The following is a 288,358-nucleotide window of genomic DNA, read 5'->3' on the forward strand; positions in this document are numbered from 1 at the left end:
GATTACTGGGGTCATGGAGCATTGGGATGACAAGGGCATGGAACATTGTAATGACAAGGGTCATGGAGCACTGGGCTGAAAATGTTCATGGAGAGTTGTGATGACAGGTGTCATGGAGCATTGTGATGACAAGGGAATGGATCATGGTGTTGTCAAGTTCCTGGAACATTGTGATGAAAAGGGGCATGGAGCATTGTGATTACAGGGGTCTTGGAGCATTGTTATTACTAGGGCATAGAGCATTGTGATGAGAAGGCCATGGAGCATTCTGATGACATGCGTCATGGAGTTTTGTGATGACAACAGCATGGAGCATTGTGATTACAGGGACCTTGGAGCATTGTGATGAAATGGTCATGGATCATTGTGATGAAAAATGCATGGAAACTTGTCATGACAGGGTTCAAGGAGCATACTGATGACAAGGGTCAGGGAGCATTGTGATGACAAGTGTATTGAGCATTGTGATGACAAAGATCATGGAACATTGTGATGAGAAGACCATGGATAATTGTGATGATGAGCGTCATGGGGTGTTGTGATGAAACGTGTTATGAAACATTGTGATCACAAGGGTTTGGAGCATTATGATGACAGAGGTCATGCAGAATATTGATTTCATTGTGATGACAATAGCCTGAAGCATTATGATGATGGGCATGGAGCATTGTGATGACAGGGTTCATGGAGCATTGAGATGAAAATGGGCATGGAGCATTGAGATTACAAGGGTCTTGGAGCATTGTGATGACAGATTTCATGGAGCATTGAGATGAAATGGCGCATGGAGCATTGTGATGACAAGGGTCTTGGAACATTGTGATGACAAGGGCATGGAGCATTTTGATGAGAAGCCCATGGAATATTCTGATGACATGCGTCATGGACCTTTATGATGACAAGGGTATGGAGCATTGTGATATCATGTGTCTTGAGCATTGTGATGAGAAATATCATGGAAGCTTGTGAAGACTAGGCCGTGGATCACTGTGATGGCAGGTGTCATGGTGCATTGTTATGACAGTGGTAATGGAGCATTGTGATGAGAAGGCTATGGAACTTTGGTCTGAAATGTTTCATGGATTATTGTGATGAGAATGTGCATGGAGCATTGTGATGACAAGGGCACGGAACACTGTGATACTTGGGTCATTCAGGACTGTAATGACAAGGGCATGGATCATTGTGATGAGAAGGGCATTGAGCATTGTGATGACAAGTGTCATGGAGCTGTGTGATGACAAGGGCATGGAGCAATGTGATGAGAGGGTTCATGGAGCATTGTGATGACAATGACATGGAGCACTGTGATGCCAAGGGTCTTGGAGCTTTGTGATGACAAGTCATGGAGCATTTTGATGAGAAGGGCAGGGAGCATTTTGATGACTGGGTCATGCAGCAATTTGATAAAAAGTGTAATGGAACATTTTGATGGCATGTGTTATAGAACATTGTGATGTCAGGGGTCTTGGAGCTTTGGGATGGAAAGGGTCATTGAGCATTTTGATGACAGGACTTATGGAACATTGTGATGGCAGGGGTCATGGAACATTGTGATGATATGGGGATGTAGCATTGTGATGACAGGGTCATGGAACTTTGTGATTACATGGGTGTAGGAGTATTGTGATGACTATTGATGGAACATTGTGATATCTCTGGTGAGAGAGCATTTTGATGAGAAGTGCATGGACCATTGTGATTACCAGGTTTATGGAGCATTGCAATGACAATGTTGTGGACGTTTGTGATGAAATGCTTGAGGCACATTGTGATGACAATGGACATGGAGCATTGTTCTGACAAAGACATGGAGCACTGTGATGACAAGTTTCACAGAGAATTGTGATGAAAAGTGCATGGAGCATTGTGGTTACAAAGGTCACAGAGCCTTGTGATGACGCGGGCATGGACCATTGTGATGACAAACGTTACGATGCATTGTGATGACTGGAGTCACGGAGCATTGTGATGACAGGGGTCATGGAGCATTGTGATGACAAGGGCAGGGAGCATTGTGATGACAGTGGCATGGAGCATTGGTCTGACAAGTTTCATGGATTATTGTGATGAGAGTGGGAATGGTGCATTGTGAAGACAAGGGCATGGAGCATTGTGATGATAAGGTCATGGAGTATTGTGAAGACAGGTGTCAGGGAGCATTGTGATGACATATGTCAGGGTCCCTGGCGATGACAATGGCATGGAGCTATGTGATACCAAATGTAATGGAGGATTGTGATGACAAATATAATGGAGCATTGTGATGATTAGTGTTTGGAGCATTATGATGACAAGGGCCATTGAAAATTTTGATGACAAGGTCGTGAAGCATTGTGATGACAAGGTCCTGGAGCATTGTGATGACAAAACCATGGAACCTTGTGATGACAAGTCTCATGGAGCATACTGATTAAAAGGGGAATGGAGCATTGTGATTACAGGTGTCTTGGAACATTGTGAAGACCAGGGCATGGAGCATTGTGAGGAGAAGAACAAGGAGCATTCTGATGGCATGCGTCATTGAGCTTTGTGATGACAATGGCATGGACCATTGTGATTACATGGGACTTGGAGCATTGTGAAGAAAAGGGCATGGATCATTGTGATGAAAAAGGCATGGAGCCTTGTCATAACAGGGTTTAAGGAGCATACAGACAACAAGTGTCAGGGAGCATGTTGATGACAAGTGTATTGAGCATTGTGATGACCAAGGTCTTGGAGCATTGTGATGAGAAGACCATGCATAATTGTGATGACGAGCATCATGAGGCATTGTGATGACAAGTGTTATGGAATATTGTGATCACAAGGGTTTGGATCATTGTTATGAAAGAGGTCATGGAACATTTTGATTTCGTTCTAATGACAATAGCATGAAGCATTATGATGATGGGCATGGTGCCTTGTGATGACAGGGTTCATGGATCATTGAGATGAAAAGGGGCATATAGCATTGTGATTACAGTGTTCTTGGAGCATTGTGATGAGAAGGGTCATGGAGCCTTGTGATGACAAGGCCAAGGAACATCGTGATGGAAGGGGTCATGGAGCATTGTTATGACAGGTGTCATGGAGCATTGTGATGCCAAGGGCATGGAGCATTGTGATGAGAAGGCCATGGAGCATTCTGATGACATGTGTCATGGAGCTATGTGAAGACAAGGGCATGGAGCAATGTGATGAGAGATTTCATGCAACATTGTGATGACAATGAAATGGAGCATTGTGATGCCAAGGGTCATGGATCTTTGTGATGACAAAGGTCATGGAGCATTTTGATGGCAAGGGCGTTGTGCATTGTGAGGAGAAGGGCAGGGAGCATTCTGATGACAGGGTCATGGAGCAATTTGATGAAAAGTGTCATGGAACATTTTGATGACAAGAGTAATGGAACATTGTGATTTCAGGGATCATCGAACATTGTGATGATAAGTGCATGTAGCATTGTGATGACAGGAGTCATGGAACATTGTGATGACAGGGGTGAGGGAGTATTATGACAAATAGTGATGTAGCATTGTGATATCAGTTGTTAGAGAGCATTTTGATGAGAAGTGCAGGGAGCATTGTGATGACAAATTTTATGGAGCATTGTGATGACAATGTTGTGGAGCACTGTGATGACAAGTGCATGTTGCATTGTGATGAAATGTGTGATGGAGCATTGTGCTGACAAGCCAATGGAGCATTGTGATGACAAGGGTCATGGAGCATTGTGCTGAGAAAGGCATAGAGCATTGTGATGACAAGGGTCAAAGAGCATTGTGATGAAAAGTTCATGGAGCATTGTCGTTAAAATGGTCACAGAGACTGTTGATGACGAGGGCATGGACCATTGTGATGACATGTGTCATGGAGCACAGTGATGACAAGCATCAAGGATCATTGTGAATACAGGGGTCATGGAGCATTGGGATGACAATGGCATGGATCATTGTGATGACAAGGGTCATGGAGCACTGGGCTGAAAATGTTCATGGAGAGTTGTGATGACAGGTGTCATGTAGCATTGTGACGACAAGGGAATGGAGCATTGTGATGACAAGAGTCCTGGATCATTGTGTTGTCAGGTGTCATGGAGTGTTGTGATGACAGTGGTCATGGAGCATTGTGATGATATTGGCAATGGAGCATTGTGATGAGAAGGTCGTTGAGCATTGGGCTGAAAATGTTCATGGAGTATTGTGATGACAGGCGTCATGGAGCATTGCGATGACAAGGGAATGGATCATGGTGATGTCAAGTTCCTGGAACATTGTGATGAGAAGACCATGGAGACTTGTGATGGCAAGTCTCATGGAGCATTCTGATGAAAAGGGGCATGGAGCATTGTGATTACAGGGGTCTTGGAGCATTGTTATTACTAGGGCATAGAGCATTGTGATGAGAAGGCCATGGAGCATTCTGATGACATGTGTCATGGAGTTTTGTGATGACAACGGCATGGAGCATTGTGATTACAGGGACCTTGGAGCATTGTGATGAAATGGTCATGGATCATTGTGATGAAAAATGCATGGAAACTTGTCATGACAGGGTTCAAGGAGCATACTGATGACAAGGGTCAGGGAGCATTGTGATGACAAGTGTATTGAGCATTGTGATGACAAAGATCATGGAACATTGTGATGAGAAGACCATGGATAATTGTGATGATGAGCGTCATGGGGTGTTGTGATGAAACGTGTTATGAAACATTGTGATCACAAGGGTTTGGAGCATTATGATGACAGAGGTCATGCAGAATATTGATTTCATTGTGATGACAATAGCCTGAAGCATTATGATGATGGGCATGGAGCATTGTGATGACAGGGTTCATGGAGCATTGAGATGAAAATGGGCATGGAGCATTGTGATTACAAGGGTCTTGGAGCATTGTGATGACAGATTTCATGGAGCATTGAGATGAAATGGCGCATGGAGCATTGTGATGACAAGGGTCTTGGAACATTGTGATGACAAGGGCATGGAGCATTTTGATGAGAAGCCCATGGAATATTCTGATGACATGCGTCATGGACCTTTATGATGACAAGGTTATGGAGCATTGTGATATCATGTGTCTTGAGCATTGTGATGAGAAATATCATGGAAGCTTGTGAAGACTAGGCCGTGGATCACTGTGATGGCAGGTGTCATGGTGCATTGTTATGACAGTGGTAATGGAGCATTGTGATGAGAAGGCTATGGAACTTTGGTCTGAAATGTTTCATGGATTATTGTGATGAGAATGTGCATGGAGCATTGTGATGACAAGGGCACGGAACACTGTGATACTTGGGTCATTCAGGACTGTAATGACAAGGGCATGGATCATTGTGATGAGAAGGGCATCGAGCATTGTGATGACAAGTGTCATGGAGCTGTGTGATGACAAGGGCATGGAGCAATGTGATGAGAGTGTTCATGGAGCATTGTGATGACAATGACATGGAGCATTGTGATGCCAAGGGTCTTGGAGCTTTGTGATGACAAGTCATGGAGCATTTTGATGAGAAGGGCAGGGAGCATTTTGATGACTGGGTCATGCAGCAATTTGATAAAAAGTGTAATGGAACATTTTGATGGCATGTGTTATAGAACATTGTGATGTCAGGGGTCTTGGAGCTTTGGGATGGAAAGGGTCATTGAGCATTTTGATGACAGGACTTATGGAACATTGTGATGGCAGGGGTCATGGAACATTGTGATGATATGGGGATGTAGCATTGTGATGACAGGGTCATGGAACTTTGTGATTACATGGGTGTAGGAGTATTGTGATGACTATTGATGGAACATTGTGATATCTCTGGTGAGAGAGCATTTTGATGAGAAGTGCATGGACCATTGTGATTACCAGGTTTATGGAGCATTGCAATGACAAAGTTGTGGACGTTTGTGATGAAATGCGTGAGGCACATTGTGATGACAATGGACATGGAGCATTGTTCTGACAAAGACATGGAGCACTGTGATGACAAGTTTCACAGAGAATTGTGATGAAAAGTGCATGGAGCATTGTGGTTACAAAGGTCACAGAGCCTTGTGATGACGCGGGCATGGACCATTGTGATGACAAACGTTACGATGCATTGTGATGACTGGAGTCACGGAGCATTGTGATGACAGGGGTCATGGAGCATTGTGATGACAAGGGCAGGGAGCATTGTGATGACAGTGGCATGGAGCATTGGTCTGACAAGTTTCATGGATTATTGTGATGAGAGTGGGAATGGTGCATTGTGAAGACAAGGGCATGGAGCATTGTGATGATAAGGTCATGGAGTATTGTGAAGACAGGTGTCAGGGAGCATTGTGATGACATATGTCAGGGTCCCTGGCGATGACAATGGCATGGAGCTATGTGATACCAAATGTAATGGAGGATTGTGATGACAAATATAATGGAGCATTGTGATGATTAGTGTTTGGAGCATTATGATGACAAGGGCCATTGAAAATTTTGATGACAAGGTCGTGAAGCATTGTGATGACAAGGTCCTGGAGCATTGTGATGACAAAACCATGGAGCCTTGTGATGACAAGTCTCATGGAGCATACTGATGAAAAGGGGAATGGAGCATTGTGATTACAGGGGTCTTGGAACACTGTGAAGACAAGGGCATGGAGCATTGTGAGGAGAAGACCAAGGAACATTCTGATGGCATGCGTCATTGAGCATTGTGATGACAATGACACGGACCATTGTGATTACATGGGACTTGGAGCATTGTGATGAAAAGGGCATGGATCATTGTGATGAAAAAGGCATGGAGCCTGGTCATGACAGGGTTCAAGGAGCATACAGACAACAAGTGTCAGGGAGCATGTTGATGACAAGTGTATTGAGCATTGTGATGACGAAGGTCATGGAGCATTGTGATGAGAAGACCAAGGATAATTGTGATGACGAGCATCCTGGGGCATTGTGATGACAAGTGTTATGGAATATTGTGATCACAAGGGTTTGGAGCATTGTTATGACAGAGGTCTTGGAACATTTTGATTTCGTTGTTATGACAATAGCATGAAGCATTATGATGATGGGCATAGTGCATTGTGATGACAGGGTTCATGGATCATTGAGATGAAAAGGGTCATAGAGCATTATGATTACAGTGTTCTTGGAGCACTGTGATGAGAAGGGTCATGGAGCCTTGTGATGACAAGGCCAAGGAACATCGTGATGGCAGGGGTCATGGAGCATTGTTATGACAGGGGTAATGGAGCATTGTGGTGGCAAGGGCTTGGAGCATTGTGATGAGAAGGCCATGGAACATTCTGATGAGAGTGGCATGGAGCATTGGTCTGACAAGTTTCATAGATTATTGTGATGAGAGTGGGAATGGTGCATTGTGATGACAAGGGCATGGAGCATTGTGATGATAAGGTAATGGAGTATTGTGAAGACAGGTGTCAGGGAGTATTGTGATGACATATGTCATGGTCCATGGCGATGACAATGGCATGGAGCTTTGTGATACCAAATGTAATGGAGGATTGTGATGACAAATATAATGGAGCATTGCGATGATTAGGGTTTGGAGCATTATGATGAAAAGGGCCATTGAAAATTTTGATGACAAGGTCGTGAAGCATTGTGATGACAAGGTCCTGGAGCATTGTGATGACAAAACCATGGAGCCTTGTGATGACAAGTCTCATGGAGCATACTGATTAAAAGGGGAAAGAAGCATTGTGATTACAGGGGTCTTGGAACACTGTGAAGACAAGGGCATGAAGCATTGTGAGGAGAAGATCAAGGAGCATTCTGATGGCATGCGTCATTGAGCTTTGGGATGACAATGGCATGGACCATTGTGATTACATGGGACTTGGAGCATTGTGATGAAAAGGGCGTGGATCATTGTGATGAAAAAGGCATGGAGCCTTGTCATGACAGGGCTCAAGGAGCATACAGACAACAAGTGTCAGGGAGCATGTTGATGACAAGTGTATTGAGCATTGTGATGACGAAGGTCATGGAGCATTGTGATGAGAAGACCATGGATAATTGTGATGACAAGCATCCTGGGGCATTGTGATGACAAGTGTTATGGAATATTGTGATCACAAGGGTTTGGAGCATTGTTATGACAGAGGTCATGGAACATTTTGATTTCGTTGTGATGACAATAGCATGAAGCATTATGATGATGGGCATGGTGCATTGTGATGACAGGGTTCATGGATCATTGAGATGAAAAGGGGCATAGAGCATTGTGATTACAGTGTTCTTGGAGCATTGTGATGAGAAGGGTCATGGAGCCTTGTGATGACAAGGCCATGGAACATCGTGATGGCAGGGGTCATGGAGCATTGTTATGACAGGTGTAATGGAGCTTTGTGATGGCAAGGGTTTGGAGCATTGTGATGAGAAGGCCATGGAGCATTCTGATGACACGTGTCATGGAGCTATGTGAAGACAAGGGCATGGAGCAATGTGATGAGAGCGTTCATGGAGCATTGTGATGACAATGACATGGAGCATTGTGATGCCAAGTGTCATGGATCTTTGTGATGACAAGTTCATGGAGCATTTTGATGGCAAGGGCGTTGTGCATTGTGATGAGAAGGGCAGGGAGCATTCTGATGACAGGGTCATGGAGCAATTTGATGAAAAATGTCATGGAACATTGTGATGACAGGGGTGAGGGAGTATTGTGACAAATAGTGATGTAGCATTGTGATATCAGTGGTGAGAGAGCATTTTGATGAGAAGTGCATGGTGCATTGTGATGAAAAATTTTATGGAGCATTGTGATGACAATGTTGTGGAGCACTGTGATGACAAGCGCATGGTGCATTGTGATGACATGTGTCATGGAGCATTGTGCTGACAAGCGTATGGAGCATTGTGATGACAAGGGTCATGGAGCATTGTGCTGAGAAAGGCATAGAGCATTGTGATGACAAGGGTCAAAGAGCATTGTGATGAAAAGTTCATGGAGCATTGGGGTTAAAAATGTCACAGAGACTGTTGATGACGAGGGCATGGACCATTGTGATGACAAAGGTCATGAAGCATTGTGATGACTGGAGTCATGGAGCATTGTGATGACAGGGGTCATGGAGCATTGTGATAACAAGGGCATGGAGCATTGTGATGACAAGGGCATGGAACATTGGTCTAATAAATTTCATGGAGTATTGCGATGAGAGTTGGAATGGCACACTGTGATGACAAGGGCATGGAGCATTTTGATGACCAGGTCATGCCGTATTGTGAAGACAGGTGTCAGGGAGCATTGTGATCACATATGTAATGGCCCATTGTGATGAGGATGGCATGGAGCATAGTGATGCCAAGTGGCAGGGAGGATTCTGATGACAAACGTAATGGAGCATTGTGATGACAATGGCTTGGAGCATTGTGATGACAAGGGTCAGGGAGCATTGTCCTGACAAGTGCATGGAGAATTGTGATGGCATGGGTCATGGAGCATTCTGATGACAAGCTTTTGGAGTATTTTGATGACAATGGCATGGAGCATTGTGATGAAAATGGCATGGGGCATTGTGATGAAAAAGGCATGGAGCCTTTCCGTGACAGGGATCAAGGAGCATTCTGATGACAAGTGTCAGGGAGCATTGTGATGACAAGTTTATTGAGAATTGTGGTGACAAATGTCATGGAGCATTGTGATGAAAAGGGCATGGAGTATTTTGATGACAGGCATCATGGAGCATTGTGATGAAAAGTGTTATGGAACATTGTGATCACAAGGGATTGGAGCATTGTGATGACAGAGGTCATGGATCATTTTGATTTCAAGGACCATGGAGCATTGTGATGACAAGGGCATGAAGCAATGTGATCCCAAAGTTCATGGAGGATTGTGATGACAATGGAAATGGAGTATTGTGATGACAAGCACATAGAGCACTGTAATGACAAGGTCATGTAGCATTTTGCTGACAAAGGCATGGAGCATTGTGATGACATGTGTCATGGAGCACTGTGATTACAAGCGTCAAGGAGCATTGTGATTACTGGGGTCATGGAGCATTGGGATGACAAGGGCATGGAACATTGTAATGACAAGGGTCATGGAGCACTGGGCTGAAAATGTTCATGGAGAGTTGTGATGACAGGTGTCATGGAGCATTGTGATGACAAGGGAATGGATCATGGTGTTGTCAAGTTCCTGGAACATTGTGATGAAAAGGGGCATGGAGCATTGTGATTACAGGGGTCTTGGAGCATTGTTATTACTAGGGCATAGAGCATTGTGATGAGAAGGCCATGGAGCATTCTGATGACATGCGTCATGGAGTTTTGTGATGACAACAGCATGGAGCATTGTGATTACAGGGACCTTGGAGCATTGTGATGAAATGGTCATGGATCATTGTGATGAAAAATGCATGGAAACTTGTCATGACAGGGTTCAAGGAGCATACTGATGACAAGGGTCAGGGAGCATTGTGATGACAAGTGTATTGAGCATTGTGATGACAAAGATCATGGAACATTGTGATGAGAAGACCATGGATAATTGTGATGATGAGCGTCATGGGGTGTTGTGATGAAACGTGTTATGAAACATTGTGATCACAAGGGTTTGGAGCATTATGATGACAGAGGTCATGCAGAATATTGATTTCATTGTGATGACAATAGCCTGAAGCATTATGATGATGGGCATGGAGCATTGTGATGACAGGGTTCATGGAGCATTGAGATGAAAATGGGCATGGAGCATTGAGATTACAAGGGTCTTGGAGCATTGTGATGACAGATTTCATGGAGCATTGAGATGAAATGGCGCATGGAGCATTGTGATGACAAGGGTCTTGGAACATTGTGATGACAAGGGCATGGAGCATTTTGATGAGAAGCCCATGGAATATTCTGATGACATGCGTCATGGACCTTTATGATGACAAGGGTATGGAGCATTGTGATATCATGTGTCTTGAGCATTGTGATGAGAAATATCATGGAAGCTTGTGAAGACTAGGCCGTGGATCACTGTGATGGCAGGTGTCATGGTGCATTGTTATGACAGTGGTAATGGAGCATTGTGATGAGAAGGCTATGGAACTTTGGTCTGAAATGTTTCATGGATTATTGTGATGAGAATGTGCATGGAGCATTGTGATGACAAGGGCACGGAACACTGTGATACTTGGGTCATTCAGGACTGTAATGACAAGGGCATGGATCATTGTGATGAGAAGGGCATTGAGCATTGTGATGACAAGTGTCATGGAGCTGTGTGATGACAAGGGCATGGAGCAATGTGATGAGAGGGTTCATGGAGCATTGTGATGACAATGACATGGAGCACTGTGATGCCAAGGGTCTTGGAGCTTTGTGATGACAAGTCATGGAGCATTTTGATGAGAAGGGCAGGGAGCATTTTGATGACTGGGTCATGCAGCAATTTGATAAAAAGTGTAATGGAACATTTTGATGGCATGTGTTATAGAACATTGTGATGTCAGGGGTCTTGGAGCTTTGGGATGGAAAGGGTCATTGAGCATTTTGATGACAGGACTTATGGAACATTGTGATGGCAGGGGTCATGGAACATTGTGATGATATGGGGATGTAGCATTGTGATGACAGGGTCATGGAACTTTGTGATTACATGGGTGTAGGAGTATTGTGATGACTATTGATGGAACATTGTGATATCTCTGGTGAGAGAGCATTTTGATGAGAAGTGCATGGACCATTGTGATTACCAGGTTTATGGAGCATTGCAATGACAATGTTGTGGACGTTTGTGATGAAATGCTTGAGGCACATTGTGATGACAATGGACATGGAGCATTGTTCTGACAAAGACATGGAGCACTGTGATGACAAGTTTCACAGAGAATTGTGATGAAAAGTGCATGGAGCATTGTGGTTACAAAGGTCACAGAGCCTTGTGATGACGCGGGCATGGACCATTGTGATGACAAACGTTACGATGCATTGTGATGACTGGAGTCACGGAGCATTGTGATGACAGGGGTCATGGAGCATTGTGATGACAAGGGCAGGGAGCATTGTGATGACAGTGGCATGGAGCATTGGTCTGACAAGTTTCATGGATTATTGTGATGAGAGTGGGAATGGTGCATTGTGAAGACAAGGGCATGGAGCATTGTGATGATAAGGTCATGGAGTATTGTGAAGACAGGTGTCAGGGAGCATTGTGATGACATATGTCAGGGTCCCTGGCGATGACAATGGCATGGAGCTATGTGATACCAAATGTAATGGAGGATTGTGATGACAAATATAATGGAGCATTGTGATGATTAGTGTTTGGAGCATTATGATGACAAGGGCCATTGAAAATTTTGATGACAAGGTCGTGAAGCATTGTGATGACAAGGTCCTGGAGCATTGTGATGACAAAACCATGGAACCTTGTGATGACAAGTCTCATGGAGCATACTGATTAAAAGGGGAATGGAGCATTGTGATTACAGGTGTCTTGGAACATTGTGAAGACCAGGGCATGGAGCATTGTGAGGAGAAGAACAAGGAGCATTCTGATGGCATGCGTCATTGAGCTTTGTGATGACAATGGCATGGACCATTGTGATTACATGGGACTTGGAGCATTGTGAAGAAAAGGGCATGGATCATTGTGATGAAAAAGGCATGGAGCCTTGTCATAACAGGGTTTAAGGAGCATACAGACAACAAGTGTCAGGGAGCATGTTGATGACAAGTGTATTGAGCATTGTGATGACCAAGGTCTTGGAGCATTGTGATGAGAAGACCATGCATAATTGTGATGACGAGCATCATGAGGCATTGTGATGACAAGTGTTATGGAATATTGTGATCACAAGGGTTTGGATCATTGTTATGAAAGAGGTCATGGAACATTTTGATTTCGTTCTAATGACAATAGCATGAAGCATTATGATGATGGGCATGGTGCCTTGTGATGACAGGGTTCATGGATCATTGAGATGAAAAGGGGCATATAGCATTGTGATTACAGTGTTCTTGGAGCATTGTGATGAGAAGGGTCATGGAGCCTTGTGATGACAAGGCCAAGGAACATCGTGATGGAAGGGGTCATGGAGCATTGTTATGACAGGTGTCATGGAGCATTGTGATGCCAAGGGCATGGAGCATTGTGATGAGAAGGCCATGGAGCATTCTGATGACATGTGTCATGGAGCTATGTGAAGACAAGGGCATGGAGCAATGTGATGAGAGATTTCATGCAACATTGTGATGACAATGAAATGGAGCATTGTGATGCCAAGGGTCATGGATCTTTGTGATGACAAAGGTCATGGAGCATTTTGATGGCAAGGGCGTTGTGCATTGTGAGGAGAAGGGCAGGGAGCATTCTGATGACAGGGTCATGGAGCAATTTGATGAAAAGTGTCATGGAACATTTTGATGACAAGAGTAATGGAACATTGTGATTTCAGGGATCATCGAACATTGTGATGATAAGTGCATGTAGCATTGTGATGACAGGAGTCATGGAACATTGTGATGACAGGGGTGAGGGAGTATTATGACAAATAGTGATGTAGCATTGTGATATCAGTTGTTAGAGAGCATTTTGATGAGAAGTGCAGGGAGCATTGTGATGACAAATTTTATGGAGCATTGTGATGACAATGTTGTGGAGCACTGTGATGACAAGTGCATGTTGCATTGTGATGAAATGTGTGATGGAGCATTGTGCTGACAAGCCAATGGAGCATTGTGATGACAAGGGTCATGGAGCATTGTGCTGAGAAAGGCATAGAGCATTGTGATGACAAGGGTCAAAGAGCATTGTGATGAAAAGTTCATGGAGCATTGTCGTTAAAATGGTCACAGAGACTGTTGATGACGAGGGCATGGACCATTGTGATGACATGTGTCATGGAGCACAGTGATGACAAGCATCAAGGATCATTGTGAATACAGGGGTCATGGAGCATTGGGATGACAATGGCATGGATCATTGTGATGACAAGGGTCATGGAGCACTGGGCTGAAAATGTTCATGGAGAGTTGTGATGACAGGTGTCATGTAGCATTGTGACGACAAGGGAATGGAGCATTGTGATGACAAGAGTCCTGGATCATTGTGTTGTCAGGTGTCATGGAGTGTTGTGATGACAGTGGTCATGGAGCATTGTGATGATATTGGCAATGGAGCATTGTGATGAGAAGGTCGTTGAGCATTGGGCTGAAAATGTTCATGGAGTATTGTGATGACAGGCGTCATGGAGCATTGCGATGACAAGGGAATGGATCATGGTGATGTCAAGTTCCTGGAACATTGTGATGAGAAGACCATGGAGACTTGTGATGGCAAGTCTCATGGAGCATTCTGATGAAAAGGGGCATGGAGCATTGTGATTACAGGGGTCTTGGAGCATTGTTATTACTAGGGCATAGAGCATTGTGATGAGAAGGCCATGGAGCATTCTGATGACATGTGTCATGGAGTTTTGTGATGACAACGGCATGGAGCATTGTGATTACAGGGACCTTGGAGCATTGTGATGAAATGGTCATGGATCATTGTGATGAAAAATGCATGGAAACTTGTCATGACAGGGTTCAAGGAGCATACTGATGACAAGGGTCAGGGAGCATTGTGATGACAAGTGTATTGAGCATTGTGATGACAAAGATCATGGAACATTGTGATGAGAAGACCATGGATAATTGTGATGATGAGCGTCATGGGGTGTTGTGATGAAACGTGTTATGAAACATTGTGATCACAAGGGTTTGGAGCATTATGATGACAGAGGTCATGCAGAATATTGATTTCATTGTGATGACAATAGCCTGAAGCATTATGATGATGGGCATGGAGCATTGTGATGACAGGGTTCATGGAGCATTGAGATGAAAATGGGCATGGAGCATTGTGATTACAAGGGTCTTGGAGCATTGTGATGACAGATTTCATGGAGCATTGAGATGAAATGGCGCATGGAGCATTGTGATGACAAGGGTCTTGGAACATTGTGATGACAAGGGCATGGAGCATTTTGATGAGAAGCCCATGGAATATTCTGATGACATGCGTCATGGACCTTTATGATGACAAGGTTATGGAGCATTGTGATATCATGTGTCTTGAGCATTGTGATGAGAAATATCATGGAAGCTTGTGAAGACTAGGCCGTGGATCACTGTGATGGCAGGTGTCATGGTGCATTGTTATGACAGTGGTAATGGAGCATTGTGATGAGAAGGCTATGGAACTTTGGTCTGAAATGTTTCATGGATTATTGTGATGAGAATGTGCATGGAGCATTGTGATGACAAGGGCACGGAACACTGTGATACTTGGGTCATTCAGGACTGTAATGACAAGGGCATGGATCATTGTGATGAGAAGGGCATCGAGCATTGTGATGACAAGTGTCATGGAGCTGTGTGATGACAAGGGCATGGAGCAATGTGATGAGAGTGTTCATGGAGCATTGTGATGACAATGACATGGAGCATTGTGATGCCAAGGGTCTTGGAGCTTTGTGATGACAAGTCATGGAGCATTTTGATGAGAAGGGCAGGGAGCATTTTGATGACTGGGTCATGCAGCAATTTGATAAAAAGTGTAATGGAACATTTTGATGGCATGTGTTATAGAACATTGTGATGTCAGGGGTCTTGGAGCTTTGGGATGGAAAGGGTCATTGAGCATTTTGATGACAGGACTTATGGAACATTGTGATGGCAGGGGTCATGGAACATTGTGATGATATGGGGATGTAGCATTGTGATGACAGGGTCATGGAACTTTGTGATTACATGGGTGTAGGAGTATTGTGATGACTATTGATGGAACATTGTGATATCTCTGGTGAGAGAGCATTTTGATGAGAAGTGCATGGACCATTGTGATTACCAGGTTTATGGAGCATTGCAATGACAAAGTTGTGGACGTTTGTGATGAAATGCGTGAGGCACATTGTGATGACAATGGACATGGAGCATTGTTCTGACAAAGACATGGAGCACTGTGATGACAAGTTTCACAGAGAATTGTGATGAAAAGTGCATGGAGCATTGTGGTTACAAAGGTCACAGAGCCTTGTGATGACGCGGGCATGGACCATTGTGATGACAAACGTTACGATGCATTGTGATGACTGGAGTCACGGAGCATTGTGATGACAGGGGTCATGGAGCATTGTGATGACAAGGGCATGGAGCATTGTGATGACAGTGGCATGGAGCATTGGTCTGACAAGTTTCATGGATTATTGTGATGAGAGTTGGAATGGCACACTGTGATGACAAGGGCATGGAGCATTGTGATGACCAGGTCATGCCGTATTGTGAAGACAGGTGTCAGGGAGCATTGTGATCACATATGTAATGGCCCATTGTGATGAGGATGGCATGGAGCATTGTGATGCCAAGTGTCAGGGAGGATTCTGATGACAAAGGTAGTGGAGCACTGTGATGACAATGGCTTGGAGCATTGTGATGACAACGGTCAGGGAGCATTGTGCTGACAAGTGCATGGAGAATTGTGATGACAAGGGTCATGGAGCATTCTGATGACAAGCTTGTGGAGTATTTTGATGACAATGGCATGGAGCATTGTGATGAAAATGGCATGGGGCATTGTGATGAAAAAGGCATGGAGCCTTTTCGTGACACGGTTCAAGGGGCATTCTGATGACAAGTGTCAGGGAGCATTGTGATGACATGTGTATTGAGAATTGTGGTGACAAAGGTCATGGAGCATTGTGATGAAAAGGGCATGGAGCATTGTGATGACAGGTGTCATGGAGCATTGTGATGACAAGGGAATGGATCATGGTGATGTCAAGGTCCTGGAACATTGTGATGTGAAGATCATGGAGACTTGTGATGGAAAGTCTCATGGAGCATTCTGATGAAAAGGGGCATGGTGCATTGTGATTACATGGGTCTTGGAGCATTGTTATGACTAGGGCATAGAGCATTGTGATGAGAAGGCCATGGAGCATTCTGATGACATTCGTCATGGAGGTTTGTGATGACAAGGGCATGGAGCATTGTGATGGCAGGGGTCATGGAGCATTGTTATGATAGGGGTAGTGGAGCATTGTGATGGCAAGGGCTTGGAGCATTGTGATAAGAAGGCCATGGAGCATACTGAGGACATGTGTCATGGAGCTATATGAAGACAAGGGCATGGAGCAATGTGATGAGAGCGGTCATGGAGCATTGTGATGACAAGGACATGGAGCATTGTGATGCCAAGGGTCATGGATCATCTTGATGACAAAGGTCATGGAGCATTTTGATGGCAAGGGCGTTGTGCATTGTGATGAGAAGGGCAGGGAGCATTCTGATGACAGGGTCATGGAGCAATTTGATGAAAAGTGTCATGGAACATTTTGATGACAGGTGTTATGGAACATTGTGATTTTAGGGATCATCGAACATTGTGATGATAAGTGCATGTAGCATTGTGATGACAGGAGGCATGGAACATGTGATGACAGGGGTGAGGGAGTATTGTGACAAATAGTGATGTAGCATTGTGATATCAGTAGTGAGAGAGCATTTTGAGAAATGCATGGAGCATTGTGATGACACATTTTATGGAGCATTGTGATGACAATGTTGTGGAGCACTGTGATGACAAGCGCATGGTGCACTGTGATGACATATGTCATGGAGCATTATGATGACAAGCGCATGGAGCATTGTGATGACAATGGTCATGGAGCATTGTGCTGAGAAAGGCATAGAGCATTGTGATGACAGGGGTCAAAGAGCATTGTGATGAAAAGTTCATGGAGCATTGTGGTTAAAAAGGTCACAGAGACTGTTGATGACGAGGGCATGGACCATTGTAATGACAAAGGTCATGAAGCATTGGGATGACTGGAGTCACGGAGCATTGTGATGACAGGGGTCATGGAGCATTGTGATGACAAGGGCATGGAGCATTGTGATGACAGTGGCATGGAGCATTGGTCTGACAAGTTTCATAGATTATTGTGATGAGAGTGGGAATGGTGCATTGTGATGACAAAGGCTTGGAGCATTGTGATGATAAGGTCATGGAGTATTGTGAAGACAGGTGTCAGGGAGCATTGTGATGACATATGTCATGGTCCATGGCGATGACAATGGCATGGAGCTTAGTGATACCAAATGTAATGGAGGATTGTGATGACAAATATAATGGAACATTGTGATGATTAGTGTTTGGAGCATTATGATGACAAGGGCCATTGAAAATTTTGATGACAAGGTCGTGAAGCATTGTGATGACAAGGTCCTGGAGCATTGTGATGACAAAACCATGGAGCCTTGTGATGACAAGTCTCATGGAGCATACTGATGAAAAGGGGAATGGAGCATTGTGATTACAGGGGTCTTGGAACACTGTGAAGACAAGGGCATGGAGCATTGTGAGGAGAAGACCAAGGAACATTCTGATGGCATGCGTCATTGAGCATTGTGATGACAATGACACGGACCATTGTGATTACATGGGACTTGGAGCATTGTGATGAAAAGGGCATGGATCATTGTGATGAAAAAGGCATGGAGCCTGGTCATGACAGGGTTCAAGGAGCATACAGACAACAAGTGTCAGGGAGCATGTTGATGACAAGTGTATTGAGCATTGTGATGACGAAGGTCATGGAGCATTGTGATGAGAAGACCAAGGATAATTGTGATGACGAGCATCCTGGGGCATTGTGATGACAAGTGTTATGGAATATTGTGATCACAAGGGTTTGGAGCATTGTTATGACAGAGGTCTTGGAACATTTTGATTTCGTTGTTATGACAATAGCATGAAGCATTATGATGATGGGCATAGTGCATTGTGATGACAGGGTTCATGGATCATTGAGATGAAAAGGGTCATAGAGCATTATGATTACAGTGTTCTTGGAGCACTGTGATGAGAAGGGTCATGGAGCCTTGTGATGACAAGGCCAAGGAACATCGTGATGGCAGGGGTCATGGAGCATTGTTATGACAGGGGTAATGGAGCATTGTGGTGGCAAGGGCTTGGAGCATTGTGATGAGAAGGCCATGGAACATTCTGATGAGAGTGGCATGGAGCATTGGTCTGACAAGTTTCATAGATTATTGTGATGAGAGTGGGAATGGTGCATTGTGATGACAAGGGCATGGAGCATTGTGATGATAAGGTAATGGAGTATTGTGAAGACAGGTGTCAGGGAGTATTGTGATGACATATGTCATGGTCCATGGCGATGACAATGGCATGGAGCTTTGTGATACCAAATGTAATGGAGGATTGTGATGACAAATATAATGGAGCATTGCGATGATTAGGGTTTGGAGCATTATGATGAAAAGGGCCATTGAAAATTTTGATGACAAGGTCGTGAAGCATTGTGATGACAAGGTCCTGGAGCATTGTGATGACAAAACCATGGAGCCTTGTGATGACAAGTCTCATGGAGCATACTGATTAAAAGGGGAAAGGAGCATTGTGATTACAGGGGTCTTGGAACACTGTGAAGACAAGGGCATGAAGCATTGTGAGGAGAAGATCAAGGAGCATTCTGATGGCATGCGTCATTGAGCTTTGGGATGACAATGGCATGGACCATTGTGATTACATGGGACTTGGAGCATTGTGATGAAAAGGGCGTGGATCATTGTGATGAAAAAGGCATGGAGCCTTGTCATGACAGGGCTCAAGGAGCATACAGACAACAAGTGTCAGGGAGCATGTTGATGACAAGTGTATTGAGCATTGTGATGACGAAGGTCATGGAGCATTGTGATGAGAAGACCATGGATAATTGTGATGACAAGCATCCTGGGGCATTGTGATGACAAGTGTTATGGAATATTGTGATCACAAGGGTTTGGAGCATTGTTATGACAGAGGTCATGGAACATTTTGATTTCGTTGTGATGACAATAGCATGAAGCATTATGATGATGGGCATGGTGCATTGTGATGACAGGGTTCATGGATCATTGAGATGAAAAGGGGCATAGAGCATTGTGATTACAGTGTTCTTGGAGCATTGTGATGAGAAGGGTCATGGAGCCTTGTGATGACAAGGCCATGGAACATCGTGATGGCAGGGGTCATGGAGCATTGTTATGACAGGTGTAATGGAGCTTTGTGATGGCAAGGGTTTGGAGCATTGTGATGAGAAGGCCATGGAGCATTCTGATGACACGTGTCATGGAGCTATGTGAAGACAAGGGCATGGAGCAATGTGATGAGAGCGTTCATGGAGCATTGTGATGACAATGACATGGAGCATTGTGATGCCAAGTGTCATGGATCTTTGTGATGACAAGTTCATGGAGCATTTTGATGGCAAGGGCGTTGTGCATTGTGATGAGAAGGGCAGGGAGCATTCTGATGACAGGGTCATGGAGCAATTTGATGAAAAATGTCATGGAACATTGTGATGACAGGGGTGAGGGAGTATTGTGACAAATAGTGATGTAGCATTGTGATATCAGTGGTGAGAGAGCATTTTGATGAGAAGTGCATGGTGCATTGTGATGAAAAATTTTATGGAGCATTGTGATGACAATGTTGTGGAGCACTGTGATGACAAGCGCATGGTGCATTGTGATGACATGTGTCATGGAGCATTGTGCTGACAAGCGTATGGAGCATTGTGATGACAAGGGTCATGGAGCATTGTGCTGAGAAAGGCATAGAGCATTGTGATGACAAGGGTCAAAGAGCATTGTGATGAAAAGTTCATGGAGCATTGGGGTTAAAAATGTCACAGAGACTGTTGATGACGAGGGCATGGACCATTGTGATGACAAAGGTCATGAAGCATTGTGATGACTGGAGTCATGGAGCATTGTGATGACAGGGGTCATGGAGCATTGTGATAACAAGGGCATGGAGCATTGTGATGACAAGGGCATGGAACATTGGTCTAATAAATTTCATGGAGTATTGCGATGAGAGTTGGAATGGCACACTGTGATGACAAGGGCATGGAGCATTTTGATGACCAGGTCATGCCGTATTGTGAAGACAGGTGTCAGGGAGCATTGTGATCACATATGTAATGGCCCATTGTGATGAGGATGGCATGGAGCATAGTGATGCCAAGTGGCAGGGAGGATTCTGATGACAAACGTAATGGAGCATTGTGATGACAATGGCTTGGAGCATTGTGATGACAAGGGTCAGGGAGCATTGTCCTGACAAGTGCATGGAGAATTGTGATGGCATGGGTCATGGAGCATTCTGATGACAAGCTTTTGGAGTATTTTGATGACAATGGCATGGAGCATTGTGAGGAAAATGGCATGGGGCATTGTGATGAAAAAGGCATGGAGCCTTTCCGTGACAGGGTTCAAGGAGCATTCTGATGACAAGTGTCAGGGAGCATTGTGATGACAAGTTTATTGAGAATTGTGGTGACAAATGTCATGGAGCATTGTGATGAAAAGGGCATGGAGTATTTTGATGACAGGCATCATGGAGCATTGTGATGAAAAGTGTTATGGAACATTGTGATCACAAGGGATTGGAGCATTGTGATGACAGAGGTCATGGATCATTTTGATTTCAAGGACCATGGAGCATTGTGATGACAAGGGCATGAAGCAATGTGATCCCAAAGTTCATGGAGGATTGTGATGACAATGGAAATGGAGTATTGTGATGACAAGCACATAGAGCACTGTAATGACAAGGTCATGTAGCATTTTGCTGACAAAGGCATGGAGCATTGTGATGACATGTGTCATGGAGCACTGTGATTACAAGCGTCAAGGAGCATTGTGATTACTGGGGTCATGGAGCATTGGGATGACAAGGGCATGGAACATTGTAATGACAAGGGTCATGGAGCACTGGGCTGAAAATGTTCATGGAGAGTTGTGATGACAGGTGTCATGGAGCATTGTGATGACAAGGGAATGGATCATGGTGTTGTCAAGTTCCTGGAACATTGTGATGAAAAGGGGCATGGAGCATTGTGATTACAGGGGTCTTGGAGCATTGTTATTACTAGGGCATAGAGCATTGTGATGAGAAGGCCATGGAGCATTCTGATGACATGCGTCATGGAGTTTTGTGATGACAACAGCATGGAGCATTGTGATTACAGGGACCTTGGAGCATTGTGATGAAATGGTCATGGATCATTGTGATGAAAAATGCATGGAAACTTGTCATGACAGGGTTCAAGGAGCATACTGATGACAAGGGTCAGGGAGCATTGTGATGACAAGTGTATTGAGCATTGTGATGACAAAGATCATGGAACATTGTGATGAGAAGACCATGGATAATTGTGATGATGAGCGTCATGGGGTGTTGTGATGAAACGTGTTATGAAACATTGTGATCACAAGGGTTTGGAGCATTATGATGACAGAGGTCATGCAGAATATTGATTTCATTGTGATGACAATAGCCTGAAGCATTATGATGATGGGCATAGAGCATTGTGATGACAGGGTTCATGGAGCATTGAGATGAAAATGGGCATGGAGCATTGAGATTACAAGGGTCTTGGAGCATTGTGATGACAGATTTCATGGAGCATTGAGATGAAATGGCGCATGGAGCATTGTGATGACAAGGGTCTTGGAACATTGTGATGACAAGGGCATGGAGCATTTTGATGAGAAGCCCATGGAATATTCTGATGACATGCGTCATGGACCTTTATGATGACAAGGGTATGGAGCATTGTGATATCATGTGTCTTGAGCATTGTGATGAGAAATATCATGGAAGCTTGTGAAGACTAGGCCGTGGATCACTGTGATGGCAGGTGTCATGGTGCATTGTTATGACAGTGGTAATGGAGCATTGTGATGAGAAGGCTATGGAACTTTGGTCTGAAATGTTTCATGGATTATTGTGATGAGAATGTGCATGGAGCATTGTGATGACAAGGGCACGGAACACTGTGATACTTGGGTCATTCAGGACTGTAATGACAAGGGCATGGATCATTGTGATGAGAAGGGCATTGAGCATTGTGATGACAAGTGTCATGGAGCTGTGTGATGACAAGGGCATGGAGCAATGTGATGAGAGGGTTCATGGAGCATTGTGATGACAATGACATGGAGCACTGTGATGCCAAGGGTCTTGGAGCTTTGTGATGACAAGTCATGGAGCATTTTGATGAGAAGGGCAGGGAGCATTTTGATGACTGGGTCATGCAGCAATTTGATAAAAAGTGTAATGGAACATTTTGATGGCATGTGTTATAGAACATTGTGATGTCAGGGGTCTTGGAGCTTTGGGATGGAAAGGGTCATTGAGCATTTTGATGACAGGACTTATGGAACATTGTGATGGCAGGGGTCATGGAACATTGTGATGATATGGGGATGTAGCATTGTGATGACAGGGTCATGGAACTTTGTGATTACATGGGTGTAGGAGTATTGTGATGACTATTGATGGAACATTGTGATATCTCTGGTGAGAGAGCATTTTGATGAGAAGTGCATGGACCATTGTGATTACCAGGTTTATGGAGCATTGCAATGACAATGTTGTGGACGTTTGTGATGAAATGCTTGAGGCACATTGTGATGACAATGGACATGGAGCATTGTTCTGACAAAGACATGGAGCACTGTGATGACAAGTTTCACAGAGAATTGTGATGAAAAGTGCATGGAGCATTGTGGTTACAAAGGTCACAGAGCCTTGTGATGACGCGGGCATGGACCATTGTGATGACAAACGTTACGATGCATTGTGATGACTGGAGTCACGGAGCATTGTGATGACAGGGGTCATGGAGCATTGTGATGACAAGGGCAGGGAGCATTGTGATGACAGTGGCATGGAGCATTGGTCTGACAAGTTTCATGGATTATTGTGATGAGAGTGGGAATGGTGCATTGTGAAGACAAGGGCATGGAGCATTGTGATGATAAGGTCATGGAGTATTGTGAAGACAGGTGTCAGGGAGCATTGTGATGACATATGTCAGGGTCCCTGGCGATGACAATGGCATGGAGCTATGTGATACCAAATGTAATGGAGGATTGTGATGACAAATATAATGGAGCATTGTGATGATTAGTGTTTGGAGCATTATGATGACAAGGGCCATTGAAAATTTTGATGACAAGGTCGTGAAGCATTGTGATGACAAGGTCCTGGAGCATTGTGATGACAAAACCATGGAACCTTGTGATGACAAGTCTCATGGAGCATACTGATTAAAAGGGGAATGGAGCATTGTGATTACAGGTGTCTTGGAACATTGTGAAGACCAGGGCATGGAGCATTGTGAGGAGAAGAACAAGGAGCATTCTGATGGCATGCGTCATTGAGCTTTGTGATGACAATGGCATGGACCATTGTGATTACATGGGACTTGGAGCATTGTGAAGAAAAGGGCATGGATCATTGTGATGAAAAAGGCATGGAGCCTTGTCATAACAGGGTTTAAGGAGCATACAGACAACAAGTGTCAGGGAGCATGTTGATGACAAGTGTATTGAGCATTGTGATGACCAAGGTCTTGGAGCATTGTGATGAGAAGACCATGCATAATTGTGATGACGAGCATCATGAGGCATTGTGATGACAAGTGTTATGGAATATTGTGATCACAAGGGTTTGGATCATTGTTATGAAAGAGGTCATGGAACATTTTGATTTCGTTCTAATGACAATAGCATGAAGCATTATGATGATGGGCATGGTGCCTTGTGATGACAGGGTTCATGGATCATTGAGATGAAAAGGGGCATATAGCATTGTGATTACAGTGTTCTTGGAGCATTGTGATGAGAAGGGTCATGGAGCCTTGTGATGACAAGGCCAAGGAACATCGTGATGGAAGGGGTCATGGAGCATTGTTATGACAGGTGTCATGGAGCATTGTGATGCCAAGGGCATGGAGCATTGTGATGAGAAGGCCATGGAGCATTCTGATGACATGTGTCATGGAGCTATGTGAAGACAAGGGCATGGAGCAATGTGATGAGAGATTTCATGCAACATTGTGATGACAATGAAATGGAGCATTGTGATGCCAAGGGTCATGGATCTTTGTGATGACAAAGGTCATGGAGCATTTTGATGGCAAGGGCGTTGTGCATTGTGAGGAGAAGGGCAGGGAGCATTCTGATGACAGGGTCATGGAGCAATTTGATGAAAAGTGTCATGGAACATTTTGATGACAAGAGTAATGGAACATTGTGATTTCAGGGATCATCGAACATTGTGATGATAAGTGCATGTAGCATTGTGATGACAGGAGTCATGGAACATTGTGATGACAGGGGTGAGGGAGTATTATGACAAATAGTGATGTAGCATTGTGATATCAGTTGTTAGAGAGCATTTTGATGAGAAGTGCAGGGAGCATTGTGATGACAAATTTTATGGAGCATTGTGATGACAATGTTGTGGAGCACTGTGATGACAAGTGCATGTTGCATTGTGATGAAATGTGTGATGGAGCATTGTGCTGACAAGCCAATGGAGCATTGTGATGACAAGGGTCATGGAGCATTGTGCTGAGAAAGGCATAGAGCATTGTGATGACAAGGGTCAAAGAGCATTGTGATGAAAAGTTCATGGAGCATTGTCGTTAAAATGGTCACAGAGACTGTTGATGACGAGGGCATGGACCATTGTGATGACATGTGTCATGGAGCACAGTGATGACAAGCATCAAGGATCATTGTGAATACAGGGGTCATGGAGCATTGGGATGACAATGGCATGGATCATTGTGATGACAAGGGTCATGGAGCACTGGGCTGAAAATGTTCATGGAGAGTTGTGATGACAGGTGTCATGTAGCATTGTGACGACAAGGGAATGGAGCATTGTGATGACAAGAGTCCTGGATCATTGTGTTGTCAGGTGTCATGGAGTGTTGTGATGACAGTGGTCATGGAGCATTGTGATGATATTGGCAATGGAGCATTGTGATGAGAAGGTCGTTGAGCATTGGGCTGAAAATGTTCATGGAGTATTGTGATGACAGGCGTCATGGAGCATTGCGATGACAAGGGAATGGATCATGGTGATGTCAAGTTCCTGGAACATTGTGATGAGAAGACCATGGAGACTTGTGATGGCAAGTCTCATGGAGCATTCTGATGAAAAGGGGCATGGAGCATTGTGATTACAGGGGTCTTGGAGCATTGTTATTACTAGGGCATAGAGCATTGTGATGAGAAGGCCATGGAGCATTCTGATGACATGTGTCATGGAGTTTTGTGATGACAACGGCATGGAGCATTGTGATTACAGGGACCTTGGAGCATTGTGATGAAATGGTCATGGATCATTGTGATGAAAAATGCATGGAAACTTGTCATGACAGGGTTCAAGGAGCATACTGATGACAAGGGTCAGGGAGCATTGTGATGACAAGTGTATTGAGCATTGTGATGACAAAGATCATGGAACATTGTGATGAGAAGACCATGGATAATTGTGATGATGAGCGTCATGGGGTGTTGTGATGAAACGTGTTATGAAACATTGTGATCACAAGGGTTTGGAGCATTATGATGACAGAGGTCATGCAGAATATTGATTTCATTGTGATGACAATAGCCTGAAGCATTATGATGATGGGCATGGAGCATTGTGATGACAGGGTTCATGGAGCATTGAGATGAAAATGGGCATGGAGCATTGTGATTACAAGGGTCTTGGAGCATTGTGATGACAGATTTCATGGAGCATTGAGATGAAATGGCGCATGGAGCATTGTGATGACAAGGGTCTTGGAACATTGTGATGACAAGGGCATGGAGCATTTTGATGAGAAGCCCATGGAATATTCTGATGACATGCGTCATGGACCTTTATGATGACAAGGTTATGGAGCATTGTGATATCATGTGTCTTGAGCATTGTGATGAGAAATATCATGGAAGCTTGTGAAGACTAGGCCGTGGATCACTGTGATGGCAGGTGTCATGGTGCATTGTTATGACAGTGGTAATGGAGCATTGTGATGAGAAGGCTATGGAACTTTGGTCTGAAATGTTTCATGGATTATTGTGATGAGAATGTGCATGGAGCATTGTGATGACAAGGGCACGGAACACTGTGATACTTGGGTCATTCAGGACTGTAATGACAAGGGCATGGATCATTGTGATGAGAAGGGCATCGAGCATTGTGATGACAAGTGTCATGGAGCTGTGTGATGACAAGGGCATGGAGCAATGTGATGAGAGTGTTCATGGAGCATTGTGATGACAATGACATGGAGCATTGTGATGCCAAGGGTCTTGGAGCTTTGTGATGACAAGTCATGGAGCATTTTGATGAGAAGGGCAGGGAGCATTTTGATGACTGGGTCATGCAGCAATTTGATAAAAAGTGTAATGGAACATTTTGATGGCATGTGTTATAGAACATTGTGATGTCAGGGGTCTTGGAGCTTTGGGATGGAAAGGGTCATTGAGCATTTTGATGACAGGACTTATGGAACATTGTGATGGCAGGGGTCATGGAACATTGTGATGATATGGGGATGTAGCATTGTGATGACAGGGTCATGGAACTTTGTGATTACATGGGTGTAGGAGTATTGTGATGACTATTGATGGAACATTGTGATATCTCTGGTGAGAGAGCATTTTGATGAGAAGTGCATGGACCATTGTGATTACCAGGTTTATGGAGCATTGCAATGACAAAGTTGTGGACGTTTGTGATGAAATGCGTGAGGCACATTGTGATGACAATGGACATGGAGCATTGTTCTGACAAAGACATGGAGCACTGTGATGACAAGTTTCACAGAGAATTGTGATGAAAAGTGCATGGAGCATTGTGGTTACAAAGGTCACAGAGCCTTGTGATGACGCGGGCATGGACCATTGTGATGACAAACGTTACGATGCATTGTGATGACTGGAGTCACGGAGCATTGTGATGACAGGGGTCATGGAGCATTGTGATGACAAGGGCATGGAGCATTGTGATGACAGTGGCATGGAGCATTGGTCTGACAAGTTTCATGGATTATTGTGATGAGAGTGGGAATGGTGCATTGTGAAGACAAGGGCATGGAGCATTGTGATGATAAGGTCATGGAGTATTGTGAAGACAGGTTTCAGGGAGCATTGTGATGACATATGTCAGGGTCCCTGGCGATGACAATGGCATGGAGCTTTGTGATACCAAATGTAATGGAGGATTGTGATGACAAATATAATGGAGCATTGTGATGATTAGTGTTTGGAGCATTATGATGACAAGGGCCATTGAAAATTTTGATGACAAGGTCGTGAAGCATTGTGATGACAAGGTCCTGGAGCATTGTGATGACAAAACCATGGAACCTTGTGATGACAAGTCTCATGGAGCATACTGATTAAAAGGGGAATGGAGCATTGTGATTACAGGTGTCTTGGAACATTGTGAAGACCAGGGCATGGAGCATTGTGAGGAGAAGAACAAGGAGCATTCTGATGGCATGCGTCATTGAGCTTTGTGATGACAATGGCATGGACCATTGTGATTACATGGGACTTGGAGCATTGTGAAGAAAAGGGCATGGATCATTGTGATGAAAAAGGCATGGAGCCTTGTCATGACAGGGTTTAAGGAGCATACAGACAACAAGTGTCAGCGAGCATGTTGATGACAAGTGTATTGAGCATTGTGATGACCAAGGTCTTGGAGCATTGTGATGAGAAGACCATGGATAATTGTGATGACGAGCATCATGAGGCATTGTGATGACAAGTGTTATGGAATATTGTGATCACAAGGGTTTGGAGCATTGTTATGAAAGAGGTCATGGAACATTTTGATTTCGTTCTAATGACAATAGCATGAAGCATTATGATGATGGGCATGGTGCCTTGTGATGACAGGGTTCATGGATCATTGAGATGAAAAGGGGCATATAGCATTGTGATTACAGTGTTCTTGGAGCATTGTGATGAGAAGGGTCATGGAGCCTTGTGATGACAAGGCCAAGGAACATCGTGATGGAAGGGGTCATGGAGCATTGTTATGACAGGTGTCATGGAGCATTGTGATGCCAAGGGCATGGAGCATTGTGATGAGAAGGCCATGGAGCATTCTGATGACATGTGTCATGGAGCTATGTGAAGACAAGGGCATGGAGCAATGTGATGAGAGATTTCATGGAACATTGTGATGACAATGAAATGGAGCATTGTGATGCCAAGGGTCATGGATCTTTGTGATGACAAAGGTCATGGAGCATTTTGATGGCAAGGGCGTTGTGCATTGTGAGGAGAAGGGCAGGGAGCATTCTGATGACAGGGTCATGGAGCAATTTGATGAAAAGTGTCATGGAACATTTTGATGACAAGTGTAATGGAACATTGTGATTTCAGGGATCATCGAACATTGTGATGAAAAGTACATGTAGCATTGTGATGACAGGAGTCATGGAACATTGTGATGACAGGGGTGAGGGAGTATTATGACAAATAGTGATGTAGCATTGTGTTATCAGTTGTTAGAGAGCATTTTGATGAGAAGTGCAGGGAGCATTGTGATGACAAATTTTATGGAGCATTGTGATGACAATGTTGTGGAGCACTGTGATGACAAGTGCATGTTGCATTGTGATGAAATGTGTGATGGAGCATTGTGCTGACAAGCCAATGGAGCATTGTGATGACAAGGGTCATGGAGCATTGTGCTGAGAAAGGCATAGAGCATTGTGATGACAAGGGTCAAAGAGCATTGTGATGAAAAGTTCATGGAGCATTGTCGTTAAAATGGTCACAGAGACTGTTGATGACGAGGGCATGGACCATTGTGATGATATGTGTCATGGAGCACAGTGATGACAAGCATCAAGGATCATTGTGAATACAGGGGTCATGGAGCATTGGGATGACAATGGCATGGATCATTGTGATGACAAGGGTCATGGAGCACTGGGCTGAAAATGTTCATGGAGAGTTGTGATGACAGGTGTCATGTAGCATTGTGACGACAAGGGAATGGAGCATTGTGATGACAAGAGTCCTGGATCATTGTGTTGTCAGGTGTCATGGAGTGTTGTGATGACAGTGGTCATGGAGCATTGTGATGATATTGGCAATGGAGCATTGTGATGAGAAGGTCGTTGAGCATTGGGCTGAAAATGTTCATGGAGTATTGTGATGACAGGGGTCATGGAGCATTGTGATGACAAGGGAATGGATCATGGTGATGTCAAGTTCCTGGAACATTGTGATGAGAAGACCATGGAGACTTGTGATGGCAAGTCTCATGGAGCATTCTGATGAAAAGGGGCATGGAGCATTGTGATTACAGGGGTCTTGGAGCATTGTTATTACTAGGGCATAGAGCATTGTGATGAGAAGGCCATGGAGCATTCTGATGACATGCGTCATGGAGTTTTGTGATGACAACGGCATGGAGCATTGTGATTACAGGAACCAAGGAGCATTGTGATGAAATGGTCATGCATCATTGTGATGAAAAATGCATGGAAACTTGTCATGACAGGGTTCAAGGAGCATACTGATGACAAGGGTCAGGGAGCATTGTGATGACAAGTGTATTGAGCATTGTGATGACAAAGATCATGGTACATTGTGATGAGAAGACCATGGATAATTGTGATGATGAGCGTCATGGGGTGTTGTGATGAAACGTGTTATGAAACATTGTGATCACAAGGGTTTGGAGCATTATGATGACAGAGGTCATGCAGAATATTGATTTCATTGTGATGACAATAGCCTGAAGCATTATGATGATGGGCATGGAGCATTGTGATGACAGGGTTCATGGAGCACTGAGATGAAAATGGGCATGGAGCATTGTGATTACAAGGGTCTTGGAGCATTGTGATGACAGATTTCATGGAGCATTGAGATGAAATGGCACATGGAGCATTGTGATGACAAGGGTCTTGGAACATTGTGATGACAAGGGCATGGAGCATTTTGATGAGAAGCCCATGGAATATTCTGATGACATGCGTCATGGACCTTTATGATGACAAGGCTATGGAGCATTGTGATATCATGTGTCTTGAGCATTGTGATGAGAAATATCATGGAAGCTTGTGAAGACTAGGCCGTGGATCACTGTGATGGCAGGTGTCATGGTGCATTGTTATGACAGTGGTAATGGAGCATTGTGATGAGAAGGCTATGGAACTTTGGTCTGAAATGTTTCATGGATTATTGTGATGAGAATGTGCATGGAGCATTGTGATGACAAGGGCACGGAACACTGTGATACTTGGGTCATTCAGGACTGTAATGACAAGGGCATGGATCATTGTGATGAGAAGGGCATCGAGCATTGTGATGACAAGTGTCATAGAGCTGTGTGATGACAAGGGCATGGAGCAATGTGATGAGAGGGTTCATGGAGCATTGTGATGACAATGACATGGAGCATTGTGATGCCAAGGGTCTTGGAGCTTTGTGATGACAAGTCATGGAGCATTTTGATGAGAAGGGCAGGGAGCATTTTGATGACTGGGTCATGCAGCAATTTGATAAAAAGTGTAATGGAACATTTTGATGGCATGTGTTATAGAACATTGTGATGTCAGGGGTCTTGGAGCTTTGGGATGGAAAGGGTCATTGAGCATTTTGATGACAGGACTTATGGAACATTGTGATGGCAGGGGTCATGGAACATTGTGATGATATGGGGATGTAGCATTGTGATGACAGGGTCATGGAACTTTGTGATTACATGGGTGTAGGAGTATTGTGATGACTATTGATGGAACATTGTGATATCTCTGGTGAGAGAGCATTTTGATGAGAAGTGCATGGACCATTGTGATTACCAGGTTTATGGAGCATTGCAATGACAAAGTTGTGGACGTTTGTGATGAAATGCGTGAGGCACATTGTGATGACAATGGACATGGAGCATTGTTCTGACAAAGACATGGAGCACTGTGATGACAAGTTTCACAGAGAATTGTGATGAAAAGTGCATGGAGCATTGTGGTTACAAAGGTCACAGAGCCTTGTGATGACGCGGGCATGGACCATTGTGATGACAAACGTTATGATGCATTGTGATGACTGGAGTCACGGAGCATTGTGATGACAGGGGTCATGGAGCATTGTGATGACAAGGGCATGGAGCATTGTGATGACAGTGGCATGGAGCATTGGTCTGACAAGTTTCATAGATTATTGTGATGAGAGTGGGAATGGTGCATTGTGAAGATAAGGGCATGGAGCATTGTGATGATAAGGTCATGGAGTATTGTGAAGACAGGTGTCAGGGAGCATTGTGATGACATATGTCAGGGTCCCTGGCGATGACAATGGCATGGAGCTTTGTGATACCAAATGTAATGGAGGATTGTGATGACAAATATAATGGAGCATTGTGATGATTAGTGTTTGGAGCATTATGATGACAAGGGCCATTGAAAATTTTGATGACAAGGTCGTGAAGCATTGTGATGACAAGGTCCTGGAGCATTGTGATGACAAAACCAAGGAACCTTGTGATGACAAGTCTCATGGAGCATACTGATTAAAAGGGGAATGGAGCATTGTGATTACAGGTGTCTTGGAACATTGTGAAGACCAGGGCATGGAGCATTGTGAGGAGAAGAACAAGGAGCATTCTGATGGCATGCGTCATTGAGCTTTGTGATGACAATGGCATGGACCATTGTGATTACATGGGACTTGGAGCATTGTGAAGAAAAGGGCATGGATCATTGTGATGAAAAAGGCATGGAGCCTTGTCATGACAGGGTTTAAGGAGCATACAGACAACAAGTGTCAGGGAGCATGTTGATGACAAGTGTATTGAGCATTGTGATGACCAAGGTCTTGGAGCATTGTGATGAGAAGACCATGGATAATTGTGATGACGAGCATCATGAGGCATTGTGATGACAAGTGTTATGGAATATTGTGATCACAAGGGTTTGGAGCATTGTTATGAAAGAGGTCATGGAACATTTTGATTTCGTTCTAATGACAATAGCATGAAGCATTATGATGATGGGCATGGTGCCTTGTGATGACAGGGTTCATGGATCATTGAGATGAAAAGGGGCATATAGCATTGTGATTACAGTGTTCTTGGAGCATTGTGATGAGAAGGGTCATGGAGCCTTGTGATGACAAGGCCAAGGAACATCGTGATGGAAGGGGTCATGGAGCATTGTTATGACAGGTGTCATGGAGCATTGTGATGCCAAGGGCATGGAGCATTGTGATGAGAAGGCCATGGAGCATTCTGATGACATGTGTCATGGAGCTATGTGAAGACAAGGGCATGGAGAAATGTGATGACAGATTTCATGGAACATTGTGATGACAATGAAATGGAGCATTGTGATGCCAAGGGTCATGGATCTTTGTGATGACAAAGGTCATGGAGCATTTTGATGGCAAGGGCGTTGTGCATTGTGAGGAGAAGGGCAGGGAGCATTCTGATGACAGGGTCATGGAGCAATTTGATGAAAAGTGTCATGGAACATTTTGATGACAAGTGTAATGGAACATTGTGATTTCAGGGATCATCGAACATTGTGATGATAAGTGCATGTAGCATTGTGATGACAGGAGTCATGGAACATTGTGATGACAGGGGTGAGGGAGTATTATGACAAATAGTGATGTAGCATTGTGATATCAGTTGTTAGAGAGCATTTTGATGAGAAGTGCAGGGAGCATTGTGATGACAAATTTTATGGAGCATTGTGATGACAATGTTGTGGAGCACTGTGATGACAAGTGCATGTTGCATTGTGATGAAATGTGTGATGGAGCATTGTGCTGACAAGCCAATGGAGCATTGTGATGACAAGGGTCATGGAGCATTGTGCTGAGAAAGGCATAGAGCATTGTGATGACAAGGGTCAAAGAGCATTGTGATGAAAAGTTCATGGAGCATTGTCGTTAAAATGGTCACAGAGACTGTTGATGACGAGGGCATGGACCATTGTGATGACATGTGTCATGGAGCACAGTGGTGACAAGCATCAAGGATCATTGTGAATACAGGGGTCATGGAGCATTGGGATGACAATGGCATGGATCATTGTGATGACAAGGGTCATGGAGCACTGGGCTGAAAATGTTCATGGAGAGTTGTGATGACAGGTGTCATGTAGCATTGTGACGACAAGGGAATGGAGCATTGTGATGACAAGAGTCCTGGATCATTGTGTTGTCAGGTGTCATGGAGTGTTGTGATGACAGTGGTCATGGAGCATTGTGATGATATTGGCAATGGAGCATTGTGATGAGAAGGTCGTTGAGCATTGGGCTGAAAATGTTCATGGATTATTGTGATGACAGGGGTCATGGAGCATTGTGATGACAAGGGAATGGATCATGGTGATGTCAAGGTCCAGGAACATTGTGATGAGAAGACCATGGAGACTTGTGATGGCAAGTCTCATGGAGCATTCTGATGAAAAGGGGCATGGAGCATTGTGATTACAGAGGTCGTGGAGCATTGTTATGACTAGGGCATAGAGCATTGTGATGAGAAGGCCATGGAGCATTCTGATGACATGCATCATGGAGTTTTGTGATGACAACGGCAATGGAGCATTGTGATGAGAAGGTCGTGGAGCATTGGGCTGAAAATGTTCATGGATTATTGTGATGACAGGGGTCATGGAGCATTGTGATGACAAGGGAATGGATCATGGTGATGTCAAGGTCCAGGAACATTGTGATGAGAAGACCATGGAGACTTGTGATGGCAAGTCTCATGGAGCATTCTGATGAAAAGGGGCATGGAGCATTGTGATTACAGAGGTCGTGGAGCATTGTTATGACTAGGGCATAGAGCATTGTGATGAGAAGGCCATGGAGCATTCTGATGACATGCATCATGGAGTTTTGTGATGACAACGGCATGGAGCATTGTGATTACAGGGACCTTGGAGCATTGTGATGAAATGGTCATGGATCATTGTGATGAAAAATGCATGGAAACTTGTCATGACAGGGTTCAAGGAGCATACTGACGACAAGGGTCAGGGAGCATTGTGATGACAAGTGTATTGAGCATTGTGATGACAAAGATCATGGAGAATTGTGATGATGAGCGTCATGGGGTGTTGTGATGATACGTGTTATGCAACATTGTGATCACAAGGGTTTGGAGCATTATGATGACAGAGGTCATGCAGAATATTGATTTCATTGTGATGACAATAGCCTGAAGCATTATGATGATGGGCATGGTGCATTGTGATGACAGGGTTCATGGAGCATTGAGATGAAAAGGGGCATGGAGCATTGTGATTACAAGGGTCTCGGAGCATTGTGATGACAGGGTTCATGGAGCATTGAGATGAAATGGGGCATGGAGCATTGTGAAGACAAGGGTGTTGGAGCATTGTGATGACAAGGGCATGGAGCATTGTGATGAGAAGGCCATGGAACATTCTGATGACATGCGTCATGGAGCTTTGTGATGACAAGGGCATGGAGCATTGTGCTATCAGGGGTCTTGAGAATTGTGATGAGAATTATCATGGAACCTTGTGATGACTAGGCCGTGGATCATTGTGATGCCAGGTGTCATGGTGCATTGTTATGACAGGGGTAATGGAGCATTGTGATGAGAAGGGTATGGAACTTTGGTCTGAAATGTTTCATGGATTATTGTGATGAGAGTGGGCATGGAGCATTGTGATGACAAGGGCACGGAACACTGTGATACATGGGTCATGCAGGACTGTAATGACAAGGGCATGGAGCATTGTGATGAGAAGGGCATCGAGCATTGTGATGACAAGTGTCATGGAGCTGTGTGATGACAAGGGCATGGAGCAATGTGATGAGAGGGTTCATGGAGCATTGTGATGACAATGACATGGAGCATTGTTATGCCAAGGGTCTTGGAGCTTTGTGATGACAAGTCATGGAGCATTTTGATGAGAAGGGCAGGGAGCATTTTGATGACTGGGTCATGCAGCAATTTGATAAAAAGTGTAATGGAACATTTTGATGGCAGTGGTTATAGAACATTTTGATGTCAGGGGTCTTGGATCTTTGGGATGGAAAGTGTCATGGAGCATTTTGATGACAGGGCTTATGGAACATTGTGATGGCAGGGGTCATGGAACATTGTGATGATAAGGGGATGTAGCATTGTGATGACAGTGTCATGGAACATTGTGATTACAAGGATGAGGGTGTATTGTGATGACTAATGATGGAACATTGTGATATCTCTGGTGAGAGAGCATTTTGATGAGAAGTGCATGGACCACTGTGATTACAAGGTTTATGGAGCATAGCAATGACAAGGTTTGGAACGTTGTGATGAAATGTGCGTGGCACATTGTGATGACAATGGTCATGGAGCATTGTTCTGACAAAGACATGGAGCATTGTGATGACAAGTTTCTCAGAGAATTGTGATGAAAAGTTCATGGAGAATTGTGGTTACAAAGGTCACAGAGCCTTGTGATGACGCGGGCATGGACCATTGTGATGACAAACGTTATGAAGCATTGTGATGACTGGAGTCACGGAGCATTGTGATGACAGGGGTCATGGAGCATTGTGATGACAAGGGCATGGAGCATTGTGATGACAGTGGCATGGAGCATTGGTCTGACAAGTTTCATAGATTATTGTGATGAGAGTGGGCATGGTGCATTGTGATGACAAGGGCATGGAGCATTGTGATGATAAGGTCATGGAGTATTGTGAAGACAGGTGTCACGGAGCATTGTGATGACATATGTCATGGACCATGGCGATGACAATGGCATGGAGCTTTGTGATACCAAATGTAATGGAGGATTGTGATGACAAATATAATGGAGCATTTTAATGATTAGGGTTTGGAGCATTATGATGACAAGGGCCATTGAAAATTTTGATGACAAGGTCGTGAAGCATTGTGATGACAATGTCCTGGAGCATTGTGATGACAAAACCATGGAGCATACTGATTAAAAGGGGAATGGAGCATACTGATAAAAAGGGGAATGGAGCATTGTGATTACAGGGGTCTTGGTACATTGTGAAGACAAGGGCATGGAGCATTGTGAGGACAAGACCAAGGAGCATTCTGATGGCATGCGTCATTGATCTTTGTGGTGACAAAGGCATGGACCATTGTGATTACATGGGACTTGGAGCATTGTGATGAAATGGGTATGGATCATTGTGATGAAAAAGGCATGGAGCCTTGTCATGACAGGGTTCAAGGAGCATATAGACAACAAGTGTCATGGAGCATATTGATGACAAGTGTATTGAGCATTGTGATGACGAAGGTCATGGAGCATTGTGATGAGAAGACCATGGATAATTGTGATGACGAGCATACTGGGGCATTGTGATGACAAGTGTTATGGAATATTGTGATCACAAGGGTTTGGAGCATTGTTAAGACAGAGGTCATGGAACATTTTGATTTCGTTGTTATGACAATAGCATGAAGCATTATAATGATGGGCATAGTGCATTGTGATGACAGGTTTCATGGATCATTGAGATGAAAAGGTGCATAGAGCATTGTGATTACAGTGTTCTTGGAGCATTGTGATGAGAAGGGTCATGGAGCCTTGTGATGACAAGGCCATGGAACATCGTGATGGCAGGGGTCATGGAGCATTGTTATGACAGGGGTAATGGAGCATTGTGATGGCCAAGGCTTGGGGCATTGTGATGAGAAGGCCATGGAGCATTCTGATGACATGTGTCATGGAGCTATGTGAAGACAAGGGCATGGAGCAATGTGATGAGAGCGTTCATGGAGCATTGTGATGACAATGACATGGAGCACTGTGATGCCAAGGGTCATGGATAATTGTGATGACAAAGGTCATGGAGCATTTTGATGGCAAGGGCGTTGTGCATTGTGATGAGAAGGGCAGGGAGCATTCTGATGACAGGGTCATGGAGCAATTTGATGAAAAGTGTCATGGAACATTTTGATGACAGGTGTTATGGAACATTGTGATTTCAGGGATCATCGAACATTGTGATGATAAGTGCATGTAGCATTGTGATGACAGGAGTCATGGAACATTGTGATGACAGGGTTGAGGGAGTATTGTGACAAATAGTGATGTAGCATTGTGATATCAGTGGTGAGAGAGCATTTTGATGAGAAGTGCATGGAGCATTGTGATGACAAATTTTATGGAGCATTGTGATGACAATGTTGTGGAGCACTGTGATGACAAGCGCATGGTGCATTGTGATGACATGTGTCATGGAGATATTGTGCTGACAAGCACATGGAGAATTGTGATGACAAGGGTCATGGAGCATTGTGCTGAGAAAGGCATAGAGCATTGTGATGACAAGGGTCAAAGAGCATTGTGATGAAAAGTTCATGGAGCATTGTGGTTAAAAAGGTCACAGAGACTGTTGATGACGAGGGCATGGACCATTGTGATGACAAAGGTCATGAAGCATTGTGATGACTGGAGTCACGGAGCATTGTGATGACAGGGGTCATGGAGCATTGTGATAACAAGGGCATGGAGCATTGTGATGACAAGGGCATGGATCATTGGTCTAATAACTTTCATAGAGTATTGCGATGAGAGTTGGAATGGCACACTGTGATGACAAGGGCATGGAGCATTGTGATGACCAGGTCATGCCGTATTGTGAAGACAGGTGTCAGGGAGCATTGTGATCACATATGTAATGGCCCATTGTGATGAGGATGGCATGGAGCATTGTGATGCCAAGTGTCAGGGAGGATTCTGATGACAAAGGTAATGGAGCATTGTGAATGACAATGGCTTGGAGCATTGTGATGACAAGGGTCAGGGAGCATTGTGCTGACAAGTGCATGGAGAATTGTGATGGCAAGGGTCATGGAGCATTCTGATGACAAGCTTGTGGAGTATTTTGATGACAATGGCATGGAGCATTGTGATGAAAATGGCATGGGGCATTGTGATGAATAAGGCATGGAGCCTTTTCGTGACAGGGTTCAAGGAGCATTCTGATGACAATTGTCAGGGAGCATTGTGATGACAAGTGTATTGAGAATTGTGGTGACAAAGGTCATGGAGCATTGTGATGAAAAGGGCATGGAGTATTGTGATGACAGGCATCATGGAGCGTTGTGAGGACAAGTGTTATGGAACATTGTGATCACAAGGGTTTGGAGCATATTGATGACAGAGGTCATGGATCATTTTGATTTCAAGGAGCATGGAGCATTGTGATGACAAGGGCATGAAGCAATGTGATCCCAAATTTCATGGAGGATTGTGATGACAATGGAAATGGAGTACTGAGATGACAAGTGCATAGAGCATTGTAATGACAAGGTCATGTAGCAGTTTGCTGACAAAGGCATGGAGCATTGTGATGACATGTTTCATGGAGCACTGTGATGACAAGCGTCAAGGAGCATTGTGAATACAGGTGTCATGGAGCATTGGGATGACAAGGGCATGGATCATTGTGATGACAAGGGTCATGGAGCACTGGGCTGAAAATGTTCATGGAGAGTTGTGATGACAGGTGTCATGTAGCATTGTGACGACAAGGGAATGGAGCATTGTGATGACAAGAGTCCTGGATCATTGTGTTGTCAGGTGTCATGGAGTGTTGTGATGACAGTGGTCATGGAGCACTGTGATGATATTGGCTATGGAGCATTGTGATGAGAAGGTCGTGGAGCATTGGGCTGAAAATGTTCATGGATTATTGTGATGACAGGGGTCATGGAGCATTGTGATGACAAGGGAATGGATCATGGTGATGTCAAGGTCCTGGAACATTGTGATGAGAAGAACATGGAGATTTGTGATGGAAAGTCTCATGGAGCATTCTGATGAAAAGGGGCATGGAGCATTGTGATTACAGGGGTGTTGGAGCATTGTTATGATTAGGGCATAGAGCATTGTGATGAGAAAGCCATGGAGCATTCTGATGACATGCGTCATGGAGTTTTGTGATGACAAGGGCATGGAGCATTGTGATTACAGGGACCTTGGAGCATTGTGATGAAATGGTCATGGATCATTGTGATGAAAAATGCATGGAAACTTGTCATGACAGGGTTCAAGGAACATACTGACGACAAGGGTCAGGGAGCATTGTGATGACAAGTGTATTGAGCATTGTGATGACAAAGATCATGGAGCATTGTGATGAGAAGACCATGGATAATTGTGATGATGAGCGTCATGGGGTGTTGTGATGATACGTGTTATGCAACATTGTTATCACAAGCGTTTGGAGCATTATGATGACAGAGGTCATGAAGAATATTGATTTCATTGTGATGACAATAGCCTGAAGCATTATGATGATTGGCATGGTGCATTGTGATGACAGGGTTCATTGAGCATTGAGTTGAAAAGGGACATGGAGCATTGTGATTACAAGGGTCTTGGAGCATTGTGATGACAGATTTCTTGGAGCATTGAGATGAAATGGGGCATGGAGCATTGTGATGACAAGGGCATGGAGCATTGTGATGAGAAGGCCATGGAACATTCTGATGACATGCGTAATGGAGCTTTGTGATGACAAGGGCATGGAGCATTGCGATATCAGGGGTCTTGAGCATTGTGATGAGAATTATCATGGAACCTTGTGATGACTAGGCCGTGGATCATTGTGATGGTTTTGTCATGGTGCATTGTGATGGCAGGTTTCATGGTGCATTGTTATGACAGGGGTAATGGAGCATTGTGATGAGAAGGGTATAGAAATTTGGTCTGAAATGTTTCATGGATTATTGTGATGAGAGTGGGCATGGACCATTGTGATGACAAGGGCACGGAACACTGTGATACATGGGTCTTGCAGGACTGTAATGACAAGGGCATGGAGCATTGTGATGAGAAAGGCATCGAGCATTGTGATGACAAGTGTCACGGAGCTGTGTGATGACAAGGGCATGGAGCAATGTGATGAGAGGGTTCATGGAGCATTGTAATGACAATGACATGGAACATTATGATGCCAAGGGTCTTGGAGCTTTGTGATGACAAGTCATGGAGAATTTTGATGAGAAGGGCAGGGACCATTTTGATGACCGTGTCATGCAGCAATTTGATAAAAAGTGTAATGGAACATTTTGATGGCAGGGGTTATAGAACATTGTGATGTCAGGGGTCTTGGAGCTTTGGGATGGAAAGGGTCATGGAGCATTTTGATGACAGGGCTTATGGAACATTGTGATGGCAGGGGTCATGGAACATTGTGATGATAAGGGGATGTAGCATTGTGATGACAGTGTCATGGAACATTGTGATTTCAAGGACGAGGGTGTATTGTGATGACTATTGAAGGAACATTGTGATATCTCTGGTGAGAGACCATTTTGATGAAAAGTGCATGGACCATTGTGATTACAAGGTTTATGGAGCATTGCAATGACAAGGTTTGGAACGTTGTGATGAAATGCGCGTGGCACATTGTGATGACAATTGTCATGGAGCATTGTTCTGACAAAGACATGGAGCATTGTGAAAACAAGTTTCTCAGAGAATTGTGATGAAAAGTTCATGGAGTATTGTGGTTACAAAGGTCACAGAGCCTTGTGATGACGCGGGCATGGACCATTGTTATGACAAACGTTATGAAGCATTGTGATGACTGGAGTCACAGAGCATTTTGATGACAGGGGTCATGGAGCATTGTGATGACAAGGGCATGGAGCATTGTGATGACAGTGGCATGGAGCATTGGTCTCACAAGTTTCATAGATTATTGTGATGAGAGTGGGCATGGTGCATTGTGATGACAAAGGCATGGAGCATTGTGATGATAAGGTCATGGAGTATTGTGAAGACAGGTGTCAGGGAGCATTGTGATGTCATATGTCATGGTCCATGGCGATGACAATGGCATGGAGCTTTGTGATACCAAATGTAATGGAGGATTGTGATGACAAATATAATGGAGCATTGTGATGATTAGGGTTTGGAACATTATGATGACAAGGGCCATAGAAAATTTTGATGACAAGGTCGTGAAACATTGTGATGACAAGGTCCTGGAGCATTGTGATGACAAAACCGTGGAGCCTTGTGATGACAAGTCTCATGGAGCATACTGATTAAAAGGGGAATGGAGCATTGTGATTACATGGGTCTTGGAACATTGTGAAGACAAGGGCATGGAGCATTGTGAGGAGAAGACCAAGGAGCATTCTGATGGCATGCGTCATTGAGCTTTGTGATGACAATGGCATGGACCATTGTGATTACATGGGACTTGGAGCATTGTGATGAAAAGGGCATGGATCATTGTGATGAAAAAGGCATGGAGCCTTGTCATGACAGGGTTCAAGGAGCATACAGACAACAAGTGTCAGGGAGCATGTTGATGACAAGTGTATTGAGCATTGTGATGACGAAGGTCATGGAGCATTGTGATGAGAAGACCATGGATAATTGTGATGACGAGCATCCTGGGGCATTGTGATGACAAGTGTTATGGAATATTGTGATCACAAGGGTTTGGAGCATTGTTATGACAGAAGTCATGGAACATTTTGATTTCGTTGTTATGACAATAGCATGAAGCATTATGATGATGGGCATAGTGTATTGTGATGACAGGGTTCATGGATCATTGAGATGAAAAGGGGCATAGAGCATTGTGAGTACAGTGTTCTTGGAGCATTGTGATGAGAAGGGTCATGGAGCCTTGTGATGACAAGGCCATGGATCATCGTGATGGCAGGGGTCATGGAGCATTGTTATGACAGGTGTAATGGAGCATTGTGATGGCCATGGCTTGGAGCATTGTGATGAGAAGGCCATGGAGCATTCTGATGACATGTGTCATGGAGCTATGTGAAGACAAGGGCATGGAACAATGTGATGAGAGCATTCATGGATCATTGTGATGACAATAACATGGAGCATTGTGATGCCAAGGGTCATGGATCTTTGTGATGACAAAGGTCATGGAGCATTTTGATGGCAAGGGCGTTGTGCATTGTGATGAGAAGGGCAGGGAGCATTCTGATGACAGGTTCATGGAGCAATTTGATGAAAAGTGTCATGGAACATTTTGATGACAGGTGTTATGGAACATTGTGATTTCAGGGGTCATCGAACATTGTGATGATAAGTGCATGTAGCATTGTGATGCCTGGAGTCATGGAACATTGTGATGACAGGGGTGAGGGAGTATTGTGACAAATAGTGATGTAGCATTGTGATATCAGTGGTGAGAGAGCATTTTGATGAGAAGTGCATGGAACATTGTGATGACAAATTTTATGGAGCATTGTGATGACAATGTTGTGGAGCACTGTGATGACAAGCGCATGGTGCATTGTGATGACATGTGTCATGGAGCATTGTGCTGACAAGCGCATGGAGCATTGTGATGACAAGGGTCATGGAGCATTGTGCTGAGAAAGGCATAGAGCATTGTGATGACAAGGGTCAAAGAGCATTGTGATGAAAATTTCATTGAGCATTGTGGTTAAAAATGTCACAGAGACTGTTGATGACGAGGGCATGGACCATTGTGATGACAAAGGTCATGAAGCATTGTGATGACTGGAGTCACGGAGCATTGTGATGACAGGGGTCATGGAGCATTGTGATAACAAGGGCATGGAGCATTGTGATGACAGTGGCATGGAGCATTGGTATGACAAGTTTCATAGATTATTGTGATGAGAGTGGGCATGGTGCATTGTGAGGACAAGGGCATGGAGCATTGTGATGATAAGGTCATGGAGTATTGTGAAGACAGGTGTCAGGGAGAATTGTGATCACATATGTAATGGCCCATTGTGATGAGGATGGCATGGAGCATTGTGATGCCAAGTGTCAGGGAGGATTCTGAAGACAAAGGTAATGGAGCATTGTGATGACAATGACTTGGAGCATTGCAATGACAAGGGTCAGGGAGCATTGTGCTGACAAGTGCATGGCGAATTGTGATGACAAGGGACATGGAGCATTCTGATGACAAGCTTGTGGAGTATTTTGATGACAATGGCATGGAGCATTGTGATGAAAATGGCATGGGGCATTGTGATGAAAAAGGCATGGAGCCTTTTCGTGACAGGTTTCAAGGAGCATTCTGATGAAAAGTGTCAGGGAGCATTGTGATGACAAGTGTATTGAGAATTGTGGTGACAAAGTCATGGAGCATTGTGATGAAAAGGGCATGGAGTATTGTGATGACAGGCATCATGGAGCGTTGTGATGACAAGTGTTATGGAACATTGTGATCACAAGGGTTTGGAGCATTGTGATGACAGAGGTCATGGATCATTTTGATTTCAAGGAGCATGGAGCATTGTGATGACAACGGCATGAAGCAATGTGATCCCAAAGTTCATGGAGGATTGTGATGACAATGGAAATGGAGTATTGTGATGAAAAGTGCATAGAGCATTGTAATGACAAGGTCAGGTAGCAGTTTGCTGACAAAGGCATGGAGCATTGTGATGACATGTGTCATGGAGCACTGTGATGACAAGCGTCAAGGAGCATTGTGAATACAGGGGTCATGGAGCATTGGGATGACAAGGGCATGGATCATTGTGATGACAAGGGTCATGGAGCACTGGGCTTAAAATGTTCATGGAGAGTTGTGATGACAGGTGTCATGTAGCATTGTGACGACAAGGGAATGGAGCATTGTGATGACAAGAGTCCTGGATCATTGTGTTGTCAGGTGTCATGGAGTGTTGTGATGACAGTGGTCATGGAGCATTGTGATGATATTGGCCATGGAGCATTGTGATGAGAAGGTCGTGGAGCATTGGGCTGAAAATGTTCATGGATTATTGTCATGACAGGGGTCATGGAGCATTGTGATGACAAGGGAATGGATCATGGTGATGTCAAGGTCCTGGAACATTGTGATGAGAAGACCATGGAGACTTGTGATGGCAAGTCTCAAGGAGCATTCTGATGAAAAGGGGCATGGAACATTGTGATTACAGGGGTCTTGGAGCATTGTTATGACTAGGGCATAGAGCATTGTGATGAGAAAGCCATGGAGCATTCTGATGACATGTGTCATGGAGTTTTGTGATGACAAGGGTATGGAGCATTGTGTTTACAGGGACAGTGGAGCATTGTGATGAAATGGTCATGGATCATTGTGATGAAAAATGCATGGAAACTTGTCGTGACAGGGTTCAAGGAGCATACTGACGGCAAGGGTCAGGGAGCATTGTGATGACAAGTGTATTGAGCATTGTGATGACAAAGATCATGGAGCATTGTGATGAGAAGTCCATGGATAATTGTGATGATGAACGTCATGGGGTGTTGGGATGATACGTGTTATGCAACATTGTGATCACAAGTGTTTGGAGCATTATGATGACAGAGGTCATGCAGAATATTGATTTCATTGTGATGACAATAGCCTGAAGCATTATGATGATGGGCATGGTGCATTGTGATGACAGGGTTCATGGAGCATTGAGATGAAAAGGGGCATGGAGCATTGTGATTACAAGGGTCTTGGAGCATTGTGATGACAGATTTCATGGAGCATTGAGATGAAATGGGGCATGGAGCATTGTGATGACAAGGGTCTTGGAGCATTGTGATGACAAGGGCATGGAGCATTGTGATGAGAAGGCCATGGAACATTCTGATGACATGCGTCATGGAGCTTTGTGATGACCAGGGCATGGAGCATTGTGATATCAGGGGTCTTGAGCATTGTGACGAGAATTATCATGGAACCTTGTAATGATTAGGCCGTGGATCATTGTGATGGCAGGTGTCATGGTGCATTGTGATGGCAGGTGTCATGGTGCATTGTTATGACAGGGGTAATGGAGCATTGTGATGAGAAGGGTATAGAAATTTGGTCAGAAATGTTTCATGGATTATTGTGATGAGAGTGGGCATGGAGCATTGTGATGACAAGGGCACGGAACACTGTGATACATGGGTCATGCAGGACTGTAATGACAAGGGCATGGAGCATTGTGATGAGAAAGGCATCGAGCATTGTGATGACAAGTGTCACGGAGCTGTGTGACGACAAGGGCATGGAGCAATGTGATGAGAGGGTTCATGGAGCATTGTGATGACAATGACATGGAGCATTGTGATGCCAAGGGTCTTGGAGCATTGTGATGACAAGTCATGGAGCATTTTGATGAGAAGGTCAGGGAACATTTTGATGACCGTGTCATGCAGCAATTTGATAAATGTGTAATGGAACATTTTGATGGCAGGGGTTATAGAACATTGTGATGTCAGGGGTCTTGGAGCTTTGGGATGGAAAGGGTCATGGAGCATTTTGATGACAGGGCTTATGGGACATTGTGATGGCAGGGGTCATGGAACATTGTGATGATAAGGGGATGTAGCATTGTGATGACAGTATCATGGAACATTGTGATTACAAGGACGATGGTGTATTGTGATGACTAGTGATCGAACATTGTGATATCTCTGGTGAGAGAGCATTTTGATGAGAAGTGCATGGACCTTTGTGATTACAAGATTTATGGAGCATTGCAATGACAAGGTTTGGAACGTTGTGAAGAAATGCGCGTGGCACATTGTGATGACAATGGTCATGGAGCATTGTTCTGACAAAGACATGGAGCATTGTGATGACAAGTTTCTCAGAGAATTGTGATGAAAAGTTCATGGAGCATTGTGGTTACAAAGGTCACAGAGCCTTGTGATGACGCGGGCATGGACAACTGTGATGACAAACGTTATGAAGCATTGTGATGACTGGAGTCACGGAGCATTGTGATGACAGGGGTCATGGAGCATTGTGATGACAAGGGCATGGAGCATTGTGATGACAGTGGCATGGAGCATTGGTCTGACAAGTTTCATAGATTATTGTGATGAGAGTGGGCATGGTGCATTGTGATGACAAGGGCATGGAGCATTGTGATGATAAGGTCATGGAGTATTGTGAAGACAGGTGTCAGGGAGCATTGTGATGACATATGTCATGGTCCATGGCGATGACAATGGCATGGAGCTTTGTGATACCAAATGTAATGGAGGATTGTGATGACAAATATAATGGAGCATTGTGATGATTAGGGTTTGGAGCATTATGATGACAAGGGCCATTGAAAATTTTGATGACAAGGTCGTGAAGCATTGTGATGACAAGGTCCTGGAGCATTGTGATAACAGAACAATGGAGCCTTGTGATGACAAGTCTCATGGAGCATACTGATTAAAAGGGGAATGGAGCATTGTGATTACAGGGGTCTTGGAACATTGTGAAGACAAGGGCATGGACCATTGTGCGGAGAAGATCAAGGAGCATTCTGATGGCATGCGTCATTGAGCTTTGTGATGACAATGGCATGGACCATTGTGATTACATGGGACTTGGAGCATTGTGATGAAAAGGGCATGGATCATTGTGATGAAAAAGGCATGGAGCCTTGTCATGACAGGGTTCAAGGAGCATAGAGACAACAAGTATCAGGGAGCATGTTGATGACAAGTGTATTGAGCATTGTGATGACGAAGGTCATGGAGCATTGTGATGAGAAGACCATGGATAATTGTGATGACGAGCATCCTGGGGCATTGTGATGACAAGTGTTATGGAATATTGTGATCACAAGGGTTTGGAGCATTGTTATGACAGAGGTCATGGAACATTTTGATTTCGTTGTTATGACAATAGCATGAAGCATTATGATGATGGGCATAGTGCATTGTGATGACAGGGTTCATGGATCATTGAGATGAAAAGGGGCATAGAGTATTGTGATTACAGTGGTTTGGAGCATTGTGATGAGAAGGGTCATGGAGCCTTGTGATGACAAGGCCATGGAACATCGTGATGGCAGGGGTCATGGAGCATTGTTATGACAGTGGTAATGGAGCACTGTGATGGCAAGGGCATGGAGCATTGTGATGAGAAGGCCATGGAGCATTCTGATGACATGTGTCATGGAGCTATGTGAAGACAAGGGCATGGAGCAATGTGATGAGATCGTTCAAGGAGCATTGTGATGACAATGACATGGAGCACTGTGATGCCAAGGGTCATGGATCTTTGTGATGACAAAGGTCATGGAGCATTTTGATGGCAAGGGCGTTGTGCATTGTGATGAGAAGGGCAGGGAGCATTCTGATGACAGGGTCATGGAGCAATTTGATGAAAAGTGTCATGGAACATTTTGATGACAGGTGCTATGGAACATTGTGATTTCAGGGATCATCGAACATTGTGATGATAAATGCATGTAGCATTGTGATGACAGGAGTCATGGAACATTGTGATGACAGGGGTGAGGGAGTATTGTGACAAATAGAGATGTAGCATTGTGATATCAGTGGTGAGATAGCATTTTGATGAGAAATGCATGGAGCATTGTGATGACAAATTTTATGGAGCATTGTGATGACAATGTTGTGGAGCACTGTGATGACAAGCGCATGGTGCATTGTGATGACATGTGTCATGGAGCATTGTGCTGACAAGCACATGGAGCATTGTGATGACATGGGTCATGGAGCATTGTGCTGAAAAAGGCATAGAGTATTGTGATGACAAGGGTCAAAGAGCATTGTGATGAAAATTTCATGGAGCATTGTGGCTAAAAATGTCACAGAGACTCTTGATGACAAGGGCATGGACCATTGTGATGACAAAGGTCATGAAGCATTGTGATGACTGGAGACACGGAGCATTGTGATGACAGGGGTCATGGAGCATTCTGATAACAAGGGCATGGAACATTGGTCTTATAACTTTCATGGAGTATTGCGATGAGAGTTGGAATGGCACACTGTGATGACAAGGGCATGGAGCATTGTGATGACCAGGTCATGCCGTATTGTGAAGACAGGTGTCAGGGAGCATTGTGATCACATATGTAATGGCCCATTGTGATGAGGATGGCATGGAGCATTGTGATGCCAAGTGTCAGGGAGGATTCTGATGACAAAGGTAATGGAGCATTTTGATGACAATGGCTTGGAGCATTGTGATGACAAGGGTCAGGGAGCATTGTGCTGACAAGTGCATGGAGAATTGTGATGACAAGGGTCATGGAGCATTCTGATGACAAGGTTGTGGAGTATTTTGATGACAATGGCATGGAGCATTGTGATGAAAATGGCATGGGGCATTGTGATGAAAAAGGCATGGAGCCTTTTCGTGACAGGGTTCAAGGAGCATTCTGATGACAAGTGTCAGGGAGCATTGTGATGACAAGTGTATTGAGAATTGTGGTGACAAAAGTCATGGAGCATTGTGATGAAAAGGGCATGGAGTATTGTGATGACAGGCATCATGGAGCGTTGTGATGACAAGTGTTATGGAACATTGTGATCACAAGGGTTTGGAGCATTGTGATGACAGAGGTCATGGATCATTTTGATTTCAAGGAGCATGGAGCATTGTGATGACAAGGGCATGAAGCAATGTGATCCCAAAGTTCATGGAGGATTGTGATGACAATGGAAATGGAGTATTGTGATGACAAGTGCATAGAGCATTGCAATGACAAGGTCATGTAGCATTTTGCTGACAAAGGCATGGAGCATTGTGATGACATGTTTCATGGAGCACTGTGATGACAAGCATCAAGGAGCATTGTGAATACAGGGGTCTTGGAGCATTGGGATGACAAGGGCATGGATCATTGCGATGACAAGGGTCATGGAGCACTGGGCTGAAAATGTTCATGGAGAGTTGTGATGACAGGTGTCATGTAGCATTGTGACGACAAGTTAATGGAGCATTGTGATGACAAGAGTCCTGGATCATTGTGTTGTCAGGTGTCATGGAGTGTTGTGATGACAGTGGTCATGGAGCACTGTGATGATATTGGCAATGGAGCATTGTGATGAGAAGGTCGTGGAGCATTGGGCTGAAAATGTTCATGGATTATTGTGATGACAGGGGTCATGGAGCATTGTGATGACAAGGGAATGGATCATGGTGATGTCAAGGTCCAGGAACATTGTGATGAGAAGACCATGGAGACTTGTGATGGCAAGTCTCATGGAGCATTCTGATGAAAAGGGGCATGGAGCATTGTGATTACAGGGGTCTTGGAGCATTGTTATGACTAGGGCATAGAGCATTGTGATGAGAAGGCCATGGAGCATTCTGATGACATGCGTCATGGAGTTTTGTGATGACAAGGGCATGGAGCATTGTGATTACAGGGACCTTGGAGCATTGTGATGAAATGGTCATGGATCATTGTAATGAAAAATGCATGGAAACTTGTCATGACAGGCTTCAAGGAGCATACTGACGACAAGGGGCAGGGAGCATTGTGATGACAAGTGTATTGAGAATTGTGATGACAAAGATCATGGAGCATTGTGATGAGAAGACCATGGATAATTGTGATGATGAGCGTCATGGGGTGTTGTGATGATACGTGTTATGCAACATTGTGATCACAAGGGTTTTGGAGCATTATGATGACAGAGGTCATGCAGAATATTGATTTCATTGTGATGACAATAGCCTGAAGCATTATGATGATGGGCATGGTGCATTGTGATGACAGGGTTCATGAAGCATTGAGATGAAAAGGGGCATGGAGCATTGTGATTACAAGGGTCTCGGAGCATTGTGATGACAGATTTCATGGAGCATTGAGATGAAATGGGGCATGGAGCATTGTGATGACAAGGGTCTTGGAGCATTGTGATGACAAGGGCATGGAGCATTGTGATGAGAAGGCCATGGAACATTCTGATGACATGCGTCATGGAGCTTTGTGATGACAAGGGCATGGAGCATTGTGGTATCAGGGGTCTTGAGCATTGTGATGAGAATTATCATGGAACCTTGTGATGACTAGGCCGTGGATCATTGTGATGCCAGGTGTCATGGTGCATTGTTATGACAGGGGTAATGGAGCATTGTGATGAGAAGGGTATGGAACTTTGGTCTGAAATGTTTCATGGATTATTGTGATGAGAGTGGGCATGGAGCATTGTGATGACAAGGGCACGGAACACTGTGATACATGGGTCATGCAGGACTGTAATGACAAGGGCATGGAGCATTGTGATGAGAAGGGCATCAAGCATTGTGATGACAAGTGTCATGGAGCTGTGTGATGACAAGGGCATGGAGCAATGTGATGAGAGGGTTCATGGAGCATTGTGATGACAATGACATGGAGCATTGTGATGGCAAGGGTCTTGGAGCTTTGTGATGACAAGTCATGGAGCATTTTGATGAGAAGGGCAGGGAGCATTTTGATGACCGGGTCATGCAGCAATTTGAGAAAAAGTGTAATGGAACATTTTGATGGTAGTGGTTATAGAACATTTTGATGTCAGGGGTCTTGGCTCTTTGGGATGGAAAGGGTCATGGAGCATTTTGATGACAGGGCTTATGGAACATTGTGATGGCAGGGGTCATGGAACATTGTGATGATAAGGGGATGTAGCATTGTGATGACAGTGTCATGGAACATTGTGATTACAAGGATGAGGGTGTATTGTGATGACTAATGATGGAACATTGTGATATCTCTGGTGAGAGAGCATTTTGATGAGAAGTGCATGGACCACTGTGATTACAAGGTTTATGGAGCATTGCAATGACAAGGTTTGGAACGTTGTGATGAAATGTGCGTGGCACATTGTGATGACAATGGTCATGGAGCATTGTTCTGACAAAGACATGGAGCATTGTGATGACAAGTTTCTCAGAGAATTGTGATGAAAAGTTCATGGAGAATTGTGGTTACAAAGATCACAGAGCCTTGTGATGACGCGGGCATGGACAACTGTGATGACAAACGTTATGAAGCATTGTGATGACTGGAGTCACGGAGCATTGTGATGACAGGGGTCATGGAGCATTGTGATGACAAGGGCATGGAGCATTGTGATGACAGTGGCATGGAGCATTGGTCTGACAAGTTTCATAGATTATTGTGATGAGAGTGGGCATGGTGCATTGTGATGACAAGGGCATGGAGCATTGTGATGATAAGGTCATGGAGTATTGTGAAGACAGGTGTCACGGAGCATTGTGATGACATATGTCATGGTCCATGGCGATGACAATGGCATGGAGCTTTGTGATACCAAATGTAATGGAGGATTGTGATGACAAATATAATGGAGCATTGTGATGATTAGGGGTTGGAGCATTATGATGACAAGGGCCATTGAAAATTTTGATGACAAGGTCGTGAAGCATTGTGATGACAAGGTCCTGGAGCATTGTGAAAACAGAACAATGGAGCCTTGTGATGACAAGTCTCATGGAGCATACTGATTAAAAGGGGAATGGAACATTGTGATTACAGGGGTCTTGGAACATTGTGAAGACAAGGGCATGGAGCATTGTGCGGAGAAGATCAAGGAGCATTCTGATGGCATGCATCATTGAGCTTTGTGATGACAATGGCATGGACCATTGTGATTACATGGGACTTGGAGCATTGTGATGAAAAGGGCATGGATCATTGTGATGAAAAAGGCATGGAGCCTTGTCATGACAGGGTTCAAGGAGCATACAGACAACAAGTATCAGGGAGCATGTTGATGACAAGTGTATTGAGCATTGTGATGACGAAGGTCATGGAGCATTGTGATGAGAAGACCATGGATAATTGTGATGACGAGCATCCTGGGGCATTGTGATGACAAGTGTTATGGAATATTGTGATCACAAGGGTTTGGAGCATTGTTATGACAGAGGTCATGGAACATTTTGATTTCATTGTTATGACAATAGCATGAAGCATTATGATGATGGGCATAGTGCATTGTGATGACAGGGTTCATGGATCATTGAGATGAAAAGGGGCATAGAGTATTGTGATTACAGTGTTCTTGGAGCATTGTGATGAGAAGGTTCATGGAGCCTTGTGATGACAAGGCCATGGAACATCGTGATGGCAGGGGTCATGGAGCATTGTTATGACAGTGGTAATGGAGCACTGTGATGGCAAGGGCATGGAGCATTGTGATGAGAAGGCCATGGAGCATTCTGATGACATGTGTCATGGAGCTATGTGAAGACAAGGGCATGGAGCAATGTGATAAGATCGTTCATGGAGCATTGTGATGACAATGACATGGAGCACTGTGATGCCAAGGGTCATGGATCTTTGTGATGACAAAGGTCATGGAGCATTTTGATGGCAAGGGCGTTGTGCATTGTGATGAGAAGGGCAGGGAGCATTCTGATGACAGGGTCATGGAGCAATTTGATGAAAAGTGTCATGGAACATTTTGATGACAGGTGCTATGGAACATTGTGATTTCAGGGATCATCGAACATTGTGATGATAAGTGCATGTAGCATTGTGATGACAGGAGTCATGGAACATTGTGATGACAGGGGTGAGGGAGTATTGTGACAAATAGTGATGTAGCATTGTGATATCAGTGGTGAGAGGGCATTTTGATGAGAAATGCATGGAGCATTGTGATGACAAATTTTATGGAGCATTGTGATGACAATGTTGTGGAGCACTGTGATGAAAAGCGCATGGTGCATTGTGATGACATGTGTCATGGAGCATTGTGCTGACAAGCACATGGAGCATTGTGATGACATGGGTCATGGAGCATTGTGCTGAAAAAGGCATAGAGTATTGTGATGACAAGGGTCAAAGAGCATTGTGATGAAAATTTCATGGAGCATTGTGGCTAAAAATGTCACAGAGACTGTTGATGACGAGGGCATGGACCATTGTGATGACAAAGGTCATGAAGCATTTTGATGACTGGAGACACGGAGCATTGTGATGACAGGGGTCATGGAGCATTCTGATAACAAGGGCATGGAACATTGGTCTTATAACTTTCATGGAGTATTGCGATGAGAGTTGGAATGGCACACTGTGATGACAAGGGCATGGAGCATTGTGATGACCAGATCATGCCGTATTGTGAAGACAGGTGTAAGGGAGCATTGTGATCACATATGTAATGGCCCATTGTGATGAGGATGGCATGGAGCATTGTGATGCCAAGTGTCAGGGAGGATTCTGATGAGAAAGGTAATGGAGCATTTTGATGACAATGGCTTGGAGCATTGTGATGATAAGGGTCAGGGAGCATTGTGCTGACAAGTGCATGGAGAATTGTGATGACAAGGGTCATGGAGCATTCTGATGACAAGCTTGTGGAGTATTTTGATGACAATGGCATGGAGCATTGTGATGAAAATAGCATGGGGCATTGTGATGAAAAAGGCATGGAGCCTTTTCTTGACAGGGTTCAAGGAGCATACTGATGACAAGTGTCAGGGAGCATTGTGATGACAAGTGTATTGAGAATTGTGGTGACAAAAGTCATGGAGCATTGTGATGAAAAGGGCATGGAGTATTGTGATGACAGGCATCATGGAGCGTTGTGATGACAAGTGTTATGGAACATTGTGATCACAAGGGTTTGGAGCATTGTGATGACAGAGGTCATGGATCATTTTGATTTCAAGGAGCATGGAGCATTGTGATGACAAGGGCATGAAGCAATGTGATCCCAAAGTTCATGGAGGATTGTGATGACAATGGAAATGGAGTATTGTGATGACAAGTGCATAGAGCATTGCAATGACAAGGTCATGTAGCATTTTGCTGACAAAGGCATGGAGCATTGTGATGACATGTTTCATGGAGCACTGTGATGACAAGCGTCAAGGAGCATTGTGAATACAGGGGTCTTGGAGCATTGGGATGACAAGGGCATGGATCATTGCGATGACAAGGGTCATGGAGCACTGGGCTGAAAATGTTCATGGAGAGTTGTGATGACAGGTGTCATGTAGCATTGTGACGACAAGTTAATGGAGCATTGTGATGACAAGAGTCCTGGATCATTGTGTTGTCAGGTGTCATGGAGTGTTGTGATGACAGTGGTCATGGAGCATTGTGATGATATTGGCAATGGAGCATTGTGATGAGAAAGTCGTGGAGCATTGGGCTGAAAATGTTCATGGATTATTGTGATGACAGGGGTCATGGAGCATTGTGATGACAAGGGAATGGATCATGGTGATGTCAATGTCCAGGAACATTGTGATGAGAAGACCATGGAGACTTGTGATGGCAAGTCTCATGGAGCATTCTGATGAAAAGGGGCATGGAGCATTGTGTTTACAGGGGTCTTGGAGCATTGTTATGACTAGGGCATAGAGCATTGTGATGAGAAGTCCATGGAGCATTCTGATGACATGCGTCATGGAGTTTTGTGATGACAAGGGCATGGAGCATTGTGATTACAGGGACCTTGGAGCATTGTGATGAAATGGTCATGGATCATTGTAATGAAAAATGCATGGAAACTTGTCATGACAGGCTTCAAGGAGCATACTGACGACAAGGGGCAGGGAGCATTGTGATGACAAGTGTATTGAGCATTGTGATGACAAAGATCATGGAGCATTGTGATGAGAAGACCATGGATAATTGTGATGATGAGCGTCATGGGGTGTTGTGATGATACGTGTTATGCAACATTGTGATCACAAGGGTTTGGAGCATTATGATGACAGAGGTCATGCAGAATATTGATTTCATTGTGATGACAATAGCCTGAAGCATTATGATGATGGGCATGGTGCATTGTGATGACAGGGTTCATGAAGCATTGAGATGAAAAGGGGCATGGAGCATTGTGATTACAAGGGTCTCGGAGCATTGTGATGACAGATTTCATGGAGCATTGAGATGAAATGGGGCATGGAGCATTGTGATGACAAGGGTCTTGGAGCATTGTGATGACAAGGGCATGGAGCATTGTGATGATAAGGCCATGGAACATTCTGATGACATGCGTCATGGAGCTTTGTGATGACAAGGGCATGGAGCATTGTGGTATCAGGGGTCTTGAGCATTGTGATGAGAATTATCATGGAACCTTGTGATGACTAGGCCGTGGATCATTGTGATGCCAGGTGTCATGGTGCATTGTTATGACAGGGGTAATGGAGCATTGTGATGAGAAGGGTATGGAACTTTGGTCTGAAATGTTTCATGGATTATTGTGATGAGAGTGGGCATGGAGCATTGTGATGACAAGGGCACGGAACACTGTGATACATGGGTCATGTAGGACTGTAATGACAAGGGCATGGAGCATTGTGATGAGAAGGGCATCAAGCATTGTGATGACAAGTGTCATGGAGCTGTGTGATGACAAGGGCATGGAGCAATGTGATGAGAGGGTTCATGGAGCATTGTGATGACAATGACATGGAGCATTGTGATGACAAGGGTCTTGGAGCTTTGTGATGACAAGTCATGGAGCATTTTGATGAGAAGGGCAGGGAGCATTTTGATGACCGGGTCATGCAGCAATTTGATAAAAAGTGTAATGGAACATTTTGATGGCAGTGGTTATAGAACATTTTGATGTCAGGGGTCTTGGCTCTTTGGGATGGAAAGGGTCATGGAGCATTTTGATGACAGGGCTTATGGAACATTGTGATGGCAGGGGTCATGGAACATTGTGATGATAAGGGGATGCAGCATTGTGATGACAGTGTCATGGAAAATTGTGATTACAAGGATGAGGGTGTATTGTGATGACTAATGATGGAACATTGTGATATCTCTGGTGAGAGAGCATTTTGATGAGAACTGCATGGACCACTGTGAGTACAAGGTTTATGGAGCATTGCAATGACAAGGTTTGGAACGTTGTGATGAAATGTGCGTGGCACATTGTGATGACAATGGGCATGGAGCATTGTTCTGACAAAGACATGGAGCATTGTGATGACAAGTTTCTCAGAGAATTGTGATGAAAAGTTCATGGGGCATTGTGGTTACAAAGGTCACAGAGCCTTGTGATGATGCGGGCATGGACAACTGTGATGACAAACGTTATGAAGCATTGTGATGACTGGAGTCACGGAGCATTGTGATGACAGGAGTCATGGAGCATTGTGATGACAAGGGCATGGAGCATTGTGATGACAGTGGCATGGAGCATTGGTCTGACAAGTTTCATAGATTATTGTGATGAGAGTGGGCATGGTGCATTGTGATGACAAGGGCATGGAGCATTGTGATGATAAGGTCATGGAGTATTGTGAAGACAGGTGTCAGGGAGCATTGTGATGACATATGTCATGGTCCATGGCGATGACAATGGCATGGAGCTTTGTGATACCAAATATAATGGAGGATTGTGATGACAAATATAATGGAGCATTGTGATGATTAGGGTTTGGAGCATTATGATGACAAGGGCCATTGAAAATTTTGATGACAAGGTCGTGAAGCATTGTGATGACAAGGTCCTGGAGCATTGTGATAACAGAACAATGGAGCCTTGTGATGACAAGTCTCATGGAGCATACTGATTAAAAGTGGAATGGAGCATTGTGATTACAGGGGTCTTGGAACATTGTGAAGACAAGGGCATGGAGCATTGTGCGGAGAAGATCAAGGAGCATTCTGATGGCATGCATCATTGAGCTTTGTGATGACAATGGCATGGACCATTGTGATTACATGGGACTTGGAGCATTGTGATGAAAAGGGCATGGATCATTGTGATGAAAAAGGCATGGAGCCTTGTCATGACAGGGTTCAAGGAGCATACAGACAACAAGTATCAGGGAGCATGTTGATGACAAGTGTATTGAGCATTGTGATGACGAAGGTCATGGAGCATTGTGATGAGAAGACCATGGATAATTGTGATGACGAGCATCCTGGGGCATTGTGATGACAAGTGTTATGGAATATTGTGATGACAAGGGTTTGGAGCATTGTTATGACAGAGGTCATGGAACATTTTGATTTCATTGTTATGACAATAGCATGAAGCATTATGATGATGGGCATAGTGCATTGTGATGACAGGGTTCATGGATCATTGAGATGAAAAGGGGCATAGAGCATTGTGATTACAGTGTTCTTGGAGCATTGTGATGAGAAGGGTCATGGAGCCTTGTGATGACAAGGCCATGGAACATCGTGATGGCAGGGGTCATGGAGCATTGTTATGACAGTGGTAATGGAGCACTGTGATGGCAAGGGCATGGGGCATTGTGATGAGAGGGCCATGGAGCATTCTGATGACATGTGTCATGGAGCTATGTGAAGACAAGGGCATGGAGCAATGTGATGAGATCGTTCATGGAGCATTGTGATGACAATGACATGGAGCACTGTGATGCCAAGGGTCATGGATCTTTGTGATGACAAAGGTCATGGAGCATTTTGATGGCAAGGGCGTTGTGCATTGTGATGAGAAGGGCAGGGAGCATTCTGATGACAGGGTCATGGAGCATTTTGATGGCAAGGGCGATGTGCATTGTGATGACAAGGGTCAGGGAGCATTGGGCTGACAAGTGCATGGAGAATTGTGATGACAAGGGTCATGGAGCATTCTGATGACAAGCTTGTGGAGTATTTTGATGACAATGGCATGGAGCATTGTGATGAAAATGGCATGGGGCATTGTGATGAAAAACGCATGGAGCCTTTTCGTGACAGGGTTCAAGGAGCATTCTGATGACAAGTGTCAGGGAGCATTGTGATGACAAGTGTATTGAGAACTGTGGTGACAATGGTCACAGAGCATTGCGATGAAAAGGGCATGGAGTATTGTGATGACAGGCATCATGGAGCGTTGTGATGACAAGTGTTATGGAACATTGTGATCACAAGGGCATGGATCATTGTGATGACAAGGGTCATGGAGCACTAGGCTGAAAATGTTCATGGAGAGTTGTGATGACAGGTGTCAGGTAGCATTGTGACGACAAGGGAATGGAGCTTTGTGATGACAAGAGTCCTGGATCATTGTGTTGTAAGGTGTCATGGATTGTTGTGATGACAGTGGTCATGGAGCATTGTGATGATATTGGCAATGGAGCATTGTGATGAGAAGGTCGTGGAGCATTGGGCTGAAAATGTTCATGGATTATTGTGATGACAGGGGTCATGGAGCATTGTGATGACAAGGGAATGGATCATGGTGATGTCAAGGTCCTGGAACATTGTGATGAGAAGACCATGGAGACTTGTGATGGCAAGTCTCATGGAGCATTCTGATGAAAAGGGGCATGGAGCATTGTGATTACACGGGTCTTGGAGCATTGTTATGACTAGGGCATAGAGCACTGTGATGAGAAATCCATGGAGCATTCTGATGACCTGCGTCATGGAGGTTTGTGATGACAAGTCATGGAGCATTTTGATGAGAAGGGCAAGGAACATTTTGATGACCGGGTCATGCAGCAATTTGATAAAAAGTGTAATGGAACATTTTGATGGCAGGGGTTATAGAACATTGTGATGTCAGGGGTCTTGGAGCTTTGGGATGGAAAGGGTCATGGAGCATTTTGATGACAGGGCTTATGGAACATTGTGATGGCAGGGGTCATGGAACATTGTGATGATAAGGGGATGTAGCATTGTGATGACAGTGTCATGGAACATTGTGATTACAAGGACGAGGGTGTATTGTGATGACTAGTGATGGAACATTGTGATATGTCTGGTGAGAGAGCATTTTGATGAGAAGTGCATGGACATTTGTGATTACAAGGTTTATGGAGCATTGCAATGACATGGTTTGCAACGTTGTGATGAAATGTGCGTGGCACATTGTGATGACAATGGTCATGGAGCATTGTTCTGACAAAGACATGGAGCATTGTGATGACAAGTTTCTCAGAGAATTGTGATGAAAAGTTCATGGAGCATTGTGGTTACAAAGGTCACAAAACCTTGTGATGACGCGGGCATGGACCATTGTGATGACAAACATTACAAAGCATTGTGATGACTGGAGTCACGGAGCATTGTGATGACAGGGGTCATGTTGCATTGTGATGACAAGGGCATGGAGCATTGTGATGACAGTGGCATGGAGCATTGGTCTGACAAGATTCATAGATTATTGTGATGAGAGTGGGCATGGTGCATTGTGATGACAAGGGCATGGAACATTGTGATGATAAGGTCATGGAGTATTGTGAAGACAGGTGTCAGGGAGCATTGTGATGACATATGTCATGGTCCATGGCGATGACAATGACATGGAGCTTTGTGATACCAAATGTAATGGAGGATTGTGATGACAAATATAATGGAGCATTGTGATGATTAGGGTTTGGAGCATTATGATGACAAGGGCCATTGAAAAATTTGATGACAAGTTCGTTAAGCATTGTGATGAAAAGGTCCTGGAGCATTGCGATGACAAAACCATGGAGCCTTGTGATGACAAGTCTCATGGAGCATTCTGATGAAAAGGGGCATGGAGCATTGTGATTACAGGGGTCTTGGAGCATTGTTATGACTAGGGCATAGAGCACTGTGATGAGAAGTCCATGGAGCATTGTGATGACATGCGTCATGGAGATTTGTGATGACAAGGGCATGGAGCATTGTGATTACAGGGACCTTGGTGCATTGTGATGAAATGGTCATGGATCATTGTGATGAAAAATGCATGGAAACTTGTCATGACAGGGTTCAAGGAGCATACTGACGACAAGGGTCAGGGAGCATTGTGATGACAAGTGTATTGAGCATTGTGATGACAAAGATCATGGAGCATTGTGATGAGAAGCCCATGGATATTTGTGATGATGAGCGTCATGGGGTGTTGTGATGATACGTGTTATGCAGCATTGTGATCACAAGGGTTTCGAGCATTATGATGACAGAGGTCATGGAGAATATTGATTTCATTGTGATGACAATACCATGAAGCATTATGATGATGGGCATGGTGCATTGTGATGACAGGGTTCATGGAGAATTGAGATGAAAAGGGGCATGGAGAATTGTGATTACAAGGGTCTTGGAGCATTGTGATGACAGATTTCATGGAGCATTGAGATGAAATGGGGCATGGAACATTGTGATGACAAGTGTCTTGGAGCATTGTGATGACAAGGGCATGGAGCATTTTGATGAGAAGGCCATGGAACATTCTGATGACATGCCTCATGGAGCTTTGTGATGACCAGGGCATGGAGCATTGTGATATCAGGGGTCTTGAGCATTGTGATGAGAATTATCATTGAACCTTGTGATGACTAGGCCGTGGATCATTGTGATGGCAGGTGTCATGGTGCATTGTTATGACAGGGGTAATGGAGCATTGTGATGAGAAGGGTATGGAACTTTGGTCTGAAATGTTTCATGGATTATTGTGATGAGAGTGGGCATGGAGCATTGTGATGACAAGGGCACGGAACACTGTGATACATGGGTCATGCAGGACTGTAATGACAAGGGCATGGAGCATTGTGATGAGAAGGGCATCGAGCATTGTGATGACAAGTGTCATGGAGCTGTGTGATGACATGGCATGGAGCAATGTGATGAGAGGGTTCATGGAGCATTGTGATGACAATGACATGGAGCATTGTGATGCCAAGGGTCTTGGAGCTTTGTGATGACAAGTCATGGAGCATTTTGATGAGAAGGGCAGGGAGCATTTTGATGACCGGGTCATGCAGCAATTTGATAAAAAGTGTAATGGAACATTTTGATGGCAGGTGTTATAGAATATTGTGATGGCAGGGGTCTTGGAGCTTTGGGATGGAATGGGTCATGGAGCATTTTGATGACAGGGCTTATGGAACATTGTGATGGCAGGGGTCATGGAACATTGTGATGATAAGGGGATGTAGCATTGTGATGACAGTGTCATGGAACATTGTGATTACAAGGGTGAGGGTGTATTGTGATGACTAATGATGGAACATTGTGATATCTCTGGTGAGAGAGCATTTTGATGAGAAGTGCATGGACCATTGTGATTACAAGGTTTATGGAGCATTGCAATGACAAGGTTGTGGACCGTTGTGATGAAATGCGCGTGGCACACTGTGATGACAATGGTCATGGAGCATTGTTCTGACAAAGACATGGAGCATTGTGATGACAAGTTTCTCAGAGAATTGTGATGAAAAGTTCATGGAGCATTGTGGTTACAAAGGTCACAGAGCCTTGTGATGACGCGGGCATGGACCATTGTGATGACAAACGTTATGAAGCATTGTGATGACTGGAGTCACGGAGCATTGTGATGACAGGGGTCATGGAGCATTGTGATGACAAGGGCATGGAGCATTGTGATGACAGTGGCATGGAGCATTGGTCTGACAAGTTTCATAGATTATTGTGATGAGAGTGGGCATGGTGCATTGTGATGACAAGGGCATGGAGCATTGTGATGATAAGGTCATGGAGTATTGTGAAGACAGGTGTCAGGGAGCATTGTGATGACATATGTCATGGTCCATGGCGATGACAATGGCATGTGGCTTTGTGATACCAAATGTAATGGAGGATTGTGATGACAAATATAATGGAGCATTGTGATGATTAGGGGTTGGAGCATTATGATGACAAGGGCCATTGAAAATTTTGATGACAAGGTCGTGAAGCATTGTAATGACAAGGTCCTGGAGCATTGTGATGACAAAACGATGGAGCATACTGATTAAAAGGGGAATGGAGCATACTGATTAAAAGGGGAATGGAGCATTGTGATTTCAGGGGTCTTGGAACATTGTGAAGACAAGGGCATGGAGCATTGTGAGGAGAAGACCAAGGAGCATTCTGATGGCATGCGTCATTGAGCATTGTGGTGACAAAAGCATGGACCATTGTGATTACATTGGACTTGGATCATTGTGATGAAAAGGGCATGGATCATTGTGATTAAAAAGGCATGGAGCCTTGTCATGACAGGGTTCAAGGAGCATACAGACAATAAGTTTCAGGGAGCATGTTGATGACAAGTGTATTGAGCATTGTGATGACGAAGGTCATGGAGCATTGTGATGAGAAGACCATGGATAATTGTGATGACGAGCATCCTGGGCTATTGTGATGACAAGTGTTATGGAATATTGTGATCACAAGGGTTTGGAGCATTGTTATGACAGAGGTCATGGAACATTTTGATTTCGTTGTTATGACAATAGCATGAAGCATTATGATGATGGGCATAGTGCATTGTGATGACAGGGTTCATGGATCATTGAGATGAAAAGATGCATAGAGCATTGTGATTACAGTGTTCTTGGAGCATTGTGATGAGAAGGGTCATGGAGCCTTGTGATGACAAGGCCATGGATCATCGTGATGGCAGGGGTCATGGAGCATTGTTATGAAAGTGGTAATGGAGCATTGTGATGGCCAGGGCTTGGGGCATTGTGAGGAGAAGGCCATGGAGCATTCTGATGACATGTGTCATGGAGCTATGTGAAGACAAGGGCATCGAGCAATGTGCTGACAATGACATGGAGCATTGTGATGCCAAGGGCCATGGATCTTTGTGATGACAAAGGTCATGGAGCATTTTGATGGCAAGGGCGTTGTGCATTGTGATGAGAAGGGCAGGGAGCATTCTGATGACAGGGTCATGGAGCAATTTGATGAAAAGTGTCATGGAACATTTTGATGACAGGTGTTATGGAACATTGTTATTTCAGGGGACATCGAACATTGTGATGATAAGTGCATGTAGCATTGTGATGACTGGAGTCATGGAACATTGTGATGACAGGGGTGAGGGAGTATTGTGACAAATAGTGATGTAGCATTGTGATATCAGTGGTGAGAGAGCATTTTGATGAGAAGTGCATGGAGCACTGTGATGACAAATTTTATGGAGCATTGTGATGACAATGTTGTGGAGCACTGTGATGACAAGCGCATGGTGCATTGTGATGATATGTGTCATGGAGCATTGTGCTGACAAGCGCATGGAGCATTGTGATGACAAGGTTCATGGAGCATTGTGCTGAGAAAGGCATAGAGCATTGTGATGACAAGGGTCAAAGAGCATTGTGATGAAAAGTTCATGGAGCATTGTGGTTAAAAAGGTCACAGAGACTGTTGATGACGAGGGCATGGACCATTGTGATGACAAAGGTCATGAAGCATTGTGATGACTGGAGTCACGGAGCATTGTGATGACAGGGGTCATGGAGCATTCTGATAACAAGGGCATGGAACATTGGTCTAATAACTTTCATGGAGTATTGCGATGAGAGTTGGAATGGCACACTGTGATGACAAGGGCATGGAGCATTGTGATGACCAGGTCATGCCGTATTGTGAAGACAGGTGACAGGGAGCATTGTGATCACATATGTAATGGCCCATTGTGATGAGGATTGCATGCAGCACTGTGATGCAAAGTGTCAGGGAGGATTCTGATGACAAAGGTAATGGAGCATTGTGATGACAATGGCTTGGAGCATTGTGATGACAAGGGTCAGGGAGCATTGTGCTGACAAGTGCATGGAGAATTGTGATGACAAGGGTCATGGAACATTCTGATGACAAGCTTGTGGTGTATTTTGATGACAATGGCATGGAGCATTTTGATGAAAATGGCATGGGGCATTGTGATGAAAAAGGCATGGAGCCTTTTCGTGACAGGTTTCAAGGAGCATTCTGATGACAAGTGTCAGGGAGCATTGTGATGACAAGTGTATTGAGAATTGTGGTGACAATGGTCACAGAGCATTGCGATGAAAAGAGCATGGAGTATTGTGATGACAGGCATAATGGAGCGTTGTGATGACAAGTGTTATGGAACATTGTGATCACAAGTGTTCGGAGCATTGTGATGACAGAGGTCATGGATCATTTTGATTTCAAGGAGCATGGAGCATTGTGATGACAAGGGCCTGAAGCAATGTGATCCCAAAGTTAATGGAGGGTTGTGATGACAATGGAAAAGGAGTATTGTGATGACAAGTGCATAGAGCATTGTAATGACAAAGTCATGTAGCATTTTGCTGACAAAGGCATGGAGCATTGTGATGTCATGTGTCATGGAGCACTGTGAAGACAAGCATCAAGGAGCATTGTGAATACTGGGGTCATGGAGCATTGGGATGACAAGGGCATGGATCCTTGTGATGACAAGAGTCATGGAGCACGGGGCTGAAATTGTTCATGGAGAGTTGTGATGACAGGTGTCATGTAGCATTGTGACGACAAGGGAATGGAGCTTTGTGATGACAAAAGTCCTGGATCATTGTGTTGTCAGGTGTCATGGAGTGTTGTGATGAGTGTGGTCATGGAGCATTGTGATGATATTGGCCATGGAGCATTGTGATGAGAAGGTCGTGGAGCATTGGGCTGAAAATGTTCATGGATTACTGTGATGACAGAGGTCATGAAGAATTGTGATGACAAGGGAATGGATCATGGTGATGAAAAGGTCCTGGAGCATTGTGATGAGAAGACCATGGAGACTTGTGATGGCAAGTCTCGGAGCATTCTGATGAAAAGGGGCATGGAGCATTGTGCTTACAGTGGTCTAGGAGCATTGTGATGACTAGGGCATAGAGCATTGTGATGAGAAGGCCATGGAGCATTCTGATGCCATGCGTCATGGAGTTTTGTGATGACAAGGGCATGGAGCATTGTGATTACAGGGACCTTGGGGCATTGTGATGAAATGGTCATGGATCATTGTGATGAAAAATGCATGGAGCCTTGTCATGACAGGTTTCAACGAGCATACTGACGACAAGTGTCAGGGAGCATTGTGATGACAAATGTATTGAGAATTGTGATGACAAAGATCATTGAGCATTGTGATGAGAAGACCATGGATAATTGTAATGATTAGCGTCATGGGGTGTTGTGATGATATGTGTTATGCAACATTGTGATCACAAGGGTTTGGAGCATTATGATGACAGAGGTCATGCAGAATATTGATTTCATTGTGATGACAACAGCGTGAAGCATTATGATAATGGGTAGGTGCATTGTGATGACAGGGTTCATGGAGCACTAAGATGAAAAGGGGCATGGAGCATTGTGATTACAAGGGTCTTGGAGCATTGTGATGACAGATTTCATGGAGCATTGAGATGAAAAGGGGCATGGAGCATTTTGATTACAAGGGTCTTGGAGCATTGTGATGACAAGGGCATGGAGCATTTTGATGAGAAGGCCATGGAACATTCTGATGACATGCGTCATGGAGCTTTGTGATGACAAACGCATAGAGCATTGTGATTTCAGAGGTCTTGAGTATTGTGATAAAAACTATCATGGAACCTTGTGATGACTAGGCCGTGGAACATTGTGATGGCAGGTTTCAGGGTGCATTGTTATGACAGGGGTAATGGAGCATTGTGATGAGAAGGGTATGGAACTTTGGTCGGAAATGTTTCATGGATTATTGTGATGAGAGTAGGCATGGAGCATTGTGATGACAAGGGCACGGAACACTGTGATACATGGGTCATGCAGGACTGTAATGACAAGGGCATGGAGCACTGTGATGAGAAGGGCATCGAGCATTGTGATGACAAGTGTCATGGAGCTTTGTGAGGACAAGGGCATGGAGCAATGTGATGAGAGTGTTCAAGTAGCATTGTGATGACAATGACATGGAGCATTGTGATTCCAAGTGTCTTGGAGCTTTGTGATGACATGTCATGGAGCATTTTGATTAGAAGGGCAGGGAGCATTTTAATGACCAGCTCATGCAGCAATTTGATAAAAAGTATAATGGAACATTTTGATGGCAGGGTTTATAGAACATTGTGATGTCAGGGGTCTTGGAGCTTTGGGATGGAAAGGGTCATGGAGCATTTTGAGGACAGGGTTTATGGAATATTGTGATGGCAAGGGTCATGGAACATTGTGATGATAAGGGGATGTAGCATTGTGATGACAGGGTCATGGAACATTGTGATTACAAGGGTGAGGGTGTATTGTGATGACTAGTGATGGAACATTGTGATATCTCTGGTGAGAGAGCATTTTGATGAGAAGTGCATGGACCATTGTGATTACAAGGTTTATGGAGCATTGCAATGACAAGGTTTGGAACGTTGTGATGAAATGCACGTGGCACATTGTGATGACAATGGTCATGGAGCATTGTTCTGACAAAGACATGGAGCATTGTGATGACAAGTTTCTCAGAGAATTGTGATGAAAAGTTCATGGAGCATTGTGGTTACAAAGGTCACAGAGCCTTGTGATGACGTGGGCATGGACCATTGTGATGACAAACGTTATGAAGCATTGTGATGACTGGAGTCACGGAGCATTGTGATGACAGGGGTCATGGAGCATTGTGATGACAAGGGCATGGAGCATTGTGATGACAGTGGCATGGAGCATTGGTCTGACAAGTTTCAAAGATTATTGTGATGAGAGTGGGCATGGTGCATTGTGATGAGAAGGTCGTGGAGAATTGGGCTGAAAATGTTCATGGATTATTGTGATGAAAGTGGTCATGGAGCATTGTGATGACAAGGGCATGGCGCATTGTGATGAGAATGCCAGGAAACATTCTGATGACATGCCTCATGGAGCTTTTTGATGACAAGGCCAAGAAGCATTGTGATTACAGGGATCTTGGAGCATTGTGATGAAAAGGGCATGGATTATTGTGATGAAAAATGCATGGAGCCTTGTCATGACAGGGTTCAAGGAGAATACTGACGACAAGTGTCAGGGAGCATTGTGATGACAAGTGTATTGAGCATCGTGATGACAAAGATCATGGAGCATTGTGATGAGAAGACCATGGATAATTGTGATGATGAGCCTCATGTGGTGCTGTGATGATAAGTTTTATGGAACATTGTGATCACAAGGGTTTGGAGCATTATGATGTCAGAGGTCATGGAGAATAGTGATTTCATTGTGATGACAATAGACTGAAGTATTATGATTATGGGCATCATGCACTGTGATGACAGGGTTCATGGAGCATTGAGATGAAAAAGGGCATGGGGCATTGTGTTTACAAGGGTCTTGGAGCATTGTGATGACAAGTGCATGGAGCATTGTGATGAGAAGGCCATGGAACATTCTGATGACATGCGTCATGGAGTTTTGTGATGAGAAGGGCATGGAGCATTGTGATTACAGTGGTTTTCAACATTGTGATGACAAGAGTCATGGAACATTGTGAAGACTAGGCCGTGGAACATTGTGATGGCAGGGTTCATGGTGATTTTTATGACGGAGGTAATGGAGCATTGTGATGAGAAGGGCATGGAACATTGGTCTGAAATATTTCATGGATTTTTGTGATGAGAGTGGGCATGGAGCATTGTGATGACAAGGGTACAGAACACTATGATACATTCGTCATGCAGGATTGTAATGACAAAGGCATGGAGCATTGTGATGAGAAGGGCATCGAACATTGTGATGACAAGTGTCATGGAGCTTCGTGATGACAAGGGCATTGAGCAATGTTATGAGAGGGTTCATGGAGCATTGTGATGACAATGACATTTAGCATTGTGATGCCAGGGGTCATGGAGCTTTCTGCTGAACAGTCATGGAGCATTTTGATGACAAGGACATGGTGCATTGTGATGAGAAGACCATGCATAATTGTGCTGTACAGCGTCATGGGGCATTGTGATGACAAGTGTTATGGAACACTGTGGTCACAAGGGTTGGGAGCATTGTGTTGACAGAGGTCATGGAGCATTTTGATTTCATTGTGATGACAATAGCCTGAAGTATTATGATGATGGGCATGGTGCATTGTGATGACAGCGTTCATGGGGCATTGAGATGAAAAGTGGCATGGAGCATTAGTCTGACAAGTTTCATGGATTATTGTGATAAGAGTGGGCATGGCACAATTTGATGACAAGGGCATGGAGCACTGTGATAACAAGGTCATGGATTATTGTGAAGAAAGTTGTCAGGGAGCATTGTGATGAAATATGTCATGTTCCAGTTTGATGACAATATCATGGAGCATTGTGATGCCAGGTGTCATGGAGCATTATTATGACAAGAGCCATAGTGCATTCTGACATAAGATATCACTTATGAAGGGAATGTAAACATGGCTACATATGAACTGAATTAGGGAAGAGAACAGAGTTTCAGATTTAGAAAACACTCTAACGCTTGCTTAAGGGGAAAGAGAGGTGGGGAGATGCACAAAACAAAAGTTTGATATTAGCACAGGTAATGTTCCATAATCCAAAAACAGAAGAGACAAGCCCTACTCCTTCCTCAGTGAACGGAACTCAACATCCCTATTCCCCACAGAGAAATATATCTGACTACTAAGAATTTTAACACCTATGTATTGATATGTCTCCATAAGGGAACGAAGTGTGTCTAGAACGACATAAACATGGCAGTGAGAATCAGCTCAAACCCACTATAAAAATGAATTTCAAAACAAAAGATAAAAACAGTAAAATTCTTACACAATACCTTCAGGGGTTCTGATGAAACCTGGAATGACCCTAGCTACAATGACAGCTGGATGTGGCATAAGGCTGGTCACTTGGGACTGAGAGGATTGGTGAGATTGGGTGAAAAAATGCAGACCCTTTAAAGCAATAATGCCTGCCACCCATTCGATGGTTCCCATCTCTCCAGGTAGAAGGGAATATCACTACAGTTATAACATGTATGGGAACCTAGAGAATGGAAACCGACTTATGGTGAAAGGTTTCTAAAACTCTACTACTTTTTTCTCTCCTTGTGCTCCAGTTTGACATTCCAACTGCTTTACTATCACTCTCACAACTTGGAGAGTCAGCCCCTATAACCTCATGGTTCACACAGTTGGCAAATTCTGCAGATGATATAAGGGAAGAGAGAGAACCAAAGAGAGAGTAGCTGTAGGCATTTGGATGGCCACATGTCACTCTAATTTCCCGTCACGAAGAGGAATTAACCAAAGTCTCAGCCTGCCCCCCCAGAACCAGTATACTTCCAGAAGCAAAATTGTGGATCTGCGGTCAGCTAACAAAAATGCAAGTTGAAAAATGGAGCTCAGGGCCACAGCAATTCACTAACCTGCAGAGTTATAAAGGACTACTCTCTTCCAAAAATCTGTTGACGGAAAGCCACGAGGCGGAAGTGAAAATGAGGCAGATTGGCATGAAACAGATTTCAAGAGGTACATTGGAATGGCCTTTAAACACAGGAAAAGCATCACAACTTCGAAAATTATGGAAATGGCCATAAAGGGCATATGGGATTTCACGTGAATATATTCAGGAGAAAACGCATATGCCCTTTTCAGACAAGCAAGCAAGCGGGCAATGCAAATCTGCACTACAATGAAGTATCACTTCCCACCGGTCAAACAGGACATCCGCAAAATGTGTAAAAACCAGAAAGGCAAGACAGGCCCTGGAGAACAGGGAGCCTTGTAAGGCTGATGGGTGGGATGTAAATTGCCAACTGCCTCACTGGAGGAGTGCATTGTGTTCCCTAAAACAAGTAAACAACAAAGCTACGGAGCCAAGGGCACTTCCAATCTAGGGAATATACCTTGGGAAAACTGAAAATCAATAAGACAGATCCACACAAAAATTCAGGGCTGCACTGCTTACAAAAACCTCAACTTGGGTACACATTAAATATCCCAGGAAAGACAAAAATGGTTCAGGAAATTGTGGTACTTACGTACGATGGAATATCCCTGAGCCATAAAATCAATGTCATAAGGCCAGTAGCAGCAAAATGAGTGGATTCAGGTACGATGATTCTAAGTGAAATAAGTCACACAGAAAAAGAAACTTATCATAAGATATCACTTATGAAGATCCTGTAAACATGGCTACACATGAACTGAGTTAGGAAAGAAAAGAGAGTCTCACATTTAGAAAACACCCTTATGCCTTCTTAAGGGGGAAGGAGAGGTGGGGTGATGCATAAAACCAGAGTTTGATATTAGTACATGTACCGTTCCAAAAACCAAATATGGAATAGAAAAGACCTACTCCTTCCTCAATGAAAGGGACTCAACACCTCATATTCACAACAGAGTAATATATCTTAATAGTAAGAATCTTAATACCTATGTATTGATATGTCACCATAAGGGAAACAAGTGTGTCTAGACTGGCATAAACATGGCAGTGAGAATCAGCACAAACCCACTATAAAAAGGAATTTCAAAAACAAAACAAAAAAAAGGGAAATTTCTTACAATTCCTTCAGGGTCTCTGATGAAACCGGGAATGACCCTATCTACAATGACAGCTGGATGTGGCATAAGGCTGGACACTTGGGACTAAGAGGATTGAAGAGATTGTGTGAGCAAATGCAGACTCTTTAAAGCAATAATGAGTGGCACCCATTCCATTGGTCCCAACTCTGCTGGTTGAAGGGAATATTACTACAGGTATAACATGTACGGGAAACCTAGAGAATGGACACACTGTGAATACGAAAGGTTTCTAAAACTCAACGAATAGTCCCTCTCCTGGTGCTCCGGTTTGTATTTCCAACTGCATTACTATCAATCTCCCAAGTTGGAGAGACTGCCCCTTTAACCTCCTGCTTCTCACAGGTTGCCAAATTGGCAGAGGATGAAAGGGAAGAGGGAGAACCAATGAGAGAGTAGCTGTTAGGCATTTGGATGGGCACATGTCACTCTAATTTCCCGGCCGGAAGCAGAATTACCCAAAGTCTCAGCAACGCACTGTGTACCAGCATAGGTCGTGAAGCAATATTTTGGACTTGCATTCAGCTCACAAAAAACGAGTTGAAAACTGGACCTCAGGGGCACAGCAATTCACAAACTGGCAGATTATAAAGGACAACTATCATCCAAAAATCTGTTGAGGGAAGGCACCGATGCGGACTTGAAAGGAAGGCCGTATAGCAGGAAACAGATTTCAAGAGTTACTTAGGAATCACCTGTAAAGCAAAGGAAGAGGGGGAAAACTTCGACAATGATGCACTTGGCCAAAAAGGGCGTATGCATTTTCTCCTGAATATATTGAGGAGAAAACGCATACGCCATTTTTGACAAGAAAGAAAGCAGGCAATGCAAATCTGCACTACAAAGAAGTATCACTTCCCACCGGTCCAAAGCAACATCCACAAAATGGGTAAACACCAGAAAGGCAAGACAGGCCCTGGAGAACAGGTAGCCTTGTTATGATGATGGGCGGGAAGTAAATTGCCCACTGCTGCACTGGAGGATTGCATTGTGTTCCCTAAAATAAGTAAACAACAGAGCTACAGAGCCAAGGGCATTTCCAGTCTAGGGAATATACCTTGGGAAAACTGAAAATCAATAAGACAGAGCCACCCCCAAATTCAGGGCTGCACTGCTTACAAGAACCTCAACTTGGGTACACCTTAAATAGCCCAGGAAATATAAAAATGGTTCCAAAAATTTTGGTACTTATGTATGATGGAATATTCCTCAGCCATGAAATCAATGTCATAAGACCAGTAGCAGCAAAGTGAGTGGATTCAGGTACGAAGATTCTAAGTGAAATAAGTCACATAGAAAAAGAAACTTATCATAAGATATCACTTATGAAGATCCTGTAAACATGGCTACACATGAACTGAGTTAGGAAAGAGAACAGAGTCTCACATTTAGAAAACACTCTTAAGCCTCCTTAAGGGGGAAGGAGAGGTGGGGTGATGCATAAAACCAGAGTTTGATATAAGCACAGGTACCGTTCCAAAAACCAACTATGGAATAGACAAGACCTACACCTTCCTCAGTGAAAGGGACTCAAAACCCCATATTTCCCGCAGAGGAATACATCTGACTAGTAAGAATCTTAAAACCTATGTATTGATATGTCTCCATAAAGGAATCAAGTGTGTCTAGACTGGCTTAAACATGGCAGTGAGAATCAGCTCAAACCGACTATAAAAAGGAATTTCAAAAACAAAACAAAAAAAGGGAAATTCTTTACAATTCCTTCAGGGTCTCTGATGAAACCTGGAATGACCCTATCTACACTGACAGCTGGATGTGGCATAAGGCTGGACACTTGGGACTGAGAGGATTGGTGAGATTGGGTGAGCAAATGCAGACCCATTAAAGCAATAATGCATGGCCCCATTCCATGGGTCCCAACTCTCCAAGTTGAAGGGAATATTACTACAGCTATAACATGTACAGGAAACATAGAGAATGGATACACTGTGAATACGAAAGGTTTCTAAAACTCAACGAATAGTCCCTCTCGTGGTGCTCCGGTTTGACTTTCCAACGGCTTTACTATCAATCTCCCAACTTGGAGATACAGCCCCTTTAACCTCCTGGTTCGCACAGGTTGCCAATTTCACCAAGGATGGAAGGGAAGAGGGAGAACCAATGAGAGAGTAGCTGTTAGGCCTTTGGACGGGCGCATATCACTCTACTTTCCCGGCAGGAAGAAGAATTAACCAAAGTCTCAGCCACCCATCGGGAACAAGTATAGGTCCTGAACCAAAATTTTGGACTTGCGTTCAGCTCACAAAAAATGAGTTGAGAAATGGAGCTCAGGGACACAACAATTCACAAACTAGCAGAGTAATAAAGGGCAACTATCGTCCAAAAATCTTTGAGGGAAGGCAATTAGGCTGACTTGAAAGCGAGAGAGAATAGCAGGAAACAGATTTGAATAGGTACATAGGAATCGCCTGTAAAGCACAGGAAGAGGGGCAGAACTTCGACAATGATGCACTTGGCCAAAAAGGGTGTATGCGTATTCTCGTGAATATATTCAGGAGAAAACGAATACGCCCTTTTTGGCCAAGCAAGCAAGCGGGCAATGCAAATCTGCACTACAAAAAAGTGTCACTTCCCACCGGTCCAAAGGTACATCCACAAACTGGGTAAAAACCAGAAAGGCAACACATTCCCTGGAAAACAGGTAGCCTTGTTATGCTGATGGGCGGGATGTAAATTGCCAACTGCCTCAGTGGAGGAGTACATTGTGTTCCATAAAACATGTTAACAACAGAGCTACAGACACAAGGACACATCCAGTCTCGCGAATATACCTTGGGAAAATTGAAAATCTATAAGATAGAGCCAGCACCAAATTTAGGGCTGCACTGCTTACAAGAACTTCAACTTCGGTACACCTTAAATATCCCAGGAAATATAATTATGGTTCAAAACATTGTGGTACTTACGTATGATGGAATATCCCTCAGCCATGAAATCAATGTCATAAGACCAGTAGCAGCAAAGTGAGTGGATTCAGGTACGATGATTCTAAGTGAAATAAGTCACACAGAAAAAGAAACTTATCATAAGATATCACTTATGTAGATCCTCTAAACATGGCTACACATGAACTCAGTTAGGAAAGAGAACAGAGTCTCATAGTTAGAAAACACTCTTATGGCTGCTTAAGGGGGAAGGAGAGGTGGGGTGATGCATAAAACCAGAGTTTGATATAAGCACAGGTACCATTCCAAAAACCAATTATGGAATAGACAAGACAAACACCTTCCTCAGTGAAAGGGACTCAAAACCCCATATTTGCCGCAGAGGAATAGATCTGACTAGTAAGAATCTTAAAACCTATGTATTGATATGTCTCCGTAAGAGAATCAAGTGTGTCTAGACTGGCATAAACATGTCAGCGAGAATCAGCTCAAACCCACTATAAAAAGGAATTTCAAACAAAAAACAAAAAAACAGGGAAATTCTTTACAATTCCTTCAGGGTCTCTGATGAAACCTGGAATGACACTACCTAAAATGAGAGCTGGATGTGGCATAAGGCTGGACACTTGTGACTGAGAGGATTGGTGAGGTTGGGTGAGCAAACGCAGACCCTTTAAAGCAATAATGCATGGCCCCCATTCCATGGGTTCCAACTCTCCACGTTGAAGGGAATATTACTACAGCTATAACATGTACGGGAAACCTAGAGAATGGACACACTGTGAATACGAAAGGTTTCTAAAACTCAACAAATAGTCCCTCTCGTGGTGCTGCGGTTTGACTTTCCAACTGCTTTACTATCAATCTCCCAACTTGGAGAGACAGCCGCTTTAACCTCCTGGTTCGCATAGGTTGCTAATTTGGCAGAGGATGGAAGGGAAGAGGGAGAACCAATGAGAGAGTAGCTGTTAGGCATTTGGACAGGCATATATCACTCTAATTTCCCGGCAGGAAGAAGAATTAACCAAAGTCTCAGCCACCCACGGGGAACCTGTATACGTCCTGGACCAAAATTTTGGACTTGCGTTCAGCTCACAAAAAACGAGATGAAAAATGGAGCTCAGGGGCACAGCAATTCACAAACTGGCAGAGTAATAAAGGACAACTATTGTCCAAAAATCTGTTAAGGGATGGCAACGTGGCCGAGTTGAAAGCTAGGCAGAATAGCAGGAAACAGATTTCAAGAGTTACGTAGGAATCGCCTGTAAAGCACAGGAAGAGGGGCACAACTTTGAAAATGATTCACTTGGCCAAACAGGGCATATGCGTTTTCTCGTGAATATATTCAGGAGAAAACGCATACGCCCTTTTTGGCCAATCAAGCAAGCGGGCAATGCAAATCTGCACTACAAAGAAGTATCACTTCCCACCGGTCCAAAGGGTCATCCACAAAATTTGTAAAAACCAGAAAGGCAAGACAGGCCCTGGAGAACAGGTAGCCTTGTTATGCTGATGGGCGGGATGTAAATTACCCACTGCCTCACTGGAAGAGTGCATTGTGTTCCCTAAAACAAGTAAACAACAGAGCTACAGAGCCAAGGGCACTTCAGTCTAGGGAATATACCTTGGGAAAACTGAAAATCAATAAGACAGAGCCACCCCCAAATTTAGGGCTGTGCTGCTTAGAAGAACCTCAACTTGGGTACACCTTAAATATCCCAGGAAATATAAAAATGGTTCAAAAAATTGTGGTACTTACATACGATGGAATATCCCTCAGCCATGAAATCAATGTCATAAGACCAGTAGCAGCAAAGTGAGTGGATTCAGGTACGATGATTCTAAGTGAAATAAGTCACACAGAAAAAGAAACTTATCATAAGATATCACTTATGAAGATCCTGTAAACATGGCTACACATGAACTGAGTTAGGAAAGAGAACAGAGTCTCACATTTAGAAAACATTCTTATTCCTGCTTAAGGGGGAAGGAGAGGTGGGGTGATGCATAAAACCAGAGTTTGATATAAGCACAGGAACCGTTCCAAAAACCAACTATGGAATAGACAAGACCTACACCTTCCTCAGTGAAAGGGACTCAAAACCCCATATTTCCCACAGAGGAATAGATCTGACTAGTAAGAATCTTAAAATCTATGTATTGATATGTCTCCATAAGGGAATCAAGTGTGCCTAGACTGGCATAAACTTGGCAGTGAGAATCAGCTCAAACCCAATATAAAAAGGAATTTCTAAAACAAAACAAAAAAACAGGGAAATTCTTTACAATTCCTTCAGGGTCTCTGATGAAACGTGGAATGACACTATCTACAATGAAAGCTGGATGTGGCATAAGGCTGAACACTTGGGACTGAGAGGATTGATGAGGTTGGGTGAGCAAACGCAGACCCTTTATAGCAATAATGCATGGCCCCCATTCCATGGGTTCCAACTCTCCATGTTGAAGGGAATATTACTACAGCTATAACATGTACGGGAAACCTAGAAAATGGACACACTGTGAATACGAAAGGTTTCTAAAACTCAACGATTAGTCCCTCTCGTGGTGCTCCGGTTTGACTTTCCAACTGCTTTACTATCAATCTCCTAACTTGGAGAGACAACCCCTTTAACCTCCTGGTTCCTCCCAGTTTGGCAATTTTGCAGAGGATGGAAGGGAAGAGGGAGAACCAATGAGAGAGTGGCTGTTAGGCATTTGGACGGGCACATGCCACTCTAATTTTCCAGCAGGAAGAAGAATTAAACAAAGTCTCAGCCACCCATCGGTAACCAGTATACGTCCTGAACCAAAATTTTGGACTTGTGCTCAGCTCACCAAAAACGAGTTGAAAAATGGAGCTCAGGGGCACAGCAATTCACAAACTGGCAGAGTAATAAAGGACAACTATCGTCCAAAAATTAGTTGATGGAAGGCAACGAGGCCGACTTGAAAGCTAGGCCGAATAGCAGGAAACAGATTTCAAGAGGTACGTAGGAATCGCCTGTAAAGCACAGGAAGAGGGGCACAACTTCGACAATGATGCACTTGGCCAAAAAGGGCGTATGCATTTTCTCCTGAATATATTCAGGAGAAAACGCATACGCCCTTTTTGGCCAAGCAAGCAAGCGGGCAATGCATATCTGCAATACAAAGATGTATCACTTCCCACCGGTCCAAAGGGACATCCACAAAATGGGTAAAAACCAGAAAGGCAAGACAGGCCCTGGAGAACAGGTAGCCTTGTTATGATGATGGGCGGGATGTAAATTGCCCACTGCTTCACTGGAGGAGTGCATTGTGTTCCCTAAAACAAGTAAACAACAGAGCTACAGATCCAAGGGCACTTCCAGTCTCGGGAATATATCTTGGGAAAACTGAAAATCAATAAGACAGAGCCACCCCAAAATTCAGGCCTGCACTGCTTTTTTTTTTACAAGAACCTCAAATTGGGTACAGCTTAAGTATCCCAGGAAATATAAAAATGGTTGAAAAATTGTGGTACTTACGTACGATGGAATATCCCTCAGCCATGAAATCAATGTCATAAGACCAGTAGCAGCAAAGTGAGTGGATTCAGGTATGATGATTCTAAGCGAAATAAACCACACAGAAAAAGAAACTTATCATAAGATATCACTTATGAAGTTACTGTAAACATGGCTACACATGAACTGAGTTAGGAAAGAGAACAGAGTCTCACATTTAGAAAACACTCTTATGCCTGCTTAAGGGGGAAGGAGAGGTCGGGTGATGCATAAAACCAGAGTTGGATATAAGCACAGGTACCGTTCCAAAAAGCAACTATGGAATAGACGAGACCTACACCTTCCTCAGTGAAAGGGACTCAAAACCACATATTTCCTGCAGAGGAATAGATCTGACTAGTAAGAATCTTAAAACCTATGTATTGATTTTTCACCATAAGGGAATCAAGTGTGCTTAGACTGGCATAAACATGGCAGCGAGAATCAGATCAAACCCACTATAAAAAGGAATTTCAAAAACAAAACAAAAAAAAACAGGGAAATTCTTTACAATTCCTTCAGGGTCTCTGATGAAACCTGGAATGACCCTACCTACAATGAGAGCTGGATGTGGCATAAGGCTGGGCACTTGTGACTGAGAGGATTGGTGAGATTGGGTGAGCAAATGCAGACCATTTAAAGCAATAATGCATGGCCGCCATTCCATGGGTCCCATCTCTCCAGGTTGAAGGGAATATAACTACAGCTATAACATGTACGGGCAACCTAGAGAATGGACACACTGTGAATACGAATGGTTTCTAAAACTCAAGGGTAGTCACTCTTGTGGTGCTGCGGTTTGACTTTCCAACTGCTTTACTATCAATCTCCCAACTTGGAGAGACAGCCCCTTTAACCTCCTGGTTCGCATAGGTTGCTAATTTGGCAGAGGATGGAAGGGAAGAGGGAGAACCAATGAGAGAGTAGCTGTTAGGCATTTGGAATGGCACATATCACTCTAATTTCCCGGCAGGAAGAAGAATTGACCAAAGTCTCAGCCACCCACGGGGAACCTTTATACGTCCTGGACCAAAATTTTGGACTTGCGTTCAGCTCACAAAAAACGAGTTGAAAAATGGAGCTCAGGGGCACAGCAATTCAGAAACTGGCAGAGTAATAAAGGACAACTATCGTCCAAAAATCTGTTAAGGGATGGCAACGTGGCCGACTTGAAAGCTAGGCAGAATAGCAGGAAACAGATTTCAAGAGTTACGTAGGAATCGCCTGTAAAGCACAGGAAGAGGGGCACAACTTTGAAAATGATTCACTTGGCCAAACAGGGCGTATGCGTTTTCTCGTGAATATATACAGGAGAAAACGCATACGCCCGTTTTGGCCAAGCAAGCAAGCGGGCAATGCAAATCTGCACTACAAAGAAGTATCACTTCCCACCGGTCCAAAGGGACATCCACAAAATGTGTAAAAATCAGAAAGGCAAGACAGGCCCTGGAGAAAAGGTAGCCTTGTTATGCTGATGGGCGGGATGTAAATTGCCCACTGCCTCACTGGAAGAGTGCATTGTGTTCCCTAAAACAAGAAAACAACAGAGCTACAGAGCCAAGGGCATTTCCAGTCTAGAGAATATACCTTGGGAAAACTGAAAATCAATAAGACAGAGCCACCCCCAAATTTAGGGCTGCACTGTTTACAAGAACCTCAACTTGGGTACACCTTAAATATCCCAGGAAATATAAAAATGGTTCAAAAAATTGTGGTACTTACATACGATGGAATATCCCTCAGCCAAGAAATCAGTGTCATAAGACCAGTAGCAGCAAAGTGAGTGGATTCAGGTACAATGATTCTAAGTGAAATAAGTCACACAGAAAAAGAAACTTATCATAAGATATCAGTTATGAAGATCCTGTAAACATGGCTACACATGAACTGAGTTAGGAAAGAGAACAGAGTCTCACATTTACAAAACACTCTTATTCCTTCTTAACGGTGAAGGAGAGGTGGGGTGATGCAAAAAAGCAGAGTTTGATATAAGCACAGGTACCGTTCCAAAAATCAACAATGGAATAGACAAGACCTACACCTTCCTCAGTGAAAGCGACTCAAAACCCCATATTTCCCACAGAGGAATAGATCTGACTAGAAAGAATCTTAAAACCTATGTATTGATATGTCTCCATAAGGGAATCAAGTGTGTCTAGTCTGGCATAAAAATGGCAGTGAGAATCAGCTCCAACCCACTATAAAAAGGAATTCCAAAAACAAAACATAAAAATAGGGAAATTCTTTACAATTCCTTCAGGGTCTCTGATGAAACCTGGAATGACCCTATCTACAATGACAGCTGGATGTGGCATAAGGCTGGACACTTGGGACTGAGAGGATTGATGAGGTTGGGTGAGCAAATGCAGACCCTTTAAAGCAATAATGCATGGCCCCCATTCCATTGCTCCCAACTCTCCACGTTGAAGGGAATATTACTACAGATATAACATGTACGGGACACCTAGAGAATGAACACACTGTGAATACGAAAGGTTTTTAAAACTCAACGAATAGTCCCACTCGTGGTGCTCCGGTTTGACTTTCCGACTGCTTTACTATCAATCTCCCAATTTGGAGAGACAGTCACTTTAAACTCCTGGTTCGCACAGGTTGCCAATTTGGCAGAGAATGGAAGGGAAGATGGAGAACCAATGAGACAGTAGCTGTTAGACATTTGGACGGGCACATGTCACTCTAAATTCCCTGCAGGAAGAAGAATTAACCAAAGTCTCAGCCACCCATCGGGATGCAGTATAGGTCCTGAGCCAAAATTTTGGACTTGCGTTCAGCTCACAAAAAATGAGTTGAATAATGGAGCTCAGGGGCACAGCAATTCACAAACTGGCAGAGTAATAAAGGAAAACTCTCTTCCAAAAATTTGTTGATGGAAGGCAACGAGGCCGACTTGAAAGCTAGGCAGAATAACAGGAAAGAGATTTCATGAGGTACGTAGGAATCGCCTGTAAAGCACAGGAAGAGGGGCACAACTTCGACAATGATGCACTTGGCCAAACAGGGTGTATGTGTTCTCTCGTGAATATATTGAGGAGAAAACGCATATGCCCTGTTTGGCCAAGCAAGCATGCGGGCAATGCAAATCTGCACTACAAAGAAGTATCACTTCCCACTGGTCCAAAGGGACATCCACAAAATGAGTAAAAACCAGAAAGGCAAGACAGGCCCTGGAGAAGAGGTAGCCTTGTTATGCTGATGTGCGGGATGAAAATTACCCACTGCCTCACTGGAAGAGTGCATTGTGTTCCCAAAAACAAGTAAACAACAGAGCTACAGAGCCAAGGGCACTTCCAGTCTAGGGAATATACCTTGGGAAAACTGAAAATCAATAAGACAGAGCCACCCCCAAATTTAGGGCTGTGCTGCTTAGAAGAACCTCAACTTGGGTACACCTTAAATATCCCAGGAAATATAAAAATGGTTCAAAAAATTGTGGTACTTACATACGATGGAATATCCCTCAGCCATGAAATCAATGTCATAAGACCAGTACCAGCAAAGTGAGTGGAATCAGGTACGATGATTCTAAGTGAAATAAGTCACACAGAAAAAGAAACTTATCATAAGATATCACTTATGAAGATCCTGTAAACATGGCTACACATGAACTGAGTTAGGAAAGAGAACAGAGTCTCACATTTAGAAAACATTCTTATTCCTGCTTAAGGGTGAAGGAGAGGTGGGGTGATGCATAAAACCAGAGTTTGATATAAGCACAGGAACCGTTCCAAAAACCAACTATGGAATAGACAAGACCTACACCTTCCTCAGTGAAAGGGACTCAAAACCCCATATTTCCCACAGAGGAATAGATCTGACTAGTAAGAATCTTAAAACCTATGTATTGATATGTCTCCATAAGGGAATAAAGTGTGCCTAGACTGGCATAAACTTGGCAGTGAGAATCAGCTCAAACCCAATATAAAAAGGAATTTCTAAAACAAAACAAAAAAACAGGGAAATTCTTTACAATTCCTTCAGGGTCTCTCATGAAACGTGGAATGACACTATCTACAATGAAAGCTGGATGTGGCATAAGGCTGAACACTTGGGACTGAGAGGATTGATGAGGTTGGGTGAGCAAACGCAGACCCTTTAAAGCAATAATGCATGGCCCCCATTCCATGGGTTCCAACTCTCCACGTTGAAGGGAATATTACTACAGCTATAACATGTACGGGAAACCTAGAAAATGGACACACTGTGAATACGAAAGGTTTCTAAAACTCAACGAATAGTCCCTCTCGTGGTGCTCCGGTTTGATTTTCCAACTGCTTTACTATCAATCTCCTAACTTGGAGAGACAACCCCTTTAACCTCCTGGTTCCTCCCAGGTTGGCAATTTTGCAGAGGATGGAAGGGAAGAGGGAGAACCAATGAGAGAGTGGCTGTTAGGCATTTGGACGGGCACATGCCACTCTAATTTTCCGGCAGGAAGAAGAATTAAACAAAGTCTCAGCCACCCATCGGTAACCAGTATACGTCCTGAACCAAAATTTTGGACTTGTGCTCAGCTCACCAAAAACGAGTTGAAAAATGGAGCTCAGGGGCACAGCAATTCACAAACTGGCAGAGTAATAAAGGACAACTATCGTCCAAAAATTTGTTGATGGAAGGCAACGAGGCCGACTTGAAAGCTAGGCCGAATAGCAGGAAACAGATTTCAAGAGGTACGTAGGAATCGCCTGTAAAGCACAGGAAGAGGGGCACAACTTCGACAATGATGCACTTGGCCAAAAAGGGCGTATGCGTTTTCTCCTGAATATATTCAAGAGAAAACGCATACGCCCTTTTTGGCCAAGCAAGCAAGCGGGCAATGCATATCTGCAATACAAAGATGTATCACTTCCCACCGGTCCAAAGGGAAATCCACAAAATGGGTAAAAACCAGAAAGGCAAGACAGGCCCTGGAGAAGAGGTAGCCTTGTTATGATGATGGGCGGGATGTAAATTTCCCACTGCTTCACTGGAGGAGTGCATTGTGTTCCCTAAAACAAGTAAACAACAGAGCTACAGATCCAAGGGCACTTCCATTCTCAGGAATATATCTTGGGAAAACTGAAAATCAATAAGACAGAGCCACCCCAAAATTCAGGGCTGCACTGCTTTTTTTTTACAAGAACCTCAACTTGGGTACAGCTTAAGTATCCCAGGAAATATAAAAATGGTTGAAAAATTGTGGTACTTACGTACGATGGAATATCCGTCAGCCATGAAATCAATGTCATAAGACCAGTAGCAGCAAAGTGAGTGGATTCAGGTACGATGATTCTAAGTGAAATAAGTCACACAGAAAAAGAAACTTATCATAAGATATCACTTATGAAGTTACTGTAAACATGGCTACACATGAACTGAGTTAGGAAAGAGAACAGAGTCTCACATTTAGAAAACACTCTTATGCCTGCTTAAGGGGGAAGGAGAGGTCGGGTGATGCATAAAACCAGAGTTGGATATAAGCACAGGTACCGTTCCAAAAACAAACTATGGAATAGACAAGACCTACACCTTCCTCCGTGAAAGGGACTCAAAACCACATATTTCCCGCAGAGGAATAGATCTGACTCGTAAGAATCTTAAAACCTATGTATTGATTTGGCACCATAAGGGAATCAAGTGTGCTTAGACTGGCATAAACATGGCAGCGAGAATCAGATCAAACCCACTATAAAAAGGAATTTCAAAAACAAAACAAAAAAAAAAAAAACAGGGAAATTCTTTACAATTCCTTCAGGGTCTCTGATGAAACCTGGAATGACCCTACCTACAATGAGAGCTGGATGTGGCATAAGGCTGGACACTTGTGACTGAGAGGATTGGTGAGATTGGGTGAGCAAATGCAGACCATTTAAAGCAATAATGCATGGCCTCCATTCCATGGGTCCCATCTCTCCAGGTTGAAGGGAATATTACTACAGCTATAACATGTACGGGCAACCTAGAGAATGGACACACTGTGAATACGAATGGTTTCTAAAACTCAAAGTGTAGTCACTCTTGTGGTGCTGCGGTTTGACTTTCCAACTGCTTTACTATCAATCTCCCAACATGGAGAGACAGCCCCTTTAACCTCCTGGTTCGCATAGGTTGCTAATTTGGCAGAGGAATGAAGGGAAGAGGGAGAACCAATGAGAGAGTAGCTGTTAGGCATTTGGACGGGCACATATCACTCTAATTTCCCGGCAGGAAGAAGAATTGACCAAAGTCTCAGCCACCCACGGCGAACCTGTATACGTCCCGGACCAAAATTTTGGACTTGCGTTCTGCTCACAAAAAACGAGTTGAGAAATGGAGCTCAGGGGCACAGCAATTCACAAACTGGCAGAGTAATAAAGGACAACTATCGTCCAAAAATCTGTTAAGGGATGGCAACGTGGCCGACTTGAAAGCTAGGCAGAATAGCAGGAAACAGATTTCAAGAGTTACGTAGGAATCACCTGTAAAGCACAGGAAGAGGGGCACAACTTTGAAAATGATTCACTTGGCCAAACAGGGCGTATGCGTTTTCTCGTGAATATATACAGGAGAAAACGCATACGCCCGTTTTGGCCAAGCAAGCAAGCGGGCAATGCAAATCTGCACTACAAAGAAGTATCACTTCCCACCGGTCCAAAGCGACATCCACAAAATGTGTAAAAATCAGAAAGGCAAGACAGGCCCTGGAGAAAAGGTAGCCTTGTTATGCTGATGGGCGGGATGTAAATTGCCCACTGCCTCACTGGAAGAGTGCATTGTGTTCCCTAAAACAAGAAAACAACAGAGCTACAGAGCCAAGGCCACATCCAGTCTAGGGAATATACCTTGGGAAAACTGAAAATCAATAAGACAGAGCCACCCCCAAATTTAGGGCTGCACTGTTTACAAGAACCTCAACTTGGGTACACCTTAAATATCCCAGGAAATATAAAAATGGTTCAAAAAATTGTGGTACTTACATACGATGGAATATCCCTCAGCCAAGAAATCAGTGTCATAAGACCAGTAGCAGCAAAGTGAGTGGATTCAGGTACAATGATTCTAAGTGAAATAAGTCACACAGAAAAAGAAACTTATCATAAGATATCAGTTATGAAGATCCTGTAAACATGGCTACACATGAACTGAGTTAGGAAAGAGAACAGAGTCTCACATTTACAAAACACTCTTATTCCTTCTTAACGGTGAAGGAGAGGTGGGGTGATGCAAAAAAGCAGAGTTTGATATAAGCACAGGTACCGTTCCAAAAATCAACAATGGAATAGACAAGACCTACACCTTCCTCAGTGAAAGCGACTCAAAACCCCATATTTCCCACAGAGGAATAGATCTGACTAGTAAGAATCTTAAAACCTATGTATTGATATGTCTCCATAAGGGAATCAAGTGTGTCTAGTCTGGCATAAAAATGGCAGTGAGAATCAGCTCCAACCCACTATAAAAAGGAATTCCAAAAACAAAACATAAAAATAGGGAAATTCTTTACAATTCCTTCAGGATCTCTGATGAAACCTGGAATGACCCTATCTACAATGACAGCTGGATGTGGCATAAGGCTGGACACTTGGGACTGAGAGGATTGATGAGGTTGGGTGAGCAAATGCAGACCCTTTAAAGCAATAATGCATGGCCCCCATTCCATTGCTCCCAACTCTCCACGTTGAAGGGAATATTACTACAGATATAACATGTACGGGACACCTAGAGAATGAACACACTGTGAATACGAAAGGTTTCTAAAACTCAACGAATAGTCCCACACGTGGTGCTCCGGTTTGACTTTCCGACTGCTTTACTATCAATCTCCCAATTTGGAGAGACAGTCACTTTAAACTCCTGGTTCGCACAGGTTGCCAATTTGGCAGAGAATGGAAGGGAAGATGGAGAACCAATGAGACAGTAGCTGTTAGACATTTGGACGGGCACATGTCACTCTAAATTCCCTGCAGGAAGAAGAATTAACCAAAGTCTCAGCCACCCATCGGGATGCAGTATAGGTCCTGAGCCAAAATTTTGGACTTGCGTTCAGCTCACAAAAAACGAGTTGAATAATGGAGCTCAGGGGCACAGCAATTCACAAACTGGCAGAGTAATAAAGGAAAACTCTCTTCCAAAAATTTGTTGATGGAAGGCAACGAGGCCGACTTGAAAGCTAGGCAGAATAACAGGAAAGAGATTTCATGAGGTACGTAGGAATCGCCTGTAAAGCACAGGAAGAGGGGCACAACTTCGACAATGATTCACTTGGCCAAAAAGGGCGTATGCGTTTTCTCCTGAATATATTCAGGAGAAAATGCATACGCCCTTTTTGGCCAAGCAAGCAAGCGGGCAAGCCAAATCTGCACTACAAAGAAGTATCAATTCCCACAAGTCCAAAGGGACATCCACAAAATGTGTAAAAACCAGAAAGGCAAGACAGGCCCTGGAGAACAGGGAGCCTTGTTCTGCTGCTGGGCGGGATGTAAATTGCCAACTGCCTCACTGGAGGAGTACATTGTGTTCCCTAAAACAATTAAACAACAGAGCTACAGAGCCAAGGACACTTCCAGTCTAGGGAATATACCTTGGGAAAACTGAAAATCAATAAGACAGAGCCACCCCCAAATTTAGGGCTGCACTGCGTACAAGAACCTCAACTTCGGTACACCTTAAATATCCCAGGAAATATAAAAATGGTTCAAAGAATTGTGGTATTTACGTACAATGGAATATCCCTCAGCCATGAAATCAATGTCATAAGACCAATAGCAGCAAAGTGAGTGGATTCAGGTACGATGATTCTAAGTGAAATAAGTCACACAGAAAAAGAAACTTAGCATAAGATATGACTTATGAAGATCCTGTAAACATGGCTACACATGAACTGAGTTAGGAAAGAGAACAGAGTCTCACATTTAGAAAACACTCTTATGCCTGCTTAAGGGGGAAGGAGAGGTGGGGTGATGCATAAAACCAGAGTTTGATATAAGTACAGGTACCGTTCCAAAAACCAACTATGGAATAGACAAGACCTACACCTTCCTCAGTGAAAGGGACTCAAAAACCCATATTTCCCACAGAGGAATAGATCTGACTAGTAAGAATCTTAAAACCTATGTATTGATATGTTTCCGTAAGGGAATCTAGTGTGTCTAGACTGGCATAAACATGGCAGCGAGAATCAGCTCAAACCCACTATAAAAAGGAATTTCAAAACCAAAACAAAAAAACAGGGAAATTCTTTACAATTCCTTCAGGGTGTCTGATGAAACCTGGAATGACCCTATCTACAAGGACAGCTGGATGTGGCATAAGGCTGGACACTTGGGACTGAGAGGATTGGTGAGATAGGGTGAGCAAATGCAGACCCTTTAAAGCAATAAGGCATGGCCCCCATTCCATGGGTCCGAACTCTCCAGGTTGAAGGGAATATTACTACAGCTATAACATGTACGGGAAACCGAGAGAATGGACACACTGTGAATACTAAATGTTTCTAAAACTCAACGAATAGTCCCTCTCGTGGTGCTCCGGTTTGACTTTCCAACTGCTTTACTATCAATCTCCCAACATGTAGAGACAGCCCCTTAACCTCTTGGTTCGCACAGGTTGCCAATTTGGCAGAGGATGGAAGGGAAGAAGGAGAACCAATGAGAGAGTAGCTGTTAGGCATTTGGACGGGCACATGTCACTCTAATTTCCGGGCAGGAAGAAGAATTAACCAAAGTCTCAGCCACCCATCGGGAACCAGTATAGGTCCTGAACCAAAATTTTGGACTTGCATTCAGCTCACAAAAAACGAGTTGTAAAATGGAGCTCAGGGGCACAGCAATTCACAAACTGGCAGAGTAATAAAGGACAACTATCGTCCAAAAATCTGTTGAGGGAAGGCAACGAGGCAGACTTAAAAGCGAAGCAGAATAGCAGGAAACAGATTTCAAGAGGTACGTAGGAATCGCCTGTAAAGCACAGGAAGAGGGGCACAACTTCGACAATGATTCACTTGGCCAAAAAGGGCGTATGCGTTTTCCCCTGAATATATTCAGGAGAAAACGCATACGACCTTTTTGGCCAAGCAAGCAAGCGGGCAATGCAAATCTGCACTACAAAGAAGTATCACTTCCCACCGGTCCAAAGGGACATCCACAAAATGTGTAAAAACCAGAAAGGCAAGACAGTCGCTGGAGAACAGGGAGCCTTGTTCTGCTGATGGGCGGGATGTAAATTGCCAACTGCCTCACTGGAGGAGTGCATTGTGTTCCCTAAAACAAGTAAACACCAGAGCTACAGAGCCAAGGGCACTTCAAGTCTAGGGAATATACCTTGGGAAAACTGAAAATCAATAAGACAGAGCCACCCCCAAATTTAGGGCTGCACTGCGTACAAGAACCTCAATTTTGGTACACCTTAAATATCCCAGGAAATATAAAAATGGTTCAAAAAATTGTGGTACTTACGTACAATGGAATATCCCTCAGCCATGAAATCAATGTCATAAGACCAGTAGCACCAAAGTGAGTGGATTCATGTACGATGATTCTAAGTGAAATAAGTCACACAGAAAAAGAAACTTAGCATAAGATATGACTTATGAAGATCCTGTAAACATGGCTACACATGAACTGAGTTAGGAAAGAGAACAGAGTCTCACATTTAGAAAACACTCTTATGCCAGCTTAAGGGGGAAGGAGAGGTGGGGTGATGCATAAAACCAGAGTTTGATATAAGCACAGGTACCGTTCCAAAAACGAACTATGGAATAGACAAGACCAACACCTTCCTCACTGAAAGAGACTCAAAACCCCATATTTCTCGTAGAGGAATATATCTGACTAGTAAGAATCTTAAAACGTATGTATTAATATGACTCCATAAGGGAATCAAGTGTGTCTAGAGTGGCATAAACTTGGCAGCGAGAATCAGCTCAAACCCACTCTAAAAAGGAATTTCAAAAGCAAAACCAAAAAACAGGGAAATTCTTTACAATTCCTTCAGGGTGTCTGAGGAAACCTGGAAAGACCCTATCTACAATGACAGCTGGATGTGGCATAAGGCTGGACACTTGGGACTGAGAGGATTGGTGAGATTGGTTGAGCAAATGCAGACCCTTTCAAGCAATAATGCATGGTCCCCATTCCATGGGTCCCAACTCTCCAGGTTCAAGGGAATATTACTACAGCTATAACATATACAGGAAACCTCGAGAATGTACACACTGTGAATACGAAAGGTTTCTAAAACTCAACGAATAGTCCCTCTCCTGGTGCTCCAGTTTGACTTCCAACTGCCTTACTATCAATCTCCCAACTTGGAGAGACAGGCCCTTTAACCTCCTGGTTTGCACAGGTTCCCAAATTGGCAGAGGATGGAAGGGACGAGGGAGAACCTATGAGAGAGTAGCTGTTAGGCATTTGGACGGGGACATGTCACTCTAATTTCCCGGCAGGAAGAAGAATTAACCAAAGTCTCAGACACCCACCGGGAACCAGTATAGGACATGATCCAAAATTTTGGACTTGCGTTCAGCTAACAAAACACGAGTTGAGAAATGGAGCTCAGGGGCACAGCAATTCACAAACTGGCAGAGTGATAAAGAACAACTATCGTCCAAAAATCGGTTGAGGGAAGTCAACGAGGCGGACTGGAAAGCGAGGCAAAATAGCAGGAAACAGATTTCAAGAGGTACCTTGGAATCGCCTGTAAAGCACAGGAAGAGGGGCACAACTTGGACAATGATGCACTTGGCCAAAAAGGGCGTATGCGTTTTCTCCTGAATATATTCAGGAGAAAACGCATACGCCCTTTTTGGCCAAGCAAGCAAGCGGGCAATGCAAATCTGCACTACAAAGAAGTATCACTTCCCACCGGTCAAAAGGGACATCCACAAAATATGTAAAAACCAGAAAGGCAAGACAGGCCCTGGAGAACAGGGAGCCTTGTTATGCTGATGGGCGGGATGTAAATTGCCAACTGCCTCACTGGAGGAGTGCATTGTGTTCCCTAAAACAAGTAAACAACAGAGCTACAGAGCCAAGGCCACTTCCAGTCTAGGGAATATACCTTGGGAAAACTGAAAATCAATAAGAAAGAGCCACCTCCAAATTTAGGGCTGCACTGACTACAAGAACCTCAACTTGGGTACACCTTAAATATCCCAGGAAATATAAAAATGGTTCAAAACATTGTGGTACTTACGTACGAAGGAATATCCCTCAGCCATGAAATCAATGTCATAAGACCAGTAGCAGCAAAGTGAGTGGATTCAGGTACGATGATTCTAAGTGAAATAAGTCACACAGAAAAAGAAACTTATCATAAGATATCACTTATGAAGATCCTGTAAACATGGCTACAGGTGAACTGAGTTAGGAAAGAGAACATAGTCTAACATTTAGAAAACACACTTATGCCTGCATAAAGGGGAAGGAGAGTTGGGGAGATGCATGAAACTAGAGTTTGATATAAGCACAGGGACCGTTTCAAAAACCAACTTTGGAATAGACAAGACGTACACCTTCCTCAGTGAAAGAGATTCAAAACCCCATATTTCCCACAGAGGAATATATCTGACTAGTAAGAATCTTAAAACCTATGTATTGATATCTCTCCATAAGGGAATCAAGTGTGTCTAGAGTGGCATAAACATGGCAGCGAGAATCAGCTCAAACCCACTCTAAAAAGGAATTTCAAAAGCAAAACCAAAAAACAGGGAAATCCTTTACAATTCCTTCAGGGTGTCTGAGGAAACCTGGAAAGACCCTATCTACAATGACAGCTGGATGTGGCATAAGGCTGGACTCTTGGGAGTGAGAGGATTGGTGAGATTGGGTGAGCAAATGCAGACCCTTTCAAGCAATAATGCATGGCCCCCATTCCATGGGTCCCAACTCTCCAGGTTGAAGGGAATATTACTACAGCTATAACATGTACAGGAAACCTAGAGAATGTACACACTGTGAATACGAAAGGTTTCTAAAACTCAACGAATAGTCCCTCTCCTGGTGCTCCAGTTTGACTTTCCAACTGACTTACTATCAATCTCCCAACTTGGAGAGACAGGCCCTTTTACCTCCTGGTTTGCACAGGTTCCCAATTTGGCAGAGGATGGAAGGGACGAGGGAGAACCCATGAGAGAGTAGCTGTTAGGCATTTGGACGGGCACATGTCACTCTAATTTCCCGGCAGGAAGAAGAATTAACCAAAGTCTCAGCCACCCACTGGGAACCAGTATAGGACATGATCCAAAATTTTGGACTTGCGTTCAGCTCACAAAAAACGAGTTGAGAAATTGAGCTCAGGGGCACAGCAATTCACAAACTGGCAGAGTGATAAAGGAAAACGATCGTCCAAAAATCTGTTGAGGGCAGTCAACGAGGCGGACTTGAAAGCGAGGCAAAATAGCAGGAAACAGATTTCAAGAGGTACCTTGGAATCACCTGTAAAGCACAGGAAGAGGGGCACAACTTGGACAATGGTTCACTTGGCCAAAAAGGGCGTATGCGTTTTCTCCTGAATATATTCAGGAGAAAACACATACGCCCTTTTTGGCCAAGCAAGCAAGCGGGCAATGCAAATCTGCACTACAAAGAAGTATCATTTCCCACTGGTCAAAAGGGACATCCACAAAATATGTAAAAACCAGAAAGGCAAGACAGGCCCTGGAGAACAGGGAGCCTTGTTATGCTGATGGGCGGGATGTAAATTGCCAACTGCCTCACTGGAGGAGTGCATTGTGTTCCCTAAAACAAGTAAACAACAGAGCTACAGAGCCAAGGCCACTTCCAGTCTAGGGAATATACCTTGGGAAAACTGAAAATCAATAAGAAAGTGCAACCTCCAAATTTAGGGCTGCACTGACTACAAGAACCTCAACTTGGGTACACCTTAAATATCCCAGGAAATATAAAAATGGTTCAAAACATTGTGGTACTTACGTACGATGGAATATCCCTCAGCCATGAAATCAATGTCATAAGACCAGTAGCAGCAAAGTGAGTGGATTCAGGTACGATGATTCTAAGTGAAATAAGTCACACAGAAAAAGAAACTTATCATAAGATATCACTTATGAAGATCCTGTAAACATGGCTACACGTGAACTGAGTTAGGAAAGAGAACAGAGACTCCCATTTAGAAAACACTCTTATGCCTGCATAAAGGGGATGGAGAGGTGGGGTGATGCATAAAACCAGAGTTTGATATAAGCACAGGGACCGTTCCAAAAACCAACTTTGGAATAGACAAGACCTACACCTTCCTCAGTGAAAGAGACTCAAAACCCCATATTTCCCGCAGAGGAATATATCTGACTAGTAAGAATCTTAAAACCTATGTATTGATATGACTCCATAAGGGAATCAAGTGTGTCTAGAGTGGCATAAACATGGCAGCGAGAATCAGCTCAAACCCACTCTAAAAAGGAATTTCAAAAGCAAAACCAAAAAAGAGGGAAATTCTTTCCAATTCCTTCAGGGTGTCTGAGGAAACCTGGAAAGACCCTATCTACAATGACAGCTGGATGTGGCATAAGGCTGGACACTTGGGACTGAGAGGATTGGTGAGATTGGGTGAGCAAATGCAGACCCTTTCAAGCAATAATGCATGGCCCCCATTCCATGGGTCACAACTCTCCAGGTTCAAGGGAATATTACTACAGCTATAACATGTACAGGAAACCTAGAGAATGTACACACTGTGAATACGAAAGGTTTCTAAAACTCAACGAATAGTCCCTCTCCTGGTGCTCCAGTTTGACTTTCCAACTGCCTTACTATCAATCTCCCAACTTGGAGAGACAGGCCCTTTAACCTCCTGGTGTGCACAGGTTGCCAATTTGGCAGAGGATGGAAGGGACGAGGGAGAACCCATGAGAGAGTAGCTGTTAGGCATTTGGAGGGGCACATGTCACTCTAATTTCCCGGCAGGAAGAAGAATTAACCAAAGTCTCAGCCACCCACCGGGAACCAGTATAGGACATGATCCAAAATTTTGGACTTGTGTTCAGCTCACAAAAAACGAGTTGAGAAATGGAGCTCAGGGGCACAGCAATGCACAAATTGGCAGAGTGATAAAGGACAACTATCGTCCAAAAATCTGTTGAGGGAAGTCAACGAGGCGGACTTGAAAGCGATGCAAAATAGCAGGAAACAGATTTCAAGAGGTACCTTGGAATCGCCTGTAAAGCACAGGAAGAGGGGCACAACTTGGACAATGATGCACTTGGCCAAAAAGTGCGTATGCGTTTTCTCCTGAATATATTCAGGAGAAAACACATACGCCCTTTTTGGCCAAGCAAGCAAGCGGGCAATGCAAATCTGCACTACAAAGAAGTATCACATCCCACCGGTCAAAAGGGACATCCACAAAATGTGTAAAAACCAGAAAGGCAAGACAGGCCCTGGAGAACATGGAGCCTTGTTATGCTGATGGGCGGGATGTAAATTGCCAACTGCCTCACTGGAGGAGTGCATTGTGTTCCCTAAAACAAGTAAACAACAGAGCTACAGAGCCAAGGCCACATCCAGTCTAGGGAATATACCTTGGGAAAACTGAAAATCAATAAGAAAGAGCCACCTCCAAATTTAGGGCTGCACTGACTACAAGAACCTCAACTTGGGTACACCTTAAATATCCCAGGAAATATAAAAATGGTTCAAAACATTGTGGTACTTACGTACGATGGAATATCCCTCAGACATGAAATCAATGTCATAAGACCAGTAGCAGCAAAGTGAGTGGATTCAGGTACGATGATTCTAAGTGAAATAAGTCACAGAGAAAAAGAAACTTATCACAAGATATCACTTATGAAGATCGTGTAAACATGGATACACGTGAACTGAGTTAGGAAAGAGAACAGAGACTCCCATTTAGAAAACACTCTTATGCCTGCATAAAGGGGATGGAGAGGTGGGGTGATGCATAAAACCAGAGTTTGATATAAGCACAGGGACCGTTCCAAAAACCAACTTTGGAATAGACAAGACCTACACCTTCCTCAGTGAAAGAGACTCAAAACCCCATATTTCCCGCAGAGGAATATATCTGACTAGTAAGAATCTTAAAACCTATGTATTGATATGACTCCATAAGGGAATCAAGTGTGTCTAGAGTGGCATAAACATGGCAGCGAGAATCAGCTCAAACCCACTCTAAAAAGGAATTTCAAAAGCAAAACCAAAAAACAGGGAAATTCTTTACAATTCCTTCAGGGTGTCTGAGGAAACCTGGAAAGACCCTATCTACAATGACAGCTGGATGTGGCATAAGGCTGGACACTTGGGACTGAGAGGATTGTTGAGATTGGGTGAGCAAATGCACACCCTTTCAAGCAATAATGCATGGCCCCCATTCCATGGGTCCCAATGCTCCAGGTTGAAGGGAATATTACTACAGCTATAACATGTACAGGAAACCTAGAGAATGTACACACTATGAATATGAAAGGTTTCTAAAACTCAACGAATAGTCCCTCTCCTGGTGCTCCAGTTTGACTTTCCAACTGCCTTACTATCAATCTCCCAACTTGGAGAGACAGGCCCTTTAACCTCCTGGTTTGCACAGGTTGCCAATTTGGCAGAGGATGGAAGGGACGAGGGAGAACCCATGAGAGAGTAGCTGTTAGGCATTTGGACGGGCACATGTCACTCTAATTTCCCGGCAGGAAGAAGAATTAACCAAAGTCTCAGCCACCCACCGGGAACCAGTATAGGACATGATGCAAAATTTTGGACTTGCGTTCAGCTCACAAAAAACGAGTTGAGAAATGGAGCTCAGGGGCACAGCAATGCACAAACTGGCAGAGTGATAAAGGACAACTATCGTCCAAAAATCTGTTGAGGGAAGTCAACGAGGCGGACTTGAAAGCCAGGCAAAATAGCAGGAAACAGATTTCAAGAGGTACCTTGGAATCGCCTGTAAAGCACAGGAAGAGGGGCACAACTTGGACAATGATGCACTTGGCCAAAAAGGGCGTATGCGTTTTCTCCTGAATATATTCAGGAGAAAACGCATACGCCCTTTTTGGCCTAGCAAGCAAGTGGGCAATGCAAATCTGCACTACAAAGAAGTATCACTTCCCACCGGTCAAAAGGGACATCCACAAAATGTGTAAAAACCAGAAAGGCAAGACAGGCCCTGGAGAACAGGGAGCCTTGTTATGCTGATGGGCGGGATGTAAATTGCCAACTGCCTCACTGGAGGAGTGCATTGTGTTCCCTAAAACAAGTAAACAACAGAGCTACAGAGCCAAGGCCACATCCAGTCTAGGGAATATACCTTGGGAAAACTGAAAATCAATAAGAAAGAGCCACCTCCAAATTTAGGGCTGCACTGACTACAAGAACCTCAACTTGGGTACACCTTAAATATCCCAGGAAATATAAAAATGGTTCAAAACATTGTGGTACTTACGTACGATGGAATATCCCTCAGCCATGAAATCAATGTCATAAGACCAGTAGCAGCAAAGTGAGTGGATTCAGGTACGATGATTCTAAGTGAAATAAGTCACACAGAAAAAGAAACTTATCATAAGATATCACTTATGAAGAACCTGTAAACATGACTACACGTGAACTGAGTTAGGAAAGAGAACAGAGTCTCACATTTAGAAAACACTCTTATGCCTGCATAAAGGGGATGGAGAGGTGGGGTGATGCATAAAACCAGAGTTTGATATAAGCACAGGGACCGTTCGAAAAACCAACTTTGGAATAGACAAGACCTACACCTTCCTCAGTGAAAGAGACTCAAAACCCCATATTTCCCGCAGAGGAATATATCTGACTAGTAAGAATCTTAAAACCTATGTATTGATATGACTCCATAAGGGAATCAAGTGTATCTAGAGTGGCATAAACATGGCAGCGAGAATCAGCTCAAACCCACTCTAAAAAGGAATTTCAAAAGCAAAACCAAAAAACAGGGAAATTCTTTACAATTCCTTCAGGGTGTCTGAGGAAACCTGGAAAGACACTATCTACAATGACAGCTGGATGTGGCATAAGGCTGGACACTTGGGACTGAGAGGATTGGTGAGATTGGGTGAGCAAATGCAGACCCTTTCAAGCAATAATGCATTGCCCCCATTCCATGGGTCCCAACTCTCCAAGTTCAAGGGAATATTACTACAGCTATAACATGTACAGGAAACCTAGAGAATGTACACACTGTGAATACGAAAGGTTTCTAAAACTCAACGAATAGTCCCTCTCCTGGTGCTCCAGTTTGACTTTCCAACTGCCTTACTATCAATCTCCCAACTTGGAGAGACAGGCCCTTTAACCTCCTGGTGTGCACAGGTTGCCAATTTGGCAGAGGATGGAAGGGACGAGGGAGAACCCATGAGAGAGTAGCTGTTAGGCATTTGGACGGGCACATGTCACTCTAATTTCCCGGTAGGAAGAAGAATTAACCAAAGTCTCAGCCACCCACTGGGAACCAGTATAGGACATGATCCAAAATTTTGGACTTGCGTTCAGCTCACAAAAAACGAGTTGAGAAATGGAGCTCAGGGGCACAGCAATGCACAAACTGGCAGAGTGATAAAGGACAACTATCGTCCAAAAATCTGTTGAGGGAAGTGAACGAGGCGGACTTGAAAGCGAGGCAAAAGAGCAGGAAACAAATTTCAAGAGGTTCCTTGGAATCGCCTGTAAAGCACAGGAAGAGGGGCACCACTTGGACAATGATGCACTTGGCCAAAAAGGGCGTATGCGTTTTCTCCTGAATATATTCAGGAGAAAACACATACGCCCTTTTTGGCCAAGCAAGCAAGCGGGCAATGCAAATCTGCACTACAAAGAAGTATCACTTCCCACCGGTCAAAAGGGACATCCACAAAATGTGTAAAAACCAGAAAGGCAAGACAGGCCCTGGAGAACAGGGAGCCTTGTTATGCTGATGGGCGGGATGTAAATTGCCAACTGCCTCACTGGAGGAGTGCATTGTGTTCCCTAAAACAAGTAAACAACAGAGCTACAGAGCCAAGGCCACATCCAGTCTAGGGAATATACCTTGGGAAAACTGAAAATCAATAAGAAAGAGCCACCTCCAAATTTAGGGCTGCACTGACTACAAGAACCTCAACTTGGGTACACCTTAAATATCCCAGGAAATATAAAAATGGTTCAAAACATTGTGGTACTTACGTACGATGGAATATCCCTCAGACATGAAATCAATGTCATAAGACCAGTAGCAGCAAAGTGAGTGGATTCAGGGACGATGATTCTAAGTGAAATAAGTCACACAGAAAAAGAAACTTATCATAAGATATCACTTATGAAGATCCTGTAAACATGGCTACCCGTGAACTGAGTTAGGAAAGAGAACAGAGACTCCCATTTAGAAAACACTCTTATGCCTGCATAAAGGGGATGGAGAGGTGGGGGGATTTATAAAACTTGAGTTTGATATAAGCACATGGACCGTTCCAAAAACCAACTTTGGAATAGACAAGACCTACACCTTCCTCAGTGAAAGAGACTCAAAACCCCATATTTCCCGCAGAGGAATATATCTGACTAGTAAGAATCTTAAAACCTATGTATTGATATGACTCCATAAGGGAATCAAGTGTGTCTAGAGTGGCATAAACATGGCAGCTAGAATCAGCTCAAACCCACTATAAAAAGGAATTTCAAAAACAAAACAAAAAAACAGGGAAATTCTTTACAATTCCTTCAGGGTGTCTGAGGAAACCTGGAAAGACCCTATCTACAATGACAGCTGGATGTGGCATAAGGCTGGACACTTGGGACTGAGAAGATTGGTGAGATTGGGTGAGCAAATGCAGACCCTTTCAAGCAATATTGCATGGCCCCCATTCCATGGGTCCCAATTCTCCAGGTTGAAGGGAATATTACTACAGCTATAACATGTACAGGAAACCTAGAGAATGTACACACGGTGAATACGAAAGGTTTCTAAAACTCAACGAATAGTCCCTCTCCTGGTGCTCCAGTTTGACTTTCCAACTGCCTTACTCTCAATCTCCCAACTTGGAGAGACAGGCCCTTTAACCTCCTGGTGTGCACAGGTTCCCAATTTGGCAGAGGATGGAAGGGACGAGGGAGAACCCATGAGAGAGTAGCTGTTAGGCATTTGGACGGGCACATGTCACTCTAATTTCCCGGCAGGAAGAAGAATTAACCAAAGTCTCAGCCACCCACCGGGAACCAGTATAGGACATGATCCAAAATTTTGGACTTGCGTTCAGCTCACAAAAACGAGTTGAGAAATGGAGCTCAGGGGCACAGCAATGCACAAACTGGCAGAGTGATAAAGGACAACTATCGTCCAAAAATCTGTTGAGGGAAGTCAACGAGGCGGACTTGAAAGTGAGGCAAAGTAGCAGGAAACAGATTTCAAGAGGTAACTTGGAATCGCCTGTAAAGCACAGGAAGAAGGGCACAATTTGGACAATGGTGCACTTGGCCAAAAAGGGCCTATGCGTTTTCTCCTGAATATATTCAGGGGAAAACGCATAGGCCCTTTTTGGCCAAGCAAGCAAGCGGGCAATGCAAATCTGCTCTACAAAGAAATATCACTTCCACCGGTCAAAAGGGACATCCACAAAATGTGTAAAAACCAGAAAGGCAAGACAGGCCCTGGAGAACAGGGAGCCTTGTTATGCTGATGGGCGGGATGTAAATTGCCAACTGCCTCACTGGAGGAGTGCATTGTGTTCCCTAAAACAAGTAAACAACAGAGCTACAGAGCCAAGGCCACTTCCAGTCTAGGGAATATACCTTGGGAAAACTGAAAATCAATAAGAAAGAGCCACCTCCAAATTTAGGGCTGCACTGACTACAAGAACCTCAACTTGGGTACACCTTAAATATCCCAGGAAATATAAAAATGGTTCAAAACATTGTGGTACTTACGTACGATGGAATATCCCTCAGACATGAAATCAATGTCATAAGACCAGTAGCAGCAAAGTGAGTGGATTCAGATACGATGATTCTAAGTGAAATAAGTCACACAGAAAAAGAAACTTATCATAAGATATCACTTATGAAGATCGTGTAAACATGGATACATGTGAACTGAGTTAGGAAAGAGAACAGAGACTCCCATTTAGAAAACACTCTTATGCCTGCATAAAGGGGATGGAGAGGTGGGGTGATGCATAAAACCAGAGTTTGATATAAGCACAGGGACCGTTCCAAAAACCAACTTTGGAATAGACAAGACCTACACCTTCCTCAGTGAAAGAGACTCAAAACCCCATATTTCCCGCAGAGGAATATATCTGACTAGTAAGAATCTTAAAACCTATGTATTGATATGACTCCATAAGGGAATCAAGTGTGTCTAGAGTGGCATAAACATGGCAGCGAGAATCAGCTCAAACCCACTATAAAAAGGAATTTCAAAAGCAAAACCAAAAAACAGGGAAATTCTTTACAATTCCTTCAGGGTGTCTGAGGAAACCTGGAAAGACCCTATCTACAATGACAGCTGGATGTGGCATAAGGCTGGACACTTGGGACTGAGAGGATTGGTGAGATTGGGTGAGCAAATGCAGACCCTTTCAAGCAATATTGCATGGCCCCCATTCCATGGGTCCCAATTCTCCAGGTTGAAGGGAATATTATTACAGCTATAACATATACAGGAAACCTAGAGAATGTACACACGGTGAATACGAAAGGTTTCTAAAACTCAACGAATAGTCCCTCTCCTGGTGCTCCAGTTTGACTTTCCAACTGCCTTACTATCAATCTCCCAACTTGGAGAGACAGGCCCTTTAACCTCCTGGTGTGCACAGGTTCCCAATTTGGCAGAGGATGGAAGGGACGAGGGAGAACCCATGAGAGAGTAGCTGTTACGCATTTGGACGGGCACATGTCACTCTAATTTCCCGGCAGGAAGAAGAATTAACCAAAGTCTCAGCCACCCACCGGGAACCAGTATAGGACATGATCCAAAACTTTGGACTTGCGTTCAGCTCACAAAAAACGAGTTGAGAAATGGAGCTCAGGGGCACAGCAATGCACAAACTGGCAGAGTGATAAAGGACAACTATCGTCCAAAAATCTGTTGAGGGAAGTGAACGAGGCGGACTTGAAAGCGAGGCAAAATAGCAGGAAACAGATTTCAAGAGGTTCCTTGGAATCGCCTGTAAAGCACAGGAAGAGGGGCACCACTTGGACAATGATGCACTTGGCCAAAAAGGGCGTATGCGTTTTCTCCTGAATATATTCAGGAGAAAACACATACGCCCTTTTTGGCCAAGCAAGCAAGCGGGCAATGCAAATCTGCACTACAAAGAAGTATCACTTCCCACCGGTCAAAAGGGACATCCACAAAATGTGTAAAAACCAGAAAGGCAAGACAGGCCCTGGAGAACAGGGAGCCTTGTTATGCTGATGGGCGGGATGTAAATTGCCAACTGCCTCACTGGAGGAGTGCATTGTGTTCCCTAAAACAAGTAAACAACAGAGCTACAGAGCCAAGGCCACATCCAGTCTAGGGAATATACCTTGGGAAAACTGAAAATGAATAAGAAAGAGCCTCCTCCAAATTTATGGCTGCACTGACTACAAGAACCTCAACTTGGGTACACCTTAAATATCCCAGGAAATATAAAAATGGTTCAAAACATTGTGGTACTTACGTACGATGGAATATCCCTCAGACATGAAATCAATGTCATAAGACCAGTAGCAGCAAAGTGAGTGGATTCAGGGACGATGATTCTAAGTGAAATAAGTCACACAGAAAAAGAAACTTATCATAAGATATCACTTATGAAGATCCTGTAAACATGGCTACACGTGAACTGAGTTAGGAAAGAGAACAGAGACTCCCATTTAGAAAACACTCTTATGCCTGCATAAAGGGGATGGAGAGGTGGGGTGATGCATAAAACCAGAGTTTGATATAAGCACAGGGACCGTTCCAAAAACCAACTTTGGAATAGACAAGACCTACACCTTCCTCAGTGAAAGAGACTCAAAACCCCATATTTCCCGCAGAGGAATATATCTGACTAGTAAGAATCTTAAAACCTATGTATTGATATGACTCCATAAGGGAATCAAGTGTGTCTAGAGTGGCATAAACATGGCAGCGAGAATCAGCTCAAACCCACTCTAAAAAGGAATTTCAAAAGCAAAACCAAAAAACAGGGAAATTCTTTACAATTCCTTCAGGGTGTCTGAGGAAACCTGGAAAGACCCTATCTACAATGACAGCTGGATGTGGCATAAGGCTGGACACTTGGGACTGAGAGGATTGGTGAGATTGGGTGAGCAAATGCAGACCCTTTCAAGCAATAATGCATGGCCCCCATTCCATGGGTCCCAATGCTCCAGGTTGAAGGGAATATTACTACGGCTATAACATGTACAGGAAACCTAGAGAATGTACACACTATGAATATGAAAGGTTTCTAAAACTCAACGAATAGTCCCTCACCTGGTGCTCCAGTTTGACTTTCCAAATGCCTTACTATCAATCTCCCAACTTGGAGAGACAGGCCCTTTAACCTCCTGGTTTGCACAGGTTGCCAATTTGGCAGAGGATGGAAGGGACGAGGGAGAACCCATGAGAGAGTAGCTGTTAGGCATTTGGACGGGCACATGTCACTCTAATTTCCCGGCAGGAAGAAGAATTAACCAAAGTCTCAGCCACCCACCGGGAACCAGTATAGGACATGATGCAAAATTTTGGACTTGCGTTCAGCTCACAAAAAACGAGTTGAGAAATGGAGCTCAGGGGCACAGCAATGCACAAACTGGCAGAGTGATAAAGGACAACTATCGTCCAAAAATCTGTTGAGGGAAGTCAACGAGGCGGACTTGAAAGCCAGGCAAAATAGCAGGAAACAGATTTCAAGAGGTACCTTGGAATCGCCTGTAAAGCACAGGAAGAGGGGCACAACTTGGACAATGATGCACTTGGCCAAAAAGGGCGTATGCGTTTTCTCCTGAATATATTCAGGAGAAAACGCATACGCCCTTTTTGGCCAAGCAAGCAAGTGGGCAATGCAAATCTGCACTACAAAGAAGTATCACTTCCCACCGGTCAAAAGGGACATCCACAAAATGTGTAAAAACCAGAAAGGCAAGACAGGCCCTGGAGAACAGGGAGCCTTGTTATGCTGATGGGCGGGATGTAAATTGCCAACTGCCTCACTGGAGGAGTGCATTGTGTTCCCTAAAACAAGTAAACAACAGAGCTACAGAGCCAAGGCCACATCCAGTCTAGGGAATATACCTTGGGAAAACTGAAAATCAATAAGAAAGGGCCACCTCCAAATTTAGGGCTGCACTGACTACAAGAACCTCAACTTGGGTACACCTTAAATATCCCAGGAAATATAAAAATGGTTCAAAACATTGTGGTACTTACGTACGATGGAATATCCCTCAGCCATGAAATCAATGTCATTAGACCAGTAGCAGCAAAGTGAGTGGATTCAGGTACGATGATTCTAAGTGAAATAAGTCACACAGAAAAAGAAACTTATCATAAGATATCACTTATGAAGAACCTGTAAACATGACTACACGTGAACTGAGTTAGGAAAGAGAACAGAGTCTCACATTTAGAAAACACTCTTATGCCTGCATAAAGGGGATGGAGAGGTGGGGTGATGCATAAAACCAGAGTTTGATATAAGCACAGGGACCGTTCGAAAAACCAACTTTGGAATAGACAAGACCTACACCTTCCTCAGTGAAAGAGACTCAAAACCCCATATTTCCCGCAGAGGAATATATCTGACTAGTAAGAATCTTAAAACCTATGTATTGATATGACTCCATAAGGGAATCAAGTGTATCTAGAGTGGCATAAACATGGCAGCGAGAATCAGCTCAAACCCACTCTAAAAAGGAATTTCAAAAGCAAAACCAAAAAACAGGGAAATTCTTTACAATTCCTTCAGGGTGTCTGAGGAAACCTGGAAAGACACTATCTACAATGACAGCTGGATGTGGCATAAGGCTGGACACTTGGGACTGAGAGGATTGGTGAGATTGGGTGAGCAAATGCAGACCCTTTCAAGCAATAATGCATTGCCCCCATTCCATGGGTCCCAACTCTCCAAGTTCAAGGGAATATTACTACAGCTATAACATGTACAGGAAACCTAGAGAATGTACACACTGTGAATACGAAAGGTTTCTAAAACTCAACGAATAGTCCCTCTCCTGGTGCTCCAGTTTGACTTTCCAACTGCCTTACTATCAATCTCCCAACTTGGAGAGACAGGCCCTTTAACCTCCTGGTGTGCACAGGTTGCCAATTTGGCAGAGGATGGAAGGGACGAGGGAGAACCCATGAGAGAGTAGCTGTTAGGCATTTGGACGGGCACATGTCACTCTAATTTCCCGGCAGGAAGAAGAATTAACCAAAGTCTCAGCCACCCACCGGGAACCAGTATAGGACATGATGCAAAATTTTGGACTTGCGTTCAGCTCACAAAAAACGAGTTGAGAAATGGAGCTCAGGGGCACAGCAATGCACAAACTGGCAGAGTGATAAAGGACAACTATCGTCCAAAAATCTGTTGAGGGAAGTCAACGAGGCGGACTTGAAAGCCAGGCAAAATAGCAGGAAACAGATTTCAAGAGGTACCTTGGAATCGCCTGTAAAGCACAGGAAGAGGGGCACAACTTGGACAATGATGCACTTGGCCAAAAAGGGCGTATGCGTTTTCTCCTGAATATATTCAGGAGAAAACGCATACGCCCTTTTTGGCCAAGCAAGCAAGTGGGCAATGCAAATCTGCACTACAAAGAAGTATCACTTCCCACCGGTCAAAAGGGACATCCACAAAATGTGTAAAAACCAGAAAGGCAAGACAGGCCCTGGAGAACAGGGAGCCTTGTTATGCTGATGGGCGGGATGTAAATTGCCAACTGCCTCACTGGAGGAGTGCATTGTGTTCCCTAAAACAAGTAAACAACAGAGCTACAGAGCCAAGGCCACATCCAGTCTAGGGAATATACCTTGGGAAAACTGAAAATCAATAAGAAAGGGCCACCTCCAAATTTAGGGCTGCACTGACTACAAGAACCTCAACTTGGGTACACCTTAAATATCCCAGGAAATATAAAAATGGTTCAAAACATTGTGGTACTTACGTACGATGGAATATCCCTCAGCCATGAAATCAATGTCATTAGACCAGTAGCAGCAAAGTGAGTGGATTCAGGTACGATGATTCTAAGTGAAATAAGTCACACAGAAAAAGAAACTTATCATAAGATATCACTTATGAAGAACCTGTAAACATGACTACACGTGAACTGAGTTAGGAAAGAGAACAGAGTCTCACATTTAGAAAACACTCTTATGCCTGCATAAAGGGGATGGAGAGGTGGGGTGATGCATAAAACCAGAGTTTGATATAAGCACAGGGACCGTTCGAAAAACCAACTTTGGAATAGACAAGACCTACACCTTCCTCAGTGAAAGAGACTCAAAACCCCATATTTCCCGCAGAGGAATATATCTGACTAGTAAGAATCTTAAAACCTATGTATTGATATGACTCCATAAGGGAATCAAGTGTATCTAGAGTGGCATAAACATGGCAGCGAGAATCAGCTCAAACCCACTCTAAAAAGGAATTTCAAAAGCAAAACCAAAAAACAGGGAAATTCTTTACAATTCCTTCAGGGTGTCTGAGGAAACCTGGAAAGACACTATCTACAATGACAGCTGGATGTGGCATAAGGCTGGACACTTGGGACTGAGAGGATTGGTGAGATTGGGTGAGCAAATGCAGACCCTTTCAAGCAATAATGCATTGCCCCCATTCCATGGGTCCCAACTCTCCAAGTTCAAGGGAATATTACTACAGCTATAACATGTACAGGAAACCTAGAGAATGTACACACTGTGAATACGAAAGGTTTCTAAAACTCAACGAATAGTCCCTCTCCTGGTGCTCCAGTTTGACTTTCCAACTGCCTTACTATCAATCTCCCAACTTGGAGAGACAGGCCCTTTAACCTCCTGGTGTGCACAGGTTGCCAATTTGGCAGAGGATGGAAGGGACGAGGGAGAACCCATGAGAGAGTAGCTGTTAGGCATTTGGACGGGCACATGTCACTCTAATTTCCCGGTAGGAAGAAGAATTAACCAAAGTCTCAGCCACCCACTGGGAACCAGTATAGGACATGATCCAAAATTTTGGACTTGCGTTCAGCTCACAAAAAACGAGTTGAGAAATGGAGCTCAGGGGCACAGCAATGCACAAACTGGCAGAGTGATAAAGGACAACTATCGTCCAAAAATCTGTTGAGGGAAGTGAACGAGGCGGACTTGAAAGCGAGGCAAAATAGCAGGAAACAAATTTCAAGAGGTTCCTTGGAATCGCCTGTAAAGCACAGGAAGAGGGGCACCACTTGGACAATGATGCACTTGGCCAAAAAGGGCGTATGCGTTTTCTCCTGAATATATTCAGGAGAAAACACATACGCCCTTTTTGGCCAAGCAAGCAAGCGGGCAATGCAAATCTGCACTACAAAGAAGTATCACTTCCCACCGGTCAAAAGGGACATCCACAAAATGTGTAAAAACCAGAAAGGCAAGACAGGCCCTGGAGAACAGGGAGCCTTGTTATGCTGATGGGCGGGATGTAAATTGCCAACTGCCTCACTGGAGGAGTGCATTGTGTTCCCTAAAACAAGTAAACAACAGAGCTACAGAGCCAAGGCCACATCCAGTCTAGGGAATATACCTTGGGAAAACTGAAAATCAATAAGAAAGAGCCACCTCCAAATTTAGGGCTGCACTGACTACAAGAACCTCAACTTGGGTACACCTTAAATATCCCAGGAAATATAAAAATGGTTCAAAACATTGTGGTAATTACGTACGATGGAATATCCCTCAGACATGAAATCAATGTCATAAGACCAGTAGCAGCAAAGTGAGTGGATTCAGGGACGATGATTCTAAGTGAAATAAGTCACACAGAAAAAGAAACTTATCATAAGATATCACTTATGAAGATCCTGTAAACATGGCTACCCGTGAACTGAGTTAGGAAAGAGAACAGAGACTCCCATTTAGAAAACACTCTTATGCCTGCATAAAGGGGATGGAGAGGTGGGGGGATTTATAAAACTTGAGTTTGATATAAGCACATGGACCGTTCCAAAAACAAACTTTGGAATAGACAAGACCTACACCTTCCTCAGTGAAAGAGACTCAAAACCCCATATTTCCCGCAGAGGAATATATCTGACTAGTAAGAATCTTAAAACCTATGTATTGATATGACTCCATAAGGGAATCAAGTGTGTCTAGAGTGGCATAAACATGGCAGCTAGAATCAGCTCAAACCCACTATAAAAAGGAATTTCAAAAACAAAACAAAAAAACAGGGAAATTCTTTACAATTCCTTCAGGGTGTCTGAGGAAACCTGGAAAGACCCTATCTACAATGACAGCTGGATGTGGCATAAGGCTGGACACTTGGGACTGAGAAGATTGGTGAGATTGGGTGAGCAAATGCAGACCCTTTCAAGCAATATTGCATGGCCCCCATTCCATGGGTCCCAATTCTCCAGGTTGAAGGGAATATTACTACAGCTATAACATGTACAGGAAACCTAGAGAATGTACACACGGTGAATACGAAAGGTTTCTAAAACTCAACGAATAGTCCCTCTCCTGGTGCTCCAGTTTGACTTTCCAACTGCCTTACTCTCAATCTCCCAACTTGGAGAGACAGGCCCTTTAACCTCCTGGTGTGCACAGGTTCCCAATTTGGCAGAGGATGGAAGGGACGAGGGAGAACCCATGAGAGAGTAGCTGTTAGGCATTTGGACGGGCACATGTCACTCTAATTTCCCGGCAGGAAGAAGAATTAACCAAAGTCTCAGCCACCCACCGGGAACCAGTATAGGACATGATCCAAAATTTTGGACTTGTGTTCAGCTCACAAAAACGAGTTGAGAAATGGAGCTCAGGGGCACAGCAATGCACAAACTGGCAGAGTGATAAAGGACAACTATCGTCCAAAAATCTGTTGAGGGAAGTCAACGAGGCGGACTTGAAAGTGAGGCAAAGTAGCAGGAAACAGATTTCAAGAGGTACCTTGGAATCGCCTGTAAAGCACAGGAAGAAGGGCACAACTTGGACAATGGTGCACTTGGCCAAAAAGGGCCTATGCGTTTTCTCCTGAATATATTCAGGGGAAAACGCATAGGCCCTTTTTGGCCAAGCAAGCAAGCGGGCAATGCAAATCTGCTCTACAAAGAAATATCACTTCCACCGGTCAAAAGGGACATCCACAAATTGTGTAAAAACCAGAAAGGCAAGACAGGCCCTGGAGAACAGGGAGCCTTGTTATGCTGAAGGGCGGGATGTAAATTGCCAACTGCCTCACTGGAGGAGTGCATTGTGTTCCCTAAAACAAGTAAACAACAGAGCTACAGAGCCAAGGCCACTTCCAGTCTAGGGAATATACCTTGGGAAAACTGAAAATCAATAAGAAAGAGCCACCTCCAAATTTAGGGCTGCACTGACTACAAGAACCTCAACTTGGGTACACCTTAAATATCCCAGGAAATATAAAAATGGTTCAAAACATTGTGGTACTTACGTACGATGGAATATCCCTCAGCCATGAAATCAATGTCATAAGACCAGTAGCAGCAAAGTGAGTGGATTCAGGTACGATGATTCTAAGTGAAATAAGTCACACAGAAAAAGAAACTTATCATAAGATATCACTTATGAAGATCCTGTAAACATGGCTACACGTGAACTGAGTTAGGAAAGAGAACAGAGACTCCCATTTAGAAAACACTCTTATGCCTGCATAAAGGGGATGGAGAGGTGGGGTGATGCATAAAACCAGAGTTTGATATAAGCACAGGGACCGTTCCAAAAACCAACTTTGGAATAGACAAGACCTACACCTTCCTCAGTGAAAGAGACTCAAAACCCCATATTTCCCGCAGAGGAATATATCTGACTAGTAAGAATCTTAAAACCTATGTATTGATATGACTCCATAAGGGAATCAAGTGTGTCTAGAGTGGCATAAACATGGCAGCGAGAATCAGCTCAAACCCACTCTAAAAAGGAATTTCAAAAGCAAAACCAAAAAACAGGGAAATTCTTTACAATTCCTTCAGGGTGTCTGAGGAAACCTGGAAAGACCCTATCTACAATGACAGCTGGATGTGGCATAAGGCTGGACACTTGGGACTGAGAGGATTGGTGAGATTGGGTGAGCAAATGCAGACCCTTTCAAGCAATAATGCATGGCCCGCATTCCATGGGTCCCAATTCTCCAGGTTGAAGGGAATATTACTACAGCTATAACATGTACAGGAAACCTAGAGAATGTACACACGGTGAATACGAAAGGTTTCTAAAACTCAACGAATAGTCCCTCTCCTGGTGCTCCAGTTTGACTTTCCAACTGCCTTACTATCAATCTCCCAACTTGGAGAGACAGGCCCTTTAACCTCCTGGTGTGCACAGGTTCCCAATTTGGCAGAGGATGGAAGGGACGAGGGAGAACCCATGAGAGAGTAGCTGTTAGGCATTTGGACGGGCACATGTCACTCTAATTTCCCGGCAGGAAGAAGAATTAACCAAAGTCTCAGCCACCCACCGGGAACCAGTATAGGACATGATCCAAAATTTTGGACTTGCGTTCAGCTCACAAAAAACGAGTTGAGAAATGGAGCTCAGGGGCACAGCAATGCACAAACTGGCAGAGTGATAAAGGACAACTATCGTCCAAAAATCTGTTGAGGGAAGTGAACGAGGCGGACTTGAAAGCGAGGCAAAAGAGCAGGAAACAGATTTCAAGAGGTTCCTTGGAATCGCCTGTAAAGCACAGGAAGAGGGGCACCACTTGGACAATGATGCACTTGTCCAAAAAGGGCGTATGCGTTTTCTCCTGAATATATTCAGGAGAAAACACATACGCCCTTTTTGGCCAAGCAAGCAAGCGGGCAATGCAAATCTGCACTACAAAGAAGTATCACTTCCCACCGGTCAAAAGGGTCATCCACAAAATGTGTAAAAACCAGAAAGGCAAGACAGGCCCTGGAGAACAGGGAGCCTTGTTATGCTGATGGGCGGGATGTAAATTGCCAACTGCCTCACTGGAGGAGTGCATTGTGTTCCCTAAAACAAGTAAACAACAGAGCTACAGAGCCAAGGCCACATCCAGTCTAGGGAATATACCTTGGGAAAACTGAAAATCAATAAGAAAGAGCCACCTCCAAATTTAGGGCTGCACTGACTACAAGAACCTCAACTTGGGTACACCTTAAATATCCCAGGAAATATAAAAATGGTTCAAAACATTGTGGTACTTACGTACGATGGAATATCCCTCAGACATGAAATCAATGTCATAAGACCAGTAGCAGCAAAGTGAGTGGATTCAGATACGATGATTCTAAGTGAAATAAGTCACACAGAAAAAGAAACTTATCATAAGATATCACTTATGAAGATCGTGTAAACATGGATACATGTGAACTGAGTTAGGAAAGAGAACAGAGACTCCCATTTAGAAAACACTCTTATGCCTGCATAAAGGGGATGGAGAGGTGGGGTGATGCATAAAACCAGAGTTTGATATAAGCACAGGGACCGTTCCAAAAACCAACTTTGGAATAGACAAGACCTACACCTTCCTCAGTGAAAGAGACTCAAAACCCCATATTTCCCGCAGAGGAATATATCTGACTAGTAAGAATCTTAAAACCTATGTATTGATATGACTCCATAAGGGAATCAAGTGGGTCTAGAGTGGCATAAACATGGCAGCGAGAATCAGCTCAAACCCACTATAAAAAGGAATTTCAAAAGCAAAACCAAAAAACAGGGAAATTCTTTACAATTCCTTCAGGGTGTCTGAGGAAACCTGGAAAGACCCTATCTACAATGACAGCTGGATGTGGCATAAGGCTGGACACTTGGGACTGAGAGGATTGGTGAGATTGGGTGAGCAAATGCAGACCCTTTCAAGCAATATTGCATGGCCCCCATTCCATGGGTCCCAATTCTCCAGGTTGAAGGGAATATTATTACAGCTATAACATATACAGGAAACCTAGAGAATGTACACACGGTGAATACGAAAGGTTTCTAAAACTCAACGAATAGTCCCTCTCCTGGTGCTCCAGTTTGACTTTCCAACTGCCTTACTATCAATCTCCCAACTTGGAGAGACAGGCCCTTTAACCTCCTGGTGTGCACAGGTTCCCAATTTGGCAGAGGATGGAAGGGACGAGGGAGAACCCATGAGAGAGTAGCTGTTACGCATTTGGACGGGCACATGTCACTCTAATTTCCCGGCAGGAAGAAGAATTAACCAAAGTCTCAGCCACCCACCGGGAACCAGTATAGGACAGGATCCAAAATTTTGGACTTGCGTTCAGCTCACAAAAAACGAGTTGAGAAATGGAGCTCAGGGGCACAGCAATGCACAAACTGGCAGAGTGATAAAGGACAACTATCGTCCAAAAATCTGTTGAGGGAAGTGAACGAGGCGGACTTGAAAGCGAGGCAAAATAGCAGGAAACAGATTTCAAGAGGTTCCTTGGAATCGCCTGTAAAGCACAGGAAGAGGGGCACCACTTGGACAATGATGCACTTGGCCAAAAAGGGCGTATGCGTTTTCTCCTGAATATATTCAGGAGAAAACACATACGCCCTTTTTGGCCAAGCAAGCAAGCGGGCAATGCAAATCTGCACTACAAAGAAGTATCACTTCCCACCGGTCAAAAGGGACATCCACAAAATGTGTAAAAACCAGAAAGGCAAGACAGGCCCTGGAGAACAGGGAGCCTTGTTATGCTGATGGGCGGGATGTAAATTGCCAACTGCCTCACTGGAGGAGTGCATTGTGTTCCCTAAAACAAGTAAACAACAGAGCTACAGAGCCAAGGCCACATCCAGTCTAGGGAATATACCTTGGGAAAACTGAAAATGAATAAGAAAGAGCCACCTCCAAATTTATGGCTGCACTGACTACAAGAACCTCAACTTGGGTACACCTTAAATATCCCAGGAAATATAAAAATGGTTCAAAACATTGTGGTACTTACGTACGATGGAATATCCCTCAGACATGAAATCAATGTCATAAGACCAGTAGCAGCAAAGTGAGTGGATTCAGGGACGATGATTCTAAGTGAAATAAGTCACACAGAAAAAGAAACTTATCATAAGATATCACTTATGAAGATCCTGTAAACATGGCTACACGTGAACTGAGTTAGGAAAGAGAACAGAGACTCCCATTTAGAAAACACTCTTATGCCTGCATAAAGGGGATGGAGAGGTGGGGTGATGCATAAAACCAGAGTTTGATATAAGCACAGGGACCGTTCCAAAAACCAACTTTGGAATAGACAAGACCTACACCTTCCTCAGTGAAAGAGACTCAAAACCCCATATTTCCCGCAGAGGAATATATCTGACTAGTAAGAATCTTAAAACCTATGTATTGATATGACTCCATAAGGGAATCAAGTGTGTCTAGAGTGGCATAAACATGGCAGCGAGAATCAGCTCAAACCCACTCTAAAAAGGAATTTCAAAAGCAAAACCAAAAAACAGGGAAATTCTTTACAATTCCTTCAGGGTGTCTGAGGAAACCTGGAAAGACCCTATCTACAATGACAGCTGGATGTGGCATAAGGCTGGACACTTGGGACTGAGAGGATTGGTGAGATTGGGTGAGCAAATGCAGACCCTTTCAAGCAATAATGCATGGCCCCCATTCCATGGGTCCCAATGCTCCAGGTTGAAGGGAATATTACTACAGCTATAACATGTACAGGAAACCTAGAGAATGTACACACTATGAATATGAAAGGTTTCTAAAACTCAACGAATAGTCCCTCTCCTGGTGCTCCAGTTTGACTTTCCAACTGCCTTAATATCAATCTCCCAACTTGGAGAGACAGGCCCTTTAACCTCCTGGTTTGCACAGGTTGCCAATTTGGCAGAGGATGGAAGGGACGAGGGAGAACCCATGAGAGAGTAGCTGTTAGGCATTTGGACGGGCACATGTCACTCTAATTTCCCGGCAGGAAGAAGAATTAACCAAAGTCTCAGCCACCCACCGGGAACCAGTATAGGACATGATGCAAAATTTTGGACTTGCGTTCAGCTCACAAAAAACGAGTTGAGAAATGGAGCTCAGGGGCACAGCAATGCACAAACTGGCAGAGTGATAAAGGACAACTATCGTCCAAAAATCTGTTGAGGGAAGTCAACGAGGCGGACTTGAAAGCCAGGCAAAATAGCAGGAAACAGATTTCAAGAGGTACCTTGGAATCGCCTGTAAAGCACAGGAAGAGGGGCACAACTTGGACAATGATGCACTTGGCCAAAAAGGGCGTATGCGTTTTCTCCTGAATATATTCAGGAGAAAACGCATACGCCCTTTTTGGCCAAGCAAGCAAGTGGGCAATGCAAATCTGCACTACAAAGAAGTATCACTTCCCACCGGTCAAAGGGACATCCACAAAATGTGTAAAAACCAGAAAGGCAAGACAGGCCCTGGAGAACAGGGAGCCTTGTTATGCTGATGGGCGGGATGTAAATTACCAACTGCCTCACTGGAGGAGTGCATTGTGTTCCCTAAAACAAGTAAACAACAGAGCTACAGAGCCAAGGCCACATCCAGTCTAGGGAATATACCTTGGGAAAACTGAAAATCAATAAGAAAGAGCCACCTCCAAATTTAGGGCTGCACTGACTACAAGAACCTCAACTTGGGTACACCTTAAATATCCCAGGAAATATAAAAATGGTTCAAAACATTGTGGTACTTACGTACGATGGAATATCCCTCAGCCATGAAATCAATGTCATAAGACCAGTAGCAGCAAAGTGAGTGGATTCAGGTACGATGATTCTAAGTGAAATAAGTCACACAGAAAAAGAAACTTATCATAAGATATCACTTATGAAGAACCTGTAAACATGACTACACGTGAACTGAGTTAGGAAAGAGAACAGAGTCTCACATTTAGAAAACACTCTTATGCCTGCATAAAGGGGATGGAGAGGTGGGGTGATGCATAAAACCAGAGTTTGATATAAGCACAGGGACCGTTCGAAAAACCAACTTTGGAATAGACAAGACCTACACCTTCCTCAGTGAAAGAGACTCAAAACCCCATATTTCCCGCAGAGGAATATATCTGACTAGTAAGAATCTTAAAACCTATGTATTGATATGACTCCATAAGGGAATCAAGTGTATCTAGAGTGGCATAAACATGGCAGCGAGAATCAGCTCAAACCCACTCTAAAAAGGAATTTCAAAAGCAAAACCAAAAAACAGGGAAATTCTTTACAATTCCTTCAGGGTGTCTGAGGAAACCTGGAAAGACACTATCTACAATGACAGCTGGATGTGGCATAAGGCTGGACACTTGGGACTGAGAGGATTGGTGAGATTGGGTGAGCAAATGCAGACCCTTTCAAGCAATAATGCATTGCCCCCATTCCATGGGTCCCAACTCTCCAAGTTCAAGGGAATATTACTACAGCTATAACATGTACAGGAAACCTAGAGAATGTACACACTGTGAATACGAAAGGTTTCTAAAACTCAACGAATAGTCCCTCTCCTGGTGCTCCAGTTTGACTTTCCAACTGCCTTACTATCAATCTCCCAACTTGGAGAGACAGGCCCTTTAACCTCCTGGTGTGCACAGGTTGCCAATTTCGCAGAGAATGGAAGGGACGAGGGAGAACCCATGAGAGAGTAGCTGTTAGGCATTTGGACGGGCACATGTCACTCTAATTTCCCGGTAGGAAGAAGAATTAACCAAAGTCTCAGCCACCCACTGGGAACCAGTATAGGACATGATCCAAAATTTTGGACTTGCGTTCAGCTCACAAAAAACGAGTTGAGAAATGGAGCTCAGGGGCACAGCAATGCACAAACTGGCAGAGTGATAAAGGACAACTATCGTCCAAAAATCTGTTGAGGGAAGTGAACGAGGCGGACTTGAAAGCGAGGCAAAATAGCAGGAAACAAATTTCAAGAGGTTCCTTGGAATCGCCTGTAAAGCACAGGAAGAGGGGCACCACTTGGACAATGATGCACTTGGCCAAAAAGGGCGTATGCGTTTTCTCCTGAATATATTCAGGAGAAAACACATACGCCCTTTTTGGCCAAGCAAGCAAGCGGGCAATGCAAATCTGCACTACAAAGAAGTATCACTTCCCACCGGTCAAAAGGGACATCCACAAAATGTGTAAAAACCAGAAAGGCAAGACAGGCCCTGGAGAACAGGGAGCCTTGTTATGCTGATGGGCGGGATGTAAATTGCCAACTGCCTCACTGGAGGAGTGCATTGTGTTCCCTAAAACAAGTAAACAACAGAGCTACAGAGCCAAGGCCACATCCAGTCTAGGGAATATACCTTGGGAAAACTGAAAATCAATAAGAAAGAGCCACCTCCAAATTTAGGGCTGCACTGACTACAAGAACCTCAACTTGGGTACACCTTAAATATCCCAGGAAATATAAAAATGGTTCAAAACATTGTGGTACTTACGTACGATGGAATATCCCTCAGACATGAAATCAATGTCATAAGACCAGTAGCAGCAAAGTGAGTGGATTCAGGGACGATGATTCTAAGTGAAATAAGTCACACAGAAAAAGAAACTTATCATAAGATATCACTTATGAAGATCCTGTAAACATGGCTACCCGTGAACTGAGTTAGGAAAGAGAACAGAGACTCCCATTTAGAAAACACTCTTATGCCTGCATAAAGGGGATGGAGAGGTGGGGGGATTTATAAAACTTGAGTTTGATATAAGCACATGGACCGTTCCAAAAACCAACTTTGGAATAGACAAGAACTACACCTTCCTCAGTGAAAGAGACTCAAAACCCCATATTTCCCGCAGAGGAATATATCTGACTAGTAAGAATCTTAAAACCTATGTATTGATATGACTCCATAAGGGAATCAAGTGTGTCTAGAGTGGCATAAACATGGCAGCTAGAATCAGCTCAAACCCACTATAAAAAGGAATTTCAAAAACAAAACAAAAAAACAGGGAAATTCTTTACAATTCCTTCAGGGTGTCTGAGGAAACCTGGAAAGACCCTATCTACAATGACAGCTGGATGTGGCATAAGGCTGGACACTTGGGACTGAGAAGATTGGTGAGATTGGGTGAGCAAATGCAGACCCTTTCAAGCAATATTGCATGGCCCCCATTCCATGGGTCCCAATTCTCCAGGTTGAAGGGAATATTACTACAGCTATAACATGTACAGGAAACCTAGAGAATGTACACACGGTGAATACGAAAGGTTTCTAAAACTCAACGAATAGTCCCTCTCCTGGTGCTCCAGTTTGACTTTCCAACTGCCTTACTCTCAATCTCCCAACTTGGAGAGACAGGCCCTTTAACCTCCTGGTGTGCACAGGTTCCCAATTTGGCAGAGGATGGAAGGGACGAGGGAGAACCCATGAGAGAGTAGCTGTTAGGCATTTGGACGGGCACATGTCACTCTAATTTCCCGGCAGGAAGAAGAATTAACCAAAGTCTCAGCCACCCACCGGGAACCAGTATAGGATATGATCCAAAATTTTGGACTTGCGTTCAGCTCACAAAAACGAGTTGAGAAATGGAGCTCAGGGGCACAGCAATGCACAAACTGGCAGAGTGATAAAGGACAACTATCGTCCAAAAATCTGTTGAGGGAAGTGAACGAGGCGGACTTGAAAGTGAGGCAAAGTAGCAGGAAACAGATTTCAAGAGGTACCTTGGAATCGCCTGTAAAGCACAGGAAGAAGGGCACAACTTGGACAATGGTGCACTTGGCCAAAAAGGGCCTATGCGTTTTCTCCTGAATATATTCAGGGGAAAACGCATAGGCCCTTTTTGGCCAAGCAAGCAAGCGGGCAATGCAAATCTGCTCTACAAAGAAATATCACTTCCACCGGTCAAAAGGGACATCCACAAAATGTGTAAAAACCAGAAAGGCAAGACAGGCCCTGGAGAACAGGGAGCCTTGTTATGCTGATGGGCGGGATGTAAATTGCCAACTGCCTCACTGGAGGAGTGCATTGTGTTCCCTAAAACAAGTAAACAACAGAGCTACAGAGCCAAGGCCACTTCCAGTCTAGGGAATATACCTTGGGAAAACTGAAAATCAATAAGAAAGAGCCACCTCCAAATTTAGGGCTGCACTGACTACAAGAACCTCAACTTGGGTACACCTTAAATATCCCAGGAAATATAAAAATGGTTCAAAACATTGTGGTACTTACGTACGATGGAATATCCCTCAGCCATGAAATCAATGTCATAAGACCAGTAGCAGCAAAGTGAGTGGATTCAGGTACGATGATTCTAAGTGAAATAAGTCACACAGAAAAAGAAACTTATCATAAGATATCACTTATGAAGATCCTGTAAACATGGCTACACGTGAACTGAGTTAGGAAAGAGAACAGAGACTCCCATTTAGAAAACACTCTTATGCCTGCATAAAGGGGATGGAGAGGTGGGGTGATGCATAAAACCAGAGTTTGATATAAGCACAGGGACCGTTCCAAAAACCAACTTTGGAATAGACAAGACCTACACCTTCCTCAGTGAAAGAGACTCAAAACCCCATATTTCCCGCAGAGGAATATATCTGACTAGTAAGAATCTTAAAACCTATGTATTGATATGACTCCATAAGGGAATCAAGTGTGTCTAGAGTGGCATAAACATGGCAGCGAGAATCAGCTCAAACCCACTCTAAAAAGGAATTTCAAAAGCAAAACCAAAAAACAGGGAAATTCTTTACAATTCCTTCAGGGTGTCTGAGGAAACCTGGAAAGACCCTATCTACAATGACAGCTGGATGTGGCATAAGGCTGGACACTTGGGACTGAGAGGATTGGTGAGATTGGGTGAGCAAATGCAGACCCTTTCAAGCAATAATGCATGGCCCCCATTCCATGGGTCCCAATTCTCCAGGTTGAAGGGAATATTACTACAGCTATAACATGTACAGGAAACCTAGAGAATGTACACACGGTGAATACGAAAGGTTTCTAAAACTCAACGAATAGTCCCTCTCCTGGTGCTCCAGTTTGACTTTCCAACTGCCTTACTATCAATCTCCCAACTTGGAGAGACAGGCCCTTTAACCTCCTGGTGTGCACAGGTTCCCAATTTGGCAGAGGATGGAAGGGACGAGGGAGAACCCATGAGAGAGTAGCTGTTAGGCATTTGGACGGGCACATGTCACTCTAATTTCCCGGCAGGAAGAAGAATTAACCAAAGTCTCAGCCACCCACCGGGAACCAGTATAGGACATGATCCAAAATTTTGGACTTGCGTTCAGCTCACAAAAAACGAGTTGAGAAATGGAGCTCAGGGGCACAGCAATGCACAAACTGGCAGAGTGATAAAGGACAACTATCGTCCAAAAATCTGTTGAGGGAAGTGAACGAGGCGGACTTGAAAGCGAGGCAAAAGAGCAGGAAACAGATTTCAAGAGGTTCCTTGGAATCGCCTGTAAAGCACAGGAAGAGGGGCACCACTTGGACAATGATGCACTTGTCCAAAAAGGGCGTATGCGTTTTCTCCTGAATATATTCAGGAGAAAACACATACGCCCTTTTTGGCCAAGCAAGCAAGCGGGCAATGCAAATCTGCACTACAAAGAAGTATCACTTCCCACCGGTCAAAAGGGTCATCCACAAAATGTGTAAAAACCAGAAAGGCAAGACAGGCCCTGGAGAACAGGGAGCCTTGTTATGCTGATGGGCGGGATGTAAATTGCCAACTGCCTCACTGGAGGAGTGCATTGTGTTCCCTAAAACAAGTAAACAACAGAGCTACAGAGCCAAGGCCACATCCAGTCTAGGGAATATACCTTGGGAAAACTGAAAATCAATAAGAAAGAGCCACCTCCAAATTTAGGGCTGCACTGACTACAAGAACCTCAACTTGGGTACACCTTAAATATCCCAGGAAATATAAAAATGGTTCAAAACATTGTGGTACTTACGTACGATGGAATATCCCTCAGACATGAAATCAATGTCATAAGACCAGTAGCAGCAAAGTGAGTGGATTCAGCTACGATGATTCTAAGTGAAATAAGTCACACAGAAAAAGAAACTTATCATAAGATATCACTTATGAAGATCGTGTAAACATGGATACATGTGAACTGAGTTAGGAAAGAGAACAGAGACTCCCATTTAGAAAACACTCTTATGCCTGCATAAAGGGGATGGAGAGGTGGGGTGATGCATAAAACCAGAGTTTGATATAAGCACAGGGACCGTTCCAAAAACCAACTTTGGAATAGACAAGACCTACACCTTCCTCAGTGAAAGAGACTCAAAACCCCATATTTCCCGCAGAGGAATATATCTGACTAGTAAGAATCTTAAAACCTATGTATTGATATGACTCCATAAGGGAATCAAGTGTGTCTAGAGTGGCATAAACATGGCAGCGAGAATCAGCTCAAACCCACTATGAAAAGGAATTTCAAAAGCAAAACCAAAAAACAGGGAAATTCTTTACAATTCCTTCAGGGTGTCTGAGGAAACCTGGAAAGACCCTATCTACAATGACAGCTGGATGTGGCATAAGGCTGGACACTTGGGACTGAGAGGATTGGTGAGATTGGGTGAGCAAATGCAGACCCTTTCAAGCAATATTGCATGGCCCCCATTCCATGGGTCCCAATTCTCCAGGTTGAAGGGAATATTATTACAGCTATAACATATACAGGAAACCTAGAGAATGTACACACGGTGAATACGAAAGGTTTCTAAAACTCAACGAATAGTCCCTCTCCTGGTGCTCCAGTTTGACTTTCCAACTGCCTTACTATCAATCTCCCAACTTGGAGAGACAGGCCCTTTAACCTCCTGGTGTGCACAGGTTCCCAATTTGGCAGAGGATGGAAGGGACGAGGGAGAACCCATGAGAGAGTAGCTGTTACGCATTTGGACGGGCACATGTCACTCTAATTTCCCGGCAGGAAGAAGAATTAACCAAAGTCTCAGCCACCCACCGGGAACCAGTATAGGACATGATCCAAAACTTTGGACTTGCGTTCAGCTCACAAAAAACGAGTTGAGAAATGGAGCTCAGGGGCACAGCAATGCACAAACTGGCAGAGTGATAAAGGACAACTATCGTCCAAAAATCTGTTGAGGGAAGTGAACGAGGCGGACTTGAAAGCGAGGCAAAATAGCAGGAAACAGATTTCAAGAGGTTCCTTGGAATCGCCTGTAAAGCACAGGAAGAGGGGCACCACTTGGACAATGATGCACTTGGCCAAAAAGGGCGTATGCGTTTTCTCCTGAATATATTCAGGAGAAAACACATACGCCCTTTTTGGCCAAGCAAGCAAGCGGGCAATGCAAATCTGCACTACAAAGAAGTATCACTTCCCACCGGTCAAAAGGGACATCCACAAAATGTGTAAAAACCAGAAAGGCAAGACAGGCCCTGGAGAACAGGGAGCCTTGTTATGCTGATGGGCGGGATGTAAATTGCCAACTGTCTCACTGGAGGAGTGCATTGTGTTCCCTAAAACAAGTAAACAACAGAGCTACAGAGCCAAGGCCACTTCCAGTCTAGGGAATATACCTTGGGAAAACTGAAAATCAATAAGAAAGAGCCACCTCCAAATTTAGGGCTGCACTGACTACAAGAACCTCAACTTGGGTACACCTTAAATATCCCAGGAAATATAAAAATGGTTCAAAACATTGTGGTACTTACGTACGATGGAATATCCCTCAGCCATGAAATCAATGTCATAAGACCAGTAGCAGCAAAGTGAGTGGATTCAGGTACGATGATTCTAAGTGAAATAAGTCACACAGAAAAAGAAACTTATCATAAGATATCACTTATGAAGATCCTGTAAACATGGCTACACGTGAACTGAGTTAGGAAAGAGAACAGAGACTCCCATTTAGAAAACACTCTTATGCCTGCATAAAGGGGATGGAGAGGTGGGGTGATGCATAAAACCAGAGTTTGATATAAGCACAGGGACCGTTCCAAAAACCAACTTTGGAATAGACAAGACCTACACCTTCCTCAGTGAAAGAGACTCAAAACCCCATATTTCCCGCAGAGGAATATATCTGACTAGTAAGAATCTTAAAACCTATGTATTGATATGACTCCATAAGGGAATCAAGTGTGTCTAGAGTGGCATAAACATGGCAGCGAGAATCAGCTCAAACCCACTCTAAAAAGGAATTTCAAAAGCAAAACCAAAAAACAGGGAAATTCTTTACAATTCCTTCAGGGTGTCTGAGGAAACCTGGAAAGACCCTATCTACAATGACAGCTGGATGTGGCATAAGGCTGGACACTTGGGACTGAGAGGATTGGTGAGATTGGGTGAGCAAATGCAGACCCTTTCAAGCAATAATGCATGGCCCCCATTCCATGGGTCCCAATTCTCCAGGTTGAAGGGAATATTACTACAGCTATAACATGTACAGGAAACCTAGAGAATGTACACACGGTGAATACGAAAGGTTTCTAAAACTCAACGAATAGTCCCTCTCCTGGTGCTCCAGTTTGACTTTCCAACTGCCTTACTATCAATCTCCCAACTTGGAGAGACAGGCCCTTTAACCTCCTGGTGTGCACAGGTTCCCAATTTGGCAGAGGATGGAAGGGACGAGGGAGAACCCATGAGAGAGTAGCTGTTACGCATTTGGACGGGCACATGTCACTCTAATTTCCCGGCAGGAAGAAGAATTAACCAAAGTCTCAGCCACCCACCGGGAACCAGTATAGGACATGATCCAAAATTTTGGACTTGCGTTCAGCTCACAAAAAACGAGTTGAGAAATGGAGCTCAGGGGCACAGCAATGCACAAACTGGCAGAGTGATAAAGGACAACTATCGTCCAAAAATCTGTTGAGGGAAGTGAACGAGGCGGACTTGAAAGCGAGGCAAAAGAGCAGGAAACAGATTTCAAGAGGTTCCTTGGAATCGCCTGTAAAGCACAGGAAGAGGGGCACCACTTGGACAATGATGCACTTGTCCAAAAAGGGCGTATGCGTTTTCTCCTGAATATATTCAGGAGAAAACACATACGCCCTTTTTGGCCAAGCAAGCAAGCGGGCAATGCAAATCTGCACTACAAAGAAGTATCACTTCCCACCGGTCAAAAGGGTCATCCACAAAATGTGTAAAAACCAGAAAGGCAAGACAGGCCCTGGAGAACAGGGAGCCTTGTTATGCTGATGGGCGGGATGTAAATTGCCAACTGCCTCACTGGAGGAGTGCATTGTGTTCCCTAAAACAAGTAAACAACAGAGCTACAGAGCCAAGGCCACATCCAGTCTAGGGAATATACCTTGGGAAAACTGAAAATCAATAAGAAAGAGCCACCTCCAAATTTAGGGCTGCACTGACTACAAGAACCTCAACTTGGGTACACCTTAAATATCCCAGGAAATATAAAAATGGTTCAAAACATTGTGGTACTTACGTACGATGGAATATCCCTCAGACATGAAATCAATGTCATAAGACCAGTAGCAGCAAAGTGAGTGGATTCAGCTACGATGATTCTAAGTGAAATAAGTCACACAGAAAAAGAAACTTATCATAAGATATCACTTATGAAGATCGTGTAAACATGGATACATGTGAACTGAGTTAGGAAAGAGAACAGAGACTCCCATTTAGAAAACACTCTTATGCCTGCATAAAGGGGATGGAGAGGTGGGGTGATGCATAAAACCAGAGTTTGATATAAGCACAGGGACCGTTCCAAAAACCAACTTTGGAATAGACAAGACCTACACCTTCCTCAGTGAAAGAGACTCAAAACCCCATATTTCCCGCAGAGGAATATATCTGACTAGTAAGAATCTTAAAACCTATGTATTGATATGACTCCATAAGGGAATCAAGTGTGTCTAGAGTGGCATAAACATGGCAGCGAGAATCAGCTCAAACCCACTATAAAAAGGAATTTCAAAAGCAAAACCAAAAAACAGGGAAATTCTTTACAATTCCTTCAGGGTGTCTGAGGAAACCTGGAAAGACCCTATCTACAATGACAGCTGGATGTGGCATAAGGCTGGACACTTGGGACTGAGAGGATTGGTGAGATTGGGTGAGCAAATGCAGACCCTTTCAAGCAATATTGCATGGCCCCCATTCCATGGGTCCCAATTCTCCAGGTTGAAGGGAATATTATTACAGCTATAACATATACAGGAAACCTAGAGAATGTACACACGGTGAATACGAAAGGTTTCTAAAACTCAACGAATAGTCCCTCTCCTGGTGCTCCAGTTTGACTTTCCAACTGCCTTACTATCAATCTCCCAACTTGGAGAGACAGGCCCTTTAACCTCCTGGTGTGCACAGGTTCCCAATTTGGCAGAGGATGGAAGGGACGAGGGAGAACCCATGAGAGAGTAGCTGTTACGCATTTGGACGGGCACATGTCACTCTAATTTCCCGGCAGGAAGAAGAATTAACCAAAGTCTCAGCCACCCACCGGGAACCAGTATAGGACATGATCCAAAACTTTGGACTTGCGTTCAGCTCACAAAAAACGAGTTGAGAAATGGAGCTCAGGGGCACAGCAATGCACAAACTGGCAGAGTGATAAAGGACAACTATCGTCCAAAAATCTGTTGAGGGAAGTGAACGAGGCGGACTTGAAAGCGAGGCAAAATAGCAGGAAACAGATTTCAAGAGGTTCCTTGGAATCGCCTGTAAAGCACAGGAAGAGGGGCACCACTTGGACAATGATGCACTTGGCCAAAAAGGGCGTATGCGTTTTCTCCTGAATATATTCAGGAGAAAACACATACGCCCTTTTTGGCCAAGCAAGCAAGCGGGCAATGCAAATCTGCACTACAAAGAAGTATCACTTCCCACCGGTCAAAAGGGACATCCACAAAATGTGTAAAAACCAGAAAGGCAAGACAGGCCCTGGAGAACAGGGAGCCTTGTTATGCTGATGGGCGGGATGTAAATTGCCAACTGTCTCACTGGAGGAGTGCATTGTGTTCCCTAAAACAAGTAAACAACAGAGCTACAGAGCCAAGGCCACATCCAGTCTAGGGAATATACCTTGGGAAAACTGAAAATGAATAAGAAAGAGCCACCTCCAAATTTAGGGCTGCACTGACTACAAGAACCTCAACTTGGGTACACCTTAAATATCCCAGGAAATATAAAAATGGTTCAAAACATTGTGGTACTTACGTACGATGGAATATCCCTCAGACATGAAATCAATGTCATAAGACCAGTAGCAGCAAAGTGAGTGGATTCAGGGACGATGATTCTAAGTGAAATAAGTCACACAGAAAAAGAAACTTATCATAAGATATCACTTATGAAGATCCTGTAAACATGGCTACACGTGAACTGAGTTAGGAAAGAGAACAGAGACTCCCATTTAGAAAACACTCTTATGCCTGCATAAAGGGGATGGAGAGGTGGGGTGATGCATAAAACCAGAGTTTGATATAAGCACAGGGACCGTTCCAAAACCCAACTTTGGAATAGACAAGACCTACACCTTCCTCAGTGAAAGAGACTCAAAACCCCTTATTTCCCGCAGAGGAATATATCTGACTAGTAAGAATCTTAAAACCTATGTATTGATATGACTCCATAAGGGAATCAAGTGTGTCTAGAGTGGCATAAACATGGCAGCGAGAATCAGTTCAAACCCACTATAAAAAGGAATTTCAAAAGCAAAACCAAAAAACAGGGAAATTCTTTACAATTCCTTCAGGGTGTCTGAGGAAACCTGGAAAGACCCTATCTACAATGACAGCTGGATGTGGCATAAGGCTGGACACTTGGGACTGAGAGGATTGGTGAGATTGGGTGAGCAAATGCAGACCCTTTCAAGCAATAATGCATGGCCCCCATTCCATGGGTCCCAACTCTCCAAGTTCAAGGGAATATTACTACAGCTATAACATGTACAGGAAACCTAGAGAATGTACACACTGTGAATAGGAAAGGTTTCTAAAACTCAACGAATAGTCCCTCTCCTGGTGCTCCAGTTTGACTTTCCAACTGCCTTACTATCAATCTCCCAACTTGGAGAGACAGGCCCTTTAACCTCCTGGTGTGCACAGGTTGCCAATTTGGCAGAGGATGGAAGGGACGAGGGAGAACCCATGAGAGAGTAGCTGTTAGGCATTTAGACGGGCACATGTCACTCTAATTTCCCGGCAGGAAGAAGAATTAACCAAAGTCTCAGCCACCCACCGGGAACCAGTATAGGACATGATCCAAAATTTTGGACTTGCGTTCAGCTCACAAAAAACGAGTTGAGAAATGGAGCTCAGGGGCACAGCAATGCACAAACTGGCAGAGTGATAAAGGACAACTATCATCCAAAAATCTGTTGAGGGAAGTCAAAGAGGCGGACTTGAAAGTGAGGCAAAGTAGCAGGAAACAGATTTCAAGAGGTACCATGGAATCGCCTGTAAAGCACAGGAAGAGGGGCACAACTTGGACAATGGTGCACTTGGCCAAAAAGGGCCTATGCGTTTTCTCCTGAATATATTCAGGAGAAAACGCATAGGCCCTTTTTGGCCAAGCAAGCAAGCGGGCAATGCAAATCTGCTCTACAAAGAAATATCACTTCCACCGGTCAAAAGGGACATCCACAAAATGTGTAAAAACCAGAAAGGCAAGACAGGCCCTGGAGAACAGGGAGCCTTGTTATGCTGATGGGCGGGATGTAAATTGCCAACTGCCTCACTGGAGGAGTGCATTGTGTTCCCTAAAACAAGTAAACAACAGAGCTACAGAGCCAAGGCCACTTCCAGTCTAGGGAATATACCTTGGGAAAACTGAAAATCAATAAGAAAGAGCCACCTCCAAATTTAGGGCTGCACTGACTATAAGAACCTCAACTTGGGTACACCTTAAATATCCCAGGAAATATAAAAATGGTTCAAAACATTGTGGTACTTACGTACGATGGAATATCCCTCAGACATGAAATCAATGTCATAAGACCAGTAGCAGCAAAGTGAGTGGATTCAGGTACGATGATTCTAAGTGAAATAAGTCACACAGAAAAAGAAACTTATCATAAGATATCACTTATGAAGATCCTGTAAACATGGCTACACGTGAACTGAGGTAGGAAAGAGAACAGAGACTCCCATTTAGAAAACACTCTTATGCCTGCATAAAGGGGATGGAGAGGTGGGGTGATGCATAAAACCAGAGTTTGATATAAGCACAGGGACCGTTCCAAAAACCAACTTTGGAATAGACAAGACCTACACCTTCCTCAGTGAAAGAGACTCAAAACCCCATATTTCCCGCAGAGGAATATATCTGTCTAGTAAGAATTTAAAACCTATGTATTGATATGACTCCATAAGGGAATCAAGTGTGTCTAGAGTGGCATAAACATGGCAGCGAGAATCAGCTCAAAACCACTCTAAAAAGGAATTTCAAAAGCAAAACCAAAAAACAGGGAAATTCTTTACAATTCCTTCAGGGTGTCTGAGGAATCCTGGAAAGACCCTATCTACAATGACAGCTGGATGTGGCATAAGGCTGGACACTTGGGACTGAGAGGATTGGTGACATTGGGTGAGCAAATTCAGACCCTTTCAAGCAATAATGCATGGCCCCCATTCCATGGGGCCCAACTCTCCAGGTTGAAGGGAATATTACTACAGCTATAACATGTACAGGAAACCTAGAGAATATACACACGGTGAATACGAAAGGTTTCTAAAACTCAACGAATAGTCCCTCTCCTGGTGCTCCAGTTTGACTTTCCAACTGACTTACTATCAATCTCCCAACTTGGAGAGACAGGCCCTTTAACTTCCTGGTGTGCACAGGTTGCCAATTTGGCAGAGGATGGAAGGGACGAGGGAGAACCCATGAGAGAGTAGCTGTTAGGCATTTGGACGGGCACATGTCACTCTAATTTCCCGGCAGGAAGAAGAATTAACCAAAGTCTCAGCCACCCACCGGGAACCAGTATAGGACATGATCCAAAATTTTGGGCTTGCGTTCAGCTCACAAAAAACGAGTTGAGAATTGGAGCTCAGGGGCACAGCAATGCACAAACGGGCAGAGTGATAAAGGACAACTATCGTCCAAAAATCTGTTGAGGGAAGTCAACGAGGCAGACTTGAAAGCGAGGCAAAATAGCAGGAAACAGATTTCAAGAGGTGCCTTGGAATCGCCTGTAAAGCACAGGAAGAGGGGCACAACTTGGACAATGGTGCACTTGGCCAAAAAGGGTGTATGCGTTTTCTCCTGAATATATTCAGGAGAAAACGCATACGCCCTTTTTGGCCAAGCAAGCAAGCAGGCAATGCAAATCTGCACTACAAAGAAGTATCACTTCCCACCGGTCAAAAGGGACATCCACAAAATGTGTAAAAACCAGAAAGGCAAGACAGGCCCTGGAGAACAGGGAGCCTTGTTATGCTGATGGGCGGGATGTAAATTGCCAACTGCCTCACTGGAGGAGTGCATTGTGTTCCCTAAAACAAGTAAACAACAGAGCTACAGAGCCAAGGCCACTTCCAGTCTAGGGAATATACCTTGGGAAAACTGAAAATCAATAAGAAAGAGCCACCTCCAAATTTAGGGCTGCACTGACTACAAGAACCTCAACTTGGGTACACCTTAAATATCCCAGGAAATATAAAAATGGTTCAAAACATTGTGGTACTTACGTACGATGGAATAGCCCTCAGCCATGAAATCAATGTCATAAGACCAGTAGCAGCAAAGTGAGTGGATTCAGGTACGATGATTCTAAGTGAAATAAGTCACACAGAAAAAGAAACTTATCATAAGATATCACTTATGAAGATCCTGTAAACATGGCTACATGGGAACTTAGTTAGGAAAGAGAACAGAGTCTCACATTTAGAAAACACTCTTATGCCTGCATAAAGGGGAAGGAGAGGTGGGGTGATGCATAAAACCAGAGTTTGATATAAGCACAGAGACCGTTTCCAAAACCAACTTTGGAATAGACAAGACCTACACCTTCCTCAGTGAAAGAGACTCAAAACCCCATATTTCCCGCAGAGGAATATATCTGACTAGTAAGAATCTTAAAACCTATGTATTGATATGACTCCATAAGGGAATCAAGTGTGTCTAGAGTGGCATAAACATGGCAGCGAGAATCAGCTCAAACCCACTATAAAAAGGAATTTCAAACCCAAAACAAAAAACAGGGAAATTCTTTACAATTCCTACAGGGTGTCTGAGGAAACCTGGAAAGACCCTATCTACAATGACAGCTGGATGTGGCATAAGGCTGGACACTTGGGACTGAGAGGATTGGTGAGATTGGGTGAGCAAATGCAGACCCTTTCAAGCAATAATGCATGGCCCCCATTCCATGGGTCCCAACTCTCCAGGTTGAAGGGAATATTACTACAGCTATAACATGTACAGGAAATCTAGAGAATGTACACACTGTGAATACGAAAGGTTTCTAAAACTCAACGAATAGTCCCTCTCCTGGTGCACCAGTTTGACTTTCCAACTGACTTACTATCAATCTCCCAACTTGGAGAGACAGGCCCTTTAACCTCCTGTTTTGCACAGGTTGCCAATTTGGCAGAGGATGGAAGGGACGAGGGAGAACCCATGAGAGAGTAGCTGTTAGGCATTTGGACGGGCACATGTCACTCTAATTTCCCGGCAGGAAGAAGAATTAACCAAAGTCTCAGCCACCCACCGGGAACCAGTATAAGACATGATCCAAAATTTTGGACTTGCGTTCAGCTCACAAAAAACGAGTTGAGAAATGGAGCTCAGGGGCACAGCAATGCACAAACTGGCAGAGTGATAAAGGACAACTATCGTCCAAAAATCTGTTGAGGGAAGTCAACGAGGCGGACTTGAAAGCGAGGCAAAATAGCAGGAAACAGATTTCAAGAGGTACCTTGGAATCGCCTGTAAAGCACAGGAAGAGGGGCACAACTTGGACAATGATGCACTTGGCCAAAAAGGGCGTATGCGTTTTCTCCTGAATATATTCAGGAGAAAACACATACGCCCTTTTTGGCCTAGCAAGCAAGCGGGCAAGGCAAATCTGCACTACAAAGAAGAATCACTATCCACTGGTCAAAAGGGACATCCACAAAATGTGTAAAAACCAGAAAGGCAAGACAGGCCCTGGAGAACAGGGAGCCTTGTTATGCTGATGGGCGGGATGTAAATTGCCAACTGCCTCACTGAAGGAGTTCATTATGTTCTCTAAAAAAAGTAAACAACAGAGCTACAGAGCCAAGGCCACTTCCAGTCTAGGGAATATACCTTGGGAAAACTGAAAATCAATAAGAAAGAGCCACCTCCAAATTTAGGGCTGCACTGACTACAAGAACCTCAACATGGGTACACCTTAAATATCCCAGGAAATATAAAAATGGTTCAAAACATTGTGGTACTTACGTACGATGGAATATCCCTCAGCCATGAAATCAATGTCATAAGACCAGTAGCAGCAAAGTGAGTGGATTCAGGTACGATGATTCTAAGTGAAATAAGTCACACAGAAAAAGAAACTTATCATAAGATATCACTTATGAAGATCCTGTAAACATGGCTACATGGGAACTGAGTTAGCAAAGAGAACAGAGTCTCACATTTAGAAAACACTCTTATGCCTGCATAAAGGGGAAGGAGAGGTGGGGTGATGCATAAAACCAGAGTTTGATATAAGCACAGAGACCGTTTCCAAAACCAACTTTGGAATAGACAAGACCTACACCTTCCTCAGTGAAAGAGACTCAAAACCCCATATTTCCCACAGAGGAATATATCTGATTAGTAAGAATCTTAAAACCTATGTATTGATATATATCCATAAGGGAATCAAGTGTGTCTAGACTGGCATAAACATGGCAGCGAGAATCAGCTCAAACCCACTATAAAAAGGAATTTCAAACCCAAAACAAAAAACTGGGAAATTCTTTACAATTCCTTCAGGGTGTCTGAGGAATCCTGGAAAGACCCTATCTACAATGACAGCTGGATGTGGCATAAGGCTGGAAACTTGCGACTGAGAGGATTGGTGAGATTGGGTGAGCAAATGCAGACCCTTTCAAGCAATAATGCATGGCCCCCATTCCATGGGTCCCAACTCTCCAGGTTGAAGGGAATATTACTACAGCTATAACAAGTACAGGAAACCTAGAGAATGTACACACGGTGAATACGAAAGGTTTCTAAAACTCAACGAATAGTCCCTCTCCTGGTGCTCCAGTTTGACTTTCCAACTGACTTACTATCAATCTCCCAACTTGGAGAGACAGGCCCTTTAACCTCCTGGTGTGCAAAGGTTCCCAATTTGGCAGAGGATGGAAGGGACGAGGGAGAACCCATGAGAGAGTAGCTGTTAGGCATTTGGACGGGCACATGTCACTCTAATTTCCCGGCAGGAAGAATTAACCAAAGTCTCAGCCACCCACCGGGAACCAGTATAGGACATGATCCAAAATTTTGGGCTTGCGTTCAGCTCACAAAAAACGAGTTGAGAAATGGAGCTCAGGGGCACAGCAATTCACAAACTGGCAGAGTGATAAAGGACAACTATCGTCCAAAAATCTGTTGAGGGAAGTCAACGAGGCGGACTTGAAAGCGAGGCAAAATAACAGGAAACAGATTTCAAGAGGTGCCTTGGAATCGCCTGTAAAGCACAGGAAGAGGGGCACAACTTGGACAATGGTGCACTTGGCCAAAAAGGGCGTATGCGTTTTCTCCTGAATATATTCAGGAGAAAACGCATACGCCCTTTTTGGCCAAGCAAGCAAGCTGGCAATGCAAATCTGCACTACAAAGAAGTATCACTTCCCACCGGTCAAAAGGGACATCCACAAAATGTGTAAAAATCAGAAAGGCAAGACAGGCCCTGGAGAACAGGGAGCCTTGTTATGCTGATGGGCGGGATGTAAATTGCCAACTGCCTCACTGGAGGAGTTCATTGTGTTCTCTAAAACAAGTAAACAACAGAGCTACAGAGCCAAGGCCACTTCCAGTCTAGGGAATATACCTTGGGAAAACTGAAAATCAATAAGAAAGAGCCACCTCCAAATTTAGGGCTGCACTGACTACAAGAACCTCAACATGGGTACACCTTAAATATCCCAGGAAATATAAAAATGGTTCAAAACATTGTGGTACTTACGTACGATGGAATATCCCTCAGCCATGAAATCAATGTCATAAGACCAGTAGCAGCAAAGTGAGTGGATTCAGGTACGATGATTCTAAGTGAAATAAGTCACACAGAAAAAGAAACTTATCATAAGATATCACTTATGAAGATCCTGTAAACATGGCTACATGGGAACTGAGTTAGCAAAGAGAACAGAGTCTCACATTTAGAAAACACTCTTATGCCTGCATAAAGGGGAAGGAGAGGTGGGGTGATGCATAAAACCAGAGTTTGATATAAGCACAGAGACCGTTTCCAAAACCAACTTTGGAATAGACAAGACCTACACCTTCCTCAGTGAAAGAGACTCAAAACCCCATATTTCCCACAGAGGAATATATCTGATTAGTAAGAATCTTAAAACCTATGTATTGATATATATCCATAAGGGAATCAAGTGTGTCTAGACTGGCATAAACATGGCAGCGAGAATCAGCTCAAACCCACTATAAAAAGGAATTTCAAACCCAAAACAAAAAACAGGGAAATTCTTTACAATTCCTTCAGGGTGTCTGAGGAATCCTGGAAAGACCCTATCTACAATGACAGCTGGATGTGGCATAAGGCTGGAAACTTGCGACTGAGAGGATTGGTGAGATTGGGTGAGCAAATGCAGACCCTTTCAAGCAATAATGCATGGCCCCCATTCCATGGGTCCCAACTCTCCAGGTTGAAGGGAATATTACTACAGCTATAACAAGTACAGGAAACCTAGAGAATGTACACACGGTGAATACGAAAGGTTTCTAAAACTCAACGAATAGTCCCTCTCCTGGTGCTCCAGTTTGACTTTCCAACTGACTTACTATCAATCTCCCAACTTGGAGAGACAGGCCCTTTAACATCCTGGTGTGCAAAGGTTCCCAATTTGGCAGAGGATGGAAGGGACGAGGGAGAACCCATGAGAGAGTAGCTGTTAGGCATTTGGACGGGCACATGTCACTCTAATTTCCCGGCAGGAAGAAGAATTAACCAAAGTCTCAGCCACCCACCGGGAACCAGTATAGGACATGATCCAAAATTTTGGGCTTGCGTTCAGCTCACAAAAAACGAGTTGAGAAATGGAGCTCAGGGGCACAGCAATTCACAAACTGGCAGAGTGATAAAGGACAACTATCGTCCAAAAATCTGTTGAGGGAAGTCAACGAGGCGGACTTGAAAGCGAGGCAAAATAGCAGGAAACAGATTTCAAGAGGTGCCTTGGAATCGCCTGTAAAGCACAGGAAGAGGGGCACAACTTGGACAATGGTGCACTTGGCCAAAAAGGGCGTATGCGTTTTCTCCTGAATATATTCAGGAGAAAACGCATACGCCCTTTTTGGCCAAGCAAGCAAGCTGGCAATGCAAATCTGCACTACAAAGAAGTATCACTTCCCACCGGTCAAAAGGGACATCCACAAAATGTGTAAAAATCAGAAAGGCAAGACAGGCCCTGGAGAACAGGGAGCCTTGTTATGCTGATGGGCGGGATGTAAATTGCCAACTGCCTCACTGGAGGAGTTCATTGTGTTCTCTAAAACAAGTAAACAACAGAGCTACAGAGCCAAGGCCACTTCCAGTCTAGGGAATATACCTTGGGAAAACTGAAAATCAATAAGAAAGAGCCACCTCCAAATTTAGGGCTGCACTGACTACAAGAACCTCAACATGGGTACACCTTAAATATCCCAGGAAATATAAAAATGGTTCAAAACATTGTGGTACTTACGTACGATGGAATATCCCTCAGCCATGAAATCAATGTCATAAGACCAGTAGCAGCAAAGTGAGTGGATTCAGGTACGATGATTCTAAGTGAAATAAGTCACACAGAAAAAGAAACTTATCATAAGATATCACTTATGAAGATCCTGTAAACATGGCTACATGGAACTGAGTTAGGAAAGAGAACAGAGTCTCACATTTAGAAAACACTCTTATGCCTGCATAAAGGGGAAGGAGAGGTGTGGTGATGCATAAAACCAGAGTTTGATATAAGCACAGAGACCGTTTCCAAAACCAACTTTGGAATAGACAAGACCTACACCTTCCTCAGTGAAAGAGACTCAAAACCCAATATTTCCCACAGAGGAATATATCTGACTAGTAAGAATCTTAAAACCTATGTATTGATACATATCCATAAGGGAATCAAGTGTGTCTAGACTGGCATAAACATGGCAGCGAGAATCAGCTCAAACCCACTATAAAAAGGAATTTCAAACCCAAAACAAAAAACAGGGAAATTCTTTACAATTCCTTCAGGGTGTCTGAGGAATCCTGGAAAGACCCTATCTACAATGACAGCTGGATGTGGCATAAGGCTGGACACTTGGGACTGAGAGGATTGGTGAGATTGGGTGAGCAAATGCAGACCCTTTCAAGCAATAATGCATGGCCCCCATTCCATGGGTCCCAACTCTCCAGGTTGAAGGGAATATTACTACAGCTATAACATGTACAGGAAACCTAGAGAATGTACACACGGTGAATACGAAAGGTTTCTAAAACTCAACGAATAGTCCCTCTCCTGGTGCTCCAGTTTGACTTTCCAACTGCCTTACTATCAATCTCCCAACTTGGAGAGACAGGCCCTTTAACCTCCTGGTGTGCAAAGGTTCCCAATTTGGCAGAGGATGGAAGGGACGAGGGAGAACCCATGAGAGAGTAGCTGTTACGCATTTGGACGGGCACATGTCACTCTAATTTCCTGGCAGGAAGAAGAATTAACCAAAGTCTCAGCCACCCACCGGGAACCAGTGTAGGACATGATCCAAAATTTTGGGCTTGCGTTCAGCTCACAAAAAACGAGTTGAGAAATGGAGCTCAGGGGCACAGCAATGCACAAACTGGCAGAGTGATAAAGGACAACTATCGTCCAAAAATCTGTTGAGGGAAGTCAACGAGGCGGACTTGAAAGCGAGGCAAAATAGCAGGAAACAGATTTCAAGAGGTACCTTGGAATCGCCTTTAAAGCACAGGAAGAGGGGCACAACTTGGACAAGGATGCACTTGGCCAAAAAGTGCGTACGCGTTTTCTCCTGAATATATTCAGGAGAAAACGCATACGCCCTTTTTGGCCAAGCAAGCAAGCGGGCAATGCAAATCTGCTCTACAAAGAAATATCACTTCCACCGGTCAAAAGGGAAATCCACAAAATGTGTAAAAACCAGAAAGGCAAGACAGGCCCTGGAGAACAGGGAGCCTTGTTATGCTGATGGGCGGGATGTAAATTGCCAACTGCCTCACTGAAGGAGTTCATTATGTTCCCTAAAAAAAGTAAACAACAGAGCTACAGAGCCAAGGCCACTTCCAGTCTAGGGAACATACCTTGGGAAAACTGAAAATCAATAAGAAAGAGCCACCTCCAAATTTAGGGCTGCACTGACTACAAGAACCTCAACATGGGTACACCTTAAATATCCCAGGAAATATAAAAATGGTTCAAAACATTGTGGTACTTACGTACGATGGAATATCCCTCAGCCATGAAATCAATGTCATAAGACCAGTAGCAGCAAAGTGAGTGGATTCAGGTACGATGATTCTAAGTGAAATAAGTCACACAGAAAAAGAAACTTATCATAAGATATCACTTATGAAGATCCTGTAAACATGGCTACATGGGAACTGAGTTAGCAAAGAGAACAGAGTCTCACATTTAGAAAACACTCTTATGCCTGCATAAAGGGGAAGGAGAGGTGGGGTGATGCATAAAACCAGAGTTTGATATAAGCACAGAGACCGTTTCCAAAACCAACTTTGGAATAGACAAGACCTACACCTTCCTCAGTGAAAGAGACTCAAAACCCCATATTTCCCACAGAGGAATATATCTGATTAGTAAGAATCTTAAAACCTATGTATTGATATATATCCATAAGGGAATCAAGTGTGTCTAGACTGGCATAAACATGGCAGCGAGAATCAGCTCAAACCCACTATAAAAAGGAATTTCAAACCCAAAACAAAAAACAGGGAAATTCTTTACAATTCCTTCAGGGTGTCTGAGGAATCCTGGAAAGACCCTATCTACAATGACAGCTGGATGTGGCATAAGGCTGGACACTTGGGACTGAGAGGATTGGTGAGATTGGGTGAGCAAATGCAGACCCTTTCAAGCAATAATGCATGGCCCCCATTCCATGGGTCCCAACTCTCCAGGTTGAAGGGAATGTTACTACAGCTATAACATGTACAGGTAACCTAGAGAATGTACACACTGTGAATACGAAAGGTTTCTAAAACTCAACGAATAGTCCCTCTCCTGGTGCTCCAGTTTGACTTTCCAACTGCCTTACTCTCAATCTCCCAACTTGGAGAGACAGGCCCTTTAACCTCCTGGTTTGCACAGGTTCCCAATTTGGCAGAGGATGGAAGGGACGAGGGAGAACCCATGAGAGAGTAGCTGTTAGGCATTTGGACGGGCACATGTCACTCTAATTTCCCGGCAGTAAGAAGAATTAACCAAAGTCTCAGCCACCCACCGGGAACCAGTATAGGACATGATCCAAAATTTTGGGCTTGCGTACAGCTCACAAAATAACGAGTTGAGAAATGGAGCTCAGGGTCACAGCCATGCACAAACTGGCAGAGTGATAAAGGACAACTATCGTCCAAAAATCTGTTGAGGGAAGTCAACGAGGCGGACTTGAAAGCGAGGCAAAATAGCAGGAAACAGATTTTAAGAGGTACCTTGGAATCGTCTGTAAAGCACAGGAAGAGGGGCACAACTTGGACAATGGTGCACTTGGCCAAAAAGTGTGTATGCGTTTTCTCCTGAATATATTCAGGAGAAAACGCATACGCCCTTTTTGGCCAAGCAAGAAAGCGGGCAATGCAAATCTGCACTACAAAGTAGTATCATTTCCCACCGGTCAAAAGGGACATCCACAAAATGTGTAAAAACCAGAAAGGCAAGACAGGCCCTGGAGAACAGGGAGCCTTGTTATGCTGATGGGCGGGATGTAAATTGCCAACTGCCTCACTGGAGGAGTGCATTGTGTTCCTTAAAACAAGTAAACAACAGAGCTACAGAGCCAAGGCCACTTCCAGTCTAGGGAATATACCTTGGGAAAACTGAAAATCAATAAGAAAGAGCCACCTCCAAATTTAGGGCTGCACTGACATCAAGAACCTCAACTTGGGTACACCTTAAATATCCCAGGAAATATAAAAATGGTTCAAAACATTGTGGTACTTACGTACGATGGAATATCCCTCAGCCATGAAATCAATGTCATAAGACCAGTAGCAGAAAAGTGAGTGGATTCAGGTACGATGATTCTAAGTGAAATAAGTCACACAGAAAAAGAAACTTATCATAAGATATCACTTATGAAGATCCTGTAAACATGGCTACACGTGAACTGAGTTAGGAAAGAGAACAGAGACTCCCATTTAGAAAACACTCTTATGCCTGCATAAAGGGGATGGAGAGGTGGGGTGATGCATAAAACCAGAGTTTCATATAAGCACAGGGACTGTTCCAAAAAACAACTTTGGAATAGACAAGACCTACACCTTCCTCAGTGAAACAGACTCAAAACCCCATATTTCCCGCAGAGGAATATATCTGACTAGTAAGAATCTTAAAACCTATGTGTTGATATGACTCCATAAGGGAATCAAGTGTGTCTAGAGTGGCATAATCATGGCAGCGAGAATCAGCTCAAACCTACTATAAAAAGGAATTTCAAAAGCAAAACCAAAAACAGGGAAATTCTTTACAATTCCTTCAGGGTGTCTGAGGAAACCTGGAAAGACCCTATCTACAATGACAGCTGGATGTGGCATAAGGCTGGACACTTGGGACTGAGAGGATTGTTGAGATTGGGTGAGCAAATGCAGACCCTTTCAAGCAATAATGCATGGCCCCCATTCCATGGGTCCCAACTCTCCAGGTTGAAGGGAATATTACTACAGCTATAACATGTAGAGGAAACCTAGAGAATGTACACACTGTGAATATGAAAGGTTTCTAAAACTCAACGAATAGTCCCTCTCCTGGTGCTCCAGTTTGACTTTCCAACTGCCTTACTATCAATCTCCCAACTTGGAGAGACAGGCCCTTTAACCTCCTGGTTTTCACAGGTTCCCAATTTGGCAGAGGATGGAAGGGACGAGGGAGAACCCATGAGAGAGTAGCTGTTAGGCATTTGGACGGGCACATGTCACTCTAATTTCCCGGCAGGAAGAAGAATTAACCAAAGTCTCAGCCACCCACCGGGAACCAGTATAGGACATGATCCAAAATTCTGGACTTGCGTACAGCTCACAAAAAAACGAGTTGAGAAATGGAGCTCAGGGGCACAGCAATGCACAAACTGGCAGAGTGATAAAGGACAACTATCGTCCAAAAATCTGTTGAGGGAAGTCAACGAGGCGGACTTGAAAGCGAGACAAAATAGCAGGAAACAGATTTTAAGAGGTACCTTGGAATCGCCTATAAAGCACAGGAAGAGGGGCACAACTTGGACAATGGTGCACTTGGCCAAAAAGGGCGTATGCGTTTTCTCCTGAATATATTCCGGAGAAAACGCATACGCCCATTTTGGCCAAGCAAGCAAGCGGGCAATGCAATTCTGCACTACAAAGAAGTATCATTTCCCACTGGTCAAAAGGGACATCCACAAAATGTGTAAAAACCAGAAAGGCAAGACAGGCCCTGGAGAACAGGGAGCCTTGTTATGCTGATGGGCGGGATGTAAATTGCCAACTGCCTCACTGGAGGAGTGCATTGTGTTCCCTAAAACAAGTAAACAACAGAGCTACAGAGCCAAGGCCACTTCCAGTCTAGGGAATATACCTTGGGAAAACTGAAAATCAATAAGAAAGAGCCACCTCCAAATTTAGGGCTGCACTGACTACAAGAACCTCAACTTGGGTACACCTTAAATATCCCAGGAAATATAAAAATGGTTCAAAACATTGTGGTACTTACGTACGATGGAATATCCCTCAGCCATGAAATCAATGTCATAAGACCAGTAGCAGCAAAGTGAGTGGATTCAGGTACGATGATTCTAAGTGAAATAAGTCACACAGAAAAAGAAACTTATCATAAGATATCACTTATGAAGATCCTGTAAACATGGCTACATGGGAACTGAGTTAGGAAAGAGAACAGAGTCTCACATTTAGTAAACACTCTTATGCCTGCATAAAGGGGATGGAGAGGTGGGGTGATGCATAAAACCAGAGTTTGATATAAGCACAGGGACCGTTCCAAAAACCAACTTTGGAATAGACAAGACCTACACCTTCCTCAGTGAAAGAGACTCAAAACCCCATATTTCCCACAGAGGAATATATCTGATTAGTAAGAATCTTAAAACCTATGTATTGATACATATCCATAAGGGAATCAAGTGTGTCTAGACTGGCATAAACATGGCAGCGAGAATCAGCTCAAACCCACTATAAAAAGGAATTTCAAACCCAAAACAAAAAACAGGGAAATTCTTTACAATTCCTTCAGGGTGTCTGAGGAATCCTGGAAAGACCCTATCTACAATGACAGCTGGATGTGGCATAAGGCTGGACACTTGGGACTGAGAGGATTGGTGAGATTGGGTGAGCAAATGCAGACCCTTTCAAGCAATAATGCATGGCCCCCATTCCATGGGTCCCAACTCTCCAGGTTGAAGGGAATATTACTACAGCTATAACATGTACAGGAAACCTAGAGAATGTACACACGGTGAATACGAAAGGTTTCTAAAACTCAACGAATAGTCCCTCTCCTGGTGCTCCAGTTTGACTTTCCAACTGCCTTACTATCAATCTCCCAACTTGGAGAGACAGGCCCTTTAACCTCCTGGTGTGCAAAGGTTCCCAATTTGGCAGAGGATGGAAGGGACGAGGGAGAACCCATGAGAGAGTAGCTGTTACGCATTTGGACGGGCACATGTCACTCTAATTTCCTGGCAGGAAGAAGAATTAACCAAAGTCTCAGCCACCCACCGGGAACCAGTGTAGGACATGATCCAAAATTTTGGGCTTGCGTTCAGCTCACAAAAAACGAGTTGAGAAATGGAGCTCAGGGGCACAGCAATGCACAAACTGGCAGAGTGATAAAGGACAACTATCGTCCAAAAATCTGTTGAGGGAAGTCAACGAGGCGGACTTGAAAGCGAGGCAAAATAGCAGGAAACAGATTTCAAGAGGTACCTTGGAATCGCCTTTAAAGCACAGGAAGAGGGGCACAACTTGGACAAGGATGCACTTGGCCAAAAAGTGCGTACGCGTTTTCTCCTGAATATATTCAGGAGAAAACGCATACGCCCTTTTTGGCCAAGCAAGCAAGCGGGCAATGCAAATCTGCTCTACAAAGAAATATCACTTCCACCGGTCAAAAGGGAAATCCACAAAATGTGTAAAAACCAGAAAGGCAAGACAGGCCCTGGAGAACAGGGAGCCTTGTTATGCTGATGGGCGGGATGTAAATTGCCAACTGCCTCACTGAAGGAGTTCATTATGTTCCCTAAAAAAAGTAAACAACAGAGCTACAGAGCCAAGGCCACTTCCAGTCTAGTGAATATACCTTGGGAAAACTGAAAATCAATAAGAAAGAGCCACCTCCAAATTTAGGGCTGCACTGACTACAAGAACCTCAACATGGGTACACCTTAAATATCCCAGGAAATATAAAAATGGTTCAAAACATTGTGGTACTTACGTACGATGGAATATCCCTCAGCCATGAAATCAATGTCATAAGACCAGTAGCAGCAAAGTGAGTGGATTCAGGTACGATGATTCTAAGTGAAATAAGTCACACAGAAAAAGAAACTTATCATAAGATATCACTTATGAAGATCCTGTAAACATGGCTACATGGGAACTGAGTTAGCAAAGAGAACAGAGTCTCACATTTAGAAAACACTCTTATGCCTGCATAAAGGGGAAGGAGAGGTGGGGTGATGCATAAAACCAGAGTTTGATATAAGCACAGAGACCGTTTCCAAAACCAACTTTGGAATAGACAAGACCTACACCTTCCTCAGTGAAAGAGACTCAAAACCCCATATTTCCCACAGAGGAATATATCTGATTAGTAAGAATCTTAAAACCTATGTATTGATATATATCCATAAGGGAATCAAGTGTGTCTAGACTGGCATAAACATGGCAGCGAGAATCAGCTCAAACCCACTATAAAAAGGAATTTCAAACCCAAAACAAAAAACAGGGAAATTCTTTACAATTCCTTCAGGGTGTCTGAGGAATCCTGGAAAGACCCTATCTACAATGACAGCTGGATGTGGCATAAGGCTGGACACTTGGGACTGAGAGGATTGGTGAGATTGGGTGAGCAAATGCAGACCCTTTCAAGCAATAATGCATGGCCCCCATTCCATGGGTCCCAACTCTCCAGGTTGAAGGGAATGTTACTACAGCTATAACATGTACAGGTAACCTAGAGAATGTACACACTGTGAATACGAAAGGTTTCTAAAACTCAACGAATAGTCCCTCTCCTGGTGCTCCAGTTTGACTTTCCAACTGCCTTACTCTCAATCTCCCAACTTGGAGAGACAGGCCCTTTAACCTCCTGGTTTGCACAGGTTCCCAATTTGGCAGAGGATGGAAGGGACGAGGGAGAACCCATGAGAGAGTAGCTGTTAGGCATTTGGACGGGCACATGTCACTCTAATTTCCCGGCAGTAAGAAGAATTAACCAAAGTCTCAGCCACCCACCGGGAACCAGTATAGGACATGATCCAAAATTTTGGGCTTGCGTACAGCTCACAAAATAACGAGTTGAGAAATGGAGCTCAGGGTCACAGCCATGCACAAACTGGCAGAGTGATAAAGGACAACTATCGTCCAAAAATCTGTTGAGGGAAGTCAACGAGGCGGACTTGAAAGCGAGGCAAAATAGCAGGAAACAGATTTTAAGAGGTACCTTGGAATCGTCTGTAAAGCACAGGAAGAGGGGCACAACTTGGACAATGGTGCACTTGGCCAAAAAGTGTGTATGCGTTTTCTCCTGAATATATTCAGGAGAAAACGCATACGCCCTTTTTGGCCAAGCAAGAAAGCGGGCAATGCAAATCTGCACTACAAAGTAGTATCATTTCCCACCGGTCAAAAGGGACATCCACAAAATGTGTAAAAACCAGAAAGGCAAGACAGGCCCTGGAGAACAGGGAGCCTTGTTATGCTGATGGGCGGGATGTAAATTGCCAACTGCCTCACTGGAGGAGTGCATTGTGTTCCTTAAAACAAGTAAACAACAGAGCTACAGAGCCAAGGCCACTTCCAGTCTAGGGAATATACCTTGGGAAAACTGAAAATCAATAAGAAAGAGCCACCTCCAAATTTAGGGCTGCACTGACATCAAGAACCTCAACTTGGGTACACCTTAAATATCCCAGGAAATATAAAAATGGTTCAAAACATTGTGGTACTTACGTACGATGGAATATCCCTCAGCCATGAAATCAATGTCATAAGACCAGTAGCAGAAAAGTGAGTGGATTCAGCTACGATGATTCTAAGTGAAATAAGTCACACAGAAAAAGAAACTTATCATAAGATATCACTTATGAAGATCCTGTAAACATGGCTACACGTGAACTGAGTTAGGAAAGAGAACAGAGACTCCCATTTAGAAAACACTCTTATGCCTGCATAAAGGGGATGGAGAGGTGGGGTGATGCATAAAACCAGAGTTTCATATAAGCACAGGGACTGTTCCAAAAAACAACTTTGGAATAGACAAGACCTACACCTTCCTCAGTGAAACAGACTCAAAACCCCATATTTCCCGCAGAGGAATATATCTGACTAGTAAGAATCTTAAAACCTATGTGTTGATATGACTCCATAAGGGAATCAAGTGTGTCTAGAGTGGCATAATCATGGCAGCGAGAATCAGCTCAAACCTACTATAAAAAGGAATTTCAAAAGCAAAACCAAAAACAGGGAAATTCTTTACAATTCCTTCAGGGTGTCTGAGGAAACCTGGAAAGACCCTATCTACAATGACAGCTGGATGTGGCATAAGGCTGGACACTTGGGACTGAGAGGATTGGTGAGATTGGGTGAGCAAATGCAGACCCTTTCAAGCAATAATGCATGGCCCCCATTCCATGGGTCCCAACTCTCCAGGTTGAAGGGAATATTACTACAGCTATAACATGTAGAGGAAACCTAGAGAATGTACACACTGTGAATATGAAAGGTTTCTAAAACTCAACGAATAGTCCCTCTCCTGGTGCTCCAGTTTGACTTTCCAACTGCCTTACTATCAATCTCCCAACTTGGAGAGACAGGCCCTTTAACCTCCTGGTTTTCACAGGTTCCCAATTTGGCAGAGGATGGAAGGGACGAGGGAGAACCCATGAGAGAGTAGCTGTTAGGCATTTGGACGGGCACATGTCACTCTAATTTCCCGGCAGGAAGAAGAATTAACCAAAGTCTCAGCCACCCACCGGGAACCAGTATAGGACATGATCCAAAATTCTGGACTTGCGTACAGCTCACAAAAAAACGAGTTGAGAAATGGAGCTCAGGGGCACAGCAATGCACAAACTGGCAGAGTGATAAAGGACAACTATCGTCCAAAAATCTGTTGAGGGAAGTCAACGAGGCGGACTTGAAAGCGAGACAAAATAGCAGGAAACAGATTTTAAGAGGTACCTTGGAATCGCCTATAAAGCACAGGAAGAGGGGCACAACTTGGACAATGGTGCACTTGGCCAAAAAGGGCGTATGCGTTTTCTCCTGAATATATTCAGGAGAAAACGCATACGCCCATTTTGGCCAAGCAAGCAAGCGGGCAATGCAATTCTGCACTACAAAGAAGTATCATTTCCCACTGGTCAAAAGGGACATCCACAAAATGTGTAAAAACCAGAAAGGCAAGACAGGCCCTGGAGAACAGGGAGCCTTGTTATGCTGATGGGCGGGATGTAAATTGCCAACTGCCTCACTGGAGGAGTGCATTGTGTTCCCTAAAACAAGTAAACAACAGAGCTACAGAGCCAAGGCCACTTCCAGTCTAGGGAATATACCTTGGGAAAACTGAAAATCAATAAGAAAGAGCCACCTCCAAATTTAGGGCTGCACTGACTACAAGAACCTCAACTTGGGTACACCTTAAATATCCCAGGAAATATAAAAATGGTTCAAAACATTGTGGTACTTACGTACGATGGAATATCCCTCAGCCATGAAATCAATGTCATAAGACCAGTAGCAGCAAAGTGAGTGGATTCAGGTACGATGATTCTAAGTGAAATAAGTCACACAGAAAAAGAAACTTATCATAAGATATCACTTATGAAGATCCTGTAAACATGGCTACATGGGAACTGAGTTAGGAAAGAGAACAGAGTCTCACATTTAGTAAACACTCTTATGCCTGCATAAAGGGGATGGAGAGGTGGGGTGATGCATAAAACCAGAGTTTGATATAAGCACAGGGACCGTTCCAAAAACCAACTTTGGAATAGACAAGACCTACACCTTCCTCAGTGAAAGAGACTCAAAACACCATATTTCCCGCAGAGGAATATATCTGACTAGTAAGAATCTTAAAACCTATGTATTCATATGACTCCATAAGGGAATCAAGTGTATCTAGAGTGGGATAAACATGGCAGCGAGAATCAGATCAAACCCACTCTAAAAAGGAATTTCAAAAGCAAAACCAAAAAACAGGGAAATTCTTTACAATTCCTTCAGGGTGTCTGAGGAAACCTGGAAAGACCCTATCTACAATGACAGCTGGATGTGGCATAAGGCTGGACACTTGGGACTGAGAGGATTGGTGAGATTGGGTGAGCAAATGCAGACCCTTTCAAGCAATAATGCATGGCCCCCATTCCATGGGTCCCAACTCTCCAAGTTCAAGGGAATATTACTACAGCTATAACATGTACAGGAAACCTAGAGAATGTACACACGGTGAATACGAAAGGTTTCTAAAACTCAACGAATAGTCCGTCTCCTGGTCCTCCAGTTTGACTTTCCAAATGCCTTACTATCAATCTCCCAACTTGGAGAGACAGGCCCTTTAACTTCCTGGTGTGCACAGGTTGCCAATTTGGCAGAGGATGGAAGGGACGAGGGAGAACCCATGAGAGAGTAGCTGTTAGGCATTTGGACGGGCACATGTCACTCTAATTTCCCGGCAGGAAGAAGAATTAACCAAAGTCTCAGGCACCCACCGGGAACCAGTATAGGACATGATCCAAAATTTTGGACTTGCGTTCAGCTCACAAAAAACGAGTTGAGAAATGGAGCTCAGGGGCACAGCAATTCACAAACTGGCAGAGTGATAAAGGACAACTATCGTCCAAAAATCTGTTGAGGGAAGTCAACGAGGCGGACTGAAAGTGAGGCAAAGTAGCAGGAAACAGATTTCAAGAGGTACCTTGGAATCGCCTGTAAAGCACAGGAAGAGGGGCACAACTTGGACAATGGTGCACTTGGCCAAAAAGGGCCTATGCGTTTTCTCCTGAATATATTCAGGAGAAAACGCATACGCCCTTTTTGGCCAAGCAAGCAAGCGGGCAATTCAAATCTGCTCTACAAAGAAATATCACTTCCACCGGTCAAAAGGGACATCCACAAAATGTGTAAAAACCAGAAAGGCAAGACAGGCCCTGGAGAACAGGGAGCCTTGTTATGCTGATGGGCGGGATGTAAATTGCCAACTGCCTCACTGGAGGAGTGCATTGTGTTCCCTAAAACAAGTAAACAACAGAGCTACAGAACCAAGGCCACTTCCAGTCTAGGGAATATACCTTGGGAAAACTGAAAATCAATAAGAAAGAGCCACCTCCAAATTTAGGGCTGCACTGACTACAAGAACCTCAACTTGGGTACACCTTAAATATCCCAGGAAATATAAAAATGGTTCAAAACATTGTGGTACTTACGTACGATGGAATATCCCTCAGCCATGAAATCAATGTCATAAGACCAGTAGCAGCAAAGTGAGTGGATTCAGGTACGATGATTCTAAGTGAAATAAGTCACACAGAAAAAGAAACTTATCATAAGATATCACTTATGAAGATCCCTTAAACATGGCTACACGTGAACTGAGTTAGGAAAGAGAACAGAGTCTCCCATTTAGAAAACACTCTTATGCCTGCATAAAGGGGATGGAGAGGTGGGGTGATGCATAAAACCAGAGTTTGATATAAGCACAGAGACCGTTTCCAAAACCAACTTTGGAATAGACAAGACCTACACCTTCCTCAGTGAAAGAGACTCAAAACCCCATATTTCCCACAGAGGAATATATCTGATTAGTAAGAATCTTAAAACCTATGTATTGATATATATCCATAAGGGAATCAAGTGTGTCTAGACTGGCATAAACATGGCAGCGAGAATCAGCTCAAACCCACTATAAAAAGGAATTTCAAACCCAAAACAAAAAACAGGGAAATTCTTTACAATTCCTTCAGGGTGTCTGAGGAATCCTGGAAAGACCCTATCTACAATGACAGCTGGATGTGGCATAAGGCTGGACACTTGGGACTGAGAGGATTGGTGAGATTGGGTGAGCAAATGCAGACCCTTTCAAGCAATAATGCATGGCCCCCATTCCATGGGTCCCAACTCTCCAGGTTGAAGGGAATGTTACTACAGCTATAACATGTACAGGTAACCTAGAGAATGTACACACTGTGAATACGAAAGGTTTCTAAAACTCAACGAATAGTCCCTCTCCTGGTGCTCCAGTTTGACTTTCCAACTGCCTTACTCTCAATCTCCCAACTTGGAGAGACAGGCCCTTTAACCTCCTGGTTTGCACAGGTTCCCAATTTGGCAGAGGATGGAAGGGACGAGGCAGAACCCATGAGAGAGTAGCTGTTAGGCATTTGGACGGGCACATGTCACTCTAATTTCCCGGCAGTAAGAAGAATTAACCAAAGTCTCAGCCACCCACCGGGAACCAGTATAGGACATGATCCAAAATTTTGGGCTTGCGTACAGCTCACAAAATAACGAGTTGAGAAATGGAGCTCAGGGTCACAGCCATGCACAAACTGGCAGAGTGATAAAGGACAACTATCGTCCAAAAATCTGTTGAGGGAAGTCAACGAGGCGGACTTGAAAGCGAGGCAAAATAGCAGGAAACAGATTTTAAGAGGTACCTTGGAATCGTCTGTAAAGCACAGGAAGAGGGGCACAACTTGGACAATGGTGCACTTGGCCAAAAAGTGTGTATGCGTTTTCTCCTGAATATATTCAGGAGAAAACGCATACGCCCTTTTTGGCCAAGCAAGAAAGCGGGCAATGCAAATCTGCACTACAAAGTAGTATCATTTCCCACCGGTCAAAAGGGACATCCACAAAATGTGTAAAAACCAGAAAGGCAAGACAGGCCCTGGAGAACAGGGAGCCTTGTTATGCTGATGGGCGGGATGTAAATTGCCAACTGCCTCACTGGAGGAGTGCATTGTGTTCCTTAAAACAAGTAAACAACAGAGCTACAGAGCCAAGGCCACTTCCAGTCTAGGGAATATACCTTGGGAAAACTGAAAATCAATAAGAAAGAGCCACCTCCAAATTTAGGGCTGCACTGACATCAAGAACCTCAACTTGGGTACACCTTAAATATCCCAGGAAATATAAAAATGGTTCAAAACATTGTGGTACTTACGTACGATGGAATATCCCTCAGCCATGAAATCAATGTCATAAGACCAGTAGCAGAAAAGTGAGTGGATTCAGGTACGATGATTCTAAGTGAAATAAGTCACACAGAAAAAGAAACTTATCATAAGATATCACTTATGAAGATCCTGTAAACATGGCTACACGTGAACTGAGTTAGGAAAGAGAACAGAGACTCCCATTTAGAAAACACTCTTATGCCTGCATAAAGGGGATGGAGAGGTGGGGTGATGCATAAAACCAGAGTTTCATATAAGCACAGGGACTGTTCCAAAAAACAACTTTGGAATAGACAAGACCTACACCTTCCTCAGTGAAACAGACTCAAAACCCCATATTTCCCGCAGAGGAATATATCTGACTAGTAAGAATCTTAAAACCTATGTGTTGATATGACTCCATAAGGGAATCAAGTGTGTCTAGAGTGGCATAATCATGGCAGCGAGAATCAGCTCAAACCTACTATAAAAAGGAATTTCAAAAGCAAAACCAAAAACAGGGAAATTCTTTACAATTCCTTCAGGGTGTCTGAGGAAACCTGGAAAGACCCTATCTACAATGACAGCTGGATGTGGCATAAGGCTGGACACTTGGGACTGAGAGGATTGTTGAGATTGGGTGAGCAAATGCAGACCCTTTCAAGCAATAATGCATGGCCCCCATTCCATGGGTCCCAACTCTCCAGGTTGAAGGGAATATTACTACAGCTATAACATGTAGAGGAAACCTAGAGAATGTACACACTGTGAATATGAAAGGTTTCTAAAACTCAACGAATAGTCCCTCTCCTGGTGCTCCAGTTTGACTTTCCAACTGCCTTACTATCAATCTCCCAACTTGGAGAGACAGGCCCTTTAACCTCCTGGTTTTCACAGGTTCCCAATTTGGCAGAGGATGGAAGGGACGAGGGAGAACCCATGAGAGAGTAGCTGTTAGGCATTTGGACGGGCACATGTCACTCTAATTTCCCGGCAGGAAGAAGAATTAACCAAAGTCTCAGCCACCCACCGGGAACCAGTATAGGACATGATCCAAAATTCTGGACTTGCGTACAGCTCACAAAAAAACGAGTTGAGAAATGGAGCTCAGGGGCACAGCAATGCACAAACTGGCAGAGTGATAAAGGACAACTATCGTCCAAAAATCTGTTGAGGGAAGTCAACGAGGCGGACTTGAAAGCGAGACAAAATAGCAGGAAACAGATTTTAAGAGGTACCTTGGAATCGCCTATAAAGCACAGGAAGAGGGGCACAACTTGGACAATGGTGCACTTGGCCAAAAAGGGCGTATGCGTTTTCTCCTGAATATATTCAGGAGAAAACGCATACGCCCATTTTGGCCAAGCAAGCAAGCGGGCAATGCAATTCTGCACTACAAAGAAGTATCATTTCCCACTGGTCAAAAGGGACATCCACAAAATGTGTAAAAACCAGAAAGGCAAGACAGGCCCTGGAGAACAGGGAGCCTTGTTATGCTGATGGGCGGGATGTAAATTGCCAACTGCCTCACTGGAGGAGTGCATTGTGTTCCCTAAAACAAGTAAACAACAGAGCTACAGAGCCAAGGCCACTTCCAGTCTAGGGAATATACCTTGGGAAAACTGAAAATCAATAAGAAAGAGCCACCTCCAAATTTAGGGCTGCACTGACTACAAGAACCTCAACTTGGGTACACCTTAAATATCCCAGGAAATATAAAAATGGTTCAAAACATTGTGGTACTTACGTACGATGGAATATCCCTCAGCCATGAAATCAATGTCATAAGACCAGTAGCAGCAAAGTGAGTGGATTCAGGTACGATGATTCTAAGTGAAATAAGTCACACAGAAAAAGAAACTTATCATAAGATATCACTTATGAAGATCCTGTAAACATGGCTACATGGGAACTGAGTTAGGAAAGAGAACAGAGTCTCACATTTAGTAAACACTCTTATGCCTGCATAAAGGGGATGGAGAGGTGGGGTGATGCATAAAACCAGAGTTTGATATAAGCACAGGGACCGTTCCAAAAACCAACTTTGGAATAGACAAGACCTACACCTTCCTCAGTGAAAGAGACTCAAAACCCCATATTTCCCACAGAGGAATATATCTGATTAGTAAGAATCTTAAAACCTATGTATTGATACATATCCATAAGGGAATCAAGTGTGTCTAGACTGGCATAAACATGGCAGCGAGAATCAGCTCAAACCCACTATAAAAAGGAATTTCAAACCCAAAACAAAAAACAGGGAAATTCTTTACAATTCCTTCAGGGTGTCTGAGGAATCCTGGAAAGACCCTATCTACAATGACAGCTGGATGTGGCATAAGGCTGGACACTTGGGACTGAGAGGATTGGTGAGATTGGGTGAGCAAATGCAGACCCTTTCAAGCAATAATGCATGGCCCCCATTCCATGGGTCCCAACTCTCCAGGTTGAAGGGAATATTACTACAGCTATAACATGTACAGGAAACCTAGAGAATGTACACACGGTGAATACGAAAGGTTTCTAAAACTCAACGAATAGTCCCTCTCCTGGTGCTCCAGTTTGACTTTCCAACTGCCTTACTATCAATCTCCCAACTTGGAGAGACAGGCCCTTTAACCTCCTGGTGTGCAAAGGTTCCCAATTTGGCAGAGGATGGAAGGGACGAGGGAGAACCCATGAGAGAGTAGCTGTTACGCATTTGGACGGGCACATGTCACTCTAATTTCCTGGCAGGAAGAAGAATTAACCAAAGTCTCAGCCACCCACCGGGAACCAGTGTAGGACATGATCCAAAATTTTGGGCTTGCGTTCAGCTCACAAAAAACGAGTTGAGAAATGGAGCTCAGGGGCACAGCAATGCACAAACTGGCAGAGTGATAAAGGACAACTATCGTCCAAAAATCTGTTGAGGGAAGTCAACGAGGCGGACTTGAAAGCGAGGCAAAATAGCAGGAAACAGATTTCAAGAGGTACCTTGGAATCGCCTTTAAAGCACAGGAAGAGGGGCACAACTTGGACAAGGATGCACTTGGCCAAAAAGTGCGTACGCGTTTTCTCCTGAATATATTCAGGAGAAAACGCATACGCCCTTTTTGGCCAAGCAAGCAAGCGGGCAATGCAAATCTGCTCTACAAAGAAATATCACTTCCACCGGTCAAAAGGGAAATCCACAAAATGTGTAAAAACCAGAAAGGCAAGACAGGCCCTGGAGAACAGGGAGCCTTGTTATGCTGATGGGCGGGATGTAAATTGCCAACTGCCTCACTGAAGGAGTTCATTATGTTCCCTAAAAAAAGTAAACAACAGAGCTACAGAGCCAAGGCCACTTCCAGTCTAGTGAATATACCTTGGGAAAACTGAAAATCAATAAGAAAGAGCCACCTCCAAATTTAGGGCTGCACTGACTACAAGAACCTCAACATGGGTACACCTTAAATATCCCAGGAAATATAAAAATGGTTCAAAACATTGTGGTACTTACGTACGATGGAATATCCCTCAGCCATGAAATCAATGTCATAAGACCAGTAGCAGCAAAGTGAGTGGATTCAGGTACGATGATTCTAAGTGAAATAAGTCACACAGAAAAAGAAACTTATCATAAGATATCACTTATGAAGATCCTGTAAACATGGCTACATGGGAACTGAGTTAGCAAAGAGAACAGAGTCTCACATTTAGAAAACACTCTTATGCCTGCATAAAGGGGAAGGAGAGGTGGGGTGATGCATAAAACCAGAGTTTGATATAAGCACAGAGACCGTTTCCAAAACCAACTTTGGAATAGACAAGACCTACACCTTCCTCAGTGAAAGAGACTCAAAACCCCATATTTCCCACAGAGGAATATATCTGATTAGTAAGAATCTTAAAACCTATGTATTGATATATATCCATAAGGGAATCAAGTGTGTCTAGACTGGCATAAACATGGCAGCGAGAATCAGCTCAAACCCACTATAAAAAGGAATTTCAAACCCAAAACAAAAAACAGGGAAATTCTTTACAATTCCTTCAGGGTGTCTGAGGAATCCTGGAAAGACCCTATCTACAATGACAGCTGGATGTGGCATAAGGCTGGACACTTGGGACTGAGAGGATTGGTGAGATTGGGTGAGCAAATGCAGACCCTTTCAAGCAATAATGCATGGCCCCCATTCCATGGGTCCCAACTCTCCAGGTTGAAGGGAATGTTACTACAGCTATAACATGTACAGGTAACCTAGAGAATGTACACACTGTGAATACGAAAGGTTTCTAAAACTCAACGAATAGTCCCTCTCCTGGTGCTCCAGTTTGACTTTCCAACTGCCTTACTCTCAATCTCCCAACTTGGAGAGACAGGCCCTTTAACCTCCTGGTTTGCACAGGTTCCCAATTTGGCAGAGGATGGAAGGGACGAGGGAGAACCCATGAGAGAGTAGCTGTTAGGCATTTGGACGGGCACATGTCACTCTAATTTCCCGGCAGTAAGAAGAATTAACCAAAGTCTCAGCCACCCACCGGGAACCAGTATAGGACATGATCCAAAATTTTGGGCTTGCGTACAGCTCACAAAATAACGAGTTGAGAAATGGAGCTCAGGGTCACAGCCATGCACAAACTGGCAGAGTGATAAAGGACAACTATCGTCCAAAAATCTGTTGAGGGAAGTCAACGAGGCGGACTTGAAAGCGAGGCAAAATAGCAGGAAACAGATTTTAAGAGGTACCTTGGAATCGTCTGTAAAGCACAGGAAGAGGGGCACAACTTGGACAATGGTGCACTTGGCCAAAAAGTGTGTATGCGTTTTCTCCTGAATATATTCAGGAGAAAACGCATACGCCCTTTTTGGCCAAGCAAGAAAGCGGGCAATGCAAATCTGCACTACAAAGTAGTATCATTTCCCACCGGTCAAAAGGGACATCCACAAAATGTGTAAAAACCAGAAAGGCAAGACAGGCCCTGGAGAACAGGGAGCCTTGTTATGCTGATGGGCGGGATGTAAATTGCCAACTGCCTCACTGGAGGAGTGCATTGTGTTCCTTAAAACAAGTAAACAACAGAGCTACAGAGCCAAGGCCACTTCCAGTCTAGGGAATATACCTTGGGAAAACTGAAAATCAATAAGAAAGAGCCACCTCCAAATTTAGGGCTGCACTGACATCAAGAACCTCAACTTGGGTACACCTTAAATATCCCAGGAAATATAAAAATGGTTCAAAACATTGTGGTACTTACGTACGATGGAATATCCCTCAGCCATGAAATCAATGTCATAAGACCAGTAGCAGAAAAGTGAGTGGATTCAGCTACGATGATTCTAAGTGAAATAAGTCACACAGAAAAAGAAACTTATCATAAGATATCACTTATGAAGATCCTGTAAACATGGCTACACGTGAACTGAGTTAGGAAAGAGAACAGAGACTCCCATTTAGAAAACACTCTTATGCCTGCATAAAGGGGATGGAGAGGTGGGGTGATGCATAAAACCAGAGTTTCATATAAGCACAGGGACTGTTCCAAAAAACAACTTTGGAATAGACAAGACCTACACCTTCCTCAGTGAAACAGACTCAAAACCCCATATTTCCCGCAGAGGAATATATCTGACTAGTAAGAATCTTAAAACCTATGTGTTGATATGACTCCATAAGGGAATCAAGTGTGTCTAGAGTGGCATAATCATGGCAGCGAGAATCAGCTCAAACCTACTATAAAAAGGAATTTCAAAAGCAAAACCAAAAACAGGGAAATTCTTTACAATTCCTTCAGGGTGTCTGAGGAAACCTGGAAAGACCCTATCTACAATGACAGCTGGATGTGGCATAAGGCTGGACACTTGGGACTGAGAGGATTGGTGAGATTGGGTGAGCAAATGCAGACCCTTTCAAGCAATAATGCATGGCCCCCATTCCATGGGTCCCAACTCTCCAGGTTCAAGGGAATATTACTACACCTATAACATGTAGAGGAAACCTAGAGAATGTACACACTGTGAATATGAAAGGTTTCTAAAACTCAACGAATAGTCCCTCTCCTGGTGCTCCAGTTTGACTTTCCAACTGCCTTACTATCAATCTCCCAACTTGGAGAGACAGGCCCTTTAACCTCCTGGTTTTCACAGGTTCCCAATTTGGCAGAGGATGGAAGGGACGAGGGAGAACCCATGAGAGAGTAGCTGTTAGGCATTTGGACGGGCACATGTCACTCTAATTTCCCGGCAGGAAGAAGAATTAACCAAAGTCTCAGCCACCCACCGGGAACCAGTATAGGACATGATCCAAAATTCTGGACTTGCGTACAGCTCACAAAAAAACGAGTTGAGAAATGGAGCTCAGGGGCACAGCAATGCACAAACTGGCAGAGTGATAAAGGACAACTATCGTCCAAAAATCTGTTGAGGGAAGTCAACGAGGCGGACTTGAAAGCGAGACAAAATAGCAGGAAACAGATTTTAAGAGGTACCTTGGAATCGCCTATAAAGCACAGGAAGAGGGGCACAACTTGGACAATGGTGCACTTGGCCAAAAAGGGCGTATGCGTTTTCTCCTGAATATATTCAGGAGAAAACGCATACGCCCATTTTGGCCAAGCAAGCAAGCGGGCAATGCAATTCTGCACTACAAAGAAGTATCATTTCCCACTGGTCAAAAGGGACATCCACAAAATGTGTAAAAACCAGAAAGGCAAGACAGGCCCTGGAGAACAGGGAGCCTTGTTATGCTGATGGGCGGGATGTAAATTGCCAACTGCCTCACTGGAGGAGTGCATTGTGTTCCCTAAAACAAGTAAACAACAGAGCTACAGAGCCAAGGCCACTTCCAGTCTAGGGAATATACCTTGGGAAAACTGAAAATCAATAAGAAAGAGCCACCTCCAAATTTAGGGCTGCACTGACTACAAGAACCTCAACTTGGGTACACCTTAAATATCCCAGGAAATATAAAAATGGTTCAAAACATTGTGGTACTTACGTACGATGGAATATCCCTCAGCCATGAAATCAATGTCATAAGACCAGTAGCAGCAAAGTGAGTGGATTCAGGTACGATGATTCTAAGTGAAATAAGTCACACAGAAAAAGAAACTTATCATAAGATATCACTTATGAAGATCCTGTAAACATGGCTACATGGGAACTGAGTTAGGAAAGAGAACAGAGTCTCACATTTAGTAAACACTCTTATGCCTGCATAAAGGGGATGGAGAGGTGGGGTGATGCATAAAACCAGAGTTTGATATAAGCACAGGGACCGTTCCAAAAACCAACTTTGGAATAGACAAGACCTACACCTTCCTCAGTGAAAGAGACTCAAAACACCATATTTCCCGCAGAGGAATATATCTGACTAGTAAGAATCTTAAAACCTATGTATTCATATGACTCCATAAGGGAATCAAGTGTATCTAGAGTGGGATAAACATGGCAGCGAGAATCAGATCAAACCCACTCTAAAAAGGAATTTCAAAAGCAAAACCAAAAAACAGGGAAATTCTTTACAATTCCTTCAGGGTGTCTGAGGAAACCTGGAAAGACCCTATCTACAATGACAGCTGGATGTGGCATAAGGCTGGACACTTGGGACTGAGAGGATTGGTGAGATTGGGTGAGCAAATGCAGACCCTTTCAAGCAATAATGCATGGCCCCCATTCCATGGGTCCCAACTCTCCAAGTTCAAGGGAATATTACTACAGCTATAACATGTACAGGAAACCTAGAGAATGTACACACGGTGAATACGAAAGGTTTCTAAAACTCAACGAATAGTCCGTCTCCTGGTCCTCCAGTTTGACTTTCCAAATGCCTTACTATCAATCTCCCAACTTGGAGAGACAGGCCCTTTAACTTCCTGGTGTGCACAGGTTGCCAATTTGGCAGAGGATGGAAGGGACGAGGGAGAACCCATGAGAGAGTAGCTGTTAGGCATTTGGACGGGCACATGTCACTCTAATTTCCCGGCAGGAAGAAGAATTAACCAAAGTCTCAGGCACCCACCGGGAACCAGTATAGGACATGATCCAAAATTTTGGACTTGCGTTCAGCTCACAAAAAACGAGTTGAGAAATGGAGCTCAGGGGCACAGCAATTCACAAACTGGCAGAGTGATAAAGGACAACTATCGTCCAAAAATCTGTTGAGGGAAGTCAACGAGGCGGACTGAAAGTGAGGCAAAGTAGCAGGAAACAGATTTCAAGAGGTACCTTGGAATCGCCTGTAAAGCACAGGAAGAGGGGCACAACTTGGACAATGGTGCACTTGGCCAAAAAGGGCCTATGCGTTTTCTCCTGAATATATTCAGGAGAAAACGCATACGCCCTTTTTGGCCAAGCAAGCAAGCGGGCAATTCAAATCTGCTCTACAAAGAAATATCACTTCCACCGGTCAAAAGGGACATCCACAAAATGTGTAAAAACCAGAAAGGCAAGACAGGCCCTGGAGAACAGGGAGCCTTGTTATGCTGATGGGCGGGATGTAAATTGCCAACTGCCTCACTGGAGGAGTGCATTGTGTTCCCTAAAACAAGTAAACAACAGAGCTACAGAACCAAGGCCACTTCCAGTCTAGGGAATATACCTTGGGAAAACTGAAAATCAATAAGAAAGAGCCACCTCCAAATTTAGGGCTGCACTGACTACAAGAACCTCAACTTGGGTACACCTTAAATATCCCAGGAAATATAAAAATGGTTCAAAACATTGTGGTACTTACGTACGATGGAATATCCCTCAGCCATGAAATCAATGTCATAAGACCAGTAGCAGCAAAGTGAGTGGATTCAGGTACGATGATTCTAAGTGAAATAAGTCACACAGAAAAAGAAACTTATCATAAGATATCACTTATGAAGATCCCTTAAACATGGCTACACGTGAACTGAGTTAGGAAAGAGAACAGAGTCTCCCATTTAGAAAACACTCTTATGCCTGCATAAAGGGGATGGAGAGGTGGGGTGATGCATAAAACCAGAGTTTGATATAAGCACAGAGACCGTTTCCAAAACCAACTTTGGAATAGACAAGACCTACACCTTCCTCAGTGAAAGAGACTCAAAACCCCATATTTCCCACAGAGGAATATATCTGATTAGTAAGAATCTTAAAACCTATGTATTGATATATATCCATAAGGGAATCAAGTGTGTCTAGACTGGCATAAACATGGCAGCGAGAATCAGCTCAAACCCACTATAAAAAGGAATTTCAAACCCAAAACAAAAAACAGGGAAATTCTTTACAATTCCTTCAGGGTGTCTGAGGAATCCTGGAAAGACCCTATCTACAATGACAGCTGGATGTGGCATAAGGCTGGACACTTGGGACTGAGAGGATTGGTGAGATTGGGTGAGCAAATGCAGACCCTTTCAAGCAATAATGCATGGCCCCCATTCCATGGGTCCCAACTCTCCAGGTTGAAGGGAATGTTACTACAGCTATAACATGTACAGGTAACCTAGAGAATGTACACACTGTGAATACGAAAGGTTTCTAAAACTCAACGAATAGTCCCTCTCCTGGTGCTCCAGTTTGACTTTCCAACTGCCTTACTCTCAATCTCCCAACTTGGAGAGACAGGCCCTTTAACCTCCTGGTTTGCACAGGTTCCCAATTTGGCAGAGGATGGAAGGGACGAGGGAGAACCCATGAGAGAGTAGCTGTTAGGCATTTGGACGGGCACATGTCACTCTAATTTCCCGGCAGTAAGAAGAATTAACCAAAGTCTCAGCCACCCACCGGGAACCAGTATAGGACATGATCCAAAATTTTGGGCTTGCGTACAGCTCACAAAATAACGAGTTGAGAAATGGAGCTCAGGGTCACAGCCATGCACAAACTGGCAGAGTGATAAAGGACAACTATCGTCCAAAAATCTGTTGAGGGAAGTCAACGAGGCGGACTTGAAAGCGAGGCAAAATAGCAGGAAACAGATTTTAAGAGGTACCTTGGAATCGTCTGTAAAGCACAGGAAGAGGGGCACAACTTGGACAATGGTGCACTTGGCCAAAAAGTGTGTATGCGTTTTCTCCTGAATATATTCAGGAGAAAACGCATACGCCCTTTTTGGCCAAGCAAGAAAGCGGGCAATGCAAATCTGCACTACAAAGTAGTATCATTTCCCACCGGTCAAAAGGGACATCCACAAAATGTGTAAAAACCAGAAAGGCAAGACAGGCCCTGGAGAACAGGGAGCCTTGTTATGCTGATGGGCGGGATGTAAATTGCCAACTGCCTCACTGGAGGAGTGCATTGTGTTCCTTAAAACAAGTAAACAACAGAGCTACAGAGCCAAGGCCACTTCCAGTCTAGGGAATATACCTTGGGAAAACTGAAAATCAATAAGAAAGAGCCACCTCCAAATTTAGGGCTGCACTGACATCAAGAACCTCAACTTGGGTACACCTTAAATATCCCAGGAAATATAAAAATGGTTCAAAACATTGTGGTACTTACGTACGATGGAATATCCCTCAGCCATGAAATCAATGTCATAAGACCAGTAGCAGAAATGTGAGTGGATTCAGGTACGATGATTCTAAGTGAAATAAGTCACACAGAAAAAGAAACTTATCATAAGATATCACTTATGAAGATCCTGTAAACATGGCTACACGTGAACTGAGTTAGGAAAGAGAACAGAGACTCCCATTTAGAAAACACTCTTATGCCTGCATAAAGGGGATGGAGAGGTGGGGTGATGCATAAAACCAGAGTTTCATATAAGCACAGGGACTGTTCCAAAAAACAACTTTGGAATAGACAAGACCTACACCTTCCTCAGTGAAAGAGACTCAAAACCCCATATTTCCCGCAGAGGAATATATCTGACTAGTAAGAATCTTAAAAACTATGTGTTGATATGACTCCATAAGGGAATCAAGTGTGTCTAGAGTGGCATAATCATGGCAGCGAGAATCAGCTCAAACCTACTATAAAAAGGAATTTCAAAAGCAAAACCAAAAACAGGGAAATTCTTTACAATTCCTTCAGGGTGTCTGAGGAAACCTGGAAAGACCCTATCTACAATGACAGCTGGATGTGGCATAAGGCTGGACACTTGGGACTGAGAGGATTGTTGAGATTGGGTGAGCAAATGCAGACCCTTTCAAGCAATAATGCATGGCCCCCATTCCATGGGTCCCAACTCTCCAGGTTGAAGGGAATATTACTACAGCTATAACATGTAGAGGAAACCTAGAGAATGTACACACTGTGAATATGAAAGGTTTCTAAAACTCAACGAATAGTCCCTCTCCTGGTGCTCCAGTTTGACTTTCCAACTGCCTTACTATCAATCTCCCAACTTGGAGAGACAGGCCCTTTAACCTCCTGGTTTTCACAGGTTCCCAATTTGGCAGAGGATGGAAGGGACGAGGGAGAACCCATGAGAGAGTAGCTGTTAGGCATTTGGACGGGCACATGTCACTCTAATTTCCCGGCAGGAAGAAGAATTAACCAAAGTCTCAGCCACCCACCGGGAACCAGTATAGGACATGATCCAAAATTCTGGACTTGCGTACAGCTCACAAAAAAACGAGTTGAGAAATGGAGCTCAGGGGCACAGCAATGCACAAACTGGCAGAGTGATAAAGGACAACTATCGTCCAAAAATCTGTTGAGGGAAGTCAACGAGGCGGACTTGAAAGCGAGACAAAATAGCAGGAAACAGATTTTAAGAGGTACCTTGGAATCGCCTATAAAGCACAGGAAGAGGGGCACAACTTGGACAATGGTGCACTTGGCCAAAAAGGGCGTATGCGTTTTCTCCTGAATATATTCAGGAGAAAACGCATACGCCCATTTTGGCCAAGCAAGCAAGCGGGCAATGCAATTCTGCACTACAAAGAAGTATCATTTCCCACTGGTCAAAAGGGACATCCACAAAATGTGTAAAAACCAGAAAGGCAAGACAGGCCCTGGAGAACAGGGAGCCTTGTTATGCTGATGGGCGGGATGTAAATTGCCAACTGCCTCACTGGAGGAGTGCATTGTGTTCCCTAAAACAAGTAAACAACAGAGCTACAGAGCCAACGCCACTTCCAGTCTAGGGAATATACCTTGGGAAAACTGAAAATCAATAAGAAAGAGCCACCTCCAAATTTAGGGCTGCACTGACTACAAGAACCTCAACTTGGGTACACCTTAAATATCCCAGGAAATATAAAAATGGTTCAAAACATTGTGGTACTTACGTACGATGGAATATCCCTCAGCCATGAAATCAATGTCATAAGACCAGTAGCAGCAAAGTGAGTGGATTCAGGTACGATGATTCTAAGTGAAATAAGTCACACAGAAAAAGAAACTTATCATAAGATATCACTTATGAAGATCCTGTAAACATGGCTACATGGGAACTGAGTTAGGAAAGAGAACAGAGTCTCACATTTAGTAAACACTCTTATGCCTGCATAAAGGGGATGGAGAGGTGGGGTGATGCATAAAACCAGAGTTTGATATAAGCACAGGGACCGTTCCAAAAACCAACTTTGGAATAGACAAGACCTACACCTTCCTCAGTGAAAGAGACTCAAAACACCATATTTCCCGCAGAGGAATATATCTGACTAGTAAGAATCTTAAAACCTATGTATTCATATGACTCCATAAGGGAATCAAGTGTATCTAGAGTGGGATAAACATGGCAGCGAGAATCAGATCAAATCCACTCTAAAAAGGAATTTCAAAAGCAAAACCAAAAAACAGGGAAATTCTTTACAATTCCTTCAGGGTGTCTGAGGAAACCTGGAAAGACCCTATCTACAATGACAGCTGGATGTGGCATAAGGCTGGACACTTGGGACTGAGAGGATTGGTGAGATTGGGTGAGCAAATGCAGACCCTTTCAAGCAATAATGCATGGCCCCCATTCCATGGGTCCCAACTCTCCAAGTTCAAGGGAATATTACTACAGCTATAACATGTACAGGAAACCTAGAGAATGTACACACGGTGAATACGAAAGGTTTCTAAAACTCAACGAATAGTCCGTCTCCTGGTCCTCCAGTTTGACTTTCCAAATGCCTTACTATCAATCTCCCAACTTGGAGAGACAGGCCCTTTAACTTCCTGGTGTGCACAGGTTGCCAATTTGGCAGAGGATGGAAGGGACGAGGGAGAACCCATGAGAGAGTAGCTGTTAGGCATTTGGACGGGCACATGTCACTCTAATTTCCCGGCAGGAAGAAGAATTAACCAAAGTCTCAGGCACCCACCGGGAACCAGTATAGGACATGATCCAAAATTTTGGACTTGCGTTCAGCTCACAAAAAACGAGTTGAGAAATGGAGCTCAGGGGCACAGCAATTCACAAACTGGCAGAGTGATAAAGGACAACTATCGTCCAAAAATCTGTTGAGGGAAGTCAACGAGGCGGACTGAAAGTGAGGCAAAGTAGCAGGAAACAGATTTCAAGAGGTACCTTGGAATCGCCTGTAAAGCACAGGAAGAGGGGCACAACTTGGACAATGGTGCACTTGGCCAAAAAGGGCCTATGCGTTTTCTCCTGAATATATTCAGGAGAAAACGCATACGCCCTTTTTGGCCAAGCAAGCAAGCGGGCAATTCAAATCTGCTCTACAAAGAAATATCACTTCCACCGGTCAAAAGGGACATCCACAAAATGTGTAAAAACCAGAAAGGCAAGACAGGCCCTGGAGAACAGGGAGCCTTGTTATGCTGATGGGCGGGATGTAAATTGCCAACTGCCTCACTGGAGGAGTGCATTGTGTTCCCTAAAACAAGTAAACAACAGAGCTACAGAGCCAAGGCCACTTCCAGTCTAGGGAATATACCTTGGGAAAACTGAAAATCAATAAGAAAGAGCCACCTCCAAATTTAGGGCTGCACTGACTACAAGAACCTCAACTTGGGTACACCTTAAATATCCCAGGAAATATAAAAATGGTTCAAAACATTGTGGTACTTACGTACGATGGAATATCCCTCAGCCATGAAATCAATGTCATAAGACCAGTAGCAGCAAAGTGAGTGGATTCAGGTACGATGATTCTAAGTGAAATAAGTCACACAGAAAAAGAAACTTATCATAAGATATCACTTATGAAGATCCTGTAAACATGGCTACACGTGAACTGAGTTAGGAAAGAGAACAGAGACTCCCAATTAGAAAACACTCTTATGCCTGCATAAAGGGGATGGAGAGGTGGGGTGATGCATAAAACCAGAGTTTAATATAAGCACAGGGACCGTTCCAAAAACCAACTTTGGAATAGACAAGACCTACACCTTCCTCAGTGAAAGAGACTCAAAACCCCATATTTCCCGCAGAGGAATATATCTGACTAGTAAGAATCTTAAAACCTATGTATTGATATGACTCCATAAGGGAATCAAGTGTGTCTAGCGTGGCATAAACATGGCAGCGAGAATCAGCTCAAACCCACTATAAAAAGGAATTTCAAAAGCAAAACCAAAAAACAGGGAAATACTTTACAATTCCTTCAGGGTGTCTGAGGAAACCTGGAAAGACCCTATCTACAATGACAGCTGGATGTGGCATAAGGCTGGACACTTGGGACTGAGAGGATTGGTGAGATTGGGTGAGCAAATGAAGACCCTTTCAAGCAATAATGCATGGCCCCCATTCCATGGGTCCCAACTCTCCAGGTTGAAGGGAATATTACTACAGCTATAACATGTAGAGGAAACCTAGAGAATGTACACACTGTGAATACGAAAGGTTTCTAAAACTCAACGAATAGTCCCTCTCCTGGTGCTCCAGTTTGACTTTCCAACTGCCTTACTATCAATCTCCCAACTTGGAGAGACAGGCCCTTTAACCTCCTGGTGTGCACAGGTTCCCAATTTGGCAGAGGATGGAAGGGACGAGGGAGAACCCATGAGAGAGTAGCTGTTAGGCATTTGGACGGGCACATGTCACTCTAATTTCCCGGCAGGAAGAAGAATTAACCAAAGTCTCAGCCACCCACCGGGAACCAGTATAGGACATGATCCAAAATTTTGGACTTGCGTACAGCTCACAAAAAAACGAGTTGAGAAATGGAGCTCAGGGGCACAGCCATGCACAAACTGGCAGAGTGATAAAGGACAACTATCGTCCAAAAATCTGTTGAGGGAAGTCAACGAGGCGGACTTGAAAGCGAGACAAAATAGCAGGAAACAGATTTTAAGAGGTACCTTGGATTCGCCTGTAAAGCACAGGAAGAGGGGCACAACTTGGACAATGGTGCACTTGGCCAAAAAGGGCATATGCGTTTTCTCCTGAATATATTCAGGAGAAAACGCATACGCCCTTTTTGGCCAAGCAAGAAAGCGGGCAATGCAATTCTGCACTACAAAGAAGTATCATTTCCCACCGGTCAAAAGGGACATCCACAAAATGTGTAAAAACCAGAAAGGCAAGACAGGCCCAGGAGAAAAGGGAGCCTTGTTATGCTGATGGGCAGGATGTAGATTGCTAACTGCCTCACTGGAGGAGTGCATTGTGTTCCCTAAAACAAGTAAACAACAGAGCTACAGAGCCAAGGCCACTTCCAGTCTAGGGAATATACCTTGGGAAAACTGAAAATCAATAAGAAAGAGCCACCTCCAAATTTAGGGCTGCACTGACTACAAGAACCTCAACTTGGGTACACCTTAAATATCCCAGGAAATATAAAAATGGTTCAAAACATTGTGGTACTTACGTACGATGGAATATCCCTCAGCCATGAAATCAATGTCATAAGACCAGTAGCAGCAAAGTGAGTGGATTCAGGTACGATGATTCTAAGTGAAATAAGTCACACAGAAAAAGAAACTTATCATAAGATATCACTTATGAAGATCCTGTAAACATGGCTACACGTGAACTGAGTTAGGAAAGAGAACAGAGACTCCCAATTAGAAAACACTCTTATGCCTGCATAAAGGGGATGGAGAGGTGGGGTGATGCATAAAACCAGAGTTTGATATAAGCACAGGGACCGTTCCAAAAACCAACTTTGGAATAGACAAGACCTACACCTTCCTCAGTGAAAGAGACTCAAAACCCCATATTTGCCGCAGAGGAATATATCTGACTAGTAAGAATCTTAAAACCTATGTATTGATATGACTCCATAAGGGAATCAAGTGTGTCTAGAGTGGCATAAAAATGGCAGCGAGAATCAGCTCAAACCCACTCTAAAAAGGAATTTCAAAAGCAAAACCAAAAAACAGGGAAATTCTTTACAATTCCTTCAGGGTGTCTGAGGAAACCTGGAAAGACCCTATCTACAATGACAGCTGGATGTGGCATAAGGCTGGACACTTGGGACTGAGAGGATTGGTGAGATTGGGTGAGCAAATGCAGACCCTTTCAAGCAATAATGCATGGCCCCCATTCCATGGGTCCCAATTCTCCAGGTTGAAGGGAATATTACTACAGCTATAACATGTACAGGAAACCTAGAGAATGTACACACGGTGAATACGAAAGGTTTCTAAAACTCAACGAATAGTCCCTCTCCTGGTGCTCCAGTTTGACTTTCCAACTGCCTTACTATCAATCTCCCAACTTGGAGAGACAGGCCCTTTAACTTCCTGGTGTGCACAGGTTGCCAATTTGGCAGAGGATGGAAGGGACGAGGGAGAACCCATGAGAGAGTAGCTGTTAGGCATTTGGACGGGCACATGTCACTCTAATTTCCCGGCAGGAAGAAGAATTAACCAAAGTCTCAGCCACCCACCGGGAACCAGTATAGGACATGATCCAAAATTTTGGACTTGCGTTCAGCTCACAAAAAACGAGTTGAGAAATGAAGCTCAGGGGCACAGCAATTCACAAACTGACAGAGTGATAAAGGGCAACTATCGTCCAAAAATCTGTTGAGGGAAGTCAACGAGGCGGACTTGAAATTGAGGCAAAGTAGCAGGAAACAGATTTCAAGAGGTACCTTGGAATCGCCTGTAAAGCACAGGAAGAGGGGCACAACTTGGATAATGGTGGACTTGGCCAAAATGGCCTATGCGTTTTCTCCTGAATATATTCAGGAGAAAACGCATACGCCCTTTTTGGCCAAGCAAGGAAGCGGGCAATGCAAATCTGCTCTACAAAGAAATATCACTTCCACCGGTCAAAAGGGACATCCACAAAATGTGTAAAAACCAGAAAGGCAAGACAGGCCGTGGGGAACAGGGAGCCTTGATATGCTGATGGGCAGGATGTAAATGGCCAACTGCCTCACTGGAGGAGTGCATTGTGTTCCCTAAAACAAGTAAACAACTGAGCTACAGAGCCAAGGCCACTTCCAGTCTAGGGAATATACCTTGGGAAAACTGAAAATCAATAAGAAAGAGCCACCTCCAAATTTAGGGCTGCACTGACTACAAGAACCTCAACTTGGGTACACCTTAAATATCCCAGGAAATATAAAAATGGTTCAAAACATTGTGGTACTTACGTACGATGGAATATCCCTCAGCCATGAAATCAATGTCATAAGACCAGTAGTAGCAAAGTGAGTGGATTCAGGTACGATGATTCTAAGTGAAATAAGTCACACAGAAAAAGAAACTTATCATAAGATATCACTTATGAAGATCCCTTAAACATGGCTACACGTGAACTGAGTTAGGAAAGAGAACAGAGTCTCCCATTTAGAAAACACTCTTATGCCTGCATAAAGGGGATGGAGAGGTGGGGTGATGCATAAAACCAGAGTTTGATATAAGCACAGGGACCGTTCCAAAAACCAACTTTGGAATAGACAAGACCTACACCTTCCTCAATGAAAGAGACTCAAAACCCCATATTTGCCGCAGAGGAATATATCTGACTAGTAAGAATCTTAAAACCTATGTATTGATATGACTCCATAAGGGAATCAAGTGTGTCTAGAGTGGCATAAACATGGCAGTGAGAATCAGCTCAAACCCACTCTAAAAAGGAATTTCAAAAGCAAAACCAAAAAACAGGGAAATTCTTTACAATTCCTTCAGGGTGTCTGAGGAAACCTGGAAAGACCCTATCTACAATGACAGCTGGATGTGGCATAAGGCTGGACACTTGGGACTGAGAGGATTGGTGAGATTGGGTGAGCAAATGCAGACCCTTTCAAGCAATAATGCATGGCCCCCATTCCATGGGTCCCAATTCTCCAGGTTGAAGGGAATATTACTGCAGCTATAACATGTACAGGAAACCTAGAGAATGTACACACGGTGAATACGAAAGGTTTCTAAAACTCAACGAATAGTCCCTCTCCTGGTGCTCCAGTTTGACTTTCCAACAGCCTTACTATCAATCTCCCAACTTGGAGAGACAGGCCCTTTAACCTCCTGGTGTGCACAGGTTCCCAATTTGGCAGAGGATGGAAGGGACGAGGGAGAACCCATGAGAGAGTAGCTGTTAGGCATTTGGACGGGCACATGTCACTCTAATTTCCCGGCAGGAAGAAGAATTAACCAAAGTCTCAGCCACCCACCGGGAACCAGTATAGGACATGATCCAAAATTTTGGACTTGCGTTCAGCTCACAAAAAACGAGTTGAGAAATGGAGTTCAGGGGCACAGCAATGCACAAACTGGCAGAGTGATAAAGGACAACTATCGTCCAAAAATCTGTTGAGGGAAGTCAACGAGGCGGACTTGAAAGCGAGGCAAAATAGCAGGAAACAGATTTCAAGAGGTACCTTGGAATCGCCTGTAAAGCACAGGAAGAGGGGCACAACTTGGACAATGGTGCACTTGGCCAAAAAGGGCGTATGCTTTTTCCCTGAATATATTCAGGAGAAAACGCATACACCCTTTTTGGCCAAGCAAGCAAGCGGGCAATGCAAATCTGCACTACAAAGAAGTATCACTTCCCACCGCTCAAAAGGGACATCCACAAAATGTGTAAAAACCAGAAAGGCAAGACAGACCCTTGAGAACAGGGAGCCTTGTTATGCTGATGGGCGGGATGTAAATTGCCAACTGCCTCACTGGAGGAGTGCATTGTGTTCCCTAAAACAAGTAAACAACAGAGCTACAGAGCCAAGGCCACTTCCAGTCTAGGGAATATACCTTGGGAAAACTGAAAATCAATAAGAAAGAGCCACCTCCAAATTTAGGGCTGCACTGACTACAAGAACCTCAACTTGGGTACACCTTAAATATCCCAGGAAATATAAAAATGGTTCAAAACATTATGGTACTTACGTACGATGGAATATCCCTCAGCCATGAAATCAATGTCTTAAGACCAGTAGCAGCAAAGTGAGTGGATTCAGGTACGATGATTCTAAGTGAAATAAGTCACACAGAAAAAGAAACTTATCATAAGATATCACTTATGAAGATCCTGTAAACATGGCTACACGTGAACTGAGTTAGGAAAGAGAACAGAGTCTCACATTTAGAAAACACTCTTATGCCTGCATAAAGGGGAAGGAGAGGTGGGGTGATGCATAAAACCAGAGTTTGATATAAGCACAGGGACCGTTCCAAAAACCAACTTTGGAATAGACAAGACCTACACCTTCCTCAGTGAAAGAGACTCAAAACCCCATATTTCCCGCAGAGGAATATATCTGACTAGTAATAATCTTAAAACCGATGTATAGATTTGACTGCATAAGGGAATCAAGTGTGTCTAGAGTGGCATAAACATGGCAGCGAGAATCAGCTCAAACCCACTATAAAAAGGAATTTCAAAAGCAAAACCAAAAAACAGGGAAATTCTTTACAATTCCTTCAGGGTGTCTGAGGAAACCTGGAAAGACCCTATCTACAATGACAGCTGGATGTGGCATAAGGATGGACACTTGGGACTGAGAGGATTGGTGAGATTGGGTGAGCAAATGCAGACCCTTTCAAGCAATAATGCATGGCCCCCATTCCATGGGTCCCAACGCTCCAGGTTGAAGGGAATATTACTACAGCTATAACATGTACAGGAAACCTAGAGAATGTACACACTGTGAATACAAAAGGATTCTAAAACTCAACGAATAGTCCCTCTCTTGGTGCTCCAGTTTGACTTTCCAACTGACTTACTATCAATCTGCCAACTTGGAGAGACAGGCCCTTTAACCTCCTGGTTTGCACAGGTTCCCAATTTGGCAGAGGATGGAAGGGACGAGGGAGAACCCATGAGAGAGTAGCTGTTAGGCATTTGGACGGGCACATGTCACTCTAATTTCCCGGCAGGAAGAAGAATTAACCAAAGTCTCAGCCACCCACCGGGAACCAGTATAGGACATGATCCAAAATTTTGGACTTGCGTTCAGCTCACAAAAAACGAGTTCAGAAATGGAGCTCAGGGGCACAGCAATTCACAAACTGGCAGAGTGATAAAGGACAACTATCCTCCAAAAATCGGTTGAGGGAAGTCAACGAGGCGGACTTGAAAGCGAGGCAAAATAGCAGGAAACAGATTTCAAGAGGTACCTTGGAATCGCCTGTAAAGCACAGGAAGAGGGGCACAACTTGGACAATGATGCACTTGGCCAAAAAGGGCGTATGCGTTTTCTCCTGAATATATTCAGGAGAAAACGCATACGCCCTTTTTGGCCAAGCAAGCAAGCGGGCAATGCAAATCTGCACTACAAAGAAGTATCATTTCCCACTGGTCAAAAGGGACATCCACAAAATGTGTAAAAATCAGAAAGGCAAGACAGGCCCTGGAGAACAGGGAGCCTTGTTATGCTGATGGGCGGGATGTAAATGGCCAACTGCCTCACTGGAGGAGTGCATTGTGTTCCCTAAAACAAGTAAACAACTGAGCTACAGAGCCAAGGCCACTTCCAATCTAGGGAATATACCTTGGGAAAACTGAAAATCAATAAGAAAGAGCCACCTCCAAATTTAGGGCTGCACTGACTACAAGAACCTCAACTTGGGTACACCTTAAATATCCCAGGAAATATAAAAATGGTTCAAAACATTGTGGTACTTACGTACGATGGAATATCCCTCAGCCATGAAATCAATGTCTTAAGACCAGTAGCAGCAAAGTGAGTGGATTCAGGTACGATGATTCTAAGTGAAATAAGTCACACAGAAAAAGAAACTTATCATAAGATATCACTTATGAAGATCCTGTAAACATGGCTACACGTGAACTGAGTTAGGAAAGAGAACAGAGTCCCACATTTAGAAAACACTCTTATGCCTGCATAAAGGGGAAGGAGAGGTGGGGTGATGCATAAAACCAGAGTTTGATATAAGCACAGGGACCGTTCCAATAACCAACTTTGGAATAGACAAGACCTACACCTTCCTCAGTGAAAGAGACTCAAAACCCCATATTTCCCGCAGAGGAATATATCTGACTAGTAAGAATCTTAAAACCGATGTATAGATATGACTGCATAAGGGAATCAAGTGTGTCTAGAGTGGCATAAACATGGCAGCGAGAATCAGCTCAAACCCACTATAAAAAGGAATTTCAAAAGCAAAACCAAAAAACAGGGAAATTCTTTACAATTCCTTCAGGGTGTCTGAGGATACCTGGAAAGACCCTATCTACAATGACAGCTGGATGTGGCATAAGGCTGGACACTTGGGACTGAGTGGATTGGTGAGATTGGGTGAGCAAATGCAGACCCTTTCAAGCAATAATGCATGGCCCTCATTCCATGGGTCCCAACTCTCCAGGTTGAAGGGAATATTACTACAGCTATAACATGTACAGGAAATCTAGAGAATGTACACACGGTGAATACGAAAGGTTTCTAAAACTCAACGAATAGTCCCTCTCCTGGTGCTCCAGTTTGACTTTCCAACTGCCTTACTATCAATCTCCCAACTTGGAGAAACAGGCCCTTTAACCTCCTGGTGTGCAAAGGATCCCAATTTGGCAGAGGATGGAAGGGACGAGGGAGAACCCATGAGAGAGTAGCTGTTAGGCATTTGGACGGGCACATGTCACTCTAATTTCCCGGCAGGAAGAAGAATTAACCAAAGTCTCAGCCACCCACCGGGAACCAGTATAGGACATGATCCAAAATTTTGGGCTTGCGTTCAGCTCACAAAAAACGAGTTGAGAAATGGAGCTCAGGGGCACAGCAATGCACATACTGGCAGAGTGATAAAGGACAACTATCGTCCAAAAATCTTTTGAGGGAAGTCAACGAGGCGGACTTGAAAGCGAGGCAAAATAGCAGGAAACAGATTTCAAGAGGTACCTTGGAATCGCCTTTAAAGCAAAGGAAGAGGGGCCCAACTTGGACAAGGATGCACTTGGCCAAAAAGGGCGTACGCGTTTTCTCCTGAATATATTCAGGAGAAAACGCATACGCCCTTTTTGGCCAAGCAAGCAAGCGGGCAATGCAAATCTGCTCTACAAAGAAATATCACTTCCACAGGTCAAAAGGGACATCCACAAAATGTGTAAAAACCAGAAAGGCAAGACAGGCCCTGGAGAACAGGGAGCCTTGTTATGCTGATGGGCGGGATGTAAATTGCCAACTGCCTCACTGGAGGAGTGCATTGTGTTCCCTAAAACAAGTAAACAACAGAGCTACAGAGCCAAGGCCACTTCCAGTCTAGGGAATATACCTTGGGAAAACTGAAAATCAATAAGAAAGAGCCACCTTCAAATTTAGGGCTGCACTGACTACAAGAACCTCAACTTGGGTACACCTTAAATATCCCAGGAAATATAAAAATGGTTCAAAACATTGTGGTACTTACATACGATGGAATATCCCTCAGCCATGAAATCAATGTCATAAGACCAGTAGCAGAAAAGTGAGTGGATTCAGGTACGATGATTCTAAGTGAAATAAGTCACACAGAAAAAGAAATTTATCATAAGATATCACTTATGAAGATCCTGTAAACATGGCTACACGTGAACTGAGTTAGGAAAGAGAACAGAGTCTCCCATTTAGAAAACACTCTTATGCCTGCATAAAGGGGATGGAGAGGTGGGGTGATGCATAAAACCAGAGTTTGATATAAGCACAGGGACCGTTCCAAAAACCAACTTTTGAATAGACAATACTACACCTTCCTCAGTGAAAGAGACTCAAAACCCCATATTTCCCACAGAGGAATATATCTGACTAGTAAGAATCATAAAACCTATGTATTGATATGTCTCCATAAGGGAATCAAGTGTGTCTAGAGTGGCATAAACATGGCAGCGAGAATCAGCTCAAACCCACTCTAAAAAGGAATTTCAAAAGCAAAACCAAAAAACAGGGAAATTCTTTACAATTCCTTCAGGGTGTCTGAGGAAACCTGGAAAGACCCTATCTACAATGACAGCTGGATGTGGCATAAGGCTGGACACTTGGGACTGAGATGATTGGTGAGATTGGGTGAGCAATTGCAGACCCTTTCAAGCAATAATGCATGGCCCCCATTCCATGGGTCCCAACTCTCCAGGTTGAAGGGAATATTACTACAGCTATAACATGTACAGGAAATCTAGAGAATGTACACACGGTGAATACGAAAGGTTTCTAAAACTCAACGAATAGTCCCTCTCCTGGTGCTCCAGTTTGACTTTCCAACTGCCTTACTCTCAATCTCCCAACTTGGAGAAACAGGCCCTTTAACCTCCTGGTGTGCAAAGGATCCCAATTTGGCAGAGGATGGAAGGGACGAGGGAGAACCCATGAGAGAGTAGCTGTTAGGCATTTGGACGGGCACATGTCACTCTAATTTCCCGGCAGGAAGAAGAATTAACCAAAGTCTCAGCCACCCACCGGGAACCAGTATAGGACATGATCCAAAATTTTGGGCTTGCGTTCAGCTCACAAAAAACGAGTTGAGAAATGGAGCTCACGGGCACAGCAATGCACATACTGGCAGAGTGATAAAGGACAACTATCGTCCAAAAATCTGTTGAGGGTAGTCAACGAGGCGGACTGGAAAGCGAGGCAAAATAGCAGGAAACTGATTTCAAGAGGTACCTTGGAATCGCCTTTAAAGCACAGGAAGAGGGGCACAACTTGGACAAGGATGCACTTGGCCAAAAAGGGCGTACGCGTTTTCTCCTGAATATATTCAGGAGAAAACGCATACGCCCTTTTTGGCCAAGCAAGCAAGCGGGCAATGCAAATCTGCTCTACAAAGAAATATCACTTCCACAGGTGAAAAGGGACATCCACAAAATGTGTAAAAACCAGAAAGGCAAGACAGGCCCTGGAGAACAGGGAGCCTTGTTATGCTGATGGGCGGGATGTAAATTGCCAACTGCCTCACTGGAGGAGTGCATTGTGTTCCCTAAAACAAGTAAACAACAGAGCTACAGAGCCAAGGCCACTTCCAGTCTAGGGAATATACCTTGGGAAAACTGAAAATCAATAAGAAAGAGCCACCTCCAAATTTAGGGCTGCACTGACTACAAGAACCTCAACTTGGGTACACCTTAAATATCCCAGGAAATATAAAAATGGTTCAAAACATTGTGGTACTTACGTACGATGGAATATCCCTCAGCCATGAAATCAATGTCATAAGACCAGTAGAAGCAAAGAGAGTGGATTCAGGTACGATGATTCTAAGTGAAATAAGTCACACAGAAAAAGAAACTTATCATAAGATATCACTTATGAAGATCCTGTAAACATGGCTACATGGGAACTGAGTTAGGAAAGAGAACAGAGTCTCACATTTAGAAAACACTCTTATGCCTGCATAAAGGGGAAGGAGAGGTGGTGTGATGCATAAAACCAGAGTTTGATATAAGCACAGAGACCGTTTCCAAAACCAACTTTGGAATAGACAAGACCTACACCTTCCTCAGTGAAAGAGACTCAAAACCCCATATTTCCCACAGAGGAATATATCTGACTAGTAAGAATCTTAAAACCTATGTATTGATATGTCTCCATAAGGGAATCAAGTGTGTCTAATCTGGCATAAACATGGCAGCGAGAATCATCTCAAACCCACTATAAAAAGGAATTTCAAAACCAAAACCAAAAAACAGGGAAATTCTTTACAATTCCTTCAGGGTGTCTGAGGAAACCTGGAAAGACCCTATCTACAATGACAGCTGGATGTGGCATAAGGCTGGACACTTGGGACTGAGAGGATTGGTGAGATTGGGTGAGCAATTGCAGACCCTTTCAAGCAATAATGCATGGCCCTCATTCCATGGGTCCCAACTCTCCAGGTTGAAGGGAATATTACTACAGCTATAACATGTACAGGAAACCTAGAGAATGTACACACGGTGAATACGAAAGGTTTCTAAAACTCAACGAATAGTCCCTCTCCTGGTGCTCCAGTTTGACTTTCCAACTGCCTTACTCTCAATCTCCCAACTTGGAGAAACAGGCCCTTTAACCTCCTGGTGTGCAAAGGATCCCAATTTGGCAGAGGATGGAAGGGACGAGGGAGAACCCATGAGAGAGTAGCTGTTAGGCATTTGGAGGGGCACATGTCACTCTAATTTCAAGGCAGGAAGAAGAATTAAACAAAGTCTCAGCCACCCACCGGGAACCAGTATAGGACATGATCCAAAATTTTGGGCTTGCGTTCAGCTCACAAAAAACGAGTTGAGAAATGGAGCTCAGGGGCACAGCAATGCACAAACTGGCAGAGTGATAAAGGACAACTATCGTCCAAAAATCTGTTGAGGGAAGTCAACGAGGCGGACTTGAAAGCGAGGCAAAATAGCAGGAAACAGATTTCAAGAGGTACCTTGGAATCGCCTTTAAAGCACAGGAAGAGGGGCACAACTTGGACAAGGATGCACTTGGCCAAAAAGGGCGTACGCGTTTTCTCCTGAATATATTCAGGAGAAAATGCATACGCCCTTTTTGGCCAAGCAAGCAAGCGGGCAATGCAAATCTGCACTACAAAGAAGTATCACTTCCCACCGGTCAAAAGGGACATCCACAAAATGTGTAAAAACCAGAAAGGCAAGACTGGCCCTGGAGAACAGGGAGCCTTGTTATGCTGATGGGCGGGATGTAAATTGCCAACTGCCTCACTGGAGGAGTGCATTGTGTTCCCTAAAACAAGTAAACAACAGAGCTACAGAGCCAAGGCCACTTCCAGTCTAGGGAATATACCTTGGGAAAACTGAAAATCAATAAGAAAGAGCCACCTCCAAATTTAGGGCTGCACTGACTACAAGAACCTCAACGTGGGTACACCTTAAATATCCCAGGAAATATAAAAATGGTTCAAAACATTGTGGTACTTACGTACGATGGAATATCCCTCAGCCATGGAATCAATGTCATAAGACCAGTAGCAGCAAAGTGAGTGGATTCAGGTACGATGATTCTAAGTGAAATATGTCACACAGAAAAAGAAACTTATCATAAGATATCACTTATGAAGATCCTGTAAACATGGCTACATGGGAACTGAGTTAGGAAAGAGAACAGAGTCTCACATTTAGAAAATACTCTTATGCCTGCATAAAGGGGAAGGAGAGGTGGTGTGATGCATAAAACCAGAGTTTGATATAAGCACAGAGACCGTTTCCAAAACCAACTTTGGAATAGACAAGACCTACACCTTCCTCAGTGAAAGAGACTCAAAACCCCATATTTCCCACAGAGGAATATATCTGACTAGTAAGAATCTTAAAACCTATGTATTGATATGTCTCCATAAGGGAATCAAGTGTGTCTAGACTGGCATAAACATGGCAGCGAGAATCAGCTCAAACCCACTCTAAAAAGGAATTTCAAAAGCAAAACCAAAAAACAGGGAAATTCTTTACAATTCCTTCAGGGTGTCTGAGGAAACCTGGAAAGACCCTATCTACAATGACAGCTGGATGTGGCATAAGGCTGGACACTTGGGACTGAGAGGATTGGTGAGATTGGGTGAGCAATTGCAGACCCTTTCAAGCAATAATGCATGGCCCTCATTCCATGGGTCACAACTCTCCAGGTTGTAGGGAATATTACTACAGCTATAACATTTACAGGAAACCTAGAGAATGTACACACGGTGAATACGAAAGGTTTCTAAAACTCAACGAATAGTCCCTCTCCTGGTGCTCCAGTTTGACTTTCCAACTGCCTTACTCTCAATCTCCCAACTTGGAGAGACAGGCCCTTTAACCTCCTGGTGTGCAAAGGATCCCAATTTGGCAGCGGATGGAAGGGACGAGGGAGAACCCATGAGAGAGTAGCTGTTAGGCATTTGGACGGGCACATGTCACTCTAATTTCCCGGCAGGAAGAAGAATTAACCAAAGTCTCAGCCACACACCGGGAACCCGTATAGGACATGATCCAAAATTTTGGGCTTGCGTTCAGCTCACAAAAAACGAGTTGAGAAATGGAGCTCAGGGGCACAGCAATGCACAAACTGGCAGAGTGATAAAGGACAACTATCGTCCAAAAATCTGTTGAGGGAAGTCAACGAGGCGGACTTGAAAGCGAGGCAAAATAGCAGGAAACAGATTTCAAGAGGTACCTTGGAATCGCCTTTAAAGCACAGGAAGAGGGGCACAACTTGGACAAGGATGCACTTGGCCAAAAAGGGCGTACGCGTTTTCTCCTGAATATATTCAGGAGAAAACGCATACGCCCTTTTTGGCCAAGCAAGCAAGCGGGCAATGCAAATCTGCTCTACAAAGAAATATCACTTCCACCGGTCAAAAGGGACATCCACAAAATGTGTAAAAACCAGAAAGGCAAGACAGGCCCTGGAGAACAGGGAGCCTTGTTATGCTGATGGGCGGGATGTAAATTGCCAACTGCCTCACTGGAGGAGTGCATTGTGTTCCCTAAAACAAGTAAACAACAGAGCTACAGAGCGAACGCCACTTCCAGTCTAGGGAATATACCTTGGGAAAACTGAAAATCAATAAGAAAGAGCCACCTCCAAATTTAGGGCTGCACTGACTACAAGAACCTCAACTTGGGTACACCTTAAATATCCCAGGAAATATAAAAATGGTTCAAAACATTGTGGTACTTACGTACGATGGAATATCCCTCAGCCATGAAATCAATGTCATAAGACCAGTAGCAGAAAAGTGAGTGGATTCAGGTACGATGATTCTAAGTGAAATAAGTCACACAGAAAAAGAAATTTATCATAAGATATCACTTTTGAAGATCCTGTAAACATGGCTACACGTGAACAGAGTTAGGAAAGAGAACAGAGTCTCCCATTTAGAAAACACTCTTATGCCTGCATAAAGGGGATGGAGAGGTGGGGTGATGCATAAAACCAGAGTTTGATATAAGCACAGAGACCGTTCCAAAAACCAACTTTGGAATAGACAAACCTACACCTTCCTCAGTGAAAGAGAGTGAAAACCCCATATTTCCCACAGAGGAATATATCTGACTAGTAAGAATCTTAAAACCTATGTATTGATATGTCTCCATAAGGGAATCAAGTGTGTCTAGAGTGGCATAAACATGGCAGCGAGAATCAGCTCAAACCCACTCTAAAAAGGAATTTCAAAAGCAAAACCAAAAAACAGGGAAATTCTTTACAATTCCTTCAGGGTGTCTGAGGAAACCTGGAAAGACCCTATCTACAATGACAGCTGGATGTGGCATAAGGCTGGACACTTGGGACTGAGAGGATTGGTGAGATTGGGTGAGCAAATGCAGACCCTTTCAAGCAATAATGCATGGCCCTCATTCCATGTGTCCCAACTCTCCAGGTTGAAGGGAATATTACTACAGCTATAACATGTACAGGAAACCAAGAGAATGTACACACGGTGAATACGAAAGGTTTCTAAAACTCAACGAATAGTCCCTCTCCTGGTGCTCCAGTTTGACTTTCCAACTGCCTTACTCTCAATCTCCCAACTTGGAGAGACAGGCCCTTTAACCTCCTGGTGTGCAAAGGATCCCAATTTTGCAGAGGATGGAATGGACGAGGGAGAACCCATGAGAGAGTAGCTGTTAGGCATTTGGACGGGCACATGTCACTCTAATTTCCCGGCAGGAAGAAGAATTAAACAAAGTCTCAGCCACCCACTGGGAACCAGTATAGGACATGATCCAAAATTTTGGGCTTGCGTTCAGCTCACAAAAAACGAGTTGAGAAATGGAGCTCAGGGGCACAGCAATGCACAAACTGGCAGAGTGATAAAGGACAACTATCGTCCAAAAATCTGTTGAGGGAAGTCAACGAGGCGGACTTGAAAGCGAGGCAAAATAGCAGGAAACAGATTTCAAGAGGTACCTTGGAATCGCCTTTAAAGCACAGGAAGATGGGCACAACTTGGACAAGGATGCACTTGGCCAAAAAGGGCGTACGCGTTTTCTCCTGAATATATTCAGGAGAAAACGCATACGCCCTTTTTGGCCAAGCAAGCAAGCGGGCAATGCAAATCTGCTCTACAAAGAAATATCACTTCCACCGGTCAAAAGGGACATCCACAAAATGTGTAAAAACCAGAAAGGCAAGACAGGCCCTGGAGAACAGGGAGCCTTGTTATGCTGATGGGCGGGATGTAAATTGCCAACTGCCTCACTGGAGGAGTGCATTGTGTTCCCTAAAACAAGTAAACAACAGAGCTACAGAGCCAATGCCACTTCCAGTCTAGGGAATATACCTTGGGAAAACTGAAAATCAATAAGAAAGAGCCACCTCCAAATTTAGGGCTGCACTGAGTACAAGAACCTCAACTTGTGTACACCTTAAATATCCCAGGAAATATAAAAATGGTTCAAAACATTGTGGTACTTACGTACGATGGAATATCCCTCAGCCATGAAATCAATGTCATAAGACCAGTAGCAGAAAAGTGAGTGGATTCAGGTACGATGATTCTAAGTGAAATAAGTCACACAGAAAAAGAAATTTATCATAAGATATCACTTATGAAGATGTTGTAAACATGGCTACACGTGAACAGAGTTAGGAAAGAGAACAGAGTCTCCCATTTAGAAAACACTCTTATGCCTGCATAAAGGGGATGGAGAGGTGGGGTGATGCATAAAACCAGAGTTTGATATAAGCACAGAGACCGTTCCAAAAACCAACTTTGGAATAGAGAAACCTACACCTTCCTCAGTGAAAGAGACTCAAAACCCCATATTTCCCACAGAGGAATATATCTGACTAGTAAGAATCTTAAAACCTATGTATTGATATGTCTCCATAAGGGAATCAAGTGTGTCTAGAGTGGCATAAACATGGCAGCGAGAATCAGCTCAAACCCACTCTAAAAAGGAATTTCAAAAGCAAAACCAAAAAACAGGGAAATTCTTTACAATTCCTTCAGGGTGTCTGAGGAAACCTGGAAAGATCCTATCTACAATGACAGCTGGATGTGGCATAAGGCTGGACACTTGGGACTGAGAGGATTGGTGAGATTGGGTGAGCAATTGCAGACCCTTTCAAGCAATAATGCATGGCCCCCATTCCATGGGTCCCAACTCTCCAGGATGAAGGGAATATTACTACAGCTATAAGATGTACAGGAAACCTAGAGAATGTACACACTGTGAATATGAAAGGATTCTAAAACTCAACGAATAGTCCCTCTCCTGGTGCTCCAGTTTGACTTTCCAACTGCCTTACTATCAATCTCCCAACTTGGAGAGACAGGCCCTTTAACCTCCTGGTTTGCACAGGTTCCCAATTTGGCAGAGGATGGAAGGGACGAGGGAGAACCCATGAGAGAGTAGCTGTTAGGCATTTGGACGGGCACATGTCACTCTAATTTCCCGGCAGGAAGAAGAATTAACCAAAGTCTCAGCCACCCACCGGGAAACAGTATAGGACATGATCCAAAATTTTGGACTTGCGTTCAGCTCACAAAAAACGAGTTGAGAAATGGAGCTCACGGGCACAGCAATGCACAAACTGGCAGAGTGATAAAGGACAACTATCGTCCAAAAATCTGTTGAGGGAAGTCAACGAGGCGGACTGGAAAGCGAGGCAAAATAGCAGGAAACAGATTTCAAGAGGTACCTTGGAATCTCCTGTAAAGCACAGGAAGAGGGGCACAACTTGGACAATGATGCACTTGGCCAAAAAGGGCGTATGCGTTTTCTCCTGAATATATTCAGGAGAAAACGCATACGCCCTTTTTGGCCAAGCAAGCAAGCGGGCAATGCAAATCTGCACTACAAAGAAGTATCACTTCCCACCGGTCAAAAGGGACATCCACAAAATGTGTAAAAACCAGAAAGGCAAGACAGGCCCTGGAGAACAGGGAGCCTTGTTATGCTGATGGGCGGGATGTAAATTGCCAACTGCCTCACTGGAGGAGTGCATTGTGTTCCCTAAAACAAGTAAACAACAGAGCTACAGAGCCAAGGCCACTTCCAGTCTAGGGAATATACCTTGGGAAAACTGAAAATCAATAAGAAAGAGCCACCTCCAAATTTAGGGCTGCACTGACTACAAGAAACTCAACTTGGGTACACCTTAAATATCCCAGGAAATATAAAAATGGTTCAAAACATTGTGGTACTTACGTACGATGGAATATCCCTCAGCCATGAAATCAATGTCATAAGACCATTAGCAGCAAAGTCAGTGGATTCAGGTACGATGATTCTAAGTGAAATAAGTCACACAGAAAAAGAAACTTATCATAAGATATCACTTATGAAGATCCTGTAAACATGGCTACATGGGAACTGAGTTAGGAAAGAGAACAGAGTCTCACATTTAGAAAACACTCTTATGCCTGCATAAAGGGGATGGAGAGGTGGGGTGATGCATAAAACCAGAGTTTGATATAAGCACAGGGACCGTTCGAAAAACCAAATTTGGAATAGACAAGACCTACACCTTCCTCAGTGAAAGAGACTCAAAACCCCATATTTCCCACAGAGGAATATATCTGACTAGTAAGAATCTTAAAACCTATGTATTGATATGTCTCCATAAGGGAATCAAGTGTGTCTAGACTGGCATAAACATGGCAGCGAGAATCAGCTCAAACCCACTCTAAAAAGGAATTTCAAAAGCAAAACCAAAAAACAGGGAAATTCTTTACAATTCCTTCAGGGTGTCTGAGGAAACCTGGAAAGACCCTATCTACAATAACAGCTGGATGTGGCATAAGGCTGGACACTTGGGACTGAGAGGATTGGTGAGATTGGGTGAGCAAATGCAGACCCTTTCAAGCAATAATGCATGGCCCCCATTCCATGGGGCCCAACTCTCCAGGTTGAAGGGAATATTACTACAGCTATAACATGTACAGGAAACCTAGAGAATGTACACACTGTTAATACGAAAGGATTCTAAAACTCAACGAATAGTCCCTCTCCTGGTGCTCCAGTTTGACTTTCCAACTGCCTTACTATCAATCTCCCAACTTGGAGAGACAGGCCCTTTAACCTCCTGGTTTGCACAGGTTCAAAATTTGGCAGAGGATGGAAGGGACGAGGGAGAACCCATGAGAGAGTAGCTGTTAGGCATTTGGACGGGCACATGTCACTCTAATTTCCCGGCAGGAAGAAGAATTAACCAAAGTCTCAGCCACCCACCGGGAAACAGTATAGGACATGATCCAAAATTTCGGACTTGCGTTCAGCTCACAAAAAACGAGTTCAGAAATGGAGCTCAGGGGCACAGCAATTCACAAACTGGCAGAGTGATAAAGGACAACTATCGTCCAAAAATCTGTTGAGGGAAGTCAACGAGGCGGACTTGAAAGCGAGGCAAAATAGCAGGAAACAGATTTCAAGAGGTACCTTGGAATCGCCTGTAAAGCACAGGAAGAGGGGCACAACTTGGACAATGGTGCACTTGGCCAAAAAGGGCGTATGCGTTTTCTCCTGAATATATTCAGGAGAAAACGCATACGCCCTTTTTGGCCAAGCAAGCAAGCGGGCAATGCAAATCTGCACTACAAAGAAGTATCATTTCCCACCGGTCAAAAGGGATATCCACTAAATGTGTAAAAATCAGAAAGGCAAGACAGGCCCTGGAGAACAGGGAGCCTTTTTATGCTGATGGGTGGGATGTAAATTGCCAACTGCCTCACTGGAGGAGTGCATTGTGTTCCCTAAAACAAGTAAACAACAGAGCTACAGAGCCAAGGCCACTTCCAGTCTAGGGAATATACCTTGGGAAAACTGAAAATCAATAAGAAAGAGCCACCTCCAAATTTAGGGCTGCACTGACTACAAGAACCTCAACTTGGGTACACCTTAAATATCCCAGGAAATATAAAAATGGTTCAAAACATTGTGGTACTTACGTACGATGGAATATCCCTCAGCCATGAAATCAATGTCTTAAGACCAGTAGCAGCAAAGTGAGTGGATTCAGGTACGATGATTCTAAGTGAAATAAGTCACACAGAAAAAGAAACTTATCATAAGATATCACTTATGAAGATCCTGTAAACATGGCTACACGTGAACTGAGTTAGGAAAGAGAACAGAGTCTCACATTTAGAAAACACTCTTATGCCTGCATAAAGGGGAAGGAGAGGTGGGGTGATGCATAAAACCAGAGTTTGATATAAGCACAGGGACCGTTCCAAAAACCAACTTTGGAATAGACAAGACCTACACCTTCCTCAGTGAAAGAGACTCAAAACCCCATATTTCCCGCAGAGGAATATATCTGACTAGTAAGAAACTTAAAACCGATGTATAGATTTGACTGCATAAGGGAATCAAGTGTGTCTAGAGTGGCATAAACATGGCAGCGAGAATCAGCTCAAACCCACTATAAAAAGGAATTTCAAAAGCAAAACCAAAAAACAGGGAAATTCTTTACAATTCCTTCAGGGTGTCTGAGGAAACCTGGAAAGACCCTATCTACAATGACAGCTGGATGTGGCATAAGGGTGGACACTTGGGACTGAGAGGGTTGGTGAGATTGGGTGAGCAAATGCAGACCCTTTCAAGCAATAATGCATGGCCCCCATTCCATGGGTCCCAACTCTCCAGGTTGAAGGGAATATTACTACAGCTATAACATGTACAGGAAACCTAGAGAATGTACACACTGTGAATACGAAAGGATTCTAAAACTCAACGACTAGTCCCTCTCGTGGTGCTCCAGTTTGACTTTCCAACTGCCTTACTATCAATCTCCCAACTTGGAGAATCAGGCCCTTTAACCTCCTGGTTTGCACAGGTTCCCAATTTGGCAGAGGATGGAAGGGACGAGGGAGAACCCATGAGAGAGTAGCTGTTAGGCATTTGGACGGGCACATGTCCCTCTAATTTCCCGGCAGGAAGAAGAATTAACCAAAGTCTCAGCCACCCACCGGGAACCAGTATAGGACATGATCCAAAATTCTGGACTTGCGTTCAGCTCACAAAAAACGAGTTGAGAAATGGAGCTCAGGGGCACAGCAATTCACAAACTGGCAGAGTGATAAAGGACAACTATCGTCCAAAAATCTGTTGAGGGAAGTCAACGAGGCGGACTTGAAAGCGAGGCAAAATAGCAGGAAACAGTTTTCAAGAGGTACCTTGGAATCGCCTGTAAAGCACAGGAAGAGGGGCACAACTTGGACAATGGTGCACTTGGCCAAAAAGGGCGTATGCGTTTTCTCCTGAATATATTCAGGAGAAAACGCATACGCCCTTTTTGGCCAAGCAAGCAAGCGGGCAATGCAAATCTGCACTACAAAGAAGTACCACTTCCCACCGGTCAAAAGGGACATCCACAAAATGTGTAAAAACCAGAAAGGCAAGACAGATCCTGGAGAACAGGGAGCCTTGTTATGCTGATGGGCGGGATGTAAATTGCCAACTGCCTCACTGGAGGAGTGCATTGTGTTCCCTAAAACAAGTAAACAACAGAGCTACAGAGCCAAGGCCACTTCCAGTCTAGGGAATATACCTTGGGAAAACTGAAAATCAATAAGAAAGAGCCACCTCCAATTTTAGGGCTGCGCTGACTACAAGAACCTCAACTTGGGTACACCTTAAATTTCCCAGGAAATATAAAAATGGTTCAAAACATTGTGGTACTTACGTACGATGGAATATCCCTCAGCCATGAAATCAATGTCATAAGACCAGTAGCAGCAAAGTGAGTGGATTCAGGTACGATGATTCTAAGTGAAATAAGTCACACAGAAAAAGAAACTTATCATAAGATATCACTTATGAATATCCTGTAAACTTGGCTACACGTGAACTGAGTTAGGAAAGAGAACAGAGTCTCCCATTTAGAAAACACTCTTATGCCTGCATAAAGGGGAAGGAGAGGTGGGGTGATGCATAAAACCAGAGTTTGATATAAGCACAGGGACCGTTCCAAAAACCAACTTTGGAATAGACAAGACCTACACCTTCCTCAGTGAAAGAGACTCAAAACCACATATTTCCCACAGAGGAATATATCTGACTAGTAAAAAACTTAAAACCTATGTATTGATATGACTCCATAAGGGAATCAAGTGTGTCTAGAGTGGCATAAACATGGCAGCGAGAATCAGCTCAAACCCACTCTAAAAAGGAATTTCAAAAGCAAAACCAAAAAACAGGGAAATTCTTTACAATTCCTTCAGGGTGTCTGAGGAAACCTGGAAAGACCCTATCTACAATGACAGCTGGATGTGGCATAAGGCTGGACACTTGGGACTGAGAGGATTGGTGAGATTGGATGAGCAAATGCAGACCCTTTCAAGCAATAATGAATGGCCCCCATTCCATGGGTCCCAACTCTCCAGGTTGAAGGGAATATTACTACAGCTATAACATGTACAGGAAACCTAGAGAATGTACACACTGTGAATACGAAAGGATTCTAAAACTCAACGAATAGACCCTTTCCTGGTGCTCCAGTTTGACTTTCCAACTGCCTTACTATCAATCTCCCAACTTGGAGAGACAGGCCCTTTAACCTCCTGGTTTCCACAGGTTCCCAATTTGGCAGAGGATGGAAGGGACGAGGGAGAACCCATGAGAGAGTAGCTGTTAGGCATTTGGACGGGCACATGTCACTCTAATTTCCCGGCAGGAAGAAGAATTAACCAAAGTCTCAGGCACCCACCGGGAACCAGTATAGGACATGATCCAAAATTTTGGACTTGCGTTCAGCTCACAAAATACGAGTTGAGAAATGGAGCTCAGGGGCACAGAAATTCACCAACTGGCAGAGTGATAAAGGACAACTATCGTCCAAAAATCTGTTGAGGGAAGTCAACGAGGCACACTTTAAAGCGAGGCAAAATAGCAGGAAACAGATTTCAAGAGGTACCTTGGAATCGCCTGTAAAGCACAGGAAGAGGGGCACAACTTGGACAATGGTGCACTTGGCCAAAAAGGGCGTATGCGTTTTCTCCTGAATATATTCAGGAGAAAACGCATACGCCCTTTTTGGCCAAGCAAGCAAGCTGACAATGCAAATCTGCACTACAAAGAAGTATCACTTCCCACCGGTCAAAAGGGACATCCACAAAATGTGTAAAAACCAGAAAGGCAAGACAGGCCCTGGAGAACAGGGAGCCTTGTTATGCTGATGGGCGGGATGTAAATTGCCAACTGCCTCACTGGAGGAGTGCATTGTGTTCCCTAAAACAAGTAAACAACAGAGCTACAGAGCCAAGGCCACTTCCAGTCTAGGGAATATACCTTGGGAAAACTGAAAATCAATAAGAAAGAGACACCTCCAAATTTAGGGCTGCACTGACTACTAGAACCTCAACTTGGGTACACCTTAAATATCCCAGGAAATATAAAAATGGTTCAAAACATTGTGGTACATACGTACGATGGAATATCCCTCAGCCATGAAATCAATGTCATAAGACCAGTAGCAACAAAGTGAGGGGATTCAGGTACGATGATTCTAAGTGAAATAAGTCACACAGAAAAAGAAACTTATCATAAGATATCACTTATGAAGATCCTGTAAACATGGCTACTCGTGAACAGAGTTAGGAAAGAGAACAGAGTCTCACATTTAGAAAACACTCTTATGCCTGCATAAAGGGGAAGGAGAGGTGTGGTGATGCATAAAACCAGAGTTTGATATAAGCACAGGGACCGTTCCAAAAACCAACTTTGGAATAGACAAGACCTACACCTTCCTCAGTGAAAGAGACTCAAAACCCCATATTTCCCGCAGAGGAATATATCTGACTAGTAAGAATCTTAAAACCGATGTATAGATATGACTGCATAAGGGAATCAAGTGTGTCTAGAGTGGCATAAACATGGCAGCGAGAATCAGCTCAAACCCACTATAAAAAGGAATTTCAAAAGCAAAACCAAAAAACGGGGAAATTCTTTACAATTCCTTCAGGGTGTCTGAGGAAACCTGGAAAGACCCTATCTACAATGATAGCTGGATGTGGCATAAGGCTGGACACTTGGGACTGAGAGGATTGGTGAGATTGGGTGAGCAAATGCAGACCCTTTCAAGCAATAATGCATGGCCCCCATTCCATGGGTCCCAACTCTCCAGGTTGAAGGGAATATTACTACAGCTATAACATGTACAGGAAACCTAGAGAATGTACACTCTGTGAATACGAAAGGATTCTAAAACTCAAAGAATAGTCCCTCTCCTGGTGCTCCAGTTTGACTTTCCAACTGCCTTACTATCAATCTCCCAACTTGGAGAGACAGGCCCTTTAACCTCCTGGTTTGCACAGGTTCCCAATTTGGCAGAGGATGGAAGGGACGAGGGAAATCCCATGAGAGAGTAGCTGTTAGGCATTTGGACGGGCACATGTCACTCTAATTTCCCGGCAGGAAGAAGAATTAACCAAAGTCTCAGCCACCCACCGGGAACCAGTATAGGACATGATCCAAAATTTTGGACTTGCGTTCAGCTCACAAAAAACGAGTTGAGAAATGGAGCTCAGGGGCACAGCAATTCACAAACTGGCAGAGTGATAAAGGACAACTATTGTCCAAAAATCTGTTGAGGGAAGTCAACGAGGCACACTTGAAAGCGAGGCAAAATAGCAGGAAACAGATTTCAAGAGGTACCTTGGAATCGCCTGTAAAGCACAGGAAGAGGGGCACAACTTGGACAATGGTGCACTTGGCCAAAAAGGGCGTATGCGTTTTCTCCTGAATATATTCAGGAGAAAACGCATACACCCTTTTTGGCCAAGCAAGCAAGCGGGCAATGCAAATCTGCACTACAAAGAAGTATCACTTCCCACCGGTCAAAAGGGACATCCACAAAATGTGTAAAAACCAGAAAGGCAAGACAGGTCCTGGAGAACAGGGAGCCTTGTTATGCTGATGGGCGGGATGTAAATTGCCAACTGCCTCACTGGAGGAGTGCATTGTGTTCCCTAAAACAATTAAACAACAGAGCTACAGAGCCAAGGCCACTACCAGTCTAGGGAATATACCTTGGGAAAACTGAAAATCAATAAGAAAGAGCCACCTCCAAATTTAGGGCTGCACTGACTACAAGAACATCAACTTGGGTACACCTTAAATATCCCAGGAAATATAAAAATGGTTCAAAACATTGTGGTACTTACGTACGATGGAATATCCCTCAGCCATGAAATCAATGTCATAAGACCAGTAGCAGCAAAGTGAGTGGATTCAGGTACGATGATTCTAAGTGAAATAAGTCACACAGAAAAAGAAACTTATCATAAGATATCACTTATGAAGATCCTGTAAACATGGCTACACGTGAACTGAGTTAGGAAAGAGAACAGAGTCTCACATTTAGAAAACACTCTTATGCCTGCATAAAGGGGAAGGAGAGGTGGGGTGATGCATAAAACCAGAGTTTGATATAAGCACAGGGACCGTTCCAAAAACCAACTTTGGAATAGACAAGACCTACACCTTCCTCAGTGAAAGAGACACAAAACCACATATTTCCCACAGAGGAATATATCTGACTAGTAAGAATCTTAAAACCTATGTATTGATATGACTCCATAAGGGAATCAAGTGTGTCTAGAGTGGCATAAACATGGCAGCGAGAATCAGCTCAAACCCACTCTAAAAAGGAATTTCAAAAGCAAAACCAAAAAAGAGGGAAATTCTTTACAATTCCTTCAGGGTGTCTGAGGAAACCTGGAAAGACCCTATCTACAATGACAGCTGGATGTGGCATAAGGCTGGACACTTGGGACTGAGAGGATTGGTGAGATTGGATGAGCAAATGCAGACCCTTTCAAGCAATAATGAATGGCCCCCATTCCATGGGTCCCAACTCTCCAGGTTGAAGGGAATATTACTACAGCTATAACATGTACAGGAAACCTAGAGAATGTACACACTGTGAATACGAAAGGATTCTAAAACTCAACGAATTGTCCCTTTCCTGGTGCTCCAGTTTGACTTTCCAACTGCCTTACTATCAATCTCCTAACTTGGAGAGACAGGCCCTTTAACCTCCTGGTTTGCACAGGTTCCCAATTTGGCAGAGGATGGAAGGGACGAGGGATAACCCATGAGAGAGTAGCTGTTAGGCATTTGGACGGGCACATGTCACTCTAATTTCCCGGCAGGAAGAAGAATTAACCAAAGTCTCAGCCACCCACCGGGAACCAGTATAGGACATGATCCAAAATTTTGGACTTGCGTTCAGCTCACAAAAAACGAGTTGAGAAATGGAGCTCAGGGGCACAGCAATTCACCAACTGGCAGAGTGATAAAGGACAACTATCGTCCAAAAATCTGTTGAGGGAAGTCAACGAGGCGGACTTGAAAGCGAGGCAAAATAGCAGGAAACAGATTTCAAGAGGTACCTTGGAATCGCCTGTAAAGCACAGGAAGAGGGGCACAACTTGGACAATGGGGCACTTGGCCAAAAAGGGCGTATGCGTTTTCTCCTGAATATATTCAGGAGAAAACGCATACGCCCTTTTTGGCCAAGCAAGCAAGCGGGCAATGCAAATCTGCACTACAAAGAAGTATCACTTCCCACCGGTCAAAAGGGACATCCACAAAATGTGTAAAAACCAGAAAGGCAAGACAGATCCTGGAGAACAGGGAGCCTTGTTATGCTGATGGGCGGGATGTAAATTGCCAACTGCCTCACTGGAGGAGTGCATTTTGTTCCCTAAAACAAGTAAACAACAGAGCTACAGAGCCAAGGCCACTTCCAGTCTAGAGAATATACCTTGGGAAAACTGAAAATCAATAAGAAAGAGCCACCTCCAAATTTAGGGCTGCGCTGACTACAAGAACCTCAACTTGGGTACACCTTAAATATCCCAGGAAATATAAAAATGGTTCAAAACATTGTGGTACTTACGTACGATGGAATATCCCTCAGCCATGAAATCAATGTCATAAGATCAGTAGCAGCAAAGTGAGTGGATTCAGGTACGATGATTCTAAGTGAAATAAGTCACACAGAAAAAGAAACTTATCATAAGATATCACTTATGAAGATCCTGTAAACATGGCTACACGTGAACTGAGTTAGGAAAGAGAACAGAGTCTCCCATTTAGAAAACACTCTTATGCCTGCATAAAGGGGAAGGAGAGGTGGGGTGATGCATAAAACCAGAGTTTGATATAAGCACAGGGACCGTTCCAAAAAGCAACTTTGGAATAGACAAGACCTACACCTTCCTCAGTGAAAGAGACTCAAAACCACATATTTCCCACAGTGGAATATATCTGACTAGTAAAAATCTTAAAACCTATGTATTGATATGACTCCATAAGGGAATCAAGTGTGTCTAGAGTGGCATAAACATGGCAGCGAGAATCAGCTCAAACCCACTCTAAAAAGGAATTTCAAAAGCAAAACCAAAAAACAGGGAAATTCTTTACAATTCCTTCAGGGTGTCTGAGGAAACCTGGAAAGACCCTATCTACAATGACAGCTGGATGTGGCATAAGGCTGGACACTTGGGACTGAGAGGATTGGTGAGATTGGATGAGCAAATGCAGACCATTTCAAGCAATAATGAATGGCCCCCATTCCATGGGTCCCAACTCTCCAGGTTGAAGGGAATATTACTACAGCTATAACATGTACAGGAAACCTAGAGAATGTACACACTGTGAATAGGAAAGGATTCTAAAACTCAATGAATAGTCCCTTTCCTGGTGCTCCAGTTTGACTTTCCAACTGCCTTACTATCAATCTCCCAACTTGGAGAGACAGGCCCTTTAACCTCCTGGTTTGCACAGGTTCCCAATTTGGCAGATGATGGAAGGGACGAGGGAGAACCCATGAGAGAGTAGCTGTTAGGCATTTGGACGGGCACATGTCACTCTAATTTCCCGGCAGGAAGAAGAATTAACCAAACTCTCAGGCACCCACCGGGAACCAGTATAGGACATGATCCAAAATTTTGGACTTGCGTTCAGCTCACAAAATACGAGTTGAGAAATGGAGCTCAGGGGCACAGAAATTCACCAACTGGCAGAGTGATAAAGGACAACTATCGTCCAAAAATCTGTTGAGGGAAGTCAACGAGGCGCTCTTGAAAGCGAGGCAAAAGAGCAGGAAACAGATTTCAAGAGGTACCTTGGAATCGCGTGTAAAGCACAGGAAGAGGGGCACAACTTGGACAATGGTGCACTTGGCCAAAAAGGGCGTATGCGTTTTCTCCTGAATATATTCAGGAGAAAACGCATACGCCCTTTTTGGCCAAGCAAGCAAGCGGACAATGCAAATCTGCACTACAAAGAAGTATCACTTCCCACCGGTCAAAAGGGACATCCACAAAATGTGTAAAAACCAGAAAGGCAAGACAGGCCCTGGAGAACAGGGAGCCTTGTTATGCTGATGGGCGGGATGTAAATTGCCAACTGCCTCACTGGAGGAGTGCATTGTGTTCCTTAAAACAAGTAAACAACAGAGCTACAGAGCCAAGGCCACTTCCAGTCTAGGGAATATACCTTGGGAAAACTGAAAATCAATAAGAAAGAGCCACCTCCAAATTTAGGGCTGCACTGACTACAAGAACCTCAACTTGGGTACACCTTAAATATCCCAGGAAATATAAAAATGGTTCAAAACATTGTGGTACTTACGTACGATGGAATATCCCTCAGCCATGAAATCAATGTCATAAGACCAGTAGCAACAAAGTGAGGGGATTCAGGTACGATGATTCTAAGTGAAATAAGTCACACAGAAAAAGATACTTATCATAAGATATCACTTATGAAGATCCTGTAAACATGGCTACTCATGAACAGAGTTAGGAAAGAGAACAGAGTCTCACATTTAGAAAACACTCTTATGCCTGCATAAAGGGGAAGGAGAGGTGTGGTGATGCATAAAACCAGAGTTTGATATAAGCACAGGGACCGTTCCAAAAACCAACTTTGGAATAGACAAGACCTACACCTTCCTCAGTGAAAGAGACTCAAAACCCCATATTTCCCGCAGAGGAATATATCTGACTAGTAAGAATCTTAAAACCGATGTATAGATATGACTGCATAAGGGAATCAAGTGTGTCTAGAGTGGCATAAACATGGCAGCGAGAATCAGCTCAAACCCACTCTAAAAAGGAATTTCAAAAGCAAAACCAAAAAACAGGGAAATTCTTTACAATTCCTTCAGGGTGTCTGAGGAAACCTGGAAAGACCCTATCTACAATGACAGCTGGATGTGGCATAAGGCTGGACACTTGGGACTGAGAGGATTGGTGAGATTGGGTGAGCAAATGCAGACCCTTTCAAGCAATAATGCATGGCCCCCATTCCATGGGTCCCAACTCTCCAGGTTGAAGGGAATATTACTACATCTATAACATGTACAGGAAACCTAGAGAATGTACACACTGTGAATACGAAAGGATTCTAAAACTCAAAGAATAGTCCCTCTCCTGGTGCTCCAGTTTGACTTTCCAACTCCCGTACTATCAATCTCCCAACTTGGAGAGACAGGCCCTTTAACCTCCTGGTTTGCACAGGTTCCCAATTTGGCAGAGGATGGAAGGGACGAGGGAAATCCCATGAGAGAGTAGCTGTTAGGCATTTGGACGGGCACATGTCACTCTAATTTCCCGGCAAGAAGAAGAATTAACCAAAGTCTCAGGCACCCACCGGGAACCAGTATAGGACATGATCCAAAATTTTGGACTTGCGTTCAGCTCACAAAAAACGAGTTGAGAAATGGAGCTCAGGGGCACAGCAATTCACAAACTGGCAGAGTGATAAAGGACAACTATCGTCCAAAAATCTGTTGAGGGAAGTCAACGAGGCGGACTTGAAAGCGAGGCAAAATAGCAGGAAACAGTTTTCAAGAGGTACCTTGGAATCGCCTGTAAAGCACAGGAAGAGGGGCACAACTTGGACAATGGTGCACTTGGCCAAAAAGGGCGTATGCGTTTTCTCCTGAATATATTCAGGAGAAAACGCATACGCCCTTTTTGGCCAAGCAAGCAAGCGGGCAATGCAAATCTGCACTACAAAGAAGTATCACTTCCCACCGGTCAAAAGGGACATCCACAAAATGTGTAAAAACCAGAAAGGCAAGACAGATCCTGGAGAACAGGGAGCCTTGTTATGCTGATGGGCGGGATGTAAATTGCCAACTGCCTCACTGGAGGAGTGCATTGTGTTCCCTAAAACAAGTAAACAACAGAGCTACAGAGCCAAGGCCACTTCCAGTCTAGGGAATATACCTTGGGAAAACTGAAAATCAATAAGAAAGAGCCACCTCCAAATTTAGGGCTGCGCTGACTACAAGAACCTCAACTTGGGTACACCTTAAATATCCCAGGAAATATAAAAATGGTTCAAAACATTGTGGTACTTACGTACGATGGAATATCCCTCAGCCATGAAATCAATGTCATAAGACCAGTAGCAGCAAAGTGAGTGGATTCAGGTACGATGATTCTAAGTGAAATAAGTCACACAGAAAAAGAAACTTATCATAAGATATCACTTATGAATATCCTGTAAACATGGCTACACGTGAACTGAGTTAGGAAAGAGAACAGAGTCTCCCATTTAGAAAACACTCTTATGCCTGCATAAAGGGGAAGGAGAGGTGGGGTGATGCATAAAACCAGAGTTTGATATAAGCACAGGGACCGTTCCAAAACCCAACTTTGGAATAGACAAGACCTACACCTTCCTCAGTGAAAGAGACTCAAAACCACATATTTCCCACAGAGGAATATATCTGACTAGTAAAAAACTTAAAACCTATGTATTGATATGACTCCATAAGGGAATCAAGTGTGTCTAGAGTGGCATAAACATGGCAGCGAGAATCAGCTCAAACCCACTCTAAAAAGGAATTTCAAAAGCAAAACCAAAAAACAGGGAAATTCTTTTCAATTCCTTCAGGGTGTCTGAGGAAACCTGGAAAGACCCTATCTACAATGACAGCTGGATGTGGCATAAGGCTGGACACTTGGGACTGAGAGGATTGGTGAGATTGGATGAGCAAATGCAGACCCTTTCAAGCAATAATGAATGGCCCCCATTCCATGGGTCCCAACTCTCCAGGTTGAAGGGAATATTACTACAGCTATAACATGTACAGGAAACCTAGAGAATGTACACACTGTGAATACGAAAGGATTCTAAAACTCAACGAATAGTCCCTTTCCTGGTGCTCCAGTTTGACTTTCCAACTGCCTTACTATCAATCTCCCAACTTGGAGAGACAGGCCCTTTAACCTCCTGGTTTGCACAGGTTCCCAATTTGGCAGAGGATGGAAGGGACGAGGGAGAACCCATGAGAGAGTAGCTGTTAGGCATTTGGACGGGCACATGTCCCTCTAATTTCCCGGCAGGAAGAAGAATTAACCAAAGTCTCAGGCACCCACCGGGAACCAGTATAGGACATGATCCAAAATTTTGGACTTGCGTTCAGCTCACAAAATACGAGTTGAGAAATGGAGCTCAGGGGCACAGAAATTCACCAACAGGCAGAGTGATAAAGGACAACTATCGTCCAAAAATCTGTTGAGGGAAGTCAACGAGGCACACTTGAAAGCGAGGCAAAATAGCAGGAAACAGATTTCAAGAGGTACCTTGGAATCGCCTGTAAAGCACAGGAAGAGGGGCACAACTTGGACAATGGTGCACTTGGCCAAAAAGGGCGTATGCGTTTTCTCCTGAATATATTCAGGAGAAAACGCATACGCCCTTTTTGGCCAAGCAAGCAAGCGGACAATGCAAATCTGCACTACAAAGAAGTATCACTTCCCACCGGTCAAAAGGGACATCCACAAAATGTGTAAAAACCAGAAAGGCAAGACAGGCCCTGGAGAACAGGGAGCCTTGTTATGCTGATGGGCGGGATGTAAATTGCCAACTGCCTCACTGGAGGAGTGCATTGTGTTCCCTAAAACAAGTAAACAACAGAGCTACAGAGCCAAGGCCACTTCCAGTCTAGGGAATATACCTTGGGAAAACTGAAAATCAATAAGAAAGAGACACCTCCAAATTTAGGGCTGCACTGACTACTAGAACCTCAACTTGGGTACACCTTAAATATCCCAGGAAATATAAAAATGGTTCAAAACATTGTGGTACATACGTACGATGGAATATCCCTCAGCCATGAAATCAATGTCATAAGACCAGTAGCAACAAAGTGAGGGGATTCAGGTACGATGATTCTAAGTGAAATAAGTCACACAGAAAAAGAAACTTATCATAAGATATCACTTATGAAGATCCTGTAAACATGGCTACTCGTGAACAGAGTTAGGAAAGAGAACAGAGTCTCACATTTAGAAAACACTCTTATGCCTGCATAAAGGGGAAGGAGAGGTGTGGTGATGCATAAAACCAGAGTTTGATATAAGCACAGGGACCGTTCCAAAAACCAACTTTGGAATAGACAAGACCTACACCTTCCTCAGTGAAAGAGACTCAAAACCCCATATTTCCCGCAGAGGAATATATCTGACTAGTAAGAATCTTAAAACCGATGTATAGATATGACTGCATAAGGGAATCAAGTGTGTCTAGAGTGGCATAAACATGGCAGCGAGAATCAGCTCAAACCCACTATAAAAAGGAATTTCAAAAGCAAAACCAAAAAACGGGGAAATTCTTTACAATTCCTTCAGGGTGTCTGAGGAAACCTGGAAAGACCCTATCTACAATGATAGCTGGATGTGGCATAAGGCTGGACACTTGGGACTGAGAGGATTGGTGAGATTGGGTGAGCAAATGCAGACCCTTTCAAGCAATAATGCATGGCCCCCATTCCATGGGTCCCAACTCTCCAGGTTGAAGGGAATATTACTACAGCTATAACATGTACAGGAAACCTAGAGAATGTACACTCTGTGAATACGAAAGGATTCTAAAACTCAAAGAATAGTCCCTCTCCTGGTGCTCCAGTTTGACTTTCCAGCTCCCGTACTATCAATCTCCCAACTTGGAGAGACAGGCCCTTTAACCTCCTGGTTTGCACAGGTTCCCAATTTGGCAGAGGATGGAAGGGACGAGGGAAATCCCATGAGAGAGTAGCTGTTAGGCATTTGGACGGGCACATGTCACTCTAATTTCCCGGCAGGAAGAAGAATTAACCAAAGTCTCAGCCACCCACCGGGAACCAGTATAGGACATGATCCAAAATTTTGGACTTGCGTTCAGCTCACAAAAAACGAGTTGAGAAATGGAGCTCAGGGGCACAGCAATTCACAAACTGGCAGAGTGATAAAGGACAACTATTGTCCAAAAATCTGTTGAGGGAAGTCAACGAGGCACACTTGAAAGCGAGGCAAAATAGCAGGAAACAGATTTCAAGAGGTACCTTGGAATCGCCTGTAAAGCACAGGAAGAGGGGCACAACTTGGACAATGGTGCACTTGGCCAAAAAGGGCGTATGCGTTTTCTCCTGAATATATTCAGGAGAAAACGCATACGCCCTTTTTGGCCAAGCAAGCAAGCGGGCAATGCAAATCTGCACTACAAAGAAGTATCACTTCCCACCGGTCAAAAGGGACATCCACAAAATGTGTAAAAACCAGAAAGGCAAGACAGGTCCTGGAGAACAGGGAGCCTTGTTATGCTGATGGGCGGGATGTAAATTGCCAACTGCCTCACTGGAGGAGTGCATTGTGTTCCCTAAAACAATTAAACAACAGAGCTACAGAGCCAAGGCCACTACCAGTCTAGGGAATATACCATGGGAAAACTGAAAATCAATAAGAAAGAGCCACCTCCAAATTTAGGGCTGCACTGACTACAAGAACATCAACTTGGGTACACCTTAAATATCCCAGGAAATATAAAAATGGTTCAAAACATTGTGGTACTTACGTACGATGGAATATCCCTCAGCCATGAAATCAATGTCATAAGACCAGTAGCAGCAAAGTGAGTGGATTCAGGTACGATGATTCTAAGTGAAATAAGTCACACAGAAAAAGAAACTTATCATAAGATATCACTTATGAAGATCCTGTAAACATGGCTACACGTGAACTGAGTTAGGAAAGAGAACAGAGTCTCACATTTAGAAAACACTCTTATGCCTGCATAAAGGGGAAGGAGAGGTGGGGTGATGCATAAAACCAGAGTTTGATATAAGCACAGGGACCGTTCCAAAAACCAACTTTGGAATAGACAAGACCTACACCTTCCTCAGTGAAAGAGACACAAAACCACATATTTCCCACAGAGGAATATATCTGACTAGTAAGAATCTTAAAAGCTATGTATTGATATGACTCCATAAGGGAATCAAGTGTGTCTAGAGTGGCATAAACATGGCAGCGAGAATCAGCTCAAACCCACTCTAAAAAGGAATTTCAAAAGCAAAACCAAAAAAGAGGGAAATTCTTTACAATTCCTTCAGGGTGTCTGAGGAAACCTGGAAAGACCCTATCTACAATGACAGCTGGATGTGGCATAAGGGTGGACACTTGGGACTGAGAGGGTTGGTGAGATTGGGTGAGCAAATGCAGACCCTTTCAAGCAATAATGCATGGCCCCCATTCCATGGGTCACAACTCTCCAGGTTGAAGGTAATATTACTACAGCTATAAGATGTACAGGAAACCTAGAGAATGTACACACTGTGAATACGAAAGGATTCTAAAACTCAACGAATAGTCCCTCTCCTGGTGCTCCAGTTTGACTTTCCAACTGCCTTACTATCAATCTCCCAACTTGGAGAGACAGGCCCTTTAACCTCCTGGTTTGCACAGGTTCCCAATTTGGCAGAGGATGGAAGGGACGAGGGAGAACCCATGAGAGAGTAGCTGTTAGGCATTTGGACGGGCACATGTCCCTCTAATTTCCCGGCAGGAAGAAGAATTAACCAAAGTCTCAGCCACCCACCGGGAACCAGTATAGGACATGATCCAAAATTTTGGACTTGCGTTCAGCTCACAAAAAACGAGTTGAGAAATGGAGCTCACTGGCACAGCAATTCACAAACTGGCAGAGTGATAAAGGACAACTATCGTCCAAAAATCTGTTGAGGGAAGTCAACGAGGCGGACTTGAAAGCGAGGCAAAATAGCAGGAAACAGATTTCAAGAGGTACCTTGGAATCGCCTGTAAAGCACAGGAAGAGGGGCACAACTTGGACAATGGTGCACTTGGCCAAAAAGGGCGTATGCGTTTTCTCCTGAATATATTCAGGAGAAAACGCATACGCCCTTTTTGGCCAAGCAAGCAAGCGGGCAATGCAAATCTGCACTACAAAGAAGTATCACTTCCCACCGATCAAAAGGGACATCCACAAAATGTGTAAAAACCAGAAAGGCAAGACAGATCCTGGAGAACAGGGAGCCTTGTTATGCTGATGGGCGGGATGTAAATTGCCAACTGCCTCACTGGAGGAGTGCATTGTGTTCCCTAAAACAAGTAAACAACAGAGCTACAGAGCCAAGGCCACTTCCAGTCTAGGGAATATACCTTGGGAAAACTGAAAATCAATAAGAAAGAGCCACCTCCAAATTTAGGGCTGCGCTGACTACAAGAACCTCAACTTGGGTACACCTTAAATATCCCAGGAAATATAAAAATGGTTCAAAACATTGTGGTACTTACGTACGATGGAATATCCCTCAGCCATGAAATCAATGTCATAAGACCAGTAGCAGCAAAGTGAGTGGATTCAGGTACGATGATTCTAAGTGAAATAAGTCACACAGAAAAAGAAACTTATCATAAGATATCACTTATGAAGATCCTGTAAACATGGCTATACGTGAACTGAGTTAGGAAAGAGAACAGAGTCTCCCATTTAGAAAACACTCTTATGCCTGCATAAAGGGGAAGGAGAGGTGTGGTGATGCATAAAACCAGAGTTTGATATAAGCACAGGGACCGTTCCAAAAACCAACTTTGGAATAGACAAGACCTACACCTTCCTCAGTGAAAGAGACTCAAAACCACATATTTCCCACAGAGGAATATATCTGACTAGTAAAAATCTTAAAACCTATGTATTGATATGACTCCATAAGGGAATCAAGTGTGTCTAGAGTGGCATAAACATGGCAGCGAGAATCAGCTCAAACCCACTATAAAAAGGAATTTCAAAAGCAAAACCAAAAAACGGGGAAATTCTTTACAATTCCTTCAGGGTGTCTGAGGAAACCTGGAAAGACCCTATCTACAATGATAGCTGGATGTGGCATAAGGCTGGACACTTGGGACTGAGAGGATTGGTGAGATTGGGTGAGCAAATGCAGACCCTTTCAAGCAATAATGCATGGCCCCCATTCCATGGGTCCCAACTCTCCAGGTTGAAGGGAATATTACTACAGCTATAACATGTACAGGAAACCTAGAGAATGTACACTCTGTGAATACGAAAGGATTCTAAAACTCAAAGAATAGTCCCTCTCCTGGTGCTCCAGTTTGACTTTCCAACTCCCGTACTATCAATCTCCCAACTTGGAGAGACAGGCCCTTTAACCTCCTGGTTTGCACAGGTTCCCAATTTGGCAGAGGATGGAAGGGACGAGGGAAATCCCATGAGAGAGTAGCTGTTAGGCATTTGGACGGGCACATGTCACTCTAATTTCCCGGCAGGAAGAAGAATTAACCAAAGTCTCAGCCACCCACCGGGAACCAGTATAGGACATGATCCAAAATTTTGGACTTGCGTTCAGCTCACAAAAAACGAGTTGAGAAATGGAGCTCAGGGGCACAGCAATTCACAAACTGGCAGAGTGATAAAGGACAACTATTGTCCAAAAATCTGTTGAGGGAAGTCAACGAGGCACACTTGAAAGCGAGGCAAAATAGCAGGAAACAGATTTCAAGAGGTACCTTGGAATCGCCTGTAAAGCACAGGAAGAGGGGCACAACTTGGACAATGGTGCACTTGGCCAAAAAGGGCGTATGCGTTTTCTCCTGAATATATTCAGGAGAAAACGCATACGCCCTTTTTGGCCAAGCAAGCAAGCGGGCAATGCAAATCTGCACTACAAAGAAGTATCACTTCCCACCGGTCAAAAGGGACATCCACAAAATGTGTAAAAACCAGAAAGGCAAGACAGGTCCTGGAGAACAGGGAGCCTTGTTATGCTGATGGGCGGGATGTAAATTGCCAACTGCCTCACTGGAGGAGTGCATTGTGTTCCCTAAAACAATTAAACAACAGAGCTACAGAGCCAAGGCCACTACCAGTCTAGGGAATATACCATGGGAAAACTGAAAATCAATAAGAAAGAGCCACCTCCAAATTTAGGGCTGCACTGACTACAAGAACATCAACTTGGGTACACCTTAAATATCCCAGGAAATATAAAAATGGTTCAAAACATTGTGGTACTTACGTACGATGGAATATCCCTCAGCCATGAAATCAATGTCATAAGACCAGTAGCAGCAAAGTGAGTGGATTCAGGTACGATGATTCTAAGTGAAATAAGTCACACAGAAAAAGAAACTTATCATAAGATATCACTTATGAAGATCCTGTAAACATGGCTACACGTGAACTGAGTTAGGAAAGAGAACAGAGTCTCACATTTAGAAAACACTCTTATGCCTGCATAAAGGGGAAGGAGAGGTGGGGTGATGCATAAAACCAGAGTTTGATATAAGCACAGGGACCGTTCCAAAAACCAACTTTGGAATAGACAAGACCTACACCTTCCTCAGTGAAAGAGACACAAAACCACATATTTCCCACAGAGGAATATATCTGACTAGTAAGAATCTTAAAACCTATGTATTGATATGACTCCATAAGGGAATCAAGTGTGTCTAGAGTGGCATAAACATGGCAGCGAGAATCAGCTCAAACCCACTCTAAAAAGGAATTTCAAAAGCAAAACCAAAAAAGAGGGAAATTCTTTACAATTCCTTCAGGGTGTCTGAGGAAACCTGGAAAGACCCTATCTACAATGACAGCTGGATGTGGCATAAGGGTGGACACTTGGGACTGAGAGGGTTGGTGAGATTGGGTGAGCAAATGCAGACCCTTTCAAGCAATAATGCATGGCCCCCATTCCATGGGTCACAACTCTCCAGGTTGAAGGTAATATTACTACAGCTATAAGATGTACAGGAAACCTAGAGAATGTACACACTGTGAATACGAAAGGATTCTAAAACTCAACGAATAGTCCCTCTCCTGGTGCTCCAGTTTGACTTTCCAACTGCCTTACTATCAATCTCCCAACTTGGAGAGACAGGCCCTTTAACCTCCTGGTTTGCACAGGTTCCCAATTTGGCAGAGAATGGAAGGGACGAGGGAGAACCCATGAGAGAGTAGCTGTTAGGCATTTGGACGGGCACATGTCCCTCTAATTTCCCGGCAGGAAGAAGAATTAACCAAAGTCTCAGCCACCCACCGGGAACCAGTATAGGACATGATCCAAAATTTTGGACTTGCGTTCAGCTCACAAAAAACGAGTTGAGAAATGGAGCTCACTGGCACAGCAATTCACAAACTGGCAGAGTGATAAAGGACAACTATCGTCCAAAAATCTGTTGAGGGAAGTCAACGAGGCGGACTTGAAAGCGAGGCAAAATAGCAGGAAACAGATTTCAAGAGGTACCTTGGAATCGCCTGTAAAGCACAGGAAGAGGGGCACAACTTGGACAATGGTGCACTTGGCCAAAAAGGGCGTATGCGTTTTCTCCTGAATATATTCAGGAGAAAACGCATACGCCCTTTTTGGCCAAGCAAGCAAGCGGGCAATGCAAATCTGCACTACAAAGAAGTATCACTTCCCACCGATCAAAAGGGACATCCACAAAATGTGTAAAAACCAGAAAGGCAAGACAGATCCTGGAGAACAGGGAGCCTTGTTATGCTGATGGGCGGGATGTAAACTGCCAACTGCCTCACTGGAGGAGTGCATTGTGTTCCCTAAAACAAGTAAACAACAGAGCTACAGAGCCAAGGCCACTTCCAGTCTAGGGAATATACCTTGGGAAAACTGAAAATCAATAAGAAAGAGCCACCTCCAAATTTAGGGCTGCGCTGACTACAAGAACCTCAACTTGGGTACACCTTAAATATCCCAGGAAATATAAAAATGGTTCAAAACATTGTGGTACTTACGTACGATGGAATATCCCTCAGCCATGAAATCAATGTCATAAGACCAGTAGCAGCAAAGTGAGTGGATTCAGGTACGATGATTCTAAGTGAAATAAGTCACACAGAAAAAGAAACTTATCATAAGATATCACTTATGAAGATCCTGTAAACATGGCTATACGTGAACTGAGTTAGGAAAGAGAACAGAGTCTCCCATTTAGAAAACACTCTTATGCCTGCATAAAGGGGAAGGAGAGGTGGGGTGATGCATAAAACCAGAGTTTGATATAAGCACAGGGACCGTTCCAAAAACCAACTTTGGAATAGACAAGACCTACACCTTCCTCAGTGAAAGAGACTCAAAACCACATATTTCCCACAGAGGAATATATCTGACTAGTAAAAATCTTAAAACCTATGTATTGATATGACTCCATAAGGGAATCAAGTGTGTCTAGAGTGGCATAAACATGGCAGCGAGAATCAGCTCAAACCCACTCTAAAAAGGAATTTCAAAAGCAAAACCAAAAAACAGGGAAATTCTTTACAATTCCTTCAGGGTGTCTGAGGAAACCTGGAAAGACCCTATCTACAATGACAGCTGGATGTGGCATAAGGCTGGACACTTGGGACTGAGAGGATTGGTGAGATTGGATGAGCAAATGCAGACCCTTTCAAGCAATAATGAATGGCCCCCATTCCATGGGTCCCAACTCTCCAGGTTGAAGGGAATATTACTACAGCTATAACATGTACAGGAAACCTAGAGAATGTACACACTGTGAATACGAAAGGATTCTAAAACTCAACGAATTGTCCCTTTCCTGGTGCTCCAGTTTGACTTTCCAACTGCCTTACTATCAATCTCCTAACTTGGAGAGACAGGCCCTTTAACCTCCTGGTTTGCACAGGTTCCCAATTTGGCAGAGGATGGAAGGGACGAGGGAGAACCCATGAGAGAGTAGCTGTTAGGCATTTGGACGGGCACATGTCACTCTAATTTCCCGGCAGGAAGAAGAATTAACCAAAGTCTCAGCCACCCACCGGGAACCAGTATAGGACATGATCCAAAATTTTGGACTTGCGTTCAGCTCACAAAAAACGAGTTGAGAAATGGAGCTCAGGGGCACAGCAATTCACCAACTGGCAGAGTGATAAAGGACAACTATCGTCCAAAAATCTGTTGAGGGAAGTCAACGAGGCGGACTTGAAAGCGAGGCAAAATAGCAGGAAACAGATTTCAAGAGGTACCTTGGAATCGCCTGTAAAGCACAGGAAGAGGGGCACAACTTGGACAATGGTGCACTTGGCCAAAAAGGGCGTATGCGTTTTCTCCTGAATATATTCAGGAGAAAACGCATACGCCCTTTTTGGCCAAGCAAGCAAGCGGGCAATGCAAATCTGCACTACAAAGAAGTATCACTTCCCACCGGTCAAAAGGGACATCCACAAAATGTGTAAAAACCAGAAAGGCAAGACAGATCCTGGAGAACAGGGAGCCTTGTTATGCTGATGGGCGGGATGTAAATTGCCAACTGCCTCACTGGAGGAGTGCATTTTGTTCCCTAAAACAAGTAAACAACAGAGCTACAGAGCCAAGGCCACTTCCAGTCTAGAGAATATACCTTGGGAAAACTGAAAATCAATAAGAAAGAGCCACCTCCAAATTTAGGGCTGCGCTGACTACAAGAACCTCAACTTGGGTACACCTTAAATATCCCAGGAAATATAAAAATGGTTCAAAACATTGTGGTACTTACGTACGATGGAATATCCCTCAGCCATGAAATCAATGTCATAAGATCAGTAGCAGCAAAGTGAGTGGATTCAGGTACGATGATTCTAAGTGAAATAAGTCACACAGAAAAAGAAACTTATCATAAGATATCACTTATGAAGATCCTGTAAACATGGCTACACGTGAACTGAGTTAGGAAAGAGAACAGAGTCTCCCATTTAGAAAACACTCTTATGCCTGCATAAAGGGGAAGGAGAGGTGGGGTGATGCATAAAACCAGAGTTTGATATAAGCACAGGGACCGTTCCAAAAAGCAACTTTGGAATAGACAAGACCTACACCTTCCTCAGTGAAAGAGACTCAAAACCACATATTTCCCACAGAGGAATATATCTGACTAGTAAAAATCTTAAAACCTATGTATTGATATGACTCCATAAGGGAATCAAGTGTGTCTAGAGTGGCATAAACATGGCAGCGAGAATCAGCTCAAACCCACTCTAAAAAGGAATTTCAAAAGCAAAACCAAAAAACAGGGAAATTCTTTACAATTCCTTCAGGGTGTCTGAGGAAACCTGGAAAGACCCTATCTACAATGACAGCTGGATGTGGCATAAGGCTGGACACTTGGGACTGAGAGGATTGGTGAGATTGGATGAGCAAATGCAGACCCTTTCAAGCAATAATGAATGGCCCCCATTCCATGGGTCCCAACTCTCCAGGTTGAAGGGAATATTACTACAGCTATAACATGTACAGGAAACCTAGAGAATGTACACACTGTGAATACGAAAGGATTCTAAAACTCAATGAATAGTCCCTTTCCTGGTGCTCCAGTTTGACTTTCCAACTGCCTTACTATCAATCTCCCAACTTGGAGAGACAGGCCCTTTAACCTCCTGGTTTGCACAGGTTCCCAATTTGGCAGAGGATGGAAGGGACGAGGGAGAACCCATGAGAGAGTAGCTGTTAGGCATTTGGACGGGCACATGTCACTCTAATTTCCCGGCAGGAAGAAGAATTAACCAAAGTCTCAGGCACCCACCGGGAACCAGTATAGGACATGATCCAAAATTTTGGACTTGCGTTCAGCTCACAAAATACGAGTTGAGAAATGGAGCTCAGGGGCACAGAAATTCACCAACTGGCAGAGTGATAAAGGACAACTATCGTCCAAAAATCTGTTGAGGGAAGTCAACGAGGCGCTCTTGAAAGAGAGGCAAAAGAGCAGGAAACAGATTTCAAGAGGTACCTTGGAATCGCGTGTAAAGCACAGGAAGAGGGGCACAACTTGGACAATGGTGCACTTGGCCAAAAAGGGCGTATGCGTTTTCTCCTGAATATATTCAGGAGAAAACGCATACACCCTTTTTGGCCAAGCAAGCAAGCGGACAATGCAAATCTGCACTACAAAGAAGTATCACTTCCCACCGGTCAAAAGGGACATCCACAAAATGTGTAAAAACCAGAAAGGCAAGACAGGCCCTGGAGAACAGGGAGCCTTGTTATGCTGATAGGCGGGATGTAAATTGCCAACTGCCTCACTGGAGGAGTGCATTGTGTTCCTTAAAACAAGTAAACAACAGAGCTACAGAGCCAAGGCCACTTCCAGTCTAGGGAATATACCTTGGGAAAACTGAAAATCAATAAGAAAGAGCCACCTCCAAATTTAGGGCTGCACTGACTACAAGAACCTCAACTTGGGTACACCTTAAATATCCCAGGAAATATAAAAATGGTTCAAAACATTGTGGTACTTACGTACGATGGAATATCCCTCAGCCATGAAATCAATGTCATAAGACCAGTAGCAACAAAGTGAGGGGATTCAGGTACGATGATTCTAAGTGAAATAAGTCACACAGAAAAAGAAACTTATCATAAGATATCACTTATGAAGATCCTGTAAACATGGTTACTCATGAACAGAGTTAGGAAAGAGAACAGAGTCTCACATTTAGAAAACACTCTTATGCCAGCATAAAGGGGAAGGAGAGGTGTGGTGATGCATAAAACCAGAGTTTGATATAAGCACAGGGACCGTTCCAAAAACCAACTTTGGAATAGACAAGACCTACACCTTCCTCAGTGAAAGAGACTCAAAACCCCATATTTCCCGCAGAGGAATATATCTGACTAGTAAGAATCTTAAAACCGATGTATAGATATGACTGCATAAGGGAATCAAGTGTGTCTAGAGTGGCATAAACATGGCAGCGGGAATCAGCTCAAACCCACTCTAAAAAGGAATTTCAAAAGCAAAACCAAAAAACAGGGAAATTCTTTACAATTCCTTCAGGGTGTCTGAGGAAACCTGGAAAGACCCTATCTACAATGACAGCTGGATGTGGCATAAGGCTGGACACTTGGGACTGAGAGGATTGGTGAGATTGGGTGAGCAAATGCAGACCCTTTCAAGCAATAATGCATGGCCCCCATTCCATGGGTCCCAACTCTCCAGGTTGAAGGGAATATTACTACAGCTATAACATGTACAGGAAACCTAGAGAATGTACACACTGTGAATACGAAAGGATTCTAAAACTCAAAGAATAGTCCCTCTCCTGGTGCTCCAGTTTGACTTTCCAACTCCCGTACTATCAATCTCCCAACTTGGAGAGACAGGCCCTTTAACCTCCTGGTTTGCACAGGTTCCCAATTTGGCAGAGAATGGAAGGGACGAGGGAGAACCCATGAGAGAGTAGCTGTTAGGCATTTGGACGGGCACATGTCCCTCTAATTTCCCGGCAGGAAGAAGAATTAACCAAAGTCTCAGCCACCCACCGGGAACCAGTATAGGACATGATCCAAAATTTTGGACTTGCGTTCAGCTCACAAAAAACGAGTTGAGAAATGGAGCTCACTGGCACAGCAATTCACAAACTGGCAGAGTGATAAAGGACAACTATCGTCCAAAAATCTGTTGAGGGAAGTCAACGAGGCGGACTTGAAAGCGAGGCAAAATAGCAGGAAACAGATTTCAAGAGGTACCTTGGAATCGCCTGTAAAGCACAGGAAGAGGGGCACAACTTGGACAATGGTGCACTTGGCCAAAAAGGGCGTATGCGTTTTCTCCTGAATATATTCAGGAGAAAACGCATACGCCCTTTTTGGCCAAGCAAGCAAGCGGGCAATGCAAATCTGCACTACAAAGAAGTATCACTTCCCACCGATCAAAAGGGACATCCACAAAATGTGTAAAAACCAGAAAGGCAAGACAGATCCTGGAGAACAGGGAGCCTTGTTATGCTGATGGGCGGGATGTAAACTGCCAACTGCCTCACTGGAGGAGTGCATTGTGTTCCCTAAAACAAGTAAACAACAGAGCTACAGAGCCAAGGCCACTTCCAGTCTAGGGAATATACCTTGGGAAAACTGAAAATCAATAAGAAAGAGCCACCTCCAAATTTAGGGCTGCGCTGACTACAAGAACCTCAACTTGGGTACACCTTAAATATCCCAGGAAATATAAAAATGGTTCAAAACATTGTGGTACTTACGTACGATGGAATATCCCTCAGCCATGAAATCAATGTCATAAGACCAGTAGCAGCAAAGTGAGTGGATTCAGGTACGATGATTCTAAGTGAAATAAGTCACACAGAAAAAGAAACTTATCATAAGATATCACTTATGAAGATCCTGTAAACATGGCTATACGTGAACTGAGTTAGGAAAGAGAACAGAGTCTCCCATTTAGAAAACACTCTTATGCCTGCATAAAGGGGAAGGAGAGGTGGGGTGATGCATAAAACCAGAGTTTGATATAAGCACAGGGACCGTTCCAAAAACCAACTTTGGAATAGACAAGACCTACACCTTCCTCAGTGAAAGAGACTCAAAACCACATATTTCCCACAGAGGAATATATCTGACTAGTAAAAATCTTAAAACCTATGTATTGATATGACTCCATAAGGGAATCAAGTGTGTCTAGAGTGGCATAAACATGGCAGCGAGAATCAGCTCAAACCCACTCTAAAAAGGAATTTCAAAAGCAAAACCAAAAAACAGGGAAATTCTTTACAATTCCTTCAGGGTGTCTGAGGAAACCTGGAAAGACCCTACCTACAATGACAGCTGGATGTGGCATAAGGCTGGACACTTGGGACTGAGAGGATTGGTGAGATTGGATGAGCAAATGCAGACCCTTTCAAGCAATAATGAATGGCCCCCATTCCATGGGTCCCAACTCTCCAGGTTGAAGGGAATATTACTACAGCTATAACATGTACAGGAAACCTAGAGAATGTACACACTGTGAATACGAAAGGATTCTAAAACTCAACGAATTGTCCCTTTCCTGGTGCTCCAGTTTGACTTTCCAACTGCCTTACTATCAATCTCCTAACTTGGAGAGACAGGCCCTTTAACCTCCTGGTTTGCACAGGTTCCCAATTTGGCAGAGGATGGAAGGGACGAGGGAGAACCCATGAGAGAGTAGCTGTTAGGCATTTGGACGGGCACATGTCACTCTAATTTCCCGGCAGGAAGAAGAATTAACCAAAGTCTCAGCCACCCACCGGGAACCAGTATAGGACATGATCCAAAATTTTGGACTTGCGTTCAGCTCACAAAAAACGAGTTGAGAAATGGAGCTCAGGGGCACAGCAATTCACCAACTGGCAGAGTGATAAAGGACAACTATCGTCCAAAAATCTGTTGAGGGAAGTCAACGAGGCGGACTTGAAAGCGAGGCAAAATAGCAGGAAACAGATTTCAAGAGGTACCTTGGAATCGCCTGTAAAGCACAGGAAGAGGGGCACAACTTGGACAATGGTGCACTTGGCCAAAAAGGGCGTATGCGTTTTCTCCTGAATATATTCAGGAGAAAACGCATACGCCCTTTTTGGCCAAGCAAGCAAGCGGGCAATGCAAATCTGCACTACAAAGAAGTATCACTTCCCACCGGTCAAAAGGGACATCCACAAAATGTGTAAAAACCAGAAAGGCAAGACAGATCCTGGAGAACAGGGAGCCTTGTTATGCTGATGGGCGGGATGTAAATTGCCAACTGCCTCACTGGAGGAGTGCATTTTGTTCCCTAAAACAAGTAAACAACAGAGCTACAGAGCCAAGGCCACTTCCAGTCTAGAGAATATACCTTGGGAAAACTGAAAATCAATAAGAAAGAGCCACCTCCAAATTTAGGGCTGCGCTGACTACAAGAACCTCAACTTGGGTACACCTTAAATATCCCAGGAAATATAAAAATGGTTCAAAACATTGTGGTACTTACGTACGATGGAATATCCCTCAGCCATGAAATCAATGTCATAAGATCAGTAGCAGCAAAGTGAGTGGATTCAGGTACGATGATTCTAAGTGAAATAAGTCACACAGAAAAAGAAACTTATCATAAGATATCACTTATGAAGATCCTGTAAACATGGCTACACGTGAACTGAGTTAGGAAAGAGAACAGAGTCTCCCATTTAGAAAACACTCTTATGCCTGCATAAAGGGGAAGGAGAGGTGGGGTGATGCATAAAACCAGAGTTTGATATAAGCACAGGGACCGTTCCAAAAAGCAACTTTGGAATAGACAAGACCTACACCTTCCTCAGTGAAAGAGACTCAAAACCACATATTTCCCACAGAGGAATATATCTGACTAGTAAAAATCTTAAAACCTATGTATTGATATGACTCCATAAGGGAATCAAGTGTGTCTAGAGTGGCATAAACATGGCAGCGAGAATCAGCTCAAACCCACTCTAAAAAGGAATTTCAAAAGCAAAACCAAAAAACAGGGAAATTCTTTACAATTCCTTCAGGGTGTCTGAGGAAACCTGGAAAGACCCTATCTACAATGACAGCTGGATGTGGCATAAGGCTGGACACTTGGGACTGAGAGGATTGGTGAGATTGGATGAGCAAATGCAGACCCTTTCAAGCAATAATGAATGGCCCCCATTCCATGGGTCCCAACTCTCCAGGTTGAAGGGAATATTACTACAGCTATAACATGTACAGGAAACCTAGAGAATGTACACACTGTGAATACGAAAGGATTCTAAAACTCAATGAATAGTCCCTTTCCTGGTGCTCCAGTTTGACTTTCCAACTGCCTTACTATCAATCTCCCAACTTGGAGAGACAGGCCCTTTAACCTCCTGGTTTGCACAGGTTCCCAATTTGGCAGAGGATGGAAGGGACGAGGGAGAACCCATGAGAGAGTAGCTGTTAGGCATTTGGACGGGCACATGTCACTCTAATTTCCCGGCAGGAAGAAGAATTAACCAAAGTCTCAGGCACCCACCGGGAACCAGTATAGGACATGATCCAAAATTTTGGACTTGCGTTCAGCTCACAAAATACGAGTTGAGAAATGGAGCTCAGGGGCACAGAAATTCACCAACTGGCAGAGTGATAAAGGACAACTATCGTCCAAAAATCTGTTGAGGGAAGTCAACGAGGCGCTCTTGAAAGAGAGGCAAAAGAGCAGGAAACAGATTTCAAGAGGTACCTTGGAATCGCGTGTAAAGCACAGGAAGAGGGGCACAACTTGGACAATGGTGCACTTGGCCAAAAAGGGCGTATGCGTTTTCTCCTGAATATATTCAGGAGAAAACGCATACACCCTTTTTGGCCAAGCAAGCAAGCGGACAATGCAAATCTGCACTACAAAGAAGTATCACTTCCCACCGGTCAAAAGGGACATCCACAAAATGTGTAAAAACCAGAAAGGCAAGACAGGCCCTGGAGAACAGGGAGCCTTGTTATGCTGATAGGCGGGATGTAAATTGCCAACTGCCTCACTGGAGGAGTGCATTGTGTTCCTTAAAACAAGTAAACAACAGAGCTACAGAGCCAAGGCCACTTCCAGTCTAGGGAATATACCTTGGGAAAACTGAAAATCAATAAGAAAGAGCCACCTCCAAATTTAGGGCTGCACTGACTACAAGAACCTCAACTTGGGTACACCTTAAATATCCCAGGAAATATAAAAATGGTTCAAAACATTGTGGTACTTACGTACGATGGAATATCCCTCAGCCATGAAATCAATGTCATAAGACCAGTAGCAACAAAGTGAGGGGATTCAGGTACGATGATTCTAAGTGAAATAAGTCACACAGAAAAAGAAACTTATCATAAGATATCACTTATGAAGATCCTGTAAACATGGTTACTCATGAACAGAGTTAGGAAAGAGAACAGAGTCTCACATTTAGAAAACACTCTTATGCCAGCATAAAGGGGAAGGAGAGGTGTGGTGATGCATAAAACCAGAGTTTGATATAAGCACAGGGACCGTTCCAAAAACCAACTTTGGAATAGACAAGACCTACACCTTCCTCAGTGAAAGAGACTCAAAACCCCATATTTCCCGCAGAGGAATATATCTGACTAGTAAGAATCTTAAAACCGATGTATAGATATGACTGCATAAGGGAATCAAGTGTGTCTAGAGTGGCATAAACATGGCAGCGGGAATCAGCTCAAACCCACTCTAAAAAGGAATTTCAAAAGCAAAACCAAAAAACAGGGAAATTCTTTACAATTCCTTCAGGGTGTCTGAGGAAACCTGGAAAGACCCTATCTACAATGACAGCTGGATGTGGCATAAGGCTGGACACTTGGGACTGAGAGGATTGGTGAGATTGGGTGAGCAAATGCAGACCCTTTCAAGCAATAATGCATGGCCCCCATTCCATGGGTCCCAACTCTCCAGGTTGAAGGGAATATTACTACAGCTATAACATGTACAGGAAACCTAGAGAATGTACACACTGTGAATACGAAAGGATTCTAAAACTCAAAGAATAGTCCCTCTCCTGGTGCTCCAGTTTGACTTTCCAACTCCCGTACTATCAATCTCCCAACTTGGAGAGACAGGCCCTTTAACCTCCTGGTTTGCACAGGTTCCCAATTTGGCAGAGGATGGAAGGGACGAGGGAAATCCCATGAGAGAGTAGCTGTTAGGCATTTGGACGGGCACATGTCACTCTAATTTCCCGGCAGGATGAAGAATTAACCAAAGTCTCAGGCACCCACCGGGAACCAGTATGGGACATGATCCAAAATTTTGGACTTGCGTTCAGCTCACAAAAAACGAGTTGAGAAATGGAGCTCAGGGGCACAGCAATTCACCAACTGGCAGAGTGATAAAGGACAACTATCGTACAAAAATCTGTTGAGGGAAGTCAACGAGGTGGACTTGAAAGCGAGGCAAAATAGCAGGAAACAGATTTCAAGAGGTACCTTGGAATCGCCTGTAAAGCACAGGAAGAGGGGCACAACTTGGACAATGGTGCACTTGGCCAAAAAGGGCGTATGCGTTTTCTCCTGAATATATTCAGGAGAAAACGCATACGCCCTTTTTGGCCAAGCAAGCAAGCGGGCAATGCAAATCTGCACTACAAAGAAGTATCACTTCCCACTGGTCAAAAGGGACATCCACAAAATGTGTAAAAACCAGAAAGGCAAGACAGGTCCTGGAGAACAGGGAGCCTTGTTATGCTGATGGGCGGGATGTAAATTGCCTACTGCCTCACTGGAGGAGTGCATTGTGTTCCCTAAAACAAGTAAACAACAGAGCTACAGAGTCCAGGCCACTTCCAGTCTAGGGAATATACCTTGGGAAAACTGAAAATCAATAAGAAAGAGCCACCTCCAAATTTAGGGCTGCACTGACTACAAGAACCTCAACTTGGGTACACCTTAAATATCCCAGGAAATATAAAAATGGTTCAAAACATTGTGGTACTTACGTACGATGGAATATCCCTCAGCCATGAAATCAATGTCATAAGACCAGTAGCAGCAAAGTGAGTGGATTCAGGTACGATGATTCTAAGTGAAATAAGTCACACAGAAAAAGAAACTTATCATAAGATATCACTTATGAAGATCCTGTAAACATGGCTACACGTGAACTGAGTTAGGAAAGAGAACAGAGTCTCCCATTTAGAAAACACTCTTATGCCTGCATAAAGGGGAAGGAGAGGTGGGGTGATGCATAAAACCAGAGTTTGAGATAAGCACAGGGACTGTTCCAAAAACCAACTTTGGAATAGACAAGACCTACACCTTCCTCAGTGAAAGAGACTCAAAACCACATATTTCCCACAGAGGAATATATCTGACTAGTAAGAATCTTAAAACCTATGTATTGATATGACTCCATAAGGGAATCAAGTGTGTCTAGAGTGGCATAAACATGGCAGCGAGAATCAGCTCAAACCCACTCTAAAAAGGAATTTCAAAAGCAAAACCAAAAAACAGGGTACTTCTTTTCAATTCCTTCAGGGTGTCTGAGGAAACCTGGAAAGACCCTATCTACAATGACAGCTGGATGTGGCATAAGGCTGGACACTTGGGACTGAGAGGATTGGTGAGATTGGGTGAGCAAATGCAGACCCTTTCAAGCAATAATGCATGGCCCCCATTCCATGGGTCCCAACTCTCCAGGTTGAAGGGAATATTACTACAGCTATAACATGTACAGGAAACCTAGAGAATGTACACACTGTGAATACGAAAGGATTCTAAAACTCAACGAATAGTCCCTCTCCTGGTGCTCCAGTTTGACTTTCCAACTGCCTTACTATCAATCTCCCAACTTGGAGAGACAGGCCCTTTAACCTCCTGGTTTGCACAGGTTCCCAATTTGGCAGAGGATGGAAGGGACGAGGGAGAACCAATGAGAGAGTAGCTGTTAGGCATTTGGACGGGCACATGTCACTCTAATTTCCCGGCAGGAAGAAGAATTAACCAAAGTCTCAGCCACCCACCGGGAACCAGTATAGGACATGATCCAAAATTTTGGACTTGCGTTCAGCTCACAAAAAACGAGTTGAGAAATGGAGCTCAGGGGCACAGAAATTCACCAACTGGCAGAGTGATAAAGGACAACTATCGTCCAAAAATCTGTTGAGGGAAGTCAACGAGGCGCTCTTGAAAGCGAGGCAAAAGAGCAGGAAACAGATTTCAAGAGGTACCTTGGAATCGCGTGTAAAGCACAGGAAGAGGGGCACAACTTGGACAATGGTGCACTTGGCCAAAAAGGGCGTATGCGTTTTCTCCTGAATATATTCAGGAGAAAACGCATACGCCCTTTTTGGCCAAGCAAGCAAGCGGACAATGCAAATCTGCACTACAAAGAAGTATCACTTCCCACCGGTCAAAAGGGACATCCACAAAATGTGTAAAAACCAGAAAGGCAAGACAGGCCCTGGAGAACAGGGAGCCTTGTTATGCTGATGGGCGGGATGTAAATTGCCAACTGCCTCACTGGAGGAGTGCATTGTGTTCCCTAAAACAAGTAAACAACAGAGCTACAGAGCCAAGGCCACTTCCAGTCTAGGGAATATACCTTGGGAAAACTGAAAATCAATGAGAAAGAGCCACCTCCAAATTTAGGGCTGCACTGACTACAAGAACCTCAACTTGGGTACACCTTAAATATCCCAGGAAATATAAAAATGTTTCAAAACATTGTGGTACTTACGTACGATGGAATATCCCTCAGCCATGAAATCAATGTCATAAGACCAGTAGCAACAAAGTGAGGGGATTCAGGTACGATGATTCTAAGTGAAATAAGTCACACAGAAAAAGAAACTTATCATAAGATATCACTTATGAAGATCCTGTAAACATGGCTACTCATGAACAGAGTTAGGAAAGAGAACAGAGTCTCACATTTAGAAAACACTCTTATGCCTGCATAAAGGGGAAGGAGAGGTGTGGTGATGCATAAAACCAGAGTTTGATATAAGCACAGGGACCGTTCCAAAAACCAACTTTGGAATAGACAAGACCTACACCTTCCTCAGTGAAAGAGACTCAAAACCCCATATTTCCCGCAGAGGAATATATCTGACTAGTAAGAATCTTAAAACCGATGTATAGATATGACTGCATAAGGGAATCAAGTGTGTCTAGAGTGGCATAAACATGGCAGCGAGAATCAGCTCAAACCCACTATAAAAAGGAATTTCAAAAGCAAAACCAAAAAACAGGGAAATTCTTTACAATTCCTTCAGGGTGTCTGAGGAAACCTGGAACGACCCTATCTACAATGATAGCTGGATGTGGCATAAGGCTGGACACTTGGGACTGAAAGGATTGGTGAGATTGGGTGAGCAAATGCAGACCCTTTCAAGCAATAATGCATGGCCCCCATTCCATGGGTCCCAACTCTCCAGGTTGAAGGGAATATTACTACAGCTATAACATGTACAGGAAACCTAGAGAATGTACACACTGTGAATACGAAAGGATTCTAAAACTCAAAGAATAGTCCCTCTCCTGGTGCTCCAGTTTGACTTTCCAACTCCCGTACTATCAATCTCCCAACTTGGAGAGACAGGCCCTTTAACCTCCTGGTTTGCACAGGTTCCCAATTTGGCAGAGGATGGAAGGGACGAGGGAAATCCCATGAGAGAGTAGCTGTTAGGCATTTGGACGGGCACATGTCACTCTAATTTCCCGGCAGGAAGAAGAATTAACCAAAGTCTCAGGCACCCACCGGGAACCAGTATAGGACATGTTCCAAAATTTTGGACTTGCGTTCAGCTCACAAAAAACGAGTTGAGAAATGGAGCTCAGGGGCACAGCAATTCACAAACTGGCAGAGTGATAAAGGACAACTATCGTCCAAAAATCTGTTGAGGGAAGTCAACGAGGTGGACTTGAAGCAAGGCAAAATAGCAGGAAACAGATTTCAAGAGGTAACTTGGAATCGCCTGTAAAGCACAGGAAGAGGGGCACAACTTGGACAATGGTGCACTTGGCCAAATAGGGCGTATGCGTTTTCTCCTGAATATATTCAGGAGAAAAGGCATACGCCCTTTTTGGCCAAGAAAGCAAGCGGGCAATGCAAATCTGCACTACAAAGAAGTATCACTTCCCACCGGTCAAAAGGGACATCCACAAAATGTGTAAAAACCAGAAAGGCAAGACAGGCCCTGGAGAACAGGGAGCCTTGTTATGCTGATGGGCGGGATGTAAATTGCCAACTGCCTCACTGGAGGAGTGCATTGTGTTCCCTAAAACAAGTAAACAACAGAGCTACAGAGCCAAGGCCACATCCAGTCTAGGGAATATACCTTGGGAAAACTGAAAATCAATAAGAAAGAGCCACCTCCAAATTTAGGGCTGCACTGACTACAAGAACCTCAACTTGGGTACACCTTAAATATCCCAGGAAATATAAAAATGGTTCAAAACATTGTGGTACTTACGTACGATGGAATATCCCTCAGCCATGAAATCAATGTCATAAGACCAGTAGCAGCAAAGTGAGTGGATTCAGGTACGATGATTCTAAGTGAAATAAGTCACACAGAAAAAGAAACTTATCATAAGATATCACTTATGAAGATCCTGTAAACATGGCTACACGTGAACTGAGTTAGGAAAGAGAACAGAGTCTCACATTTAGAAAACACTCTTATGCCTGCATAAAGGGGAAGGAGAGGTGGGGTGATGCATAAAACCAGAGTTTGATATAAGCACAGGGACCGTTCCAAAAACCAACTTTGGAATAGACAAGACCTACACCTTCCTCAGTGAAAGAGACTCAAAACCACATATTTCCCACAGAGGAATATATCTGACTAGTAAGAATCTTAAAACCTATGTATTGATATGACTCCATAAGGGAATCAAGTGTGTCTAGAGTGGCATAAACATGGCAGCGAGAATCAGCTCAAACCCACTCTAAAAAGGAATTTCAAAAGCAAAACCAAAAAACAGGGAAATTCTTTACAATTCCTTCAGGGTGTCTGAGGAAACCTGGAAAGACCCTATCTACAATGACAGCTGGATGTGGCATAAGGCTGGACACTTGGGACTGAGAGGATTGGTGAGATTGGGTGAGCAAATGCAGACCCTTTCAATCAATAATGCATGGCCCCCATTCCATGGGTCCCAACTCTCCAGGTTGAAGGGAATATTACTACAGCTATAACATGTACAGGAAACCTAGAGAATGTACACACTGTGAATACGAAAGGATTCTAAAACTCAACGAATAGTCCCTCTCCTGGTGCTCCATTTTGACTTTCCAACTGCCTTACTATCAATCTCCCAACTTGGAGAGACAGGCCCTTTAACTTCCTGGTTTGCACAGGTTCCCAATTTGGCAGAGGATGGAAGGGACGAGGGAGAACCCATGAGAGAGTAGCTGTTAGGCATTTGGACGGGCACATGTCACTCTAATTTCCCGGCAGGAAGAAGAATTAACCAAAGTCTCAGGCACCCACCGGGAACCAGTATAGGACATGATCCAAAATTTTGGACTTGCGTTCAGCTCACAAAAAACGAGTTGAGAAATGGAGCTCAGGGGCACAGCAATTCACCAACTGGCAGAGTGATAAAGGACAACTATCGTACAAAAATCTGTTGAGGGAAGTCAACGAGGTGGACTTGAAAGCGAGGCAAAATAGCAGGAAACAGATTTCAAGAGGTACCTTGGAATCGCCTGTAAAGCACAGGAAGAGGGGCACAACTTGGACAATGGTGCACTTGGCCAAAAAGGGCGTATGCGTTTTCTCCTGAATATATTCAGGAGAAAACGCATACGCCCTTTTTGGCCAAGCAAGCAAGCGGGCAATGCAAATCTGCACTACAAAGAAGTATCACTTCCCACTGGTCAAAAGGGACATCCACAAAATGTGTAAAAACCAGAAAGGCAAGACAGGTCCTGGAGAACAGGGAGCCTTGTTATGCTGATGGGCGGGATGTAAATTGCCTACTGCCTCACTGGAGGAGTGCATTGTGTTCCCTAAAACAAGTAAACAACAGAGCTACAGAGCCCAGGCCACTTCCAGTCTAGGGAATATACCTTGGGAAAACTGAAAATCAATAAGAAAGAGCCACCTCCAAATTTAGGGCTGCACTGACTACAAGAACCTCAACTTGGGTACACCTTAAATATCCCAGGAAATATAAAAATGGTTCAAAACATTGTGGTACTTACGTACGATGGAATATCCCTCAGCCATGAAATCAATGTCATAAGACCAGTAGCAGGAAAGTGAGTGGATTCAGGTACGATGATTCTAAGTGAAATAAGTCACACAGAAAAAGAAACTTATCATAAGATATCACTTATGAAGATCCTGTAAACATGGCTACACGTGAACTGAGTTAGGAAAGAGAACAGAGTCTCCCATTTAGAAAACACTCTTATGCCTGCATAAAGGGGAAGGAGAGGTGGGGTGATGCATAAAACCAGAGTTTGAGATAAGCACAGGGACTGTTCCAAAAACCAACTTTGGAATAGACAAGACCTACACCTTCCTCAGTGAAAGAGACTCAAAACCACATATTTCCCACAGAGGAATATATCTGACTAGTAAGAATCTTAAAACCTATGTATTGATATGACTCCATAAGGGAATCAAGTGTGTCTAGAGTGGCATAAACATGGCAGCGAGAATCAGCTCAAACCCACTCTAAAAAGGAATTTCAAAAGCAAAACCAAAAAACAGGGAAATTCTTTTCAATTCCTTCAGGGTGTCTGAGGAAACCTGGAAAGACCCTATCTACAATGACAGCTGGATGTGGCATAAGGCTGGACACTTGGGACTGAGAGGATTGGTGAGATTGGGTGAGCAAATGCAGACCCTTTCAAGCAATAATGCATGGCCCCCATTCCATGGGTCCCAACTCTCCAGGTTGAAGGGAATATTACTACAGCTATAACATGTACAGGAAACCTAGAGAATGTACACACTGTGAATACGAAAGGATTCTAAAACTCAACGAATAGTCCCTCTCCTGGTGCTCCAGTTTGACTTTCCAACTGCCTTACTATCAATCTCCCAACTTGGAGAGACAGGCCCTTTAACCTCCTGGTTTGCACAGGTTCCCAATTTGGCAGAGGATGGAAGGGACGAGGGAGAACCCATGAGAGAGTAGCTGTTAGGCATTTGGACGGGCACATGTCACTCTAATTTCCCGGCAGGAAGAAGAATTAACCAAAGTCTCAGCCACCCACCGGGAACCAGTATAGGACATGATCCAAAATTTTGGACTTGCGTTCAGCTCACAAAAAACGAGTTGAGAAATGGAGCTCAGGGGCACAGAAATTCACCAACTGGCAGAGTGATAAAGGACAACTATCGTCCAAAAATCTGTTGAGGGAAGTCAACGAGGCGGACTTGAAAGCGAGGCAAAATAGCAGGAAACAGATTTCAAGAGGTACCTTGGAATCGCCTGTAAAGCACAGGAAGAGGGGCACAACTTGGACAATGGTGCACTTGGCCAAAAAGGGCATATGCGTTTTCTCCTGAATATATTCAGGAGAAAACGCATACGCCCTTTTTGGCCAAGCAAGCAAGCGGGCAATGCAAATCTGCACTACAAAGAAGTATCACTTCCCACCGGTCAAAAGGGACATCCACAAAATGTGTAAAAACCAGAAAGGCAAGACAGGCCCTCGAGAACAGGGAGCCTTGTTATGCTGATGGGCGGGATGTAAATTGCCAACTGCCTCACTGGAGGAGTGCATTGTGTTCCCTAAAACAAGTAAACAACAGAGCTACAGAGCCAAGGCCACTTCCAGTCTAGGGAATATACCTTGGGAAAACTGAAAATCAATAAGAAAGAGCCACCTCCAAATTTAGGGCTGCACTGACTACAAGAACCTCAACTTGGGTACACATTAAATATCCCAGGAAATATAAAAATGGTTCAAAACATTGTGGTACTTACGTACGATGGAATATCCCTCAGCCATGAAATCAATGTCATAAGACCAGTAGCAACAAAGTGAGGGGATTCAGGTACGATGATTCTAAGTGAAATAAGTCACACAGAAAAAGAAACTTATCATAAGATATAACTTATGAAGATCCTGTAAACATGGCTACTCGTGAACAGAGTTAGGAAAGAGAACAGAGTCTCACATTTAGAAAACACTCTTATGCCTGCATAAAGGGGAAGGAGAGGTGGGGTGATGCATAAAACCAGAGTTTGATATAAGCACAGGGACCGTTCCAAAAACCAACTTTGGAATAGACAAGACCTACACCTTCCTCATTGAAAGAGACTCAAAACCCCATATTTCCCGCAGAGGAATATATCTGACTAGTAAGAATCTTAAAACCGATGTAGAGATATGACTGCATAAGGGAATGAAGTGTGTCTAGAGTGGCATAAACATGGCAGCGAGAATCAGCTCAAACCCACTCTAAAATGGAATTTCAAAAGCAAAACCAAAAAACAGGGAAATTCTTTACAATTCCTTCAGGGTGTCTGAGGAAACCTGGAAAGACCCTATCTACAATGACAGCTCGATATGGCATAAGGCTGGACACTTGGGACTGAGAGGATTGGTGAGATTGGGTGAGCAAATGCAGACCCTTTCAAGCAATAATGCATGGCCCCCATTCCATGGGTCCCAACTCTCCAGGTTGAAGGGAATATTACTACAGCTATAACATGTACAGGAAACCTAGAGAATGTACACACTGTGAATACGAAAGGATTCTAAAACTCAACGAATAGTCCCTCTCCTGGTGCTCCAGTTTGACTTTCCAACTGCCTTACTATCAATCTCCCAACTTGGAGAGACAGGCCCTTTAACCTCCTGGTTTGCACAGGTTCCCAAATTGGCTGAGGATGGAAAGGACGAGGGAGAACCCATGAGAGAGTAGATGTTAGGCATTTGAACGGGCACATGTCACTCTAATTTCGCGGCAGGAAGAAGAATTAACCAAAGTCTCAGCCACCCACCGGGAACCAGTATAGGACATGATCCAAAATTTTGGACTTGCGTTCAGCTCACAAAAAACGAGTTGAGAAATGGAGCTCAGGGGCACAGCAATTCACAAACTGGCAGAGTGATAAAGGACAACTATCGTCCAAAAATCTGTTGAGGGAAGTCAACGAGGCGGACTTGAAAGCGAGGCAAAATAGCAGGAAACAGATTTCAAGAGGTACCTTGGAATCGCCTGTAAAGCACAGGAAGAGGGGCACAACTTGGACAGTGGTGCACTTGGCCAAAAAGTGCGTATGCATTTTCTCCTGAATATATTCAGGAGAAAACGCATACGCCCTTTTTGGCCAAGCAAGCAAGCGGGCAATGCAAATCTGCACTACAAAGAAGTATCATTTCCCACCGGTCAAAAGGGACATCCACAAAATGTGTAAAAAACAGAAAGGCAATACAGGCCCTGGACAACAGGGAGCCTTGTTATGCTGATGGGCGGGATGTAAATTGCCAACTGCCTCACTGGAGGAGTGCATTGTGTTCCCTAAAACAAGTAAACAACAGAGCTACAGAGCCAAGGCCACTTCCAGTCTAGGGAATATACCTTGGGAAAACTGAAAATCAATATGAAAGAGCCACCTCCAAATTTCGGGCTGCACTGACTACAAGAACCTCAACTTGGGTACACCTTAAATATCCCAGGAAATATAAAAATGGTTCAAAACATTGTGGTACTTACGTACGATGGAATATCCCTCAGCCATGAAATCAATGTAATAAGACCTGTCGCAGCAAAGTGAGTGGATTCAGGTACGATGATTCTAAGTGAAATATGTCACACAGAAAAAGAAACTTATCATAAGATATCACTTATGAAGATCCTGTAAACATGGCTACATGTGAACTGAGTTAGGAAAGAGAACAGAGTCTCACATTTAGAAAACATTCTTATGCCTGCATAAAGGGGAACGAGAGGTGGGGTGATGCATAAAACCAGAGTTTGATATAAGCAGAGGGACCGTTCCAAAAACCAACTTTGGAATAGACAAGACCTACACCTTCCTCAGTGAAAGAGACTCAAAACCCCATATTTCCCGCAGAGGAATATATATGACTAGTAAGAATCTTAAAACCTATGTATTGATATGACTCCATAAGGGAATCAAGTGTGTCTAGAGTGGCATAAACATGGCAGCGAGAATCAGCTCAAACCCACTATAAAAAGGAATTTCAAAAGCAAAACCAGAAAACAGGGAAATTCTTTACAATGCCTTCAGGGTGTCTGAGGAAACCTGGAAAGACCCTATCTACAATGACAGCTGGATGTGACATAAGGCTGGACACTTGGGACTGAGAGGATTGGTGAGATTGGGTGAGCAAATGCAGACCCTTTCAAGCAATAATGCATGGCCCCCATTCCATGGGTCCCAACTCTCCAGGTTGAAGGGAATATTACTACAGCTATAACATGTACAGGAAACCTAGAGAATGTACACACTGTGAATACGAAAGGATTCTAAAACTCAACGAATAGTCCCTCTCCTGGTGCTCCAGTTTGACTTTCCAACTGCCTTACTATCAATCTCCCAACTTGGAGAGACAGGCCCTTTAACCTCCTGGTTTGCACAGGTTCCCAATTTGGCAGAGGATGGAAGGGACGAGGGAGAACCCATGAGAGAGTAGCTGTTAGGCATTTGGACGGGCACATGTCACTCTAATTTCCCGGCAGGAAGAAGAATTAACCAAAGTCTCAGCCACCCACCGGGAACCAGTATAGGACATGATCCAAAATTTTGGACTTGCGTTCAGCTCACAAAAAAACGAGTTGAGAAATGGAGCTCAGGGGCACAGCAATTCACAAACTGGCAGAGTGATAAAGGACAACTATCGTCCAAAAATCTGTTGAGGGAAGTCAACGAGGCGGACTTGAAAGCGAGGCAAAATAGCAGGAAACAGATTTCAAGAGGTACCTTGGAATCGCCTGTAAAGCACAGGAAGAGGGGCACAACTTGGACAATGGTGCACTTGGCCAAAAAGGGCGTATGCGTTTTCTCCTGAATATATTCAGGAGAAAACGCATACGCCCATTTTGGCCAAGCAAGCAAGCGGGCAATGCAAATCTGCACTACAAAGAAGTATCACTTCGCACCGGTCAAAAGGGACATCCACAAAATGTGTAAAAACCAGAAAGGCAAGACAGATCCTGGAGAACAGGGAGCCTTGTTATGCTGATGGGCGGGATGTAAATTGCCAACTGCCTCACTGGAGGAGTGCATTGTGTTCCCTAAAACAAGTAAACAACAGAGCTACAGAGCCAAGGCCACTTCCTGTCTAGGGAATATACCTTGGGAAAACTGAAAATCAATAAGAAAGAGCCACCTCCAAATTTAGGGCTGCACTGACTACAAGAACCTCAACTTGGGTATACCTTAAATATCCCAGGAAATATAAAAATGGTTCAAAACATTGTGGTACTTACGTACGATGGAATATCCCTCAGCCATGAAATCAATGTCATAAGACCAGTAGCAGCAAAGTGAGTGGATTCAGGTACGATGATTCTAAGTGAAATAAGTCACACAGAAAAAGAAACTTATCATAAGATATCACTTATGAAGATCCTGTAAACATGGCTACACGTGAACTGAGTTAGGAAAGAGAACAGAGTCTCCCATTTAGAAAACACTCTTATGCCTGCATAAAGGGGAAGGAGAGGTGGGGTGTTGCATAAAACCAGAGTTTGATATAAGCACAGGGACCGTTCCAAAAACCAACTTTGGAATAGACAAGACCTACACCTTCCTCAGTGAAAGAGACTCAAAACCACATATTTCCCACAGAGGAATATATCTGACTAGTAAGAATCTTAAAACCTATGTATTGATATGACTCCATAAGGGAATCAAGTGTGTCTAGAGTGGCATAAACATGGCAGCGAGAATCATCTCAAACCCACTCTAAAGAGGAATTTCAAAAGCAAAACCAAAAAACAGGTAAATTCTTTACAATTCCTTCAGGGTGTCTGAGGAAACCTGGAAAGACCCTATCTACAATGACAGCTGGATGTGGCATAAGGCTGGACACTTGGGACTGAGAGGATTGGTGAGATTGGGTGAGCAAATGCAGACCCTTTCAAGCAATAATGCATGGCCCCCATTCCATGGGTCCCAACTCTCCAGGTTGAAGGGAATATTACTACAGCTATAACATGTACAGGAAACCTAGAGAATGTACACACTGTGAATACGAAAGGATTCTAAAACTCAACGAATAGTCCCTCTCCTGGTGCTCCAGTTTGACTTTCCAACTGCCTTACTATCAATGTCCCAACTTGGAGAGACAGGCCCTTTAACCTCCTGGTTTGCACAGGTTCCCAATTTGGCAGAGGATGGAAGGGACGAGGGAGAACCCATGAGAGAGTAGCTGTTAGGCATTTGGACGGGCACATGTCACTCTAATTTCCCGGCAGGAAGAAGAATTAACAAAAGTCTCAGGCACCCACCGGGAACCAGTATAGGACATGATCCAAAATTTTGGACTTGCGTTCAGCTCACAAAAAACGAGTTGAGAAATGGAGCTCAGGGGCACAGCAATTCACCAACTGGCAGAGTGATAAAGGACAACTATCGTCCAAAAATCTGTTGAGGGAAGTCAACGAGGCGGACTTGAAAGCAAGGCAAAATAGCAGGAAACAGATTTCAAGAGGTACCTTGGAATCGCCTGTAAAGCACAGGAAGAGGGGCACAACTTGGACAATGGTGCACTTGGCCAAAAAGGGCGTATGCGTTTTCTCCTGAATATATTCAGGAGAAAACGCATACGCCCTTTTTGGCCAAGCAAGCAAGCGGGCAATGCAAATCTGCACTACAAAGAAGTGTCACTTCCCACCGGTCAAAAGGGACATCCACAAAATGTGTAAAAACCAGAAAGGCAAGACAGGCCCTCGAGAACAGGGAGCCTTGTTATGCTGATGGGCGGGATGTAAATTGCCAACTGCCTCACTGGAGGAGTGCATTGTGTTCCCTAAAACAAGTAAACAACAGAGCTACAGAGCCAAGGCCACTTCCAGTCTAGGGAATATACCTTGGGAAAACTGAAAATCAATAAGAAAGAGCCACCTCCAAATTTAGGGCTGCACTGACTACAAGAACCTCAACTTGGGTACACCTTAAATATCCCAGGAAATATAAAAATGGTTCAAAACATTGTGGTACTTACGTACGATGGAATATCCCTCAGCCATGAAATCAATGTCATAAGACCAGTAGCAACAAAGTGAGGGGATTCTGGTACGATGATTCTAAGTGAAATAAGTCACACAGAAAAAGAAACTTATCATAAGATATCACTTATGAAGATCCTGTAAACATGGCTACTCGTGAACAGAGTTAGGAAAGAGAACAGAGTCTCACATTTAGAAAACACTCTTATGCCTGCATAAAGGGGAAGGAGAGGTGGGGTGATGCATAAAACCAGAATTTGATATAAGCACAGGGACCGTTCCAAAAACCAACTTTGGAATAGACAAGACCTACACCTTCCTCATTGAAAGAGACTCAAAACCCCATATTTCCCGCAGAGGAATATATCTGACTAGTAAGAATCTTAAAACCGATGTAGAGATATGACTGCATAAGGGAATCAAGTGTGTCTAGAGTGGCATAAACATGGCAGCGAGAATCAGCTCAAACCCACTATAAAAAGGAATTTCAAAAGCAAAACCAAAAAACAGGGAAATTCTTTACAATTCCTTCAGGGTGTCTGAGGAAACCTGGAAAGACCCTATCTACAATGACAGCTGGATGTGGCATAAGGCTGGACACTTGGGACTGAGAGGATTGGTGAGATTGGGTGAGCAAATGCAGACCCTTTCAAGCAATAATGCATGGCCCCCATTCCATGGGTCCCAACTCTCCAGGTTGAAGGGAATATTACTACAGCTATAACATGTACAGGAAACCTAGAGAATGTACACACTGTGAATACGAAAGGATTCTAAAACTCAACGAATAGTCCCTCTCCTGGTGCTCCAGTTTGACTTTCCAACTGCCTTACTATCAATCTCCCAACTTGGAGAGACAGGCCCTTTAACCTCCTGGTTTGCACAGGTTCCCAATTTGGCAGAGGATGGAAGGGACGAGGGAGAACCCATGAGAGAGTAGCTGTTAGGCATTTGGACGGGCACATGTCACTCTAATTTCCCGGCAGGAAGAAGAATTAACCAAAGTCTCAGGCACCCACCGGGAACCAGTATAGGACATGATCCAAAATTTTGGACTTGCGTTCAGCTCACAAAAAACGAGTTGAGAAATGGAGCTCAGGGGCACAGCAATTCACCAACTGGCAGAGTGATAAAGGACAACTATCGTCCAAAAATCTGTTGAGGGAAGTCAACGAGGCGGACTTGAAAGCGAGGCAAAATAGCAGGAAACAGATTTCAAGAGGTACCTTGGAATCGCCTGTAAAGCACAGGAAGAGGGGCACAACTTGGACAATGGTGCACTTGGCCAAAAAGGGCGTATGCGTTTTCTCCTGAATATATTCAGGAGAAAACGCATACGCCCTTTTTGGCCAAGCAAGCAAGCGGGCAATGCAAATCTGCACTACAAAGAAGTATCACTTCCCACCGGTCAAAAGGGACATCCACAAAATGTGTAAAAACCAGAAAGGCAAGACAGGCCCTCGAGAACAGGGAGCCTTGTTATGCTGATGGGCGGGATGTAAATTGCCAACCGCCTCACTGGAGGAGTGCATTGTGTTCCCTAAAACAAGTAAACAACAGAGCTACAGAGCCAAGGCCACATCCAGTCTAGGGAATATACCTTGGGAAAACTGAAAATCAATAAGAAAGAGCCACCTCCAAATTTAGGGCTGCACTGACTACAAGAACCTCAACTTGGGTTCACCTTAAATATCCCAGGAAATATAAAAATGGTTCAAAACATTGTGGTACTTACGTACGATGGAATATCCCTCAGCCATGAAATCAATGTCATAAGACCAGTAGCAACAAAGTGAGGGGAATCAGGTACGATGATTCTAAGTGAAATAAGTCACACAGAAAAAGAAACTTATCATAAGATATCACTTATGAAGATCCTGTAAACATGGCTACTCGTGAACAGAGTTAGGAAAGAGAACAGAGTCTCACATTTAGAAAACACTCTTATGCCTGCATAAAGGGGAAGGAGAGGTGGGGTGATGCATAAAACCAGAGTTTGATATAAGCACAGGGACCGTTCCAAAAACCAACTTTGGAATAGACAAGACCTACACCTTCCTCAGTGAAAGAGACTCAAAACCCCATATTTCCCGCAGAGGAATATATCTGACTAGTAAGAATCTTAAAACCGATGTAGAGATATGACTGCATAAGGGAATCAAGTGTGTCTAGAGTGGCATAAACATGGCAGCGAGAATCAGCTCAAACCCACTATAAAAAGGAATTTCAAAAGCAAAACCAAAAAACAGGGAAATTCTTTACAATTCCTTCAGGGTGTCTGAGGAAACCTGGAAAGACCCTATTTACAATGACAGCTGGATGTGGCATAAGGCTGGACACTTGGGACTGAGAGGATTGGTGAGATTGGGTGAGCAAATGCAGACCCTTTCAAGCAATAATGCATGGCCCCCATTCCATGGGTCCCAACTCTCCAGGTTGAAGGGAATATTACTACAGCTATAACATGTACAGGAAACCTAGAGAATGTACACACTGTGAATACGAAAGGATTCTAAAACTCAACAAATAGTCCCTCTCCTGGTGCTCCAGTTTGACTTTCCAACTGCCTTACTATCAATCTCCCAACTTGGAGAGACAGGCCCTTTAACCTCCTGGTTTGCACAGGTTCCCAATTTGGCAGAGGATGGAAGGGACGAGGGAGAACCCATGAGAGAGTAGCTGTTAGGCATTTGGACGGGCACATGTCACTCTAATTTCCCGGCAGGAGGAAGAATTAACCAAAGTCTCAGGCACCCACCGGGAACCAGTATAGGGCATGATCCAAAATTTTGGACTTGCGTTCAGCTCACAAAAAACGAGTTGAGAAATGGAGCTCAGGGGCACAGCAATTCACAAACTGGCAGAGTGATAAAGGACAACTATCGTCCAAAAATCTGTTGAGGGAAGTCAACGAAGCGGATTTGAAAGCGAGGCAAAATAGCAGGAAACAGATTTCAAGAGGTACCTTGGAATCGCCTGTAAAGCAAAGGAAGAGGGGCACAACTTGGACAATGGTGCACTTGGCCAAAAAGGGCGTATGCATTTTCCCTGAATATATTCAGGAGAAAACGCATACGCCCTTTTTGGCCAAGCAAGCAAGCGGGCAATGCAAATCTGCACTACAAAGAAGTATCATTTCCCACCGGTCAAAAGGGACATCCACAAAATATGTAAAAACCAGAAAGACAAGACAGGCCCTCAAGAACATGGATCCTTGTTATGCTGATGGGCGGGATGTAAATTGCCAACTGCCTCACTGGAGGAGTGCATTGTGTTCCCTAAAACAAGTAAACAACAGAGCTACAGAGCCAAGGCCACTTCCAGTCTAGGGAATATACCTTGGGAAAACTGAAAATCAATAAGAAAGAGCCACCTCCAAATTTAGGGCTGCACTGGCTACAAGAACCTCAACTTGGTTACACCTTAAATATCCCAGGAAATATAAAAATGGTTCAAAACATTGTGGTACTTACGTACGATGGAATATTCCTCAGCCATGAAATCAATGTCATAAGAACAGTAGCAGCAAAGTGAGTGGATTCAGGTACGATGATTCTAAGTGAAATAAGTCACACAGAAAAAGAAACTTATCATAAGATATCACTTATGAAGATCCTGTAAACATGGCTACACGTGAACTGAGTTAGGAAAGAGAACAGAGTCTCTCATTTAGAAAACACTCTTATGCCTGCATAAAGGGGATGGAGAGGTGGGGTGATGCATAAAACCAGAGTTTGATATAAGCACAGGGACCGTTCCAAAAACCAACTTTGGAATAGACAAGACCTACACCTTCCTCAGTGAAAGAGACTCAAAACCCATATTTCCCGCAGAGGAATATATCTAACTAGTAAGAATCTTAAAACCTATGTATTGATATGTCTCCATAAGGGAATCAAGTGTGTCTAGAGTGGCATAAACATGGCAGCGAGAATCAGTTCAAACCCACTCTAAAAAGGAATTTCAAAAGCAAAACCAAAATACAGGGAAATTCTTTACAATTCCTTCAGGGTGTCTGAGGAAACCTGGAAAGACCCTATCTACAATGACAGCTGGATGTGGCATAAGGCTGGACACTTGGGACTGAGAGGATTGGTGAGATTGGGTGAGCAAATGCAGACCCTTTCAAGCAATAATGCATGGCCCCCATTCCATGGGTCCCAACTCTCCAGGTTGAAGGGAATATTACTACAGCTATAACATGTACAGGAAACCTAGAGAATGTACACACTGTGAATACGAAAGGATTCTAAAACTCAACGAATAGTCCCTCTCCTGGTGCTCCAGTTTGACTTTCCAACTGCCTTACTATCAATCTCCCAACTTGGAGAGACAGGCCCTTTAACCTCCTGGTTTGCACAGGTTCCCAATTTGGCAGAGGATGGAAGGGACGAGGGAGAACCCATGAGAGAGTAGCTGTTAGGCATTTGGACGGGCACATGTCACTCTAATTTCCCGGCAGGAAGAAGAATTAACCAAAGTCTCAGCCACCCACCGGGAACCAGTATAGGACATGATCCAAAATTTTGGACTTGCGTTCAGCTCACAAAAAACGAGTTGAGAAATGGAGCTCAGGGGCACAGCAATTCACCAACTGTCAGAGTGATAAAGGACAACTATCGTCCAAAAATCTGTTGAGGGAAGTCAACGAGGCGGACTTGAAAGCGAGGCAAAATAGCAGGAAACAGATTTCAAGAGGTACCTTGGAATCGCCTGTAAAGCACAGGAAGAGGGGCACAACTTGGACAATGGTGCACTTGGCCAAAAAGGGCGTATGCTTTTTCTCCTGAATATATTCAGGAGAAAACGCATACGCCCTTTTTGGCCAAGCAAGCAAGCGGGCAATGCAAATCTGCACTACAAAGAAGTATCACTTCCCACCGGTCAAAAGGGACATCCACAAAATGTGTAAAAACCAGAAAGGCAAGACAGGCCCTTGAGAACAGGGAGCCTTGTTATGCTGATGGGCGGGATGTAAATTGCCAACTGCCTCACTGGAGGAGTGCATTGTGTTCCCTAAAACAAGTAAAAAACAGAGCTACAGAGCCAAGGCCACTTCCAGTCTACGGAATATACCTTGGGAAAACTGAAAATCAATAAGAAAGAGCCACCTCCAAATTTACGGCTGCACTGGCTACAAGAACCTCAACTAGGGTACACCTTAAATATCCCAGGAAATATAAAAATGGTTCAAAACATTGTGGTACTTACGTACGATGGAATATCCCTCAGCCATGAAATCAATGTCATAAGACCAGTAGCAGCAAAGTGAGTGGATTCAGGTACGATGATTCTAAGTGAAATAAGTCACACAGAAAAAGAAACTTATCATAAGATATCACTTATGAAGATCCTGTAAACATGGCTACAGGTGAACTGAGTTAGGAAAGAGAACAGAGTCTCCCATTTAGAAAACACTCTTATACCTGCATAAAGGGGATGGAGAGGTGGGGTGATGCATAAAACCAGAGTTTAATATAAGCACAGGGACCGTTCCAAAAACCAACTTTGGAATAGACAAGACCTACACCTTCCACAGTGAAAGAGATTCAAAACCCCATATTTCCCGCAGAGGAATATATCTGACTTGTAAGAATCTTAAAACCTATGTATTGATATGTCTCCATAAGGGAATCAAGTGTGTCTAGAGTGGCATAAACATGGCAGCGAGAATCAGCTCAAACCCACTCTAAAAAGGAATTTCATAAGCAAAACCAAAAAACAGGGAAATTCTTTACAATTCCTTCAGGGTGTCTGAGGAAACCTGGAAAGACCCTATCTACAATGACAGCTGGATGTGGCATAAGGCTGGACACTTGGGACTGAGAGGATTGGTGAGATTGGGTGAGCAAATGCAGACCCTTTCAAGCAATAATGCATGGCCCCATTTCCATGGGTCCCAACTCTCCAGGTTGAAGGGAATATTACTACAGCTATAACATGTACAGGAAACCTAGAGAATGTACACACTGTGAATACGAAAGGTTTCTAAAACTCAACGAATAGTCCCTCTCCTGGTGCTCCAGTTTGACTTTCCAACTGCCTTACTATCAATCTCCCAACTTGGAGAGACAGGCCCTTTAACCTCCTGGTTTGCACAGGTTCCCAATTTGGCAGAGGATGGAAGGGACGAGGGAGAACCCATGAGAGAGTAGCTGTTAGGCATTTGGACGGGCACATGTCACTCTAATTTCCCGGCAGGAGGAAGAATTAACCAAAGTCTCAGGCACCCACCGGGAACCAGTATAGGACATGATCCAAAATTTTGGACTTGCGTTCAGCTCACAAAAAACGAGTTGAGAAATGGAGCTCAGGGGCACAGCAATTCACAAACTGGCAGAGTGATAAAGGACAACTATCGTCCAAAAATCTGTTGAGGGAAGTCAACGAGGCGGACTTGAAAGCGAGGCAAAATAGCAGGAAACAGATTTCAAGAGGTACCTTGGAATCGCCTGTAAAGCACAGGAAGAGGGGCACAACTTGGACAATGGTGCACTTGGCCAAAAAGGGCGTATGCGTTTTCTCCTGAATATATTCAGGAGAAAACGCATACGCCCTTTTTGGCCAAGCAAGCAAGCGGGCAATGCAAATCTGCACTACAAAGAAGTATCACTTCCCACCGGTCCAAAGGGACATCCACAAAATGTGTAAAAACCAGAAAGGCAAGACAGGCCCTCAAGAACAGGGAGCCTTGTTATGCTGATGAGCGGGATGTAAATTGCCAACTGCCTCACTGGAGGAGTGCATTGTGTTCCCTAAAACAAGTAAACAACAGAGCTACAGAGCCAAGGCCACTTCCAGTCTAGGGAATATACCTTGGGAAAACTGAAAATCAATAAGAAAGAGCCACCTCCAAATTTAGGGCTGCACTGGCTACAAGAACCTCAACTTGGGTACACCTTAAATATCCCAGGAAATATAAAAATGGTTCAAAACATTGTGGTACTTACGTACGATGGAATATCCCTCAGCCATGAAATCAATGTCATAAGACCAGTAGCGGCAAAGTGAGTGGATTCAGGTACGATGATTCTAAGTGAAATAAGTCACACAGAAAAAGAAACTTATCATAAGATATCACTTATGAAGATCCTGTAAACATGGCTACACGTGAACTGAGTTAGGAAAGAGAACAGAGTCTCCCATTTAGAAAACACTCTTATGCCTGCATAAAGGGGATGGAGAGGTGGGGTGATGCATAAAACCAGAGTTTAATATAAGCACAGGGACCGTTCCAAAAACCAACTTTGGAATAGACAAGACCTACACCTTCCACAGTGAAAGAGACTCAAAACCCCATATTTCCCGCAGAGGAATATATCTGACTAGTAAGAATCTTAAAACCTATGTATTGATATGTCTCCATAAGGGAATCAAGTGTGTCTAGCGTGGCATAAACATGGCAGCGATAATCAGCTCAAACCCACTCTAAAAAGGAATTTCATAAGCAAAACCAAAAAACAGGGAAATTCTTTACAATTCCTTCAGGGTGTCTGAGGAAACCTGGAAAGACCCTATCTACAATGACAGCTGGATGTGGCATAAGGCTGGACACTTGGGACTGAGAGGATTGGTGAGATTGGGTGAGCAAATGCAGACCCTTTCAAGCAATAATGCATGGCCCCCATTCCATGGGTCCCAACTCTCCAGGTTGAAGGGAATATTACTACAGCTATAACATGTACAGGAAACCTAGAGAATGTACACACTGTGAATACGAAAGGATTCTAAAACTCAACGAATAGTCCCTCTCTTGGTGCTCCAGTTTGACTTTCCAACTGCCTTACTATCAATCTCCCAACTTGGAGAGACAGGCCCTTTAACCTCCTGGTTTGCACAGGTTCCCAATTTGGCAGAGGATGGAAGGGACGAGGGAGAACCCATGAGAGAGTAGCTGTTAGGCATTTGGACGGGCACATGTCACTCTAATTTCCCGGCAGGAAGAAGAATTAACCAAAGTCTCAGGCACCCACCGGGAACCAGTATAGGACATGATCCAAAATTTTGGACTTGCGTTCAGCTCACAAAAAACGAGTTGAGAAATGGAGCTCAGGGGCACAGCAATTCACCAACTGGCAGAGTGATAAAGGACAACTATCGTCCAAAAATCTGTTGAGGGAAGTCAACGAGGCGGACTTGAAAGCGAGGCAAAATAGCAGGAAACAGATTTCAAGAGGTACCTTGGAATCGCCTGTAAAGCACAGGAAGAGGGGCACAACTTGGACAATGGTGCACTTGGCCAAAAAGGGCGTATGCGTTTTCTCCTGAATATATTCAGGAGAAAACGCATACGCCCTTTTTGGCCAAGCAAGCAAGCGGGCAATGCAAATCTGCACTACAAAGAAGTATCACGTCCCACCGGTCAAAAGGGACATCCACAAAATGTGTAAAAACCAGAAAGGCAAGACAGGCCCTCGAGAACAGGGAGCCTTGTTATGCTGATGGGCGGGATGTAAATTGCCAACTGCCTCACTGGAGGAGTGCATTGTGTTCCCTAAAACAAGTAAACAACAGAGCTACAGAGCCAAGGCCACATCCAGTCTAGGGAATATACCTTGGGAAAACTGAAAATCAATAAGAAAGAGCCACCTCCAAATTTAGGGCTGCACTGACTACAAGAACCTCAACTTGGGTACACCTTAAATATCCCAGGAAATATAAAAATGGTTCAAAACATGGTGGTACTTACGTACGATGGAATATCCCTCAGCCATGAAATCAATGTCATAAGACCAGTAGCAACAAAGTGAGGGGAATCAGGTACGATGATTCTAAGTGAAATAAGTCACACAGAAAAAGAAACTTATCATAAGATATCACTTATGAAGATCCTGTAAACATGGCTACTCGTGAACAGAGTTAGGAAAAAGAACAGAGTCTCACATTTAGAAAACACTCTTATGCCTGCATAAAGGGGAAGGAGAGGTGGGGTGATGCATAAAACCAGAGTTTGATATAAGCACAGGGACCGTTCCAAAAACCAACTTTGGAATAGACAAGACCTACACCTTCCTCATTGAAAGAGACTCAAAACCCCATATTTCCCGCAGAGGAATATATCTGACTAGTAAGAATCTTAAAACCAATGTAGAGATATGACTGCATAAGGGAATCAAGTGTGTCTAGAGTGGCATAAACATGGCAGCGAGAATCAGCTCAAACCCACTATAAAAAGGAATTTCAAAAGCAAAACCAAAAAACAGGGAAATTCTTTACAATTCCTTCAGGGTGTCTGAGGAAACCTGGAAAGACCCTATCTACAATGACAGCTGGATGTGGCATAAGGCTGGACACTTGGGACTGAGAGGATTGGTGAGATTGGGTGAGCAAATGCAGACCCTTTCAAGCAATAATGCATGGCCCCCATTCCATGGGTCCCAACTCTCCAGGTTGAAGGGAATATTACTACAGCTATAACATGTACAGGAAACCTAGAGAATGTACACACTGTGAATACGAAAGGATTCTAAAACTCAACGAATAGTCCCTCTCCTGGTGCTCCAGTTTGACTTTCCAACTGCCTTACTATCAATCTCCCAACTTGGAGAGACAGGCCCTTTAACCTCCTGGTTTGCACAGGTTCCCAATTTGGCAGAGGATGGAAGGGACGAGGGAGAACCCATGAGAGAGTAGCTGTTAGGCATTTGGACGGGCACATGTCACTCTAATTTCCCGGCAGGAGGAAGAATTAACCAAAGTCTCAGGCACCCACCGGGAACCAGTATAGGACATGATCCAAAATTTTGGACTTGCGTTCAGCTCACAAAAAACGAGTTGAGAAATGGAGCTCAGGGGCACAGCAATTCACAAACTGGCAGAGTGATAAAGGACAACTATCGTCCAAAAATCTGTTGAGGGAAGTCAACGAAGCGGATTTGAAAGCGAGGCAAAATAGCAGGAAACAGATTTCAAGAGGTACCTTGGAATCGCCTGTAAAGCAAAGGAAGAGGGGCACAACTTGGACAATGGTGCACTTGGCCAAAAAGGGCGTATGCATTTTCCCTGAATATATTCAGGAGAAAACGCATACGCCCTTTTTGGCCAAGCAAGCAAGCGGGCAATGCAAATCTGCACTACAAAGAAGTATCATTTCCCACCGGTCAAAAGGGACATCCACAAAATGTGTAAAAACCAGAAAGACAAGACAGGCCCTCAAGAACATGGATCCTTGTTATGCTGATGGGCGGGATGTAAATTGCCAACTGCCTCACTGGAGGAGTGCATTGTGTTCCCTAAAACAAGTAAACAACAGAGCTACAGAGCCAAGGCCACTTCCAGTCTAGGGAATATACCTTGGGAAAACTGAAAATCAATAAGAAAGAGCCACCTCCAAATTTAGGGCTGCACTGGCTACAAGAACCTCAACTTGGGTACACCTTAAATATCCCAGGAAATATAAAAATGGTTCAAAACATTGTGGTACTTACGTACGATGGAATATTCCTCAGCCATGAAATCAATGTCATAAGACCAGTAGCAGCAAAGTGAGTGGATTCAGGTACGATGATTCTAAGTGAAATAAGTCACACAGAAAAAGAAACTTATCATAAGATATCACTTATGAAGATCCTGTAAACATGGCTACACGTGAACTGAGTTAGGAAAGAGAACAGAGTCTCCCATTTAGAAAACACTCTTATGCCTGCATAAAGGGGATGGAGAGGTGGGGTGATGCATAAAACCAGAGTTTGATATAAGCACAGGGACCGTTCCAAAAACCAACTTTGGAATAGACAAGACCTACACCTTCCTCAGTGAAAGAGACTCAAAACCCCATATTTCCCACAGAGGAATATATCTAACTAGTAAGAATCTTAAAACCTATGTATTGATATGTCTCCATAAGGGAATCAAGTGTGTCTAGAGTGGCATAAACATGGCAGCGAGAATCAGTTCAAACCCACTCTAAAAAGGAATTTCAAAAGCAAAACCAAAAAACAGGGAAATTCTTTACAATTCCTTCAGGGTGTCTGAGGAAACCTGGAAAGACCCTATCTACAATGACAGCTGGATGTGGCATAAGGCTGGACACTTGGGACTGAGAGGATTGGTGAGATTGGGTGAGCAAATGCAGACCCTTTCAAGCAATAATGCATGGCCCCCATTCCATGGGTCCCAACTCTCCAGGTTGAAGGGAATATTACTACAGCTATAACATGTACAGGAAACCTAGAGAATGTACACACTGTGAATACGAAAGGATTCTAAAACTCAACGAATAGTCCCTCTCCTGGTGCTCCAGTTTGACTTTCCAACTGCCTTACTATCAATCTCCCAACTTGGAGAGACAGGCCCTTTAACCTCCTGGTTTGCACAGGTTCCCAATTTGGCAGAGGATGGAAGGGACGAGGGAGAACCCATGAGAGAGTAGCTGTTAGGCATTTGGACGGGCACATGTCACTCTAATTTCCCGGCAGGAAGAAGAATTAACCAAAGTCTCAGGCACCCACCGGGAACCAGTATAGGACATGATCCAAAATTTTGGACTTGCGTTCAGCTCACAAAAAACGAGTTGAGAAATGGAGCTCAGGGGCACAGCAATTCACAAACTGGCAGAGTGATAAAGGACAACTATCGTCCAAAAATCTGTTGAGGGAAGTCAACGAGGCGGACTTGAAAGCGAGGCAAAATAGCAGGAAACAGATTTCAAGAGGTACCTTGGAATCGCCTGTAAAGCACAGGAAGAGGGGCACAACTTGGACAATGGTGCACTTGGCCAAAAAGGGCGTATGCGTTTTCTCCTGAATATATTCAGGAGAAAACGCATACGCCCTTTTTGGCCAAGCAAGCAAGCGGGCAATGCAAATCTGCACTACAAAGAAGTATCACTTCCCACCGGTCAAAAGGGACATCCACAAAATGTGTAAAAACCAGAAAGGCAAGACAGGCCCTCCAGAACAGGGAGCCTTGTTATGCTGATGGGCGGGATGTAAATTGCCAACTGCCTCACTGGAGGAGTGCATTGTGTTCCCTAAAACAAGTAAACAACAGAGCTACAGAGCCAAGGCCACTTCCAGTCTAGGGAATATACCTTGGGAAAACTGAAAATCAATAAGAAAGAGCCACCTCCAAATTTAGGGCTGCACTGACTACAAGAACCTCAACTTGGGTACACCTTAAATATCCCAGGAAATATAAAAATGGTTCAAAACATTGTGGTACTTACGTACGATGGAATATCCCTCAGCCATGAAATCAATGTCATAAGACCAGTAGCAACAAAGTGAGGGGATTCAGGTACGATGATTCTAAGTGAAATAAGTCACACAGAAAAAGAAACTTATCATAAGATATCACTTATGAAGATCCTGTAAACATGGCTACTCGTGAACAGAGTTAGGAAAGAGAACAGAGTCTCACATTTAGAAAACACTCTTATGCCTGCATAAAGGGGAAGGAGAGGTGGGGTGATGCATAAAACCAGAATTTGATATAAGCACAGGGACCGTTCCAAAAACCAACTTTGGAATAGACAAGACCTACACCTTCCTCATTGAAAGAGACTCAAAACCCCATATTTCCCGCAGAGGAATATATCTGACTAGTAAGAATCTTAAAACCGATGTAGAGATATGACTGCATAAGGGAATCAAGTGTGTCTAGAGTGGCATAAACATGGCAGCGAGAATCAGCTCAAACCCACTATAAAAAGGAATTTCAAAAGCAAAACCAAAAAACAGGGAAATTCTTTACAATTCCTTCAGGGTGTCTGAGGAAACCTGGAAAGACCCTATCTACAATGACAGCTGGATGTGGCATAAGGCTGGACACTTGGGACTGAGAGGATTGGTGAGATTGGGTGAGCAAATGCAGACCCTTTCAAGCAATAATGCATGGCCCCCATTCCATGGGTCCCAACTCTCCAGGTTGAAGGGAATATTACTACAGCTATAACATGTACAGGAAACCTAGAGAATGTACACACTGTGAATACGAAAGGATTCTAAAACTCAACGAATAGTCCCTCTCCTGGTGCTCCAGTTTGACTTTCCAACTGCCTTACTATCAATCTCCCAACTTGGAGAGACAGGCCCTTTAACCTCCTGGTTTGCACAGGTTCCCAATTTGGCAGAGGATGGAAGGGACGAGGGAGAACCCATGAGAGAGTAGCTGTTAGGCATTTGGACGGGCACATGTCACTCTAATTTCCCGGCAGGAGGAAGAATTAACCAAAGTCTCAGGCACCCACCGGGAACCAGTATAGGGCATGATCCAAAATTTTGGACTTGCGTTCAGCTCACAAAAAACGAGTTGAGAAATGGAGCTCTGGGGCACAGCAATTCACAAACTGGCAGAGTGATAAAGGACAACTATCGTCCAAAAATCTGTTGAGGGAAGTCAACGAAGCGGATTTGAAAGCGAGGCAAAATAGCAGGAAACAGATTTCAAGAGGTACCTTGGAATCACCTGTAAAGCAAAGGAAGAGGGGCACAACTTGGACAATGGTGCACTTGGCCAAAAAGGGCGTATGCATTTTCCCTGAATATATTCAGGAGAAAACGCATACGCCCTTTTTGGCCAAGCAAGCAAGCGGGCAATGCAAATCTGCACTACAAAGAAGTATCATTTCCCACCGGTCAAAAGGGCCATCCACAAAATGTGTAAAAACCAGAAAGGCAAGACAGGCCCTCGAGAACAGGGAGCCTTGTTATGCTGATGGGCGGGATGTAAATTGCCAACTGCCTCACTGGAGGAGTGCATTGTGTTCCCTAAAACAAGTAAACAACAGAGCTACAGAGCCAAGGCCACATCCAGTCTAGGGAATATACCTTGGGAAAACTGAAAATCAATAAGAAAGAGCCACCTCCAAATTTAGGGCTGCACTGGCTACAAGAACCTCAACTAGGGTACACCTTAAATATCCCAGGAAATATAAAAATGGTTCAAAACATTGTGGTACTTACGTACGATGGAATATCCCTCAGCCATGAAATCAATGTCATAAGACCAGTAGCAGCAAAGTGAGTGGATTCAGGTACGATGTTTCTAAGTGAAATAAGTCACACAGAAAAAGAAACTTATCATAAGATATCACTTATGAAGATCCTGTAAACATGGCTACAGGTGAACTGAGTTAGGAAAGAGAACAGAGTTTCCCATTTAGAAAACACTCTTATGCCTGCATAAAGGGGATGGAGAGGTGGGGTGATGCATAAAACCAGAGTTTAATATAAGCACAGGGACCGTTCCAAAAACCAACTTTGGAATAGACAAGACCTACACCTTCCACAGTGAAAGAGATTCAAAACCCCATATTTCCCGCCGAGGAATATATCTGACTAGTAAGAATCTTAAAACCTATGTATTGATATGTCTCCATAAGGGAATCAAGTGTGTCTAGAGAGGCATAAACATGGCAGCGAGAATCAGCTCAAACCCACTCTAAAAAGGAATTTCATAAGCAAAACCAAAAAACAGGGAAATTCTTTACAATTCCTTCAGGGTGTCTGAGGAAACCTGGAAAGACCCTATCTACAATGACAGCTGGATGTGGCATAAGGCTGGACACTTGGGACTGAGAGGATTGGTGAGATTGGGTGAGCAAATGCAGACCCTTTCAAGCAATAATGCATGGCCCCCATTCCATGGGTCCCAACTCTCCAGGTTGAAGGGAATATTACTACAGCTATAACATGTACAGGAAACCTAGAGAATGTACACACTGTGAATACGAAAGGTTTCTAAAACTCAACGAATAGTCCCTCTCCTGGTGCTCCACTTTGACTTTCCAACTGCCTTACTATCAATCTCCCAACTTGGAGAGACAGGCCCTTTAACCTCCTGGTTTGCACAGGTTCCCAATTTGGCAGAGGATGGAAGGGACGAGGGAGAACCCATGAGAGAGTAGCTGTTAGGCATTTGGACGGGCACATGTCACTCTAATTTCCCGGCAGGAGGAAGAATTAACCAAAGTCTCAGGCACCCACCGGGAACCAGTATAGGACATGATCCAAAATTTTGGACTTGCGTTCAGCTCACAAAAAAACGAGTTGAGAAATGGAGCTCAGGGGCACAGCAATTCACAAACTGGCAGAGTGATAAAGGACAACTATCGTCCAAAAATCTGTTGAGGGAAGTCAACGAGGCGGACTTGAAAGCGAGGCAAAATAGCAGGAAACAGATTTCAAGAGGTACCTTGGAATCGCCTGTAAAGCACAGGAAGAGGGGCACAACTTGGACAATGGTGCACTTGGCCAAAAAGGGCGTATGCGTTTTCTCCTGAATATATTCAGGAGAAAACGCATACGCCCTTTTTGGCCAAGCAAGCAAGCGGGCAATGCAAATCTGCACTACAAAGAAGTATCACTTCCCACCGGTCAAAAGGGACATCCACAAAATGTGTAAAAACCAGAAAGGCAAGACAGGCCCTCAAGAACAGGGAGCCTTGTTATGCTGATGAGCGGGATGTAAATTGCCAACTGCCTCACTGGAGGAGTGCATTGTGTTCCCTAAAACAAGTAAACAACAGAGCTACAGAGCCAAGGCCACTTCCAGTCTAGGGAATATACCTTGGGAAAACTGAAAATCAATAAGAAAGAGCCACCTCCAAATTTAGGGCTGCACTGGCTACAAGAACCTCAACTTGGGTACACCTTAAATATCCCAGGAAATATAAAAATGGTTCAAAACATTGTGGTACTTACGTACGATGGAATATTCCTCAGCCATGAAATCAATGTCATAAGACCAGTAGCAGCAAAGTGAGTGGATTCAGGTACGATGATTCTAAGTGAAATAAGTCACACAGAAAAAGAAACTTATCATAAGATATCACTTATGAAGATCCTGTAAACATGGCTACACGTGAACAGAGTTAGGAAAGAGAACAGAGTCTCCCATTTAGAAAACACTCTTATGCCTGCATAAAGGGGATGGAGAGGTGGGGTGATGCATAAAACCAGAGTTTGATATAAGCACTGGGACCGTTCCAAAAACCAACTTTGGAATAGACAAGACCTACACCTTCCTCAGTGAAAGAGACTCAAAACCCCATATTTCCCGCAGAGGAATATATCTGACTAGTAAGAATCTTAAAACCTATGTATTGATATGACTCCATAAGGGAATCAAGTGTGTCTAGAGTGGCATAAACATGGCAGCGAGAATCAGCTCAAACCCACTCTAAAAAGGAATTTCATAAGCAAAACCAAAAAACAGGGAAATTCTTTACAATTCCTTCAGGGTGTCTGAGGAAACCTGGAAAGACCCTATCTACAATGACAGCTGGATGTGGCATAAGGCTGGACACTTGGGACTGAGAGGATTGGTGAGATTGGGTGAGCAAATGCAGACCCTTTCAAGCAATAATGCATGGCCCCCATTCCATGGGTCCCAACTCTCCAGGTTGAAGGGAATATTACTACAGCTATAACATGTACAGGAAACCTAGAGAATGTACACACTGTGAATACGAAAGGTTTCTAAAACTCAACGAATAGTCCCTCTCCTGGTGCTCCAGTTTGACTGTCCAACTGCCTTACTATCAATCTCCCAACTTGGAGAGACAGGCCCTTTCACCTCCTGGTTTGCACAGGTTCCCAATTTGGCAGAGGATGGAAGGGACGAGGGAGAACCCATGAGAGAGTAGCTGTTAGGCATTTGGACGGGCACATGTCACTCTAATTTCCCGGCAGGAAGAAGAATTAACCAAAGTCTCAGCCACCCACCGGGAACCAGTATAGGACATGATCCAAAATTTTGGACTTGCGTTCAGCTCACAAAAAACGAGTTGAGAAATGGAGCTCAGGGGCACAGCAATTCACCAACTGGCAGAGTGATAAAGGACAACTATCATCCAAAAATCTGTTGAGGGAAGTCAACGAGGCGGACTTGAAAGCGAGGCAAAATAGCAGGAAACAGATTTCAAGAGGTACCTTGGAATCGCCTGTAAAGCACAGGAAGAGGGGCACAACTTGGACAATGATGCACTTGGCCAAAAAGGGCGTATGCGTTTTCTCCTGAATATATTCAGGAGAAAACGCATACGCCCTTTTTGGCCAAGCAAGCAAGCGGGCAATGCAAATCTGCACTACAAAGAAGTATCACTTCCCACCGGTCAAAAGGGACATCCACAAAATGTGTAAAAACCAGAAAGGTAAGACAGGCCCTGGAGAACAGGGAGCCTTGTTATGCTTATGGGCGGGATGTAAATTGCCAACTGCCTCACTGGAGGAGTGCATTGTGTTCCCTAAAACAAGTAAACAACAGAGCTACAGAGCCAAGGCCACTTCCTGTCTAGGGAATATACCATGGGAAAACTGAAAATCAATAAGAAAGAGCCACCTCCAAATTTAGGGCTGCACTGACTACAAGAACGTCAACTTGGGTTCACCTTAAATATCCCAGGAAATATAAAAATTGTTCAAAACATTGTGGTACTTACGTACGATGGAATATCCCTCAGCCATGAAATCAATGTCATAAGACCAGTAGCAGCAAAGTGAGTGGATTCAGGTACGATGATTCTACGTGAAATAAGTCACACAGAAAAAGAAACTTATCATAAGATATCACTTATGAAGATCCTGTAAACATGGCTACACGTGAACTGAGTTAGGAAAGAGAACAGAGTCTCCCATTTAGAAAACACTCTTATGCCTGCATTAAGGGGATGGAGAGGTGGGGTGATGCATAAAAGCAGAGTTTGATATAAGCACAGGGACCGTTCCAAAAACCAACTTTGGAATAGACAAGACCTACACCTTCCTCAGTGAAAGAGACTCAAAACCACATATTTCCCGCAGAGGAATATATCTGACTAGTAAGAATCTTAAAACCTATGTATTTTTATGACTCCATAAGGGAATCAAGTGTGTCTAGAGTGGCATAAACATGGCAGCGAGAATCAGCTCAAACTCACTCTAAAAAGGAATTTCAAAAGCAAAACCAAAAACAGGGAAATTCTTTACAATTCCTTCAGGGTGTCTGAGGAAACCTGGAAAGACCCTATCTACAATGACAGCTGGATGTGGCATAAGGCTGGACACTTGGGACTGAGAGGATTGGTGAGATTGGGTGAGCAAATGCAGACCCTTTCAAGCAATAATGCATGGCCCCCATTCCATGGGTCCCAACTCTCCAGGTTGAAGGGAATATTACTACAGCTATAACATGTACAGGAAACCTAGAGAATGTACACACTGTGAATACGAAAGGTTTCTAAAACTCAACGAATAGTCCCTCTCCTGGTGCTCCAGTTTGACTTTCCAACAGCATTACTATCAATCTCCCAACTTGGAGAGACATGCCCTTTAACCTCCTGGTTTGCACAGGTTCCCAATTTGGCAGAGGATGGAAGGGATGAGGGAGAACCCATGAGAGAGTAGCTGTTAGGCATTTGGACGGGCACATGTCACTCTAATTTCCCGGCAGGAAGAAGAATTAACCAAAGTCTCAGCCACCCACTGGGAACCAGTGTAGGACATGATCCAAAATTTTGGACTTGCGTTCAGCTCACAAAAAACGAGTTGAGAAATGGAGCTCAGGGGCACAGCAATTCACAAACTGGCAGAGTGATAAAGGACAACTATCATCCAAAAATCTGTTGAGGGAAGTCTACGAGGCGGAATTGAAAGCGAGGCAAAATAGCAGGAAACAGATTTCAAGAGGTACCTTGGAATCGCCTGTAAAGCACAGGAAGAGGGGCACAACTTGGACAATGGTGCACATGGCCAAAAAGGGCATATGCGTTTTCTCCTGAATATATTCAGGAGAAAACACATATGCCCTTTTTGGCCAAGCAAGCAAGCGGGCAATGCAAATCTGCACTACAAAGAAGTATCATTTCCCACCGGTCAAAAGGGACATCCACAAAATGTGTAAAAACCAGAAAGGCAAGACAGGCCCTGGAGAACAGGGAGCCTTGTTATGCTGATGGGCGGGATGTAAATTGCCAACTGCCTCACTGGAGGAGTGCATTGTGTTCCCTAAAACAAGTAAACAACAGAGCTACAGAGCCAAGGCCACTTCCAGTCTAGGGAATATACCTTGGGAAAACTGAAAATCAATAAGAAAGAGCCACCTCCAAATTTAGGGCTGCACTGGCTACAAGAACCTCAACTTGGGTACACCTTAAATATCCCAGGAAATATAAAAATGGTTCAAAACATTGTGGTACTTACGTACGATGGAATATCCCTCAGCCATGAAATCAATGTCATAAGACCAGTAGCAGCAAAGTGAGTGGATTCAGGTACGATGATTCTAAGTGAAATAAGTCACACAGAAAAAGAAACTTATCATAAGATATCACTTATGAAGATCCTGTAAACATGGCTACACGTGAACTGAGTTAGGAAAGAGAACAGAGTCTCCCATTTAGAAAACACTCTTATGCCTGCATAAAGGGGATGGAGAGGTGGGGTGATGCATAAAACCAGAGTTTAATATAAGCACAGGGACCGTTCCAAAAACCAACTTTGGAATAGACAAGACCTACACCTTCCACAGTGAAAGAGACTCAAAACCCCATATTTCCCGCAGAGGAATATATCTGACTAGTAAGAATCTTAAAACCTATGTATTGATATGTCTCCATAAGGGAATCAAGTGTGTCTAGAGTGGCATAAACATGGCAGCGAGAATCAGCTCAAACCCACTCTAAAAAGGAATTTCATAAGCAAAACCAAAAAACAGGGAAATTCTTTACAATTCCTTCAGGGTGTCTGAGGAAACCTGGAAAGACCCTATCTACAATGACAGCTGGATGTGGCATAAGGCTGTACACTTGGGACTGAGAGGATTGGTGAGATTGGGTGAGCAAATGCAGACCCTTTCAAGCCATAATGCATGGCCCCCATTCCATGGGTCCCAACTCTCCAGGTTCAAGGGAATATTACTACAGCTATAACATGTACAGGAAACCTAGAGAATGTACACACTGTGAATACGAAAGGTTTCTAAAACTCAACGACTAGTCCCTCTCCTGGTGCTCCAGTTTGACTTTCCAACTGCCTTACTATCAATCTCCCAACTTGGAGAGACAGGCCCTTTAACCTCCTGGTTTGCACAGGTTCCCAATTTGGCAGAGGATGGAAGGGACGAGGGAGAACCCATGAGAGAGTAGCTGTTAGGCATTTGGACGGGCACATGTCACTCTAATTTCCCGGCAGGAAGAAGAATTAACCAAAGTCTCAGCCACCCACCGGGAACCAGTATAGGACATGATCCAAAATTTTGGACTTGCGTTCAGCTCACAAAAAACGAGTTGAGAAATGGAGCTCAGGGGCACAGCAATTCACAAACTGGCAGAGTGATAAAGGACAACTATCGTCCAAAAATCTGTTGAGAGAAGTCAACGAGGCGGACTTGAAAACGAGGCAAAATAGCAGGAAACAGATTTCAAGAGGTACCTTGGAATCGCCTGTAAAGCACAGGAAGAGGGGCACAACTTGGACAATGATGGACTTGGCCAAAAAGGGCGTATGCGTTTTCTCCTGAATATATTCAGGAGAAAACGCATACGCCCTTTTTCGCCAAGCAAGCAAGCGGGCAATGCAAATCTGCACTACAAAGAAGTATCACTTCCCACCGGTCAAAAGGGACATCCACAAAATGTGTAAAAACCAGAAAGGTAAGACAGGCCCTGGAGAACAGGGAGCCTTGTTATGCTGATGGGCGGGATGTAAATTGCCAACTGCCTCACTGGAGGAGTGCATTGTGTTCCCTAAAGCAAGTAAACAACAGAGCTACAGAGCCAAGGCCACTTCCTGTCTAGGGAATATACCATGGGAAAACTGAAAATCAATAAGAAAGAGCCACCTCCAAATTTAGGGCTGCACTGACTACAAGAACGTCAACTTGGGTTCACCTTAAATATCCCAGGAAATATAAAAATGGTTCAAAACATTGTGGTACTTATGTACGATGGAATATCCCTCAGCCATGAAATCAATGTCATAAGACCAGTAGCAGCAAAGTGAGTGGATTCAGGTACGATGATTCTAAGTGAAATAAGTCACACAGAAAAAGAAACTTATCATAAGATATCACTTATGAAGATCCTGTAAACATGGCTACACGTGAACTGAGTTAGGAAAGAGAACAGAGTCTCACATTTAGAAAACACTCTTATGCCTGCATAAAGGGGATGGAGAGGTGGGGTGATGCATAATAGCAGATTTTGATATAAGCACAGGGACCGTTCCAAAAACCAACTTTGGAATAGACAAGACCTACACCTTCCTCAGTGAAAGAGACTCAAAACACCATATTTCCCGCAGAGGAATATATCTGACTAGTAAGAATCTTAAAACCTATGTATTGATATGACTCCATAAGGGAATCAAGTGTGTCTAGAGTGGCATAAACATGGCAGCGAGAATCAGCTCAAACCCACTCTAAAAACGAATTTCAAAAGCAAAACCAAAAAACAGGGAAATTCTTTACAATTCCTTCAGGGTGTCTGAGGAAACCTGGAAAGACCCTATCTACAATGACAGCTGGATGTGGCATAAGGCTGGACACTTGGGACTGAGAGGATTGGTGAGATTGGGTGAGCAAATGCAGACCCTTTCAAGCAATAATGCATGGCCCCCATTCCATGGGTCCCAACTCTCCAGGTTGAAGGGAATATTACTACAGCTATAACATGTACAGGAAACCTAGAGAATGTACACACTGTGAATACGAAAGGTTTCTAAAACTCAACGAATAGTCCCTCTCCTGGTGCTCCAGTTTGACTTTCCAACTGCATTACTATCAATCTCCCAACTTGGAGAGACATGCCCTTTAACCTCCTGGTTTGCACAGGTTCCCAATTTGGCAGAGGATGGAAGGAACGAGGGAGAACCCATGAGAGAGTAGCTGTTAGGCATTTGGACGGGCACATGTCACTCTAATTTCCCGGCAGGAAGAAGAATTAACCAAAGTCTCAGCCACCCACTGGGAACCAGTATAGGACATGATCCAAAATTTTGGACTTGCGTTCAGCTCACAAAAAACGAGTTGAGAAATGGAGCTCAGGGGCACAGCAATTCACAAACTGGCAGAGTGATTATGGACAACTATCATCCAAAAATCTGTTGAGGGAAGTCTACGAGGCGGAATTGAAAGCGAGGCAAAATAGCAGGAAACAGATTTCAAGAGGTACCTTGGAATCGCCTGTAAAGCACAGGAAGAGGGGCACAACTTGGACAATGGTGCACATGGCCAAAAAGGGCATATGCATTTTCTCCTGAATATATTCAGGAGAAAACGCATATGCCCTTTTTGGCCAAGCAAGCAAGCGGGCAATGCAAATCTGCACTACAAAGAAGTATCATTTCCCACCGGTCAAAAGGGACATCCACAAAATGTGTAAAAACCAGAAAGGCAAGACAGGCCCTGGAGAACAGGGAGCCTTGTTATGCTGATGGGCGGGATGTAAATTGCCAACTGCCTCACTGGAGGAGTGCATTGTGTTCCCTAAAACAAGTAAACAACAGAGCTACAGAGCCAAGGCCACTTCCAGTCTAGGGAATATACCTTGGGAAAACTGAAAATCAATAAGAAAGAGCCACCTCCAAATTTAGGGCTGCACTGGCTACAAGAACCTCAACTTGGGTACACCTTAAATATCCCAGGAAATATAAAAATGGTTCAAAACATTGTGGTACTTACGTACGATGGAATATCCCTCAGCCATGAAATCAATGTCATAAGACCAGTAGCAGCAAAGTGAGTGGATTCAGGTACGATGATTCTAAGTGAAATAAGTCACACAGAAAAAGAAACTTATCATAAGATATCACTTATGAAGATCCTGTAAACATGGCTACACGTGAACTGAGTTAGGAAAGAGAACAGAGTCTCACATTTAGAAAACACTCTTATGCCTGCATAAAGGGGATGGAGAGGTGGGGTGATGCATAATAGCAGAGTTTAATATAAGCACAGGGACCGTTCCAAAAACCAACTTTGGAATAGACAAGACCTACACCTTCCACAGTGAAAGAGACTCAAAACCCCATATTTTCCGCAGAGGAATATATCTGACTAGTAAGAATCTGAAAACCTATGTATTGATATGTCTCCATAAGGGAATCAAGTGTGTCTAGAGTGGCATAAACATGGCAGCGAGAATCAGCTCAAACCCACTCTAAAAAGGAATTTCATAAGCAAAACCAAAAAACAGGGAAATTCTTTACAATTCCTTCAGGGTGTCTGAGGAAACCTGGAAAGACCCTATCTACAATGACAGCTGGATGTGGCATAAGGCTGGACACTTGGGACTGAGAGGTTTGGTGAGATTGGGTGAGCAAATGCAGACCCTTTCAAGCAATAATGCATGGCCCCCATTCCATGGGTCCCAACTCTCCAGGTTCAAGGGAATATTACTACAGCTATAACATGTACAGGAAACCTAGAGAATGTACACACTGTGAATACGAATGGTTTCTAAAACTCAACGAATAGTCCCTCTCCTGGTGCTCCAGTTTGACTTTCCAACTGCCTTACTATCAATCTCCCAACTTGGAGAGACAGGCCCTTTAACCTCCTGGTTTGCACAGGTTCCCAATTTGGCAGAGGATGGAAGGGACGAGGGAGAACCCATGAGAGAGTAGCTGTTAGGCATTTGGACGGGCACATGTCACTCTAATTTCCCGGCAGGAAGAAGAATTAACCAAAGTCTCAGCCACCCACCGGGAACCAGTGTAGGACATGATCCAAAATTTTGGACTTGCGTTCAGCTCCCAAAAAACGAGTTGAGAAATGGAGCTCAGGGGCACAGCAATTCACAAACTGGCAGAGTGATAAAGGACAACTATCGTCCAAAAATCTGTTGAGGGAAGTCAACGAGGCGGACTTGAAAGCGAGGCAAAATAGCAGGAAACAGATTTCAAGAGGTACCTTGGAATCGCCTGTAAAGCACAGGAAGAGGGTCACAACTTGGACAATGATGCACTTGGCCAAAAAGGGCGTATGCGTTTTCTCCTGAATATATTCAGGAGAAAACGCATACGCCCTTTTTGGCCAAGCAAGCAAGCGGGCAATGCAAATCTGCACTACAAAGAAGTATCACTTCCCACCGGTCAAAAGGGACATCCACAAAATGTGTAAAAATCAGAAAGGCAAGACAGGCCCTGGAGAACAGGGAGCCTTGTTATGCTGATGGGCGGGATGTAAATTGCCAACTGCCTCACTGGAGGAGTGCATTGTGTTCCCTAAAACAAGTAAACAACAGAGCTACAGAGCCAAGGCCACTTCCTGTCTAGGGAATATACCATGGGAAAACTGAAAATCAATAAGAAAGAGACACCTCCAAATTTAGGGCTGCACTGACTACAAGAACGTCAACTTGGGTTCACCTTAAATATCCCAGGAAATATAAAAATGGTTCAAAACATTGTGGTACTTACGTACGATGGAATATCCCTCAGCCATGAAATCAATGTCATAAGACCAGTAGCAGCAAAGTGAGTGGATTCAGGTACGATGATTCTAAGTGAAATAAGTCACACAGAAAAAGAAACTTATCATAAGATATCACTTATGAAGATCCTGTAAACATGGCTACACGTGAACTGAGTTAGGAAAGAGAACAGAGTCTCACATTTAGAAAACACTCTTATGCCTGCATTAAGGGGATGGAGAGGTGTGGTGATGCATAAAAGCAGAGTTTGATATAAGCACAGGGACCGTTCCAAAAACCAACTTTGGAATAGACAAGACCTACACCTTCCTCAGTGAAAGAGACTCAAAACCCCATATTTCCCGCAGAGGAATATATCTGACTAGTAAGAATCTTAAAACCTATGTATTGATATGACTCCATAAGGGAATCAAGTGTGTCTAGAGTGGCATAAACATGGCAGCGAGAATCAGCTCAAACCCACTCTAAAAAGGAATTTCAAAAGCAAAACCAAAAAACAGGGAAATTCTTTACAATTCCTTCAGGGTGTCTGAGGAAACCTGGAAAGACCCTATCTACAATGACAGCTGGATGTGGCATAAGGCTGGACACTTGGGACTGAGAGGATTGGTGAGATTGGGTGAGCAAATGCAGACCCTTTCAAGCAATAATGCATGGCCCCCATTCCATGGGTCCCAACTCTCCAGGTTGAAGGGAATATTACTACAGCTATAACATGTACAGGAAACCTAGAGAATGTACACACTGTGAATACGAAAGGTTTCTAAAACTCAACGAATAGTCCCTCTCCTGGTGCTCCAGTTTGACTTTCCAACTGCATTACTATCAATCTCCCAACTTGGAGAGACATGCCCTTTAACCTCCTGGTTTGCACAGGTTCCCAATTTGGCAGAGGATGGAAGGGACGAGGGAGAACCCATGAGAGAGTAGCTGTTAGGCATTTGGACGGGCACATGTCACTCTAATTTCCCGGCAGGAAGAAGAATTAACCAAAGTCTCAGCCAACCACTGGGAACCAGTATAGGACATGATCCAAAATTTTGGACTTGCGTTCAGCTCACAAAAAACGAGTTGAGAAATGGAGCTCAGGGGCACAGCAATTCACAAACTGGCAGAGTGATAAAGGACAACTATCGTCCAAAAATCTGTTGAGGGAAGTCAACGAGGCGGACTTGAAAGCGAGGCAAAATAGCAGGAAACAGATTTCAAGAGGTACCTTGGAATCGCCTGTAAAGCACAGGAAGAGGGGCACAACTTGGACAATGGTGCACATGGTCAAAAAGGGCATATGCGTTTTCTCCTGAATATATTCAGGAGAAAACGCATATGCCCTTTTTGGCCAAGCAAGCAAGCGGGCAATGCAAATCTGCACTACAAAGAAGTATCACTTCCCACAGGTCAAAAGGGACATCCACAAAATGTGTAAAAACCAGAAAGGCAAGACAGGCCCTTGAGAACAGGGAGCCTTGTTATGCTGATGGGCGGGATGTAAATTGCCAACTGCCTCACTGGAGGAGTGCATTGTGTTCCCTAAAACAACTAAACAACAGAGCTACAGAGCCAAGGTCACTTCCAGTCTAGGGAATATACCTTGGGAAAACTGAAAATCAATAAGAAAGAGACAACTCCAAATTTAGGGCTGCACTGACTACAAGAACCTCAACTTGGGTACACCTTAAATATCCCAGGAAATATAAAAATGGTTCAAAACATTGTGGTACTTACGTACGATGGAATATCCCTCAGCCATGAAATCAGTGTCATAAGACCAGTAGTAGCAAAGTGAGTGGATTCAGGTACGATGATTCTAAGTGAAATAAGTCACACAGAAAAAGAAACTTATCATAAGATATCACTTATGAATATCCTGTAAACATGGCTACACGTGAACTGAGTTAGGAAAGAGAACAGAGTCTCACATTTAGAAAACACTCTTATGCCTGCATAAAGGGGAAGGAGAGGTGGGGTGATGCATAAAACCAGAGTTTGATATAAGCACAGGGACTGTTCCAAAAACCAACTTTGGAATAGACAAGACCTACACCTTCCTCAGTGAAAGAGACTCAAAACCCCATATTTCCCACAGAGGAATATATCTGACTAGTAATAATCTTAAAACCAATGTATTGATATGACTCCATAAGGGAATCAAGTGTGTCTAGAGTGGCATAAACATGGCAGCGAGAATCAGCTCAAAACCACTATAAAAAGGAATTTCAAAAGCAAAACCAAAAACCAGGGAAATTCTTTACAATTCCTTCAGGGTTTCTGAGGAAACCTGGAAAGGCCCTATCTACAATGACAGCTGGATGTGACATAAGGCTGGACACTTGGGACTGAGAGGATTGGTGAGATTGGGTGAGCAAATGCAGACCCTTTCAAGCAATAATGCATGGCCCCCATTCCATGGGTCCCAACTCTCCAGGTTGAAGGGAATATTACTACAGCTATAACATGTACAGGAAACCTAGAGATTGTACACACTGTGAATACGAAAGGATTCTAAAACTCAACGAATAGTCCCTCTCCTGGTGCTCCAGTTTGACTTTCCAACTGCCTTACTATCAATCTCCCAACTTGGAGAGACAGGCCCTTTAACCTCCTGGTTTGCACAGGTTCCCAATTTGGCAGAGGATGGAAGGGACGAGGGAGAACCCATGAGAGAGTAGCTGTTAGGCATTTGGACGGGCACATGTCACTCTAATTTCCCGGCAGGAGGAAGAATTAACCAAAGTCTCAGCCACCCACCGGGAACCAGTATAGGACATGATCCTAAATTTTGGACTTGTGTTCAGCGCACAAAAAACGAGTTGAGAAATGGAGCTCAGGGGCACAGCAATTCACAAACTGGCAGAGTGATAAAGGACAACTATCGTCCAAAAATCTGTTGAGGGAAGTCAACGAGGCGGACTTGAAAGCGAGGCAAAATAGCAGGAAACAGATTTCAAGAGGTACGTTGGAATCGCCTGTAAAGCACAGGAAGAGGGGCACAACTTGGACAATGGTGCACTTGGCCAAAAAGGGCGTATGCGTTTTCTCCTGAATATATTCAGGAGAAAACGCATACGCCCTTTTTGGCCAAGCAAGCAAGCAGGCAATGCAAATCTGCACTCCAAAGAAGTATCATTTTCCACCGGTCAAAAGGGACATCCACAAAATGTGTAAAAACCAGAAAGTCAAGACAGGCCCTGGAGAACAGGGAGCCTTGTTATGCTGATGGGCGGGATGTAAATTGCCAACTGCCTCACTGGAGGAGTGCATTGTGTTCCCTAAAACAAGTAAACAACAGAGCTACAGAACCAAGGCCACTTCCAGTCTAGGGAATATACCTTGGGAAAACTGAAAATCAATAAGAAAGAGCCACCTCCAAATTTAGGGCTGCACTGGCTACAAGAACCTCAACTTGGGTACACCTTAAATATCCCAGGAAATATAAAAATGGTTCAAAACTTTGTGGTACTTACGTACAATGGAATATCCCTCAGCCATGAAATCAATGTCATAAGACCAGTAGCAGCAAAGTGAGTGGATTCAGGTACGATGATTCTAAGTGAAATAAGTCACACAGAAAAAGAAACTTATCATAAGATATCACTTATGAAGATCCTGTAAACATGGCTACACGTGAACTGAGTTAGGAAAGAGAACAGAGTCTCCCATTTAGAAAACACTCTTATGCCTGCATAAAGGGGATGGAGAGGTGGGGTGATGCATAAAACCAGAGTTTAATATAAGCACAGGGACCGTTCCAAAAACCAACTTTGGAATAGACAAGACCTACACCTTCCTCAGTGAAAGAGACTCAAAACCCCATATTTCCCGCAGAGGAATATATCTGACTAGTAAGAATCTTAAAACCTATGTATTGATATGTCTCCATAAGGGAATCAAGTGTGTCTAGAGTGGCATAAACATGGCAGCGAGAATCAGCTCAAACCCACTCTAAAAAGGAATTTCATAAGCAAAACCAAAAAACAGGGAAATTCTTTACAATTCCTTCAGGGTGTCTGAGGAAACCTGGAAAGACCCTATCTACAATGACAGCTGGATGTGGCATAAGGCTGGACACTTGGGACTGAGAGGATTGGTGAGATTGGGTGAGCAAATTCAGACCCTTTCAAGCCATAATGCATGGCCCCCATTCCATGGGTCCCAACTCTCCAGGTTGAAGGGAATATTACTACAGCTATAACATGTACAGGAAACCTAGAGAATGTACACACAGTGAATACGAAAGGTTTCTAAAACTCAACGAATAGTCCCTCTCCTGGTGCTTCAGTTTGACTTTCCAACTGCCTTACTATCAATCTCCCAACTTGGAGAGACAGGCCCTTTAACCTCCTGGTTTGCACACGTTCCCAATTTGGCAGAGGATGGAAGGGACGAGGGAGAACCAATGAGAGAGTAGCTCTTAGGCATTTGGACGGGCACATGTCACTCTAATTTCCCGGCAGGAGGAAGAATTAACCAAAGTCTCAGCCACCCACCGGGAACCAGTATAGGACATGATCCAAAATTTTGGACTTGCGTTCAGCTCACAAAAAACGAGTTGAGAAATGGAGCTCAGGGGCACAGCAATTCACAAACTGGCAGAGTGATAAAGGACAACTATCGTCCAAAAATCTGTTGAGGGAAGTCAACGAGGCGGACTTGAAAGCGAGGCAAAATAGCAGGAAACAGATTTCAAGAGGTACCTTGGAATCGCCTGTAAAGCACAGGAAGAGGGGCACAACTTGGACAATGGTGCACTTGGCCAAAAAGGGCATATGCGTTTTCTCCTGAATATATTCAGGAGAAAACGCATATGCCCTTTTTGGCCAAGCAAGCAAGCGGGCAATGCAAATCTGCACTACAAAGAAGTATCATTTCCCACCGGTCAAAAGGGACATCCACAAAATGTGTAAAAACCAGAAAGGCAAGACAGGCCTTCAAGAACAGGGAGCCTTGTTATGCTGATGAGCGGGATGTAAATTGCCAACTGCCTCACTGGAGGAGTGCATTGTGTTCCCTAAAACAAGTAAACAACAGAGCTACAGAGCCAAGGCCACTTCCAGTCTAGGGAATATACCTTGGGAAAACTGAAAATCAATAAGAAAGAGCCACCTCCAAATTTAGGGCTGCACTGACTACAAGAACCTCAACTTGGGTACACCTTAAATATCCCAGGAAATATAAAAATGGTTCAAAACATTGTGGTACTTACGTACGATGGAATATCCCTCAGCCATGAAATCAATGTCATAAGACCAGTAGCAGCAAAGTGAGTGGATTCAGGTACGATGATTCTAAGTGAAATAAGTCACACAGAAAAAGAAACTTATCATAAGATATCACTTATGAAGATCCTGTAAACATGGCAACACGTGAACTGAGTTAGGAAAGAGAACAGAGTCTCCCATTTAGAAAACACTCTTATGCCTGCATAAAGGGGATGGAGAGGTGGGGTGATGCATAAAACCAGAGTTTGATATAAGCACAGGGACCGTTCCAAAAACCAACTTTGGAATAGACAAGACCTACACCTTCCTCAGTGAAAGAGACTCAAAACCCCATATTTCCCGCAGAGGAATATATCTGACTAGTAAGAATCTTAAAACCTATGTATTGATATGACTCCATAAGGGAATCAAGTGTGTCTAGAGTGGCATAAACATGGCAGCGAGAATCAGCTCAAACCCACTCTAAAAAGTAATTTCAAAAGCAAAACCAAAAAACAGGGAAATTCTTTACAATTCCTTCAGGGTGTCTGAGGAAACCTGGAAAGACCCTATCTACAATGACAGCTGGATGTGGCATAAGGCTGGACACTTGGGACTGAGAGGATTGGTGAGATTGGGTGAGCAAATGCAGACCCTTTCAAGCAATAATGCATGGCCCCCATTCCATGGGTCCCAACTCTCCAGGTTGAAGGGAATATTACTACAGCTATAACATGTACAGGAAACCTAGAGAATGTACACACTGTGAATACGAAAGGTTTCTAAAACTCAACGAATAGTCCCTCTCCTGGTGCTCCAGTTTGACTTTCCAACTGCATTACTATCAATCTCCCAACTTGGAGAGACATGCCCTTTAACCTCCTGGTTTGCACAGGTTCCCAATTTGGCAGAGGATGGAAGGGACGAGGGAGAACCCATGAGAGAGTAGCTGTTAGGCATTTGGACGGGCACATGTCACTCTAATTTCCCGGCAGGAAGAAGAATTAACCAAAGTCTCAGCCAACCACTGGGAACCAGTATAGGACATGATCCAAAATTTTGGACTTGCGTTCAGCTCACAAAAAACGAGTTGAGAAATGGAGCTCAGGGGCAGAGCAATTCACAAACTGGCAGAGTGATAAAGGACAACTATCGTCCAAAAATCTGTTGAGGGAAGTCAACGAGGCGGACTTGAAAGCGAGGCAAAATAGCAGGAAACAGATTTCAAGAGGTACCTTGGAATCGCCTGTAAAGCACAGGAAGAGGGGCACAACTTGGACAATGGTGCACATGGTCAAAAAGGGCATATGCGTTTTCTCCTGAATATATTCAGGAGAAAACGCATATGCCCTTTTTGGCCAAGCAAGCAAGCGGGCAATGCAAATCTGCACTACAAAGAAGTATCACTTCCCACAGGTCAAAAGGGACATCCACAAAATGTGTAAAAACCAGAAAGGCAAGACAGGCCCTTGAGAACAGGGAGCCTTGTTATGCTGATGGGCGGGATGTAAATTGCCAACTGCCTCACTGGAGGAGTGCATTGTGTTCCCTAAAACAACTAAACAACAGAGCTACAGAGCCAAGGTCACTTCCAGTCTAGGGAATATACCTTGGGAAAACTGAAAATCAATAAGAAAGAGACAACTCCAAATTTAGGGCTGCACTGACTACAAGAACCTCAACTTGGGTACACCTTAAATATCCCAGGAAATATAAAAATGGTTCAAAACATTGTGGTACTTACGTACGATGGAATATCCCTCAGCCATGAAATCAGTGTCATAAGACCAGTAGTAGCAAAGTGAGTGGATTCAGGTACGATGATTCTAAGTGAAATAAGTCACACAGAAAAAGAAACTTATCATAAGATATCACTTATGAATATCCTGTAAACATGGCTACACGTGAACTGAGTTAGGAAAGAGAACAGAGTCTCACATTTAGAAAACACTCTTATGCCTGCATAAAGGGGAAGGAGAGGTGGGGTGATGCATAAAACCAGAGTTTGATATAAGCACAGGGACTGTTCCAAAAACCAACTTTGGAATAGACAAGACCTACACCTTCCTCAGTGAAAGAGACTCAAAACCCCATATTTCCCACAGAGGAATATATCTGACTAGTAATAATCTTAAAACCTATGTATTGATATGACTCCATAAGGGAATCAAGTGTGTCTAGAGTGGCATAAACATGGCAGCGAGAATCAGCTCAAAACCACTATAAAAAGGAATTTCAAAAGCAAAACCAAAAACCAGGGAAATTCTTTACAATTCCTTCAGGGTTTCTGAGGAAACCTGGAAAGGCCCTATCTACAATGACAGCTGGATGTGACATAAGGCTGGACACTTGGGACTGAGAGGATTGGTGAGATTGGGTGAGCAAATGCAGACCCTTTCAAGCAATAATGCATGGCCCCCATTCCATGGGTCCCAACTCTCCAGGTTCAAGGGAATATTACTACAGCTATAACATGTACAGGAAACCTAGAGATTGTACAAACTGTGAATACGAAAGGATTCTAAAACTCAACGAATAGTCCCTCTCCTGGTGCTCCAGTTTGACTTTCCAACTGCCTTACTATCAATCTCCCAACTTGGAGAGACAGGCCCTTTAACCTCCTGGTTTGCACAGGTTCCCAATTTGGCAGAGGATGGAAGGGACGAGGGAGAACCCATGAGAGAGTAGCTGTTAGGCATTTGGACGGGCACATGTCACTCTAATTTCCCGGCAGGAGGAAGAATTAACCAAAGTCTCAGCCACCCACCGGGAACCAGTATAGGACATGATCCTAAATTTTGGACTTGTGTTCAGCGCACAAAAAACGAGTTGAGAAATGGAGCTCAGGGGCACAGCAATTCACAAACTGGCAGAGTGATAAAGGACAACTATCGTCCAAAAATCTGTTGAGGGAAGTCAACGAGGCGGACTTGAAAGCGAGGCAAAATAGCAGGAAACAGATTTCAAGAGGTACGTTGGAATCGCCTGTAAAGCACAGGAAGAGGGGCACAACTTGGACAATGGTGCACTTGGCCAAAAAGGGCGTATGCGTTTTCTCCTGAATATATTCAGGAGAAAACGCATACGCCCTTTTTGGCCAAGCAAGCAAGCGGGCAATGCAAATCTGCACTCCAAAGAAGTATCATTTTCCACCGGTCAAAAGGGACATCCACAAAATGTGTAAAAACCAGAAAGTCAAGACAGGCCCTGGAGAACAGGGAGCCTTGTTATGCTGATGGGCGGGATGTAAATTGCCAACTGCCTCACTGGAGGAGTGCATTGTGTTCCCTAAAACAAGTAAACAACAGAGCTACAGAACCAAGGCCACTTCCAGTCTAGGGAATATACCTTGGGAAAACTGAAAATCAATAAGAAAGAGCCACCTCCAAATTTAGGGCTGCACTGGCTACAAGAACCTCAACTTGGGTACACCTTAAATATCCCAGGAAATATAAAAATGGTTCAAAACTTTGTGGTACTTACGTACAATGGAATATCCCTCAGCCATGAAATCAATGTCATAAGACCAGTAGCAGCAAAGTGAGTGGATTCAGGTACGATGATTCTAAGTGAAATAAGTCACACAGAAAAAGAAACTTATCATAAGATATCACTTATGAAGATCCTGTAAACATGGCTACACGTGAACTGAGTTAGGAAAGAGAACAGAGTCTCCCATTTAGAAAACACTCTTATGCCTGCATAAAGGGGATGGAGAGGTGGGGTGATGCATAAAACCAGAGTTTAATATAAGCACAGGGACCGTTCCAAAAACCAACTTTGGAATAGACAAGACCTACACCTTCCTCAGTGAAAGAGACTCAAAACCCCATATTTCCCGCAGAGGAATATATCTGACTAGTAAGAATCTTAAAACCTATGTATTGATATGTCTCCATAAGGGAATCAAGTGTGTCTAGAGTGGCATAAACATGGCAGCGAGAATCAGCTCAAACCCACTCTAAAAAGGAATTTCATAAGCAAAACCAAAAAACAGGGAAATTCTTTACAATTCCTTCAGGGTGTCTGAGGAAACCTGGAAAGACCCTATCTACAATGACAGCTGGATGTGGCATAAGGCTGGACACTTGGGACTGAGAGGATTGGTGAGATTGGGTGAGCAAATTCAGACCCTTTCAAGCCATAATGCATGGCCCCCATTCCATGGGTCCCAACTCTCCAGGTTGAAGGGAATATTACTACAGCTATAACATGTACAGGAAACCTAGAGAATGTACACACAGTGAATACGAAAGGTTTCTAAAACTCAACGAATAGTCCCTCTCCTGGTGCTTCAGTTTGACTTTCCAACTGCCTTACTATCAATCTCCCAACTTGGAGAGACAGGCCCTTTAACCTCCTGGTTTGCACACGTTCCCAATTTGGCAGAGGATGGAAGGGACGAGGGAGAACCAATGAGAGAGTAGCTCTTAGGCATTTGGACGGGCACATGTCACTCTAATTTCCCGGCAGGAGGAAGAATTAACCAAAGTCTCAGCCACCCACCGGGAACCAGTATAGGACATGATCCAAAATTTTGGACTTGCGTTCAGCTCACAAAAAACGAGTTGAGAAATGGAGCTCAGGGGCACAGCAATTCACAAACTGGCAGAGTGATAAAGGACAACTATCGTCCAAAAATCTGTTGAGGGAAGTCAACGAGGCGGACTTGAAAGCGAGGCAAAATAGCAGGAAACAGATTTCAAGAGGTACCTTGGAATCGCCTGTAAAGCACAGGAAGAGGGGCACAACTTGGACAATGGTGCACTTGGCCAAAAAGGGCATATGCGTTTTCTCCTGAATATATTCAGGAGAAAACGCATATGCCCTTTTTGGCCAAGCAAGCAAGCGGGCAATGCAAATCTGCACTACAAAGAAGTATCATTTCCCACCGGTCAAAAGGGACATCCACAAAATGTGTAAAAACCAGAAAGGCAAGACAGGCCTTCAAGAACAGGGAGCCTTGTTATGCTGATGAGCGGGATGTAAATTGCCAACTGCCTCACTGGAGGAGTGCATTGTGTTCCCTAAAACAAGTAAACAACAGAGCTACAGAGCCAAGGCCACTTCCAGTCTAGGGAATATACCTTGGGAAAACTGAAAATCAATAAGAAAGAGCCACCTCCAAATTTAGGGCTGCACTGACTACAAGAACCTCAACTTGGGTACACCTTAAATATCCCAGGAAATATAAAAATGGTTCAAAACATTGTGGTACTTACGTACGATGGAATATCCCTCAGCCATGAAATCAATGTCATAAGACCAGTAGCAGCAAAGTGAGTGGATTCAGGTACGATGATTCTAAGTGAAATAAGTCACACAGAAAAAGAAACTTATCATAAGATATCACTTATGAAGATCCTGTAAACATGGCAACACGTGAACTGAGTTAGGAAAGAGAACAGAGTCTCCCATTTAGAAAACACTCTTATGCCTGCATAAAGGGGATGGAGAGGTGGGGTGATGCATAAAACCAGAGTTTGATATAAGCACAGGGACCGTTCCAAAAACCAACTTTGGAATAGACAAGACCTACACCTTCCTCAGTGAAAGAGACTCAAAACCCCATATTTCCCGCAGAGGAATATATCTGACTAGTAAGAATCTTAAAACCTATGTATTGATATGACTCCATAAGGGAATCAAGTGTGTCTAGAGTGGCATAAACATGGCAGCGAGAATCAGCTCAAACCCACTCTAAAAAGTAATTTCAAAAGCAAAACCAAAAAACAGGGAAATTCTTTACAATTCCTTCAGGGTGTCTGAGGAAACCTGGAAAGACCCTATCTACAATGACAGCTGGATGTGGCATAAGGCTGGACACTTGGGACTGAGAGGATTGGTGAGATTGGGTGAGCAAATGCAGACCCTTTCAAGCAATAATGCATGGCCCCCATTCCATGGGTCCCAACTCTCCAGGTTGAAGGGAATATTACTACAGCTATAACATGTACAGGAAACCTAGAGAATGTACACACTGTGAATACGAAAGGTTTCTAAAACTCAACGAATAGTCCCTCTCCTGGTGCTCCAGTTTGACTTTCCAACTGCATTACTATCAATCTCCCAACTTGGAGAGACATGCCCTTTAACCTCCTGGTTTGCACAGGTTCCCAATTTGGCAGAGGATGGAAGGGACGAGGGAGAACCCATGAGAGAGTAGCTGTTAGGCATTTGGACGGGCACATGTCACTCTAATTTCCCGGCAGGAAGAAGAATTAACCAAAGTCTCAGCCAACCACTGGGAACCAGTATAGGACATGATCCAAAATTTTGGACTTGCGTTCAGCTCACAAAAAACGAGTTGAGAAATGGAGCTCAGGGGCAGAGCAATTCACAAACTGGCAGAGTGATAAAGGACAACTATCGTCCAAAAATCTGTTGAGGGAAGTCAACGAGGCGGACTTGAAAGCGAGGCAAAATAGCAGGAAACAGATTTCAAGAGGTACCTTGGAATCGCCTGTAAAGCACAGGAAGAGGGGCACAACTTGGACAATGGTGCACATGGTCAAAAAGGGCATATGCGTTTTCTCCTGAATATATTCAGGAGAAAACGCATATGCCCTTTTTGGCCAAGCAAGCAAGCGGGCAATGCAAATCTGCACTACAAAGAAGTATCACTTCCCACAGGTCAAAAGGGACATCCACAAAATGTGTAAAAACCAGAAAGGCAAGACAGGCCCTTGAGAACAGGGAGCCTTGTTATGCTGATGGGCGGGATGTAAATTGCCAACTGCCTCACTGGAGGAGTGCATTGTGTTCCCTAAAACAACTAAACAACAGAGCTACAGAGCCAAGGTCACTTCCAGTCTAGGGAATATACCTTGGGAAAACTGAAAATCAATAAGAAAGAGACAACTCCAAATTTAGGGCTGCACTGACTACAAGAACCTCAACTTGGGTACACCTTAAATATCCCAGGAAATATAAAAATGGTTCAAAACATTGTGGTACTTACGTACGATGGAATATCCCTCAGCCATGAAATCAGTGTCATAAGACCAGTAGTAGCAAAGTGAGTGGATTCAGGTACGATGATTCTAAGTGAAATAAGTCACACAGAAAAAGAAACTTATCATAAGATATCACTTATGAATATCCTGTAAACATGGCTACACGTGAACTGAGTTAGGAAAGAGAACAGAGTCTCACATTTAGAAAACACTCTTATGCCTGCATAAAGGGGAAGGAGAGGTGGGGTGATGCATAAAACCAGAGTTTGATATAAGCACAGGGACTGTTCCAAAAACCAACTTTGGAATAGACAAGACCTACACCTTCCTCAGTGAAAGAGACTCAAAACCCCATATTTCCCACAGAGGAATATATCTGACTAGTAATAATCTTAAAACCTATGTATTGATATGACTCCATAAGGGAATCAAGTGTGTCTAGAGTGGCATAAACATGGCAGCGAGAATCAGCTCAAAACCACTATAAAAAGGAATTTCAAAAGCAAAACCAAAAACCAGGGAAATTCTTTACAATTCCTTCAGGGTTTCTGAGGAAACCTGGAAAGGCCCTATCTACAATGACAGCTGGATGTGACATAAGGCTGGACACTTGGGACTGAGAGGATTGGTGAGATTGGGTGAGCAAATGCAGACCCTTTCAAGCAATAATGCATGGCCCCCATTCCATGGGTCCCAACTCTCCACGTTCAAGGGAATATTACTACAGCTATAACATGTACAGGAAACCTAGAGATTGTACACACTGTGAATACGAAAGGATTCTAAAACTCAACGAATAGTCCCTCTCCTGGTGCTCCAGTTTGACTTTCCAACTGCCTTACTATCAATCTCCCAACTTGGAGAGACAGGCCCTTTAACCTCCTGGTTTGCACAGGTTCCCAATTTGGCAGAGGATGGAAGGGACGAGGGAGAACCCATGAGAGAGTAGCTGTTAGGCATTTGGACGGGCACATGTCACTCTAATTTCCCGGCAGGAGGAAGAATTAACCAAAGTCTCAGCCACCCACCGGGAACCAGTATAGGACATGATCCTAAATTTTGGACTTGTGTTCAGCGCACAAAAAACGAGTTGAGAAATGGAGCTCAGGGGCACAGCAATTCACAAACTGGCAGAGTGATAAAGGACAACTATCGTCCAAAAATCTGTTGAGGGAAGTCAACGAGGCGGACTTGAAAGCGAGGCAAAATAGCAGGAAACAGATTTCAAGAGGTACGTTGGAATCGCCTGTAAAGCACAGGAAGAGGGGCACAACTTGGACAATGGTGCACTTGGCCAAAAAGGGCGTATGCGTTTTCTCCTGAATATATTCAGGAGAAAACGCATATGCCCTTTTTGGCCAAGCAAGCAAGCGGGCAATGCAAATCTGCACTCCAAAGAAGTATCATTTTCCACCGGTCAAAAGGGACATCCACAAAATGTGTAAAAACCAGAAAGTCAAGACAGGCCCTGGAGAACAGGGAGCCTTGTTATGCTGATGGGCGGGATGTAAATTGCCAACTGCCTCACTGGAGGAGTGCATTGTGTTCCCTAAAACAAGTAAACAACAGAGCTACAGAACCAAGGCCACTTCCAGTCTAGGGAATATACCTTGGGAAAACTGAAAATCAATAAGAAAGAGCCACCTCCAAATTTAGGGCTGCACTGGCTACAAGAACCTCAACTTGGGTACACCTTAAATATCCCAGGAAATATAAAAATGGTTCAAAACTTTGTGGTACTTACGTACAATGGAATATCCCTCAGCCATGAAATCAATGTCATAAGACCAGTAGCAGCAAAGTGAGTGGATTCAGGTACGATGATTCTAAGTGAAATAAGTCACACAGAAAAAGAAACTTATCATAAGATATCACTTATGAAGATCCTGTAAACATGGCTACACGTGAACTGAGTTAGGAAAGAGAACAGAGTCTCCCATTTAGAAAACACTCTTATGCCTGCATAAAGGGGATGGAGAGGTGGGGTGATGCATAAAACCAGAGTTTAATATAAGCACAGGGACCGTTCCAAAAACCAACTTTGGAATAGACAAGACCTACACCTTCCTCAGTGAAAGAGACTCAAAACCCCATATTTCCCGCAGAGGAATATATCTGACTAGTAAGAATCTTAAAACCTATGTATTGATATGTCTCCATAAGGGAATCAAGTGTGTCTAGAGTGGCATAAACATGGCAGCGAGAATCAGCTCAAACCCACTCTAAAAAGGAATTTCATAAGCAAAACCAAAAAACAGGGAAATTCTTTACAATTCCTTCAGGGTGTCTGAGGAAACCTGGAAAGACCCTATCTACAATGACAGCTGGATGTGGCATAAGGCTGGACACTTGGGACTGAGAGGATTGGTGAGATTGGGTGAGCAAATTCAGACCCTTTCAAGCCATAATGCATGGCCCCCATTCCATGGGTCCCAACTCTCCAGGTTGAAGGGAATATTACTACAGCTATAACATGTACAGGAAACCTAGAGAATGTACACACTGTGAATACGAAAGGTTTCTAAAACTCAACGAATAGTCCCTCTCCTGGTGCTTCAGTTTGACTTTCCAACTGCCTTACTATCAATCTCCCAACTTGGAGAGACAGGCCCTTTAACCTCCTGGTTTGCACACGTTCCCAATTTGGCAGAGGATGGAAGGGACGAGGGAGAACCAATGAGAGAGTAGCTCTTAGGCATTTGGACGGGCACATGTCACTCTAATTTCCCGGCAGGAGGAAGAATTAACCAAAGTCTCAGCCACCCACCGGGAACCAGTATAGGACATGATCCAAAATTTTGGACTTGCGTTCAGCTCACAAAAAACGAGTTGAGAAATGGAGCTCAGGGGCACAGCAATTCACAAACTGGCAGAGTGATAAAGGACAACTATCGTCCAAAAATCTGTTGAGGGAAGTCAACGAGGCGGACTTGAAAGCGAGGCAAAATAGCAGGAAACAGATTTCAAGAGGTACCTTGGAATCGCCTGTAAAGCACAGGAAGAGGGGCACAACTTGGACAATGGTGCACTTGGCCAAAAAGGGCATATGCGTTTTCTCCTGAATATATTCAGGAGAAAACGCATATGCCCTTTTTGGCCAAGCAAGCAAGCGGGCAATGCAAATCTGCACTACAAAGAAGTATCATTTCCCACCGGTCAAAAGGGACATCCACAAAATGTGTAAAAACCAGAAAGGCAAGACAGGCCTTCAAGAACAGGGAGCCTTGTTATGCTGATGAGCGGGATGTAAATTGCCAACTGCCTCACTGGAGGAGTGCATTGTGTTCCCTAAAACAAGTAAACAACAGAGCTACAGAGCCAAGGCCACTTCCAGTCTAGTGAATATACCTTGGGAAAACTGAAAATCAATAAGAAAGAGCCACCTCCAAATTTAGGGCTGCACTGACTACAAGAACCTCAACTTGGGTACACCTTAAATATCCCAGGAAATATAAAAATGGTTCAAAACTTTGTGGTACTTACGTACAATGGAATATCCCTCAGCCATGAAATCAATGTCATAAGACCAGTAGCAGCAAAGTGAGTGGATTCAGGTACGATGATTCTAAGTGAAATAAGTCACACAGAAAAAGAAACTTATCATAAGATATCACTTATGAAGATCCTGTAAACATGGCAACACGTGAACTGAGTTAGGAAAGAGAACAGAGTCTCCCATTTAGAAAACACTCTTATGCCTGCATAAAGGGGATGGAGAGGTGGGGTGATGCATAAAACCAGAGTTTGATATAAGCACAGGGACCGTTCCAAAAACCAACTTTGGAATAGACAAGACCTACACCTTCCTCAGTGAAAGAGACTCAAAACCCCATATTTCCCGCAGAGGAATATATCTGACTAGTAAGAATCTTAAAACCTATGTATTGATATGACTCCATAAGGGAATCAAGTGTGTCTAGTGTGGCATAAACATGGCAGCGAGAATCAGCTCAAACCCACTCTAAAAAGTAATTTCAAAAGCAAAACCAAAAAACAGGGAAATTCTTTACAATTCCTTCAGGGTGTCTGAGGAAACCTGGAAAGACCCTATCTACAATGACAGCTGGATGTGGCATAAGGCTGGACACTTGGGACTGAGAGGATTGGTGAGATTGGGTGAGCAAATGCAGACCCTTTCAAGCAATAATGCATGGCCCCCATTCCATGGGTCCCAACTCTCCAGGTTGAAGGGAATATTACTACAGCTATAACATGTACAGGAAACCTAGAGAATGTACACACTGTGAATACGAAAGGTTTCTAATACTCAACGAATAGTCCCTCTCCTGGTGCTCCAGTTTGACTTTCCAACTGCATTACTATCAATCTCCCAACTTGGAGAGACATGCCCTTTAACCTCCTGGTTTGCACAGGTTCCCAATTTGGCAGAGGATTGAAGGGACGAGGGAGAACCCATGAGAGAGTAGCTGTTAGGCATTTGGACGGGCACATGTCACTCTAATTTCCCGGCAGGAAGAAGAATTAACCAAAGTCTCAGCCACCCACTGGGAACCAGTATAGGACATGATCCAAAATTTTGGACTTGCGTTCAGCTCACAAAAAACGAGTTGAGAAATGGAGCTCAGGGGCACAGCAATTCACAAACTGGCAGAGTGATAAAGGACAACTATCGTCCAAAAATCTGTTGAGGGAAGTCTACGAGGCGGAATTGAAAGCAAGGCAAAATAGCAGGAAACAGATTTCAAGAGGTACCTTGGAATCGCCTGTAAAGCAGAGGAAGAGGGGCAAAACTTGGACAATGGTGCACATGGCCAAAAAGGGCATATGCGTTTTCTCCTGAATATATTCAGGAGAAAACGCATATGCCCTTTTTGGCCAAGCAAGCAAGCGGGCAATGCAAATCTGCACTACAAAGAAGTATCATTTTCCACCGGTCAAAAGGGACATCCACAAAATGTGTAAAAACCAGAAAGGCAAGACAGGCCCTGGAGAACAGGGAGCCTTGTTATGCTGATGGGCGGGATGTAAACTGCCAACTGCCTCACTGGAGGAGTGCATTGTGTTCCCTAAAACAAGTAAACAACAGAGCTACAGAGCCAAGGCCACTTCCAGTCTAGGGAATATACCTTGGGAAAACTGAAAATCAATAAGAAAGAGCCACCTCCAAATTTAGGGCTGCACTGGCTACAAGAACCTCAACTTGGGTACACCTTAAATATCCCAGGAAATATAAAAATGGTTCAAAACATTGTGGTATTACGTACGATGGAATATCCCTCAGCCATGAAATCAATGTCATAAGACCAGTAGCAGCAAAGTGAGTGGCTTCAGGTACGATGATTCTAAGTGAAATAAGTCACACAGAAAAAGAAACTTATCATAAGATATCACTTATGAAGATCCTGTAAACATGGCTACATGTGAACTGAGTTAGGAAAGAGAACAGAGTCTCACATTTAGAAAACACTCTTATGCCTGCTTAAAGGGGAAGGAGAGGTGGGGTGATGCATAAAAGCAGAGTTTGATATAAGCACAGGGACCGTTTCAAAAACCAACTTTGGAATAGACAAGACCTACACCTTCCTCAGTGAAAGAGACTCAAAATCCCATATTTCCTTCAGAGGAATATATCTGACTGGTAAGAATCTTAAAACCTATGTATTGATATGTATCCATAAGGGAATCAAATGTGTCTAGAGTGGCATAAACATGGCAGCGAGAATCAGCTCAAACCCACTATAAAAAGGAATTTCAAAAGCAAAACCAAAAAACAGCGAAATCCTTTACAATTCCTTCAGGGTGTCTGAGGAAACCTGGAAAGACCCTATCTACAATGACAGCTGGATGTGGCATAAGGCTGGACACTTGGGACTGAGAGGATTGGTGAGATTGGGTGAGCAAATGCAGACCCTTTCAAGCAATAATGCATGGCCCCCATTCCATGGGTCCCAACTCTCCAGCTTGAAGGGAATATTACTACAGCTATAACATGTACAAGAATCCTAGAGAATGTACACACTGTGAATACGAAAGGTTTCTAAAACTCAAAGAATAGTCCCTCTCCTGGTGCTCCAGTTTGACTTTCCAACTGCCTTACTATCAATCTCCCAACTTGGAGAGAAAGGCCCTTTAACCCCCTGGTGTGCACAGGTTCCCAATTTGGCAGAAGATGGAGGGACGAGGGAGAACCCATGAGAGAGTAGCTGTTAGGCATTTGGACGGGCACATGTCACTCTAATTTCCCGGCAGGAAGAAGAATTAACCAAAGTCTCAGCCACCCACCGGGAACCAGTATAGGACATGATCCAAAATTTTGGACTTGCGTTCAGCTCACAAAAAACACGAGTTGAGAAATGGAGCTCAGGGGCACAGCAATTCACAAAATGGCAGAGTGATAAACGACAACTATCGTCCAAAAATCTGTTGAGGGAAGTCAACGAGGCGGACTTGAAAGCGAGGCAAAATAACATGAAACAGATTTCAAGAGGTACGTTGGAATCACCTGTAAAGCACAGGAAGAGGGGCACAACTTGGACAATGGTGCACTTGGCCAAAAAGGGCGTATGCGTTTTCTACTGAATATATTCAGGAGAAAACGCATACGCCCTTTTTGGCCAAGCAAGCAAGCGGGGAATGCAAAACTGCACTACAAAGAAGTATCATTTCCCACCGGTCAAAAGGGACATCCACAAAATGTGTAAAAACCAGAAAGGCAAGACAGACCCTCGAGAACAGGGAGCCTTGTTATTGCTGATGGGCGGGATGTAAATTGCCAACTGCCTCACTGGAGGAGTGCATTGTGTTCCCTAAAACAAGTAAACAACAGAGCTACAGAGCCAAGGCCACTTCCAGTCTAGGGAATATACCTTGGGAAAACTGAAAATCAATAAGAAAGAGCCACCTCCAAATTTAGGGCTGCACTGACTACAAGAACCTCAACTTGGGTACACCTTAAATATCCCAGGAAATATAAAAATGGTTCAAAACATTGTGGTACTTACGTAAGATGGAATATCCCTCAGCCATGAAATCAATGTCATAAGACCAGTAGCAGCAAAGTGAGTGGATTCAGGTACGATGATTCTAAGTGAAATAAGTCACACAGAAAAAGAAACTTATCATAAGATATCACTTATGAAGATCCTGTAAACATGGCTACACGTGAACTGAGTTAGGAAAGAGAACAGAGTCTCACATTTAGAAAACACTCTTATGCCTGCATAAAGGGGATGGAGAGGTGGGGTGATGCATAAAACCAGAGTTTGATATATGCACAGGGACCGTTTCAAAAACCAACTTTGGAATAGACAAGACCTACACCTTCCTCAGTGAAAGAGACTCAAAACCCCATATTTCCCGCAGAGGAATATATCTGACTAGTAAGAATCTTAAAACCGATGTATAGATATGACTGCATAAGGGAATCAAGTGTGTCTAGAGTGGCATAAACATGGCAGCGAGAATCAGCTCAAACCCACTATAAAAAGGAATTTCAAAAGCAAAACCAAAAAACAGGGAAATTCTTTACAATTCCTTCAGGGTGTCTGAGGAAACCTGGAAAGACCCTATCTAATATGACAGCTGGATGTGGCATAAGGCTGGACACTTGGGACTGAGAGGATTGGTGAGATTGGGTGAGCAAATGCAGACCCTTTCAAGCAATAATGCATGGCCCCCATTCCATGGGTCCCAACTCTCCAGGTTCAAGGGAATATTACTACAGCTATAACATGTACAGGAAACCTAGAGAATGTACACACTGTGAATACGAAAGGTTTCTAAAACTCCACGAATAGTCCCTCTCCTGGTGCTCCAGTTTGACTATCCAACTGCCTTACTATCAATCTCCCAACTTGGAGAGACAGGCCCTTTAACCTCCTGGTTTGCACAGGTTCCCAATTTGGCAGAGGATGGAAGGGACGAGGGAGAACACATGAGAGAGTAGCTGTTAGGCATTTGGACGGGCACATGTCACTCTAATTTCCCAGCAGGAAGAAGAATTAACCAAAGTCTCAGCCACCCACCGGGAACCAGTATAGGACATGATCCAAAATTTTGGACTTGCGTTCAGCTCACAAAACACGAGTTGAGACATGGAGCTCAGGGGCACAGCAATTCACAAACTGGCAGAGTGAAAAACGACAACTATCGTCCAAAAATCTGTGGAGGGAAGTCAACGAGGCGGACTTGAGAGCGAGGCAAAATAGCAGGAAACAGATTTCAAGAGTTATGTTTGAATCGCCTGTAAAGCACAGGAAGAGGGGCACAACTTTGACAATGGGGCACTTTGCCAAAAAGGGCGTATGCGTTTTCTCCTGAATATATTCAGGAGAAAACGCATACGCCCTTTTTGGTCAAGCAAGCAAGCGGGCAATGCAAATCTATCTGCACTACAAAGAAGTATCTCTTCTCACCAGTCAAAAGGGACATCCACAAAATGTGTAAAAACCAGAAAGGCAAGACAGGCCCTGGAGAACAGGGAGCCTTGTTATGCTGATGGGCGGGATGTAAATTGCCAACTGCCTCACTGGAGGAGTGCATTGTGTTCCCTAAAACAAGTAAACAACAGAGCTACAGAGCCAAGGCCACATCCAGTCTAGGGAATATACCTAGGGGAAACTGAAAATCAATAAGAAAGAGCCAACTCCAAATTAAGGGCTGCACTGACTACAAGAACCTCAACTTGGGTACACCTTAAAATCCCAGGAAATATAAAAATGCTTCAAAAAGTTGTGGTACTTACGTACGATGGAATATCCCTCAGCCATGAAATCAATGTCATAAGACCAGTAGCAGCAAAGTGAGTGTATTCAGGTATGATGATTCTAAGTGAAATAAGTCACACAGAAAATGTAACTTATCATAAGATATCACTTATGAAGATCCTGTAAACATGGCTACATGTGAACTGAGTTAGGAAAGAGAACAGAGTCTCACATTTAGAAAACACTCTTATGCCTGCATGAAGGGGAAGGAGAGGTGCGGTGATGCATAAAACCAGAGTTTGATATAAGCACAGGGACCGTTCCAAAAACCAACTTTGGAATAGACAAGACCTACACCTTCCTCACTGAAAGAGACTCAAAACCCCATATTTACCGCAGAGGAATATATCTGACTAGTAAGAATCTTAAAACCTATGTATTGATATGTCTCCATAAGGGAATCAAGTGTGTCTAGAGTGGCATAAACATGGCAGCGAGAATCAGCTCAAACCCACTATAAAAAGGAATTTCAAAAGCAAAACCAAAAAACAGCGAAATCCTTTACAATTCCTTCAGGGTGTCTGAGGAAACCTGGAAAGACCCTATCTACAATGACAGCTGGATGTGGCATAAGGCTGGACACTTGGGACTGAGAGGATTGGTGAGATTGGGTGAGCAAATGCAGACCCTTTCAAGCAATAATGCATGGCCCCCATTCCATGGGTCCCAACTCTCCAGCTTGAAGGGAATATTACTACAGCTATAACATGTACAAGAATCCTAGAGAATGTACACACAGTGAATACGAAAGGTTTCTAAAACTCGAAGAATAGTCCCTCTCCTGGTGCTCCAGTTTGACTTTCCAACTGCCTTACTATCAATCTCCCAACTTGGAGAGACAGGCCCTTTAACCCCCTGGTGTGCACAGGTTCCCAATTTGGCAGAAGATGGAGGGACGAGGGAGAACCCATGAGAGAGTAGCTGTTAGGCATTTGGACGGGCACATGTCACTCTAATTTCCCGGCAGGAAGAAGAATTAACCAAAGTCTCAGCCACCCACCGGGAACCAGTATAGGACATGATCCAAAATTTTGGACTTGCGTTCAGCTCACAAAAAAACGAGTTGAGAAATGGAGCTCAGGGGCACAGCAATTCACAAACTGGCAGAGTGATAAAGGACAACTATCGTCCAAAAATCTGTTGAGGGAAGTCAACGAGGCGGACTTGAAAGCGAGGCAAAATAACAGGAAACAGATTTCAAGAGGCACGTTGGAATCGCCTGTAAAGCACAGGAAGAGGGGCACAACTTGGACAATGGTGCACTTGGCCAAAAAGGGCGTATGCGTTTTCTCCTGAATATATTCAGGAGAAAACGCATACGCCCTTTTCGGCCAAGCAAGCAAGCGGGGAATGCAAAACTGCACTACAAAGAAGTATCATTTCCCACCGGTCAAAAGGGACATCCACAAAATGTGTAAAAACCAGAAAGGCAAGACAGACCCTCGAGAACAGTGAGCCTTGTTATTGCTGATGGGCAGGATGTAAATTGCCAACTGCCTCACTGGAGGAGTGCATTGTGTTCCCTAAAACAAGTAAACAACAGAGCTACAGAGCCAAGGCCACTTCCAGTCTAGGGAATATACCTTGGGAAAACTGAAAATCAATAAGAAAGAGCCACCTCCAAATTTAGGGCTGCACTGACTACAAGAACCTCAACTTGGGTACACCTTAAATATCCCAGGAAATATAAAAATGGTTCAAAACATTGTGGTACTTACGTAAGATGGAATATCCCTCAGCCATGAAATCAATGTCATAAGACCAGTAGCAGCAAAGTGAGTGGATTCAGGTACGATGATTCTAAGTGAAATAAGTCACACAGAAAAAGAAACTTATCATAAGATATCACTTATGAAGATCCTGTAAACATGGCTACACGTGAACTGAGTTAGGAAAGAGAACAGAGTCTCACATTTAGAAAACACTCTTATGCCTGCATAAAGGGGAAGGAGAGGTGGGGTGATGCATAAAACCAGAGTTTGATATAAGCACAGGGACCTTTTCAAAAACCAACTTTGGAATAGACAAGACCTACACCTTCCTCAGTGAAAGAGACTCAAAACCCCATATTTCCCGCAGAGGAATATATCTGACTAGTAAGAATTTTAAAACCGATGTATAGATATGACTGCATAAGGGAATCAAGTGTGTCTAGGGTGGCATAAACATGGCAGCGAGAATCAGCTCAAACCCACTATAAAATGCAATTTCAAAAGCAAATCCAAAAAACAGGGAAATTCTTTACAATTCCTTCAGGGTGTCTGAGGAAACCTGGTAAGACCCTATCTACAATGACAGCCGGGTGTGGCATAAAGCTGGACACTTGGGACTGAGAGGATTGGTGAGATTGGGTGAGCAAATGCAGACCCTTTCAAGCAATAATACATGGCCACCATTCCATGGGTCCCAACTCTCCAGGTTGAAGGGAATATTACTACAGTTATAACATGTACGGGAAACCTAGAGAATGGACACACTGTGAATACGAAAGGTTTCAAAAACTCAAGGAATAGTCCCTCTCGTGTTGCTGCGGTTTCATTTTCCGACTGCTTTACTATCAATCTCCCAACTTGGAGAGACAGTCCCTTTAACCTCCTGGTTCGCACAGGTTGCCAATTTGGCAGAGTATGGAAGGGAAGAGGGAGAACCAATGAGAGAGTAGCTGTTAGGCATTTGGACGGGCACATGTCACTCTAATTTTCCGGCAGGAAAAAGAATTAACCAAAGTCTCAGCCACCCACCGCGAACCAGTATACGTCCTGAACCAAAATTTTGGACTTGCGTTCAGCTCACAAAAAAACGAGTTGAAAAATGGAGCTCAGGGTCACAGCAATTCACAAACTGGCAGAGTAACAAAGGACAACTATCGTCCAAAAATCTGTTGAGGGAAGGCAAGGAGGCCGACTTGAAAGCGAGGCAGAATAGCAGGAAACAGATTTCAAGAGGTACCTTGGAATCGCCTGTAAAGCACAGGAAGAGGGGCACAACTTGGACAATGGTGCACTTGGCCAAAAAGGGCGTATGCGTTTTCTCCTGAATATATTCAGGAGAAAACGCATACGCCCTTTTTGGCCAAGCAAGCAAGCGGGCAATGCAAATCTGCACTACAAAGAAGTATCACTTCCCACCGGTCAAAAGGGACATCCACAAAATGTGTAAAAACCAGAAAGGCAAGATAGGCCCTGGAGAACAGGGAGCCTTGTTATGCTGATGGGCGGGATGTAAATTGCCAACTGCCTCACTGGAGGAGTGCATTGTGTTCCCTAAAACAAGTAAACAACAGAGCTACAGAGCCAAGGCCACATCCAGTCTAGGGAATATACCTTGGGAAAACTGAAAATCAATAAGAAAGAGCCACCTCCAAATTTAGGGCTGCACTGACTACAAGAACCTCAACTTGGGTACAACTTAAATATCCCAGGAAATATAAAAATGGTTCAAAACATTGTGGTACTTACGTACGATGGAATATCCCTAAGCCATGAAATCAATGTCATAAGACCAGTAGCAGCAAAGTGAGTGGATTCAGGTACGATGATTCTAAGTGAAATAAGTCACACAGAAAAAGAAACTTATCATAAGATATCACTTATGAAGATCCTGTAAACATGGCTACACGTGAACTGAGTTAGGAAAGAGAACAGAGTCTCACATTTAGAAAACACTCTTATGCCTGCTTAAAGTGGAAGGAGAGGTGTGGTGATGCATAAAACCAGAGTTTGATATAAGCACAGGGACCGTTTCAAAAACCAACTTTGGAATAGACAAGACCTACACCTTCCTCAGTGAAAGAGACTCAAAATCCCATATTTCCTGCAGAGGAATATATCTGACTGGTAAGAATCTTAAAACCTATGTATTGATATGTCTCCATAAGGGAATCAAGTGTGTCTAGAGTGGCATAAACATGGCAGCGAGAATCAGCTCAAACCCACTATAAAAAGGAATTTCAAAAGCAAAACCAAAAAACAGGGAAATCCTTTACAATTCCTTCAGGGTGTCTGAGGAAACCTGGAAAGACCCTATCTACAATGACAGCTGGATGTGGCATAAGGCTGGACACTTGGGACTGAGAGGATTGGTGAGATTGGTTGAGCAAATGCAGACCCTTTCAAGCAATAATGCATGGCCCCCATTCCATGGGTCCCAACTCTCCAGCTTGAAGGGAATATTACTACAGCTATAACATGTACAAGAATCCTAGAGAATGTACACACTGTGAATACGAAAGGTTTCTAAAACTCAAAGAATAGTCCCTCTCCTGGTGCTCCAGTTTGACTTTCCAACTGCCTTACTATCAATCTCCCAATTTGGAGAGACAGGCCCTTTAACCCCCTGGTTTGCACAGGTTCCCAATTTGGCAGAGGATGGAGGGACGAGGGAGAACCCATGAGAGAGTAGCTGTTAGGCATTTGGACGGGCACATGTCACTCTAATTTTCCGGCAGGAAGAAGAATTAACCAAAGTCTCAGCCACCCACCGGGAACCAGTATAGGACATGATCCAAAATTTTGGACTTGCGTTCAGCTCACAAAAAAACGAGTTGAGAAATGGAGCTCAGGGGCACAGCAATTCACAAACTGGCAGAGTGATAAACGACAACTATCGTCCAAAAATCTGTTGAGGGAAGTCAACGAGGCGGACTTGAAAGCGAGGCAAAATAGCAGGAAACAGATTTCAAGAGGTACGTTGGAATCGCCTGTAAAGCACAGGAAGAGGGGCACAACTTGGACAATGGTGCACTTGGCCAAAAAGGGCGTATGCGTTTTCTCCTGAATATATTCAGGAGAAAACGCATACGCCCTTTTTGGCCAAGCAAGCAAGCGGGCAATGCAAATCTGCACTACAAAGAAGTATCACTTCCCACCGGTCAAAAGGGACATCCACAAAATGTGTAAAAACCAGAAAGGCAAGACAGGCCCTGGAGAACAGGGAGCCTTGTTATGCTGATGGGCGGGATGTAAATTGCCAACTGCCTCACTGGAGGAGTGCATTGTGTTCCCTAAAACAAGTAAACAACAGAGCTACAGAGCCAAGGCCACTTCCAGTCTAGGGAATATACCTTGGGAAAACTGAAAATCAATAAGAAAGAGCCACCTCCAAATTTAGGGCTGCACTGACTACAAGAACCTCAACTTGGGTACACCTTAAATATCCCAGGAAATATAAAAATGGTTCAAAACATTGTGGTACTTACGTACGATGGAATATCCCTCAGCCATGAAATCAATGTCATAAGACCAGTAGCAGCAAAGTGAGTGGATTCAGGTACGATGATTCTAAGTGAAATAAGTCACACAGAAAAAGAAACTTATCATAAGATATCACTTATGAAGATCCTGTAAACATGGCTACACGTGAACTGAGTTAGGAAAGAGAACAGAGTCTCACATTTAGAAAACACTCTTATGCCTGCTTAAAGTGGAAGGAGAGGTGTGGTGATGCATAAAACCAGAGTTTGATATAAGCACAGGGACCGTTTCAAAAACCAACTTTGGAATAGACAAGACCTACACCTTCCTCAGTGAAAGAGACTCAAAATCCCATATTTCCTGCAGAGGAATATATCTGACTGGTAAGAATCTTAAAACCTATGTATTGATATGTCTCCATAAGGGAATCAAGTGTGTCTAGAGTGGCATAAACATGGCAGCGAGAATCAGCTCAAACCCACTATAAAAAGGAATTTCAAAAGCAAAACCAAAAAACAGGGAAATCCTTTACAATTCCTTCAGGGTGTCTGAGGAAACCTGGAAAGACCCTATCTACAATGACAGCTGGATGTGGCATAAGGCTGGACACTTGGGACTGAGAGGATTGGTGAGATTGGTTGAGCAAATGCAGACCCTTTCAAGCAATAATGCATGGCCCCCATTCCATGGGTCCCAACTCTCCAGCTTGAAGGGAATATTACTACAGCTATAACATGTACAAGAATCCTAGAGAATGTACACACTGTGAATACGAAAGGTTTCTAAAACTCAAAGAATAGTCTCTCTCCTGGTGCTCCAGTTTGACTTTCCAACTGCCTTACTATCAATCTCCCAATTTGGAGAGACAGGCCCTTTAACCCCCTGGTTTGCACAGGTTCCCAATTTGGCAGAGGATGGAGGGACGAGGGAGAACCCATGAGAGAGTAGCTGTTAGGCATTTGGACGGGCACATGTCACTCTAATTTTCCGGCAGGAAGAAGAATTAACCAAAGTCTCAGCCACCCACCGGGAACCAGTATAGGACATGATCCAAAATTTTGGACTTGCGTTCAGCTCACAAAAAAACGAGTTGAGAAATGGAGCTCAGGGGCACAGCAATTCACAAACTGGCAGAGTGATAAACGACAACTATCGTCCAAAAATCTGTTGAGGGAAGTCAACGAGGCGGACTTGAAAGCGAGGCAAAATAGCAGGAAACAGATTTCAAGAGGTACGTTGGAATCGCGTGTAAAGCACAGGAAGAGGGGCACAACTTGGACAATGGTGCACTTGGCCAAAAAGGGCGTATGCGTTTTCTCCTGAATATATTCAGGAGAAAACGCATACGCCCTTTTTGGCCAAGCAAGCAAGCGGGGCATGCAAATCTGCACTACAAAGAAGTATCCTTTCCCACCGGTCAAAAGGGACATCCACAAAATGGGTAAAAACCAGAAAGGCAAGACAGACCCTCGAGAACAGGGAGTCTTGTTATTGCTGATGGGCGGGATGTAAATTGCCAACTGCATCACTCGAGGAGTGCATTGTGTTCCCTACAACAAGTAAACAACAGAGCTACAGAGCCAAGGCCACTTCCAGTCTAGGGAATATACCTTGGGAAAACTGAAAATCAATAAGAAAGAGCCACCTCCAAATTTAGGGCTGCACTGGCTACAAGAACCTCAACTTGGGTACACCTTAAATATCCCAGGAAATATAAAAATGGTTCAAAACATTGTGGTACTTACGTACGATGGAATATCCTTCAGCCATGAAATCAATGTCATAAGACCAGTAGCAGCAAAGTGAGTGGATTCAGGTACGATGATTCTAAGTGAAATAAGTCACACAGAAAAAGAAACTTATCATAAGATATCACTTATGAAGATCCTGTAAACATGGCTACACGTGAACTGAGTTAGGAAAGAGAACAGAGTCTCACATTTAGAAAACACTCTTATGCCTGCATAAAGGGGAAGGAGAGGTGGGGTGATGCATAAAACCAGAGTTTGATATAAGCACAGGGACCGTTCCAAAAACCAACTTTGGAATAGACAAGACCTACACCTTCCTCAGTGAAAGAGACTCAAAACCCCATATTTCCCACAGAGGAATATATCTGACTAGTAAGAATCTTAAAACCAATGTATAGATATGACTGCATAAGGGAATCAAGTGTGTCTAGAGTGGCATAAACATGGCAGCGAGAATCAGCTCAAACCCACTATAAAAAGGAATTTCAAAACCAAAACCAAAAAAACAGGGAAATTCTTTACAATTTCTTCAGGGTGTCTGAGGAAACCTGGAAAGACCCTATCTACAATGACAGCTGGATGTGGCATAAGGCTGGACACTTGGGACTGAGAGGATTGGTGAGATTGGGTGAACAAATGCAGACCCTTTCAAGCATTAATGCATGGCCCCCATTCCATTGCTCCCAACTCTCCAGGTTGAAGGGAATATTACTACAGCTATAACATGTACAGGAAACCTAGAGAATGTACACACTGTGAATACGAAAAGTTTCTAAAACTCAACGAATAGTCCCTCTCCTGGTGCTCCAGTTTGACTTTCCAACTGCCTTACTATCAATCTCCCAAGTGGGAGAGACAGGCCCTTTAACCTCCTGGTTTGCACAGGTTCCCAATTTGGCAGAGGAAGGAAGGGACGAGGGAGAACCCATGAGAGAGTAGCTGTTAGGCATTTGGACGGGCACATGTCACTCTAATTTCCCAGCAGGAAGAAGAATTAACCAAAGTCTCAGCCACCCAAAGGGAAACAGTATAGGACATGATCCAAAATTTTGGACTTGCGTTCAGCTCACAAAAAACGAGTTGAGAAATGGAGCTCAGGGGCACAGCAATTCACAAACTGGCAGAGTGATAAAGGACAATTATCATCCAAAAATCTGTTGAGGGAAGTCACCGAGGCGGACTTGAAAGCGAGGCAAAATAGCAGGAAACAGATTTCAAGAGGGACGTAGGAATCGCCTGTAAAGCACAGGAAGAGGGGCACAACTTGGACAATGGTGCACTTGGCCAAAAAGGGCGTATGTGTTTTCTCCTGAATATATTCAGGAGAAAACGCATACGCCCTTTTTGGCCAAGCAAGCAAGCGGGCAATGCAAATCTGCACTACCAAGAAGTATCACTTCTCACCGGTCAAAAGGGACATCCACAAAATGTGTAAAAACCAGAAAGGCAAGACAGGCCCTGGAGAACAGGGAGCCTTGTTATGCTGATGGGCGGGATGTAAATTGCCAACTGCCTCACTGGAGGAGTGCATTGTGTTCCCTAAAACAAGTAAACAACAGAGCTACAGAGCCAAGGCCACTTCCAGTCTAGGGAATATACCTTGGGAAAACTGAAAATCAATAAGAAAGAGCCACCTCCAAATTTAGGGCTGCACTGACTACAAGAACCTCAACTTGGGTACACCTTAAATATCCCAGGAAATATAAAAATGGTTCAAAACATTGTGGTACTTACGTAAGATGGAATATCCCTCAGCCATGAAATCAATGTCATAAGACCAGTAGCAGCAAAGTGAGTGGATTCAGGTACGATGATTCTAAGTGAAATAAGTCACACAGAAAAAGAAACTTATCATAAGATATCACTTATGAAGATCCTGTAAACATGGCTACACGTGAACTGAGTTAGGAAAGAGAACAGAGTCTCACATTTAGAAAACACTCTTATGCCTGCATAAAGGGGAAGGAGAGGTGGGGTGATGCATAAAACCAGAGTTTGATATAAGCACAGGGACCGTTCCAAAAACCAACTTTGGAATAGACAAGACCTACACCTTCCTCAGTGAAAGAGACTCAAAACCCCATATTTCCCGCAGAGGTATATATCTGACTAGTAAGAATCTTAAAACCGATGTATAGATATGACTGCATATGGGAATCAAGTGTGTCTAGAGTGGCATAAACATGGCAGCGAGAATCAGCTCAAACCCACTATAAAAAGGAATTTCAAAAGCAAAACCAAAAAACAGGGAAATTCTTTACAATTACTTCAGGGTGTCTGAGGAAACCTGGAAAGACCCTATCTACAATGACAGCTGGGTGTGGCATAAAGCTGGACACTTGGGACTGAGAGGATTGGTGAGATTGGGTGAGCAAATGCAGACCCTTTCAAGCAATAATACATGGCCACAATTCCATGGGTCCCAACTCTCCAGGTTGAAGGGAATATTACTACAGTTATAACATGTACGGGAAACCTAGAGAATGGACACACTGTGAATATGAAAGGTTTCAAAAACTCAAGGAATAGTCCCTCTCGTGTTTCTGCGGTTTGATTTTCCGACTGCTTTACTATCAATCTCCCAACTTGGAGAGACAGTCCCTTTAACCTCCTGGTTCACACAGGTTGCCAATTTGGCAGAGGATGGAAGGGAAGAGGGAGAACCAATGAGAGAGTAGCTGTTAGGCATTTGGACGGGCACATGTCACTCTAATTTTCCGGCAGGAAAAAGAATTAACCAAAGTCTCAGCCACCTACCGCGAACCAGTATATGTCCTGAACCAAAATTTTGGACTTGCGTTCAGCTCACAAAAAAACGAGTTGAAAAATGGAGCTCAGGGTCACAGCAATTCACAAACTGGCAGAGTAAAAAAGGACAACTATCGTCCAAAAATCTGTTGAGGGAAGGCAAGGAGGCCGATTTGAAAGCGAGGCAGAATAGCAGGAAACAGATTTCAAGAGGTACCTTGGAATCGCCTGTAAAGCACAGGAAGAGGGGCACAACTTGGACAATTGTGCACTTGGCGAAACAGGGCATATGCGTTTTCTCCTGAATATATTCAGGAGAAAACGCATACGCCCTTTTTGGCCAAGCAAGCAAGCGGGCAATGCAAATCTGCACTACAAAGAAGTATCACTTCCCACCGGTCAAAAGGGACATCCACAAAATGTGTAAAAACCAGAAAGGCAAGACAGACCCTTGAGAACAGGGAGCCTTGTTATTGCTGATGGGCGAGATGTAAATTGCCAACTGCCTCACTGGAGGAGTGCATTGTGTTCCCTACAACAAGTAAACAACAGAGCTACAGAGCCAAGGACACTTCCAGTCTAGGGAATATACCTTGGGAAAACTGAAAATCAATAAGAAAGAGCCACCTCCAAATTTAGGGCTGCACTGACTACAAGAACCTCAACTTGGGTACACCTTAAATATCCCAGGAAATATAAAAATGGTTCAAAACATTGTGGTACTTACGTAAGATGGAATATCCCTCAGCCATGAAATCAATGTCATAAGACCAGTAGCAGCAAAGTGAGTGGATTCAGGTACGATGATTCTAAGTGAAATAAGTCACACAGAAAAAGAAACTTATCATAAGATATCACTTATGAAGATCCTGTAAACATGGCTACACGTGAACTGAGTTAGGAAAGAGAACAGAGTCTCACATTTAGAAAACACTCTTATGCCTGCTTAAGGGGGAAGGAGAGGTGTGGTGATGCATAAAACCAGATTTTGATATAAGCACAGGTACCGTTCCAAAAACCAACTATGGAATAGACAAGACCTACACCTTCCTCAGTGAAAGGGACTCAAAACCCCATATTTCCTGCAGAGGAACAGATCTGACTAGTAAGAATCTTAAAACCTATGTATTGATATGTCTCCGTAAGGGAATCATGTGTGTCTAGACTGGCATAAACATGGCAGCGAGAATCAGCTCAAACCCACTATAAAAAGGAATTTCAAAAACAAAACAAAAAAACAGGAAAATTCTTTACAATTCCTTCAGGGTCTCTGATGAAACCTGGAATGACCCTATCTACAATGACAGTTGGGTGTGGCATAAGGCTGGACACTTGGGACTGAGAGGATTGGTGAGACAGGGTGAGCAAATGCAGACCCTTTAATGCAATAATGCATGGCCGCCATTCCATGGGTCCCAACTCTCCAGGTTGAAGGGAATATTACTACAGCTATAACATGTACGGGAACCTTAGAGAATGGACATATTGTGAATATGAAAGGTTTCTAAAACTCAACGAATAGTCCCTCTCGTTGTGATATGGCTTGATTTCCAACTGCTTTACTATCAATCTCCCAAGATGGAGAGACAGCCCCTTTAACCTCCTGGTTCGCACAGGTTGCCAATTTGGCAGAGGATGGAAGGGAAGAGCGAGAACTAATGAGAGAGTAGCTGTTAGGCATTTGGACGGTCACATGTCACTCTAATTTCCCAGCAGGAAGAAGAATTAACCAAAGTCTCAGCCACCCACCGGGAACCAGTATACATCCTGAACCAAAATTTTGGACTTGCGTTCAGCTCACAAAAAAACGAGTTGAAAAATTGAGCTCAGGGGAACAGCAATTCACAAACGGGCAGAGTAACAAAGGACAACGATCGTCCAAAAATCTGCTGAGGGTAGGCAACGAGGCCGACTTGGAAGCTAGGCAGAATAGCAGGAAACAGATTTCAAGAGGTATGTAGGAATCACCTGTAAAGCACAGGAAGAGGGGCACAACTTCGACAATGATGCACTTGGCCAAAAAGGGCGAATGTGTTTTCTCCTGAATATATTCAGGAGAAAACACATATGCCCTTCTTTGCCAAGCAAGCAAGTGGGCAATGCAAATCTGCACTACAAAGAAGTATCACTTCCCACCGGTCCAAAGGGATATCCACAAAATGTGTAAAAACCAGAAAGACAAGACAGGCCCTGGAGAACAGGTAGCCTTGTTATGATGATGGGCGGGATGTAAATTGCCAACGGCCTCACTGGAGGAGTGCATTGTGTTCCCTAAAACAAGTAAACAACAGAGCTACAGAGCCAAGGCCACTTCCAGTCTAGGGAATATACCTTGGGAAAACTGAATATCAATAAGACAGAGAAACCCACAAATTTAAGGCTGCACTGCTTACAAGAACCTCAACTTGGGTACACCTTAAATATCCCAGGAAATATAAAAATGGTTCAAAAACTTGTGGTACTTACGTACGATGGAATATCCCTCAGCCATGAAATCAATGTCATAAGACCAGTAGCAGCAAAGTGAGTGGATTCAGGTACGATGATTCTAAGTGAAATAAGTCACACAGAAAAAGAAACTTATCATAAGATATCACTTATGAAGATCCTGTAAACATGGCTACACGTGAACTGAGTTAGGAAAGAGAACAGAGTCTCACATTTAGAAAACACTCTTATGCCTTCTTAAGGGGGAAGGAGAGGTGGGGTGATGCAGAAAACCAGAGTTTGATAGAAGCACAGGTACCGTTCCAAAAATCAACTATGGAATAGGCAAGACCTACACCTTCATCAGTGAAAGGGACTCAAAACCCCATATTTCCCGCAGAGGAATAGATCTGACTAGTAAGAATCTTAAAACCTATGTTTTGATATGTCTCCGTAAGGGAATCAAGTGTGTCTAGACTGGCATAAACATGGCAGCGAGAATCAGCTCAAACCCACTATAAAAAGGAATTTCAAAAACAAAACAAAAAAAAACAGGGAAATTCTTTACAATTCCTTCAGGGTCTCTGATGAATCCTGTAATGACACTATCTAAAATGACAGCTGGATGTGGCATAAGGCTGGACACTTGGGACTGAGAGGATTGCTGAGATTGGTGAGCGAATGCAGACCCTTTAAAGCAATAATGCATGGCCCCCATTCCATGGGTCCCAACTCTCCAGGTTGAAGGGGATATTACTACAGCTATAACATGTACGGGAAACCTAGAGAATGGACACACTGTGAATATGAAGAGTTTCTAAAACTCAACGAATAGTCCCTCTCGTGGTGCTCCAGTTTGATTTTCCGACTGCTTTACTATCAATCTCCCAACTTGGAGAGACAGTCCCTTTAACCTCCTGGTTCGCACATGATGCCAATTTGGCAGAGGATGGAAGGGAAGAGAGAGAACCAATGAGAGAGTAGCTGTTAGGCATTTGGACGGGCACATATCACTCTAATTTCACAGCAGGAAGAATAATTAACCAAAGTTTCAGCCACCCACCGGGAACCTGTATACATCCTGAACCAAAATTTTGGACTTGCCTTCAGCTCACAAATATATGAGTTGAAAACTGGAGCTCAGGGGCACAGCAATTCACAAAACTACAGAGTTATAAAGGACTACTCTCTTCCAAAAATCTGTTGAGGGAAGGCAACGAAGCTGATTTGAAAATGCGGCAGAATTGCACAAAACATATTTCAAATGGTAAATTGGAATTGCCTTTAAAACACAGGAAAATAATCACAACTTTGACAATGATGCACTTGGCCAAAAAGGGTGTATGCCTTTTCTCCTGAATATATTCAGGAGAAAACGCATACGACCTTTTTGGCAAATCTAGCAAGCGTGCAATGCAAATCCACACTACAAAGAATTGTCACTTCCCACGGGTCAAAAGGGACATCTGAAAATCTGTAAAAACCAGAAAGGCAAGAGGGAGATGACAAGGGCATGAAACAATGTGATCCCAAGTGTCATGAAGGATTGTGATGACAAGCGCATGGAGCATTTTTAAGACAAGATTATGTAGCGTATTGCTGACAAAGGCCTGGAGCATTGTGATGACAAGGTTCATGGAGCACTGTGATGACAAGTGTCATGGAGCATTGTGATTACAGGGGTCATGGAGCATTGGGATGACAAGGGCATGGAGCATTTTGATGACAAGAGTCCCAGATCATTTTGCTGTCAGGGTTCATAGATCGTTGTGATGACAGGGGTCATGGAGCATTGAGATGACAGGGGTCATGGAGCATTGTGATGAGAAGGTCAAGGGGCATTGGGCTGAAAATATTCATGGAGTATTGTGATGACAGGGATCCTGGAGGATTGTGATGACAAGGTACTGGAGCATTGTGATGGGAAGACCATGGAAATTTGTGATGACAAGTCTCATGGAATATTCTGATGAAAAGGAGCATGGAGCATTGTGATTACAGGAGTCGTGGAGCATTGTGATGACAAGGGCATCGAGCATTGGGATGAGATGGCCATGGAGCGTTCTGATGACATGCATCATGGAGCATTGTGATGACAAGGGCATGGAACATTGTGATGAAAAAGGCATGGAACCTTGTCATGACAGGGTTCAAGAAGCATACTGATGACAAGTGTCAAGGAGCATTGTGATGACAAGTGTATTGAGCATTGTGATGACAAAGGTCATGGAGCATTGTGATGAGAAGACCATGGATAATTGTGATGACGAGCGTCATGGGGTTTTGTGATGATAAGTGTTATAGAACATAGTGATCACAAGGGTTTGGAGCATTATGATGACAGAGGTCAGGGAGAATTCTGATTTCATTGTGATGACAAGAGCATGAAGCATTATGATGATGGGCATGGTGCATTGTGATGACAGGGTTCATGGATCATTGAAATGAATAGGGGCATGGAGCATTGTGATTACAGGGGTCTTGGAGCATTGTGATGAGAATGGTCATCGAGCCTTGTGATGACAAGGCCATGGAACATCGTGATGGCAGGGGCCATGGAGCATTGTTATGACAGGGCTAATGGAGCATTGTGATGGCAAGGGCATGGAAAACTGTGATGAGAAGGCCATGGAGCATTCTGATGACATGGGTCATGGAGCTTTGTGATGACAAGGTCATGGAGCAATATGATGAGAGCGTTCATGGAGAATTGTGATGACCATGACATGGAGCATTGTGATGAAAACTTCATGGAGCATTGTGGTGACAAATTTCACAGAGCCTGGTGATGATGAGGGCATTGAACATTGTGATGACACAGGTCATGAAGCCTTGTGATGAAGGGACACACGGAGCATTTTGATGACTGGGGTCATGTAGCATTGTGATGACAGGGGCATGGAGCATAGGTGTGACAAGTTTCATGGATAATTGTGTTTAGAGTGGGCATGGCACATTGTGATGACAAGGGCATGGAGCATTGTGATGACAAGGTCATGGAGTATTGTGAAGACAGGTGTCAGGGAGCATTGTGATAGCATATTTCATCTTCCACTGTGATGACAATTGCATGGAGCATTGTGATGCCAAGTGTTATGGACGATTGTGATGACAAAGGTAATGGAGCATTGTGATGATAAGGGATTGGAGCATTGTGATGACAAGGGTCATGGAGCATTGTGATGACAAGGGCATGGAGCATTGTGATGACAACGGCCATTGAGAATTTTAATGAAAAGGTCATGAAGCTTTGTGATGACAAATGCATGGATATTGCTATGACAGTTGTCATGGGACATTGCGATGACAAGTGCATTGAGAATTGTGATGAAAATAGCATGTAACATTGTGAGGAGAAATGTCATGGAGCATTGTGATGAAAAGGACGTGGAGAATTGTGATGACAAGGGACATGGAGCATTGTGATGACCAGGGCATGGAGCATTGTGATGGCAAGACCGTGGAGCACTGTGATGAGAAGACCATGAATAATTCTGGGGACGAGCATCATGGAGCACTGTAATGACAAGGGGCATGGAGCATTGTGATGATACGTCTCATGGAGCATTGTGATGACAGGGGTCATGGATCATTGTGATGACAAGGGTCATGGAGTATGATGATGACAAGCTTGTGGAGTATTGTGATGACAAAGCATTTAACACTGTGATGGGAAGTGTCATGGAACATAGTGATGCCAAGAACGTGGAGAATTGTGATGATAGGGAACATGGAGCACTGTGATGACCAGGGCATGGAGCATTGTGATGGCAAGAACGTGGAGCATTGTGATGAGAAGACCATGGATAATTGTGATGACGAGCGTCATGGAGCGCTATAATGACAAGGGGTATGGAGCATTGTGATGACAGTGGCCATGGAGCACTGAGATGACAAGGGTCATGGAGCATTTTGATGACAAGGGCGTGGAACATTGTGATGAGAAGACCATGGATAATTGTGAATGACGAGCGTCATGGAGCACTGTAATGACAAGGGGTATGGAGCATTGTGATGACAGTGCACATGGAGCATTGTGATGACAAGTGTCATGGAGCATTCTGATGAAAAGCTTATGGATTATTGTGATGACAATGGCATGGAGCATTGTGATGAAAAGGGCATGGAGCATTGTGATGACAGGGGTCATGGAGCATTGAGATGTCAGGGGACATGGAACATTTGGATGAATAGGGTCATGGAGCATTTTGATGACAGGGGTTATGGAACAATGTGATGTCAGGGGTCATCGAACATTGTGATGATAAGTGCATGTAGCATTGGGATGACAGGATTCTTGGAACATTGTGATGACAGGGCTGAGGGAGTATTGTGATGAATAGTGATGAAACATTGTGATATCAGTTGTGAGAGAGCATTTTGATGAGAAGTGCATGGAGCATTGTGATGACAAGGTTTATGGAGCATTGTGATGACAAGATTGTGGAGCACTATGATGACAAGCGCATGGCAAATTGTGATGACATGTGTCATGGAGCATTGTGCTGACAAGCACATGGAGCATTGTAATGACAACGTTCATGGAGCATTGTGCTGAGAAAGGCATAGAGTATTGTGATGGCAAGTGTCAAAGAGCATTGTGATGAAAAGTTCATGGAGCATTGTAGTTAAAACGGTCACAGAGACTGTTGATGACGAGGGCATGGACCATTGGGATGACAAAGTTCATGAAGCATTGTGATGACTGGAGTCACGGAGCACTGTGATGACAGGGGTCATGGAGCATTGTGATAACAAGGGCATGGAGCATTGTGATGACAAGGGCATGGGTCATTGGTCTAATAAGTTTCATGGATTATTGCAATGACAGTTGGAATGGCGCATTGTGATGACAAGGGGATGGAGCACTGTGAAGACCAGGTCATACAGTATTGTGAAGACAGGTGTCAGGGAGCATTGTGATCACATATGTAATGGCCCATTGTGATGACAATGGCATGGAGCATTGTGATGAAAAGGGCATGGAGCATTGTGATGACAGGAATCATGGAGCTTTGTGATGACAAGTGTTATGGAAAATGGTGATCACAAGTGTTTGGAGCATTGTGATCAAACAGGTCATGGATCATTTTGATTTCAAGGGTCATGGAGCATTGTGATGACAAGGGCATGAAACAATGTGATTCCAAGGTTCATGGAGGATTTTGAAGTCAATGGTAATGGAGTATTGTAATGACAAATGCATAGAACATTGTAATGACAAGGTCATGTAGCATTTTGCTGAGAAATGCATGGATCATTGTGATGACAGGTGTCATGAAGCACTGTGATGACATGTGTCACAGAGCATTGTGAATACAGGGGTCATGGAGCATTGGGATGACAAGGGCATGGATCATTGTGATGACCAGTGTCATGGAACATTGGGCTGAAAATGTTCATGGAATATTGTGATGACAGGGGTCATGGAGCATTGTGATGACAAGAGTCCCGGATCATTGTGTTGACAGGGGTAATGGAGTGTTGTGATGACAGTGGTCCTGGAGCATTGTGATGATATTGGTCATGGAGCATTGTGATGAGAAGGTCACGGTGCATTAGGCTGAAAATGATCATGGAGTACTGTGATGACAAAGGTCATGGAACATTGTGATGACAAGGAAATGGAGCATGGTGATGACAAAGTCCTGGAGCATTGTGATGAGAAGACCATGGAGACTTGTGATGACAAGTCTCATGGAGTATTCTGATGAAAAGGGGCATGGAGCACTGTGATTACAGTGGTCTTGGAGCATTGTTATGACAAGGGCATGAAGCATTGTGAAGAGCAAGACATGGAGCATTCTGATGAATGTGTCAAGGAGCACTGTGATGAAAAGTGTACGGAACAATGTGATTACATGTGTCTTGGAGCATTGTGATGAAAAGGGCATGGATCATTGTGATGAAAAAGGCATGGAGCCTTGTCATGACAATGTTCAAGGAGCATACTGACGACAAGTGTCAGGGAGCTTTGTGATGACAAGTGTATTGAGCATTCTGATGACAAAGGTTATGGAGCATAGTGATGAGAAGACCATGGATAATTGTGATTATGAGCATCATGGGGTGTTTTGATGATAAGTTTTATGGAATATTGTGATCCCAGCGGTTTGGAGAATTGTGATGACAGATGTTATGGAGCATTTTGATTTCATTGTGATGACAATAGCCTGAAGCATTATGATGATGGGCATGATGCATTGTGATGACAGGGTTCATGGAGCATTGAGATGAAAACGGGCATGGAGCATTGTGATTACAGCGGTCATTGAGCAATTTGATAACAAGGGCATGGAGCATTTTGATGAGAAGGCCATGGAACATTCTGATGACATGTGTCATGGAGGTTTGTGATGACAAGGGCATGGAGCATTTTGATTACAGGGGTCTTGGAGCATTGTGATGACAAGTGTCATGGAACATTGTGATGTCAAGGCCGTGGAACATTTTGATGGCAGGGGTCATGGAGCATTGTTATGACAGGGGTAATGCAGCATTTTGATGATAAGGACATGGAGCATTGTGATTACAAGGTTTATGGAGCATTGCCATGACAAATTTGTGGACCGCTGTTATGAAAAGCGCGTGGCACATTGTGATGACAAGGGTCATGGAGCATTTTTCTGACAAAGACATGGAGCATTGTGATGACAAGAGTCACGGAGCATTGTGATGGAAAGTTCATGGAGCATTGTGTTTACAAAGGTCACAGAGCCTTGTGATGACGCAGGCATGGACCACTGTGATGACAAATATAATGAAGCATTGTGATGACTGGAGTCACGGAGCATTGTGATGACAGGGGTAAGGGAGCATAGTGATGACAAGGGCATGGAGCATTGTGATATCAGGGCATGGAACATTGGTCTGACAAGTTTCATAGATTATTGTCATGAGAGTGGACAAGGTGCATTGTGATGACAAGGGCATGGATCATTGTGATGAGATGGTCATGGAGTAATGTGAAGACAGTTGTCAGGGAGCATTGTGATGACATATGTCAGGGTCCATTGCGATGACAATGGCAGGGAGCATTGTGATGCCAAATGAAATGGAGGATTGTGATGACAAATTTAAAGGAGCATTGTGATGACTAGGGCTTGGAGCATTATGATGACACGGGCCATTGAGAATTTTCATGACAAATCGTGAAGCATTGTGATGACAAGGTCCTGGAGCATTGTGATGAGAAACCATGGAGCCTTGTGATGACAAATCACATCGAGCATACTGATGAAAAGGGGCATGGACCATTGTCATTAGAGTGGTCTTTGCACATTGTGATGACAAGGGCATGGATCATTGTGAGGAGAAAGCCAAGGAGCATTCTGATGACATGTGTCATGGAGCTTTGTGATGACAAGGGCATGGAGCACTGTGATTACAGGGGTCTTGGAGCACTGTGATGACAAGGGTATTGAGCATTTTGATGAGAAGGCCATGGAACATTCTGGTGACATGTGTCATGGAGCTTTGTGATGACAAGGACATGGAGCATTGTGATTACAGGGGTCTTGGAGCACTGTGATGACAAGAGCATGGAGCATTTTGATTAGAAGGCCATGGAACATTCTGATGGCATGTGTAATGGAGCTCTGTGATGACAAGGGCATGGAGCATTGTGATTACAGGGGTCTTGGAGCATTGTGATGACAAGTGTCATGGAGCATTGTGATGACAAGGCCGTGGAACAATTTGATGGCAGGGGTCATGGAGCATTGTTATGACAGGGGTAATGGAGCAGTGTGATGAGAAGGGCAAGGAGCATTGTGATTACAAAGTTTATGGAGCATTGCGATGACAAATTTGAGGACCATTGGGATGAAAAGCGCGTGGCACATTGTGATGACAAGGGTCATGGAGCATTTTTCTGACAAAGGCATGGAGCATTGTGATGATAAGGGACACGGAGCAATGTGATGAAAAGTTCATGGAGCATTGTGGTTAAAAAGGACATAGAGCCTTGTGATGAAGTGGGCATGGACCATTGTGATGATAAATATTATGAAGCATTGTGATGACTGGAGTCACGGAGCATTGTGATGACAGGGGTCATGGAGCATTGTGATGACAAGGGCATGGAGCATTGTGATGACAGGGGAATGGAGCATTGTGATAAGTAGTTCATGGAGTATTTTGAAGAAAGGTGTCAGGGGGCATTTTGATGACATATGTCACAATCCATTTCGATGACAATGGCAGGGAGCATTGTGATGCCAAATGTAATGGAGGATTGTGATGACAAATATAATGGAGCATTGTGATGACTAGGGATTGGAGCATTATGATGACAAGGGCCATTGAGAATTTTCATGAAAAGGTCGTGAAGCATTGTGATGACAATGTCCTGGAGCATTGTGATAAGAAAACACTGGAGCCTTGTGATGACAAATCTCATGGAGCATACTGATATAAAGGGTCATGGACCACTGTGATTATAGGGGTCTTGGAACACTGTGCTGACAAGGGAATGGAGAATTGTGAGGAGAAGTCCAAGGAGCATTCTAATGACATGAGTCATTTAGATTTGTGATGAAAAGGGCATGGAGCATTGTGATTACAGCGGTCTGGAGCATTGTGATGAAAAGGGCATGGATCATTGTGATGAAAAAGCCATGGAGCCTTGTCATGACAGGATTCAAGGAGCATAGAGATAACAAGTGTCAGGGAGCATTTTGATGAGGAGGGTATTGAGCATTGTGATGACAAAGTTCATGGAGCATTGTGATGAGAAGTCCATGGATAATTGTGATGACGAGGGTCAGGGGCATTGTGATGACAAGTGTTATGGAATATTGTGATCACAATGGTTTGGAGCATTCTTATGACAGAGTTCATGGAGCATTTTGATTACATTGTGATTACAATAGCATGAAGCATTATGATGATGGGCATGGTGCATTGTGATGACAGGGTTCATGGATCATTGAGATGAAAAGGGGCATAGAGCATTGTGATTACAGGGGTCTTGGAGCATTGTGATGAGAAGGGTCATGGAGTTTTGTGATAAGAAGGCCATGGAACATCGTGATGGCAGGGGTCATGGAGCATTGTTATGACAGCGGTAATGGAGCATTGTGATGGCAAGGGCATGGAGCATTATGATGAGAAGGCCATAGAGCATTCTGATGACATGTGTCATGGAGCTTTGTGATGACAAGGGCATGGAGCAATGTGATGAGAGCGTTCATGGATCATTGTGATGACAATGACACGGAGCATTGTGATGCCAAGGGTCATGGATCTTTGTGATGACAAAGATCATGGAGCATTTTGATGACAAGGGCGTTGTGCATTGTGATGAGAAGGACCGGGAGCAGTGTGCTGACAGGGTCATGGAGCAATTTGATGAATAGTGTCATGGAATATTTTGATGACACGTGTTATGGAACATTGTGATGTCAGGAGTCATAGAGCATTTTGATGAAAAGGGTCATGGAGCATTTTGATGACAGTGGTTATGGAACATTGTGATGTCAGGAGTCTTCGAACATTGTGATAATAAGTGTATGTAGCATTGTGATGACAGGAGTCATAGAACATTGTGATGACAGGGGTGAGGGAGTATATTGATGAATAGTGATGTAACTTTGTGATATCAGTGGTGAGAGATCATTTTGATGAGAAGTGCATGGAGCATTGTGATGACAACGTTTATGGAGAATTATGATGACAAGATTGTGGAGCACTGTGATGACAAGCGCATGGTGCATTGTGATGACATGTGTCATGAAGCATTGTCCTGAGAAGCACATGGAGCTTTGTGATGACAAGAGTCAGGGAGCATTGTGCTGACAAGTGCATGGAGAATTGTGATGACAAGGGTCATGGAGCATTCTGATGACAAGCTTGTGGAATATTTTGATGACATAGGCATGGAGCATTGGGTTGAAAACGGCATGAGGCTTTGTGATGAAAAAGGCTTGGAGCCTTTTCGTGACAGGGTTTAAGGAGCATTCTGACGACAAGTGTCAGGGAGCATTGTGATGACAAGTGTATTGAGAATTGTGATGACAAATATCATGGAGCATTGTCATGAAAAGGGCATGGAGTATTGTGATGACAGGCATCATGGAGCGTTGTGAGGACAAGTATTATGGAACATTGTGATCACAAGGGTTTGGAGCATTGTGATGACAGAGGTCATGGATCATTTTGATTTCAAGGAGCATGGAGCATTGTGATGACAAGGGCATGAAGCAATGTGATCACAAGGTTCATGGAGGATTGTGATGACAATGGTAATGGAGTATTGTGATGACAAGCGCATAGAGCATTGTAATGACAAGGTCATGTAGCATTTTGCTGACAAAAGCATGGAGCATTGTGATGACAGGTGTCATGGAGCACTGTGATGACAAGCATTACGAAGCATTGTGAATACAGCGGTCATGGAACATTGGGATGACAAGGGCATGGATCATTGTGATGACAATGGTCAAGGAGCATTGTGCTGAAAATGTTCATGGAGTATTTTGATGACAGGGGTCATGAAGCATTTTGATTACAGGGGTCTTGGAACATTGTGATGACAAGAGTCCCGGATCATTGTGTTGTCAGGTGTCATGGAGTGTTGTGATGACAGTGGTCATGGAGCATTGTGTTGATATTGGTCAGGGAGCATTGTGATGTGAAGGTCATGGAATATTGGGCTGAAAATGTTCATGTAGTATTGTGATGACAGGGGTCATGGAGAATTGTGATGACAAGGGAATGGAGCATGGTGATGACAAGGTCCTGGAGCATTGTGATGAGATGACCATAGGGACTTGTGATTACAATTCTAATGGAGCCTTCTGATGAAAAGGGGCATGGAGCATTGTGATTACGGGGGTCTTGGAGCATTGTGATGACAAGGGCATGGAGCATTGTGAGGAGAAGGCCATGGAACATTCTGATGACATGCGTCAAGGAGCTTTGTGATGAGAGGGGCATGGAGCATTGTGATTACATGGGTCCTGGAGCATTGTGATGACAAAGGCCATGGAGCCTTGTGATGACAAGACCGTGGAACACTGTGATGGCAGGGGTCATGGAGCATTGTTATGACATAGGTAATGGAGCATTGTGATGAGAAGGGCACTGAGCATTGGTCTGAAATGTTTCATGGATTATTGTGATGAGAGTGGGAATGGCGCATTGTGATGACAAGGGCACGGTACACTGTGATACATGGGTCATGGAGGATTGTAATGACAAGGGCGAGGAGCATTGTGATGAGAAGGGCATCGATCATTGTGATGACAAGTGTGATGGAGCTTTGTGATGACAAGGGCATGGAGCAATATGATGAGAGGGTTCATGGAGCATTGTGGTGACAATGACATGGAGCATTTTG

This window comes from Mesoplodon densirostris, unplaced genomic scaffold, assembly GCF_025265405.1.
Source record: "Mesoplodon densirostris isolate mMesDen1 unplaced genomic scaffold, mMesDen1 primary haplotype scaffold_37, whole genome shotgun sequence".
NCBI lineage: Eukaryota > Metazoa > Chordata > Mammalia > Artiodactyla > Ziphiidae > Mesoplodon > Mesoplodon densirostris.